The 241,128-nt window shown below is 51.2% G+C and overlaps 9 protein-coding genes and 2 long non-coding RNA genes across 21 annotated transcripts; 8 read left to right on the top strand and 3 right to left on the bottom strand.

Moving 5' to 3' along the window:
* The first annotated feature begins 519 nt into the window (after positions 1-519).
* Positions 520-47,631, top strand: NSMF (NMDA receptor synaptonuclear signaling and neuronal migration factor). 5 transcript variants are annotated; one of them, XM_059865084.1, is made up of 15 exons: positions 520-681; positions 9,077-9,138; positions 20,009-20,485; positions 24,832-24,907; positions 27,155-27,223; positions 31,124-31,176; positions 33,073-33,162; positions 34,752-34,873; positions 35,699-35,782; positions 36,779-36,812; positions 37,370-37,440; positions 38,485-38,564; positions 40,136-40,238; positions 40,607-40,682; positions 42,436-47,631. In XM_059865084.1, exons 1-15 carry the CDS (start codon positions 575-577, stop codon positions 42,531-42,533), a joined length of 1,602 nt encoding a protein of 533 aa, XP_059721067.1. In that variant the 5' UTR covers positions 520-574; the 3' UTR covers positions 42,534-47,631. The 5 variants fall into 5 exon arrangements, with proteins under 5 accessions (XP_059721067.1, XP_059721069.1, XP_059721068.1 ...); XM_059865086.1 differs by lacking the exon at positions 33,073-33,162; XM_059865085.1 differs by lacking the exon at positions 27,155-27,223 and having other exon boundaries at positions 521-681.
* Positions 47,632-52,973: 5,342 nt separating this feature from the next.
* On the top strand, positions 52,974-71,266 carry TPRN (taperin). Of its 2 annotated transcripts, none has more exons than XM_059865350.1 (4): positions 52,974-55,144; positions 68,850-69,027; positions 69,230-69,354; positions 70,126-71,266. In XM_059865350.1, exons 1-4 carry the CDS (start codon positions 52,982-52,984, stop codon positions 70,186-70,188), a joined length of 2,529 nt encoding a protein of 842 aa, XP_059721333.1. In that variant the 5' UTR covers positions 52,974-52,981; the 3' UTR covers positions 70,189-71,266. The 2 variants fall into 2 exon arrangements, with proteins under 2 accessions (XP_059721333.1, XP_059721332.1); XM_059865349.1 differs by having other exon boundaries at positions 69,227-69,354.
* A 3,732-nt stretch (positions 71,267-74,998) lies between these two features.
* Positions 74,999-85,309, top strand: ANAPC2 (anaphase promoting complex subunit 2). The gene is made up of 13 exons (XM_059865351.1): positions 74,999-75,132; positions 75,845-76,467; positions 77,041-77,173; positions 80,116-80,290; positions 80,408-80,527; positions 80,989-81,106; positions 81,206-81,387; positions 81,533-81,674; positions 82,419-82,494; positions 83,070-83,273; positions 83,428-83,557; positions 83,871-84,106; positions 84,821-85,309. The coding sequence occupies exons 1-13, from the start codon at positions 75,067-75,069 to the stop codon at positions 85,031-85,033; spliced, it is 2,418 nt and encodes an 805-aa protein (XP_059721334.1). The 5' UTR covers positions 74,999-75,066; the 3' UTR covers positions 85,034-85,309.
* A 6,409-nt stretch (positions 85,310-91,718) lies between these two features.
* Positions 91,719-99,417, top strand: TOR4A (torsin family 4 member A). 2 transcript variants are annotated; one of them, XM_059864974.1, is made up of 2 exons: positions 91,719-92,037; positions 96,424-99,417. In XM_059864974.1, the coding sequence occupies exon 2, from the start codon at positions 96,463-96,465 to the stop codon at positions 98,209-98,211; it is 1,749 nt and encodes a 582-aa protein (XP_059720957.1). In that variant the 5' UTR covers positions 91,719-92,037; positions 96,424-96,462; the 3' UTR covers positions 98,212-99,417. The 2 variants fall into 2 exon arrangements, with proteins under 2 accessions (XP_059720957.1, XP_059720958.1); XM_059864975.1 differs by lacking the exon at positions 91,719-92,037 and adding an exon at positions 92,224-93,183.
* Positions 99,418-104,895: 5,478 nt separating this feature from the next.
* LOC132337025 (uncharacterized) lies at positions 104,896-107,056 on the top strand. Its single transcript, XR_009489051.1, has 2 exons — positions 104,896-105,537; positions 106,103-107,056. It is a non-coding gene; the product is annotated as an uncharacterized LOC132337025 (long non-coding RNA).
* A 9,395-nt stretch (positions 107,057-116,451) lies between these two features.
* On the top strand, positions 116,452-179,573 carry LOC132336938 (discoidin domain-containing receptor 2-like). Of its 4 annotated transcripts, none has more exons than XM_059864929.1 (17): positions 116,452-116,511; positions 143,940-144,071; positions 148,060-148,162; positions 150,616-150,844; positions 155,561-155,708; positions 156,354-156,459; positions 158,067-158,253; positions 161,673-161,919; positions 163,674-163,766; positions 164,250-164,407; positions 164,646-164,841; positions 166,402-166,646; positions 169,490-169,611; positions 169,946-170,143; positions 173,250-173,484; positions 176,122-176,271; positions 177,392-179,573. In XM_059864929.1, exons 2-17 carry the CDS (start codon positions 144,008-144,010, stop codon positions 177,530-177,532), a joined length of 2,622 nt encoding a protein of 873 aa, XP_059720912.1. In that variant the 5' UTR covers positions 116,452-116,511; positions 143,940-144,007; the 3' UTR covers positions 177,533-179,573. The 4 variants fall into 4 exon arrangements, with proteins under 4 accessions (XP_059720912.1, XP_059720911.1, XP_059720913.1 ...); XM_059864928.1 differs by lacking the exon at positions 116,452-116,511 and adding an exon at positions 116,558-116,698; XM_059864930.1 differs by lacking the exon at positions 116,452-116,511 and adding an exon at positions 118,357-118,743.
* Positions 179,574-180,672: 1,099 nt separating this feature from the next.
* On the bottom strand, positions 180,673-185,495 carry LOC132336993 (uncharacterized). The gene is made up of 2 exons (XR_009489045.1): positions 185,345-185,495; positions 180,673-180,755 (listed from the first exon to the last, which is right to left on the bottom strand). It is a non-coding gene; the product is annotated as an uncharacterized LOC132336993 (long non-coding RNA).
* On the top strand, positions 183,160-198,701 carry CIMIP2A (ciliary microtubule inner protein 2A). The gene is made up of 8 exons (XM_059865053.1): positions 183,160-183,215; positions 186,518-186,687; positions 190,029-190,135; positions 190,175-190,369; positions 191,914-192,019; positions 193,708-193,802; positions 195,983-196,100; positions 197,691-198,701. The coding sequence occupies exons 1-8, from the start codon at positions 183,160-183,162 to the stop codon at positions 197,777-197,779; spliced, it is 936 nt and encodes a 311-aa protein (XP_059721036.1). The 3' UTR covers positions 197,780-198,701.
* TUBB4B (tubulin beta 4B class IVb) lies at positions 197,769-199,924 on the bottom strand. The gene is made up of 4 exons (XM_059865052.1): positions 199,767-199,924; positions 199,572-199,680; positions 199,385-199,495; positions 197,769-198,976 (listed from the first exon to the last, which is right to left on the bottom strand). The coding sequence occupies exons 1-4, from the start codon at positions 199,821-199,823 to the stop codon at positions 197,916-197,918; spliced, it is 1,338 nt and encodes a 445-aa protein (XP_059721035.1). The 5' UTR covers positions 199,824-199,924; the 3' UTR covers positions 197,769-197,915.
* A 7,503-nt stretch (positions 199,925-207,427) lies between these two features.
* Positions 207,428-221,144, bottom strand: LOC132337061 (ectonucleoside triphosphate diphosphohydrolase 2-like). 2 transcript variants are annotated; one of them, XM_059865180.1, is made up of 9 exons: positions 220,827-221,144; positions 218,704-218,821; positions 217,061-217,211; positions 216,140-216,299; positions 214,491-214,718; positions 212,844-213,116; positions 211,437-211,532; positions 210,360-210,491; positions 207,428-209,148 (listed from the first exon to the last, which is right to left on the bottom strand). In XM_059865180.1, exons 1-9 carry the CDS (start codon positions 221,127-221,129, stop codon positions 208,921-208,923), a joined length of 1,689 nt encoding a protein of 562 aa, XP_059721163.1. In that variant the 5' UTR covers positions 221,130-221,144; the 3' UTR covers positions 207,428-208,920. The 2 variants fall into 2 exon arrangements, with proteins under 2 accessions (XP_059721163.1, XP_059721164.1); XM_059865181.1 differs by having other exon boundaries at positions 216,140-216,272.
* Positions 221,145-222,536: 1,392 nt separating this feature from the next.
* Positions 222,537-233,766, top strand: NELFB (negative elongation factor complex member B). Its single transcript, XM_059865151.1, has 13 exons — positions 222,537-222,763; positions 222,897-223,060; positions 223,247-223,346; positions 224,577-224,807; positions 225,733-225,918; positions 226,929-227,041; positions 227,824-227,926; positions 228,861-228,956; positions 230,178-230,320; positions 231,192-231,298; positions 232,170-232,311; positions 233,042-233,150; positions 233,355-233,766. Exons 1-13 carry the CDS (start codon positions 222,662-222,664, stop codon positions 233,490-233,492), a joined length of 1,734 nt encoding a protein of 577 aa, XP_059721134.1. The 5' UTR covers positions 222,537-222,661; the 3' UTR covers positions 233,493-233,766.
* The last annotated feature ends 7,362 nt before the right edge of the window (positions 233,767-241,128 follow it).

Below are 241,128 nucleotides of genomic sequence, written 5' to 3'. Positions count from 1 at the left end.
CTCCTGGAGCTCTGGCAGCCTCGGGGCCGTGCCCATTTCCTGGGGAGCCTGGGCAGTGCCAGCACCCTCTGGGGGAAGAACCTTGCCCTGAGCTCCAGCCTGAGCTGCCCTGGCCCAGCCCCAGCCGTGCCCTGGCTCCTGTCCCTGTCCCTGTCCCTGTCCCAGAGCAGAGATGGGAGCTGCCCCTCGGGAGGAGCTGCAGCCCCCTGAGACGTCCCCCGGCCTTTCCCTCCTCCCGCTGCAGCCCCACACTCTCCATAGGAGGGTCCCACCGCCCCGCCGGCCCCTGAGGCGGGGCCCGCGCCCCCTCCCCGGCCATGATGTCAAGCGGGCGGAGGAGGTGCCGCTGGCCGAATATAGCGGCGCTTCCTGGGCGGTGGGGCGGGTTCGTCCCTCCTTCTCTCCCTCCCTCCCTGCCTCCTGCCGCAGTCAATGGGGCGGCAGCGGCCGCTGCGGAGCGCGGCGCGGGCCGGGGCCGCGGGCCGGGGGCCGGCATGGCGGGGCGCTGAGGCGGCGCGCTGAGGCGGCGAGGGGCGGCGGCGCGCCCCGGCATGGGCAGCCGCGGGGCCCGGCGATGAGCGCTCCCCCGGCCGCGACCCCCCGCGCGAATATGGGCACAGCCGTGTCCAAAAGGAAGACGCTCAGGAACGAGGCCATGTCGTCCGTGGCGGCCAAAGTGAGGTGGGTGCCCGGGGCGCGGCGGGCGGTGCCTGGGGGGCCCCGCGGTGCCGGCACCCCGCTCGCCCCCGGCCGCTTCGGGGGTCGTGCCGGGCTGAGGAGAGCCCCAAGACCGTTGGGATGAGCCCAGGTACCGGTGCGGGCACGACCCGGGTCTTGTGCCCCAGGGCCGTCCCGGGGCTGGGGAGTGGCACCTGCCAGCGGGTCCCTGTCGCTGGCTGCCCCGATCCCCACACTCGCTGTGGCAGCGGGCGGCCACGCCACCCCTGCACCCCGCCGACCCTCAGCCTCTGGAGGGGCGACTTGTCTTCAGAGGCGTCCCCGCCATCGGCCCGGCCACAGCACCCGCTGGGCTTTATTTGCTGGGTCGGCAAAGAACGTGTCAGAAGTGGATTTGTCAGGGATGGATCTTAATAATCTTCGGGAATTCGGAAGCGCGGTCAGTGTGCCCGCTGGTTTCTCCTCTGCTGAAATGCCGTGCGCGTGTCCGAGGGCAAAGTCAGCAGCCTCCTTCAAGGGGTCTCGCTCCTTTGAATGGAAAAACTGCTCTGTGAAAATCTGCACCCGCCACGTCTGCCCTCCCCGGCAGCGTCCCAAGCCACTATATGGACCAGTTAAGGGGTTTGGCTTCTATATTGTGCCAGTTCTGGTTTTATATTGCTTGTCCTACAGTGTAGTATTTCACTCACTGCCTGATCCCAGTGCTTTTCAATATCAAGCATGGGAGATCGGAGAAAATATTTGCTGCTTAGTGGTACTTAGGTTTAAAAAGCTGTCAGAGATGAGCTTTGCCTTAGTGCCCTTTCCCAGACGAAAGGACCCTTCTCCCACGCTGCAGTGCAAGTGTCACAGCAGTCATCCGGTGACTGTTTCGGGGCATTGGCGCAGCTTTTTAGCTTCTCCTTCAGCCCAGCTGTGGCAGGGAGTAGGTCTGTCGCTGTCTCTGCTTCAGCTAGACTGGCTCTTTGCTGCTGGGGAAAAATTGGGAGAAATTAAACTTTTCAGCTGCATTATGTAACACCTTCTTTGTGTTGTTAGACAAAATTGCATTAGAATAACTTGGAGTCCTGTGTAGAACTCAATCCATGTTGCTGAAAGATCTCAGTCCCCTCTCACTGTAACTTAACATTACTGCATCTCTGCTGTGCTCAGAGGAAAGAGAAGTCTTTAGGCTTGAAGTGAAGAGATGCAAAGCTGTCTGTACCTTGCCATCTGTTTGAGTTGTAAAGAAATCCATCATTCAAACTCTGGAGTATCTCGAGGGAAAGCTCTCCAGGCAGAGCCTGCAACTTCTCCCCAGATTTTGTTGCACCCACTGTCCATAAGCAGTAATGAAAACATGAATGCTTTCCATGGCATTCAGAGATTTGGAAGTGGGATTCTTTGTGGTGATGTCAGCCAGGTGCGTATGCAGAAATGACACGTAAAGCACCATAAGTGCTGTGATGGGGTTCTGGGAGTGGGATTAGGCAGTCACACAAACAACACACTCAGTAATTGGTAGGATTTCAAATGGTAGTGTGGGTGTTTGGGAGCGACTAATGTGTTTTGAACGTAATGACTTGTTAGCCTACACCAGGGTGGGCAGATGCTGCTCAGGTTCTATCAACTGTGGAGTCCAGGAGGTGCCTCAGGGGTTCTGGTTTGCTTCATACCTGCTGACAAGCTGCAGGTGCAGGTTTGTGGGAGCTCTGTTCTGTCTCTGTGAAGTAAGGTGGTTAGACCAGAAAAGTTATGAGTGGGTTTGGGCTGGGGGACATAATGCCCTTGAGGAGTGTCTGGTCACGCAGACCATGGCAGAGGACAGGTGCCTGATCCAAAAATCATTTGAGGAGGTCGGCGAACGTGCAGAGGGGCTCCCTGCAGAGCCTCTTTGCATGGAGAAGGTGCTGGTGGCGACAGGTGCTGTCCTTGTGCCTCCATCCTACTGCTCCAGGCATGGCTCCTTTGGGCTCTGTCATGCTTAGAATTCCTACAGTGGCAATGACCCACCTGCTGAAAGGTTTCCTGGAGCACATCACACACAGCTCCTCTGCTCTGCCCTGGGTTCTCCTCCATGTATCTCCCACATCCTTATCTACAGCAAGGACACTGGGTAAGGCTGCAGAGAGACTATTCTGTCCACCCCACAAGGGTTGGGCGCTTGGGTCACCTGTGTGGGTAGCACTGCTGCAGTGGTCATGTGCCCTGTGGGTGTAGGCAGCTGGGGGATCCTGAGATTGCTTCTCTGCATCTCCTGGGCTCTGTCCTGTTCATATTTGTCATGACTTCTCTTTAGAGAGAAAAATCATCTCCTGGAATTCTGCTGCAAGTCCAAGTGACCATGGTGTGTATTTCTTACGTGTGGCTGGAGTGTGTGTGCACGCTTGGCTGTTTCACTGAACAAGGAACAGGGCTTGTTTGCTGGTGTGAGTAATGGGATCCAGGCAGGAGGTGCAGGCTCCCTAGATTGTTAAATTAAAATCTCTGCAGAGCCACTCAGGGGAGTCTCATGTCCCAAGAGTATTAATTAAGCTCCATGCAGCTTGTTGTGTGCTGGGTCTTTTAAGTAGCTTCTTACAAACTAAGGACACAATTGCTCAGTGCCAACGCTGTGGAGAGCACTCACGATGTTGCTGACTTTGGTCTCCGTGGTTGTCTTCTCCTGGGGGAGTTGCAGCTCCCTGCACGCCCAGAAAGGGCTTTGTGCTGCTGCTGTGATCGCCTCTGAAGGGCTGGGGTGTGAGATCTCCCTGTCAGGAGGGATTGTTCCCTCCCTGCGTGTGCTTTTATTGCCCTGCAGCTCCTGGGCCCCAGTGCTGAAGGCAGGGCTGACGCAGTTGTCCTTGAGCGGTGACCTTGGTGCTGCCCCTCCGCTGACAGCCTCTCCAGGCCTGGGCTGTGCCTGTCTGACCTGTGCTCCTTGGCTTCCTCAGAACTTTTTCAAGGGTGCAGATGAATCAAAGACCTTCAGAAATGGGCTTTCATTGCCCTTGGTCCCTTGACACCTGCAGGAAAACACTAGCACCCCAAATGAGGCAATAGAGCAGATGTTTTCCTGCAGCTCTGCTTTGTATTGTGCTGGCCTACAGCTGTTCTTTGGGAGAGCATGATGGTGAGAGCAAAGAGACATGAGGCTTTTGCTGGGTATTCCAGAACCATCTCTTCTTGCAGTCATTAGCACAGGAAATGTTTGAATTGAGAGTGTGGCTTGTCTTGATGACCTTGGCATCTAGTCCAGGATAGCCCACAGAGGGAAAAGAATTTGTTCTCACTCCCTCTCTTCCTGCCTAGAGATGGATGAAGAGTGGCTTTGAATACGGCATTAGTGAAAGGGTGGATTTTTCATTGATGAAATGCAGAGGTAAGTGACCATATACCTTATCCCAGGCTTCTTGCTGCGTGAGTGATTTTTGGCTTAGCTTGGGGTTTTTCACGGAGTCTAGATTCTTCTTTTCTGCTTGTGAATTATCTGAGGAGTGGTACGAACTGTCTTTGATTGTCTTTTTCTTTAACTTCTGTTGCTCTTCCTCTCTTCTCATGTCCAAACTTGATCACCATAAATTGCTCCAATAGAGTGGAGTCTCTTAAGACCCATTGCTGACATCCAGTATATCTTTACTGAGTGTGAGAATTTTAAAATTAAAATTTTCCAGCTACCATTTCTCTACATAGATATTTAAGAAAACTAATTTTTGTCAGGGTATTGTTACTATTAGGCTTAAATAACGTAGGTGTCACCAGTCTTTAATGACTGAGCTGTTAACTGTGGCTGTGCTGGAGGTGTTCCCTTCTCTGCTTGCTCACAAGAGCAGGATTGCTGCTGTAGGAGGATGTAGGTCCTGATGATGCAGGTCTCTTCTCTCCTGTATGCCTGAGATGCAGCACTGTCAGGTGCTGTCACAACAGATTCCTGCTGCAACTTCTCTGGGCATTACTTCTGAAGGAGCATGAGAAGGTGGTGGGTGTTCTTTATTTTTCCATGTAATACTCCTGAATAGTCCAGGTTTTGCTTAGCTTCTGCTAAATGGAGTTATCTCAGGTCTTTCCCGTATCTCTGAGTGTTTCAATCTGCATTTCTTCACTCTGTAAGTGTCAGTTTGGTGGATAAATTTATGTGCATCCGTTTCTCATAGCTGCTTGTGTGCATCAAGGCCCCTTTTATCCTGTTGATGTGATTATTTCAGAGACATGAAGGCCATTCCGTGCTTATTACATTGTAATTGAGATCTTTGTTATTTGGCGGCTTTGCTCCTTCGAGCAAATCTCTGTCTAGACTGTCTGTGCCTCTTCACAGTTCTCCTCCAAACCCGAGCCCAGCTCTGACATCTGAGGCACAGTGAGTACTGGAAAATGCCCCCAGAAGGGCAGCTGCCTTTGCTGCCTGTGTTGTGCTGCCCCATCCCTCCTTCCCTCCCTGGAGCCTTTCTGATGGAATGCTGGAGGAAATGCTGGTGTTTTCTGAGGCTTGTCTGTGCTGGTTAGGCTTAGCAGCACAGTGTGCTAGAGTCCTGGCCACTGCTTGATGTCCTTTTGTTAAATGAAGCTGTGCTGACTGTGTGACATGCAGGTCTGCTCTGCCACTAGAATGAAAACCTCTCTCCAGATGAGTCAGGGCTAAACTTGTCCTGTCATCAGCTGATCACCTCTCAGTACTACCTGCTCATTGGTATGCAGCTTTTGCAGTGTCATACACTCAGGGTTATAGCTCACCAGCCCATGGAGCTGTAAAGAACCTTGTATTCATCTCATTTATGTGAAACAAGTTTTCTTTTTCATCTCTTGGCAGTTTAATTATTCCAGGGTGTCTCTGCTCAGAGCCCAGTTGAAGGGGTTTATGTCCAGTGGTGTCCAGTGGTGTGAGGGGGCTTGAACTCCATTTGCAGTGATAGTGGAGGCAGAGCTGAGCTGAGAGAAAAGTCTGATTGTGTGACTGGTGGTAATAGATAAAAGTGAGAGAAAAGAACAGGATGAATAGAACAGCTACCATCTGTTTGAATTGTGCTCTGGCTTTACTGTGATTGAGCTGATGGTAGCAGGGAGAGCGGAGCAATGGCACAGTAACGATCCAGGCGAGTGCTGGTGAGCTGAGGTGACTGTGAGGGCAGGGGAGGAGCACAAAAGGCTTGGCAAGGGGCAAGAAGCCTTTAGAGCAAGTGTGGCCATCAGAGTCCCCTTGGCAAAGGGCGCGTGCAGACATCTGCGGGAGATCCGCTGAGGCACGGCCAAGGAGAAGCCGATGGCACTGGGGAAGCAGGAGTGTAGAAGGGAACCACTGAGATAATAGGCACAATAATCAGTGGGAAGTTTTGGGTGTAATTGGCTGGAAACCCCCCATTGCTTGCTGTGCTGTGTTTGCCGGGGCTGGGGAGCTGTGTGCCACAGCTCACGTGTCCGCGTTTGTTTGCTCTTGGGTTGGCCTGAAGGCTCTGAGAGCCGTGGGGTGGAACAGCCAGGACAGAGCTGCAGGCTCAGCCTGGGCAGGGAGCAGTGCTTTTGAGCAATGCCCAGAAGTGCTTCTGACCTGCACAAGAGCTCTGGGTATGGCCTGATCTCTGGGTATGACCTGTTCTCTTGGAGCTCTGGCACCTGGGATTGTACCCTCCTCCCTCCTCTGCCTAGGGAAATGAGAGTGAGGTCAGAGACACTGCAGCACCTTTCAGCTTGAGCCCTTACGGAGTGACACTGTTTTCACCATGGAACACGGTGGGCTGGAGGGCAGCAGTGCTTCTCTGGCTCTGTCTTAGCTAGTTATCAATTTTGGTCTTAGGAAATGCTTTGTACTGTTTTTTTGAGCCCCTAGTTTGCAAGCTAAAGGTGAAGCATTGGTTCAGATTTTTCAGACAGACAAAACAGCTTCGGGTACAGGCAAAGAGATGAATGGAGACAATGACAGATGAATTTGGAACTCATGGAGCTTTTGAACTAGTTAGAGATTTATCATTGTATTTCAGCATCTTTTGTGTAAATCACCATGTTCTCTCACTGATAATTTACCTGAGAACTTGCTTGCTATTTTTTTTTCTTCATGGAATGACTGCCAATGCAAAAGAGAAGCTTCAAAATTTTTCCCAATGGTCTAAGTGTGTGCCCTGTTTGGGAATGGTTTTGGTGATGTCTTGCAAAGACAGACATTTCCATGGGAAGCCTTGGAGTCCCAGAAGTTTTGGTGGAAGAGATCTTAGAATCTCATGCCCAGCCCTCTTATTAAAGCCTTGCTGTTGCTGGTGGTGTGCAAGATCAGCTGTAGCTTTGGCTGAGCTTTAACCACCTCTGAGATGGAGTACAAGAGCAGCTCAAGAATTTACTTGCAGCTGAGTAGTCTAATGTTAAAATCATAGAACTGTTAAGGTTAGAAAAGACCTCCAAGGTCAATGAGTCCAACTGCAAACCAAACCCTGCCACATCCACCACTAAACCCAAGTGTCCCCAAGTGCCACATCCCCACTTCCAGGGATTTTGACTCAACCACTTCCCTGAAGCAGCCGCACTCCAGTTCCCAACTTTACATTTGTGTGTTGCTCCAGGATCAAGTCTTGCTTTTTGCCTGGGCAGAAAGGTTGAGTGTGCCAGGAGCATCCATGAAGTGCTTGCCTTCCTGGATGAGTGAACCACAGTGGTCATCCCTTTGCTCTTCTCATTGATGATTGTGGGCTGGTTGTAGACTTCCCCATGTGACAGAGCCTCCTTGTGACCACCTCTGGGGGTGTTAGGCACTGAAGGGGACAGTTTGGGCAGCTGCCACCCCAAGCCAGTGTCTAAAGGTACAGCCTGGAGCTGTACCTGGAATCCAAAAACAGGGACAACCTCAGCATTGTCTGTTAGTCTGAAAATATGCAGAAGCTTAAACCTTTCTTCTTGCACAGCTCCAGCTGTGCTGCTCCAAAGCATTTTACATTTGACTGTGCTGAAATTTAGTCCTGGAAAGATTAAATTACTCTTTCTTCATTGTTCATATTGATCCTGTGTTGCTGGCTGGAAGACAAATGGACTTCCCACTCCTTCCAGCCCGAGTCACTCTGGGAAATGCATTGGGGCCTTGTTAACCTTTTCTCCTCTGGGAGGTGGTGCATAAAAGCAGTGGGGAAGATCCTGGCTACAGAAGCTGGGATATGCAAAGCAGAAGGTGGTTTTGGAGGTCAAAGCCATTTTCCACTTAGATGTTTAATGGCCATTATGAGGCTTTTGCAGCAGCTTGAGCTGGAGAGGATGTTCTGAGGCTGAGCACCTCTGAAGGAGGAGGACAGTGGATGTGATGCCTTGGTATGGAGAGTCTTCTCTGTTGCAGCGAATCTTGTCCTTCCCCAGGAGATGCCGATGTGTTTGAGGGCTGAGGGTGCTCAGCTCTGGTTTGCTTGGCTTAGCTTGGCTTGCCAAGGAGGTGGGCGGCTGTTTCACCTCCCTCTTTGCCAGTCTCCCCCCTGGGCTGCCCAGTGGCAGCTCAGCTACAGACCTTGGAGAGATTGTTCTACAAACCTGTGGAAAACCTGGCTCTGGTATTGGCTCTCTTGAGTCACTGGTCTGTTAGATGCAGGTTAGCAATCACAGGCCAGGACATTACAACTGCCCTAGCAGTTGGAGTCTGGAGGTTACTGTATTCCATGCCTTGACTGTATTCCATGCCTTGAGTAACTCGTGTGTGAGTTGAAAGCAGAAAACTCTTCCCTGGTTGGAATATTCATAGGTTTGCTCTCTTACGTAGGCCTGGATGTGTGATAAGGGTTGAGCTCACCCTGCTTGCTTGATTCTTAATATATTCCAGTAAAATCTCAGTCATCCACAGGACTGGAATCCATCAGAGAAGCAGGAACTGCTTTTGTGGGAGGTTGTGGGTGACTCTCAAATAAGCTTGTCCAATAATCCAAATACTGACATAGCTGGGGTTTGAGAACTTAGGGTTCAGGTAGGTAAAATGGGCATTAGCATCCATAACTGAGCTGTGATGGCTCCTAGCTGGCAGCTGTCAGGACCTGTAGGAGCCTAAATGATGGCTTGCTCTGGGGTGGAGATGCCTCTGTCCTGGGCTGCTAGGAGGGGCTTAACTCAGGGGGTCTGGGGACAGTGAGTCAGTTCTGTGTACATCACAGGTTTCGTACAGGTGCATTTCAATTCCATTTTTTCATTTTTATAGCAGAAGCTAAAGCCTGATCTAGTCCTGGATTTCTAGTCCAGGTCTGTTTCCCACTTTGGCCAGGGGAACACTGATGTTCCACCAGAACCACTGGAATCCTGGTGTGTAATGAGGAAGCCTCTGTGCTCTGGCAGTGAATTTCCATGGGTATCACCTGAGGCTGAGGGAATGGCAGCTGCAGGGGCACAGCAGTGTGTTGGTTTTGATCTGTTCCTTCTTTCCTTGGCCTTTAAGCATCTCAAATCTCTCTCTTTCTCTCCTTGGCTGCCTCCTGATGCTGGGACACAGAGCAGCGAGAGCTTTTGGAGAATACCTTTCACAAAACCATCCTGAAGGCAGAAATGGCTCAGGTAAGAGAACTGATGTGCCTTGGTTATGCCCACGTGTGCCTGCACCTGTGGTTAATAGCCTTGGAATGAAAGTACATTTATTTATCTGTCATGAACAGTGAGATCTCAGCAGCAGAGAGGCCGGAGGAGTTGCCCCCAAGGAGAAAAGGCAGTGTGGGTGGGCTGTGGGGATGAGTTCAGTTAGGGGACAAGTGCCCTGTCATAAATTCACCCCTGCAGCTGATGTCCGAAGTTGCACCTGGGAAGTGACTGCACTGCACAAGGCTTCTGCACTGGTTTGTGACTCCTAGGTCTTGCTTTCACTGGGGTATCAAAAGCAGGTGAGTTATATTCTGTTCACTGGTGTAAATCCTTGCTGGCAAAGGTGACATATGGATTTATTCCAGGGGTTTGCTTCAACAAGGGTTAAACTGAGATTTGCCTAGATGAGGGCACTACATGTGCTGGCTAATGTGTCAGTATTTTCCATGTAGATATTGTCCCCATCAGCTTATCATGAGTTCTGCTTGATGGGCTGGAGAGTGCAGGATAAACTCACCTGACTTCTAACAGGGCTGTGTCTTCTCTGTGATGAAAGAAAATGTTATGCAGGCAGTTAATTAATTGCAAAACCTACAGAAAATCCTCTGGAATCCACAGAAAGTCTGTGTGAAAAAGCAACAAATTGTTCTGTGCTGTTGAGCTGCTGTGCAGGGGATAAAGTTATTAAACAGAATGTAATGTAGAGTGATGTTATCATTTTAGGTAAGCTGTGTGTGTTTAAGCCTGTACAGGAGGTGCCTCTTGCTCTAAGAGCGGTCACACAGTCTTTGGCAGCCAGCTGAGTCCTTGCCTTTTCTCTGGGATCTGTTCTAATGACCTTCAAGTTGTCCTTGGCTGAATGTGCTAATGTTGTGAATGGAAAGGCTCTAAGACAATGTACCGAGGTTTTCTTGGATTCTTTTCATGAAGAACTCCAGGGACACTTTACTTAAAATATTTGGTCTAAGAACAGCATGTGGAGGTAGGAAGGGAAGGGGAGAGAAAGGCTGGGGTTTGATGCAAACCTTTTTTTTGTTCCTTTCATCGTGGCCATTTCTGCAGCTGCTCCTGTCAGCTGGAGTCTCTGCCAGTCGTTTTTGCAGCCCCCCCACCCCAGTTTCCAACAGGAAGGGTTGTCTCCTGCTCATTTTGTCGTGCCCTTGTGGTATCTGTGGGGTCATGTTGGGGCCAGGCAGAGAATCTCTGATGGAGACCAGAGGAAAATGCAGATCTGTTCAGGTGCCCAAAGCCTGGGCAGCCCTGGTCAGATCCAGGGAGTGGGAGCCTCTCTGATGTGCATTTAAAAAGCTGCTGTTTATCCTTGGGATGCTCCTGGTTTCTCTGACTGTAGGTTAGGAGAGCATGGAAATGGAGCTGATGTGACTTCTGGATCATGTGCCACAGCCAGGCTCCCCAGAGCAGCATTTCAGCCCTGTCTGTGCTTGTGACATCCATAAACTCTCCAGGGAAGCCTTTTCACCCACTGCCCCTTGGTGTATCAGCCTTGATATGGTTTTTGAATCCAGGAGAATTTAGTTGCCACAAGCAAGAATGAAGCAGTGAGAAAGACACTTGGAAATACCACAATACATATGGGATCCTTAAGTATTCACTTGGAAAGGAATAAAATTCCCTAGAAATTACTCTAAATTCTGAGGAAGAGGGGAGGGGGAAAAAAGAATCGTCATTTTTAAGTCATCTTTTGAAATTCTGCAATATATAACTTAACACAGTCTGTAACACTTCTTTATAAATAACCCCTGTAGGAAGGTTTCTATCCAATAAAAAACACTGCAAGTAGAAAATTTGGCTCCTTTTACTTCATCCTAGCAGCCTGATCACAGGGAAGTCACATCTTTCCTTCCTGCAGAAATTCTGTCTCAGGATCACTTGTTCAGGTTCTGGAGGCTTCACCTTTGGCTGGGCAGGGTGCTGGAGCTGCCCCCCAGTGACTCCAGGGAAGCAAAGGAAGGGCTCTGCTGCAGAAGTTGGAGGCATAGCACAGATCCAGAGGGACCTGAATGGGCTCCAGCTCCTCAGAGGAGGCAGAGGCAATGTGAGCAGGGAGAACCACCGGCATGCTGTGGTATTGAATTCCCCCTTGCTTGTGTTGGTGCCTTAGGTCCTGAAAGCTCAGTGCTCTAAAGAATCAAGTCCTCAGTGCCTGCACGTGTCTGTCAACTCTGAGATTTCACCAGAGTGTTGTACCTGGTGGGACAGGCCTGTTTCTGCTGTCATAATCTCAGCTGTGCACCCAGGTGCTGCCTGCACTGCCAGCAGACTGAGCTGGAGCTCTGGCCTAAATATGACTGGAAGGAGGCAAGCCTGGTTCAGTCCAGAAAAAAATGGTTTAAGAAATGTTTAAAGTCACTGATGAATGCAAGTGAGAGAAAAGAGGTGTGGATTTTGAGAAGCAGGAAGGTGGTGAAGCCATCAGTGGGACAATGAAGGCATAACTGAGGAGGGAAGAGCAGGATCCTCCTTTTCTGGACCCGAGAGCTTCTCTCAAACCCTTCTCTCTCCTTGTGCAGGGCAGTCCTTTTGCAGAAAATTAGGTGGGTGTGAATCTTTGGGATGTCAGTTCTTTGCTGCTTTATCTGCTGGTTCAGCTCCTCAGCAGAGGGGTGAAGCTCTGACACCCCAGACAGCCCCAGGAGATCCATGGAGATGTGGAGGGAGATGCTAAGTGTGCAGACACTGCCCCAAGTTGCTCCACTTCTGCTGCACTTTCTTCTCTGAGGATTGTCCATTTCAGTTTGACTTTTTTTATCTTTTTAGTCCCTTGACTCCAAGGAGAGGAAAAGATAAATGGCTTTTGCATCCCTCATAACTTCACATTCCACAGCTGATCAGAGAGCTGCTTCTTCAGTTGTAACTTCTATTTGTGGTGGCTCCTCTGGAGAGCTTGTGTGTTTGTGTGTGACAGAACGTCTTGGAGAACTTGGGGAGTGGTAATGAAGAGCTGCAGAGGGATTGTAGATCAGCAGGACAGGCCAGCTGCCTCATCCAAGGGCTGAGTTATGTGCAAGGCTGTGTTGACCTTCTGTTTTCAGTTAAGTGCAGTGTGCATGCTCTGCTTGCTTTGCTGGGGCAGGGTTGTGGAGTTGCACAGCTGCACGAGGTAGAGAGGCTTGCAGGTGTTGCAGGGTGTACCTGGGGGGAAGAAAGGTGAGGGGGAGCCTTTGTTGGTTACAGCTTCTGATTCTTGCTGATGTGAGGCCCAACAACTTTATGGCTCAGAAATGTTGGGTGACTATTCCTATGCAACTCTCCTGTGTCTTATTCTGGAAGAGGATTTTTTCCAGGTGACTGGAGAGGTGCATTTACCTCTCCTCTTTCTCAGAGGTTTTGTCAGGGATGGTGACTATACAGAGTTTTCTTCCCTTTGTTTCCCTTTTGGAACAGGGCAGTTGCCTGGTGGTGGGGTATGAATGCAGAGGATGGAGGGGTTGTCCCTTTGGGATCCCTCACTTTTTTTCCCCCTGATCTTTAAAATATTTTGAGGAATTAAAAAGAACGGGAGGGTTGGGCTCTGCTTCAGGTGACAGGATATGGATGTGCTGAGGGAGCTGGTGCCAGGGTGGTGATGCATCTCCTGCTCTCTTCCTGCCTCTGTTAATTGCTGGTTTATTTATGCAGGCTGGAGGTCTGGGAAGGTTCCCACAAAGAGCACTCTGCCTCGTTCAGCATTCATCCTGCCTCCAAGGCTGTGGCCAGAGTCTCTACTGACTATTGTAGCTTTCTGGTACCTTTTCATGTAGAAGTGGGTGTCCCTTGGGACAGACTTAGAAGAAAGATGCAGAAAGGGATTAAAATGTGAAAGGGAAGTGTAAAAAGGCTGCAGAGAATAAAGCATGGAATAAGTAATCACTCAGTCTGAGAGAACTCCTGGAATTTTGAACATTCTCCAGCTTAGGTGTCAGAGGCCCCACACTGAGATAATGCACATTAGATTTTATCTCCATGTTCTAGAACTGTGAGAAGAAAAGGTACCAGGGCATGGGGCAGTGACATTGAGAAAGACAGCAGGCAGAGCCTTTGAGAAATTCCCTGCTGTCCGGGGAAGTAGGGATCCATCCTGGTGAGCTGGGATTCAGACACAAGGATCAGGAGGGAGCTGTGGGAGGTTTTTCTTGTTACTTTTTTAATCTGTTTTGCTCTGTGGGGTTATTGGGAGGGCAGCTGCTGCTGCTGGAGTGGGGGGCTGTAGGATGTGGCACTGGGCTGCCTGCTCTGACCAGCTGCTCTTGGCAAGCTGTGTGGGAAAGGCTTTGGAAGTGAGAGATCTCCAATATATAGTGTCCTTGTTGCTGCAGAGATGATAGGCATTGGGCAGGAGCTGTGAGCCAAATTCTCCATGGCTCCTGCTAAACCAGCATGGCTACTGGCTTGCAGCAGGACAAACCAAAGGGGACAGTTACCTGAAACTGGAAAAGCTTCTTTTTAAGCTCAGAAAAAGTAATCTTTGTGTCTTTGTTTTTTTTCATGATGCATGATTTTGCATGATTTTTCAGTCATCAATGTGGGTGTGGAAGGAGAAGAGGGCCCTTGTGAACTTCCCCAAGCCGAGTGGCAGTGGGGAAGGGTGGCAGGAGCAAAACCATGTTTGTGCCTGTGCTGGATGTGAAGCCACCACTTGTGTTTGGAGCCTGGGCTTTGTCTGTGAGTGTGTGTGGAGGGAGCAGCCAGGCACAGAGGAGCTTCCTGATGCTGCCAGAAACTGGCATGGGGTTAGAGAGACCCCAGGTGAGGCTTTATAGGTGCTTCAAGCTGAGTAACCTGTGAGCTGAACTTTCTGTGCCACCAGCAAATAAAGCTGCAGCTGTGCAGTGCTCTGAGAGGAGCATTCTATTTCCTGAGTTTAGACTGTGGAGCTGCCAGCCCAGACTGGTTCAGAGTAAGCACCAGGTTGATCTGTCTCTCTAGAGGATGTTTGTCCTGTCCCCAGGACAGACCCAGCAGTGCTGCTGACCCTGCTCTCAGTGTATCCCTGTGCTGAGGAGGTGGTGGTGGCCTTTTTGGGGAAAGCCCGTGCTCTGGAGGGTGTTGTAGGTGGCCTGAGCTCAGAACAAAGCAGGGATGTGAAATCTCATCTCTGAGGGCTTCAGGCCTCTTCTAGCATCAGCCAGTGCAAGGATGGTGTGGGTGTATCCTGTAACTTGCTGTGGAATATGTTGTTGGCTTACAGAGGGAACAAAGACGTAGGTCACGGTGTTACCATGGAAATGCTGAGGCCGGTGATGGAGCTGCCACTTGCTCCTTTGGGTCGTGTCTCACAGTAGCAGTTTCATCTATTCACGTTAATGTTACAGGCCAGACTAAAAGGTTACTCACCTATGAGATGCCAGGTCAATGCTATCTTGAGTTTGTTTGTTTTTGAAGCCCATTTGAGCAAGGGAGACTAATTGGAACCATTTTGTCATAGTTAAGTGACCTTCTGGTTTGTCAGAGTAGCTCCCTTCCAGAAGCAGCCTTTGCCTGTTCCCTGTGCAGGTCCTTGTGAACAGCTCAAGGAACTGCTGGAGAGGGTCCAAGGGTGATGAGGGGTCTGGAGCATCTCTCATCTGAGGAGAGACTGCAGGAGCTGGGTCTGGTTAGTCTGGAGCAGAGTGGTCTCAGAGGGGATCTGATCAGTGCACATAAATATCCCCAGAGGGTGTCAGAGGATGGTGCCAGACTCTGTTCAGTGGTGCCAGTGATGGGACAGGGAGCAGTGGCCATGAACTAAAACACGAGAAGTTCCACCTCAACATGAGGAAGGGAAAAAGAGCTCTGGATCAGGTACAAAGAGAGGGTGTGGAGTCTCCCTCTCTGGAGACATTCCAAACCCACCTGGACATGTTCCTGTGTCACCTGTTCCAGGTGACCCTGCCTTGGCAGGGGCTTGGACTGGATGATCTTCAGAGATCCCTTCTAATTCCAGCTATTCTGTGATTCCATCTACTCATTTGGCTTTGAAGGTACTGCATGGCTGAAATGCCACTGTGGCCTTTTTTTTATTGTTGTATCTTCCATTTTGATATCCCTGCCTCATGCTTCAATAACTTGAACAAAATTCCCATTTTTTCCTATGACTATTCTTGATCACATTTCAGCCCTGAGCCCAGCAAGGTGGGCTGCCTGTCCTGTGCCAGGGGTCACATTGTTGGGAGAACAGAGCTGGTATGGGGAGAAGCTCTGAGAGGGAGCAGAGGAGACCAGGACCTGCCAGCACACCTGGGGGCAGTGACTGGCATGTGGGAGGTCTTGGAGTTGCGATTGCAAGAGAAACTTCTCAGCTGTGCCATTTGAATGGCTGTTATGGGTTCTGCAGCACCCTCAGCTCTGGCCAGAGCACCTCTGTGCTCCCCTCACTGAGGGAATCAGCTGGATTCCTCCTGGTGCAAGGTAAAAACATCATTAACTTCATTCCTACTTCTATGAGTAAGACCATGTATGTACACCCAAAAACCTTCTATTCATCTTCAGTGACTGTGGCAGTTCTTTGGTTTAAAGTTGGGACTAACTTGTCATAAATGTCAGGTCCAGAGAGTTCCAGCTGAGGAGAAACAGGGAAGAAAGAACTGTCTCTCTGAATTATTTTTTTGCTGAGATGACAGATGTTCTTTTAATAGGGTTTATCTTTGCCACTTTGCCTCTGATGCTGGAGCGGAGGCTTTAAATCTAAGGTGCTTTAATCATCAGTTTAGCTGCTAAACACAGGAATAAATTTGGAGCTTCTGTCTGTGCCTTGTGGCTATATTCTGCCTTGATTTATAAACTTCTCATCCCAGGGGGTCACAAGGCAGTCTGCAGCAGATAGGAGTTGGCTCCACAGTTTGGAAGGGCATCAGTCAGTGGGGGCTGATCCCAGTGTGTTCCCTGCTCTGGAGAAACACAGTGGCAGTGAAAGGAAAATGTGCAAGCCTCTTCTCAGTTCCCTAAGTCAGAGTGAGTGCTCAAGCTTGAGTTACTGAATGAGAAAGGATGTATTGTAAGTATCTAATACAAATAAGTGCCTAATTATCAGGAGCTGCATGTTCTGAGAATGTGGGTTCTTTTTTCCCCAAGACACTGCCAGTTGCCCAGCACAGATTGTCACTGCTGTCGGTTTTTGGTCATGCATGTGGCCTGTGTTGGGCAGTGCTGTGTGGAAGGTGAAGAAAGAAATGTCAGACAGGAGGAAGTGAAGCCAAAAAGACAAAAGGTTGTATATTCAAGTACGTAATGAGGGGCTGAGAAGTGGTTTGGCCCTCAGGACTTCATGTCAAGCCCTGCTGGGCTTGGCCCAGGTTGGCAAGGAAGTGATGGAAATGCCACCTGGATGTTTCTGGTACCAATGGACACGCAATCTATAGATCAAGCATGCTGGTCTTCTTCCTTTTGTCTTGCTGCTCAGTTCCTCATGCGCAATAAATCCACGTAGAGCAAGAATCAAGGTGAAAAGAGAACCTGAGTAACCTGCTTTATCTGGTCCTAAGGAGCTTTTCAGCAGTGTGAGACACAGGTGTTGCTGCTGAAGGCAGCAGGTGGGGGAGCAGAGTCGTTCCCAGGGAAGCTCTGGCATGGTGAGGGGAGGGAGCTGTGCCAGGCTGCCCAGTCACGCTGGCCAGGGCTGCCATGGCAGGTGGAGGGAGCAGCTGGGAGTGGGAGAAGTGACAAGAGCCATATGAAAATGAAAAAAGGGAGCAGCAGCTCGAGGCGAGGGTGTTAACAGCAGCCTGCTGCAGCTGACTCCAGAAGGCAGCTCCAGTCATTGCTGAGCTCCTGTGAGTGTCCCCTGGTTCTCCTCACCCAACATCCCCGTGGCTCAGCTCTAATCCAGCATTTATTTCTGGACCAGCCTGACTTCTTTCCTAGCAGAAGCAAACTATTAGCCTCAAATGCCTCTGTGGCAACAAGTGCAGTGTTTTGGCACCTGAACCCTGTTCACTGCAAGCACAGACGAGGGTGACTGGTCACATCTTGGTGAGTGTGACTTGTGTATGTGAATGCACAGACTCCTGAAACGCTGTGGATTCTGTTCTACAGGCCAATAATTCATTATGATGGATGTTTGAATCTCTTTTCCTTCCACACTATTTTTTTCTGTAGATAAATCTTTGTTAACGACTACTCTTGAATAAAGCTTTGTATTCCCTTGGCATATGAAGTTGCTTCTCCAGCGTGTAATTACTGAAGGTGCTAAATTGAATGAAAATGAAGAATTATCCAATTGTTTTACAAAAAGAAAGCACATTGGTGTGCTGGCAGCCCTTTGTAGTGTAGATCATGAAAACTCTTACATAAGTACAAGTGAAAACACTTTTAGGAGTGGACAAGTAAGGTAGGAAGAAAGAATTATCCTCACATTTTGCATGCTAGATCAGGTAGGTAGTTTATGTCATATATATCTGGTCAGTCCTGCTGGATTTCAGTAAAAAATTTACTGTTGCTTGAAACCAGTCATGGGCCCCTGAAATGTCTGTAAATTTTATGGAGCTGAATAGACCTCACTGCTTATAAAACAGAGATTGGAATTGGTCTCTTTGCTATTGTGATCATCAGTATTTTCAGGCATATTGTGCTTTGGGGACTTCATTTTTCCATTTAGCCCCAGGTCCCAGGGCTCAGGAATTCCTGGATCTCTGAATTCCGGAGCTGTCAGTGTGTGAGTGAAGGAGACACTCCTCTGTGTTCCCTCTGAGGAGGCTGTGCATCTCCCATACAAGTATCGGTTTCAGGAGGAACAGGGGCAGCTGTCAGCCACGATTTTGTGGTGTCTTAAGAAATCTGTAGCGTCACTGTGCCCACACAGATTAGTAAATCTGACAAGTTGAGAAGAGTACTTAGAGCTGGCCTTTGTTTTTAATTTTAAAAATGGTTTGTTTGGCACTATTAGCGAGCACAGTTCTTGGCAGATCTCAGGGAGTCTTTGGTGGTGTTTTCCCAAGGCATGCCCACTCTAGAGCATGGTTAATCCTGGAGCTGGGGAGGATCTGAGCTGCTGGAGAGCAGATGCAGGGGACCTGCTGCCTCTTGAGGGGTGCCACGTGGTTTGAGAGACTCTGGGGCCTGTGAGCACTCTCTGCACTGTTCTCTGACATTGTACCCTGCAGGTGGGTACAGGCATTGGGATCACAGCCTGTGGAGCACCTTCTTCCACTGAAATGGCCCTTGTTGTCCATCAGGCTCCTCCTGGAGCAGGTGCAAATGTCCACACTGACCATGGGGCAAAGTAAAGCCCCGCCAGCCTTTCACACTATCTGGGCTGTATCTGAGGAGCACTACTCCTCACTACACCTGGACGTGGATTTTTGACTTCATGTGAAGCCTGGACAGAGCATTAGCTGCAGGTTCAAAAGGCACAGGTCTTTTTTCAGGATGCCTGCTGTCTCCTCCTGGCCAGCTCCAGTATCCAGAGACTGTGAGGAGACAAATGAAAGGAAACCTGACTTGTGTCAGCCTGAACAGCCCTGATAGTCACTTCTTGAGCAGAGTGGCCAGAGACTGATTTATTTCCTAGTGGTGCTGGAGGAAGTTGTATCTCAAGGAGAAAAATGAGATGAGGATGACACCCTGTACTGGTACCAGCTCAGTTCTGGTTGCAAGCAGGGCAAGGGGAGAGGCTCTGGGCAATTGTGAGCATTTTCCAGGATGGATTTCAGATTCAAAAGCTGACTCTGTATGGCTGCAGCTTGGGAGGGCTCCTCTCAGAGGGGCACAGGAGCACTTCATGGGCAGCAGAATGTGGCAGGAGTGAAAGGTCCGTGTTACACACATACATCACCAGTCTTGTCCAGAGGTCATTCTCCTCTTCCTCCTTCGCTTCATGGCCAGTTGCAAGGTAGCCAAGCCTTCAAATTGTGGATGAGTTCTTCCAGGTCATGTCTCGGTAGCCAAAGAAGTTATGTTCCATAAATATCTACTGAAGTAAAGGCTTGGGTTTGCTTTCTGCCTCTGTTTTAAGTGCTTCTATCTGTGCTGGACACTAATGATTTCATTTTTTGGGTAGCAGTCACATAAATAATGCTTTCCCTGCTGAGCCTTTTTGCCAGTCCCTGAGCTGCTTCCCATCTGAAGGGAAGTGTAAGAGGTAATTAACAGCCACTTGAAAAAGGATTAGCAGGTGGGTGGGAGCTACTGTTGGGTTCATGCATGGAATTGCCATGGAAATGCTGAGATTTCCTGGCACTTCATCCAGTGTGTGGGCTCCAAAGATAGTTGCACTCATGGGCATCTCTCCTTTGGATCTTCCTACCCTGCAAAGGGAGCGGCTGTGTTTTCTTCCAGGACAGCTCCCACAGGCCGAGCCGTGGCCATCTGTGAGACCGGGGTGTGCCGGGAGCGGGGTGCTGTGCTGCAGCTGCCAGCTGAAGTCTTGCTGCATTTCTTCCATGTCAAACCACCTGGCAGAAGATCAGGAGGAAAAAAGCCAAACAAACCTTGTCGGTTTGCCCCTTTGCCATTGTTCTAAAGAACTTAATGCACCAAACACTCAGAGTTTGGCCCTTGGAGAAGGTGGTGCTCGTCCTTGTCCTGCAGACTGTCACCAGCTCTGTAGCCCTCGTGTGGCTGAACAGGGTTGCAGCTGAACCAGGGCTGTCTTGCATGGCAGCAGTTTCAGGCTGTGCAGTGAGACCTGCATTTTCTACTAGAGTTGTTGAGTGGCCACACATGCTAAAATATTGCGCCTCTCTGTGAGAAATCTCTCTCATTTCAGTGCCTGCTCTGGAGGTTTAGAAGGTGGTGATGGGCACATGTTCATCTGAAACGGTTCCTGCGGGGACCTCCTGTGTCTGTCTTCCCTACACAGCAGTAGCAAAGAGCCTCCTGAATTTGCCAGTTTCTGTGGGGCTTTGCTTTAAGGAACATGTGCCTTTTGTTTCAGATCACCTGCTAGCAGACTCCTACATCGGGCAGGAGGACTCCCCTGAGATGCAGCAGGTGGCCCAGAACAAGCGCAGGCTCTCGGTCATCTCGGACGGCAAATTCGAGAGGAGCTTCACCGAGGAGCAGGCGGAGAAGCTGCCAAGTGAGGGCCCCAAGCCACGAGTCTACACCATCTCTGGGGAGAGGCCGATGCTGTCAGAGCACGAGAACGACAGCATGGAGCTGGTGGTGATGAAGGGGGCTGCCCACGAGGAGTGTCACCACGGGCACCACGCGCATGGCGCCAGCGGCTCGCATGGCGTCCGGCACTGCAAGGCCTGGCCGGGCGGCCGCCAGGGCTCCAAGGAGTGCCCCAACTGCTCCAGGCTGGCTGCCCCTTCCCAGCAGTCCATTGAGCTGGAGCAGCACCCACCTGGCGAGGCTGGGTGGCACAGGAAAAGGCTGGAGAGGATGTACAGTGTCGATCGGGTGTCTGGTAAGTGAGTGCCACTTGTTGTGTTGAGGATGGGTGAATAAAGTGATCTATAGACTCTGAGGTCTCGAAGGTAAAATGCAAAGTTTATTAAAAACTGCACATTTTTTTATAGACAGTTATGGTAAAGGTGGACTTGATTGGTTTTTAAATTATTACTCTTCACACCATTGGTTAATTAGGAACAACACCCTTCTTGTAAACATTTTACAATTAACAGCACATTTTACAATCAAAACACCAGCTGCAGGATTGTTTTAATTCCTTCTCTGAGCTTTCTCAAAACTTCCCAGAGGAATGTCTGGGAAAGTTTATCTGACTCTGTCCCTCTGACCAGACTGTCAGCCACCACACCGGGTGACATGAAAGGTGACACCCATCTCATCCCAACTCAGGGGTTTTGATCCAGGGCCCTTCTGGTACCATGGGGCAGCATTCCTGGAAAGGGATTGTCAAAGGAGGAGTTTGCAATAAGCTGAGCTCAGTTGGAGGCCAGCTCCTCATAGCTCCTGGTCATCAGAGGCTGCTCTGGGTGGTTTTCATGACTTCATGCAGCTCAGTGAGCTCCTTTTCTGTGGAGGAAGAGCAAAAGAAGGACGACTCTGTCAAAACCCTCCATCCATGCTCATCCCAGAGGCAGTTCAGAGCAGGATCCTCTCTCTGCCTCTTGCTGGGCAGGGAAAATCTTTCTGAATTGCTCTGTGGGAGCCTCAAGTTATGGTGTTCTGTACTTTGGTGTGTTCCCAAAATTCTTGTTTGCAGGGCTGGAAGCCACTCATGTAGTGCCATCTCATGGGCTTCCTACAAATATTAGCAAATAACATTGTGTTGGATTTTTTCCCTCCTTTCTTCCTTGCTTAATGTTCTCTCAATTACAAGAGTGCTTGTAATTATTCAATTCCATTTTTAAAAAAAAAGGTCTTTAAAAACTGAACCATTAATCAAATATATGTCACAGTCTGTGTGCTTTGAGTTATAAACTGATGTGCAGTCCATCTTTGCCTGTATGTGGCTGGCAAAGAGTCTGGCCTAAATTGTCTGATTTTTTCTGTAAACACACATCAAGGCATTTAGAGCAGAGAGTCTGGCCAGAAAAGGTCAGGGTTTTCTCCTTGAAAAGAAACTGTGTGTAAGGACTGTGCAGATCAAACTGTCCAGCTTCCCTGGGTTCAGAGTTTTCTGATAAATACTGCAGTGATGTTTACTACAGGTAAAATCACCGAAGGTTTGGGTCCTGGACCATATTTTCTTGCCTAGATACCTGAAATGTGGCTACATGAATATATGGCTTAAACTGAAGAACAGTAATGAAAAAATAACTGATTATGAAAGGTGGGGGGAAACTGTAGCCTGCTGAAATCCTGTACGTGATTTTTAAGCTTTGTTCTTCTGTTCCTTGGGACTTTTTGGGGTTCACATCAGACGCTGCCTGTGCCCCATGTGAGCTCCTGTGAAGAAAATGAGCTTTATCCCAGCCCAAACCAGCACACCTGGACAAATCGGAATTGCACTGTGGGACTGAAGGAAGTTACTTGACACAGAAGCAATGGAAAGCTCCACAGGATTAATGGAGGAGTTTAGCTCCTCATAGCTGGAGCTGTGTTTGCTGGAAAACCTGTGCTGGCAATTCCTGCAAGGAGATGCTCTTACTGGGCCTTGGAATTCAGTACCTGTTTTCAGCCAGGCAGCCTTTTTCATTGGGGCCAGTCATCAGTGTGGAGTGGAGATTGGTCCTTCTGAAAATGCATCAGAATAGTCACTTAAATGGGAGCAAAGTGGCCAGTGCAGGACCTGTGGATGCCCCCATGGGCATTCCATGTTTCGGCAGTTCCCTTGGGTGCTTACCTCAAGCCTCTGGGTCCTGACATATGTGGCTGCACTGTGTCCCCAAGCCAAAATTCCATCTCAACACTGGCATCATGGGAGGAGAGTTCCCTCAGCTTGGTCTTCTTTGCACTCTCTGTCCAAGTGCTGCCACTCAGAGATAACCCCAGAATTGAACTGCACAAGTACCACGGGTTGCAAGAATTCCCTGGCGTGTCCTTCCTGCCTGGCTTGCAGGGGAAAGGGAGCAGAAAGGAGTGGAGGCAGGAGAGGCTGATTTCCCCAGGGTTCACCTGACAGTGCTGCTTCTGTTTGCATCCACATGACAAGTTGCTGCTGCGAAAGAGCCCTTATGGCAGCCAGGCCCCGTTGGCATCACTGAATGTGGGTTTTGATGCTGAGTTTCTGATGCCTGACACCATTCCAGGGGAGCACAAGCTGTCATCCCCTGGCTGCTCCCTGCATCTGATACAGACACATCCACTCATGGACAGAGGTGCTTCGATTCGGGTGCGCTGGGAAGTGGCTGGAGATGCTGGATGGTGGTGGTGGTGTCCTTCCAGTCTTACCAGGCCCCTGGCTCCTCCACTGTTTCCTCACGGTTGATGGTGAAGGGAAAGGAGAACAAGCTGCTCTGCCTGGCCAGAAAGGATGTGCTGCTTGCTCCTGGCAGCAACAGCCATGCCCATGATCTGAATTTTAATTTGGTGGGTGAGCTCTAGGGCTGAGCTGTACTGCCCAGTCCCTACCTGCAAGCTCCTCTGCTGGTATTCTGCCCTCTGAAGGGTCCCAAATCCTTTAATCCTCATTGAGTGCTGTGTGGAGGGCAGGGATATTCTTCCTAAGTGAACTCCAGTCTATGAGAAAAGGAGAGAAAGCTCCCAATGATGGGGCAGGCAAAGCCTCCCAAGGATATTAGCTGTTGTTCATAAGCTCTGCTTTGAACCAAAGCCTCTGGCTTAAAAGCTGTAAAACACATTAAGAGACTGTCAGTCCTTTGAGATGAGTAGTCCCTGAGAAGCCTATACAGAATTGTTGGCTAAAAAGGAATTTGTACAACTTCTCCTTCGCCACTTCTGTGGGTTGGAGGCTTCAAACAAGTAACTCATTTACAGTCTGAGTTGTTCTGCTTTGCTTCTGTCTCTGTGTTTTGGAGGAGAGCAGACTTTGGGACTGCAGCAGAAGCCTTTAGCATACTGGAATGCAGTTTCATGTAACATATATATTTCCTTGGAGTGCCTTTAAACAAGACTTGACGTAAACTGTGAGCTGAGATGGAGTGTCTGCTACAGCTTTCTATAGATTTCTTGGAAGCTGCACTTCAGAGGAAGGCTCCCCAGCTGCAGTTAGCATTTTTTTGCATCTGTAATTGCAGCCACTTTCTGTACTTTCAGGGAATAATCTGTAGGGTATGATGATCTGAACAAAACATTTGGTAAGATAGCTGGTCTCTAGTAATTATGCCTGCAGCGGGCATGTGGAGTTTGACTGGGCTTGGGCCAGTGAAAGTGAATTAAAAAATATCTTGACAATGCCAGGATATTAAACATTATCAGATCTGAAGACTCGAATGACTGAGGCAAGACACAGTCAGCAACATGGGGGAAGGCATTAGGCAAGGGAGTCACAAATTGGGTGTGAAACAAGATGAAAAATCAGGAAGCCCCAGCAATCCAGTGCACTGAGCTCTCACGAGTGTTGTGGCAGTGGATTTCAATACCCCTCTGATTCCCTGCCTGCCTGACTCCAGCCTGAGAGTTCTCAGCAGGAGCTGCTGCTTGGACAGGTTCCTCCTCCTGGTCATCACACACATAAGTGCTAACTTATTTGGTTTTTGTCTTAGTGGTCATTCAGTGAAGGTGATGCAGTGTTCTGATGCCCTGGAAATAAGGGAAAAAAACCCACAACTGGTTTGGGTAGGGCAGTTTACAGAGAGAGGTGACTAAATCAGCTCAGTTACCTGCAGGTTGTGGAGCTGATGGGTGGTTTGACTTCCAAACCAGGGGAACTCCTGAAGGCCAAGTCACCAGGAGCAGGTGTGAGAAGGGTTTATTGAAACTTCAGTGGGGAAAAAAAGAGAGGATATTTCAGGCTTACTGTTCTGAATGGCAAGTAAATGCTTTGCATCACTGGGCTGTATCAGAAAGAACTGGAGGAGTGGGACAGTTTAAATCAATGATAGAAAAGGCAGAGACAGGAAAATGCTTTTATAGAAAAATGTTTCTTTTCCCCATTTTTTTTTTCCCTAGTTCAAATGTCAGTTCTGTAATTGCTGGATTATTCTAATCTCCAATTATTAAGATAGAGCTTTTATTCTTCACTTAGTAGCCTGATAGACAGGCTTAGCATGAATTTACAGAACACTTGGAGGCAGTGTGCAATTATATGAGGAGGATGAGACTTGAACTGTTCAGTCAGGGCAGGATGCTGAAGGAAAGTCCTGAGAGGAAGGGCCTGGGGAGGAAATGTGGCTGTCTGAAGGATGTCTGTGCCTGCTGGGTGCTCAGGCTCTCTCTCTCTTGCAGATGATGTCCCCATACGAACCTGGTTCCCAAAGGAGAACCTCTTCAGTTTTCACACTGCTACCACAACTATGCAAGCGTAAGTGCAGCCACTGCTGTGGCTTTTGTTCTGTATCTCAGGGTCTGGACATGCTCAAAGCTCAGAGCCTGGAGCAGGAGTTGTGTGTTTGGCATTACTGTTCAGGGATAAGAGAGAAAGAGAGAAACTTGTCTCTTGTTAATTTTCCTTCCCACTTACCAGTTCTTCCCTACTGCTCTCATTTGTTTGGTTTTACCTTCTTTAACTCCTCGGGCTACCCTGCTCTTCTCTGTTCCCTGATTTTGTCTGTGACACTGTGGCCTGGCTGCCTCTGCAGAGCAAGGCTCCTGTGGATCACCAGCTGAAACCCTCCACCAGCTGCTTCTGCTGCACACACTTCCCAGAAGAAGGGTATTCCAGGCTAGCTCTGCATCCCTCACTCCCCAGAGGTGCCTTCCTCTGGGGTAAGGAAGCCCTGCAGCCCTGCGCATGTGAAAAAGTGTCAGTACAATCCCTGCAAAGTGTGAAGGGGTGTGAGTTAGGAGGAGCCTCTCCCTCCACACTCTGTGCAGGTTCCTGGGTGCTGAGTTTGGGAGGTGGTAGCTCTCAAAGGGCTCAGGAGAGTGAGGGAAGCCTTGTCACCAGGTTGTACCCAGCTTGCCAGGGAGTGCTGCCTTCCTGCTTTTGAGTATCTCCCACCTGACTGGAAAACCGAGGCGAGCAGAGAGGAAAACAAGATGCTGTTCTACCTTCCAAGGCCCTTCTCCAGCCTTGTCACCTTTTTCCTGTGTGTTTGTTCCAATGTCTGGGACACCCTCAGCTCTCTGGATCTGTTTCCTTCTTGTCTAATCTGGTGTCCTTTTTGTACTCTTGTTTCTCTGACATTTCTTCTTTCCCTTGTGCTTTTCCCTCCCCAAATCCTGAAAAGAGACTGGTTGTTTTTCTTGGAATAACCCAGACTGGACCAGACCTGGAAGGATTCATGCAGGGAGGGCTGGATCTGGAGTTGAGGAGTGGGTAGCTGCATCCTCCAGAAAAAAACATTTAAACAATATTGGCTGATAACAGTCAATAGTATTTCACAGTTCTGATCTGACCCAAAAACCATCAGCAAAATCAGCATATTTGGACACAGCCTTTGCTGTCTGAATTTGTGTTTTCTGGGCAGATTTGTTGCAGGATGATGGCCCACGGCTGGGCTTGCAAGGCTTGAAGGCTGTCGTGGGGTTGGTCTGGGGAACAGTGCCCCGAGGGAACCCTTGAGGAGCACAAGTCCCTTGGTACATGTGGCTCCTTGGTTAACATTTCTGGAGCTTCTGTGCTGCCTCTAGAAGTGACACAGAAACTCCTCCAGAAGTCCCCAAAGTGCTGGGGTGGCTCTCCAGGTGCCCCTGGCCTCTGCTCCAGTGTTTTCAACCCGCTGTGCTCGCTCCCTTCATGGAGCAGGCAGTATGAGCCAGTTTCAGCAGTGTTTGTCATGGTGGGAGCAGCTCTCCCTGCTCCAGGAGCTCATGGTTCTGCAGCCTGACAGGCCACACTCAGCTCTTGTACATCTGCACAATCTCTGGGTGTGTGTGGAGCTCAGTTTGTATCCAAGCCACTTGTCAGCCCTGCCCCAGGGAGGATTGAGCTCAGTCAATGAGGAGTCTCACTACTGGGAAATGTTTAATTTAAAAAGCAATTTCCTTCCACCTAACAAGAAATATTCCTTCTGGAGTGAGAATTCCCTCAGAACGCTGGCTGGGGCTGAGCACTAATAAAGTCCTCTTTTCTCTCTTTTCCCTTGCCTCTCCTGGAATCTCTAGCATCTCGTAAGTATAATCTTTTTTTTTTTTTTATTTCCTTGTCTGTTGGTGTCCTGGCTAAACTCTCCTCTCCTGTCCATCATATTCACTTGTGCTTTCCCTGTGCTAGGGGCTGTCTGTCAGCTGGCAGGAGGTTAGGTGGCTACACCTGGTAGGCCTACATGGATCCCACCAAACCCTCCTCATCCTCTGAGTGCAGCCCTTAGTTGCTGGCGCACTTTGTCCCTCTCAGTGCTGGTGTGCAGAGGGGGTGTGGCTGCAGCTCCCAGGTCCTTTCTGCAGAGCAGGGATGGTGGGTGCTCCTTCGGGCCACGTTCTGATGTTTGAGGAGCAGCCCAGGGGAGTGAGGAGCTGTGGTCTGGGTGCCCTGACCCACACGTGGTGCTGCCTGGCCCCCTGGGCAGCTCAGCCTCTGTTGTCTGCCCAGAGCTTCCCTCTGTGTGTCCCTTGTCCTCTCCACTTCCAAGCTGGACTTGGTTAATGGCTTGCCGTGGTTTCCCAGGGCGTTCAGGGGCTACGCAGAGAGGAAGAGACGGAAACGAGAGAATGATTCTGCAGCTCTTATCCAGAGGTAGGGCCCGTCCCCACAGCTGTGACCTGGTGTTGCATGGGCCCTTGAGGGTCACTGCTGAAACCTGGTGCCGTTGACCGTGGCTGTCCCTGTCTCTGTGCTGTCCTGGGGACACTGGCAGTGGCTCTGCTGGAACTGTGGAGGTGAATGATGCTCAGGATAGCTGATCTCCATCTTCTTAAAGAACACTGTCAAGTTGCTTTTAGCATTCCACATGATCTGTGCCTCAGGCAGAAAAATACATACTTAAAAAATTAAAGATGCAATTTCCCCATTCCAACTTGGAATTTCATATCATCACAGAATGGCTTGAATTGGAAGAAACCTAAATTATGATCTAGTTCCAACTCCCTTGCCATAGGCAGGAATTTGTTTGAGATTAGATGAATACTGTATGTGCCATTGCTGCATCTACAAATGCATCTCAAAAATCTGAGACCTCGGCAAAATTGACATCTCTAGTGACCAGAAGTCTATTTTTAAGTCTTATTTGTTTTCAAAAATAGAAGGGAAATAAAAGTGGATGGAGACTGTTTCCTTGTCCAGGTATTACAGAAAGGGCTGGTTTCCTTCTGCAGGCTTCCTATGGCACATCACTTATCACAGTAGGAATCAGAACTGGTTTGGTTTTTTAAATGTGCCAAGAGTTGTAGCAGCCTACTAAACAGGATAACACAGTGCCTGTGTAATTGGTTTAAAACTGCCATGATCACTTCAACACTGTTCAAAACCAAGTGGGAGAAAAACATCAGGATTTCTTAACTGAGAAATTGCCAGGCAATATTTTTTTATAGGAACTTCAGAATGGTGAGGTTTCTTTCATCAATAACAAAGAGAAGTAAAAATCCAAACTAAAGACACTCTAAACAAATAGACAGTGTTTCTTTAAAAAGAGAGATTTCTCAGAATTTGTTAGGCAGAGGCAGGTCTTGGTTAGAAAATGGCTTGTGAGTACAGGAGCAGTTGTGAACCTTGGTGGGGCTGCGTAGTCAGGAGAGAGGATGGACTCACCCAAGCCATGTCCCTTCTGCTGCTGTGCACGCTGCAGGGCTGGCAGGGCAGGGAGCCTGGCTGTGTCTCTTGGGTCCCAGAGAGGACGTGGGACAGCAGTGGAGGGGCTCTGGCTGCAGGGATTGCTGGCAGAGCTCAGCTCTGTCCTGCAGGGAGTGAGGAGAACCCCGCTGTGGGTTTGGGTGTTTGCTGTGCAGCCCTTGGTGGGTGTTTCAGGGTTCAGCTGTTCTCACACAGCCCCTTCAGTGCTGTCCTGGTGTCCAGGGAGGCTGGGTTGTGTGATGTGGCCACAGGGATGCTGTCTGTGGAGTGAGGGATGCCCAGAGCTTTGCCCACCACAGGAGCAGCCAGAGAGGGGAGTGTGAGAGGTGCTGCCAGGAGTTTGGGTCGTGAAAAGTCTTCTGGGCAGAGTGTGGTGACCCACTGCAGGCCAGAGCTGCAGAGTGTGCAGAGGGACTGCAGTGCCTTGGAGCCCCTCTGGCTGGGAGGGATACCCTGGAGGTGCCATGGGGTCATGCAGACCATGAGGCACACTGGAGGGGAGTTGTTCAGAAAAGGGAGTAGTAAGGAGATTTCATTGCTGAAACTGGAGGAGTTCTGGTTGTGTCATGATGGGTGAAGGGATCTTGCAAGGGATCAAGTGCCATAGGGTTCCTGGGTGCAGTTGCAGGAGCCAGGCAGGAAAGCTGGGCAGGTTTGGGGAGCCCCACTGCTGGCAGAGTTGGTTGGAGCTTTCCCAGGTCCTGTCATGCTGACATGCAGGCCCAGAGGTTAGATGAATACTGTATGTGCTGTTGCTGAGGAGCTGGGCAGCTGCAAGAAGCCCTCAGGAGGATCTAGATGTTCACAGCATGGCCACATTAGGAGACAGTCCCAGACTTGCACTTCTTTTCCAAAGGGTTGTTTTTTCTAGAAGAAAATAGATGGAGCAAAAGGCCTTTGTCCCATTCTGTGAGTGTTCAGTGCAGTGGTTAACCTTGAACAGCTGGATTCTCCTAGGAGCTGCTCTCAGCAGAGATGGTATTTAGGTCTCTCAAGGGAGAGCCCGAGCTGTCCAGGCAGCTGGGAGCAACTTCTTCTATGCAAAGGCTTCTTTACCCCTCTTCCCCCAGAGTCTGAAGAAACTCCTCTGTGGAAAGGACAACTGAGCATTTAAAAGAAAAGTGAGTTTTACTCCAAAATGCCAAAAGCCCAAAGGATGTGACAGTGGCCTTGGGCAGTTAACAATGGTGCTCAGTGTCTGGTATAATCACTGGCTCACAACAGACCATAAAGATTTCCATATAACATATGTCTAAGACTTCTTTGTGTAAAGAACAGCCCTGGCTCCCTTAAAATGTTGTATTTATTTGGATTTTAATTGAATGCACTGTAAGGGATGGTGCACCCCAGAAGGCTTTGTACAAAGAGCCAGGCCAGGGATGTGCCTAAAGGGAGACTTGTCTGATCCACAGCAGTGAATCTTCATGTACCCAAGTAGAGACAAAATAAATCTTTGGGAAACATTAATAGCCCAAGTGTAGACAGAAGTTTGGCATGGAATAATGCTGCTCCCAGCTGCTGGTTTTGCATCTTGCTGAATTGGGAGCCTGATGACAACAAGGGCTCCCAGGCCAAAGAGGGGAAGTGCAGGAGGTGACATGGGTGCCGTGCTCTCCCACGAGGACTGTGTTTGTGTGGATCTCCTGGACAGGAGCAGGTGTATCCGAGTTTCTCTGAACAACTTCTTGTCAGTGCTGGAAGTGTCTTTTGTTCCAGTCAGTTTGCTAAAGCATCTGCAGGGTTGTACCACGTCCTTACTCATCCCACTAACCTGTGTGTGAGCCAGACAACATGTGACTTACCCCTTTCACCAGCTGTGGTGTCTGTTGCCTGGTGTTTGCCCTGTGTGTTGGGAGCCACAAGGAAACCAGGAAGGCTCCTCCACTCCAGGGTGCCCAGTGCATGGGCTCTCTGTCATCCTGGGGCTGCACTGTGGGGTGAAGCCACAGTCACTAAATAGGGTTCATGGAGAGGTGACACTGCTCTTGATGCTGCTTCTCCCTGTTTCTTCTGGTGTCCTGTTTGTTCCTATCCTGTTCCTGCCTCATGAGTGATGAGCAACTGAGAGAAACTGGTCCCTGGCACTCAGAGGGGCTGGACAGAGTCCCTTGGCCATGGCCTCTGAGGAGTGGCCAGGACATTCTGTTTCACACAGACCTGGCTCTGGGGTGTAGCTGCTCCTCAGGGCTTTCCCCTGGAGCTGTGTGCTCTGCAGCCCCTCTGGACCTGCCTGTGAGGCCAGGACAGGGCAGCACACAGGGAGAGCAGGCCCGTGGGGACAGGCAGCATCACTGAACTCTGCTGTGCAAGGAGGGAGAACGTGCTTTGGTCCTCCCCAGCTGTGCCTGGAGAGAAGCGTGAGCTGCATGGTTACCAACAGCATGGGTGGGGTTTAGGAGCTGTGTTTGGGAATGAGCACAGCCCAGAGTGTGCAGAGCTGGGCACCCTATGTTCTCCTGGAGAGAGGGGAGCAGTTACTGCTCTTTACCAGGAAAAGAGGGAACACTGCCAGCACGGGCAGCACTGGGTGTCCTCAGAAGTACAGCACAGGTAAAGCTTAACCAGAGAAAAGGGAAAGCAGCCATGAGCGGGGGGCTGCCCTCTGGGACCCCACTTGCCCTGTACCACCAGCCCAGGGAGTTCAGAACAGCCCCACTCCACAAACATCACCATCCCAGCACTAAATCACTGCAGGCTGGGGACCTGGTCTCCAGCTTTGGAATGCCCAGAAGGAAATATGCCATCATCCCCATTTTATTTTCTTCCTCCCTGCTTTCACAGTCCTGCTGGGCCCAGGTGTTGCTTCTTGTCACTTTTCTCAAAGGTTGTGTTTGGCCTTTCTTGCAGGAATTTTCGGAAGCACCTCCGCATGGTGGGGAGCCGAAGGGTTAAAGCACAAAGTAAGTGGGCACCTGGAAGTGTGGCTGTGAGGAGCTGGGCTTTGTGGGAATTCTGTCACATGCAGATGTGGGTTGAAAGGACCTGGCTTTGGGCTGGAGAGAGGAATTGACCTGTTGGTGCCATTTTACCCTACAAAGAAGAAGGCCAGGTGGTTGTGAGTGTCCCGGACACGTGGATGCCTGCAGCAGCCTGGAGGCTGTTCCCAAGGACCCTCTGATGTGGCCGTGGGACATCTGTGGTGCAAGGCATGGAAGGAAAGCCACAGCATCCTTGTCCCCTGTGTGGATTTTAGTGATCACTGGGGTGGAGGCCAGTGAGGATGAGAAGCTGAGCTGGGGGTCCGGCAGAGCTGCCTGGCCCCTCTCTGCAGCTGTGACCAGCTGTGGCTCCATGTGCCACACAGACTGCTGGCTGTCCCCTCCTGCCCTGTCCCACTATCATCTCCACAGCTGGCCCTGGGGAAGCGTTGCCTGGTGGGAACTGAGATGATGGTGGAAGGAAGAAAGAAGAGAATCAGAGAAGAGATTGGAGTAAGGGGCAAATCAGGGAATGTTATGCCTCACTGGGGAAGAAATCACCTCTTAGGCCTGCAAAGTTGCAGTTCCCTTTCCCTGGTGAAGGCAGTAATCCTCCAAAACTTGGTTGGGCAACTCCCTTAGTGCTGTGAAAGTGGTGCAACCTGCTCCTGGGAGCTGAGGATTGCTCCAGAAGAGAAAGCATCTCGTTCTTTCCAACCTCCCTGGCCAGGCATCATGTACAGAGTGCCCACAGCAAAGCATTGCTGAGTTCAATTTGCATTCTTTCCTTTCTCATGTGCTGTGGGAAGTGATCAGCAAAGAGCTTTGCCCTTTCCAGAGTCTTCATCGGCATCTGAGTTAGCCTGACATGGCCAGGGCTTACATCCGTGAAACTCAGGCGTGCCTCTGCCTCAGGAACTCTTGGGTCATGTTTTCAAAGCTTTCTTTCTGGGCACAGTAGCTAAATGCCTGCGTTTATCTGAAAGCTGAGGATGGAGATCACCTGAAGAACCTGAAGACATCATTTGTCTCCCCAGACACCCACCCTAGCCACACCTCAGCAGGGGACAGGCTGCTCTTGTGATGCTGATCTGCAGTGAATTCCTGTGCTGCTGTGACTCAGTTCCCTGCTGCACACTCTGTCTGCCACCAGAAATAGGTATTAGTGCCCATAAGTGGCTGTTAATCCTGGCATAATGGCTCTCATGTGGGCTTGCCAAGTCAGACGTGGTGGTTGCCAGTTCCCAGGAATTTGCCTGCGGTGCAGCTGTGCAGCCCTCTGAGCCAAGCTCTCTGGTTTGTGCTTGAGAAATGCCAGTGCAAACAATACAGCACTCCTTGGGAGGAAAAAGAGCCATGAGTACTGCTCAAAAGAGTGCAGGCAAGCAAAGGCTGAAGGATTTCCTCTTTTGCAACAAAATGTAGAAAGCATGAGCTTTCCAGAGACATCCCCTCCCTGCTGTTTGGTCCAGCTCTGACTGGGATGCCAGTAGAACATGACAGGAGAACTTACTGGAGCACTACAGCTGCCTTCTGGCCATGCAGGTGTTGCGGTGCATATATCTGTGAGGCCTTGGAATCTGAGCACTTACACTGGCACACTGGACTGGCTTTGGTTAAATTGAGGTTTGAGCTGTGTGCATTTAAGGAGAGACCATCTAGTGTTGTCCTTTTTCTGTGTTCCACATCCCATCCTGTGCACAAGTGGGCACTTGTTTCTGCTGTGTGGAAAGGACTCACGTTTGGCAAGTGGACGGACCAGCCCAAGGGAGTCTGTGATGTGTGGCTTTGGTGGCAATCTGCTGGATGATTTGTTTGCTGGCAGCAGCAGAGGTGCTTTGGGATCTGTTAATGTCGTGCTCTGGTTTTATCCTTTAGCATTTGCCGAACGGCGTGAGAGGAGCTTCAGCAGGTCCTGGAGTGACCCGACTCCCATCAAAGCTGATTCCTTCCATGACTCTCGAGAAAGTGAGTTCTGAGTCCTTTGAGCTTCTTCCTGTGGGCAAACCCTCCAGCAGCTGTTGACTGGAGTCCCACTGGAGTAACTCCTCTGTGCCCTCTGTCCTGTCTGTGATCCTTTTTTAGTTTTCTGAGATCGGAGCAGGTAACGCTCCAGGTGTATGTACCTGTTCATCTGTGTGTACCTGTATTTATTTGTAGAGCACCACTCATCCAACCTCAGATTATTGAGCAGTTGCCAAAGGGTACCCAGTGGTACAACTCTCTTACAGCCCTCTATTCCTCTCATCCCTTATCCTCTTGGCACCAAAACAACCTCTCTGGAAACTCACCAGTCCAAAGCTGCCTTCACCATAGTGGGGCTAATGTGGCTTCCCATGCAGGAGCCCCTTCTGAGCTCTTTCCTAGCCTGGAATAGCTCAAGAACACAGCTGACGAGATGGAGCTTTGATTTCCTGCACAGGTGATAGCTTGGGGCAATCTGATCTTCATTTGGGCTGCCAGGAATCCCTCTGGGAATCCCCAGTAATGCTGCCATGTTCTGCTTGAGGGGACTGAGATGCTGTTGTGTTCATTTACAGGAAGGAATGCCAGCATCTGTATTCTTATAAAGGGAAGGCTGTTTTACACAGATTTTATTGCAAGCCTGTAGGCAGGAGCTTGGTGGATATGAGTTTGCCCATGTTGAAGTGAATTTCACTAATGAAATGACCTGATCTACCAGGTAAGCGCAAGATCTGGCCCTGCTAGCTGTAGAAGACCCAGGTTGCAAGGGGAGGTGTATGAAAGGCCAGGTTCACAACACGACCCTGTTGTTTGGCAGTCTGACTCCTCCCTGCTCCCTCAGCTGCCTGGAGGTGGATGGAAAAGCCATGGGAAAGCCGTGGTTGACGCAGGCTTCAGGCACTGCACAGCGACGCTCGGACGTCCCCAAAGGCACAGACAGTGGCACCTCGGTTCTCTTTCCTCAGTCCAGCAACCATCTCTGTTTTTAACCTTTAATGGTCAATTATATTCCTTCCAGATGTTTTTTTCCCCAGGAGGCATTGAAGGCCAACAGGTAAGGTCGATTTGGAGAGCAAGTTCAAGTCTACTGTTGCAATATGACTGTGTTTGTTGCAGCTGTCCTCACGCACGCTCTAAGACTTCTCTGCCAGGATCAGTCTGACCAACAAGTCAGATTTTCTTTATAATCCCTGAAAAGATGTAGTCAGAGCAGTAATTACTACAAGGAGACCAGCTTTGAAGTCTTTGGACTTTTGCTTATCAGCCTGGCAGTGCTGAAGTGTAGAGAGTCTGTCTGTGTTCTGTCTCCTTCCCCATTTCTGGAGTGACAGGGTGACTGTTGTGACTTAGCATTTGAAAACCAATGACTGCGAGAGTGATGAAGTTCTGTGACACGTGATGTGAGCTCTCTGTGCACTCTTCATTTGTTACATGTTTGTCTGTTTGAAGACACCAGCCCCAGAGTGGTGTCTGTCACTCTGTGGGTGACAAGAGAGCACGAGTGTCGTGGCACCTCTTGTGAGGAAGCTGCCAAGGCAGGATGGAGTGGGGAAGGCTGTTCTGCCCTTGTAATGCTCCCTGTGTTCTGGCAGGCCATGACCTTCAGGATTCCTGCGGGACTCTGGATGGTGACTTTGACTTGAACTGGGAAGCAGAAAAGGAACTTGAAGCCATGGCATGTGATGGAGAAGACTTTATTCCACCAAAAATAATGGTGAGAGTTTCCAGCTCATGTCCAGCCTGTCATTTCAGTGCTGCTAAGTTCAGGATCTTCATGGGAAGTCTGTTGTGTAGGCACAGCATCAGGGTCTGTGAGGGTCACTCAGAGGTGAGCCAAGACTTGACACGGGCTCAGGTCTGTTGTTTCTGGGGGTAGTGCATTGAAAGAAGACTAGAAGGAGAGATATGTAGTCCAAATAAGAGCAAGACTGACACCAGCACAGAACCAAGTCAGCCTGAGTCTTGTTAACCCTGAAAACAGAGACCTGAGCACCACTGCTGGCTCTGCTCCCACACTGAGGAACTGTGGGGCCTGGAATCACAACAGAGTTCAGGCTCTGGTGCTGCTGAGGCTTCAGCCAGAGTTGTCAGGTGTCACTCTCTGACACCTGCAGCCCTGTGCCTGCTGTGCCAGGTGCAGGGCCAGCCCTTGGCTGGACCCTGTGCAGGTCCTACCAGACACTGAACACTCCCTACAGCCAAAAGCAGGTTTGGCAGGAGTGATCCTCACTGGGATACAGCCATCCATGGTGGTGCACAAGCTGCTCCATCGATGCTCTGTGCACCCCGGTCTCCCCTTTCCAGCCTGTTCTGGGCCCAGTGCAGGCTGAGGGCAGAGCTGTGTGCTCATGTGACACTGAGGGCACTCAGCAGGCCTGGGCTGGAAACCTTCCACTGGGTTGTGGATAGACTGTGTTTGCTGCTACCTCGAGTCACACCTGAGACCAGCTGAACAGGACACTGGTTTATGGCCGTTGTGCTTCTGTCCAGACTCTGCTGCCTTCTCCTCATGCTGTTGCACCTTTTTTCCCCTTGGCAGCTCATCTCTTCCAAGGTGCCCAAAGCAGAGTATGTCCCAACAATTATCCGCAGGGACGACCCCTCCATCATCCCCATCCTCTATGTAAGTAAATCCCTTCTGCTGTGATGAGAGCACGAGTCATACAGACACTTTGTTATTTCCCTAGTTCCTGTTAGGGTGACTCCAAAATGCTGATGTGATTTGAAAAAGCTGTCAGGAAGGGGCTGGGGGTGTTTGGAACCCAGCTTTGGGGTCTGGGTCAGCTTTGTGGGGGCTCAGGTCTAGGTGCATCAGTCAGGTGGGGTGGAAATGGCACATGTGGGCTCTGGGCTCTGCAAGCCCAGCCAAGCTGTGTGGGAGGATTGTCAAGGGAAGGCAGGGCAGGCATTGCCAGGCTTAGGGCTCCTCCTTATGCTCATCCTTGGGATAAGCAGCACTCAGAGCTCAGCAGTGAACCACCAGCCCCATCACCCCGGGTGCAGTGGGGCATCCCTGTCAGTCATTAATTTAACTCTGACTTTTCCCTGGGAGTCTGGCCTGAGCAGGTGTCAGCGAGGAGACATGGGTTTCTTTTTCTAATCACTTAATTTGCAAGGGAAGATGGGACTGGAAGCCCAGCAAGGCCACTGTCAGTGTGCAGCAGGCTGTGCTGCTGGGGTTTAGCCTTGCTGCTCCTGTCTCTCTTCCTTGCAGGGTTGTTCAGTGCTCCTGATGACCCTGCTGTGGCAGAGGCAGCTGTGTTGGGAGTGCAGCTGTTTGTCAGCCATCTTGGCCAGGGGTAGAGCCAGAGAGTGGCTGCAAAACACAGGGCAAACAGGCATTGCTGATGTTTACTGCATCTCAGGGACAGTCTGTGCTTTGGATGTGTCTGCAAGCTTCAGCTGCAAGCCTTTGGGTGGATTTGATCTTCATGAACTGTTCAGTCTTCAGCTTGTGTGCTGAAATGTGATTTAGGGTGAGGGTTACTGCTGCTGTGACCAGCAGCCATCAGTTGGTGTAAATGTGCTCTTAAAGCATCCTTGGAATGGGATTGTGTGGTTATTAGGGAGCTGGTGGAGTGACAGTGAACCTTTACATGTCTTCTCTCTTGGTTTCCAGGACCATGAACATGCCACCTTTGATGACATCCTGGGTACGTGAGTGTTGCCTCCTTTTCTTATCTCCTGCCCATTGCAAATGTAACCATCAATATTTAAGTCAGTCAGCTGCCCTGTGCTTCAGCTGCCACTCACAGAGTTGTTTTTGTCACCCCAGTGACCCTTGACAGTCAGCTGGCTGCTCTTGGATGTGCTGCTGTAATAAACATTCACTTCTGTGGCCTGTTTTCTGTGCTAAACTCATGGTTTGCAGCAGGGAAACTGAGGCACGGGGCAGCAGCTGCCTGTTCATTGTACCTATGGTGGGGAGTGGGAGCAGTGACAGAGGGCCAGGAGGGCTGGAGCTGCTCCAGAGCTCTGGTCACTACAGAGCAGTGTCTGGTGCAGTTCCAGCCCTTCTCTGCCCTGTCACCTGCTGACATTTCCTGCTCCCACAGCATCCTTGGCATGTACTGAGCCCCCCCTCAGCTCAGCTTCCTGCCCTCAGGACTCAGTGTAAAAAAATGAGATTAATTTTGACCTTTGTCCATGGTTCATCTTTTCCAACATGTTTTGTTTGGTTGTTTGGTTGTTTGTTTGTTTGTTTTTGCAGAGGAAATAGAGAAGAAGCTGAACATTTATCGCAAAGGCTGCAAAATCTGGAAGATGCTGATATTTTGCCAGGTACATGAAAGCTGTTAAGCACTTGGGTGATTTGTTACAAATTTGTCATTTTCTGTGGGGAAAGTGACATAGAGGAACCAATATTCCAAAGTCAGCTTCCATTAAAGTCACTGCCAAGGCACAGCTTTCACTTCCCATTTCCCAGTCATGGAGCAGTCTCAAGTTGCTGTGACAGCAGGAAATCAAATCTGATTTAGTGAGGCCAAGTCAGGAGCTGGGCTGATTCTCTCAAGGAACCCCAGACAAACCAGCATCAGCACTGACCTGGAAAGAATTCCAGAGACAGGAACAAGCACTTGCAGTGTCATAGGTATGGTTTCCATCCAGCTTCAGTGTGACAGTGACAGTGGTGTGTGTTGTGAGTCAGACTGGCAGATGGCTCAGCTGGGAGCTGGAAGCCAGAGGATGCAGGAGAAGAGTGAGGCTGGAGCTGTGGCTGGGACAGTCCAGGCCCTGCTGGATTTGGGGGTTGCTGGGGATTTCCTTCCCAAGTTTGCTGTTCCTGGTGGTGGTCAGCTGTGGGCTTCCCCAGCAGCTGTGCCACGAGAAGTGGGAAAGGGGACCTGACTTAACTCCCTCCACGTGCTCAGTGCTGCAGAGGAGTAGCTTTGCTGCACACTGACCTGGAGATTGTAACTTTTAATGTTGTTGGTGCTGTGTCAGTCTGTTCATGCCTCCTGCTGCCCAAGTCCAGTTCCTCTGCAGTCCCTGCTGTTCTCAGCTGCTCCTCTGCCCGCCCCCAGCATCCCCAAGTGACAGGGACTTTCTTGTCTTCCCTATTACTCTCCAGCCACCCACAATGGCGTTTTAAATCTATTTTTGTGCCTTTCTAGAGTGATGTGGGCACGGAGCAGCAAAAACCATGGAATGCAGCCGGCAGCACACTGGCCGTGTGTGATGGCCCTGGGCGTGTCCGCAGTGCAGGGCTGCCCTGCGCCCTTGTGGCACTTCTGGGAATAGCTGGCAGGACAAGAAACACATCCAGGGTTTGTTTCCTCAGCGTCTGTGCAAAAGGGTTTCCATCTGTCTGTCTGTCTCTTGCAGGGAGGCCCCGGGCACTTATACTTGTTAAAGAACAAAGTCGCCACTTTCGCCAAAGTGGAGAAGGAGGAAGATCTGATCCTGTGAGTGGCTGTGCTGTGTTCTGGGCTTGCATGGTGTTTCTCTGCTGGATTTGCTCAATGTTTGCAGCACATGGTGGAGCAGGGGAAGTGAAGGGAGATGGGGTGGTTTGGTCAGAGAATGAGGAGGCTGAGGAGGCACTGAATAGCAGCTCACAGCTCACTCAGGGTGACAGCAAAGGTGGCAGAGCTGAGCTCATCCCTGGAGTGCTGCAGCTCACCAGGAGATTTATTCTTATAACTGTTTAGTGTCTCTGTGGATAGAGACTGTCAAAAAAGGAGGGAAAAAACCCATATTTCTTCTACTAAAAACAGCCTTGCTGACCAGAAATGAGAACATGCACCTCGAGCTTGTGGTGCTGTGATGCCATTGCTAAGCTGGTGGCTATGGCAGAAATCCAGGGTGTTCCCCCACAGCTGACTCTGGCCAGGGGGAAATGGAATTTGTCTCTGCAAAGCCTGCTCAAAGTCCAGTCTGTTACTGAGGAGGCTTTTCACTAACATGCCAGCCTTCAGCTGGGTGTGCTGAGCGATATTGCTGCTCCTTGCAGAGAGTAAAGCTTTGCCTGTTTTGCTGCCTACTCGCTTGTGCTGGCTCAAACTTGCTTGGCTAACAGTGCCTGGCTGTGGGGGAGAGGATGTACACCAACCTGTTCCTACACAACTTTTTGTTGGCATGAGAACTGAGTATTAAAATCAACATCTGCTCAGCAATCTCGTGCCCTGGCACAAACACAGGCTGTGGAATTCTCCAGCACGTGTGCACATCCACATTTCTGAGCACATCCCAGGCATAGCTGCTCCCAAGCTGATAAATCAGGGATCTGCAGAAAGCTGTGAACACGCAGCTGAAAGTTGGGCAGCTTGGAAGTGAATTTCTCCATCCAGCTTGTGTGTTCCTGGGAGGCAGTGCTGAGGAAAGCTAAGGCTGCAGTCTGATTGGAACACCCATGGAGGAATTTCTGGGCTTTAGAGCCCCCCACAGTTGCTCCAGCCCTCTGCCCAGGGGAGGGGGTCGTGTTTCACATCCCTCAGGCTCCAAGTGCCTGGTCACAGTCACTGCACGTCAAGGGGGGGTGACTGTGAGCAGCACCAAGCACAGGCTGACATGGAGCTGCCTGGGCTGTATTGTCTCACTCAGAACAATCTCTGCAGCTGTTCCCTGCTGATTTCATGCCCTGGAAATGAACCAGTGCACTGATAACCCTCGTGTTCAGAAAGGGCAGTTGTTGATAGAAATGGAAGAGAGGAAGCTGGCGGGGATGCTTGGTGAAACTGTCACTCCAGAAGCACTCCTGGGGGACTTTGCTCCCTTCTCCTCACCTTGGAGCTCCCTTGGCTCGATGGGCTGCTCTTCCTTCTCTGCCACATGACTTGGACCTGCTCCTCAGGCCCTGGCTCTGCTCCTGTTCTTCCTTGTCTGGGATCCAATGGCTCTTCCTGAGCAGTTTCCTGCCCAGGATACAAACCTTGGGCCCTGGCTGAGTGCTGTGTACACACATCCTTGGCATTAATCATACCTGTGAGGAGAGATTTTTTTTTTTTTTTTAAATGATGTGTTCTGTTTTTTCCAGCTTCTGGAAGAGGTTGAGCAGGCTGATGAGTAAAGTCAATCCTGAACCAAATATCATCCACATCATGGGCTGCTATGTTCTTGGAAACCCCAATGGGGAGAAGGTAGGAGCTTGTGGGTCACCCCTGGAATGTCTGCTGGGCCCAGGGAGGCCAGAGTCACACTGGGAGCTCTAAACCTTCCTCTTCTGCTGGCTGGGAATGTGCTGCTGTCCTGTTTGTGGAAGCTTGGAGTGGGAGAACCCTCTGGACTGTGGGGCAGGGGAGGAAGGATTAGTGATGTGCAGGACAAATAATGAAACCTTTGAGCAGAGGAGTTGTTTAAAGCACTTGGTTTGTTTATTTATTTACTGGTGAGATAGTTCTTTTAAAGGATATGGGTGGAAGGTTTTCCAGAACAAAGATGGGCAATTCTGGGTGCTCAGGAATCACCATTGTTTTCAGCTGGTTACTCTGGTATGTTTTCCTTTCAGCTATTTCAGAATCTGAAAAACTTAATGAATCCTTATAGGGTTGCCTTTGAGTCTCCACTTGAACTATCAGCTCAAGGTAATTTATTTCCTGTGCAAAGACACACACACCCCTTGCTAACCAGTCTGCCTTCTTTGGGGGGGCATCTTCATGAAAAAGCAGTTTGGACTCCCTTAAGTCCTGCCATGGTCTTTGTTCTGCTTGTAACCACCTTGTATAGTTCAGCTGCTGCCTCTGGCTTTCCCCTTGTAGTTCTTGCATCTGTTCACATTTCAAATGCCCTGTTTGTTGTGCCTGAGGCCTCTCCCAGGGTCCTGGCAATGCAAAGGAGACAGCTTTCCAGGCTGAGTGTAGGAGAATCCATCATTATTATGAGGAGTCTGTGGGGGAAATGCACATGGAGCAGAACCCTTTGTGTGCCAGATGTGCTGGTGTCTCTTCTCCAGAGCTCAAACCACTGGCACCAAGGGAATTATGTCAGTAAGCAACTGGGATATAGCCCTTTAGAGCCATTCTCCAGCTCAGTCTGCTGGCCCTTTTCCCTTTTTTTCCTGTAGCTCAAGATATTTCAAGAAGCTACAGGATTTTTCCTGTTCAATGTCAGTAATTCACAGTGCAGTTTCACAAGTGACAGAGTCTGAATTTTGTTCTTTTATCTTTGCTGTAGTTCTTGGCCAATAAAACCATGCAGGATTCAGCTGTAGGCACTTTACTGCTGCCCACAGCTCTGGTCTCAGCGCTGATGGGTTTTTCTTACCTCCCTTCACCCTCAGGAATGTGCAGAGTTGAGCACATTGGTGCTCAACTGTGCAGAGCTCACAGAATCACAGAGTCACAGACTGGTTTGGGTTGGAAGGGACCTTAAGGATCCCCCAGTTTCAGCCCATCCTTGGGCAGAGACAGCTCCCTCCAGCCCAGGCTGTTCAGTTCCCTGTGCATGATCAGTTCAGCTGCACACGGTGCCTGCACAGGAGCAGACATGCTGGGATGTGTCCAGGAGCAGCTTGCAGGGAAATTCCTGGGTTTGTGGGCAGCTCAGCAGGCCAGGCAGGGGGTTCTGTGTGCAGGCATTAGAGCAGCTGAGCTTTTAGGAGGCTGGGCTGAAGAATACATCTGAATTTATCCCCTTGATCAGTCTGGGACGTACTAAGAGTGTACCCTTGTAATCCTTTGCAAAGTCATCTAAAACTAATCTTAATCAGGCCTTACAAATGAAAATCCCCTCCTTGAGCCCTCTCTGAGTGCAGGGTTGTTTGCCCTTGTGTTTTCAAATGCAACTCCTGGCTGCCTGTGAGACCCCCTTCAGTCAGAGGGGCTGGGGGGCACAGCTGGCACTGGTGTGTGCTGTGAGCTCATTGCTGGGAGCACAGACAGCGGCAGGACAGGGATGGCCTGGTCATTAAAAAAATACGCATTTTTAAATTTGACTTTTCAGTGTTAATTATTTTTAGTGTTTTTTTACAAGGAGTTAACTCTTGGTTTACAGCCCCTGAAGTCCCCTGTGCCTCCTGCAGCCTGTGGCTGATCATCTCCAGCCCCCAGCTCCCCTCACCCCTCAGAGCAGAGAGGTCAAAGTCTGGAGACAGACTTTGTGCTCAGTTCCTGCCCCCAGGGACAAACCCTGCCAAGGGATTACAGGGAGCTGTTCATGGTTGAGGAGATCTGAAAAGATGTTTGGCTCTCACGGGGCCCCTCCACGTGCCCAGTGGCAGCATGTGCCATGGATGGGTCCCCGTGCTCACACTGGGCTGCAGTTTGTGCTGCTGTGTGCTCTCACCTCTCCCTCGTGCTCCTTTCAGGGTGTGACCCCTCTGCCTGGTTTCACTTCTAGGTAAGCAAATGATTGAGACTTACTTTGACTTCCGCCTTTACCGCCTCTGGAAGACCCGCCAGCACTCCAAACTGTTGGATTACGATGACATTTTGTGAGCTGGAGAAGACTTTGCAAGAGGAAGCTCATCACCAGTGTCCAAGAAGTCATGCTTTATTGCAGAGAGACTTTTTTATTGGCACAGGGAGCCCTTCACAGCCCTACAGGAGGCAGCAGTGCTAAAGGGAGGGAAGGAGGAGCCCTCGGAAGGGTCGGCAGGAAAAGGCTCCTGGGCCAAGAGAGACTGGAGGGAAGGGGGTGACAGTGACACCTCGCTGGCCTCAGTCCGAGCCCTGGGGTCTCAGGAGGAGCTGTGTGAAACGAGGACGGGATGGAGTTCCTGGCAGAACTGAGCTGTTTTGGGTCAGAATGGGCCAGATTTGATTCCAGGTCCTTTTAAAGACTTTTGAAGCTCAGGTTTTCTTACAGAAAAAACACAAACCCAATTAACCCATGCACTACAGTGAAGAAGTCACCAGAGCACAGAGGGAGCAGGGGGTTGTCCTGGTGGGACTTTCTGTGCTGGGAGTCCTGGAGAGCAAGGACTGCTACACCTACTCCTGCAAGCTTAGAGCAAGATGATCCCATTTCCATGTGAATATATACTGGGATATAGAATTGAAATATTTTTTGTTTGTTTGTTTTGTTTAATAGAAAATAAGTGCAATTTTTATAGCGAGGGAGGGGGTAAAATCCCTCCTGATATTTAATTAGTTAAAAATAACACACCATAACCAATTGATGAGGTATTTTTGGTCTGCTTGAAAATATATTCAGAATGGTAATATATCTTCTGTAGACATATTTAATCACCAGCAAACATGGTTTTAACATAAGTTAGCAGACCCTGCATGTCTGCTGCATTGGTTTAGTTCCTTTCAGAGTAGCTGTGCTGCACTACCTGTACGTGCTCTCACCAATGTGTAGTTCTCCTCCAGTTAGCCACAACTTCATTACTTTCTATTTTGCTGCTTGCAAAACTATGGAACTTTAGTTTTGCTGAAATACTTTAGGTTAGAAACACGGGACCTGGCTGGGAAGCCTCAGTCAGGCTCGCTTTGGTATAAAAATGAATTAAAATTTAATAGCCATGGTAATTAATTGTTCATGCCAGTGTTTTGCTGTGTTTTGGGAGAGGAGCTCTCTTCCTGTGTGGAGACCCCTCTGAGGGGGCTGAGCACTGAGGCATTTGGGAGAAATGCTTCTGGAGGGGCACAGCACAGGCTTGGAGCATGAGTTTGACTCTTTGTTCACTTGATTGCCAGTTGTTTGTGCATAACCCACCCCTTCTCCCCTGACCTGTTTCTTGGTCTGAGCTGCTCAGCCCCTTCCTGTGGAGGACAGAGAAAACCCTGAGCTCTGTCAGAGCAGCCTAAGAGCCCAGGTCTTTACTTGATATTTGATGGTACCTTTTGGAATCTATTTATTTTTGTTTGGTTGGGTAAAGGGGTGCTTTTTTGATTTTGGGAATGGGGATTTTTTTCACAATCTGCTGTCCTTTCAGAGGACAAATAGTACTTAGAGTCTGTGTAGGTCACTGGCAATTCTGGGAGGTGACACATGTTATTTCTTTTACAAGCAAAGGAAGTAACAGAGAAGGATTACCTTATTTTCCTGGTATCTCAAATTTGTTGATTGTGAAGTGAAGGAAAATACGTGTACAAATCTTCTTTTAACTACTTAAAAAGAGAACTTGTTGTTCTGATCTGTAGAGTCCTCCTTCCCCTGTGGTTGTGATTTTGGGGAGCAGGCCCCTGGCTAGAACTGCTGAACCCTTTACATTTAGAGCAGTTTTATAGCAAAACTTTTGAAGAAATCATGTACATACAGAAAGGAGAGGAATGGGTGGAGAGAGGTAGTTTAAAGTCACTGAAAGCCACACAGATAGGTGTGGGCTGTTGCCTCCCCCAGGTTGGGAGTTTGGTAGCCACGTCTCATCCCTGGACTCAGTCAGGTTTGCCAGACTTACAGTGAAGGGGAGAACAGGCACCAGTCTGCAGCTTTTGGAAGAAAATGCCAGATATAAAAGAAGAAGAACCCCAAATTTGTGCCAATTACTCTTTAGCATTGGAGCTTCTACCAGCTCTGCGGTGAGAGGTGGGAGCCAGAGGTGCACTGAAAGCACAAAGTCATGTTATCTGGAGAAGGAAATGGTTGTGGAAGGATTAAAATGCTGACACAAAACTCTCTCCCTTTCTGACTCTTTCACCTCCTAACTGGAGACAGGCAAGCTGTTCTTCCTTTCTCAAATCCCAATTCAGTGAACTTGGTAGCATGAATGTAGCATTGTGCAACTATTGAAAATCTTATTTAACCCCCAAAGGGCCCATTTATGTATCCACTTGAGTGATTTCTCTGTAGAATTGTTGTATATCCTCACTGACCACTTGTAGTACTTGGGGTGCAAAGTAGAAGGTAGATTGTACAGTAATTTCTGTGTTGGAATGGACACTATGGACTGTTCTCCTGGTGCAGTTTATGGGATATAACAACTGATGAATGCATTTCCCTCCAAAGATCTGTATTCCTCATAGCTTGTGATGTTTATAACATGAACATATTTTTTCCTTTGTAGCATTCATATGCCTAAAGAGATGAAATTCTCTCAGAGCTGTGACTGGAATAGAGTTGTGATGTTCGATGTCCTGTGTGCAGCAGCATCCTTGGAGTTAACCACTGGTGACAGAGGAAAACACTTTTATTCCCCTTTTTCACTGGTGGAGTTTTTCAGGTGGCTGCTGGGAAAGGCAGAGGCAAATAAAAATTGCAATTATTTAAACTTTAGAGGTAAAAATAGAGCGTGGAACTTCCTCAGTGAGACCAGTCTGTAAAGGATGAGCCCAGCATGGTCCCAGCTCCAAGGCCCCGTGCTCACCCCCTGTGGTCCTGCAGCATCCCCTGGAGGTTCTGGGGCTCCCCCAGCGCCCTGCCCGGGCAGCTGTGGCTGCTGGGCACAGGGACAATCTGCCATTCCACTCCTACGTGTTGCTTCAGCTCTCACTACCCTGCTCTCGGGGTGTGTCTGAAACCAGTTCTGAAACTGCTGGCAGTTCCTGGGTGAGGGGTGAGCCCAGAGCAGCTCCATCCCCACTGCCCTGTCCCAGCAGGGAGCTGCTGCTCCTCTGTGCTCTGGAGCTGCCTTCAGCGGGGCAGGAGAGTGGGAACACCTGGTTCACTTGAAGAGAAGCAGATGAAACCCAGATGGCTGAGCTGGGTGCCAGCCCTGGCTGTTCACCAGCCACGGGTGGGGTTTGTGCTGCCCTTGCTGGGGGCGGTGTTGGATGTGACCCCCAGCCCATGCCTGGGTAAATGTGTTATCACACCTGCTCAATGTGAGAAATGTGTTATGGCCCTGTGTCACCTCCAGGAGAGGAGGGGGGCAGGAAGGGCCTCAGCTATCCCAGCCCTGCTCCTCAGCCTGGCTCAGAGCTGGGAGTGCCCTAAGAATGTTCTCTGGTGCCTGCAGGGAATGTTCAGTCAGCTGGAGAGGCCTGGGGGATCATAGGCTCTGTGGATGTGGCACTTTCAGAGAGGCTTTTCTCTTTTCCTCTTGTTTAGCTGGGAAGGAAAGGGAAGGAGAAAATTCAAGTCACTCATGAGATCTAGAAATAGGTAGAAGCAGATAAAGCTTTTTGCACCTCTGCTCATGCTGCAGCCACCAGCTTCCCTTTGCAGCTGACCTCCAGGCCTGCGGTGGGAAACATGAATTCCCAGATAATCCCTTCCTGTGTTAAAAAACAAACAAAAGCAGAAAAATCCTTGTAGCTCCAGCAAAACATCTGACTGCAAAAGGTACCCAGCCAGCTCACCCAGCCTGTGTGAGGACTCTGCTGTGGGATCCCACCTGCTCCCACCTCTGCAGCCACCAGAGCCAGCGAAGGGGCTTAGCCTCTGTGCAGGAAACTCCAGGAAGGAATTTATTCTTCATTCCTCAGCCTGGGCTTGCTGCCTGGAGCTCAGCACAGGGTTCCTGCTTTCAGTGGTGTGTCCATGTGCTGCCGTGTCCTTGCCCCCAGGCTCTGTCCCCAGCTCTGGGGGGATGCTCCCTGTGCAGGGAGGTGTGAGCTGGGATGTGGTGTCAGCACCACTCAGGATCCTGGCCCAGAGCCACCCACAAACGGCTCCTGCTGCTCCTGCCTTGCTGACCTGTGCCTGCAGTTCCTGTTGCCAGGCTCTGCTGGCAGGGCTCCTCGGCACCCTCAGCAGCACAAGTGGAGTTGGCTGAAGGAATGGAAAATGCTGGTTATAAATAGCCAGCCTGGCAGGATCTGGGAGCATGCCCTTAATCCCAGCCCCATTCTTAGTCCCACTGGAGGTGGAATGCCAGGCTCACTCTGCTCTCTTGGTCTAAATGTAAACATTCAGCCTCTCACAAGCTGGTTTGGGTCACACTTGGATATTATTCATGTCTTAGTCCAGGATATGTTACTGTGTGAGTGAGAAAATCCTTCCCAGGGAGCCGAGCTTGACCTGAGCTGAGCTTTACCTGAGCCCATTGCTAGGTGGGCTCAGGTAAAGCTCAGCTCAGGTCAAGCTGAGTTGCTCTGTGCTCTGGGTTTTGCTGTGCCAGTCCCTGGAGCTGGGGACAGCCCTTCCCGAGGAGGATCCCACTGTCCTCCCAGGGGCTGTTGAGTGGTGATACCATTTTCCACATTATCTGTAAAGACTTTGTGATCCTGTATTTTGTCGCGCTGGCTACAGCCTACCCCTGGCTTTCTGCATCTTCCATGGATGTGTTTTCTAATTCTCATTCTGGAAACACAAGCCAAAGTCACCTGGAAACTGTTACTGGCAAGTCAGCCTGTAAATGATCTCCTCTATGGGAGCTGAGGGTGTAAATGGGTGGTTGAAGGGCCCTGACCCTGATTGGGATCCTTGTTATTCCCAAGTGATCCTGCTGTGTCATGGGCACAGTTCACCTAAGACACCCTCCTGCTGGGGCAGTGCATGATCTATCAAAGAGCACCAGGAACCAGCAGCAGCTTTGGTTCAGAAATAACTTCAGCCCAATTTACTGCCAGTCAGTGTGAGAAATGTAAAGACTGAAAGGAATAAACATTGTGGACATTAAATGTAAAGAATCCATCTGAAGAGAAACTACATTGCTTTTTTCCATAAATGTTTAGTAAATATTAAAGAACTAATGCAACCTAATAATTTTTTCACAGTATTGTATTGCTTTGAGAGTATCCATAAAAGTGACATAGGTAAGAACAGAAAGACCCATCACAAGTTGTTGCCCTGTGTTCCGAGAATCAGGGTAATTACTCAGTTCTCTGGGCATTCCAAGCTTCCTTATCTCAGCATCCCAGTGGCCTGATGATAATCACAGCAGGAGTGCCCTGTAAACCTTTAGCAGGAGGAGCCTCTCCACCTGCACTGCTGAGCTGAGACCCCTAAGCACCCGATGGAGCCACGTGCTGGTCCCGTGTCCCCAGGCGCTGGTCCCGTGTCCTGGGGTGGCCCCTGCTGTGCTCTTTTGCTCTTTCCCCTCTCTACAGCCTCACCCTCGGGCACAGTCCCTGCCCTGCTCCCCACTCTCCTCCCAGGGCTGCAGGGATGTGTTGGGTTCTACCTGGGGAACATTGCTCACTGGGTGACTGAGCTGCTGCTGAGGCTCACTGGACTGGTCACTGGACTGGTCACTGCCACCACCCCCTGGTCACTGGCTCAGGATCAGCTCAGATGCACGTTGGGTGGATTCAAAAAGCTTGAGTGAAAAGTGGGAGGTTGTGAGATAATTGGCTTCTAATTTGTATTTAGTGCTAATTTAGTGCTAATTCCCATTGCAGCAATACAGACCCACCTTCAAGGTGCTGTAAAAGTGGAGCTGGTGCAGAGCTGGGAATTCAAGGACAGGGATCTTTGCCCTTACCTTTGCAATGCCCTAAAAACCTGAGATAAACACAGCCAAGTGAGGCCCCTGGGCAGGGATCCTGCTCCCTGCTGTGCCTCTGTGCTCAGACCTGACTTTGCTGGGGGTTCAGGTGGGGGTGGCTGAAGGAACCCAGCGGGTTTGGTGCTCCCCACCCCAGGGAACCAGGCTGGAGTCCTACCCAAACGTGCTGAATGGGCTGTAGCTTTTCTGCTGTGTATTTCCTGTTGTTCTTTAATAACACTATTCCTGGAACTGGGGTGACTTCAGTTGTGATACCAAGCAACCACACAACCTTAGCTCTCCGGGGCTGGGAGCCAGTGCCCTTTTGGGATTTTTTTTCCCCTTGGAGTTCAGGCTCCAGTTTTCATTTCCAGCTCCCTCTGCTTCTGCAGAGTGAGGGGACACCAGCAGCTTTCTGAACAGAAAACTCAGTGCCTGAGTAGCAAGGGGGAAAGGAAAGAGTGACAGCGTCACTCTTTCTGGTCTGGTGAATGTGGAGAATGAGAGATTATGTCCAGTAACGCCCCTAAACTCTGAGATGATTGAGCAAGTTTATTTCAGCTTTCACAGAAAAAGGAACAATGTTATCAAAATATTGGGGGGAGCCCCAGACCACTTCAGTGCAATTGATCAGTTGACAAATCTTGTGAAAATGAACCACTCTGCTGATTCTGCCTCTGCTCTCTGTGGGGTTCAGAGGGAGCTGACAGTGTCCTGCTGCTTTCCAAACCCAGCTCGAGTGTAGGGCAGTGTGGCCGCAGCCATCCCTGCTGGCTCCACACAGACCTGCCCAGCATGTCTGGGCACTTGGAGCCCTCCTTGCTCTCCCATCCCAGCAGGAAGCTGAAGGCACAGAAGGGCCATAAGGAGCTGGAAATGCTGGGCACAAGAGAGCCCTGGCATTGGAGAGCCCAACCTGAGACATGCTGGTTTGGGGCCAAAATGGTCTTGAGGCAAATGGAGAGTTTTGAAAACAAAGACTGTGCTCTCCCAGGTCTCAGAGAGCCCTGGAGCAGCAGGCTGGCTCCTTGGAAAAGCGAGGAGGTTCCAGTGACCCCTGTGGTTTCTGGCTGTTGCTGCTGTCCAGGGCTGGGGCCAGCCCTGCCTGACTCAGGAGCCCTCTGCCATCTCTGCTTTCTCTGGGGCTCTGCTGCTTTGTGTGGGACAACCAGGCCTCGAGTACACAAATGTTTCTAGGGCTAAAGACAAGATTTAATAAAATGTTTCTGGGAAAGCTGCTTTTTTCTCATTTTTGTTGTTGTTATTGTCATTCTCTGGCTGAGTTTATAAACCCAGGAAATGGCACCTGGCAGATGCTGTGTGAGGGAAATGAGGTGTGATGAACCTGTGGTGCAGGTGAGGGACCTACAGGCACTGGGCACCTCTGCATGGCAGCAGCTGAACACACAGGAGCAGAGTTCATGAGGGACAAGAGGCCCAGATGCAGCTAAAAGGGGAGGAAAGTAAAAAATCCTGACAATTAAACAAGGGACCATCTGAGAGCCACAAATCCAGTCATGGGGACAGGACAGGGATAGCTCAGAGAGATTCAGGTTCCAGCAGCATCTGCAGCTTATTGAGCATGGGGTGCTAAGGAATTTAGAGCGCATTAGGGATTGTGCCTCTTCCTGGGAGGAAGGCTAATCCCTGAGCACCCTCCCAGACACAGAAACAGGGCCCTGGAGAAATCCAAGGGAGGTTAAAGGCCTGGTAATCCCCCTGGGGAAAACAGACCGGCTCCAAAACAGCACGTCCCCAGGAGGGCAGAAGGCAATGAATGAATTCTGATAAAGCACTTTCTCTCCCACGGGCCTCTTTGAGTGAACTGCCACTGGCTTGAACTCCCAGCTGCAATTTTCCCCTTATCTCCAATGCTGACAGTCACCTGCGTGATCATCTTCTGGTAGATGTGGTAACTGCAGCCCCTCAGCACAAAGACAAACAGGCTGGACAGCTCTGTCATTGGAGCCATTTTTCTTCAGCCCTGGGATCTCAGCCTCCGTTTCTCATCCTCCCCATTTGGGGATATTCTCCATGTGTCACCAGCACAGTGAAGTGGGACGTGCCATATTCACCTCAGCTGTGTGACAGATGACAGAAATCCCCTTTGATCCCTTACCACCCACTGCACAGCCTTGTGGCACCACTGGTGCCTAGAGGGCCTGGTGCCCAGAAAGATGGTCTAGATTCTTTATCCTTTATCCTGGAACCATTCCATGTGTCCTGGTTTTAAATCAGCACCAGGAGGTACAAAGTCAGATTTGCTGGAGAAGCCCAGTTACTTTTCCTTATTGCTTCTTCCCTCCCCCTTGGTGCTCTGTTACAGGCAGTGGGTGATGGACACAAACTGGAGTGGGAGCTGTGCAGGGACCTGAGTTTAAGGTGAAATCACACAGAGTTGTGCTGGGCCCTGCTCTCTCCCTGTCCCCTCATCCCCTGGCTGTACTTGGGGCTGTTCCTCAGCCCCAGCCCCTGTCGTGCTGTCTCTGCCACCTCCTCTGGCAGCTCCGCAGCCGCATCAGCTGTGCCCCGGCTCTGTCCGTGGCCCGCGGTGGCACTTTGCCATCGCAGCCTCTCTGTGACCACAGCCAGTGCTGGCCCCTGTCATCATCACACCTGGGTTTTGTAATCGAGCATTCCCTCTTGTGCCAAAATACAAGCGGGATTCCCGGGAGCCTCCTGAGACCAGCACTGGGCACTCGGCCGGGGTTCCCCGCGGGTGTGAACACAGCGGAGCAGGGGATTAGCTCCAGGGCACTGCTTCTCGGCCAAGTCTCGCTGCCCAGCCCTTGACACTGTTTCACTGACTCAGCCGAGGCTTGGAGCAGTTGACAGAAATGATGGAAGGCTCTCAAATCCTGACTGGCAGGGGAGAGGATGAATAATGGCTGGATTTATTGTTTTGTTCTAAAGGCAGACGGGCATGCAGTGAAACTAGCAGATGTCAGGTTCAATGTCCACAAAGGGAGGCGTTTTCTTTGCGCCAGGTGCAGCAAAACTGATTCATTATTTCAGGATTTACGGGCTTTACAGAGGCTCAAAAGCCAACCAGACAAGACCACGAAAGAGAAATCCATTGAGATCTCCGAGCACAAAGGCACATTGTTGGCTCTGGACGTGCCTGAGCCATGAGTCACCAGAGGCGGGGAAATGTCTCTACCCGCTTGCTCGCTCTTTATCCTCAGCCCCGGGCACCCGCTGTGGCCCGGCGAGGGCTGGAGGCAGATGGTGCGTGATGGACCTGTGCTTGAGGGAGTACGGCAGGTCATGCGTGAGCCTCACATCGCCCCGGAGTTATTTAAGGTGAAAGGCGCGGCGCTGCCTCCGCCCCAGAGCGCCGCTCTGCAGCAGCGCAGCTCCGCGGGGCGCTCAGCCCAGCCGGGCACCCGGCACGGGCAGCTTCGGCAATAAAAGCTGTTTCCAGTGGGATGGTATCATTGCCTGGTCTCGTTTGAAGAGGGTGCAATTGCTCTGCTGTGGCTCGGGAGTGCAAAGGTAGGAGCCTTATCAGCCGGATACGGAGCTGCTCCCGGTAAACACACCTGCGCTTTCGGCTCCCAGCGGGGGCAGCCGCCCGTGCCGGGCGCGGCTCGGGGACCTCCCCGAGTCCTGCCCAAAGGTAATTTTATGTCACGGCGTGCCGTGTCCCCCGAGTCTCCCAGGCGAGGATTTGGGAGGCGTGGGAAGTCCTGCGCTGCCGAGCGCTCGTTTCCTTATTGCACACACTTCCCAAAGACACCTGCGGGCGGCTGATAACAGGCGCTGACTGGAAATAACGCCGCGGTGGCGCTTTTGTTTCCAACAAGTGGCTGCCGATGAATCACTAAAACAACGGAATCACTAAAACACCAAATCACAGAAATAGCTGGGGTTGGACGGGACCTCTGGAGATCGTCCTGTCCAGCCCCCTGCCAAGGCAGGGTCACCCGGAGCTGGTGACACAGGAACGCTTCCAGGTGGGCTTGGGATGTCTCCAGAGAGGGAAGACTCCACGACCTCCCTGAGCATCAAAAAGCAAAATGGGAAAATTGTTCTCCCGCTCTGCTGCCATGTGCCATGGAAAACTCCACTTGTGTCCATCAGAGCACTCCCTAAAACACTCCTCTGACAGTCCGGGTACCACAGACACTGCTCCAGAGTCAGGGCTGGTTCCCTGCTCCTGCACAGGCACCTGCTCAGCCTGCGACGGCGGCCGACATCCCAAGGGTGACCCCGAAAGACGTTTATCGCCCCTGTCCTCGGCTGCCACCAGACGGACTAGTCCGGGATGGGGGCATGGGCACATATGGGTGTTTTCTATGTTTTGGGATTCTGTGTCCGTCACTATGGCTCATGCACCGGGCCGGGGGTCTCCCGTGAGAGGGGAGGGCGATGCGGGCGGCGGGGCCCGGCCGGTTCCCGGGGATGCGGCACCACCTCAGGTCACATCACCGCTGCTTGGCAGCCCCGGGGCCCTCGTCCCGGGCAGCGGGGGCGGAGCGCTGACCCCGGCCCGGAGCGGGGCGGCCCCGGCGCACCTCCGGCCCCGCCCCGGGCCCGCGGGGGACGGCCCTGCCCGGCCCGGGGGCGGTGCCGCGGGGCCGCCCCGGTGCGGCGGGGCCCGGCCCGCAGAGCCCCAGCGCCGCCGCCATGAGCAGCGCGGAGCCGCCGCTCGGCGCCGGGCCGCGGGCAGCGCCCGCCTGGCAGCGGGAGATCCTGGAGCGCAAGCGGGCCAAGCTGGCCGGGGCGGGCGGCGAGCCCGAGCCCCCGGCCGGGGAGCGGCTGGTGGTGGCGGAGAGTCTGGGCCCGCTCCGCGAGAACCCCTTCATGCGGCTGGAGAGCGAGCGGCGCCGGCTGCGGCAGGGGCGGCCCGGGCCCGGCGGCGCGGCGCGGCCGCTGCAGCAGCTGCTGGAGCTGTACAGCGCCGTGCCCGGCATCCGCACCATCCGCGCCGACAACATCCTCATCATCGAGTCCCGCTCCGATCCCGCCGCCTGCTTCGCCGCGGGGGATGCGCCGCCCGCCCGCTGCCGGGACCCGGCCGGCGCCGACCCGCTGCGGGAGCTGCTGGCCCGGCGCGGCGCCGCGCTCGCCGAGATCCGCGCCGACCAGGTCGTCATCTACGAGACGGCCGAGCCGCCGGAGCCGCCCGAGGCGGCCGAGCCGGGCACCGTCAGCCGCCTCCTGGAGAAGTTCGGGCAGCGGCCGCGGGGCCGCCGTCGCCGCGTTGGGGACGCGCTGACCGGGACCGGCGGGGCCGCGGCTCCGCCGCAGGTGGGACCGGGCGCTGCCCGTGCCGCGCCGCCCGCTGCGCCCGCGGGACCCGGCTCTCCCCGCGCCCCCGCGCCCCTCCAGAAGGGACCCGGCTTTCCCCGGGCTCCGGTGCAGAAGGCGGGACCGGCATCTCCGCCGGCGGTCCCGGCCACTCCTCCGCCGCTCCCGGCTCCCCCCCGGGCCGCCACCCCTCCAGCGGTGCCGGTGGCCCCCCAACCCACAGTCCTGCCGCCGGCTTTCCCCCGGGCTGTCACCCCCCCGCCCACGGCCCCTCCACGGGTTGTCACGCCTCCGCCCACGGTTTCCCCCCGGGCTGTCACCCCCCAACCCCCGGCACCCCCGCGGGCTGTCACCCCCCAGCCCGCACCACCTCCCCGGGTTGTCACCCCACAGCCCGTGTCCCCCCAGCCCACCCCGGCTCCCGCCCGGGCTTTCACCCCAGAGCCCGCAGCCCCCCAGCCCGGCCCGGCTCCCCCCAGGGCTGCAGCCCCCCAGGCGGTCCCGGCTGCCCCCAAGGCTGCGGCCCCTCAGGCCAACTGCTTTCTGCACAAGATCAGCTCCAACTCCTTCACGGTCACACCCCGGGGGCAGCCCCCCAGCGCCCGCGTCCCCGAGCCCGGTGCTGTCCCTGCCGGCCGCCCCGCAACGCCCACGGGGCCACCAGTGCCATCCACCAGCCCTTCCCATGCCAGAGCCAACGCCAGGAGGCCAAAGCCGGAGGAGGCCGAAGTGGCCGTGTCGCCCCTGCCCAGTGCCAGTCCGGCCCCCAGTGCCACCGGCGCCGTTCGGCCGCTCTCTGCCTCAGCCCCCCGGGCCGGGGGCTCCTTCGAAATCCACCCGGCCCCCAAACCCGACCTGGCGGCCATCCCAGCCCACGACCTGCAGGCACAGGCTCTGGCCAAGCTGCGCCTGAATTCGCGCAATTCCTTCGTCTTCGTGCCCCGCCGGGAGGGCAGCCCGGCTCGGCCGCCGGCCCAGATTGCCAGGCCAGGGCCACCGCCACCGCCCTCGGAGGAGAAGGCACCCCCGGAGCCCCCGAGGGCTTCCGCCCCCGAGCAGGAAGAGCCCATCACTTCCCCGCCGGCCCCTCTGGATCCGTTGGTACCTGTGACTTACATCGATGACATTGTGGAGCCGGACAGCGGGGCTGGCCCGGCTGCGAGGACGGGGAGCTTGGCGGATCAGCCTGGAGGAGCTGGCCCCGACCTGGAGATGGAGTTTTCCTCTGTGCCCCTCTACAGACCACACTCTGCCCCCCAGCAGAGGGGAGGCAGCACCTTCACTGTCGTGCCCAAAAGGAAGCCCGTGGCCCCGGGGCCGCAGGCTCTCGCCGATGCCAGCAGAAGGCCGCAGCGGGAGGAAGAGGAGGAGGAGGAGGAGAGCAAAGGAAGAGGCAAAGCCGTGGAGAACGCTGATGGGCCTCAAGTGGGGATATCCCATAAAAAGCGCTACCCCACGGTGAACGAGATTGAAGTGATCGGAGGCTACCTGTCCCTGGAGAGGTCCTGCATGAGCAAGACAGGCTCGCGCCGCAAGAAGGTAACCGGGCACCTCTGTGCTCAGCCAGGCTGTCAGTGGCCGGGCTGCTTTGGGTTTGGCTGCTCGTGAGGCACTGCTGGGAACACGGGCAAAGTGTTTGCCCCTTGTGGGAGCCAGAGGCTGCCCTCAGAGCTGGCTGAAGCAGGGGGTAAAATGGACTCAGAAGTGAAGCCTTGGGGCTGGTGGAAAACAGGAGAGGGAAGGTGGAACTCCACCACACTGATGTGAAGGACATTTCAGAATGGTGAGGAAGGAACCAGAGATTAGTATTTTTCATGGTATCCAATATTAGGAGAGTTTGCAACTCTGCAAGTTCAGTGTCTTGTTTGCTGTCTCCTGGAACTTTAAAGGAAGTCTGAGGACCACAGCCAGGAGATGGGACTTGGTGTATTAAACAGAATTTGCCCTTGGCAGGGGGACACTGGGGACTGTCCCACAAAGCAGCTGAGGGTGGGATATGCCCTGTGACAGCTGCAGGGCCTCTCCCACCCCAGCCCTTCTTGGAGACACGATAATGGAAAGTAAAGTATTTCAGGAATTTAGGAAATCAGGGGGAGCTGCCGTGCTGGGAGCAGCTGTGGGCTTGCCCTCTGGCTCTGCTCTGCTCTGAGGGTTGGACTCCTTGAGCTGCCCATGGCCCCTCGGGCACTGTGGCATTGGCATCTTCCCGAATTAGTGATCTATTGATAGAGGCTCAAGAATTGGGTCTCGATTAGGCAGAAAGAGATCAGCAAGAACTTAACTCCCATTGATAGGATTATACCACCTGCTCCTTCTGAATGTGTAGCTACAGCTCTGAAGATCCAGGAGATGCTGATTGCTCCAAATGCCTTTGGAGTGAGCAAATGCCAGATCTTCTCACGACTTGGGGAGTAACACAGATCCTTGTGAGCCCTAAATTGAAAATTAATCTTTGTAGAGCTTGCTGAAATGCATCTGGACGTGACAAGAGGAGTGGGGAGAGTTGTTGGGCTCTGAAAGGTGCACGCTGAGGTGGCAGATCCTGACTTTTAGGGCTGTGATGTGACATGTTTTTCCATAGTGGGAATTGTTGGACATTTCCGTTATCCAAATCCAAATAGATAACTGAGGGACTGAATGCACATGGGTGCCTGAGGCACTGAGCATTATAATTTGAGGCAATCCTTTGAGCAGGATGCATCTCATTTGAAGGGAGTCAGGGGGTGCTGCTTCCCTGGCTTAGCTGTCAAATTCCTCCCTAAGCACATGCAGCCTGTGGTAATTTGATGGTGACTAATGCAGGGAGCAGGTCTGGAGCTACCTGGGAGACACAAGCAAATGAGCAGGAGTGTTGATTCTTGCTCAGTGCTCCTGAAGTTTTTCCTTGTTTTCCTACAGGGAAATGCTTGGTCTGACTGGAGTTGTTCTGCTGCTTAAGCACCTGCTGGCTTGTACTCATTGCAGCTGTTTTGGCTCTGTTCAGGTTCAATTTGGGGTGTTAATTTTATTTACACCAAATCAGGTGTGTGGTATAAATGATGAAAATATTAATACAGCATGTTGCAGGCATGAGTGCTCTTAGGATGGAGCAGAGGACACAGAGAGAATCTTGTTGGATGGTCATATTTGGGTAAGCCCTACTTCTGATGGAGCTGAGGAGCTGATTTTTCTGAGCAGGGGATGCTGTTGATGCACAAAGAACAAAGCCTCAAGTAAAAGCAGTTAAATGGTGCCCAGTGGAAGGTATCCTTATCAGTACAGAAAGGAGGGAGGGAGATGAGCAGAAGTCCAGTGCAGTGACTGAATTGTTTTTTGGTTGGTCAAAGCCAGAGAAGTCATGGCATGTCCAGCCTCAGAGCTGTCTGAAGCTTGCTAGGGAAAAGCTTTGAGCATCTGGCAAGTCAGTCTTGCTTAAGACAGGAGTTTGGGCTAGAGACCTCCAGACGACCTTTCCCAGCCTAAAATATTGCGTGATATTGGTTAACTACTGTTTTGTGTGTCAGTGGTGGATTTGTGTGACGTTGGGCAGGTCATGGAGCTTCTCTGCCCCTGTTCTTATCAGCTTAACAGCATTAGCTGCCCTGCTGTGCAGCTGAGGTGCCAAATACTGCAAGGGGCACACACAGCTGTTCCCTAAGAACTGTATGTGGGGTCGTCCTGCAGGAGAACTTGTGTAAACGTTTGGTTTCTGAGAGGAGAGAGATTAAAAGGCAAAGGAGAAACTGCCTGTTATATTTGCAGAACTCAAGAAGCTCAAGCAAATAGGGATCCTTTGAAAAATAAGATGGAGCTGAAGGAAAGTAGTCAAGACACAAGTTTCTGGGTGAAATTAAATGTGGTATGGGAGAAACACCCATTTTTCTTTCAGTTCCTTCCTTCTCAGTCAAGCACAGAGTGTGACTTTGTAGCCAGGGTCTAGAAGGTGCTGATGGGGGACAAATGGAAAGATTTCTGTTTACTCTTGACCTAGAGGATGTTTGTGGCTGTACTCTGGGTAATAAGGCTGAGTGTTGATGCCTGAAAAGGAAGGAGCTCGTATTAAGATGCATTCCTTGGTTTCTTCCCAAGAGATCACTCTGTGTCTCCAAGGCAACCAGCCAAAAACAAGAGTTCTGTTTTGTAGCCGTGTCGGGGTTTTCAGAAACTTGATTTTGGCCTGAATTGGGCAGAAACAGACTGTTCTTGTGAGCAGGGAGCTGCAGTTGTTTGTTGAAACCAATCTTCTTTCTTTTTTGGGGTGTCAAAACCTGGTGCTGGTTTTAGTGAGCAGCTCCTGTGTATTTTGGGGTGAACAAGCCCTTCTTATGCCAAGCATCTTCCTTTCCAAACCTGGCTTTGAAAAGATCTTTAATTATGCTCCATACTCAAGCAAGTAGTGCTTAGTGAAACTTCAAGAACTTGGAAAAGTTTAACTGTTTGCTGATGCCCAGCGGGAGCCTGGGAGATGAACAGCAGGTCAGCAGAGTCTGGAAATGCTGTGGATCCATGGCTGGCTGTGCAGTCAGGGGTAATGATTTATTAGGAAGAAGGGTGTCAGCCCTGCCAGTTGGACCCTACTGTTCTCTGAGATGCAAATTGTGTTTTTCTTCAAATGTAGAAATTCAGCCTCCCTTTTCCATCCCCATGTGTGGCCACTGATTGCCTGACTGTGGTAGCAGTGCCAGCCAAGTGGAGCTGCTGTGGTCTGAGCCCCCTGATCCACATCCTCCGTGGCTTTTTGGGAGGGTGGCTGGGACAGGCTGGCAGTGGGTTCCAGCACTGCTGTGTGGAGCAGGAGCTGGCTGCTGGCAGTGGCTGTGGGACTTGTGACTGCTGTGGCCTGGGGGATGCTGCTGCTTCAAGGCCTTTCAGGATAAACAACTTGATTGCTCCTTCCAGAACTTCAGATATGTGAAGCAGCTGTTACTTTGGGGGTTGGAGCTGGAGCTTGGTGAGGGAGAGGAGGATGATGTATTAGAAATAAAAAATCTGTTCCCAGCTCTGTTGTGGAGCTGCTGTGGGGGGACAGGGACTGTGAAGGTCAATGTGGGGCTGTGTGGGATGAGACACATCAGGGTCTGCAGGTGGAGGGCAGAGCCCCAGCCCTGCTCACCCTGGGGGATGGATGAGCTGGAGCTCCTGTGCTCCTGCAGGGGTTCACGTGCCTTGAGGGCTGTTCATCTGCTCCAGGGCTGTTTTGAGATCTCTCCAGGCAGTACCACCAGCAGTTCAGATAAAGCACTGTGGGTGGGACTCAGTCTGAGAAGTGTGTTTGCAGCTCCAAAGGGATGTGCCAGGAGCTGCTGGGCAGCTGCTGGGGGAGCTGGCTGAGCTCTCAGAGAGGACAGGATACATGTGCAGGGGTGGAAGGAGACCTACTGACCTTTATTCTAAACTGGGAGTGGGGCAGAGGATGCAGCACACTGTTGGTGACCTCTGCGCAGGGCTTCTCTTTGTACTCTTGTTATTGCAGAGAAGTAAAGGCATGTCAGCAGTGCCAGGAGGAAGGGAAGGCTTTGCTGCAGGATGTGAATCCTTGGGATCTCAGAGGATAAAATCTTGCTCATCTGGGCTGACAAGAGTCAGTGGTGGTTTGGTTACCAGCCAGAATAATGTCCAATAAAGTTGTTGGTGAGATAGAAATCTGGGTTTCTGCAGAACATGTGGTTGGTGTGTGGAGTGAGAGCTGGGGAAGGACAGAGCACAGCTGGGCTCCCCATGATCAGTCACTGGCTTTGGCCTTCAGGCTCTCCTCTGGCTGGAGGCTGGACTCTGCCCTGGCCCTGCTCCTTCAGTGTGTCACTCCTGCAGCGCATCCCGAGTGCTTTCCTCTCCAGGATCTGGTACCTCCTGGAGATCCTGCAGGGAAGGTGAATGAGTTCTGGCCAGGCCAGCCAAAGTCCTGTGAATAACAAGACGTGAGAGCCAACAGACATCAGGTTGTTGATGGATTTAATGTTTTGTGCTTGTCACAGCTGGCAGTTTGCCGCGTGCTGGCAGGCGAGTCACAGCCCAGTGTGAGCAGGGATTACGGGAACAAGGCTGCTGGGATCCAAACAGTTGGAGTCTTAAGTTAAATTGTCTTCAAAGATGTTCAGCTGAACTTCAAAAAGTTCCATCTTACACAAACTTTAGCATGGTCCATGTCCTAATCTTTTGAGCTGCGTAAAGCCTGAATGTGGCTTCCAAATTCCCACTTAAAAGTCTGTTAAAAGATTAGTTTAAATACCCCTCAGTTTTGATCATGGGCCGCAGCTTTGTTGGTCTAACCTGCTGAACTTCCTGCTCTGTAGTTTTCCATCTGTTCAGTTCTGCTGGAGATGGTCTCCTGTGAGAACCAGGTGTAGGTTTGGGATGTTGGCAGGGATCAACATTTCCAGCTGCTGCCCAGACCTGTTTGGAGCAAGTCTGCACAGTGTGGAGTCTAAATGCTAGTGGCTGCCTGAAGTTTTTTTTTTTTGTTTTTTTTTTTTTTTTGCAATGTATAACACAAGTAAATTAACCATAACACAAGTAAACTAATTTGGTGGTAGTAGAAGAAGAAACCTCTCTGCATCCTTTGATGATGTCATCCCTGTGTTTTGGAGGGGTCAGGGCAGAGATTTATATTCTTTAGCTCTTGGAGAACTGCATGTTCCTGTTCTATTTTCTGTCTCTGGCTGTGCTCTGCTGGGGCAGAGTCATCTGCCACCTTTAAGGAGGGGCCATGGCAGTATCTGACATGGATTTATTGCATTTTTAGGAGATGAGGTCAGCAGTGATAAGTCATGCTCAGGAAATAAGTGTCTTGGATGATGAAGTGCGGCCCCTCCCCTGCGGAGATGATCTCCATTAGCTGTCAGATGGCAGCAGGCTCTTTTACCCAGACAGGGCCATTTTCCTGCCCTTTGCTAATTCCACTGAATTTTTTTCTGTGATGTTGATGGCTGAAGCCTGGAAATCAGAATTAGCTGCAGTTACGGCTTTTAAGCCACTTCACAAACTGCCCCCGAGGCTGTCAGTGGGGCAGTGAGTGGTTTTTTGTTTCCCCACTACATGCCAGCACCTTGAAGTGCTGAGACTTTGTTGTATGAAACCCTGGCAGAATCTGAGTCAGATTTATCTCATCTCTCTAGTGGGAAACTTTCTGTGGCTGAGGCTCTGCATGGCCTCACCACTCTCATGCTTCTTCTCATGCTGCAGTGACAGTCTGAGCTGGTCCCAAATTCCCCTGGTTCTCTTGCCCCCATGTCCTGCCTGCTGCTGTCAGCACTGTAGAGAATGGACAGAAGGGCTAAAATAGAAACTCTTACGCAAATAAGAGCCAAGCCTGGCTTTGAAGCTGGTTAGGACATGCCCAGGGCTCAGCCTGCCCCAAAGCTCAGGAGGAGATTTGAAGTACTTTGTGCTCTCAGCTCTAATCACAAGGATTACAGTTAACGTTTTCTTAATCAGTTTGCCTAATCTGTGGACCAGATTGGAGATGGTTTATAATTTCCCTCCATCTCAAGATTCAGGTTGTTTCGGGTTTGGGTTTTCCTTTCCACTCTGGTTTTTCCAGTATGTGGCCATGGTGTTCTGAGAAGAGCAGAGGAAAGACAAGGGGGTGGCTGGGACAGGAGTCCTGCCCCAGGTCTGGGTTATATATGGGGAACAGTAAGAAAAATTTAAAAATACTTAGTTTCTGGGTGCAGTGGCAGTAAAGGAAATCTGGGTCAGAGATGCTGCAGCAGCATCTCCTTCACCTCAGGGATTGTGCTCACCCCCCTCCAAGTGAAACCCGAATTTAAAACCTATTTACAACCCAGGCTCTTCCAGTGACTGCAGCAGTCCGTGGGGCTGGGAGGGTATCCCTGTTTTCCAGTTCGTGTAGGAAGAGTCACATGGAGTGTCTGTATCACACGGAGTGACTTCACAAACATCCTGGGAAAATCTGAGCTGGAGGAACTCAGGGCTGATGTTTTCCGAGAAGTGCCCTTCAGATGATCTTGGGAGCCTGGCAGGATGGAGCTGCTGCTCTGTAAGAATGTAAGAAATATTTCAGACAAAACACTTGTGTGTGTAGGGAAATTTTGTCGCTTGCAGCTTCTGAAAATGCAGCTCTGAGGGCACATCCCCGAGGCTCCTGGTGAACCTGCTGCACTTGCTTCTCATCAAGAAAGTTCCTTTTGCCTTTTAAAAGAGAGAGCAAGGGCAAGAGAGACATGAACTCTGTTGTGCAGGTGATACTGTTCACACCATGGGAGCCTTTGGTCCTGAATGAGCTCCTTGACAGGGTGGGAAGTAATTCTGCTCCCAGCCTCGCTCTGTTTCCCATAGAATGGTGCTCCATGGGTCCCATTCCAGCACCAAACCCAGGTATTTTTGTGGGCTGCTCTGGGCAGTCTGGGTTGCACAGAAATGTTCATGGGTACCAGCTTCATCACTGCACCTCGTTGTAGCTACGAATGGGCTGCTCAGAGCTGCCTGTGAAATCCTGTGCTGTTGGGGTGCTCTGTGTGGTTTTTATAAGGACACCAAGTCCTGACACTAATTGTACCTTGCTTATCCTGCTCCCTTTGTGTATTCAGATGAGATTTGTTTTGCACAAGTAGGGAGATTTGTCCAGTTCTTAGGGGCCAAGGAAGTAATTTTTGAATTGCTTGTTAAGCTGTGGAAGGCTCTGGCTCCTCTGCCTGCAGATGTGAGGAGGAATAAAGGGCTCCCAGGGTGAATGGCTGCTCTGTGCCCTGGCACACTGGGACTCCAGCTGTGCTTGTGTGGGCACTGGAATCTCCCCTTCTCCTGCACAGTGAAGGGAAGAGTTAACCAAGCCACCTGCCCCACATGCTCTGGGGGCTGTCCCTACCCTGGCACCTCTCATCAGGAATTTGAAACTTGCCTGTGTCTTGCACAAGGAGTTTAATATTTCGAATCTCCATGCATTGCTCCTATCTGCCATGTGCTTCAGCAGATTGATTACACAGAGGTGGCTTTGTGGGTTGCCTTGTAAATGGAGACTTTCTTGTTTTGCCTTGTGGCTTGGGAGCTGGGATGTGATCCTGAAGGAAATGTCTCCTTTGCCAGCCACACAGGGCTTCCCTGATGTGCTCCTGCTGTAAATCTTTCGTGCTGTTAGCTCTACTCAGTAACTCACTGAGGTGCAGTTAATAGCTGAGCAAAAGTTAGTGTTACTCTCAGGAAAGAGCAAAAGTCAGTCTTACTCTCAGGAAACACTTCTTGGAAAAGCATGATCAAGTGATTCTGTGGTGTCTTAGTTCCAGTTCCCCAAAACTCTTCTTCTTGTACAGAAAAGTACATTTCTGAACTGCCATCTGCAGTTTTCTGGGCACACTTAGAATGCTTCAGCCATAGCAGTACAGGGTTAATCCGATATAGGAGCCAAGCCTTGAGCCCCCTCTTTCCTAGGGATACTTGTCAGGGAAAAACCCTTTCTTTCTGTGTCAGGGAAAGGCTTTAGAGGCACAAAAGCTCCTTATCTTCTGAATGATAGCAAATGCCTTGGTGATGTGCTGGTGATTCTGCAGTCCCCAGGGTACTATTTCAGGCTGCCCACATAGTCTGTGCCTGGAGTTATTCAACAGTTTGGCTGACACATGACTGTGTTTTCAGGACAAGCACAGACACATAGACAAGCTCATTGCTAACTCCAAAAAATTGGCTCATTTCCCCAAAAATCTTTTATCTAAAAGTTTCTTTTCATGGGAGCTGTCTAGATCATTGACTGAGGGCTGCTGTGAAAAAACTGAAGGTCTCTGCAGAGGTTTGGAGTTTATGAACTGCTTTTCTGTCTCCTTTTACTAAATCTTCTGCTCTCTGGGACTGGTCAGATGGGAAGAGCAGGTTAAACCCTTTGGGAATCTTTGTCCACTATAAAATCTCTGCTTCTACCCTGTTTCCAGTCTCACAAGCAGTTATTTGTCTGTGCAGAGACCTTCCCTCTCAGTCCCTGGCTGCTGGGAGGTTGTTCTGTGTTAGAACTTCCTCTTTGTACAGGTCCTGAGCCTCCACCCACCAACCCCAAGGCTTTGGAGCTCGAGCAGCTCTCCTGCCCTGCTCAGGGGCTCTCTGCAGCCCTCCCTCGGATGCTCTGTGTGCACAGGCTTGCTGACACTCCCAGCTGGCTGCAATTTCAGGTATCAGGTGATGTCTTGTGCCTCCTTGACCCAATCTTTACCCAACCAGTGCAGCAGCAAATGTCCCTCGATGTGAGGTGGCACAGGAACACAGAAGGCTCGTTTTGTCTGTGCTTGATTTCTCAGAGATGTCAGCCCCTGCTTTGTGTTCATGCTGGATCATCCACCTTTCCTGCAGATACCAGCCAAACCCTCCTGTCCTGCTGAGAGGAGGCAACTTCCTTGTGGGGGAAGAGGAAGGACAGACACTGATCTTGTGCCACAGAGACACAGACATCTCTTGTCCATGGTGACCAGGGACAGGAGCCAGGGAACAGCTGGGGCTGGGCCAGGGCAGCTCAGGCTGGAGCTCAGGGCAAGGTTCTTCCCCCAGAGGGTGCTGGCACTGCCCAGGCTCCCCAGGGAATGGGCACGGCCCCGAGGCTGCCAGAGCTCCAGGAGCCTTTGGACAGCGCTGCCAGGGATGCCCAGGGTGGGGCTGGTGGGGGGATCTGGGCAGGGCCAGGGGCTGGGCTGGGGGATCCTGGTGGGTCCCTTCCAATTCATCTTATTCTGTGATCCTGTAGTAGACCAGGTGTGAAAAGCTGCTTTAAATCACACCCAGCAGCCTCTGCATGTCCTGGGGAGTCAGTGCAGTCCCTGGATTTGTCACTTGGGAATTATTGAGGCCAGAGGATGATTAGAGGAGAATCAGTATGTGAAGAGAGCAGGTCTTGATCCCTGATGCTGCTCAGCTGTTTGGATCTGGTGAGGCTCTTGGTGGGTTGGGATGTGCTGGAGATGCTGTGGGATGGCAGCAGGGCAGGGATGGAGCCCAGCTTGTGCTTCACCCCTTGCCATCCCATCCTGCTCCTTAAGGACAGAGCAGGGATGGCAGTTCTGGCAGGAACCCTGGGTTTGGGAGATGGGAACCACTCACAGGGAGGGGAGAGGGGCTCAGTCCTTCTCAGCCTCCCTGTTCTGGGCTGCTGTGATGGGGATCAAATGCTGATTCAGACTCTCCCTGCTGGAATATAATTTTTGGATGATTTTATTCATTTAATGCCTAGATCAGTTACTTTTTTCTGGCTGTTACGAGGTGAGGATTTGGATTGTCAAAGAGGTGTCAGTTTAAAAAGTGTAAATACCCTACTTTGGCTCATCAGCCAAGCAGCCAATGTAATAATGGGTGGAGAAGAGAAAATCTTCACAGTAAGGAGATTCCTTCTGGAGCTGAGGATGCAGAATAACCCCTGGAGACTTCCAGAGAGGTCCCTGGTGTGTGAGAAGCCATCGGGTCTTTGCTCTGTTATTAATACTGCCTTGCAGACTTTTTCATCTCCCTTTTGGAGGTGAGGTGCCTGCTGTCATTGCTCATGTTGTAGGTTGGGTTCTATAAATTGGTTATTTTTGTTTTCAATAAATCTCTCTTTTATATGGGGGCTCCTTGGTGGCTGGTCTGGGTGCAGCCTGAGTTCTGACAGCCTGACACAAGGTTGACTTCCCTTTTCTAAATGAGATCTGCATGACTACTCAGATTTACCCTTTGTTGGGCAATGTTTGCTCTGGCTTTTCTTTTCTGGATATTCTATTACTTATTACTAGTTCAAATCCTAGCAAATAAATAAATAAATGATTTTTGCTATGGCAACAAGAACCTATTGATTGAACAGCACAATATTTCTTGAAAAGCCTGATTTACTCTTTCCAGTGTGTCTGATTGCTGAGCAGAGTATTTATATATAAATTTATATATATATGTATATATAGGTTTGGGTTGGACCTTGTGACACAGCTGAGGCTGAAGCCTCCAGCTGAGCAAAGAGTGACAAATCCCTGCAAACATCCACAGCTGAAGGGTGCAAAATTCTTCCTTGCCACAACTGGCAGCTGCTGCTGGGGCAGAGGCAGGGGAAGCAGTGCTGAGACAGGCTGAGCAGAGGCCTCTGGCTGGGCTCCAGTGAGCTTGGCTCTGCTGGGACACACTTTTCTTCTAAAGAAACGTCCCCTGTTGCCTTTTGTGTTCCCATAAAAGTCCCTGTGGTCTGGCAAGGCACTGCTGGCTGTGCAAACCTGTTGTCTGTGCCATGACTAGGCTCTTGGTTTTCCTTTTTGGCTGGTTCCTGGGCCTGAAGCTGCCTGTGTTCCTTGCACACAGCACTCAGCTGTGCTCTTTAGCCACTCAGAGCATTTCTCTGCCCCGTGTGTCCCCTGGTTTTGCCTGAATGCTTTGCCCTCCCTGTTCTGTTGGGTCAAGCAGAGCTGCTTTGTGCTTTCCTGAAAGCCTTTTGTGCTTAGAGAGGGGAACTCAGGTGCTGCCACAGCAGGGTTTGGGATTTGGGCTCTCTCCCCGTGGGCAGGGCTGACTGAGTGCCCCAGAGTCCATCCTGTGCCAGTGCCTGGTTGAGCCTCGTGTTTGCTCTGCCTGGGTGTGCCCAGGGCTTTATTGCAGCAGCCCTGGGGCTCTGCCTGGTGCAGGCTCTGGGAGCTGGGGCTGGCATCTGCTACAGGGCAGCTCAGTGTGGTTTAGGGGAACTTGTGCCACGGTGCCCCCGTGCCACACACACCTGCCTGTGTGAGCCTTGCAGGTGATCTTGGCCCCAGCTGTGCCCTGAGTGCCGGGGGCTGGCTGGTTGCTCTGTGTTGTCAGGGGCTCCAGCATTGCCTCCTGTTTGAACTGCCTGTGGAGAGTAGGGGTGTTGGTGCTGTCTCTGGGCTCTGTGTGGGATGTGGGTGTCTCCAGGCTGTTTCTGCTCCATTCTGCTCTCTGGTTTTGCTTCCTGCTGAGGCTGTTTTCTCCTCCAGCACTGTGTGCACCTTTGGTCCAAACTGGACTCAAAGTCATTTTTCTTAGAGATTTCCTCCAGATAGCAGAAAGCCAGGAGCATTTATTTCCATCTCCCAGGCTTAAATTCTAAACCCCAGGGCATGTCTCTCCTGTCCGCTTTGTTTTCCATGTTAAGTCAAGTACTTCTTGTCCCTCAGTGCTGTTGGCAGCACTGATAAGTGGCCTCTGTGCAGCTTCTGGTTCTGGGATAGCTCCTGGGTTTCCAGGAGCCCTGGGCACCTCCACCCTGGTGGCCTTTGTGCCTGGCAGTGTGGCTCATCCCCACAGGACAGACACCACATTGTGTGCAGTGACAGCCTGGCTCGGATCAGGGAGCATCTAGGTCAGTAGCAGGGATGGGAAATTCAGGGAGCAGCAACTGGGATGCTCTCAGCTTCAGGACCATTTCATTCCCGTCCCTTTTCTCTGAAATATAATCACTCTTCTCCTCTGTGTCATTTGGGGTAGCTGGGGCAGGGAATAGGGAAGGGCAGCGGGTTCCCTCCGTGCAGTTTCCATCCTGCCTTCTCCTGGGAGCAGGGGAGGGAGCCAGCCTGTGTCCAAGGGCCATCCTGCCCTGGGGCAGAGTAGCTCCAGCTGTGGTTTGCAGTGTGGAGGAGCTGCAGCTGCTCCCTCTGGTACCCAGATTCAATCTAAGCTCTTCTTGCTGCTTTGCTGAAAAGCAGCAGTGAAATGCTCCCCGTCCTGCTCTGATCCCTCCAGAGCTCCAGGACTCCTGTGGATGGGCAGCACAGATGGCACTGTGACCTGCTGGCAGCTCCGGCCTTGGGGACATCCAGGTGTGACTTTGGCAGCTCCTGTAATGCCACTCCAGTGCTCCTACCACTGCTGTGGCAGGGAATGGGTGCACCTGGGCACTGTGGTGCTTGGGGCCAGGTGCCACTTCCCAGCTTCTGGGGATTTTCTGTATGACAGAACCATGGGATAAATGTGCTGCACTTGCCCCTGGCCTGTCATTACACAGCATGTGGAGAGATCAGAGCCATTGGGCTCCTGCCACCTGTCACAAGTTGCCACGTCCTTTCCATTCTGTTCATAACCCTATTAGTTGAATTTTAATTGTATTTAGAAGTAAAGGGATCACAACACCCTTTTAGACAGCTGCTCCTGAACCTCGATCTGTGTTGGCTAAATACTTCCCTGCTTTTGGCATGAACTTACTCCTGGCAAGCTTAGCCTTCTTATTTGTCTAATGTGTGCTGGCATCAGCAGTTTTCTGCTCCTTGGTGGTTATTTTCTGGAGTACTTACAAAGAGCTGCTATGCTTTTCCTCCACGTTTACTCTTGCTGGTGTGAAGTTTTTGCCAGTGAATCTTCTGTGCAGCTGTTGAGGTGACCTCTAAGCAGATCCCTGGAGCACAGTGGTAGGTAATGATTGGGACAGGCAGGGCTGCAGGGGAACAAACCCCTCCCTCAGCTTTCCTTTTCAGCTTGGATGAGCACATCTGCACAGGGAGGAGAGCTGGGCAGTCCCTATTTCCAGCAGAAATGCCTTGCTGCATTCCTGGTTTATTTAAGCAGCATCCTAATGATGATTACAGTCCTGTAGCCAATCCCAAAGTTTCTTCCTCAGTTATTCACAGGTGATGAACTTCTCTTAGGGCAAAGGTTGCTCTTAAACGTGATTCCATTTTTAGTGTTTCAGCTCTCCAGATTTCTTCACGACCATAAAATTCCGGTTAGCCCTCAGTGAACTCGTGTGTTTGCGTCACTTTCATTTCTCAGTCTCCCAGTTACGGTGGAAAGGTCATTAATGACAATACTGGATAAGACTGGTTTCAAACCAAAACCTTTAAGGCCTCCCCCTTGCCCAGTATTTTCCCTGTCTGCTACCACCTGTTACCATCTCTCCTTTAGCTGCTTCCTTCCTATCACTTCTGGTCTGTTTAATGTAGCTGAAATAGCTCTTGGCTAGAATGTCCTCCTAAGACTGGAGTCCTGATCATGGATGTTCCTGTTTTCTGGAGCTTGGATACACAAAGGAGTTGCCAGGAATTAGCAATGTCACCTTTCCAACATGTGGGTGCTTTTCTGCTTCTCTCCCCCATGAGAGACATGATGGCAGCTCCTGCTGGGTGTCAGTGTGAGGTGCTGGCAGAGGGCACAAAGACAGAGGTGCTCCAGACCCTTGGCTCTGCCTTCGGGGTTTCCCTCAGCATGGCAAGAGATCCACCAAGGCACTTGGGGAGGGACGGGGGGATCTGCAGTGGCTGCTTTAAACCAGAGGCAGCCCTGGTGTGGGCAGTGGCCTGTGCCAGAGCTGGCATGGGGATCAGTGGGTTCTTGTGCTTCTCCCTGATAATTCTCCTTTGCTGTTGCCCAGATGAAGATCTCTTTCAACGAGTCAAGTTTGCAGACGATGTTTGAGTATCCCTCAGAGAGCTCCCTGGCAGAAGAGGATGAGGAAGAGGAAGGACACACTTCTGAAACAGAGGAAAAATCTCATACCCTTTATATTCCACGCCCAAACAGCACTTTGCATCCCAGTACACCTAACTCAGGTGAGTGAGGCACTGTGTGGGCACCGTGGGGATTCTGGTGGTGTCCCACAGACACTTAAGGGGCACCACATGGGTGGAAATGCTAGTGGAGGTGCACACGGAGCTGCAGATGGGCAGCTTCCAGGCTGTCCCTGCTGGGATCCTGGTTTCACTTCTGTTTGGGATGGTGAGGAATATTTACCTCATCGTTCTCCTTCAGCAGATTTATCCAGCTACACCCCAAAGCACTCCGTGAAGTTCAGCGAGTGGCAGGAGCAGAAGTATGAGGGTCCTGCTGCAGAGGGATCCCTCCCAAAGGAAGCTGATTCCCAGGGGAACCAAGTCATGGTGAGGCTATAAATAACCAACTCTTGTGCTCCCTTGTGGGGTGGGGGTTGTTCCAGCCAGTGGATGGGACAGGATGTGCCTTTCCCTGCACACCTGTGTTTGTGTTCCTGCCCAGGGAGCTGTGTCACTGCTCCCAGAGGGACCATCACACCGTCCCGCTGCCACTACCACACCCGGCCCTCCCTGGCTGTGTGGAGGAGACTCAAGGCAGCTGGCACACTGCTCAGCACAGGAAAGGCATGGATCTGCTGGAGGCCATGGAGTTACTCCAAGAGCTGGAGCCCCTCTGCTCTGGAGCCAGGCTGGGAGAGTTTTTTGTTTGTTTGGTTGGTTGGGTTTTTTTTTTTTTTTTTTTTTTTTTTTCCTGTTACATGGGCAGGTGATAGGACAAGGGGAAACAGTTTTAATCTAAGAGAAGAGATTTAGATTAGATATTGGGAAGAAATTGTTCCCTGTGATGGTGGTGAAGTCTTGGGTGCAGGGTGGCTGTCCCCAGATCCCTGGAAGTGTCCAAGGCAAGGCTGGACAGGGCTTGGAGTGACCTGGGATAGTGGAAGGTGTCTGCCCCTGGCAGGAGATTGGAACAAGGTGGGATTTAAGACCCCTTCCAACCCAAACCATTGCAGGACGTTCTGATACTCCAGGGCACGTTTGGAGGGGGGCACTGACCAACACACCCAGGTAGCCCGGGCAGGGTGCCAAGGCACCATGCAGGGCTAAGGGGGCTCCTGTGGCCCGGCTCTGACCGCGGTGTTCTGTGCTCTCCCGCAGCTCACCCCGGCGGAGAAGGGCGGTCTCTCGGATTTCAGCAGCGAGCCCGCGCTCTATTTCTGAGGCTGCTCCGCGGTGCTGCAGCAGCGCTGCTGGGCAGGACGGGGCAGCGCAGCCCGCACGGGAACCGCCCCGAACCGCGGCTCTCCCGGACCCTGCTGCCAAGGGTGGACCACGTGCTCTCGGGCATCTTCGGAGAATATTTGCACTGGATTTTGGGACCGAATTACTGCTTTCAAGGCATATGATTTATTCTGCCTGTGGCCTTGCATGTTCCTTGTTCAAGATCAGCTGCTGGTTAGGCAAGTGTGGGAAGGACATCTGTAATCCCGGGATGGATGTTGATTTTTCTCAGTGCTTGTCTGAGTCCAGGCACTGTGCAGGGTCTGGACAGCTTTTGCAACCCTTCTCCCCAGTGGAGGATGGCTCTGGAGTGGAGCACTGGGCAGTTAGGTGGGTTCACAGCGTGGCTGTGATTTGACACATTGGGTGCCAGTTTGGAAAACCATTGAAGGTTCATGGCTTGTCCTTGGCATGTTTCCAGCTCTGGTTTCCCTGAAACATCATGGAATTCATGTGCCAGTTACATGCTTGTGGAGTTCACTGAACACCCTCAGGGAGGGATGGGAAGAGCAATCAATGCCTTTAGCTTTAGATGTTATTTTTGCACCAATTAGTAATGTCCAGACTGCCTCCAGCCTCTTGAATATTCCCAAACATTGGCCATAGCTTTGGTCTGTCCTTCCCAACTGTGGCATCCAGTCTCTGGGAGTTGCTGGTTGCTCTCCAGTTTGCCAGCTCCTCTCGTTGCTGTGTTCCAAATCTGATTGATCTCTCTTGGTTGCTTCCTTCAAGCCACACTTGCTCTTCTCTTCTAGTCAAAGCACAGGAGGGAAGTTTCACTCCATTCTTCTGCAGAACTTGAACAAGGAATGTGGGTTATTTTTGGTTTTTTCTAGGATTTTTATAGTTCTATTATAATTGTTTAATGCAGCCAATATGCAAAGGAATCTGCTAGAATCTTCCATTCAAGTTTTCTACTACTGTAAACTCAGGGTCAAAATTGCACTCTGGAACAGATGGAGCAGTGCTGCTAATGTGATTTGTACTTTGGGATTAAAAGAGATGTGGTGAGAACAGATCCAGCCTCTTTGGGCTTTATGGAATGAGTGGGGCATGATCCAAAGGAACAGGCTGCTATCTTTGATTAAATTGGATGGTTACTGGTTTGTCTGTTATAGATGATGAATGTCTGCTCAAGTGACACTGCTCTGTGAACTGAAAATGCTCTGCATACTTTGCACTTGGTTTGGTGTCTGTTGTAGCAGCAAGGGAAGGTTGTTCTACTGGAAAACACAGGATTAAATGTTAGGACATACCTACTTGTAGCTGTTCCCTTCTGCCCTGGGTGCCTAAATACTTTTGGAAAGATATTAAAAAAAAAAAAAAAGAGCTACTCAGTAGTTTTAGATGTTGGCTGGGGGGGGCACCACAAAGAAACATTTTGCACCTCCTTGTCTGTTCCAAGCTAATTTGAGATCTGCTGCCTGTGTGACTTGCCAGAAGCAGGATGTGTCTGCAGTGCATCTGCCTGGGACATGACACAAGGACCATGGAGTTCCATGTGTTGAGGCTTCTCCTGTTAACACTTCAGGATAAGGTGCTGAGACTGGTGTAGAATGAGGGAAAATGTGAGACTGCTGGTGAGTGCTAGATTTAAGGGGTGAGATTTCAGCACAGCTTTTCTAGCAAAAAGATCCCACGGAGCATCTCCCCCTGTGGAAAAGCCCAGGTCAGTTTAAGGCAGCTGTATTTCTTGCAAAACTGCAGGAGGTAAAGCAAAGCTGCTTTCAACTCAAGTTAGGGACAAGGGGTTTGAACTAGCCCAGGCTTAGTTCTCCTATGGATCCATGAGGAATGCTAAAGCCAACACTGTCCTGCAGCTCAAACACTGCTCTGGTTCTGTGTGAGTTAACACTGTGCCTGCAGCCCCGTGGGCAGCACAGCTCGGGGCTGTGGGGGTGCAGAGTGTGCTGCTGACTCTGCTCCTTCTCCTGGTGATCCTGCCCCACCTTGGAGCTGTGATTCTGCCCTCCTCTGCACTTCCCAGATTCCTGCTCTAATCCCTGCCCAGCTACTCCAGCTGTCTCCAGGCAGAACAGGGTGAGGGCAGGAGCATCAGCTGATGGGTCACCTCCTGGGATGTGCCTCAGGAGGGCTGTGCTCAAAATGAAGGGTATTTTTTTGTAATTGCCTACCCTGCTCTGTTATCATTGGAGGAGCTGCTTTAGTGGGTTTTTGACTAATACCAAAGCACATCTGGAAGGTAAATTCACTTCTGCAAGACAAAGGCTTTTATTAAATGTGGCATCCTTGGACCACAAAGCAGCTCTCTCTGGCCAACAGGACATTCCAGGCTGAAGAAGTTTAGGAACGCTTTTGTCGACGCATTCGTTGTCCTATTGAAGTGTTTTGTGGATCAATGGTTTTACCAAGATCCCTCATTTCCTTCTTCAGGACATCTAGCAATGTCTGAGAATTGTCCAGTATCTGGGAAAGAAATAAAAATAGCTTATTTTTAAATAAACTGTTTCTCTTATGAATTCCCTCCGAATTCAGCTGATCTGCCTTGCAGCAAGAGGGGCTATCGAGCCCTTCAGCCTCTAATTCCTGGTGATTTATTATCCTGTCTCAGTGTGGGAATATCTGTGGGAGAATTTCTCTGGTTTCTGTTCATATTCTGAATATGAAAGACCTTAAGCAATTTATCTGCCTTGGAGCATGAGGCAGAGAACTTCCTGAAGCAGACTGGGGGCTTTGGTTGGTTGGCTGGGTTTTTTTAAGGGAGATTTGGTACCTGGGTTTTTTAGGTCAGTATTAAATTGTGCTCAGCTGACCCAGTTTCAACTCTTTTCCACTATTAAAACTTCACATTTTGGGTTTCTGGCTTCAAAACTAACTCAAATCTACAGTGACCTTATGTCAGACTAGATCTGATATTAATTTTCTCCCATTTTTAGCTCACTGTGTACATAATCTAACATCCCTACTTCCTGTGCTCTAAGCTACAACACATTTAGGAGACCTTGCTGCCTGTCCACCTCACCAGTTAAAAATTTTAACACAGTGGACAATTGTAACCAAATGTGATGGTTATAGTCCCAAAAATAATTTCTGTTCCTGTGAATTTGTGGAAATCACCAAGTGATCAGAGAGGAGCTGAGGGAGTGCCCCACAGGACGAGGTGCTGGAGGAAGGTGAAATCCTGTGGGGGCTGGCAGAAAGCAAGGAGTGACAAACCAGGAAAGGAACTCTTACTTTCTGTCACCAGCATCTCCTCTTCACCACCTCTTTCTACCTCCTGTGAGTGTCAGTTCATTTCAATAAACAGGAATTCATCTGTAGGCTGGGGGTGTGACTTGGATCTCAGGTAAGCTTTCTTTTTAAAGGGGCTGTTTGTCTACCTTACAACACAGCTTTTAAGCTTTTAAATTTTCATGTGAGTTTCCCTTTTCACTTCAGACCATCAGGTCTTGAAGGAGGTCGAGGAAACATCTCCAGCTTCATCTGAAAAGTGATTGCCAGGGGAAAGCACTGACTTTGGGAGAGGAAGAGAAGCTGACACAGTAATTGGTCATATTCAAAATGCAAATGGGAGGAGAATTTAGGCAGCAGCTAATAGGGGAAAGGTGTTTCTGACACAAACTCTCCCTGGTCACCATGAGAAGGAAGATTGTCACTTATCTGAAAAGAGGCTGGGAACATCTTTTTTTAAAGAAATAAAAGGTGTTGGTGTGTAATACAGAAGTGACTTCAGCTGTAGCCCTGTCTGTGGGGATCAAGCAGTCCCTGCCTGGCAGTAACACACACAGGCGAATGGGTAGAGCTGTCTCAGGAACCAAAATGACAGTGCCAGCCCTCATGCTGTTTGTCTCCTTCCCACCCTTTACTGCCCCAACAATTTGACACTTTTAATGACATTGTTCCATTAAAGATTAAAGCAACTACAGTAAATATTGGGCTGGAAGAGTTTGCCCAAGCCCAAGCAGCACCAAAACAACCCCCAACCCTCTCATGATGGGGTCTGTGTGCCAGAGCTGCATCCCGGGCCCGGGAAGTTGTTCTGGCCGCAGGGCTACAACCGAGGAAGGAGTGGTGGTTCATCGAGGTGCTCCCAACCGACCCTCAGGTAAATACAGACCGAGTTCACACGTACATACATACATATACACATACATATACATATACACAGGTACATATATCTATATCCCAAACCTCCCCTGACACACCGTTAGGTTGGAGCTCAGGGAAAGGTTCTTCCCCCAGAGGGTGCTGGGCACGGCCCCGAGGCTGCCAGAGCTCCAGGAGCCTTTGGACAGCGCTGCCAGGGATGCCCAGGGTGGGGGTCTGGGCAGGGGCAGGGGCTGGGATGATCCTTGTCCACCTCAGGTTATTCTGACTCAGTGATTCCCTCGGGCCCTGTCCCTGGTCAGAGATCAATGCCGTCCCTCCTCCTCCCCTCACGAGGAAGCTGCACAAGGCCATGTCCCTAGCTGGCAGTACCTCCCCGGAGGCTAGGTCCATCTCGGCGATGGTGCGGTCGATGTGGGCTCGGGTGGACCGGAGCCCCGCCAGGCTCTCGCTGGTGTCGGACAAGCGCCGGGAGAGCGTCGCGATCCGCGCCTGCAGCCGGCCCCGCTCCGCCTCCTCAGCCTGGATCCGCCCGCTCAGCTCGTCCCGCCGGGCGCGGAGCTCCGACAGCCCTGCGGGGCGGCACCGTCAGACGGCCACGGCCACGGCCACGGCCACGGCCCCGGCCCCGGCCCCGCTCGCCCCCCGGCCCCCTCACCCTCCTGCAGCGCCACTTGGTGCCCCCGCAGCGCGGCTCCGGTGCCGCTCATCGCTGCGGCCGGCGCGGCTCCGCCCCTTCCTGCGGCCCGAATGGAGCTCTCGGCCGCCTGGCACACGCTCAGCACCGCGCTGGTGCCGCCCGCTGCGCTGGGGCTGGTGAGCGGGGACTGCGCGGGGACCGCTGCGCTCCGCCGGGCCCGGGGCAGGCCCGACCCGCCGCCCCCGGGATGCTCCGGCCTCGGCTCCTCCCTGGCCGGGCCTCTTCGGCTCTGGGTCTGCGGGGCGGAGTGGGAGCTGCCGAGGCCGGGGGGAAACGGCCGGAGCTGAGGGAGGAGCGGCCGGAGCTGCCGGGTCTGAGGGGAACGGCCGGGGCTGCGGGAGGAACGGCCGGAGCTGAGGGAGGATAGGTGGGGGCTGGGGGAGGATAGGTGGGGGCTGGGGGAGGAACGGCCGGGGCTGGGGGAGGGGAAGGGCTCCTGGGTGTGCGGGGGTGGTGTCCGCTGGGGGCTGTCGGGGAAGGGCCGCGGGCACAGCCGCCCTCTCTCCGTCACCCCAACCAGGAGCGGGTCCAAAAGGCCCCAGCTTGCCCGGCCGTGCTGTGGCTCTGCTCCCGCTCCATCTGAGGCGGCTGGGCGCCCAAGGGTGGCTCGCAGCATTTCCAGCAGCCCCTGTGTCCCGCCGCAGCCACCCGCAGGGACAGCAATGATGTGTGCGGGTGTGAGCCCTGGGAGGGGGCGCTGGGCATCCAGCGGTGGACTGAGACCCTGGCAGATCGCCATGGAGGAGCAGCATCCCCCCAGTGCAGTTTGACAGCAGAGTCCTTATGTGCTGCATCAAATGCTTAACTTATGTTCCCTCTGCTTTCCAGGCAGCCCCGAGGCCCGAAGCTGCCGGGCCGCTGCAGGATGCCGAGCTCCGGGCGGCCCTGGACGTGCTGCAGTGCTACGACTTGCACTCCATCTTGGAGGAGTGGTTCATCGAGGTGCTGCAGACTGACCTGCAGGCGAATATCGCCCCCGAGTTCTGGAACTGCATTGGCCAGTATGAGAACACGGCCGGAGAGCCCCAGTGTGCTGCGCTGCTCCTGGACGCCTTCAGTCTGCTCAAGTGCCGCCTGGAGCCCTACCTGAACAGCCTGGAGCTCCTGGAGCGGTGGACCAAGGCAGGCCTGCTCCTGGGCGCAGGTGCTCAGACGCTGCAGGAGAAGGTCTATACCATGTTCAAAGCTATCCTCTTCTTCTCCATGACCAAATCCTTCCAGTCGATGATCCAGCAGTTCTACAGCCGCACGTTCAGGATATACATGCGGCAGTGGAAGAAAGGAGAGGATGGAACGAACGAGTGTGAGAGCAGCATGAGTGAGACCGAGCAGGAGAGTGACCCAGAGGAGGGCGGAGGAGAGGGCCAGCTCTGTGCAGGCTGTAGCAGCAAGAGGGAGCAGTGCTGGTGCCCTGAAGCCATGGAGCAGTTCCAGCAGCTCAATGACATTCTGTAGGTATCTCACGGGGTGGTGGCTCGGAGCAAGGGGCGATATGGATGATGGGGAGAAGCAGCAGGTTTTATTGATCCCTGAGAACAGGAGGAGCTGTGTGAGATCAGGCTGTGTCATGGTGGTGGGTAGAGAACTCAACACGGACTTTCTGCTTTCAACTGGTGGTTGAAGAAGAGCATATCTTTAGACAGAAGGTTTCTCTCTCTGGATATGAGAACATCCTCTGACCACAAAGAAGCAAACCAGTGCAAGGTGTCCCTGCCCGTGTCGGGGGTTCGGACTAGATGATCTTTAAGGTCTCTTCCAACCCAAACCATTCTCTGATTCTATGAAACTCCTCTAAATGAAAAAGCTTTTGATGGCTTTAAATAATGTCTGTAAGGAAGATGTGATAGCAGTAGTGCCATGTGTTACATATGTAGTGCATCTGTGTGGGCTATCAAAGCACGTGGCCTGAGCTGGGCCTGCCTCTGTGGAATGTACAGGGAGGGTGGTGCCTTCAGGTATAGGATTTTCTTGATTTGCTGGTGCCTTTTCTCCCCCATGCTCCTGATGTGTCCCCATGCCCGCAGCCGCCGGCTGAACCTGCTGGAGAGGGTGAGTGCTGAGGCTGTCACCACCATCCTGCACAGGATGATCGAGGAGAGGATGGAGCAGCGCTGCCGCGGGGAGTACGAGCACTCCTTCCTCAACGAGTTCCAGGAGGTGAGGCTGGTGTGGGGGCAGTGAGGGTCCTCCTTGGGAAATCACAGAATTCACAGAATCACTGCGTTGGAAGACACCTTATGTGGGTGTGTTCTTCAGCTCAGGCTACAGCCAACGTCTGAGGGCACCATTTTTGGTATTTTCAGGGTCCCCAGGACGAAGGAGAAATTGAGAATCTGACTCCATGTTCTTAGAAGGCTAATTTACTTTTTTATGTACTTATATTATATTAAAGAATGCTATACTAAAACTGTACTAAAGAATAGAGAAAGGATACAGACAGAAGGCTTAACAAGAATGAGAACTCATGACTGCTTCCAGAGTCCTGACACAGCTGGACCATGGTTGGTCATGAAGTCAAAACAATTCACATGAAAGCAATCAAACAATGACCACTTGGTAAACAATCTCCAAACACATTCCAAAGCAACAAACACGGGAGAAGCAATCAGATAATTATTATTTTCATTTTTCTCTGAGGCTTCTCAGCTTCCCAGGAGAAGAAATCCTAGCGAAGGGATTTTTCAGAAAATATCACAGTGACAACCTTACACATCATTGAGTCCAACCCAGCCTCAACACCTCAACTAAACCCTGGCACCCAGTGCCACATCCAGGCTTTTCTTAAACACATCCAGGGATGGTGATTCCACTACCTCCCTGGGCAGCCATACCAGAACTTTATCACCCTTTCTGTAAAAAACTTCTCCCTAATATCCAGCCTATATTTCCCTTGACACAGCTTGAGACTGTGTCTTCTAGTTCTGTCAGTGCTGCCTGGAGAAAGAGACCGACCCCACCTGAGCACAGCCACCTTTCAGGGAGTTGTAGGGGTGATAAAGGTGTACAGCTGTTGGTTTTTAGCAGCTCAGGCTAAAAGCAGATTCTAACTTAAAACACCTGGTCCAGGGCTATGACTTCCACCACATCTGGCAGGAGAAGTGGCTGAAACTCCCCATTTTGGCTGATGCTGGAGGGGAAGGTTTGCTCTGACCTGTGCATGAAGCACTGTCACATTTCACCTCATGATGTGTGTAGTAATGAGGGAATTTCTGTGGTTCCAGTTTACAGACCACAAGATCAACAAGTGTCACCTGGCTTGCAGAGGGTCTTCCCTCTGTGTAAGTGAGCCCATAATTAGAATTTCTGTGGCTGTTTTCAGTCCTCTTTCCAATTCCCCTGTAAAATTGGAAGCAAGGATGAGAGAGGATACTCTGGTATTGATCTCCTCAGTGGCCACACAGAGAATTAAAATCATTCTTTGCAGCTGTCCAGTTGCTTTGCTGCTATTTCAGCTAGGTTTGTGTTGAGCTATTTACCCACCATGACTTTAAAATAAAATTCTTCTCCAGGTTATGGCTCCTCCAGGACACAATCCTGAGCTCAGTGTTCCTTGCCCATAATTTTCCCTTTGCCTGTGCTGGAGAACCAGGCCTGCAGCCAGGTTCCCATGCAATCCAGACACCCTGGATCCCTCACTCTTTGCCATGCCAACTGTTTTTGTTGCCTGCAAACATCAGGAGTCTTTTTGTGTTTACTTCCTATTGGTTGTTGTGCAACACTTTCTTTGTTGCACCTTGTGTGAAATGCTTTTGGATGACCTGGAGATTGTTTAAGGATATTTGGATATTTTCAGGGCACCACAGAAAATACAACTGCATTCTGCTTCTCAGATGCTGCCCTTGCTTCCACCTCTTGTTTGGCCATAGAATATTGGAGGGTGTCAGGATGAGGAAGAGATAATTTTAGGAAAAAAAACCCAAAACACAGGCCTGGAAATCTAAAGGTTAAATCGAGAAGTCTGAGAAACAGCTCACTGAAAATTACAGGTCTGAGGGCAAAGCTTCTTTGCCAGCACAGCAGCAGCTGCCTGGAGTGTTGGGTCACAATCAGGCTGTAACAGGAGCACTCAGGGAAGATAAACTCGAGAGAAGAATGAGTTGGTTTGATAATAATTCCTTAAAATTGTGTTGCTTTGCATCAATTATAGTCCTGTCCTTTTGTCCCTTAGGGGAATTCTTTTTTTCTTCAGCTTCTTCAGTTTTGCCCAGGTGTTTGTAGTAGTCAGGTTTGTCCTGGCAAAACTTGTGCATTTCTTCAGTGTTTCCTCAGTCGAGTAATTAAAAATAAACATCAGCAAACCAAACCTTGACTTAGCATTTTTGTTTCAAGCTGTGAGAATATATCAAAATATATTAATATCTAGTATTAGAGTGGTAGTAGAATGTCTTGTAGCATATTGGTACTCCCAGGAAGTAGCATGTATTTGCTAATTGATGGTGGGGGGGAAAGGCAGTTATTTTAAACATCTGGATGTTGCAGTTGGGTACATTTGAAATTTGGCAATTACATATTTCTCACTAAAGCTCAAATAGAAAAAAAATAACCTTCTTGTGCTCTCTGTTCAGGTTTTTATTTTATGATTCAGTGACAAGGCTGGTATTTGGATTTCAAATGCCTGAGTTGTGTTGGGTGTCTGTGACTTCTTGGGATATCTTGTTTGCTTTTCACTGATTTCAGGAACCATAGAAATTTTGGGCCAAGGACGGTGTAATGGGCAATTTGCTTGTTTTCTTATGAATGGGACTGTTTTGCAGAATAGAATGGGATAAAACTCTGCAAGAATGAAATAGGCTGCAAGTTTCAGAGCAAACCCTGTCCTTTTTGGAGCCCAGTGCCTGCACACAGTCTGTGGTCACCCCTTATCTTCTCACACCCAGCTGCACAGTCTATATCCTGTCTCTTTAGTTAAAGTTCCAATTCTTTTAGCTGGGCTTTCCCCAGCTATAGCCCAGGCTGGGGCACATTTGAGGAGCAGCTGAGGGTGATGCTGTCCTGGTCCAGCTGCCCCTTTCTGCCAGCTGTGGTGGCTGCCTGGGGTGGGTTGGGATGTGGCTGTGCATCCAGCTGTGTGTTCACATCTGTTTCTCCCTCTTGTGCAGTGGATAGAGAAGGTGATTGGGTGGCTCAGTAGGGTGTTCCTGCAGGATGGCCCCTTGGCACAGTCCTCCCCAGAAGCCAGCAGCACCCTGAAACGCTGGCGCTGCCACGTCCAGAGGTTCTTCTACCGCATCTACGCCAGCATGCGCATCGAGGAGCTCTTCAGCATCATCCGAGGTGCTTCACCCTTGGGCTGGGACTTGGGTGGTGACAGAGCTCTCTGATGTGCCACACTGCCTCCCCCTGCCTCCCCTCAGAGCCTGGCACTGCTCCTGATCACTGCTTGGTTTGCAGATTTCCCAGAGTCAAAGCCTGCTGTGGAGGACCTCAAGTTCTGCTTGGAAAGGACTAACCAGAGGCAGCAGCTGCTCAGCTCCCTGAAAAGTGCTCTGGAAATGAGACTTCTGCACCCTGGTGGGTTTTACATCCTTGTCTGTGTCCTGACACTGTGAGGAGCCTGGGCACAAGTGGGGATCTATTTGGAGCTGGTTTGGTTTCCTGTTTGAGGACTGAGGGGCAGTCACCGTGCCCCATCACACATTATTTGTGTTCCAGTGGGCATGGCAGCAGCAGCTGATCCCAGCCCCCTTTGGCCTCACTTTTGCACTGTGGTCAGGAGCACAAAGTTTATCTTTGGTCCAGGTGGGCAAAGGCTTCTTTGCACTGTTAGGGCTCAGCTCTAAGCCTCTGTTCATGCTCAAAACTGGTTTCTCAGGCACATGGATCTGATCTGCCCCATTGCCTTGGGCAGTAGGGCAGCAAGCCCTCCTCCTCCCGCACCACTAGAACAGAGGGTTCGGACCATCCAAACCCCTTCTATCCAAGCCATTATTTTGTGCTGCAGTGCTCTGACTCCCTCTGCTCCTCTCCTGCAGGAGTCAACACCTCCGACATCATCACTCTCTATATCTCAGCCATCAAGGCCCTGCGGGAGCTGGACCCTTCCATGGTGATCCTGGAGGTTGCCTGTGAGCCCATCAGGAAGTATCTGAGGTAGGAGGTGTGTGGGGCAGTCTGGCACATCCCCTTTCCCTCCCCTTCCCTCACTCACTGTTCCCTGTCCCCTTCACTCCGTTTCCGTGCCGCTGGCAGGACTCGGGAGGACACGGTGCGGCAGATCGTGGCCGGTCTCACGGGGGATGCTGAGGGCTCGGGGGACCTGGCAAATGAGCTCTCCAAAGCTGACCCAGTGACCCTGGAGAACGGCCAGGAGAGTGATGATGACATCTCGGAGCCAGGGGACTGGGTTCCTGACCCAGTCGATGCAGATCCAGGTGAGATGCCAAGCCCAGCTGTCCTGGCAGCTGGCTGGTTTCCATGGTGGGCTGTAGTCTTGAGCAGCTCATTTGCTGGTCCTCTGGGGCTGGGCTGGGGCAGGTCCCTGTTAATCTCACACTGTTGTCTGCTGGATTCCACCAGGGAAATCGAGCTCCAAGCGCCGCTCCTCAGACATCATCAGCCTCCTGGTGAGCATCTACGGCAGCAAGGACCTGTTCATCAACGAGTACCGCACGCTGCTGGCTGACCGCCTGCTGCACCAGTTCAACTACAGTGCTGAGAGGTGAGGCCCCAGGGGCCAGACCCAGGGCTTCCATGGCCAAATCACCTGAGTTTCCTTTTACCTGCTGTCTGAAGGGTAGAGCCTTCAGGCTCGGTCCTGTCAGTGCCTGTTCGTGGAGCCGGGAGTGCCTTTGGCTATTTCCTTTGCAGCTTTGAGTTTGCCTCTAGAATTCCATGCTCAGTCCTGCCCTTGGCTTGTGCTGTAGAGCAGCTCGTAGGAATTCGGAGGCTCTGACACACTCTTAGCTCCATCCCACATGTTGTGATGGTCTCCCAGATGGAAGGGATGGAAGATGTGTGTTTCTGAAACACAGAAAGTTCCACCTGAACATGAGGAAGAACTTCTTTGCTGCAAGGTGACTGAGTAGTGGAACAGGAACCCAGAGAGGCTGTGGGGTCTCCTTCCCTGGAGATATTCCAAACCCAACTGGACACAACCCTGAGTGACTGCTCCAGGGGACCCTGTCTGAGCAGGGAGGTGGGACTTGATGAGCTCCAGTGGTCCCTTCCAGCCTGAACCATTCTGGGATTCTGTCTTCAAAAAGCTGCTGGCCTAGAGGAGGTCGCTGTTCCTCACCTGGATACCAGGAGCCATCCTGGGCAGACACTGTGCCTTGCAAGGCTTCCTAGGATGAGCACCTTGTGCCAGGGACTTTGTTTCTTTGCCTGTGTGGTGAGGGGTGGAGGCCAAGCCAGGTTGGTCCATCCAAGGGCCCCATCCCTGACCTGCTGTGTCCCTTTCCAGGGAAATCCGTAACGTGGAGCTGCTGAAGCTGAGGTTTGGTGAAGCTCAGATGCACTACTGTGAAGTCATGTTAAAAGTAACTCCTTTTATTTTTTAAATTTAAGTGCTGGGTGTTTGAGCCCATTGGGGAAGGGGAGGGACTTGAGGAGTGACCCCAAAAAGGTCTTTTAGGAAAGTGGGGGATCCAGAATGCCAGTGAGGGGCTGATTTGTGACAGGCAGAAGTGCATTTAAATCTTGTCTGTTTTTAAGCCCTGTGGGTTGGATTATCAGCTCTGGGGAATGGCTGCTCTGGAGCTGCTGTCTGTCCTGTCCTTCCTGCAGTACCCTGGCATTGAGGAGCTGGGCTTGTCCAGCTCCTCTGGGGTTGGAACTCTGGAGTTTGATTCTTTTGGAGCACTCTAGGGAGAACACAGGTGTGAAGGGCTTCCAGTGAAGGCAGTGTTGAGTTGTAACCCATTCCTCTAACATCCCACAAATCTTTCTGAGTATGTAGCAGACTTCCAAGTAGACACACATGGTCGTGTCCTTTCCAGTGTCCCCATCATCATTTGGAGAGAATGCTGTTCACCTTGTTTAAGCCTCTCCTTCACTAATGGCTGGCACTGGCTCTGGAGGGAAGGAGCCAGCTCAGCTCCTGTGCCTGTTGCAGGACATGGCCGACTCGCGGCGCATTAACGCCAACATTCGGGATGAGGAAGAGAAGCTCCCTGAGGAGGAGAGGCCTCCCTTCAGCCTCGTGGCCATTATCCTGTCCAGTGAGTTCTGGCCACCACTCAAAGAGGAGAAGCTGGAGCTTCCAGAGCAGGTCAAGGAAGCCATGGAAGCATATTCCAAGAAATATGAGAAGTTAAAGGTGAGGCCACCTTAACCATCCTTATGAAAGCTTTATGCAGTCCCCTTTAGCTGCTGGTTGGCCCACGCTGTTACAGTGGGGTTTGCAATAACCCAGCACTCAGTGCTTCCTGCTGGGAGATCTGCTGTGAGCAGCTGCTTCCCCCTTTTCCCAGGCCATGAGGACCCTGAACTGGAAGTACCACCTGGGGCTGGTGAGCCTGGACGTGGAGCTGGCTGACCGCACGCTCTCCCTGTCTGTGTCTCCTGTGCACGCTGCCATCATCCTGCACTTCCAGACCAAGAGTGAGTGCTGTGGAACCCCTGTCTGTGCTTCCACGGGTGGGAAAGCCACGTTCCTTGGGCAGCTGGAGGCTCTGAGAGCTCTGGCAGGAGGACCAAGACGTGGTGCATGGGTTTGGATCTCCCACAGAGTCTCCAGCACCCAGCAGGGCCACAGCTCTGCACTCCTCTGCTTGTTCCTGGCAGTGCCTCCCTGCCTTACCCAGCTTCCTACCAAACCCTGGCAGGCTTGGGTGTGGGAACTTCTCCATCTCCTCTCTGTTCTCCATCTCCTCTCTGTTCTCCATCTCCTCTCTGATCTCCATGGTCTCTGCAGGCACCTGGACACTGACAGAGCTGAGTGAAGTGCTCAAGGTGCCTGTGACTTCACTGAAGAGGAAGATGACTCTGTGGCTGCAGCAAGGAGTCCTGCGGGAAGAGCCCGAGGGCACCTTCACTGTCATTGAGGAGGAGCAGAAGGACCAGGTGGAGAAGGTTGTTCTGATTGACAGTGATGAGGAGGGGGACTCTGCCATGGCCTCACAGGCTGACCAGAAGGAGGAGGAGCTGCAGGTACATATCCCTGTGGTGGTGCCAACATCTTGTATTTTGAGTTTGGGGAATCTGATCAAGGTGATGGATTCAGTTTGCACTATGGATTCACATTTTCCACTGCAAGTGGCTGAGTCCAGCACAAACATTTGGATTTTGAAGTTGGTATCCTGTGGTCAGTCTCTTGGTGCTGGATCACAGCCTTCCCTCCAGACAAGTGCTCAGCTGCTGAGTCAGGGAACCTTTTGGAAATCTCCAAATTCGTTTTTTTTTTCAGTTTAAAAAAAGAAAAAAAGTCTGAGACATGATTTCATATTTGAAAATAGTCATAACTTATTTGGATGCACCCGAGCAACACTTTTTTGGCACTTCTGACTGCTCAAAAGACTGACCCAGCACTAACAGCTGGATCTCTGCCTTCTCTCTGTTGTGGTTCCTGGCCATTTCCAGTGCCTTTCCTGCCTGTGAGTCACATTGTGCCTGTGTGTTGTGCAACACAGCGTTGTCATGCTGGTGTTCATCCACAGAGGGTCATGAGTGTGCTGCACGTCAGATCCCACTGTCTAGCTCTGTGTCCCAGCACTTAGCTGCTGTTCCTGGATGTGCCCTGTTTAGAGACCCCACAGTCACGGCTGAGAGCAGAACTTAGTGCCAGCTGCATCCCTGCCTTGTTTCTGGGGTATTTGCTGGATGCTCTAGTGTCAGTCACTCACTGTGGCCTGTGTCCCTCTGCAGCTCTTCTGGACGTACATCCAGGCCATGCTGACCAACCTGGAGAGCCTGTCCCTGGAGAGGATCCACAGCATGCTCAAGATGTTTGTGATGACCGGGCCCGTGGTCACCGAGATCGATATCCAGGAGCTGCAGGGATTCCTCCAGAAGAAGGTCCGGGACCAGCAGCTCATCTACTCAGGGGGGGTCTATCGCCTGCCCAAGAACTGCAACTGATCTGGCAGTGTCCCTGCCCCCCTGGGCACTCCTGCCTGTGCCTGAACCCTGCTCCAGAGTGTCACCAGCTCTCAGTGTCCTGCTGGGGGTTCTCTGCCCTGGGCCTTTGCTGTACCCCCTTCCCCAAGCAGATGTCACTTTCCACATGGAGGCAGCTCAGCAGCAGCCTGGACACCCCACAATGTCTGGGTGTGCTCCCCACATTCCTTCCTCCCTTACATGAGTGCCTGGGCCCACCTCCCTGGTTAATAAATAACAGTAGGCTCCTTTTTCCAATGGTGCCAACTCTTTTCTTTCCTCTTGGCCCTCCCCATGCTGGAAGGGCAGGCAGGAAACTCCCCAGTCTGCCAGGCACTGTCCCCCATTCCTTGGGTCTCTGTGTGCAGCCCCAGGAGGTTTTGGGAGGGGGCTGCTGGCTCCAGCTGCTGTCTGGGGCTCTGTGTGTGGCTAAAGCAGCTGGATGTGATGAGTGAGACCCTGCCCAAAAACAAGGCTTGGTGCTGTCTCTGACAGGGAGGGAACAACTCCAGGGTGCCCTTGTTTGGGACTCGTAAATTGTGTGGAATAATTTTATTGTGGGATGAAGAATGCTTGAGAGGGATGAGATGCAGCAGTTCTTCAGGGCCAGCTGGTTAGTCCTGGAGGAGATCCAGTGGGTTATCCAGGCCCTGGTGGGATTGCTTTGCCCTGGCATGGGTCTGTGTCCCACCAGCATGGGGTTGCTCTCAGGGACAGTGTCCTGGGGAGCTTCAGAGTTGTTGGCAGCACACAAGGAAATGGGATGGGATAATCCCAGAGCTCCTGGTTAAACACTGTGCCCCCCCACCCAGCTATGGAGCAGTTTCAGGATTGCATCACATCCCCCCTCCAGGGTGTTCAGGCTCCCTCAGTCCTGCTTTCCACATGGGTTTTGCTCATCAGGAGGAATATGCTGGGGAAATCTGGCTTTTGCTGAAAAGATGTTTCCTGTGAAGCACCCAGTGAGTTTCCTCAGCCCAAGGAGTCTTTCTCCTCCTCTGTTGGATCTTCAATCCCAGCCTGTGAGTGCTGTGGCAGCTGGAATTGAGCCTTAACAGAGCCACAGGTAAGACACAGGAGCAGCTGTGAATGTAGCCTTCCATTCAGGTGTGTGAGACACCTGTGGAACACAGAAATCACCCCCTGTTTAACACAGCCTTGTTTTCCAGTGCCTAAAGCCCACGAGTCCCTGGGGCATCCCTCCTGCAGCTGCAGGCAGCAGGGTGCAGCAGTTCTGTCCCCCTTGGGCACGTTGGTGTTTTCCTCTGTGGATAAAGCACAATTTCTTGATCCCCTGGGGCACTGTGCTCCAGGCTGGCAGGGCTGTGCCACTGGGAACCTGGTGCATCCTGTTGTGAAAGTTCCTTGTGCTGAAGAGGATCTGGTGATAACTGAATAAACCCCAGTCTGTGACTACTTCAGGTAAAGCCAAAAAACCCCAAAAGGCAGCAAATCCATGATGGCATCAGCAGGGAAGGGACAGACATCCATGCCTGAGTGCCCAAGGAACTTTTCCCTTTCCTTCTCTCTCCTCTGACCTCTCTCCACTTTTTTCTTTACATTTTTTCATGAAAGAACACTGAGCACATGGAAGAATGTGGAAGGGCTGGCAGGGAGGGTCAGTGGGGTCAGTGCCTGCCAGCCCAGGGCGTGCCAGCCCCATCCCACAGAGTGTCCCATGGAGTGTCTGGGTGTGATGGGGCAGGGAAAAGGCTCCTTTTGATGTGGGGAGATCAAAGCAGCTGCCAGTTGGGAGCAGAGCTGGCAGCAGGGCTGTGCCCACTTACCACAGAGCCACTGCTGGGACGTGGCCCTGGGTGACTCAGGGCCTTGGCTGCGTCTGCTTTGCTCATGGATGCAAAAATATTGATTTATTTATGTGTTGTGCAGGTGGATTTATTGCTCTGTGGTTCTTCCTCACCCCCAGTGCAGGGGCTGTGGGGCAGTGAGTGTGTCCTGTACCCCATTCCAGCAGCATTCCCAGACTGGGATGAGATGAGGGCACTCCCTGCCCTTCCCAAAGCCATGGCTGTGCCCTGGAAGGGCAGGGGATGGGTATCACTCCCTTCCTGGCTTTTCCCAGTTCCCTCATGCTGCCCCAAGGGCTGGACCCATGGGGTGTGATGAGTTTGTCCATCCTGAGCCAGAGGATGACCAATGCCACCACTGAGGGGACCTGGAGTCACCTCCTTACCCATGGGAGGTCCCGGCCTGGCAGAGCCAGAGCCACCAGCTGAGCTGTGGTGTGGTTGTTTCAAAGTGTTACAACAGGAAAAATTCGGGTTTAATGACTGCCTCAGCCTTCATGGAATATAAAAGTCTTAAAGTTAATTGAAACAAGCTGGAAATGTGATTTTTTTCAGAGTGAACAGAGGAAGCTGGGGGGAAAAAAAGGCTTTGTGCTGTTCCCTGTGCCACTTGCTGTGCAGCCCTGTTGCTTCAGGCTGGAGCTGTGTCTGCTGTCCCACGGGTGTCACTCCCACTCCAGAGGAAAGGAAGAGAAAGAGAGAAAGAAAGAAAGAAAGAGAGAAAGAAAGAGAAAGAAAGAAAAAGACACTTTTATAGCTCAAAAAAGCACATAAAATCATAGAACCATAGACTCACAGAATGGCCTGGGTTGGAAAGGACCTCAAAGCTCATCTCATTTCACCCCCTTCCATGGGCAGGGACACCTTCCACTAGCCTATGGTTGCTCTAAGCCCCATCCAACCTGGCCTTGGACACTTCTTTACTCCTTGGATGCTTGGGAATGGCTCCAGTTCCTTGGGGGTGTTTTACAGAGCCCTACTGGGGACCTTGGGAAGGTGTAACAGTGATTTTCTCCAGACACCACTTGTGACACAATGGCCCTGGGGGATGCTGGTGGTGGGACACTGTTGGTGACAGGAGGAGTGCTGCAGGCACTCACTGCTCTCCATATTTTCCATATTATTTCCCAAATTTCCCCTTGTTTTCCCAGATGTACCCTTTCTGTTTTCCAAAGCAGTGTGAACCACAACTTCCCAGGTGCAGCAGTGCTGGTCCCTGCCCTCTCCCACTGCCTGGTGCTGGGCCTGGATGGTTCCTCATGGCAAGGCCATGGTCTTCCCTTTGGTCAATGCCAAACCCATTTTTCTTAGCTTTTACCTCTTTTTTACTGTTTTAGCAAGGTAGGGGTGGAGCTCAACTGGAGGAGAAAGAAGCAGCAGATTCAACTTGAGTTTTAGGAGTGATCATCTGACCCAGCACTCCTTGAATGGCTTGAAAACAAGAAATGAGATAAAAATCCTGAGCCAGAGCACTCCCCTCATTTACCTTGGTGTATTTATAAACTGTTTGGAAGGGTCATGATAACCCAGGCAGGATGCGGCGTCCCTGCGGGGGACATTCCCAGCCCAGGATAAACTGTTTGGGTTATTCAGGATGTGTTAGAGCTGCTCACACAGGCTGGAAAGTTTTGCTAAGAATAAGATTGGGAAGAGTGAGGGGTCTGGCTTGATGGCCCCAAGAATGTATCCAGGGAATTTACACTGGATTTAGGATTTAGGAGGGGTGACGCTTCAGGGGGAGCCCAGGGATCAGCAGCAGCAACTCAGGGCAGATCAGGACAAGGTGGGTGATGTAAAAGGGAAAAAATCCACCCACCAGCCCAGTGCAGAGCTGATGTGGCCGTGGAGCTGGGGGATCACACTGCAAAAGGGCAAATCCGTGCTTGGAAAAAAGATCTTTTGGTCTGGGAATGACCCTCCAGGGCTGGATTCTGCACCCCTGCCAGGGGCTGCTGAATACTCCTGTGGGGATCCTGCCCACCATGGAGCAGATTATTTTATGATATTCTTTTATTCTTCCCTGTCTGGGGCTGCAGGAGGGGCTGGCTCCAAGGTCAGGGCCTGTGGGGGTCCTCCTGTGTCCCAACTCCAGCCCCATTTCCACTTCTCCACTTGCAGCCTCTCACTTTAATTTCAGGGCTCCCTGCCCACTGCAGGGTTTACAGCCTTGGGCCATATTTCTGATCTCTACATCCATTTTCCTGCTGCCTCCAAGCCCGTGACCTCTTCAGCTTCTTTCATTTTCTTTTTTACTAGTTTTCCTCTTTTATTGCAGTTTCTTTGGGCAAGGCCAGTGCTGCAAGTGTGGTACACTCCATCCTGGAGCTGCTGGGTCTCACTCTGGTCCCATTCTGAGCTCTGAGCACCTCACAGCTTCCCCAAAGGGACCCTGGGTGCTTCATTCACCTAATTCTGCTTTCCCAGGGCACACGGGGGGGGGGATTTGCCCACGTTTGGGATGCAGCTGCTGCTCCTCAGCCCTAAAAATGTTCTGGCTGAACAAGCAATGTGCAAAACCTTGAAGAAAACCCTAAAATCATCACATAAGTTGGTGCCACCCGAGCTCTGGCGATGCCTCCCGGTGGGTGCCAAACCCAGGGTGCCCAAAGCAGTGGGTACCAGTCAGAGGCTGGCACCAAAATCTCAGCTCAGGGCACATCCCCCTCTCCCCAGGACGTTCTCTGGCCTCTCTCCCTGTGGGAGAGGCTGTGTTTGTGCAGGATTTGCATCCGTGGCCGCAGGAGGGGCTGTGGCACCTCTTGTCCCCATTCTGGCCCCACACCCGCTTCCTCCCCGCGGGGCCCCGCCGGGGGGCCCGGCCTCGGCACCCGCAGGGACCCGGGGCACAGGGCAGATGGCCCCAGTTTGCTCCCACGTGCCCTCCCCGTGCCCTGCCCCGATGCCCCCGTGTGCCCCCCAAGGCACAGCTCCCCCAGGTACACAGTCCCCACCCCATGGCCCTGCCTCCCATGAAAAACACCCCCCAAAAACACATCACCTCTGTGCCTGCATGTCCCCCCAGTGTGTCTGCTCCCCACAGGACACAGCAACTTGTCTCCTCCTCTTTGGGGTGCTGGAGGTCCCCAAAGCCCCGTGGGGAGGGGGGACACAGCCCCCACACCAGGGCCAGGAGCAGCTCAAGGGGATGTTTGGGCTGGGAACACAAGCAGGTTTTCCATTGACCTGTCCTCCTTGTCCCCACATGGGACAGACACCTCCTGGTGCCATCGATGCCCTTGCCCTCCCCAGGTGCTCCCCAGCATTTTTTGGCAGCCACTCCAGACCCAACATGTGATTTTGGAGTTGGCAGCAACACCAGGACAGTGTCCCCAGCCCTGCATCACTGTGTCCCCTGTGTGGTCACTCCAGTGGCTGGCAGTGGCCCAGCTGCCCCTCCAGATCCTCATCCCCACATGCCATCCAGCACCACGGGGGTCCCAGGCAGCTCAGTCCCATGTCCCCACTGTCACTAGGATCTTGTCACCCTCTGTCTCCAGCTCAGGAGGGGTTTAGAATCCCCCTTTCCAGGGCAGGCTGTCCATCTTCCACCCTCCCTGGGTTTCCTGCTCTGTCCCAAGGGTTTTCTGTCCCCCCATTACCCCCAGCAGCCCTTGGGGTGCTGAAATGGCTCAAGCTCCTTCCCAGTTAGAGCAGAACAGTTTTTGTTGGGCTGCTGATGTCCACTGGCAGCCCTTGAGGGGAGTGGCAGCTTCTTTCTTCTCTAATGTTGAATCTTTCAGAGCTTTGGGGGGCACTGTGTTGGGGGGTTTTTAATGGTCACCAACCACTCTGCCTGGGGGAAGCTCTTCCTTCTCAAAAACCTGAATTAGCCAGAAGAGCATCTTCCTTCATGGCTGCTCCCAAACCACCTGCCAAGCTCCTCTTAATGGGATTTCTGCTTTGGGTCAGCCCTGCCTGGCTTCCCGACCCCGAGGGCAGCTCCCAGCTGCTGAGTGTCAGCTCCAGCTGAGCCCCTGTGCCTTCCTGACACAGAAATCCCCACATTTGCAAGGATTTGTTAGGCAAATCCTGCTGGCCACAGCAGAGGCACATGCAGCTGCCTGGCACGGGGCTGGGGAGACTTGCTCAGAGAATCCCCTCCCCTGAAGTGGGGGGAATAGGGAGCATCACAGCCACATCTACACTGTGATGCACCAAAATCCCTCAAATTTGGGGGATTTCCCCCCTTATTTTTGGTCCTGTGCAGCTGGGCTCGCAGGGTGCTGGTCCCATCAAAAAACAAGAGCTTGAAATACCAGCAAGAGCTCACTGTGGGTTTCTCTGGCTTTACCAAATGGGCTTGATTTGGGGGAAAAGCCTTGGCCAGGTTGTGTGAGTGCAGGTGAGAGCTGGGACGTGCCAGGGCGTTCACTCACCAGGGCTGAAGGAAAGAGGAGCGCAGGTGAGGAGGAGCCCCGTGATGAACTTTTGCACTGCCGGGTGAAGAAAACCCCGCCGCTTCCTGCTCTGGAGGCATGAAGTGGTTTTCCCCGGGGAATTTTTGTGCCCACACCAGACCTGGTCCCACGGCCGCCTGCAGCCTTGGCCTGGCTGTCCCCATGTCCCCGGGCTGCTTGGACAGACAGGAGCTGCGGCAGCGCCGGGGCAGCAGAGCAGGAGCGGCCGCAGCCAGGACCTGCCCAGGGTCCAACCAACCACTCTGGACTTGCTGCTTTTTCCAGACTGGTTATTTTTTATGGGCTCACTCCTTCCCCGCAGACCGACTGCCTGGTTCTGCTGTTGGCCGGGGGAAGCACCAAGCGCCGCGTCAGCCCCAATTAACCCGGCTGGCAGCGTCACCAATGTGACCTTTAGGGCGAGGGTTCCGGGCGAGTGACTAACGAGCGACAGCGCCGAGGGTGGGGATGCTTTGCCGGGCTCCGGGGCTGTCCGGGCGATGAGCTCAGCCCGCTGCCCGTGCTCGCTCGCACGGTGCCGGCAGCGGCCGGGGAGGGCTCTGGGCAGGAGGGGGACACGGAACCGGCCGGAGCGGCCATCCCATGGCAGGCGAGAAGGAAGTGCCGCCCAGGGCCACTCCTCCTCACCATTTCCTCCCCGGGGCTGGTTTCTGTACGGATGAGAGCGGCGACAGAGGAGCTGCCGGCCCGTCCGAGGCCGGAGGCTGAGCTCGGCGGGCGGAGGGAAGCGCCCGTGACCGGCGCCGAGGGGACACCGCGGGTAACTGCGCTGGCATCGGCTCCCCGTCCTGCTCCCCAGCCCTCAGGTGTCACCAGGGCACCCCAGGGCTGCTTCCAGCTCCATCCCTGCCACCGCCTTCTGCTCGTCCCCAGTCGCTGCTTTCCACTAAAAGCCGCCTCGGTTTTCCAGGGGATGCTCTAGCTCCCGATGGTTTGGGATGCTCCAGGCTCTTCCCCTCCGCTTGCTGTCCTTCCCTTCGGACTTGGCTTCGGGGCCTGGCAAAACCTGGGGCTGGGCTGGTGGGGTTTGGTGGCGAACAGGCTGTCGGGGGGGCTGCTGGCTGTCCCCGCTGTCACCCTGTGCCGTGCTCGGGAGGATGGGCGCCGAGCTCCGGCCGCGGCTCAAACCGCCCTGCTCGTCTTCTTCCCAGACGGGGCCCCCGGGCAGCTGCGGCTCGGGATGCCGGGGCCGTGCTGGCCTCTGCCGACATTCCGGGTTTCTCGTCCCAGCCATTGACCCCTTTATCTGCAGCCCCCACAGCAAGGGGCTGCTTTGTGCCACCTTCCCCACGGAAATGCTCCCTTTCGGATGGAGGGTTTGGCTCCAGCTGGGCGTGGGGGATATCAATCTTTAGAATTTCCCAGCCGTTCCCTTTTCCCAGCAGCTTTGCTCATCCACAGACGCTGAGCTTGGGTGCAGCCTCCCCAGCCGGGGGTGCTTTATCCCGGACCGCGGTTCTCAGCTGGCCTCTCCTGCCCCCCAGGGGCTTTGCCGCCTGCCTGGGGCTGTCCCCGTCCTGCTCCCCTGTCCCAGGCTGCCTCCAGCTGCCCACACAGGCTCCTCTGTTGTGGAAACGTTGTTTTGGAGCAGCAGGGTGCACGAATGCAAACACTGCAAGAGCTACAGCAGGAGAGCTGGAGGCTTCCCAGGAGTGCTTCCAAATGCAAGTTTTCCTACGGTGTCCAGGCTCGGCGCAGGACAGAGATCAGCAGTGTTTACACGAGCACTGGGATGCTGCAGACCGAATTCCTGCCTTCTCTCTCCTGTTGTTTTCACCAAATATGAAATTAAGCTGTCAAAAGTGCACCATTGCAGGCTGGCACCGCCTCCTGCCCAGCCCTGACCCGACACGGAGTGTGCGAGGGCTGCTCTTAGAAACTTCCAGTGCTGTGTAAATACCAGCAGGTATTAGGGACTGAGTCATGGCATTAACAGGATTATTATATTCATGACTGGTCAGATTCCTTGCTCAGGATGGGGTTTTGTCCTTCCACCCTGCCTTGCTCAGTTCGTCTGGAGGGTTGGGCATGCCACACTGGTGGGATGGCTGTGCTGGTGGGCTTGTGGGAAGAGGATGTTGAACACCTCCAGCTGGTGAGCACTTGGTCCTCACCATTCCCCACGGGTCTTGTGGGGGCTCTGAGCTCTCTGCATGGGCAGGGTGGGAGAGCAGGCTCTGGGCTGTGAGCAGCCACATCACTCCATGTTTCAGCTGCAGCAGCACCTGGCTGTGTCCATGGGGAGTGCTTGGGGTGTCCTGTGCTTCCCTGCCAGGAGCAGCCTCCCAGGCCTTTAAGGGAGCCAATGAAAAAGAGAAAAAATTTTAAGCAGGTCCTGTTATGACAGGACAAGAGGTGATGGTTTCAAACTAGAAGAGAGTGGCTTTAGATTAGAGATAAGGAAGTTTCTGAGAATGAGGGTGGTGAGGCCCTGGCACGGGTGCCCAGGGTGCCTGCCCCACTGCAGGCCAGGTTGGATGGGGCTTGGAGCAGCCTGGACTAGTGGGAGGTGTCCCTGCCCGTGGCAGGGGTTTGGAACCAGATGGTCTTTGAAGGCTCCATCCAGCCATAGCTATTCCACAATTTTGTGATCCTTCTGTTCTCTAAAACTTCTCCTGTAAATTTCCATAGCCTCTGCCCTGGCATTTAACCAACCCCCTCTTCACCTGCAAGGGCTTGGGGCTGAGAAAACATCACCCTGTGCTTGTGGAGATGTTTGTCAGTGCCTGGGGGGTTTTCTGATCCCTGGCTGAGCTCTGTGGTGTCCCTGATCCCTTGAGCCCAGGCTGGTCTGAGCTCCAGGGGCTGCTCCCCAGAGGCTTTGGGGACAGCTGTCCCTTTGGGGACCTGCAGGCACTGTGTGAGCAAGGTGATGCAGGATGGAGAGGAGCAAGGCTGTGACTGCAGAGGGGTGTGGGGACAGCCCAGGGCTCCCGGTGGCATCCTTTGGGTGGCGTCGCAGTGATGGTGGCATCCAGTTCTTTTTCCTGGTGCTGCCTCAGGGCCTCCTTGCCAGATCCTGTCTGGCTGGTTTTACCTTTGCACGCCAAACCCTGCTCAGGGTCAGGAACTAGGTCAGCAATTAGCACTCGGGGTTAATTGCTGCCAGCAGTGGCAGCTCCAGCGATGGTGGCTGGGCTCACTGGCTGCCCTCACACGGTCCCAAAATCAGCTTGTGCATGGAATGGCAGTGAAGCTTTGCATTTCAGAGTAGCCAGGACAGGTGTGGGGTTAGCAAGGGGGCAGAGGGAGCTTTTCCAGGGCCCGTGGCTCCCCCACAGCCCCCGGTGCCCTCGGGCTCAGGGGAAGGAAAACCTGGCCCAGAGCGTGACTTGGTGCAGGTTGGTGCTTCCTGCTGAGCTGCAGGGAGTTAATAACAAACTTCCCGACCTCCCTGCTCCCCCCGGAGTCCTGGTGCCTTTGGCAAGAGCCGGTGTTGATGTTTTAAGGATGGCTGATGAAAGTGGCATTTCCTGACGCTGCCTGTGCTGGCTCCGTGCCCGGGGCTGGCGGTGCCACAGCAGCCAACTGTCCCTTGTGTCAGCACGGCAAACTGTCCCTTGTGTCCGCACAGCAAACTGTCCCTTGTGTCAGCACAGCAGCCAACTGTCCCTTGTGTCAGCACAGCAGCCAACTGTCCCTTGTGTCAGCACGGCAAACTGTCCCTTGTGTCAGCACGGCAAACTGTCCCTTGTGTCCGCACTGCTGCAGCCAAGGGGTGTCAGAAAAATGCCCTCCCACCATGACACAGCTTCTGCCACCTCCAGCCTTGTGCCAGGCAGGGCCAGAGAAGCACATGAGGCTGCATCCAACCCTTCAGAGCTGTGTTCTCCCAGGGGTTCCCTGCTGGCTCTGTGCCTCTTGTCACATCCCTCTGGCCTCTCCTTCTTGTTTGCTGGCTGAGGTTTGTCCATTCAGATGGTTATCCCAGGATGGCCACGTCCCTGAGCTCTCCTGTGCAGCTCCAGGGTCTCATGTGGCAGCCCCTGTGTCCCTCCTGCATGCCCAGGGCTGTGTGTGGGCACACAGGGCATGGAGGGACTGTGGGGGTGGCAGGGCTGGGGTTCTCTGGGGCTGCCCTGCTCCTCTCCCCACAGCCAGGTGCTGCTGGCAGGCTCAGGCACAGCCGTGCTGGCTCTTTGCAGCCCCTCTGAGCCTTCCCATCAGGGCAGCTCTCATCTCAGCTCCCTGCCAGGCACATCCATCAGCACAGCCAGGAGAATCCTCCCTGGGAGGTGCCACCACAGGCACGATGGCAACCACAGCAAGTCACTCCCACAGCCCCAGAGGTGTCTGTGGGTGGACAGTGACTTCCCACAGGGTGTGTACGTGCCTGTGTGCATGTGCTGGCACAGAGGTGGGGCTTTGTGTCTTCCTTGAATTTAGCAGGTGTAGGGAAAGAGGACTGGGCAGCTGTGGTTCAGAGTATGGGTCAGTCTGTCCTGCTGTCCTGCCTCCTTTTCACAGCAGAGCCTTTGACTTTGGCCCCAGCCAGCACTGATCTTCCCTTCTGCATCTGAAGGCAGGTTTGGGTTTGGGTTTTAATATCAATTTGCATTAATTGACTCTGAGGAACCACTGAGGGAGCTGGTGGTGCTCAGCCTGGAAAAAAGGAGACTCAGGAGTGCCCTCATCACTCTCACAGCTCCTGACAGGTGCCTGTGCTCAGCTGGGGCTGGGCTCTGTCTCCAGCAGCACTGACAGAACCAGAGCACACAGCCTCCAGCTGTGCCAAGGGAAATTCAGGCTGGATATCAGGAAAAGGTTTTTTACAGAAAGGATGATAAAGTTCTGGAATGGCTGCCCAGGGAGGTGTGGAGTCCCCATCCCTGGGTGTGTTTAACAAAGCCTGGATGTGGCACTGGGTGCCAGGGTTGAGTTGAGATGTTGGGGCATTAAGGGTTGGATTTGATGATCTTGAAGGTCTCTTCCAGCCTGGTCATTCTGTGAATTTCATCTGTAGTTTTGCACATCTGTCTCATCTTCCAGAAAGTCAGCTTAGGTCTGAAAGTCTCTGCCACCTTGCCATTGCTGATTGCTGCAAGTTTCAGCCCATTAGAAAGGGGGATATCTGTCTAATTCCAGTGTTATTGGTCACTTCCTGATGTTAGGAAGGTTGATTTTGCATCATTCCTTTTCTTTTTAGAAAGAAGATGATGTGAATGGGCTGTAAGAACCAGAAGAGATGGAGGAAGAGCTACCCTGCTCTGAGGTGGATGGAAAAAGTGTCCTCAGGGATCTGGGGGTGGAGATGCCCCCCACAGGAGACACATCTGGAGCAGAGGAGGATGCAGGAGAGGTGCCCTGTGCTGAGAGCAGCGCAAAAGAAGAGGCTCCTTGTGACCCAGGAATTGTCTTCACTGAGGGCAGAGTGGAAGGAGAGACACAGGGCAGTGGCAGTGGCAGGGAAGGGGACATTCCTGGCAGTGGCAGTGGCAGTGGCAGTGGCAGGGAAGGGGACATTCCTGGCAGTGGCAGTGGCAGTGACAGGGAAGGGGACATTCCTGGCAGTGGCAGTGGCAGTGGCAGTGACAGGGAAGGGGAGATTGCCGTCACTGACAGCGATGGGGAAGGGGAGATTCCTGTCACCGATAGTGACAGGGAAGGGGAAGTGCCCTGTGATGCAAAAGAAGAGGCCTCTTGCTCTGAGAGTGACGCAGAGGAAGTACCAGATGCTGTGATCCCTGCTGCTTCCAAGAAAATCACTTCCATTTCCTCTCCCCTGCGGGCCATCGTTCGCCTGCGCCGGCGCTACCAGGGGCTGAAGAAAAGCCGTCTGCATTTAGAGCTGCCTCGGGAAAAGTCTGCCGAGTTTGTCCACACCAGGCTGCTCCAGAGGCAGCTGTCCCTGAACAGAACTTCCCTGTACAGCCCTTCCATGTCCTTCTTTAATCAGTCTGGCTTTGAGAGCTCCCAGTACTTCACCTTTGACACGTCTGTGGAACATTACTCCGTGAAAAAGTGCAGGCGGAAAAAGAGCCGGAGGAAATCCAGGATGGTTCTCTACCCGGATAAAACAAAAAAATACCTCCCAGCAGAGGAGAAGAGCAAGGCAAAGCGCTGCCTCCTCTTGCTCATTGCCATTATCTTCTTCCAGATTCTCAATGCAATAGAGAACCTGGATGATAACCTCCAAAAATATGACCTGGATGGTTTGGAGAAAACCATGCACCGGGAAGTATTTGGGCAGAAGGCTGCTGTGGAAAGTATTGTGGAATTACTGAAGGACTATCTGGCTACCCATGTCCACAACAAGCCTCTGGTGATCTCTCTGAATGGCCCCACAGGGGTTGGGAAGAGCCACGTTGGCTGGGTGCTGGCCAAGCACTTTCGCTCTGTCATGGACAATGACTTTGTGCTCCAGTACTTTGTGATGCATCACTGCCCCAGCGGGGTGGCTCCCCTCACCTGTGAAATAGATCTGTCCAAGAAGATTTCTGACATGGTTACCAGAGCTGAAATAGAGGAAAAGACCCCACTGTTTATTCTGGATGAGGTTGAGCTCATGTCCCCCGTCCTGCTGGACACTCTCAGCCAATTCTTTGAACCCAATCAAACCAACGAGTTCCTCAATGCCATCTACATTTTAATCAGCAACCTGGGAGGTGCTGAAATCACCAAGTTCGTTATCCAGAATGCATCCACTGAGCTCCTGCATCAGCAACGGGGAGCTGAAGAGCTGCTGAGCATCGTCCAGCCAGTCCTGGTCAGAGTGCACCCTCTGTGGAAGGCTGCAGACATCATCCCCTTCGTCCTCCTGGAGAAGTCTCATGTCATAAACTGCTTCCTGGAGCAGATGAGGAGGGAGGGGCTCTATCCTGACCAGAAGCACATTGAAAATTTGGCAGATCAGCTCAGTTACCACACTACAGGGGACAAGCAGTACTCCAGCATGGGCTGCAAGCAGGTTGTGGCCAAAGTCAACCTCCTGTAGGGATTTACTGCAGAGAGCAAGCCCTGCTCTCGGGGTTTGCAGAGTTCTGTGCTCATGAGGAGTGTGTTCCACCAGGCTGGGCTCAAGGTGTCCTTTCTCAGCCCTGCACTGGCTCTGCCCTGGTCCAGGCAGAGGGGTGGCAGCCTGGACAGCCTGGTCCCTGTTCTCCTCCAGAAACTTCACTTTTTCCTGCTGTTCTGTGGAAAAGGAAGGGCAAGGAAGCTGGAGCCACCTCCCAGTAAGTGCAAGACACTTTGTTCCTCATTCTCATTTGGAATTCTTGTCATTAAGGAGTTTTGAGGCGGCATCAAAAGCTGCAGGATATAAAGAGGATGGAACAATCCCTGGGTCACTGCCCCTGCACAATGTGTCACCTCGTGTGTCTCACTCTCTCCAGGCTCACAGCTCTTTGCTTTCCTCGGTCCTGGCTGGTGTGTGCAGAGCAGAGGCAGGGCTGGACACCTGGCCCTGGGACAGTTTGTGGCTCCTGCCCCCCAGATGTGCAGGCCTGCCTTCCCCAGCTCCTACGTGACCACATCCTCAGGAGAACACTTTTTGGACCTGTTCCTGAGCTGTTGCTCTTCTGAGCTCATCCCTGAGCTCACCTTTGGCACCTGCAGTGAGATTTCTGCCCTGCAGGTGTGTTTGGGCTGGCCTCAAAGACTGCTCAGCTGTGCCAGATGGTGCAGAAATAACTCTGGATTGTTTCAGGTCTGGTGGTGACACCTCATCCTCACAGCTCTTCTGCTTTTTGCCTCTGGGGACACGTCACTGTGGGCAGTCATTGTCTAGAAAGCCCAAAGCAGCAATGGATGGATATTAAGCAACACACACTGGAAAAGACAGTTTGGACTGATGGAGTGGGAATCCTGGGCTTGTTCCCAGTCCTGAAAGGCCAAGAAGAGGCTTTGCCATTGAGCCCCAGGTGAGATGTGGCCTGGGAGCAGCTTGGGAAGAGCACACAGCCATGTTTTGAGCAAAACTGAGCAGGTATTTATGACATTGTTTTCTCAGGTTGTGGTTTTGTACAAGATTTCTACAGCTTGCTGTGAATTCCCAGACAAGAAACCCTGTGGATGTTTGCACTGGGGTTTTGATTCATATCTCTGTAATTGTTGGTCTCCAAAGACTCTGTCACATACTTTAGCTTCCAGAGCTATTGTCAGGAATAAACCCAAACTATCCCGAATAAAAGAATTAAAAGTACATTTCTTTCATTTGACTGAAATTTGGATTTCCTCCAGAATTTCCCTTCTGGAGCCATGTACCCCTGGTAAACTCAATCCCAACCCCACACAGTGCAGCAGTGCCAAAAGCTGGGTGCTGCACAGCTCCTCCATCCAAGCCACCTCCTAAATTCATGTGTCCTCAAAAACCAAGGTGTGGGAGCTGGTTTCCACAGCTCAGAGAGCTTCAGCAGTAGGCTGAGCTTACTGCTAAGACATTTGGGATGCTTTTATCCTGGATGAGAAACAACTCAGGGACCAGGATTCCCCTGCTCCTCCAGCTGGGAGAGGAGCAGGTGTTAGTTCTGATTGTCTCAACAATGTTTTGTTTATAAATGCCACCCACGGGGTGTTTGGTTGTGCCAGAGGTCCCTGGGTGCCTCCACACCAGCCACCAGCCTGTGCAAAAGGGGAAGGTGGCCCGAGTGAGCATCTCAGAGTTTGTTTCCACCCCTCTAAGGCTCTCCTGCCCTAAATCAGAGCTCCTGGCCATTCCCTGAGCCTGAGTTTCCCTGGGTGCTCTGAGCACCTTGAAGCCCTGCTGGAGTCTTTGTGTCTCACAAAGCTCCTCAGTGCACACAGGTGGGGCTCAGCTTCCTGCTGCCTAAGCACCACCCCATCCCTCAGCCTCTGCAGGCTCTGGTCAGACAGCACAGGAATCCCCAGGCTGTGGAGAGGACTTTTCCTGCCAGAAGACAGGATGCAGGACTCAAATGGCTCTTTAGGTTGTCCCCAAAGGCTTCCTCAGTTGGCAAAAGCTCTTCCTGAGTCAGGACACCTGTGTGTTGTGCTTGGAGCAGTGGCTGGGGCAGGCTGCTCCCTCCCTGCTGCACAGCCTGAGTTTGATCCCTGTCCAGCAGCACTGGGGTGGCTGTTCCCTGTCACTGCTGGCTGGGGCTCTGGGGACACGTACAGGTTCTCTGCACCCTGCAGCTGCATCCCAGAGCACGCTGGGGTTTGGGCCAAGCTCCCTTTTTGCATTTGCCCTGGGAAAGTGCAGGGTGATTCCCAGCAGCTCTGTAGTGAGGAGGGTGCTGTGACTGCCCAGGAGAGCAGGCAGTGGGGGAGAGGGGCAGGAGGGGATAGGAAATAATTCATGTCTTGGGGGCACAGACTGTGACCCACTGGCCACTCTGGGCTGCAGCTTTCCCAGGGCTGGTTCAGGACAGGGGGTCCCGTGGGCAGGAGCTCCAATTGCTCTGGTGTGTGAGCTGGGAGGGTTTGTTTTATTTCATACAGTGATTATGAACTGCTCTCCCCAGGCCTTGGAGCACTCCAGGCAGGAGCTGGGGCTGGGGTTCCCAGGACACTCCTGGATGGGCCCTGTGCCTCTCCATGGACGTGGCCCAGCTCCAGCCACAGGAAGGTGGGTGGGTGCACGTTCTGCAGGAGCTCTGGATAACTTCAGCTGCCTCAGGGAAAAGAACTTTGGATTTAAATATTCCTAAAAAGGACCTAATCCCCAGCAGCCTCCCTTAATCAAGGCAGCCTGTCTGAAGCTGAGGTGAGTGCTGGCTGGTGGGGCCAGCCTGGCTGCCAGGCTGAGTCCCCCTGGGATTTCCCTCACCTTGGGAAGGTGTGATGGCCCAGGAGCAGAGCTCTCTGTAACACAGCATCACCCCAGCCTTGCTGGACTTGCCTGGTCCCTGAGCTCTCTGGATGCTGCTGGGCCTGCTGCCAGTGCTGTGGGCCCACCCAGCAGGACCTTGTCCTCTCTCCTGAGGCTTCTGGCTGTCCCTGAGGATCTCTGATGTTGGCCCAGGGCACCTGAACCGTGTTTGCAGAGAGAGGCAGACAGAGGTGTGCAGAGGGATCCCATCTCCACGTGCAGCAGTGACTTGTCCCCGTGCTAAGGGCAAGGAAAAGCTGCTGCCACTCCCTAGAAGGGATTTGTTGCTTTCTTTCCAACTCCTGTGGCTGTCACTGAACAGGTGAGGTGTCACCAGGAAAGCAGATTTTGATCCCAGTGATGGCAGGGAAGATCGGGGCTGCAGCAGAGGAGGAAAGAGCAAGGACAGCCCAGGTAGGTCAGGCTGCAGTTCCTGCCAGGGTGCAGAGGGAATGTCTGCAGGGGCTTCTGAGACCTTGCAGTGCTGGGGTGAGTCCTGGAAAGGTGGAGGGAGGACAAGCACTTCCTCTCCTTGGGAAGGAGGAGGAGGGACGGGCGAATACAGGAGTGAATGCATTACCTGTGAGCATCCTGGAGAGACGGGAGAAATGACATCCAAGGTTCATCAAAAACAGTCTTAACCATAGAATCTTGTTTCTTCCTCTCACAGGATATTCAGAGAGTAGCTGTTAATAGTTACTGAGATGAACTGGAAAGAGTTTTCCAGAGCTGGGGAAATGAAATATTCCATAAATGGTGGGAGAACAGAGTCAGACTGAGACAGACATGGTTTGTCTGCCCATGGAATTTGGAGGGGAAGGGGAGCTGAGAGTCACCCAAACACTGCAGGAGACAGGCCTGGAATGGAAATCATAAACTGGGGGAAAGGTCTGAAAGAAGGTGCTGCAGAGGAGGGTGTGAGTGAGCAAATGCACGTTCCAGGGTGGGGAGGGTGAACGGCTGAAAGAAAAACAAGCCCGGGGGCATCACAGCACTCACCCTCCACAGGAGGGATAACACCCCGGGGCAAGAACAGCAAACATCCCATTAAAATGTATAAATAGGTGTGTTGCATGTGCCAGGGGTGAAGTAATGCCGGGCCATGCTGGAGCAGTGTGGCACCATATTTGGGCACCTCTCGGGCAGGAGGGAGGGAGAGCTGGGTGCTGAGCCCCGGGCAGGAGGGAGGGAGAGCTGGGTGCTGAGCCCCCCCAGCATCCTGCCAGGAGGTGGAGAGCAGGACGGGGCCATGGAGCCTGGGGAGAAGTTCCAGGTTGTCTTGGTTTAGGGTAAATTTGGGAGAAAACCTCCAAAAGAGGCCTCTCCAAAAAGCAAACCCACACAGCCCCTCCCCCCGTCCGGTTCAGGAAGGATTCCTCAGAGAGAAGTGGAAAGAACCTGTTTGTTTAACAGGCACAGCACCCCCAGCACACAAAATGAACAGTACCAGGTGACACCACTCTCTCACTGCTCTGGAAAGGATGACAAATTCAGAAAGTCTCTCTGGGAGTGGTCACTCTGTTCTCTGTCCCTCCAGCACTGGGGCAGCTGCTGCAGCCACAAGGTGCAAACTCTGGGTGTTCCCAGGGCCCAGTCCAGAGCAGGTTCAAGTGGGTCCAAAAAAGGGAAAGGAAAAACAGTCCAGGGAAAAATTTGGACTGCTTAGCTAAACTGACTAATGAGCAGAAGCAAAAAGCAAGAGCAAAGCAGAAGCAAGAGCAAGAGCAAAGGGAAAAGCCAAAGCTGCACTAGGTACTGCCCCATCTCTGTGTCCTGCCAGCCATGGGGGAGCAGCTGATAACAAAACCAAAACAAAACATTTGCTCTCCAGAGCCAGTCTTGAAGGCACAAACACAATATCCAGCATGAACAGAACACAGGAATGGGGATGCAAGCATCATGACATCACCCTAGGACACAGGTGAAGCACGATAAAAGCTTTCAAACATGCAAAACACGGGCAGAAAGGAGACAGCAGTGCTTGGTTCTCCCAGCCCTCCTTGGGCAGGGTGTGGAGCTGGCTCCGGAGAGGGAGGTTTATGTAAAACTTCAGGGAAACTGCTGCAGCTCTGGAAGTGCAGCACTGTTAGGAAAATTAATCCACAAACACCAGAGGTTTATGTCCAAAAAGGAGACAGAGGAGTCCTTTTACTTTATTCCAATAAAGGGAGAGGCCGTGGGGCATTCCCCTGGGGTGTCTCACAGTTTTGGAGGATGCAGCCTCCTTTTTATCCCAATTTCCAGCCATATTTCCCTTCCCTCTTTCCCCATTGGCTGGGGTACTTGAGAGGTACAGACTGCCGATACACCTGACACCAGAGATTTCCCTCTAATGTACAACCATCCCTTTTAATTTTTAATTCTTATGGAATTTAGGGGTTTTTCTTCCCCATTGTTTCTTTCAGCTTTCAATGTCTAATTTCATTTATCAGCAAACCTAAAGTTTATTTGTAAAATCAAATATAATTTTCCATTCATCAATCAATGGAATCCTTCCCATTGTTTCTTTTATCTCCCAGTGCTGGTTTTATCCACCAGCAGACCCACAGCTGGTTTGTAAGGACAAATCCTCTGTTCCTCTCAAGCACCAAAGTGGGTTGAGGAGAGAGGCTGCAGAGGGGCTGCTGCTGACCCCGGTGATAAAAATGAGAGCAGGCTCCTGGTATTAAAGGTATTAAAGTGATTTCAGCATTTATTATAATAAAAGAAAGGCCTAAAGCAGGGGGCCCAGGGGCTGAGCAGGAGCGTTCCCACCGAGGATGGAGCAGCGCGGCGCTGGGGCTGCTCAGCAGCGATGGCCCCGAGGGAGCAGTACACGTTCAGTGGGTCAGAAGCCCCTTTTTATCCTGCTTTTTGTCCCTTTGGATTGGTTTCTTTTTGGATCCTTCATTTGCATGAAGGTTTAAGGTGCTCGATTGGCCATTACAGCTCTGTCCAGGCTGGCTCCTTTCACTGGGGGGTGCTGCACTTTACTGAGGTGCTATGGTCCCTTGAGTACTGGAATTCTTGTGAGAGGAACAGAGGATTTGTCCTTACAAACCAGCTGGGGGTCTGCTGGTAGATAAAACCAGCACTGGGAGACAAAAGAAACAATGGGAAGGATTCCACTGATTGATGAATGGAAAAAGATATTTGATTTTACAAATAAACTTTAGGTTTGCTGATAAATGAAATTAGACATTGAAAGCTGAAAGAAACAATGGGGAAGAAAAACCCCTAAATTCCATAAGAATTAAAAATTAAAAGGGAGGGTTGTACATTAGAGGGAAATCTCTGGTATCAGGTGTTTTGGGAAGTCTGAACCTCTCAAGTACCTCAGCCAATGGGGAAAGAGAGAAGGGAAATATGGCTGGAAATTGGGATAAAAAGGAGGCTGCATCCTCCAAAAATGTGAGAGACCCCAGGGGAATGCCCCACGGCCTCTCCCTTTCTTGGAATAAAGTAAAAGGACTCCTCTGTCTCCTTTTTGGGCATAAACCTCTGGTGTTTGTGGATTAATTTTCCTGACACTTACAACTACCCTTTTAACCCTTTTACAATATGATAACCAAACTAACAGTACAGGCTTAATGATCTATCAACTATTTTACAACAGTTTTAACTTATTTTTAACACCAGGACTGAGGGTGGTTTGGGCAGAGACACAGGGCTCTGCTCAGGGAGCTCAGGAGCTCCCACTGCCTGTTCTCTGTCACCCCTCCAGCTGGAACTCCCCCCTGCCCAGCCCTGAGCTGCTCAGCCAGCAGTGCTCAGCTGGCAAACTGCACTAATTTAACATCATTCCCCTGTAAGAGATGTGCTCAGTGCCTAAAACATCTGCATTGGGTGCAAAGTTTCGGGCAGCTGCCTCTGAGAGCTGCCAGGGTGCTGAGCTCAGCGAGTCAGAGCTCAGATGGGATGGTTTCCAGGTGGGATGGCTGAGAGGGAAAGCAGCCAGCACTGAAACCAGAGTCTGCAGAGTCATGATGTCATAAACTAATCTGGAAACTTCTTTACTTCCTCTTGACACTTTCCCCTCATCAATTCAGTTTATTGGTATGTATGAGGTGTTATTTTAGGGTGTGTATCCAGAGCTGCCTCAGGGGGCTTGGAGCCACCCCCAGGAGGTGCCTGCAGAAGGAGCAGCCCTCCCCAGCACAGTTTGTGTTCCCCAGTTGCAGATGTGGAGCTGGTGTGGTCTCTCCCTGGGCAGTGTGGGATGTGACATTGGCTCCTGCTGCTCCTCCAGCTCTGGGGCTCACAGCAGAGGCCCTCACAGCTCCCTGCAGGACACAAACAGCCCAGGATCTTCCGTGGATGCTAATTTGAGTTTTGTGCTTCCTGTGATGTCTTATCAGTTGATCCCTGAGGCTGGAATTCAGCTGCTCTAATTTTGGTAACTTGAGGAAGCCTGAGTAAGTCTGCCTGGGATTTCCCCATCCCTGCCTCCTGCAAAAAGCCTGTCCAGGAACCCAGGCCTGGGAAAAGACCACCTGGAAAACCTCCCCTGAGGTGAGTGGACATTTTTGTGGCCAAAAAGAGACATGTGAAAGAATGTAAAGCATTAATTGCAGCCAAACCTTCTGTTTTCACCTGTACCTTTGCCCCTCTCCTGCTCCTATCAAATGTTCCTCACTGTCCAAATGCTCTCACTCAAACCAGACCCATGTGGTATCTTCCCTGTTCTGAGGGAAAAAAAAAAAAAGTTAAAAAAATTCAAAATCCTGCAAAAAGACATTCCCAGAATTTATGGTTTCCTTTTAAACTTTCTGAGCCAGCCAACACAATTTTTGTGCAGCAGTAGTGGCAGGCTGAAGTCAGGTGCACTCCCACCCAGCCATGCCCAATGCCAGGCTCTCCAAAGCTGTGGCTGCAGGAGTTTGTGCCCTCTCAGCTGGCACCACCTGGTGTTTCTATCCTGTGCTTTCCCTGAGACATCAAACCTACTGCCCAGTTCTTCCTGAGATGATTTCACGTGGGATCAAGGTCCCTGAACGTGCTCTGCCTTCTCTGAGGGCCTGAATCTCCTGGCTGCCATGGGGGCCTTGGAAAGTCACCTCTGAGCTTCTCCTTCCAGGATAAGCTGGTCCTTGGCTTCAAGGTTGTTGCTGCTCTGTCCAAGTGAAGAAGTGCCTTGGGTGTGCTCCAGCTGTTCTGGATGATGGAATGAGCATTTCTGCCCCTCCCTGCAGATCCTGCAGCACAGACAGCACAAACAGCTCTGCATTCCTGGGAGGCTCGAGGTCAGAACACGATGCTGAGTGTTGCAGAACTCCCTGGCCTGACGTGACCTGGTGTCCTCAGCTCCATCTGTGTGTGGCCTCCACCACTTCCAGCTGCAAAAGGCACTCCTTGGTGCTTCCTTCTGCCAAACATCCAGCACTCCCAGCTCTGAGCGCTGCTCCCAGTGCAGCCACAGCTCAGTTTTTGTCTTTGGTGGCCAGTGAAAAGCACTGAGGTCTCTGGCTGAGAAAGGGTGGATGAAATTCAATGCTTTGGATCCAGCTCAACAGGTGTTTTTGTTTCTCCTTGCTCCTGGTGGGCAGATCTGCTGCTTGCAGGGCTGATTCATCTCCTCACCTGAAGAGGATCCAGTGACCTGCTTGGACAAGCTCAGCTGGGAGTTATAAACGCATCCCTGTGGTACACTGGCATGGCAAGAGTGGGTAACAGGGGGTGGAAATAGCAAGAGGATTTGTCCCTGCAGGTCACCCTCCTCTTCCTGGGGCTCCCTCTGAGGCTGGGTCTGTACTTGCCTCCCTCCAGCTGGGAGTTGGGCAATGCTGGGACATGGATTAGGGGGGTGGGGGGTGGAACTTCACTGGAAACCTCTACGTGATGAACAGCAGGTGATGCCACTGGTGCCAGAGCTGGAGGCACCCCCTGGGTGCTGTGCCTCAGGAGCTGCCTGTTGACTGCACCAGGCTGACACAGCCCAGGTGATGGGACAGCTGGAAGAAGCTGATTTGATCTGTCTTCCTCCTTGGATATGATCCTGATTGAAATAAAGAGAGATGAATGTAAGACCAAATCTTTGGGTTTTGTCTTTAACATCCACCCAGCCCCCAGGTGAGCATTGGGGCAGTGCCTGTGGCACTTTCTCCTGGCCTGAAACCCCATGGGCTGGGAGGATGTGACCAATCCCCAGCCTGACTCACTCAGGTGCTGGGCCCAGGGTGGCTGTGAGGGCTCAGGCACCACAGCAAAGCAGCAGCAATGCACATGAGTTATTCCTTAACCATGTGCTTCTTTTAAACCTCTGCTGTGCCCTGGCTGCTGCCTGACAACGTTTCACCAGTGCAGACAGGGCTGGGCAGTGCCTGGGCTGTGGTCACTGAGACCAGTGTTTGTCACCAGGGTTGAGGGATGAGCCATTCCACCCCACTCTAAGCAGACTGTGACCCCTGAGGCTGCCTGGGCCAATTTTTTACATCTTTGGAGCTGCCTTGCCATGAGTGGGAGATTTTGGAAGCAGCAGTTGTTTTCTCCCAGCCCTCTGGACTTTGCTTTGTAGAGGAGAGGGGGAAAAAGATTACCCAAACCCACTGGAGTGCTGTCTGTGAGCCTGGCTGTGCCTCAGGTTTGAGCACTCACCTGGGCAGCAGCAGGAGAGCCCTGAGGAAGGATTTTTCAGCAGCAAGTGCCTCGAGGGGAGCCCCAGGCTCCAGCTCCAGGTTTGAATGGGAATTGGGGGTGATGGCAAAAGCCACCAGCATTGTTGCCACGTGGAATTAATGTCCCATCACCTTGGATGTGCTGGGTGGCACATTCCTACAAAAGGGATCCCAGGTACTGCAGTCAGTGTTAGTTGTTTTATTTTGGTCTGAGTTTCCAGTGGAATAAGCCTGAAGAGTGAGAGTTCTGCTGCTGTGACAGTGGGTGACAGAGAGGTGATTTACAGTGCTGGGAGCACAGGGGGTTGTGCCTTGTGACTCAAAGCCAGCATCACTTTGGTCTTCCCAGAAGAAAGCAAGAAATGTTAGGGAGCTCAAAGGGCAAGAGGAGATGTCAATGAATGATTGTTAAATTGTCAAAAGATAGTTTTGAAATTGGAATTTTTGTCCTTTGCTGCTTTGTGGTGGGTAAAGGCTGCGTAAAAAGACTTGGGAGTGATCAAGTTCTATTTATCTGATCTGGTGGAAGGTGTCTCTGCCCATGGCACTTGGGTTGGAACCAGATGATCTTTAAGGCCCCTTCCAACCCAAACCATTCTAGGATTTTATTAAATCTCTGTTGTTTGATTTTGCAGTAGCCATCCAGAGATGATTGCCCAGGGTCTTTTTACAGAAATCTTTCATTTCATCTTGCTCGAGGTGGCCCACAATGACCAAGACACAGGAAGTTTGCAGCTGAATCTTCCAAACTCAGTACAAAGACCTGAGAGAGCTGTTGCCCTTTGCAGTGGGTTTGTGGGCACTCAGCCCTTTCAGGCTCTGTTTAGTCATTATAAGGCACAAAGAATCCAAACGTGAGTGCTGTTTTTTTTCCTTTTCTGGGCATATCTGAGCTGCAGCTTGCCAGAGCAAGTGCTGAGGTTGCTCATTTTTCTGGGGCAGAGTGCTGAGATTGCACAGGGTCAGAACAGAAACTGCAGTCTCCCCTCTCCATCCCTCCAGCTCAAGGCCAGGGTTGCTGGTGGATGGGGTGGGAAGGCAGGGGACAACACAGCCACCCTCAGATTCTGTTCCTTACAGCAAATATGTGAATTTCAATGAAGGACACACTCCCAAAAGCACTGAAACATCTCGAGGCAAAGCCTTGTGGTAGACAGTGGTAATAAAGGAGAGCAGAACTGGGGAGGAGAAAACTTGGAGCGTGCCCTTCCACTGCTGTTAGCAGAGTGCCCCTGGGCAGATACTGGGCAGATAGGGGCTGCTGGGGTACAGACATTCCAGAGTGATTTCCGAGCCGGCTGAGCTCCTCCCATCAGCACTTCACTCATCAAAGTAAGTATTTATAGCACAGGTATAGCAGGGGAGAGTCAAAGAGGAGCTCCCTAGAAAGATGCATAAATCACTCCAAGAGTTCAGCTCTGGGGCTCTGCATTTTTTGCTTTAATGAGAGTGAATAAAAACTCTGGTGTTATTATTAATATTTCTTAATATTATTTCAGCAATCTGCTTTTTGCATTAAAAAACTCTTTGAGGTATTTCCATAGAGTTCTCCCAGCTCTCAGAGCTACACCTGCAGACTGCTGAGGACATGCTGCCTTACACCAGAGAAAACATTTTCTCCAGCACAGATCTGCTAAAAAACAATTCAGAAAATCTGTCTGGGCTGATCTTTGCTGCCCAGGCTGTCAGGAGACCTTCAGGCCTCTCAACAAAGCGCAGGAAAGCCAGGAAGGTGCTGTATCCAGCCCATGTGAGAAAATACTTGCCACGTCCGAAGAAAGATCCAGTCAAGCGGTGGCTGCTCTTCTGTGCTGGAATCATCCTCATCCAGGTGTTAACTGAGGCTCCTGAGCAGGACAGGCTGGCTGGGGGGCAGAGTCCCGCTGAGAAGCTGCCCTGTGCAGCAGCAGCATCACCCCCAGGAGCTGCTGGGCTGGCACAGAACTGTTCCAGAGAGCACCCAGCTCCTGCAGGAACCATCTCAGAGAGCACCCAGCTCCTGCAGGAACCATCTCAGAGAGCTGCAGGAACCATCTCAGAGAGCACCCAGCTCCTGCAGGAACCATCTCAGAGAGCTGCAGGAACCATCTCAGAGAGCACCCAGCTCCTGCAGGAACCATCTCAGAGAGCACCCAGCTCCTGCAGGAACCATCTCAGAGAGCTGCAGGAACCATCTCAGAGAGCACCCAGCTCCTGCAGGAACCATCTCAGAGAGCACCCAGCTCCTGCAGGAACCATCTCAGAGAGCACCCAGCTCCTGCAGGAACCATCTCAGAGAGCACCCAGCTCCTGCAGGAACCATCTCAGAGAGCACCCAGCTCCTGCAGGAACCATCTCAGAGAGCACTCAGCTCCTGCAGGAACCATCTCAGAGAGCACCCAGCTCCTGCAGGAACCATCTCCCCCGCAGCTCCCAGGCACGGCTGCTGTGCCACAGCAAGCCTGGAGCCATCCCAGCTCTGCTTGCAGGGCCAGCTCCTCCCGGGCACACCTCTGAGCTGCCCTGGCCCTGCACATCATCTGTGAGCTCCTGCACATCATCTGGGGACTCCTGCACATTGGCTGGTGGCTCCTGCACATCAGCTGGTGGCTGCTGCAGCCCTTCCCGGGGACACTGACTCTGCTCGGTGCCACGGGCTGCCAGTGGCCACCAGAGGCGTTGATGAAAGCCCAGCAGCAAGAGCTGGGCAGTTTTTCCTGCTGATTTGGTGGTGACTGTGATTAGAGACTGTGGTTTCCACCAGCTGCAACAAAAGTCTGCAGAATTAGAGTTACCCTCCTGGCTGGGTTTGTGCTGTGTTGATCTGCCTGTCCCTGCTGCATGACCTGTCTCAGTGCTGTATTTTGGTGTTGTAATTTAGTGTCAGCTCTCAGGAGTTAAAACAGAGTAGCTGAGCTCTCAAACAGAGAGCAAAGCTCCTCCATGCTGCTCTGCCTCGGTAACACTAAGAATAAACTGCTGAGTTCTGATTTTCACAGTGTGTTTTACAACCTAGATTTTAAAATCAAGATTTTCAAAGCTCCCCCATGCTGCTCTGCCTTGGTAACACTAAGAATAAACTGCTGAGTTCCAATTTTCACAGTGTGTTTTACAACTTAGATTTTAAAATTAAGATTTTCTGTCCATCCTAGGGAAATAAATCTGTCCAAGCAGGGAGGACAGTGGGGTGGGAGCCATGGCATGGCCTGGGCATCGACTGAGGCACTGGGAGAGGTCCATCAGCCTGGGGTGGATGATATGGCTCTAGTTGGGGAGTTGGGGCAGCAGATGAACCCAGCACTGAGATATCTTCTTGGGAGAACCCTGGGAGATCCCTAAAACCCTGGGACATGCTGAGAGAAAGGGTTGATTGAGGGGTGGTTGAACTAGAAATGACCAGTGGTCCCTTCTCACCCAGATCCACCATTTATTTGTTGGGCAGGGGGTTCTGGGTGGTTCTGTGCACAAAACACAGGATTGCCCCAGCTCCAGGGCAGGGCAGGTGTGGGTTTTTGGGAGACAGGGATGATGTGTGGGGGCTGCACAGCAAGGGCAGCTAAAGCTGGGGCAGCAGCCTCAGGAGTGAAGAAATCTGGGAAGGAAAAGAAAGAAATGGAGCCAGGAGTGAAGAAATCTGGCTCAGGAGCTGCTTCTGCTCCTCAGGGCTCCTTGCAGGAAATGCAGAGTGCAGGATTTCCAGTGGATGGTAACTTCAGCTTACTGAGCTTGCTGGGCTGTGTTATCAGACAGCCCCTGAGGCTGGGATTCACTGCCTTAATTTAGGCATCCTGAGGAAAGGCTGAGTAAGGCCTCCTGGGATTTTCCCAGCCCAGGCTCCTGGGAAGAGGCTGCCTGGGGAAAGGCACGTGAAACCCCCTCTCCAAGCCATGCCAGACTCATGTCTCTCATGTATCAGGGCTTCCCCCAAGAAGTTCATCCCCAAAACACCACGTTATGTCTGTGCAGCCCAGCCATCCACTTTGCAGAACAGCTCCAAACCTCTGCCAGGTTGCTCAGAGTTGTGTCCAGCCCAGCTTTTAAAATCTCCAAGCATGGAATCTCACCACCTCCTTGGCCAATCTCTTACACTTGCCTGGGACTTAATTCCAATTGACTCCATGCCACATGGGGACAGAGCTGGTGAGCCTCACACAGCTGTTCACAAAGCAGTGTCCCAGAAGGAGGTGTTTTCTTGGGAACAAGCAGTTATTTCCTCAGGTCTGGATAAACCAGGACTCAGAGGTTTTGTAGTGCCCCACAGCAGGCAGGTGTGACCCAGGGATGGAGGAAGCTGGTGGCACAGGCAGTGATTGCACAGGAAGGGTGGCAAAGCTGAGTGCAGCACTGCAGACCAAGGCAGAGGAGAGCAGGGAGCTGCTGCAGCCCATGGTGAACAAAGAGACCTGTTTGCCTAAAAACAAAACAAAACAAAAAACCCAAACCAAACAAAACAAAGCCAACCCCCCCCCCCCCCCCCCCCAAAAAAAAAAGCAAAAAAAAAAAAAAAAAGCCTAGGCACTGTCTGGATTAAGGAATTAAGGAGCAGCTGGTACACAACTTCTGCAAGTGGTGATTCAGGGGGAGCCCTTCAGAGGATCTCCCCTGTGTAACAAGGGGAGCACACAAACACAAGGAAGGCTTGTGAAGTTTTGTAAAATTCAGGAATTATAAGTGTTGTTGGAAACTGGAAGAACTTTTAACAATAGTACTGGTGATGACATCTCAGAGTCGATGGGGAAGGCAAGGTCTTCCTCCAAGCCCAGCACATGCGGAGGCATCACGAGAGGGCAGCAGAGACAGGAGCTGAGCAGGGCACACAGGCAATGGCCTGCCGTGCTCCAGACAGCAAATCTGAGACGCCACGGCGCAGGTACAAAGCAGTGCTGAGGATGCTGCAGAGGAAACCAGAATCTGTCAAAATAAATGAGTGTGCTGGGGCATAACTCAGCAGAATAGACACAGATCCCTTAAACAGAACAGCCCCCATCCCTGGGCTCTGGAGGTGGGAGGTTTTATTGTTCAAACATAGTGAGATGGTGAGCTGAGGTAAAGCACAGGCTGCCTTCACCAGCTGGCAGACACTGAGAGCTGAACACAACCTCCAAAAATCCATTTCAGACCTGGTAACTTGGATGAGCTCGATAAAAATGGCACGTTTACAGTCAGTCTACTGCATGAAGTCTGGTGGTTTCTGTCATGGCCAGCCCCTCCTCCTGGCTGTTACATCCCTGTTTGCCACAAGATTTGCTTTTCGCAGGGTGCAGCAGGGCCAGGACAGCTCAGGTGAGGGCAGGAGTGAAGGAACTGCTGGGAGCTCACATCCCTCTCCACAGCTCTGAGCTGGGAGTGAGCCCAGCCGTGCCCAGCCCTGCCCAGCCCTGCCCAGCCCTGCTGTAGCTTCTCCCAGGCCTGTGCATCACCAAGGCCATTCAGAGCTGTGTCCCAGCTCCAGCTGCCTGCACAGGGGCTGAGGCAGCCCCAGGATGGCTTTGGGAGCCATGGGATGCCCTGGAAGGATAAGGCATCTGTGCTACACCCCGGATGGCAAAGCCCTGTACCCCAACAGGCTCTGTGGCAGGGACATGCCAGGACTCATTCCCAGCCCTGCTCAAGGCTTGTGGCTCCTGTCCCTTCTCTGTGGGGGAAGCCCCTTGTACCCCAGTGGCCTCCACTCCCACATTGGCTCAAAACTTGTGTCTTTCCTTCCTCTCCAGAGCTCCCAGTTCCCTGTTCTGTGCTCCAGCCCCTTTCCAATCTGTGCCACAACCCCTTCTTTCCTCACACAACCCCTCCCTCCAACCTCTTTCCACACCCAAGTCTCCTTAGGCTATTTCAGACCCCCCATCCTGCTGCCCCAGAGCTCCCCAGCCCTGCCCCTGGGCACAGAGACCTTGGCTCCAGCACACATCCCTGCTGCTAAAACCCCTTGGCCTTTAGGCAAACAGCATCCAGATGTGTGCTGGGAGCAGCCCTGGGACATTCCCACCTGGAACCACCCCTGGGGAGGGTGAGGGAAGCAATACCCCAAAGGCAGGCCAGGGACCATTCTGGGAGATTGCCATGTGATCACCTTTGTGACCCAGCAGTGTCCCCAGGAGTGGCTCAATTTAGTACTAAAGATGTGTTCTACACTGGAGATCCTAATATTGGCTTAGATTGGATATCAGGAAAATTTTCTTCTTCTCTTAAAGGATGGTCAGGGATTCAAACAGGCTGCCCAGAGCTGATGTCACCATCCCTGTTCAAAAAATGTGTAGGTGTGGCACTTGGGGACATAGTTTAGTGGTGAACACAGTGGTGCTGGGTTAATGGCTGATTTTGGAGGGGTTTTCCACCCTTAATGATTGTATGATTCTATGCAGCACCCCAGAGATGCTCCTAAAGGGGCACCTTGCTTCATATTTCCCTAATCCTACAACATGAACCCTTGACTGCCCCTGTGCCCATCCAGACCGGACCTGGAGCTGCTCAGTAGTTTTTCCATGGGAGATGTGAGAAGATTTTTCACACCCTCATTCACATAGGAAGCTCTGAGGCAGCTTCTTGAGTCTCCATCAAATGTAGGAGCTGGGCCCCTTCCCCTCCTGCCACACAAGGGCACCTGCTCCCTGTGGGGGCGTGCCATGGGATTATAAACACAGCTGCTTTTTTCAGGTGTTTCACCCCCTGGCTCCCTCCCAGCTGCACTGGTGATGTCTCAGGAGCATCATGGAGAACATATTAAAGTGGTTTTTCGTTGCTTTGCCTCACCTAGATATTACATGCTGCTGTACTCCATTGCACAGCTGGCTGTCTGAAAGGAGAGGCTGAAAATGCTGCTGTAAATAAGGCTTAGAGAGGAGACAACAGCCAGGGGAAATGACAAGAATGCAATAAATCAATGAGCTACCCAGTGAAGACATTGCAGGGTCTGTGCCTCTCTTTGCCTTGTAGCAACAAAGAGCCACTTGACTTGGACTTAAAAGCCATGGTATTGAAAACTGGTTTGTGTACACTTATATAGGAAAAAAGGAGTTAAAATTCTTTATGGGAGACAGAAAGTTTGGTTGTTATGACCACAAGATTACCTGAAAACCCAGGGTTTCTGCTTCCAGGAGCAAAACAATGTTCTTCAATGTTATTTGCTATCAAATAGTACCTTCAAAAAGTCCATCTACATCTTCTCTACACCCAGAGGGTGTGTAGCTCCATCCAGCTGGTTGCTGGCCTAATGTTTTGGCTCTGTCTTCACCTGGTGTACTGGAAACCTCTGAGCACACCTATTCCTGGGTAACTGGAATTTCTTTCCTTCCCTTTCTCCTGCTTGGGAGAGTTTCCCTCTGCTTCTGCTCTCTTTGGTTTGTTCTTGGCCACATGTCTGGACAGCTCCAGGGAAGGGCCCATCTCCACTGGCAGCAGCACAGAAAGAGGATGGAACCCCATAATTTGATGAGAGGCTGCTGTAATGGAGCCCCTGGGCATCCTCAGGGGCCACCACCAGCACGTGCCAGTGGTGGCCAACTACACCAAGTGCCACCATGGCTTTGGTCATGGGACCCTTGTGGATGTGGTGGTCAGCTGGGCTGGGTGGCAGGGACTGGGCAGCAAGGGGGACTCAGGGACATGGCAGTGACGTGAGGTATAAGGGAAAATAGGGAGACATGGCAGGGCTGAAAAACACAGGAGATAACCTGGGAATGTGGCAGGGCCATGGAGGGGGACAGGGGACACAGCCCAGCCCTGGGGCAGGGGGTGTCACCTGGGAACATGGAGGCACACAGGGGCCACAGTTCAGCCTTGAGGCACCTGGGATACAGCAGAGCCCTGAGAATTTGGCTGGGGAGTAAACAGAGTGACAGTGAGACACCTGGGGACATGGAGGGACCCTGAGAAACGTGGGGACACAGAGTGACAGTCAGGCACATGGGGACATGGAGGGACCCTGACAAAGACGGGGACACAGAAGGGCTGTGAGCACACAGGGACATGGTCCAGCCCCAAGGCACATGGGGGCACAGCTCCTTAGGCAGCCCTGAGGCACACAGGGACATGGAATCATCAGGGTTGGAAAAGACCCAGAAGAACATCCAGCACAACTGTGCACCCAGCAGTACCAGTGTAACCCTGGAGCACTAAACCACCTCACCAGATCCCATGGAGGCACTGTGAGACACAGGGGGACACAGCTCAGCCCTGCTCAGGGCATGCAGAGGGGCTGTGAGGCACACGGGGGCACACATGGAGGGGGACATGGAGGAGCCGAGAGGCACATGGGGGGACAGTGAGGCACACGGGGGGACAGTGAGACACATGGGGGGACAGCCATCCCACAGGGTGCACGGGGGCGTGAGTGCACAGCCGTGATGCACAGGGCACATGGAGGGACTGCCATGCACAAGGGCCACGGATGCACAGCCCCAGTGCCCGGGGCACCTGAAAGACTTTGGGGCACAGGGGACATGGGTGCTCAGCCCTGGGGCACAGGGGGCATGGAAGGACTCTGGGGCACAGGGGACACGGGTGCTCAGCCCTGGGGCACAGGGGGCATGGAAGGACTCTGGGGCACAGGGGACGCGGGTGCTCAGTCCTTCAGCACAGGGCACATGGGTGGCAGTGCTGGTAGCTCACAGTCCTGGCCCTCGGGGGACATGGAAGGACTCTGATGCACAAGGACACACACGGGTGCCCAGCCCAGCGCTCAGGGGACACGGAAGGGCTCCAAGGCACCGGCGGCTGCCCGGCCGGCCCCGCCGCGCTCCCGCCCTGCTGTCCCGTTGCCGTAGCGACGCCTCCCGGCGGCCCCGGCCCGGCGCGGCCGCTTTAAGAGCGCGGCGCCCGCGGCCGCCCCCGCCCGCCCGCCCGCCGGAAGGGGCCGCGAGCCCGCGCCGCCGCCGCCCGGCCTGCCCTGCCCCAGGTAAGCGCCGGGGCCGCCCCGCCCTGCCCGGATCCCAGCCCGGCTCCCCGCGGGACGGAGCGGGGGCGGCGCGGCCGCTGCGGTCCCGCCGCGGTCGGAGCGTGGGGCCGCCCCCGGGGCGCCGCTCGCTGAAGCCCCGCGGGGCTCCCGGTGTGCCGAGGGTACCGCGGACCCGCTCCGGGGCTCGGTGGGTGCCGGGGCGGTGTCCCCGCTGGGCCGGGAGGGGCCGGGCCGAGGTCCCCGGGGTGCCCCGGGCTGTGGGCGGCCGCGCCGGGCTCGGTCCCCGCGGAGCCCCCGAAGCTGTGGGGGCGCTGCCCGGGACCGCGCGGGGCTCAGGGCAGGAACGTGCCCGGGAGCTCCGCGAAGAAAAGCGAGTGCGGGGCTTTGTTCGGCCTCTCCGCCCCTCCCGAGGGTTCCCAGCGGGGTGCGGGTCCCCCCCGCCCCGCTCCGTCCTGCCCTTCCCGCCGGTGCTTTTGGGTCCCGCAGCCGGACCCGCGGCCGGGCCGGTTCCGCTGCCCCGCCGGCGGCTGCTGGGGCTGTGCGCGGTGCGGTGAAACCTCGGTGCGGGCCGGGCGGGTTTGTTGGACTCGGGTGCCGGGATCTGGTTCTTCCTCGCAACTTTGAGTTGGGCACTCGTGCTGCCTCATGGCTCGTTTGCCTGGGGTTTTTCTCCATGTGAAAAAAAGAGCTTTCCATTTTTCTATTCCTTAAGCAGAGCTCTGTGTGAATACTTTGCTTTTAAAATTTTATTGTAGCCTTTGTTGGTTTATGCCACTGCTTGTCTGTTGGTGTGTTTCCCCATCCATTTTTTTGTGTTGGATGCACTGTTCCTTTGGCTGCTCTGCCTTCTAAATACTCTTTAATGGAGAAGTAAGATGGGGAAAAGATAAAATAAGAGAATTTGGGACTGTTTTGTGTCATCTTCTCTAATTGAAATGTTTTAACCCAAAGGGGAAAGAAAAGAAAAAGTGATCAAGTGGAGCTCAGGGCACTTTGCTTTCTTGGAGGCAGAGAGGAAAAACTTATGAGGGTATGACTGAGATTTTGTTTCACTTTATTTCTCTTCTTTTGAGGCTGAAAGATAAACAAGCATTTTGAAATGCTTTGGTTTAAAATGCCGAGCTCTTCATTTTCTCTTCAGCTGACTCCATTAAAAAAAAAAAAAAATCTTTAAAAAAAAAAAGTAGAAGCAGCTCTGCAGTTGCAGAGCCAGCAGCAGTGGTGTGTGTGGGCAGAGGCCTTGCTGCTCTTCCATCAGCCGTCCCTGCCTTGTCTCTGTGGACTATAAAATTAGAAAGGCTCCGATGTCCATTCAGGCTGATGTCTGGGTAATGTGGGCTATGGAAATCAAGAGGAGCTCTCTGTGAATTAACTGCTGTGCTGCTCATGGCTTGCTCAGCCTGTGGGTTCTGGCCTCTGGTGTATAATTAGGAAAGTAATTGTATTTTAAGAAGCCTTAAATCTATTATCCAGGTGTGTGCTTGTCCCCTGGGCAGGTATCAGGTGGTGTGAGCTTTCTTTTGCTGTGAGCAAATGATCTCTATATTTCTGATGGTCGCAGGCTGCAGTCTGACATTTGCAGCATCTTAGAACCACTGAGTTTGAGTTGGAAAGGATCTTTGAAGCTTTTCTAGTCCAACCCTCTTGCAGTGAGTAGGAATATATTCAATAGTCCCAGGTTTCTCCAAGCCCTGTCCAACCTGGCTTGGAGGTAGGGGGCAGCCACAGCTTCTCTGGGCAACCTGTGCTGTGCCAGGGCTTCAGCACCCTCATTTCAAAAAAAAACCTGCTTTCTCATATCTAATGTACATTAGAAGCTTTACCCCTTGTCCCACCAAGAGCGAGACCTGAGGCTCCCTGTGCTTTTCCTCCTCTGGAAATGGCCCTGGTCATCTCCTCCTTCCCCAGAGCTCTCTCCTTCCTTGTCCTAGGAGTTTTTGTCTTTCCAATTCCAGTCAGTGTCCAGGAAGGCTTTTACTTGTTGCATCTTTCCTGAATTTGCTTTATGTGCACACTGAGAAGCCCGGCCATGGAGAGCACAGGTCTGTGGTGAGGGATGGAGAGCCAAGAACAACTCCAGCTGGCTGTAACTGAAAACTGTCAGCTCTGCAGTGAAGGAGGATGTTCAAAGCATGTGGCTCCTTGGATGACACCGAGTGGAGAATTGGATCTTCAGTTCTAAAGAAAGTCAGAATGTCCAAATCCTGGGGAGTTCTGCTGGGGAGCTCAAAGGTGAGATGTCAGTAGAGCTCTGGATGGATTTCCTTCAGAGGTGCTGCTTGGTGCTGTCCTTCTGCACCATCTGCTGTGGTTGCTGTTCTGGAGATGTCCTAAAGTGACTTAGAATATCCAGGTCATGGTGCCTTGGGGAAGTCTGCTTGTTCCAGGTTTCTTGCCCTTCCTTCCCTTCAAGCTGGCTGTTTCCTGGGGAGGTTTGGTGCAGTGGGGGTCTGTGCCCTGGAGGGACCAGCAGAAGGTTTTTGGGTGATAGGAGAGCAGTGTGCCCACCCAGGTGTCAGGTGCATTGGGAAACTCCTGGCTGGGCTGAGGCAGCATGGGGCAGAAGCCAGGAGGAGGTTGGAATCTGGGAGAGAGGCAGTTCTAACAGGGCTCACCATAGCAGTAAACAGCACAGAATAGCTGCTTCTGCCCAGTGTGGGTGAACTTCGTGCAGTTCCTCGATGAGCTTGTGGGTGAAATTCCGTGTTTCAAACCCCAGTGTGCTGCCATCCTCCTGGGCTGTTGTATCTGCTGGTGTTTGCCAGACATTGCCTAAACTCTGCTCTTAAACTGCAGCTGGTTTTGCAGGTTCCCAGTTACTGCACGGTTGTTCTTACTGTGTTTATTTTAGTGGTTATAAACTGATTTTTAAAAAGGACTTGGAACTTGAGCTGGAAAGTCTCCTTTTTCTTCTTCTTTCATGATTTGGTTGAGGAGCTGCACCAGAGGAGCCAGCAGCTGAGCCCTTCAGTATTACCCCCCTCCCTTTATTCTTTGAATTTTCTAGGAATCTGGGGGCAGTTGTCCTGTACCTTGATTTTAGCAGTGGACATCAGTTTGGGGTTGGGGTGAAGGGGGTGTCTGCTCTTAAGTTGGTAAAATTAGGAATTTGGCTGGGGAGTAAAAAGCTTGAAGAACACTTTTTTTTTTCCTCATAACATTTTGTTTAGCCTGAATGTTTGCAGTCACAGCTATGTGTTTCTTAAAGACACAGAAAGCATAAAGCTTTTTCAAGACAGTTATTTCAAATTGCTGTGAGCTTCACAATGTCATTTGGAGCTAGAAGGTGCCACCATTGACCAAAAAAGTTGCAGCCTGTGATCCTGCATTGTCCAGGGCTCACCCTGATTTGCACAACAGCTTCAACAACTATGGGCTGAGGTATTCCTGATCCTTATATAAAGTAAATTCTTTACAGAAGCTACTTTATGTGTATAAAGTAGCTTTTGTAAGCCTACAAAGTGAGGGAGAACCCAGTGTGATTTAACTTTTCTCTCTGCACTCATGTTAATAAATATGTGTTGCCTTCTGTTTGTTTCAGACCAGTTACTTCTGCAAGTTGCACTGAAAATAGGTGCTGGAAGTGGTGAATAATCACTTCATTTGGAATAATCCACAGCTGCGAAGAGCCAAGGGCTCAGTCCTGCAGATCTCCTTTGTTAGACACAGGCTGGCTTTCCCCCCTGCCTCCTGTGTTCGTGCTGAACATTAAACAGTGATTTCTATGCAAGAATTTTAAGGAAAGTCTTTCAAAGCACTTGAATGACCAGCGAGGGGCATCTGGGAAAGGGTTGCCTGGGAGATGCTGCTGGGAGCAGCTGAGCAGGGTGTGACAGCATGGAAGGAAGTGAAGAAGGCAGGATGCTGCTCTGATCTTCCCTCCCTCCCTGCTGAGTGCGAGCAGTGGTCCTGCTTCTGGGAGCTCAGGGGATGCAAATGTGACCGAGTGTGTGAGCACAGGACTCATTCTGCTCACCACAGTGCCCTGGAGAGCCAAACTGGGAGTGCAGCTGGGAACCTAATGCTGTGCTTTGTCCTACACTCTGCAGTGCTGTTTCCTCAGGCTTTTCATTGGGCAGTAAAAGATGTTGCCATCTGGGCATGTTGTAGCACAGGGAGCATGTAGGGCTCCTGCAGCATCTCCAGACTCTGGTAAAATTCTGTTACATCACTTTGAGCAATCTCAGGACAAAGCTGGCATTCCAGGGAGTTTATTGCTTGTTCCTTACTCCTCTGCAGAGCTCACACTGTACTGGTTATTCCTGTCTTCTGGTGCATGTCTTGGGTCCCTGTGAGAACTGTGAGGAAATGCTGAAATACACATCCAGAAATTCAGAGGATATTCTGGTTTACACATTGAGATGATCACTGTTGCATGTTTAAAGAATTGCTTTTCTGGATGCTGCTCAGCTTGCAGCTCTGAGTTTGTCCTTGCACTCTTTCAGTGCCTGCTTGCAATGAGTTTTGCTTGAAAATGTGAGTGTTTTCAGGCTGTGGACAATGCAAATAGGATGCTGCAGTTAGGTGTTGGCAAACTGTCCTATCTGGAGTTGTGGAGGAGAAATGGTTTCTTGGTTGTGTGACCCCAATGGGGAGAAGAGCAGCTGGGGTTTAACAAAGTGGTTAAAATCATATAGGCCCCCAAATGCTCCAGAGACTTCTCTCCTTTCCTAGAAGCTTCCTTTAACAAGCTGATTTCTCAGGCTGATTGCTTGCAGATGAGATCATGCAGTGTGTTTTGCAGGGAAAGAATCTGAACTGGTGAGCCAGAAAGTTTTAACACGCGAGTCACATGCCCGGTGTCCTCATGGCACACACAGAGCCCCAGAAGCTGTGACAGGGCCAGCTCAGGGTGGCTTTGTGCTCCAACAGGAGCTTTCTGAGCACACAGAATACCCAGGGATGCTCCCGAGTGCTGGGGCTTGCTGCTTGGACAGCAGCGGGAGATGATGGCAAGGAAGTATTTCATCTTTCCTGAGCTCTGTTTCTCTCTTTAGTGTGTGTGGGGTTGGGATAAGCCCAAGTGAGGGAAGGCTCTCATCTGCCTTAATTCCACAGACATTTTGCTGCTGGCTTCAGCAAAGGAATTTATGTAGAATTGATGGTGTTTTTTCTGTTAATGCATGAGAAAATTCTGAACAGGGAAGGCTTGATGGTAGTGTTCTGCTGCAGAGGATCCCAGCAATCTCTGCTCTCGCTCTCAGAAGGGATGGTGGTTTCCATTCCTCTTGATGGCAACTGGGTTACTCTTCCAAAATAATCACAGCCATCATTTGAGAGTGTTGAAAATTAAGCAAAGATGTTCTGAGGTGATATTGGGTGGTGTTCCCAGCATAGGGAACTTTTGCTGCCAGTAGCTTTAAAGTACAACCTCTTCTCACAGGCCAGGCAGGAGGGTGCCTTTCTGATGCCAGAGCCTCTTTGTGCCCAAAATCACTTCTTGCCAATCACAAAGGCATTAATTATGCAAAAATGGATTGGGGGTGGGTGGAGTTTTTATTGGCTATGGAAGTAGGAGCCAGAGCCACTTGATCCCAATCTCTAAAAAAATGAACAATGGAGTCAGACTGGAAAGGGAAAGCTTCAAATCCCAACCTTTAAATCTGTCAGAGTTTTATGCAACTTGAAGACAGGAATGCATAAGACAAGATGTGCTAAAACCTCTTACTACTCCATAGCCATGTTGTACTTGTAGTGTCCTCTCAGTCACTCCTGTGAGCTTTCCTTTTGAAACAAATAATTGAAAGTAGTATTTACAGATCAGCACAGGCTTCATGGTATTTTTTTTTCTGTCATCTAAACATGTTTGTTCCATGGGAGTTTATCAGAAGCTTCTTCCAGCATTTAATTTCACACAGGTAGAAAGTCAAGCATGTGAAAGTGGAAAACTCCTGTTTGTAGATTATCAAACTTCATTTGGCTTCCTTGAGAGTGTGTCCTAATGCAAGTACTACATACACTAAATATCTTCTTTTTATGTGGTATTATTTTATACTTTAGGTAAAATAGTTGTGAACAAAAGTTGCTTTGGTTCCATGCCCTGGCTAATAATCCCTTTTTTTTTGATGGAAAGGACTGGTAGAACATTTGTTGCTCTGATGGATGGCAGTGAGGCTGTATATTTTTTTGTAGCAGCTCAACCGTTTCACCCTTCACTCTGCTCCTGGATGGGATCCTGCTGGGTCTGTCCTCCTGGAGCCTGGCTGATGGTCATCCCAGACCTGGCAGGGTACATGTGGGAGGTGATGATGTGTACTCTGAAAAGTGCTGCCTAAACCTTGTTTTGTCCATGAAGCTTCAAGTGTGGAGCTGTTAGAACTCCAGCCCACTCAGAGCTAATGCTTGCAGAATGCATGACCAAGGAATTAAACTGGGTGGAGTCATTCCAAAATTTGGATTTGGGGCCTGTCTTCTAATGCAGCAGCTTTGGGTGTTTGCTTGGAAGTGCTCCCAGCGTGGATGATGCTCTCCTGACCTGATGTGACTTTTCTTTCTTGATGTTCGGGTGCTGTGCCCAAATCTGTCTGCAGAGCTCTGCAATGCAGAACTGTGGTGAGAAATGAACCTGGAACAAGTCAGCTCCTGTCAGGACATGGCACGGGGATGATCAGCTCCTGTGTGCCTGGGAGGGAGGGAGGAGGGACGGACAAACACAGTAAACAGTTGTGTTTCTTCCCCAGGACTGTCCTGTGTCCTGAGGCTGCCAGCTGCAGTTTGGAGGCCAGAGGAATAGGGTGGGGTATTTTCTTCCAACCAGATGAATTTGTGCTGTGAAAATGAGGAGTTACTTCAGTTTCTCTGGGAATAGCATTTAAGGTGTTAAAATGTCCCACCCATCAGTAATGAAGAGCTGCTCAAGAACAAGCAAATACAGAGATGGAGCCTGCAGAGCACTGCCTTTGCAGCTCTTATTTTCCCTTGAAGAATGAGAGTCTGAGCTTGTTTTTGTTGCATTTATCATTCGGTCGTGGTGTCCCCCATTTGTGTTACCCTCCCATGGAGAGCTAAGCTAGCCGAGTGTCAGGTTTTGTTGTCCATCTTGATTACTGTTATGTTATTTCACTTGTGCTTGTTTGTTTCTGCCTGTCAAAAGGTTAAAAAAAAAAAAAAAAAAGAACTACTGTAGCAGAAATAGCTATAGTATCAGTATTCTCCAGTAGGAAGATGTCAGCCTGTGATGACTCCTTCCATTGAGCTCAGCCTGTTTCTGCTGCTCCTGACAAGCTGTCATCTCTTCATGCTGGGTAATGTGATCTCCCAAGAATGTTTATCTTTCATTTCTGCATTTGTAGTGGAGATGAGCTGGTGGTGCTGGGAATGTGCCTCCAATGCCCTTTTGTTGTTTAGGCTGAGGTGCTGCCCCTGTGCTGCTGAGGGCAGCAAATCAGACCAGCAGAGCTGCCATACAGAGCTCCCTCACTTTTCCCTGAGTGAAGGTCCCAATGCTGTGAATTCATCCTGTGGAGTTTTTGTTTTTAAGTGTATGTGTTTTGCATTTCTCTGGATTGTGATGGATGTTATTCCAGTAACTTCACAAAGTGTCCTTCCTCTTTCCATGGGTTTGATGCCTTCTGTCTGCATACTTGGCTAGCAGCAGTCATATGTTTCTTTTATGTTCTGGGGCAACCTGGACAGGGCTTTACTCTTTACATTTAGAAAATGAGCTTTGCTGGCCAGTGTCGTGCGTGGATACCATGGGTGGACATCTGGAAGGAATAGCACTGATGGCAGTTCCTCTGCTGACCAGCAACCCTCTTTCATCTCAGTGCCAGCAGCTGCTTCCCCATGACCCTCCAGACTGCACTTCATGTAGACATTCTGCCTAATTCCCAAGGACTGGACCCACCCAGTAGTGTGGTTCAGTCTCTGCTACGGCATTTTTTGGCCTTTTCCCAGCACTGGAAGGACACCAAATAGCAGCAGTACTGTTGAGACCTCCCTAGAGTAAAGACTTATAGTGGGAAATGAATTTTCTAGTTGCTTCTAATGTCTTGAGAGCTATTGGCTGTCTGGCTTTTAATCTGTGCTCTTGGATTATTGCAGACTATTATATTTGAATGCATGGCTGAAGTTAAATTTCCAAAAAGGCCTCTCTTGTGGTGGGTGTTAATTTGTGCAAGGACGGTGTGACACAGTGTGCTGACCCTGTTTGAGACCTGTGCAGTACATCAGGGCTCAGATCCTGGCACTCAGTGCTCCTGCCAGGACAGAATTAGCCCTCATTGTGTCAGTGCTGACATCTCTGCTAACCGAGCTTTTAATATTATCTAGAAGGATTACTCCAGAGAAACTTGATGCAAGCCTTCCTTGCTGGCAGTAATTACTCTGCCTCTTCTCATTTGTTCCCACAGAATGATGGAAGCACTGGGTGAAAGCATATCTGGAGGGCTCTGGCCTGACCTCCTGCTTGAAGTGGGACTGTCTCCAGCATGTGAGTGATCAGCTCAGCCATGGTTTTGTCTGGCCAAGTCTTGAACAGTTGGGGATGGAGCAGGGTATCACACCAGATCAGCTTTTGTTTGCTTTTGCTTGGAAGTTATACCTAGTCAACCACCTTGGAGAGTGAGTTATGCATTTAGGTTGGAATGACCTCATCCTGCAGGTTTGAAAACATTTGAGTGAGCTGTGGGTAATGTCCCAGTAGGGTTAATGTAATGTGTAATGGATCTGAATCCTGTTCTGTGCTTACATGGGAAACATGAGCAGACCCTCGTGCTGTTTCTGAGGAAAATGCAGGGATGCTGTCAGGTGGTTGTCCTGTGTTTGCATGGGGAATTGCAGGTGGAACAGTGCCTTTAGGACCTGTCCTGTTGCTGCAATGAGCTCATGGGTGTTTTCCCATTGGAATTTTGTTTGTCAGGAGGCACAGGATGGGCACCCCTGAGCATCCTTTGCCCCAAGGCAGAGTGTGGGATCAGTGCTGTCCAGACAGAGGCCACACATGCACAAGGCACACAGTTGCCTTTTATCCACCCTCCTCTGCCTCTTGCCATGGGAGGGAGAGGATTTTCCCCAGAGTCTGCTGCATTTACTTCAGAAAAACTCCCATGAGATGAGTGTGTGCACATCTGAGTTACCCATTGTGGTCCTGCATTTTAAAGGGAGCAGAACAGCTATCTACATCTGAGGAGCAAACTTGCCTTCCAGCATGGCAGGAGCTTCTGGACACAGTGGGTGTCCAGGGATGGCACATAGGCCAGACCAGGCCTGCTGCTGTGGCTGGGCTGGGCTGGATTTCTTCAGACAGAACTGTGGATTGCAACACCCCTCGTGCTTGCTCGGGCCAGGAAGCCTTGCTTGGAAGGGAAATGGCTGAGATGGAAAGAGCTGCTGAGGAGGTGGAAGCTTTCCTAGCCAAGGTCTCTTTTCTAGATTCAGCTCTGGATCCCTGGACTGTGCATCCCCTTGTGCCACAGGAATTATATGAATGCTTCATGGGCACTGAAAAGGAGAGCTTCTGTGGTCTGGTCCTGATGTTGGCACTGCCATCTGCTCTGCAGATTCATGTTGTGTTCCTGTTGGAGTGCAGACCAGTCCTTGTGTAGGATGAATCTGGTGTTGTGAGTGTGCAGCAGTGTCCTTGGGTAGGTTACAAATTCTCACTTGCTATGGGGCCCTTTGGTATCTTGCACATCTGAAATGCTCCTGCCTTTTGTTTCCATGCCAGAAAGGGCAGCCAGAAGGGCTGGGAGCATGGGCTTCTGCGTGCTCTGTTATTTGAAGATGAGGCTCCTTGCTGAGGAATCACAGAAATGTGGGGATCACTGTTGTCAGCTGCTCTCCATGTGCTCACTCTGGTCCGAAGTGCAGAGGTCAGGTTTGGGGTTGTGTGGCCCGAGGGTCGTGGAGTAGCAGCTGTAAAGGGCTGCAGGGGCGTCAGCGACAGGCTGACGTTGGCTGACAGCTCTATTATTACCACCAGTTCTTCCATGCACCACTTGTTTTTGCAGAGGTCTCTCTTTGGGTGCTTCAGGGGAGGAGCTGTAGTGGCATTGCTGCCATGAGCTGAGCTCTGCCCATTCCATGGTTCAGCTGGGTTGGTGTCCCTTGCTGGGAAAATCACAAGGTGATGAATCTCCCTTCCCTGGTGCTGTTCCTCCTTGATGAAGCTTACAGCCAGTGCTTATGGTTTGCTTTGTTTTTTCTGCTGTTGTTTTCCATGTGTCTGCAGTAAAATCTCTGGTGAAGGATGCTGATTAGCTTTTCTCTGAGCTGGATCTGGAATCACTACTCATACATTGGTCTCCTCAGATCCACACAGCTTGTAGTTTTGAGATGTGATATGACAACACACATTTATCTGGGAAACTTCTGGGAGAAAGATATGGGCAAGTATCACTGTAAGAGAGACAGCAGGACTTTGTCCCCAGCAGTCCCAGGACCTGTGTAGCTCTGCTTGTCAGAACACCTTACACCATGTCCTTGCTCCAAACTCCTGACAGGGGTGATGGGCAGAAAGAGCTGCCTGCTGCTGTGGTGGGGAGGAACATGTGAAGGATAATGCTCAGGATGTTAAGATACTAGTGCTTCAAGAAGAAAAGCCAGCTTTGAAAGAGGCCATGTGCCTGCTGAATATACCAACTGCTTCCAGGGATTAGGGGTCAAAACCCCAGAGCTTTTTTTTCTGGCTTATGGGAGTTGAGCCCTTCCTTGATGTGGCAGTGATTCTCATCTGCAGCAGGACGCCAGAGGGTTTTTGGCTCCACAGGCAGACGAGAGAAAGGCTGGAGATGTCCTGCTTGGGCTGGTCCTGGTGTCCAGGGATAGGGAGGGATGTCTGTTTGCACATAATGGTTTTCTCTGCCCCTTTCCCGTGGTTGCGTCAGCGCTGATGGCCGGGGAGTGTTTACAAGTGCGTCCTTGCTGAGCACTGCTCTGTGCCAGCAGCTCCGTGCTCTGGGTGACGTGTGCTCTGGGCCTTTGTCACTGCAGCAACTGAGGCTGAGCTGAGCTCACTGCCCTGCTTCTGACCTGGGCTTACCCCTCCTCACCCTCACCTTTGGGGCAGCCCACGATGGGGACCCTGCTGTTTAAACAGGGCAGATGGGAGGCTGCTCCTGTTGGGAGCTTTCCTGGTAACATTAAAGCTCTGAGAGAGATTTTTGGAGCTGGGGAACAGTTGTCATTCCTCTGTTGCCACCTCCCCAGCCATTCTGGCTCGTGGGAGAGGGAGCTGTGGTGGCATGAGGCCTCTGTTCCCGAGTCCCAGCAGGACAGGCCTTTGCTGGGCAGCTGCCTGTGTGCCCAGAAAGAGAGAGCTTGGCACAGCTGCAGAGCTTTATCTGTCCCATGCCTGCGCCAGAGGTTGTCCTGGTGATTTGGGAAGTGACTGAGAGGTCAAGAAGTTCTGCTCTGGTACTTGCCCACTTGAGGACTCTGCTAATCTCCCTTCAGAGCAGGAAATCTCCATTGGCACAGGGAAGGCAGAATGTGGTGGAAGGTAAGTGCTCCCCTTGGAGCCCTTGTTTTGCACCCTTTGGGATGGGTGTGTCCCACGTCAGGTGTCTGTAATGTCACCACATGCTCTGTCTTGTCAGCTCTGAGCCTCCTGGTACCCTGCAGAGCAGCTCTAGTCAGCACCTGGTGTGTGGAGGTGGTTTGTCAGTACTTCTTGGAAGATGTCAAGTCTCAAACTTGCCCTCCTCATCATGCCAAGCTGTGCTCCACTTCCCTCTTTTCCCAGGTTTATGGCTGGAAATGGGTTTCTTTGCAGTGGAAGGATGATGATTCCAGCAGAGCTGGGCTGAGCAGATGTTTCATGGGGTAGTGGGAGTGAACACACTCCCTCTGGGTAAAGACAGGACAGGGCTGCTGGGTGTAAACAGAGCACTTTCACAGCAGGCTTCTGTGTTCCATCAAAAGTTCCTGGAAAGGTGAAGGCAGGAGTTGGCTTTCACCACCTCTCACTGAAAGAATAAAAACCTTTAACACTGTGCAGGTCCAGCCTTCGTAGTGGGGCTGTCCTGTGTTCCTCAGCTGTGTCTGTGTTTAGCCCAAGGCCACTTGGGTGATGTCCTGGTCCTGTGTGACAGGAGCTGTTGGTGCTCACAGGATCACCAGCTCCTGCTGGAGCCTTCCTGGGATAAGGCAGGTGGAGGTCCTGCCATAGCTGGGCTGGGTGGGAGGCAGAGAGTGTAAGACCCATGGAGCAAGAGCCCCTGGGCAGGGAAGGAGGTATTGTGGACCTGTTGTGCTGCTGTTGCTGCAGGAGAGACCTGGCAGAGGAAGCTCTTGGGTGCTGTTTGATGATGTTCCTTATTCTTGCTTGGATGTGTGTTCCCATATTACTGTTGGTAACTGGGGAAGTTGTCTGGTGCAGGTCTCCTGACATCTCCACAGTGGGATTTTGTCACTTTTCCTCTGCAGGAGCCTTGTGCTGGGAACAGAGGGGGAATCTCCCCAGGTGTTCAAGGCCATCAGTCTGGCTTGAGCTCTTTGTGTAGTTGCCTTCACCTCAGTGTTAACATAGTTACAGGTTTTCACTCATTTATTTCTCCCAGTGCCACCTGACTGGGGGTGGCTTGGGGTCAGCAAAAGGCAACTTCCCCATCCCAATGTGATCAGCTCAGCAGTTCGTCACCCACAAATTCCTAATTCCTGCTCTGCTGCTCAGCATAGTGGGTTATTTTTAAGCACTGGGAGAAAAAAAAAATTGGAAACCCTTTCAAGTCATTATTTCATGTTTTGTGAGTTCACCTCTTATCTCTTGGAATGTGTTTGGAATACTTCTGGGATTTACATTATCATACAGATGCCTTAAACCCAACGAGTTTGGCCTGCACTGGGGTAAACAAGCTTTTGTGTCTAAATTTGTATGTGGAATTTAGTATGTGCTAATGGGTCTCCATCTGTTAATTGGTTGGGTCTTTTCCAAGGACAGACAGAATCTTTTGGAGAAACAATCACGATGCCAGCTCTGGCCTGAGCTGGGTCCTGCTCCTTTCTGCTCCCTTGCTGTTCAGGAACCTGCTTGTGCTGAGGAAAGCTGTCCTGTGCACAACCAAAACAGGGTCTGTTGATGTTATTCCTGGTCCTTTGAGAAGATGACTTAGTGGTCACATGTGCTGCTATGAGGTCATTAGGAAGTCTCTCAAATACCCAATTTGAGAAGCAATGATGCTATTGCAGAAATATGCTCCCTCTGCGATGTGAGATGCAAAACTCTCCCAAGCACTTGAGTTTGCAATAGCTCTGAGTGGGATCTGTTATTGTGCATATTTGGGCTCATTCCAGTAAAAAAAAAAAGACTGTTTTCTGCTTTGCTTTATCCCTCGATTGATTAGTGAATGTGTACTGTGGAATCAAGTTACATCTCAGAGGGCATCCAGCAGAGCCTTTTTCTGTGCTGAACAGCTCAAGTGAGTCTGACTGCAAGCTCAGCAGTTTTCCAGCAGTGTTTTGTGCCTCCACAGCAATGTCCTTCCCCAGGGAAAGGAGCTCCTCAGATCTGTTTGTGAGTTGAGCCATTGCTCTTCCCAGCACCGCAGGGAAATCGGGAGCTTTTTCTAAACCCTTAATGTAGTATGTGTGATATGCATCTGCTTTGATGCTTTTATTGATGCCACTCCTGGACTCCCTGTTCCTGGATGTCCAGTGTTTCCTGCTGCCATAATCTGCCCTCTGTCTTGCAAAGGGAATTGTTTGGTCCCAGTTTACCCCAGGGGCCTGTATCCAGCTTGGTTCCCATGTACCTTTGTGTCCTCAGGGCAGGCATCCTTGTTTTGGGAGGAGAGTGCCTTGGAAGGGCATTATCAGAATGAGTAACACCCCTTTGGAGCAGGCAGAAAGGGATCTGATGTCTTCCCACATCCACCCTACTGCTGGACATGTCCCAGCCATCTAGGAGCCTTAGGGACTGTCCCATCCCTCTGTGCTGATTAACTCACTGATGCATGGAAAAATTACATTGGGGAGAAAAAAATAAGAGTTTTCTGTTCTCAAACCAGAGGTGGGTTGTGTGGCTGGGATGGGGTAGGGAGGGAAGTGGGAGCAAGGTGGTGTCTGACTGCATTTTCTGGCTGGGATTTAGTGTGGGCACAGTTGTGCTTCATGTTTGCTTCCTTTCTTCCTTTGGGATACCCAAAATACCTGCTGATCTGTTGAGGCTTTGCTGGGATTCCTGCTGGAAGCTGATGTAGCCTGGGGGGTTCTGCAGGATGGGCTGGGTGGCTGCTGTCCCCTCTTCACTCTCCTGCTGTGCAGTTCCTGTGAGTCCTGTACAATGCTGGCATCACTTCCCAGCCCTGCTCTGCTGGCCCTGGGAGGAGTCCTGGCCCTGCCAGGTGTGTGAGAGAGACATTGCAGCCCTTCCCTTGCTGAGCAGCTCCCTCTCTGCAGGCAGGCTGGCACCTGCATTTCCCAGCAGGCAGGGTCAGCACATTCCTGCTGCTCTCTGCTCTCCCTGTGCTGCCATGGATCCTGCTGGGGCTGTACCCCAGTGCCCTCAGGATTCCTCTCAAGCCCCAGGCCCTTCTCAGCCACATGAGCGTGTCCCCATCCTGCTGTGCCCCCCAGGGCTCTCCAGTGGCCGGGGCAGCAGAGCCCATGTGGGCAGGGATGGCTGGAGGTGGAAGGGCTGTGCAGGGCTGTGCGGCCCAGGAGCAACCCTGTAGCCCCTGTGCCGGGTTTGGCTGGTCTCACGGAGACCTGCTGGCCCTGTTCCCAGCTGCAGTCCTGCTTGTCCTGTCACCACGGAGCCACCTGCTCATGACATTCCCACTGTCACCCTTGGTAATTATCTCCCCTGAAATGCCACAGCCTGGTTCGAGTGCTTTATTTTCCCTCAGTTTCTGTATTTTTAGAGAAAGGGTACTGAATGTGATGTGCTGTTCTCAGACAGCTGCAGTGGTGACCTGCACTCCTGTGGGGCCCTGACCTGAGGACAGCAATGGGGTGAGCAGTTGTGATGAGCACACAGAGAGCCTTGCTGTCACAGCTGGGCTCTCCCTCTTCCAGGAAAGGCTTTGGAAGCAGAAGTCCAAATGTCTGGAAGTGCCTGAGGTTATAATAATTCTGTTGGCTGGACTTGCTAATAAATGACTGGTTCTGTCTCTTTTTACCTTTCCTCGTGGATGGCACAGACTGGGGGAGGATGAGGATGAGCAGAGGTGATGTTCCTGCCGGGATACTCCTGCCCAGCATGGGCAGCTGTGCTCAAGCAGAAGGTGCAGGCTGGCTGTGCAGCCTGGCCTGCCCCTGGGACTACACAGGCCCTGCTTCCTGAGCAGGAGAGCTGCTTTATGTTGTGGTTTTACTAAATGAATTCAAAGCTTGGCCTTCCTCCAGGCAAAGTCTGGGCCAGGTGCCAGCGGAGCAGCCCCCAGGGAGAGCACTGGAGCAAGGAGGGGCCAACAGCAGGGAAGAGCAGAGGAATCCAAGAAGGCAGATTTGCCTAGAAAACAGCTCTGTTTCCATCTGCTGGGTCAGGAGTTGCTATAGGAACTGGGATGATAGAGGCAGGGCCATCTCCTGGGCCTGTCTGTGTGTGCGGAGGGAGGGAGGAGGGAGGAGTTACTCAAGTTTGAACATATCATGTGTGTGCTCCTGGAAAGTTGCAAGGAATGTTGAAACTACAGCCTGGCTCAACCTGTGGAGCTCCAGAGAGCCGTAGCAGTCGTTCCCTGTGCTCAGCAGGCCCTGGCAGAGGCAGGTAGGGTCCTTGCAGCTTAACCTGGCTCTCAGCTTGGTGTCAGCTCTCTCCCTTCTCTCCCCTCCTGTTTCTGTCCTTGGACAAAGCCTTTGGAGGCTTGCTGGGAGTGGTGGAGGAGAATTGTGCTGCGAGGTGAAGGCTTTTCTGCCCGGTAGGGAGAGGGTGGCTCTTTGCAGCCTGTTTTCCCTCCCACAGCTCCGGGAGGGGTTCCCAAATCATGGGCATTCCCTCAGGGATGTGCTGGGCACCCCTGGGGCACACAGGCTGTTCTGTGGGCACAGGGGTGCTGCTGGCTGGGTTCTGGGCAGCACTGGGGCTCTCGGGGGGTGTGGGCAGTGTTCCAGCTCTGAGCAGTGCCAGGGCTGAGGCTGGGACAGATGTGCAAAGCTGGAGCTGGCAGCGAGGTCTTGTGGGCACTGGGAAAGTGAGGGAAGGTGCTCCTGTGCCCTGAGCCCAGCAGCTCCTGCCCCACGGGTTCTGTGGGGGAGCATTCCTCTGTTCTCAGCTCTTGTCCCACGGAGAGGCAGACCCTGTCCCCTCCTGAAGCACCTACTGCAGTTTTGGTCACTGTTAAACTTTCTCAGGCTCCCACTTACCCTGAAACACGAGAGTATGAATATGCAGGAAGGTGCTCCTGAGAATCCTCATTGTTAAGGTTAGCCATGGGGCTCTCTGGTAGCAGCCCCTCCAGATAAAATCTTATTTATTTCCTCAGTAAACCCATTTCTTCAGGCATGGAGAACTTTCCAAAATAGTTGTGTTTCCACCAAGAGTATTCAGGGTTGCTCACTGTTCCACAGGTATTTCTTTAATAGGTTTGGCTGAAATTTCATCTGTTCTTTTTGTGTTACAGAGGATAATCTCTTAAAAAAAAAAAAATAGAAAAAAGAAAAAGGGGGGGGTAGTGTTGTTTCTCTTTTTGAGAAGCTGCACAATAAGCTGCTGAAAACTGAAATGTGATCTCTATCCACAGAAGCAGAGCTTGCCAAACTGGCTGGGATCACAGCCCACCTACTCAGGCACCCATCTTATCACAGGCCCAGGAAAGCCCCAGAGCCTGAGTGCAGCCAGCTCTGGAATAACCTGCCCGTGCAGGAGATAACCCCTGCTCACATCACTGACTGCTTTGCTTATGCCTGGCTAGAGGAAAATTTATCTCCAGTGTGCTTTCACTCTGTTAATGGAACTGCAGATGTTCTTATTATGGAGATCTACTTCCAATATTTTATTGAATTACTCCCACATTGCTCTGTGGCAATATGTCCCAGAGGCTCAATGCACATGGTATGCTGTGGCATTTCATTTCCTCTGTTTTAATTTGTTGTTTTTTAATTTCAGTTCATTTTCAATATGGAAAAGAGGTAAATGGGTCCTTTTTCTTGGTTTAGACATCATTGTTTTACATGTTTCTTTTTCCCCTTCTCATCTCTCCTGTTTCTCTTGCCTTTGCCTCCAACAATACCATGATTTTCCTACTGCTACCTGCCTTATGCATAATTGCTAAATCTTATTACATCTCTGTGGGCTTCTGTTTTTTGTTGTCTTGAGAAAATTTAATCAGAATTGGTCATTCTACCTTGCCAAAGCTGTGAAATGCTGCTCGAGATTTGTTCTGTGTTCTTGGCTTTTCCTTTGTTTATAAGCAGAACATTTGCTTTGATTGCTTGAAATACATTGTGGTAAGCAAAGATGTTCTCTGAGCTGTCTGTAGTCATGGTAGATATTTTGCTGGAATGTTTAATTAATGGTACCTTCATCTCTGTACATGGGAAGCTAAATGTTATCTTGCAGAGCTGTACCAGTAAATAGCAAACCCAGTGCAACATGGCTGGAGCTGCCTGGAAATCCTCCCTGGAGTCTCCAGGCTTGGTGCTGTGTTTCAGGTGATGTGTGAGTGTTGCCACTCACTGCTCCCATCTCTGCCAGGCACTTCATAAATTAAACTTTAAAACCACTTTGGGTCGTAAACAAAGTTTGCTGAAGCCAAATGCAACAGCTGTGTGTACCCAGACAGGGCTGCCTTGGCTGGAGGTTGTGCTCAGCCTCTGGAGAAATGGTACCCACTGAGGTCACAGCCAGAATTGTTCCCTCTGGCTCCTGGGGTGCTGTGGGAGGGCTGGAGCACTTCCCAATCACTGCATTTTGGTATTTGGAGTTATTGCAGTCTGTGGAATGCAGTGAAGGATGGTAAGTTATGCTCCTTTCTGATATTGGAAAAGCTTCTTCAAATCTGGTATCTTCCTGTGGCTGTAGGGCATGGCTCTTCATTTTTATTAACATTTTTGGTGCCACTGGAGCAGAGCCCATAGTGCTCCTCAGGCAAAGGGCAGGGGCTTTTTGCCAGCTATAGGTGCTCTTGAGTTTTGTTTTTACAAATATGAAGAGAAATTGCAAAACTCATAAAATGTACCTTTTGGTAATACCAGCATTTGTGGTGGTTTGAGGGAGGCTAGAAGGGCTGCTCAATTAGTAGATGTTCGAAAATCCTGTTTCTGGTTTGATTTTCACTGAACTGTCTCAGAATTTGGCTTCCACCCTTGCAAAAATCAGCAGTTCTCAGGTACTGCTAGTGCAGCTCTATGCAAGAGTTTGCTTCTCTTCTGGTTTTGCAAAGAGCTTCCCCCAGTAATCATGTTTTAGCTTTTAAATAGCCTCAATTGTGAGCAATTTGCAAAACAAAGGTTGTAGATAAGAAGCTGTTACTGGTATTTTTGAAGGTAGGCAGTTGATAAGGAAAGCTAAAGATGACTGAAGAAGCACAGCAAATATATAATGGGGCAGTGAGAAATATTTTAATATCTCTAAAACAAAATAAATTTTGTCAGTGGTGCTTAAATTGTTGGGAAGGGTTAAACCCAACTGATTGCTGATAACAATGCAGAGAAGTAAAACATTTCTTTTCCATTTTTGTGGAGAAGCTGGATGATGTTCTCTCGGAATACCTCCCATTGCACTGGTGACCAGGGAGGGTGTTAAACCCAAGATAACATTTCAGAGTATTTTGAAACTTGAGCAACACTGGAACCTGTTTGTTTAAAACAAATTGCCAAAGCAGCTTTCTGAATCCTGGCTGCCAATTTGTAATAAATCTGGGAAGACCAAAGGAGTTCCAGAAGTTTGGGAAAACATAAATGTTGTAGCAGTGTTTTAAGTTGGAGAAGGGAGCAGGTAACCAGCAGGCAGTGCAGACCAGCCTCTGCCACGTTAAAGAAGGAGCATGCTCAGCAATCCCTGTGCTCTGATGGAAAGCAGATCATGTCCAAAAAAAACCCAAAAAAACCACCTCAAATTGTGGGTTTAATGAGATTCTTGCACTGGTTGCCAAGGATAGCTGCACTGGCACCATAAACCTGGATCCTGAGGGATGCAGCCCTGCTGTGGACCAAAGGCTGCTGCTCCCAGGAGGCAGAGGAGGCTTTGCCATGGGAGCAGGGCTGTGTTGGATCCCCTGGGCAGGGGCTGATCCCTGGCATGTCCTTCATGCTTTCCTGCTTGCCTCAGCACTGCTGGTGGGCTCTGAGCTGAGAGACACCCCTGGGCATTGTGGGGGGCTCTGATCCTTGTCCCCAGCCCTGCCCTGTGCCAGGGTGGCAGTCTCAGTCTCCCTGTTGCTGGTCAGTGCTGTGTTCAATGAGCTGATTTAGAAAGTGCCACCTGATACCCCTCAAAAATAGGCACCATGGGGGAATGTGATCCCTGCTCTCTGTAAGCACAGGGTGAGGAGCTGTGCTCTGACATCAGTGTGGGACAAACTCAGCTATTCCCTGGTTTCCCTGTGAACAAGCCAGTGGGAATCATGGCAAAATCTGCCTGGAGCTGCCTCACTGCCTGGAGGGAGCCTCTGTCTCACTAGGAAGGAACTTGGGAGAAAATATTAAGTAAATTAATACTGAATCTTGGTTCTCTGAGCAGGCTGGTGGAGCTAGGGGGGTTCAGCTGGGACAAGAGGAGGCTCTGGAATACCCAAGATTCTCAAGGAGGTGCATAGCAGGAGGATTGACAGTGATTGTCAATGACATAACAGGAGTTTCTGCCTTGGGATAAAGAAGGATAAAGTTTTCCTTTTTCAGACAGCTGAGCAGTGGGAGAGGTTGTCCAGAGAGCCAGAGAGGTGGGGGGAACCTCCATCCTTGGGGGATTTTAAGACACAGCTGGACAAAGCCCTGTGCAGGCTGCTCTGCAATTGGTGCTAACCCTGCTTGGAGTAGGAGCTGGGATTAGATGCTCTCCTGGGGATCTCCTCCAGCCCAAATAATTGTGCAGCTCAGCAACCTGATCTCCTTCTGAGTGCAAGTTAGAGCACAGTTAAGTAAAAGGTTATGGTGGAGCCCCCTGAGAACAGGGAGGGAGGAAGGTGGTTTAGATTGAGTGCTCTTAATACCCCATCTGTCATCTCTGTGGTTAACATGTCCTGGGGATGGTTGCTATGTGAGACTTTGCAGTGCAAGATTGCAGGTCTTGAGAGAACTATTGCTGACTTTTAGTTGATGTATTTTAAGGATTGTTAAAAAAGAAAAAAGCTGGAGAGAGATGCCAGTGTTTAGGAGGAGTGAAAATGTCAGTGTGCTGAGTGTTCTTTGGGCCTGTCAGGGTGGGAAGGAAGCTCTGGAAAGGGACAGTAAGGCACACTGCTGCTTGGGCAGGGACAAGGGAGGTACTTGGAACTGCTGGTTTGTGCACAATCTTGTTTTCCTGCCACTTCTGTCCTACAGAAACAGTGGTACTGGAGCCTGGAGCTGGGAACTGGATCCTCTGCAGTTGAGGGGATGTGTATTTTGGAGGGTTGCTGGAGGCTCCCCTGCCCCTGATGCTGGGTGGGGGGCTCCTGGGGAATGGCCATGTCCTGAGCAGGGCCCTGGCAGGCCTGGCTGGGTCGTAGGAAGAGCTTCCAGGTTCCTTGGTTGAGATGAGCACAGAGGTCCTGTGCCCTGGGTTGGGGGGAAACTTTGGTTTTGGTTTAGCTGAGCTAAAACCCACCTTGTGGTGCAGTGAATTTACATTTCCTTATCTTTGGCTTTATCTTTCTAATGGTTTCTAATTTTGGCCTTGTTACTTGGATGGATTAAATTACATTTTAATGTTAAATTACTTGTTCATTTATCCCCAAGTCTGGTTTTGTGACAGAAGTGCTCTGGGCAGTTTCACCAACTGAGGACATCCCACTCCTGTAGGACTGCCTGACAAGCAGTGGGAAAATGCTGGAGGATTAATTGGTCTTGTGCAGAAACAGCAGCATCTCTCTGGGCTGTGGGTGAGGCACTGCCTCATGCTTGAGTCCATGGGCAGAAGCTCCTCCCAGTGCATTGTGGTGTTGGTGACTGCAGTGCTGTTTTTCTCCTAAAATCCAGCAGGAGTGAGGTGTCACTGTCTTCATAACCCCATTAAGATGTTCGGCTCCAATATGGAGAACAAGGCTCAAGCCCTCCTCAGAGCAGGCCTATCCCCCTGTCTCAGGAGTGTGAGCCACAAAGTACACCCAGTCCTTGGTGTTCCCATTCTTCTGCCACTTCCTCAGACTCAGCTCTGTGGTGTCCCTGTCCCACCCCAAGTGCCACTCCTGAATGTTGTCCTTTTGGTCCCACACTTGTGTCTGTTGTGACAGGTTTCCCAATGCCTCCTCAAAGATGATGCTGGAACCTATTCCTGTCTCAATTTCCCTGTTCCTGTTAGTTACTTCTCACATGTATCTTGATTAAACCAACCTTTTCACCCAAAATTTGTTTGCTTTTGTCTGTCAGCCTTGTTGCTGCTCTGGACATCACTTTGTGACACCTCTATGTCCCCCACCATGTTCCAAACGTTGCAATGGGTTTTTCCTCTTTCTGACCACCTCTGTTGGTGCCTAACCCCCAAATCTCCTTTTGCAGCCTTGCACTTCATGCCAGGATCTTGCTGGCCCTGTCCAGCTCCCCTGTCACTCTGACACAATGAATTTTGGTGTCACTGTTGGCACTTGGTTTGTCCAGGTGCCATCCACGTGTCACATAGAGACCTCTCCACTGCTGCCTGGCTGATTGAATCCAAGGGGGGAGACACCACACTCAGAGCTCCCCTAAGGGGAAATTTGTTGCCCTATTTTCACGAGGCTCCTGCACAAGCAGCATGGCTTGGTCCATCCTTCACCCTCCAGTGGTTCTGCTGGAGTGGGTGGCCGTGTTCTCTGGCCAGCAGCCCTGCTCTGTTTTTTCAGTCTTGTGCCAGTATTTGAATTGTAAACTAAGCAGAACATTTTAAAAAGTGATCAGAATTCTTTCTGCGAAGCGTTTTCATCACCAAATTCTGTTTGGTCCAAACCAGAGCTGCATGTGCTCCTGGGGAAGGCTGCTGGGGCTGAGGTCTCTCAGATGAACTCTGAGGCAAAGAGAAAAACTCTGCCATTGTTTTGGAGCCAGAAAAATGGAAATCACACTTCCCAGCCTCTTATTTCTTCAAGCATCAGATTATTGGCTTTGCTTCTTCCCCACTGAATTCCTTTAGGAATGCTAGGAGATGCCATCCACTCCTTCTGCTTGTTCCTGGACCTCCTCTGAGGATGCTTTGATTTGGGATAGTCCCTCCTGTTGTACACAGAGCTCTGTGTGTGATACTCTCTGTGTCTTGAGGAGTTTCTTGGCGTGGCTCTGGGCATCTGGAATGGGATTCCTGCAGCAAACCCTCAGGTCCCACTCTGGGATAATGATCTGCAAAGGAACCAGTTAAAACAAATGCCTGTTTCAGTTGGGATCTAGAGAGGCTTGCAAACATGCCAGACCTCTGTAATGGATCTCTGGAGGGAGAGCAGGACCTGGAGGAGCTCCAAGTCCCACCTTCCTCATGCACATCACTGAAGAACAGCTCCCTCCTGTGCTTGCTGAGCCTTTGCTGTGCCCTGGGTCACAGCCAGCTGCTCCTCTGTGGAGGCATGGACTGCCTTTCAGGCATGGTATCTGCTGGGTTTATTGGGGAAAAGTGCCCTCTTTTGAATTTCTCGGTGAGTTTTTCAACAAGTAGATTTTTTTTCCACTCTCCCAGTGATTGTAACAGGATTTTATTCTCCTGCAGCCAGCTGTTAGCAATTAGCAACTTGATCCAGTCGGGCCTGGGAACAGAGTTTAACACTTTCTTGCCTCTCAGAGGATGTTGCTAATCCTGTTTTTACTGGTTTTAGGCTTGTGCTGTCGTTTTGGCACTTGGTGTGTATGTGTGGGGGGATGGGAGGATAGGCATGAGTACAGCAAAGGACTAATGGAGCTGAAAGAAAAGTTTTGAGCCATTTACACAGGAAAAGTCCTTACTAAGATGATTCCCAAGCAGTCTTTCACAGGGCTCCTGCACGAGCAGCATGGCTTGGTTGTATTTAGTAGTAGAGGGTTATATTTAGTAGTAATTCCAGTGTGTCCTTGCTCTGGGAAGTGTGCAGCTTGGCAATCCAGTCTACTCCTGGAGGAGATTGAGACTCAGCACCAACCAACATCAGTAGTTCTTCAAACAGTGATTTCTGCAGCTGGAGCTCCTGAGTGGGGCTGAACCTCCTCCTAAATGTTTCACCCTCTGGAGGGTGAAAACCACTCTTGCTGACCCTGCTGAGCTCTGCAGCTGCTGTGGGGAGAGCTGAGAAATAGCATTGTTTGCTCCATCTGTACATCACCTCTCCCAGGACTCGCTGACAGGCACTTTGGTGATCCAGCACTGGGACCAAATGTGGTAGGAAAAACCCAGCATAGCCTGAACCAGCTGCTGAGGTGCCTGGGCAGGGCTGCACTGCTGGAAATAGTTCACCTCTGCCACACACAAAGGTGAGAATTCATGGTACCAAACTGGTGGAGACAGGACTAGTCCAGACCAGCCTTTTCTTCTGTCAGCAATGGAGACACATCCAGAGAGGATTCATCCTGCTTGTCTTGGATACCCTTTAGGCAAGGGCCCAATTAAAAGCCAGCTTTTGTAGGCACAGAGCTGCTGGCAGGTGAGCTCTAGATCAGCTCTGGAGCTTTCCTTTCCTCTCCTGGAGGCCAGGCTGGCCTCTATGACTGCATCTTCCAATTCTGGCTTGCGGTTCCCCCAAGCCATGCTATTTTTGTGGACCTGCAGAGGTCCATGTGCCCATCAGGTCCTGAGAAGCCCCTGGTTCTCAGGGTGGCACTGCTCCTGTCTGTGCCCCCCAGTTTGCACCTTTTCTCCAGCACTGGTTGCTGGCTGGGTGGCAGGAGCTGAGATGGTGCTTGGGCCTTGCTGTGTGACTTCCCTGGTCCCCACACCTCATTCCTTCTTTCCTCCTGATGTTTTACATCCTTATTTAACCACCTGAATGTGGTGATGATGTGATAAGATCTGTGGCAGTACAAAAGGTGTCATAAAACAAACGGGCTCTTACCTTATGGTGCTTGTTCAGATGAGACAATGGAGCTGTTTGTGGTGTGTTTATTCAGTTGCTGTGACACTGGTGGCTGTTGGCATTTTGAGAGAACGGGGCACAGCACAGCTACTCTCTTGTCAAAGGAAACTCCTCCTGTTAAGTGTCAAGGTGAGCCCCTGACAGGGCCTGCAGCCCATCCCTGCTGGGCTGTGAGTGGTGTGCTGATGCAGAGTGGGGATGATGCCCTGCTCTTTATCCTTCTTTGCTGGGCTTTTGGACCAGATGGGAGATGGAGGCATTGAACACTTACTGCTCTCTGGGGCTGCTTTCATTTCTGTCTGGTTCCAGCAGTGGGGCTTGGGCCCTCAACCTAACCACAGTCCCTGTTTCAGTGCTTCCCAGGCATCCTTCCCTTTATTCCTGGACAAGTTAGAGAGAAATCCCTGTGTGCTTTGGTGGAGCCAGCCTGAAGCTCACACAGTTTGCCAGGCTCTGGAGGGAGGATGGGGGTGTGCAGTCTGTGTATGGTGTCATTGGCCATTTGAGGACTCCTTGTTGGGAAATTTTAAACATGCAGCTCAGAAGTCACCTGGGACATGTCTCCAAGCTGCTGTTCTCCTTCCAGGGCCTCCTCAACAAGCTGCAGCTCTGGTCAGTGGCTGTGGGAAATGAATTTGTAGAAAATTCTTAAAACCTGATAGAAAGTTTACATAGTATGTAGACTTTGAGATAAGAAATATTAACTTAAAAATACTATAGAATAAGACAGACACTGTTGAGAGAGAAATGGGACTAGAAACAAGTTGCAGAGGATGGCTTTGTAAATAAGATTAGACACTGTAGAGAAATAGAATTATGAAATATGTATTGTAGGACTCACTAGTAGGGGTAATTTTAGATGATTGGTTTTTAAGGTATTTATAGCATAGTGTGATTAAAACTGATAGGTTAAGAAATGTTTATAATATATTATAATTACAAAATAATTAACTTCTGATTGTTATGGCGTGACTTATAACATCTGTATTGTATCACCCTTCACATGACACTAAAAATAGAATAAAAGTTTTTAAAACACCTCTCAGTTGCCCCATCTCTAGGCCAAAAAAGCCCTTAATCCAACAAGAGTCTGGTTCAGCTTGGGCACCCACAGGAAGGATCTGTCCCAGACTTCACCCCTGTGGTGCAGCTGATCTGGGTCATGGCCAGGGCACCACCACAGGTCTCTGCTGAGCTCCCATCACCTCCTGCAGGAAGGTGGCTCGGGTTAAAGCCTTGGTGTTGGTGACATGTCCCTTTCTCAGGTCCTGTGGCAGGACTGTCTCCCCCAGTGCTGAATTCCCTGCAGTTCCCTTTGCAGGCCCTGCTTTGGGAGCTCCCAGGACACCTGAGCAAATCACCTGCATAAATTAACACCCACCAAGCCTGTCTTCAAACTCTGCCCCAAAACTTCTCTACAGAGTCTCCCTCCAGTTGAGTACACAAAGTCTCTTCTCTGTGGGGGTTGCAGTCTGCCCTGGGACAGTAGGAATCAATGTGTTTTCAGCAGCAATTCTTTCTGCTGAGTGGTTTCATCACCAAATTCTGTTTGGTCCAAACCAGAGCTGCATGTGCTCCTGGGGAAGGCTACTGGGGCTGAGGTCTCTCAGATGAACTCTGAAGCAAAGAGAAGAGCTCTACCATTGTTTTGGAGCCAGAAAAATGGAAATCACACTTCCCAGCCTCTTATTTCTTCAAGCATCAGATATTGCCCCCATTATTGGCTTTGCTTCTTCCCCACTGAATTCCTTTAGGAATGCTAGGAGATGCCATCCACTCCTTCTGCTTGTTCCTGGCCCTCTTCTGAGGATGCTTTGATTCACCTCCTTCCATTCCAGGAGGAAAGGGTGGCCTGGGATGCACAAACAGCTGCAGAGTGTTTGGTCAAAACCTCTTCTGTGCTCACCAGACCCTCCTGCTGAGAGCTGGGCTTGTGCTTTGCTTTTGCAGGCTCCCCACAGGGGAGGCCACAGGATCACAGCCCTGGCCAGGGTGCTTGTGCAGGGAGCCAGGAGGAGGCTGGAGCAGGAGGGACCTGGTGATTTTAAGGAGTTTTTTGGTTGCCTGGCTGGACACAGCCACCCAGCATTAACTCCCTGTCCTGCCTGCGTGTTTGGCTCCCTTCCCAAGAAGGCCCTTGGTTGTTTTTCAGGCTCAGAGCCATCTTTTCTGATGGAATCCAGCAGGGACAATGGCCAGTAGCATATTCTTAGGAAAGAGAATAAAAACAGGGCAAGCTCCAGTGATTCTAACCCCAATTTAGCTTCTGGGTGTCCAGCAATCTGCAGCTGGGGGATTTCCCAAACCAAATTTTTTACCTTTGGGTATAAGGAGCTGTGTTACTTGGGTATCCACAGCAGCTCAGGGCTGTGACTTGTACAGTTTGATTATGTTGGGTGGAAAAAGAGCCTTTTGTTACCAATCTCTGAGCTAATGGCATCTGCTGCTCCTGCATGCATGCATGCATGCACTGGCACAATGGTGGGTCCTTTTACAGCCTTTCCTCCTTCACTAACAAATCCCAACATTCAGTGTAGCCTTTTTACTAAAACTCTGAGGATTCTTGAGCAAACAGCTTTGGGTGCCGGCAACTTTACATTTATTGATTTGTTCTGTTTTCTTTTCTCCTGGCATTCCATTATGAGACAGAGCCTCTAACCTGCCTTCTGTAAAATTATCCTGCAGGATGGAGCCTCCCAAGGCTCTTTGTAGTGAATGTGGGCACAAAGAATTCAGAAAACTGCTGATCTGACCTCCTGTTCCTTTAGGTGTTATCCTGGCTTTCCAATGAAGTTGCTAGTGTTTAGGCCTTTGCTATTTTCCTTGTTTCCAAACAGGAAATGAAGTGTGCTCACCTGTGGGAGTGCACCTGCACTTTTGGCAGCAGTGTGGATGTGCAGGGAGAGATTATTTTCACCCTGCTGTGGATCTTTGTGTGGCAAGTTCCAAGGTGCCCACTTGGCTACTTGGTGCCAAGGTTTAGGTGAATAAAGCCTGCTTGAGGAGCCTGGTTGGGCTGCCCAGGTTCATTTGTAGCTGCAGTTTTACTATTTGTTCATTTAGTAAGGAAAGCGAAGTGTTGATGAGGGAGGAATTACTTTGCACTGGACTTGTTTAATTGCAGTTAAAAGGGTGCATCCATCCACCCAGGAGCTGTGGCAGCTGAGGGCCTGGAAGATGGATTGCACTGGGAGCTTTAGGGGTGGTGTGGACAGTCAAGTGATCATTGGTTCCTCTCTGAGCCTCTGATCTGGTGATGAGCAGAGCAGGGCTGAGGTCAAAGGCACTCTTGAAGGCAGGGAAGATTGCCCAGCCCATCACGAGGCAATGACACAGAGCAACCCTGCAGCACAGAGCAGTCCTGTCTCTGGAGGACTCACCCTCTCTCTTTGCTTTGTCTTTCAGAGATGTAGATGGCAGCTGCTGCCTTTGAAGGACTCGTCTGACCCTGTGCAGCACCTCCAGTTGCTACCATGATCTTCTGCATGCTGCTGCTGGCCTCCCTGCCTGAGCCCTCTGGCTCCGAAGTCAACCCTGGTAGGAGCTGCCAGGCTGGGAGGGGACTCCTCTCCCACCTTCTGTGTGCTGCTTCTCCCTTCTTTGCCCCTCCTGGGGACTGAGTGTGAGGGCTGCATGTAGAGATATAATCACTGATGTATTTTCCAAATGTCTTCTGGACTGAGACATTCCTGGGCAGCTGTGCTGGAGTGGGACACTCCTGCCAGTCCCAGGAAGGCTCAGGCACATGGACATCCTCCTTCCCTGCCCACCCAGGCCTGTCTTGGGCTCTGAATTTCCCCCAGCACGTTGGCCGTGTGGCCTGCAGAGCAAGCCTCACTCCAGACTGGCTCAGAGGTTCTGTGCTTGCTGTGGAAAACAAATTTCCAGTTAGCAAAGCATCAGCCCCAGCTGTCCTGTCAGCAAGGGGCATTCTGGAGAGAGAAGTGTGGAAGGACAGATGTGAACCTTGCCTGGCACAAAGACAGGGTGGAGTTAGGGGTATGAGCCTGAGTCCCTGTGGAGGGCAGGACCTCTTATCCTACAGCACTTGGCAGGAGACAGCTGTGATGGAGATGAGTAAGATAATGGTCTGCAATGTGTTGCAAAAATTCCTGTAATGAGGTGTTTTAAACAAATGAGTTTAATCCTTTTCCAGCTTGGCTGAAGGTGTGGAGGAAGCAGTGCTGCCCTGAGGGCCTGGGCTGGCTCTGCTGGGGCTGGCTCTGTTTGTCTGGAGCCCTTTGTGGCTGGCTCTGACCCTGCTCTGGCCTGTGGATGTTTGCAGAGGTTTGAGGTTGTGCTGCAAGCAGCCAGAAGTGGAGTGAGGGTTGTGTGGGAGCTCAGCAGCATTCCTGTGCTCCCTGTTGCACAGCATTCCCTGCACCACACACCCAGCCTGGGACTGGGGCTGCCATCTGCTTCTGGTGTCAAACCTGTCAGAGGAGAGGGAAGGCAGCAGGGCCAGCCCCGTGCAGGTTCCTTTGGATGGTGGTTGGTGCAGGACCAGCTCTTCCACACCAGCTCCAGGGAGGTGGCTGGGCTCTGAGCACAGCTCTGTCATTCCTGCAGGAATCTTCCTTCAGGAAATAACCCCCCACACCTCTCAGCTCTGCCTGTGACATCCTTGGGCAGCTTTGCTTCCTCAGCTCCCCCAGCTGCTCTGGTGCCTCTGCCTGGGGCTGGCCCTGCTCTTCCCAGTCAGATTCCAGCACCTTGGCCCAGCTGGTGGCTCTGGTGCCACAGGCTCCATGGCTTATCCTGACCTGGTCTGCTCCAGGAGCAGCCTGAAGCATGTCCTCATTGCCTCAAAACCCACAGGGGCTGCTGTGGGGCTGATTTTAGATCTGTGCAGCAGGGTCCTGCTGAGTCCTCTTGCCTTGCTTCCCTGACAGACAGGCTGGGCCACCTCTCTGAGCCCCAGGGTCTCCTGAGTGCCCAGTAAAGGGTCCTGGTGTCACCTGAACAGAACCTAGGATGGTTTTGCTCGAAATAGGTGCATTTGGTGAGAGCCTGGTGCTGCTGGTTTTGGTGAGAGCTGTGCCCACCCTCAGAGTACATCCCTCAATGCCAAGGACACTCTGGGTTCTGCTGCCAGCCTTGGGGTTGTGAACAAATGGGTTTTGTGCAGGTTTGCACGAAGACTCTGTCCCCCAGAGTCCTCCCCAAGCAGTTCTGCATCTGGCATTGCTGGCCAGTGTGTGTCTGACCTTTAAATAAGGTGTGACCACACAGGACTGCCACTGCAGCAGCAGCAGCACAAAAAGCACTTTCTGCTCTCAGTGCTGACCCCACCCTTTTGGAACATCTCTGTGCATTTACCCCTAGCAGCAGATCAGGGTGTGCTGGGCTGTGGTGGGACAGGTGGGAGTGAGGACAGCCAGGGCAGGTGTGGCTCCCCAGATAAGCTGGTTGTGCAGTGTGGGAGCAGTGCCTGGGGCTCCTGGCTGCCTTTCAGCAGGCACCATGGTTTTGGATCCCAGCAGACACCAGTTTCCAGCAGGGAATTCAGGCCCCTTGACCAAGCCCAGGCTGAATGTTGGGCCCCCAGGGCCCCCCAGCTCAGTGGCCTGGCCCCATCCCTCTGGCTCTGGCTGGGCTGGCACTCAGCAGAGCTTTACCCCAGGGATACCCTCAGCTCACTGCAGCTTCCAGAGCCACCTCTTGGGTATTTATTTGCTTGTGGTGGCCGTGAGTTTCTTCAGCTGGTTCGTTGAACTCTTGGGAAACTGTGGCATTGGAGTGTTTAATAGGTTAAGGATTTATATATTTTTTTGAACTCTCATACCTGACCTTTTGATTCATCCTGGCTCTGGTGTTCTGAGAGACAGCAAGGATATCTATTGTTCAATATAAATTATCTTTGTCATATTTCAGTAATCCCTTTTGTAAAGATGAGGCTGCAGATCTTTCCTTCATCATCTGTGTTGCCTTCTCTGCCTTTTGATGATGGAAGGAAGGAGCAAGAGCTCTATTCCTTATCTGCCTGGCATCTGGCCATGAATACAGGCAGTGCTGTAATGATAATTCTAGTTTGTTTTATAGTTATTCCCACTATTTAAAATAATTAATTATATTAAAGCATTAAAATATAACAATTTAAATATTTAATACTTAACAATATTAAATAGTAAATTTATTAAATAAATATTTAATATTTATTACTATTTAAATATTGAATTTTTAAAATATTGAATATTTCAAATATTAAATAGCATTCACTAATGATATCAGGTTATCACCTCACCAGCCATTCCTTTACCCAGTGATTTAGGAATGCTTAGCACATCACACATTCACTGATCCAGTGTCCAACAGCTGCAGGCAACCCCTGTTGAAGCCCCACCCTCTGTTTGCAAGCATTTCTACATCAGATCTGTCAGGCAGTGATTCAGCCTGAGGTGCTTTATTGTGTGTAGTGATAACAGCAAGGTGGTTTTCATGCCTCTGTCTTGTCTTGTAGCTTCTGAGCCTGCTGAATGGATTTCATGGAATCCCAGAATCCATGAAATCCATTCATGGATTTGGAAGGGACCCAGGAGGACCCTTGAAGTGCAGCTCCTGTTGAGCTATATCCAGGTTTGGTTCGAGAGTGGCAGGAGATCATCTCCAAGGTCCCTTCCAACCCAGCCCATCTGGGATTTTGGGAACCCAGGAGGACACCCAGGGCAGCCCTGGCTGAGGGAGAGGCAGCCAGAACTGCTCCTGTGGCTGGCAGGGAATACATTCAGATTGAGAGTTTTCCCAGACATCTCTGATATTCCAGGACATGTTTAAAGACTTCTGTCAGGAGAGAGAACCTCGAGCCCGCTGGGATTTGTCAGCTGCATCTGCAGGGACCTGGTGTGGGGAGCTTTTGGAGATGCATGGCCTGAGCCAGGTGTGTCTGTGCTCTCTGGAGGCACCAGGTTTGAGAGCATTCCCATGCTGGGTGAAATGCTGGCTCCAGTTGAGGCTGGAGGCAGGAGCAAGCTGGGATGAGGCAGGATGGATGGACAGGGGCTCAGGGTCAGATGGGAATTGCAGCCTGCAGTGGCAGGACAGAGCAGATGTTGCCATGACTTCTCATCTCTAATAGAGGCTTAACTTCTCCCCTGTATCTGAGCTGGTGAGGGTAATAACTGTTCCCATTTGAGCACAAGTCAAGCATCCACTTTGTTCCAGGGGAAGAAAAATCTTGAACAAAAGCTTCCTTTTTATGTCACATCATTATTGATGAATAATTTGCCATTGTAAAATGGGCCCATTCCACAGTAACAATAATATCGTTTGGGATTTCATGCTCTTAAAATATTTCTTTGTAAAGTTTTTGCCTTGCTGGGCTCTGCTGAATGATACTGTTAGTGTAGTGCATTACTTATAATTTCAATTTGTGATAACTATTTAATCCTTTTTTATTTTGCATTCTTCTTGCATTTTAGCATTACCATGTTTATTCTCTGGGCGTGATAGCCTTTTAGTTAAACTTGCCTGGTGATTTTAAAAGGGATAAGTGCTGACCTTTGCTTGCTTGTGTTGCCCTTTGCAGCCATCTGTCGTTACCCCCTGGGGATGCACGAGGGCACCATCAGGGACGAGGACATCACTGCTTCCAGCCAGTGGTACGACTCCACAGGGCCCCAGTATGCACGGTGGGTTCACCTCTGACTGCAAATTTCATCCTTTTGTGATATAAGGGTCTCCTCCAGCCAGGGCTTATAAGCTTTTGGAGAGCTATATCACACTTAACATAGCTCATCTGCTTTAGAAGGCAGGAAATTAGCAGGATGGCTTTTTTGGTAGTGTTTAAAACAAAAGTTTTAATAAAAGGCAAAATAACAAAACTCTTTACAGAGAAAAACTAAGTTAGGTGCAAGAGATTTTTGCTCCTAGTAAAACATTTCACAAAAGTGATTAGTTTTTTTGTTCTCTTTTTTTTTTCTAGTAAATTGCTCAGGTGAAACTTTTTAGTTCCTGCCTAATTAGCTATCCTGAAGTTTAAAGTGAAGTCCCTTAAGTCCTATGAGGTGTCTTTTTCGCTAATTAAAGAGAAAAACTTTTGAGCTTTTTTTCCCTTTTAAGAAGACAAAAGATAGTTTTGTCACTCTGTCAACAAAGAGCACATTCTTACACTTTTTTTCCCCTAGATACCCAATATGTGGTGGAGGAAGAAGATCCCCCACCCTTCAAACCTTGTTTGCTGCTGTTCTATTCAGTCTGGGTAGTGCACAGTGAAAGGCCAGGAGGCCATGGTAATGGGCACAGCTGTGATACAGGAAATTGTGGTTAAATATTAAGGGAAAAAAAAATCCTTCTCCATGAGGATGAGGTGGTGAGGTGGTGGGAGGGGGACCCGGAGAGGTGGTGATGATGTCTCAGTGTTTGGGGACTTGGCTGTACCAGGCCTTGAGGAACACAGGGCAGCCTTGGAGCTGGCCCTGCTGTGAGCAGGGGATGGCACTGCAGACTCAGGGCTTGCCTCTGAGCCCATCTTTCAGTCACTCTGTGAATAAATCTCCAAAGGATTTGTGACTTACAGGTCAGCCAGGGACAGGGCCCCTGGGATTCTTGTGGAGTGCTTTAAACTAAATCATAGGAAATCCTTTACAAGGGTGAACTTTTCAACAGCGTCCTATTGAGGAAATGGGCTGTGCTCACCCTGTCTCAAAACCCTTGGAAATGCAGAGTTAAGGAATTGTTAAGCAAGCAGCTCAATTATTTTCTTCACTGTCAAGACCTACAGTTTTTAATATAAGCTTTTCTTTTCATTTTTTTGGTCATTTAATTTCTCTCAAAGCTATTAACTGATGTTTCATAAAGGAGTTGTAAATGTCAGCTTCGTTGGAATGGTTTGTAGTGGTGATATCAAACATTCCTAAAGCTTTGGTGCAAGTCAGACAGAAATTTCAGGTTGATTATGATACTTATATTTTTATGATGAATTCACGCACTCCAAAATCATAAAATTCTCCTAATGCTCAAATATAATTTTTTCTTAGTCTGTGGTAGAGCAGTGATGCCATGTGCTGTGTTTTTAATAGTGTTTGAGCAGGCCTGTGGGCCTGAAAGCTGGGAGATTTTTCCTCTGAGTGTGGCTTATGTCCAGTGCTGCCAGCACTTTGGGCATCACTTGCCATCTGTTACTGTCCTCTCCTTGCTGGATGTCCACAGGGTGAAGGCATGAAGCTGACCTCATGTGGTTAGAGGTCAGAGCTGTCCCATGCAGATGTCTGTCCCTGTCACTTGAATCACCCTTCCTGCCTTTTTTAGAGCTTTACTTGTTATTCCAGTGTAAGAAGCTCTTGCACAAACAGCTGACCAGCCAGAGATTAAGATCTTCTCTGGCCTGAGCCTTGACCTTCAGTGTCTCCTCCTGGGTACCACCTTCCCTGCTGCCCTCACTGATCCCCTCAGTTGGAGATGGGGTCGCTTTCTGAAAGCCAAGGGCAATTCATGGGCTTGCTGTTGGCTAAGAAATCCCTGTTGCTAAAATACCCACACATTTTTGGTGTTCAGATAAATTTGTCACAACTACAGCTCTCACAATGTACAGCTTAGGAGCAGAGACCTTCCCCCCACTCTCCTAGCAACATCCTACACCAGCAGCTCTGATGACTGCAGGAAATGTGAAATATGCATTGGAATGACCCAGAAAAATTCCAAACAGATCTTTCCTTGCTAAAATGTATTTTTAAGATGGCTCATCTTTGAGCTTTGTAGAGCTGCAGGAGGTGGTCAAGCAGAAGTTCAGGCCTTACCATGTGGGGTTTAGGAGCAGTGAGGATGCACTTGAGCAGCAAGGTGCTACAGAGCAGCCAGCAGTTCCCTACTGAGCAGCAGGGTTGTTTCTGATCAATGTGGAAATTCATGTCTGGGGGAAAAACTGCTCCAAGTAGTTAATGAAAGGTATCTAGGCCTGGGGAGCTGTTCTGTATAGGGCAAACCTGTAGGATTTGAGTCTCAGCTGACCTCATCCCAAAGGGCAGAGGTATTTGGTAGCCACTGATGGTTTTGTTGCTTCCTCCCAGTCCTCAAAGTTCCGCGTGTTCCCTCAATTAATCATGGGAAATCTGACTCCTTTTAACGCATGCCATTTTCCCCTCAGGTTACAGAGGGAAGAGGGGGATGGAGCCTGGTGCCCAGCTGGTTTGCTGGAGCCTGAAGATGTGCAGTTCCTGCAGATTGACCTGCATAAGCTGTTCTTCATCACCCTGGTGGGCACCCAGGGCCGGCACGCCCGCGCCACAGGCAAGGAGTTTGCGCGCGCGTACCGCATCGACTACAGCCGGAACGGGGAGCGCTGGATCTCCTGGAGGAACCGCCAGGGAGGGAGGGTGAGTGAGCCCGGGACACCTGGGGCTGCAGGGCACATCCTGCTCATCCTGCTAATTGTCTGGTTTGAAAAGACAGGTTTGGAAAGCCAGGTGTCTGCTAAGGAAGGAGGAGCCTCCCTTGAAATGAAAAATGTAAACCCCCTCCCTCTGAATGATTATAATTTTGAAATTAAGGGGCTCTCGGCAAAGATATGGGAATAGGAATAACAGTTCTTTACTAGGGAAATTAAAATAAAAATGCAGTAATACAAAACAACAAAAAAAACCCCACTGCCAGAGTCAGAACATGCCCTGCCCCCCTGTGTGTCAGGGTGGTGGCACAGTCCCATCCCAGGGGGGCTCAGGGTGGTGGCACAGTCCCATCCCAGGGGGGCTCAGGGTGGTGGCACAGTCCCATCCCAGGGGGGCTCAGGGTGGTGGCACAGTCCCATCCCAGGGGGGCTCAGGGTGGTGGCACAGTCCCATCCCAGGGGGGCTCAGGGTGGTGGCACAGTCCCATCCCAGGGGGGCTCAGGGTGGTGGCACAGTCCCATCCCAGGGGGGCTCAGCCCTCCTGCAGTGCCAGCTGTGGTTCTGCTGGAGCAGGGATCCTGCACAAGGGGGGAGTTTTCCTCTGGAGCTCCAGGGCTGCTGGAGATGGGCCTGCTCTCCTCTGGGAATGCAGGGCAGGAGAAAGCTGCTCCTCTGGGAATGCAGAGGGCAAAGGCTGCTGTGCTGTTCCCAGGTCAGATTGGATCCAGGTAGGAATGCTTGGCTCCTGCCCTGGGCGGAGCATCTCCCCATGGGATGATGGAATTTGATCAGCCCTGCAGGGACACTCCCTGGCCATGGACAGAAGAGATCTCCTGGAGGGAGGATGGGCTGGGGGAGAGATAAAGAAAACTGCCCAGTCAACAGAGGATAACTGCCCCAGCTCTGACAGATGGGAATTGAATACACACACCCAGCTAATGCATCCTACTCCATCCTGGCTCTGCTGGAGCAGTGGGTTCTGCCTCAGTTCTGTGCTTGCTGTGCATCATCTGGTCTCATCCAGCAGCACTGTTCCTGCATTGTTCCTGACGTGGGGTGCACTGGGGTCAGCAGTGGCCAGGACTGGAAACTGCTGCTGGGTTTGTCTCTCACACAGTTTGGGTTTTCTGGCCCTGAGTAAGGGCATGCTCAGGAACAGCAGCTGCAGGATGTGGAGATGCTACTCAAGGTGCATCACCTTTGCTCCTCTCAGAAGATGGGCAGGATTCTCAGCTCTTCTACTGGGGAGCTGGTGCAAGGATGCTTTTTTTCCGAGGGGATGTTTGAAGTTTTCTTCCTTTGTCCACATCCCCTAACCTGATCCCCCAAATCAGGAGAACTGTGGCTTTTCACTACCTGCCTGTGCAAGTCCCAAACATCACATGGGTGTCCTTCTCTTAGATAGTTGTTTCTAAATTGGAAGCTGCCAAGCAGATGGCCTGCTTTGGGATTTAAAATTGGAGAGGGTGGCAGGGAATTAAGGAGTTTCTGGGTGTCTAATGGCAGCATTTGGTGTGTGGATGTTGAGGAGGAAGGAGTTTAGAGAGTAGGAAATGTGCTGAGCCCACATCAGAGGCTTCCCTGCTCACCACAGTTGTCTCTTGCTGTCTGCAGACCTGAGCACAGAGCTGGGGCTGTGTTCATAACCTTTGTTAAACTTCCCCTGGGACTCTCACCTGCAGCTCCTCTGACCTGGTCACCCTGTCTCAGGCTGCCTTGTGGAGCCTGAAGACCTAAGCCAGACTAGAAAGGTACTGGGTGTGGTGTTTTCTTGCACTGAGGGTGCTTTGGAAGTCCCAGCAGGGTCTGCAGTGCAGTATTGCTAACAGCTTTTATCTTGTTAATGAATTATTTGCTCACCCAGACCTTTGATCAGCTGTTTGCCATTACCATTATATTGCCCATCCCTCACATTTTGGTGTGTGCTACAAAAGCTGGGGGATGGGAGGGGAAGTTAAAATAGACAGTGGAGAGTTCCCAGGACAGTGGTGGCACTGAGGGGAAGGCTGAGGGTCCCTGCTGTCACTGCACTGCAGCTTAGGGGGACTGGGAAGATGCTGAGCACCTCAGTCCAAGATGCCTCCTGTGCAGCACCAAACAATGCAGCACCTCTGGAACTGTGTTGGCTTGTGCAGAAAGGACATCAGGATCCTCCACCAGGTGATGAGGGCAAGCTCTACTCCTGCTCCTGGAACCCATGGATCCCTTGAAGGAAGGGGTTTCATCCAGTAACTGGAACTCCCTGCAACATGCACTCACACCTTCACCCCCAGCTGCCTCTCTCTCCTCCCTCAGTGCTGCCTGGGGGGGTCTGCAGTGGGCAGGAGGTGAAGTGGCAGCACCCCTCCCACCCCAGCAGCCACGGGAGGAGCAGCAGCAGCTCCCCCAGATTCCAGATTCCACCTGGGGAACTCCCCAGTCCCAAACAAGGGGGTACAGGAGCACCTCTCTGCTGCCCAGCACCACAACAGGGTGCGTGGGAAATGGAAAGATAGAAACTTCCACAGACCCTGAAGGGTTTGATCTGCAGCCTTGGAAGAAGCTTGGATTGATGTAAAATAAAGTACAGAGACAGTAAGTAGACAAATCATAAACTTATGTTTTTATAGTTATGACTGTAGTTATAGTAAGTGAGAATATGCCTTAAGTGAGTGAGCAGCTGTACTGATAAGATGGTGAAGGGTTTATAAGGTAGGAAACTGTAGTGATAAGATGGAGAAGGGTTTATAATGTAGGGGTGTAATTGTATAGAGCAAGCTAAGGGTTTAGAAGTTGTAATAGAAGCATATCTGTTCACATGTGATAATAGCCCACTAGATAAAAGTATCCACAGTGCAGTAGAAGTAAATAAAGGTGATAGCTTAGAAAAGCAAAATAAACCTTGTGGCAGCTGTCCGTTGGATTAGAAAGTTACATATTGTCTTGTAATGAAGAACTTGTGACTGCTCTTGAGCTGTGGCTAACTGCTTGCTCTTGTAAGTCTCACAGCCTCTGAGACTGAAGTTTATCTGAGCAATAAATCATTCTTAGCCTGACTGTGGTGCCATCCCTTCGATAAAAAAAAGGGAGAGGTCTCGGAGTCTCTGTGGTTGCAATGACCCCAAGGTGTTTCAAAGTCTCTTTTTCCCAGCCCTGCAATCGAAGAAAGAGTCAGGATTCCTCTGCTATGGTTTTCAAGGGTGTTTATTTTCTGTTATCTATACAGAAAATAAGCATAATAAAATAAATATTCTGTTTCTGACCTGCTGAGGTCTGTCCGGCAGGTCAGTTCGTGGCACACTGATCGCCTTCAGGGTGGTGTTAGTTTTTCATATTAAGAACTACGTGTACTTTACTTACAGTAATTTCCCAATACCTATCACCTATGTTAGACAGTCTGTCTCTACTCCAAACCAATCCAAAAGTGCCACCATCATAGCAGAAGATGGAGGGCAAGAAGAAAAAGAAGGACAAGGCACACCCAAATCCCTCCATCTTGGCTTCTGAACCCTCATTCTAAAAACCCCAAAATTCTACTTTTCCATCCAGTGACAAACTGTTATTGGAATAATTACCAATGGGATGGTAATTACTGGGATAATAGCCAGATGGGATGTGCCTGAGCTTGTCTGGCCCTTGCTGCTTGACCAAAAGGCGGCAGCTGTGGTGTTTTCACCTCAGAGACACTTTTGGCTGGCTGAGTGCTGCAGCTGGGCACGTGGGGACAAGTCCAGGCATGCAGGAGCTCAGATCCTCCTTGGCAGAGAAGCTTTAGGGCGATGGTGAAGGAAAGGAGTCGGTTCTGATGGAGGGTTTCAATCCAGAGCTTTTTTCTGGCCCACAGGCCTCTGAATCCAGCAACAGCTCCAGCAGAACTCCTGAACCACGTGGGTGCTGCTCCTTTTAACTCCGGGGAGAGGGGCAGGGAAGGAACATGGGGGACAACCAACCAGGGTGGGAGGTCTCAAGGGACAAAGGACACCTGGATGGCCCAGTGTCCCTCCAGGGGTGGAGGGCATCTTTTGAATTTTGCCAATCACCTGACGCCCTTCTGGAATGCCAGGATTGACAGACAGTGCTCAGCAGGGGTCAGGGTGTGGGAAGGAGAGGTGATTGACACACCTGGGGAAGAAATCTTCAGGGAGAAATCCGGGGTATCTGAAGCAAACCATGGCATCACACCACAACAAACTATCATTCTACTTAAATGTGGATGCCATGGGACAGAGAGAGAGAAACGGCAAGTGTTTCTCACAGCGGCTTGTGAGAAGTTTTAAAGAGCTAGAAAGATGTGATAACTTGTTGACTATAAACAATTTGCAGGTAGTGTTTTTCTACTTTATTTTTCTATTCCTCTCAAAGACAGTGTGTGAGGAAGATGTTTCTGTTAGTTAGCCAATAGAATAGAAGCTATCATACCATTCTATAAAAACCGTGTGGTTCTTTTGATTAAAGCCTTCTTTGCCTTTGCCACGATCCTGCCTCTCACCTGTTCCTGCCCCGACCTTGGCACAAAAGTGACACTTCAACTCTTGTAAATCTTCACATAAAGTAAATCTTCACATAAAGTTGGTAATTTTCTCCATGGGTTAAAATCAAAAGCACAGGTGTCTTTAGCTCTGTGCCAAGGTCTCTGAGCCCCCTGACAGAGGCTCAAGCAGGGCAGCCAGAGGGATGTCCTGTGTTCCGACAGAGAGGCTGCAGCTCAGGCTCTGTCTCCTGCAGGTGATCGAAGGGAACACTGACACCTACGACGTGGTGCTGAAGGACCTGCGGCCGCCCATCATCGCGCGCTTCGTGCGCCTCATCCCCGTCACCAAGGCGCCCATGACCGTGTGCATGAGGGTGGAGCTCTATGGCTGCGTCTGGCACGGTGAGCCCCTTCCCTGCTGCCATGTTTCTCTTCACAGAGAAAAGCAAGGCACAGTTCTTCCCAAGGATTTCTGAGATTCGCATTCTCTGAACCTCAGAGAAAGGGAAAACACAATTGCTATCACTTGCTGTGCCTGTGTTGTCCCAAGCTAGAATGCAATATGGAGATTGTTTATCCAAAGTGAAGATGTTTTGTTTCTTTGGCCTATCAGGGCCAGCTGTGTGTGTGTGTGTGTGTGTGTGTGTGTGTGTGTGTGTGTTTGTGTCAGGACTGTCAGTGACAGCCACGAGATTCAGTGCAGTGTGAGCAGCTGTGTGCAGAGTGAGTGCTGGGCAGATTCAGTTTAGATGAAATGTATATAGTATAGTATAATGAAGTAATTAATTAGCCCTCTGATATCTGTGGAGTCCTCCTCATCATTCTCTCCCTTTCATCAGAGTTGCCTTTGATTTACAATACCTGCCCCACCCCCAGTCTGGCACTGCACAGCAGCCCTGCCTGGGGCTCCCCTGCCCCCCCAGGTGTGCAGAGGGCACCCCTGGAACTGCTGCTGTTGATCTGTGTCACATCTAGAAATGTCACATGGACACAGGTATGGGAGGCTGCTCCTGCTGTATTTCTGAAGTGCATGGCCTTCTTTTTCAGATGGTTTGGCATCTTACAACATCCCTGAAGGAGGGACAATAGCAGCTCCTGGCTTCCCCATCGTTTATCTGAACGACTCGACCTACGATGGCTACCAGGAACGCAGGTGGGAGAAGTTGTCCTGTTCTCTCTCTGTCACTGTGCAGATTCTTTCCTACTCACTGGAAAGAATTTGTCACTGGAACCTTGTATCCCAAATATTGGAATAAATCACAAGGGACTCCATTTTTTTCATGGTGGCAAAAGCCCATTCTTTATTCACAGAACTCTTTTTTATACAGTTTTACAGCCCTCATGTGTGACTCCCATTGGTCAGTAGCTTTCTTGCCAATCACTTTATTGGTCAGTAACAAGTTGTTATTCTGTATGGATTGGTCACTCACACCCCTGGTGTATATGTGCAGGAAAAGTTCTTTGTGAGAGATAGTTTCCATTTTTCTATCGAACAGTGTAAAAACAGTTTATACAGGTGTAAGTTGTTTTCCACCCAGGAACAGATTGTTATGCTAATGAAGTGCTCTCACTAAGATTGCTTTCACATAGGGACTTACAAAGGGCTAACCTGACAAGGAGAGCAGGTTTGATTTTATGAAGCCTTTCTTTATGATTTTCCTACCTAATGGCAACACCCAAACACTTCTTCATGCTTGTAGGATGTTGGAAAATGCTGGGTAACCATGTCTTGATGTATTAACATCTGTTGGTTTCAAGCTGGGCTGGCACAGTAGAGCTTGGATGTTTTAAAAAAAAAGGTTTTTATGTACAGAATAGGTGTTGCATGTAGCTGTCCAGCACTGACTTAGAAACCTGGATCTGGTGGACAGCTGGTCCCTGGGAGCGTCAGGGAGCTGCAGATGTAGGCACAAAACCCAACCTGCTAGGCCAGGACTCTTTGAAGCTACTTAACCTCTAGTTCACATGCCTAACTGGCTTGGAAGTAGCAATCTGCCTCTTCCAGCTATTAATCCTGGCTTGGAGTTCAAAGGCACCTGTACCTGTGCTCTAGTGACAGGAGGGCTCACCTGGGGTGGACTTGCAGAGGGGTCAGAATTGTGTCACACTGGCATTTTCTACTCTGGAACAGTGCTGGGAAACTGTGTGAGGGGCTCTGCACCCTCACACAGGAGTGGGGTGAGGCAGGGTCCTGCCAAAGAGTCCAATCAGCCTTGAAAAGAGCCAAATAACACTCTTCTCAGGGGCAATGCCAGAAATGATCCTGGTTAGACCTGGCTGTGGCTCATGAGCTGCCTATGGTCTCACTTCCCACTTTCCTGTCTTTCTGTGCCTGCCTGCAGGATGTTCCCCACAGCTTCCCCCAGCAGAGGATGGAGCAGTGTTCCTGCCATGCATGCTGAGATGCTGCACCTCCAGCTCTGTTGGCAGAACACACAGTGTCATTTTCCACGGGGTCTGTTTTTGTTCTCCAAGGCTCTGCCTGTAGCTCGGCTTTGCTGTTGGTCCTTCACAGCAGTGCAAAAACTTCTGCCTTTTCCCAAGCTGGGAATGCTGCTAAAATCCCAGCACAATTAACATGCAGGTGGTGGATGCATAAGAACATAAACAACATCCAGGTGGTGCTGCTTAAGAACAGTGAGGGAGTTCTTGCCCAGGATGGGTCAAGAGCAGGAAAATGGAAGTTTTGCTGGTACTGGTTGAAAGATGCATGTGGTTTTCCACTGGAGCTCTGGCTGACTGTTGGTTCTCCCTGGCCAGGCACCTGTATGGAGGGCTGGGCCAGCTCACAGATGGAGTGCTGGGGCTGGATGATTTCACCCAGAGCCACCAGTACCGTGTGTGGCCGGGCTATGACTACGTGGGCTGGAGGAACGAGAGCTTCAGCACGGGCGCGGTGCAGATGGAGTTCCAGTTTGACCGCCCACGGAACTTCACCTCCATGAAGGTAACTCTGCCTGCTCCCTCTCCAGGGGACAGCCTCTGGGTCTGGGGGCTCCCAGGTTGCCCCTTTGGAGCATTGAATGTGTTGGAAGGGACTTTGAAGCTCCACCCTCTTCCACAGGCAGGGACACCTTCCACTAGAGCAGGTTGCTCCAAGCCCCATCCAACCTGGCCTTGAGAACTCTTCCCAAAGCAGGAGGATACAGGAAGTGCCTGTATCCTCCTCAATCCAGAATCTGAGCAGGAGAGATCCCAAGTTTTCCAGTGTAGACAGGTGAAGCAGGTGAGCAGTTTCTTCTTCAGAGCTCAGACTCTCCTCCCAGTATTTGGCTTGAAGGAATAAAAAGCAGACACCTGAAGCAGTTTTTAGGCAGCTGAGGTGGATTTGGGATGTAGGATTTACTTACCCTTGAGGTAAAGGAACGTGGCTGTGCTTCCATTTTGACCAAACATTTCTCTGGATGCCTCAGCCTGTGCTTGTGCTGTGGGAAATTATTTAAACACACAGGAAAAGCACGAGTTGAACTTTGAGTCTGTAGTAAACAGCAGGATCTTTTAAAAAGGATTGGTGGCTTTTCTTGTAGAGATTTCAAATGAAGGAGAACCCACCACATCCTTAAGTAAATTGTTTTGGTGGTTACTTACTCTGGTTTTATTTTGTCTATTTTTAACTTGCAACCCTTGGCTGTTTGCCTGCTTTTGCTGGCAAAAAAAAAAAAAAAAAGAGGCCTGCCTTCTCAGGAACCTTGTGCTTCTAAACCATGATTAAACTACTCTTTTAATCTTTGCTTCAGTAAACTAAGTTGGCAGACTTCTCAATGCCTTCCTGGTGAGACCAAGGGTCATTTTTGGAGCAGTCACCCAGTCCTTTCTTTCTTTGCTGATTACTCTTTTTGGTACAGAGTCTGGATCTGGATGCAGGCTTTCCATCAAATTGCATAAAAGAATGGTACCAATTTCCTTCTTTTGGACGATTCCTCTTTGTTTGTGAATCTTGTGATGATATTAATCCTCCAAGCCAAGAGAGAGGGAGCCAGTGGTCATTAAGGCTTTGGGATCATGCTAAAAATCAGTTCCAAGTTGTTAGTGTCCAGGATAAAAGTCCAGTGTGGAAAGCATCACTTAGATTTTGTCCCTGAGTTCACTACCCTGACATGAGTCAGTCCTTGAGATTATTTTAGGAAACTCCCTCCCTCCTGTTTAGTTTGTTTTATTGCTGGTGATTCTGCTGTCTCTCTCTGGTCATTGAAAAAAGCAGCAAATAATTTTGATTTAGGAATGCATTCCTCTTAGAAAAACAGAGAAGAATTTGTACCTTAAAATTTGTAAGACTTACTAGTTGATAATGCTTAATGAAATTAATGTAATACACAAGTCCACATTGTGCTAATTGGGGGCAGATGCCTTCCAAAAATCTGTCTTGTACACACAACCATCTTGATAAACCAAACACATCAGATCATAAGAGCAGCTACTTCATCTAGCATCTAATTAAAAAGCTGTTCTGATTAGCATGAATTAATCTTCATTATTTATTGAATGTTGCCTCCTTCAGCTTTGCATTTCTTTTGTAGAGGCCAAGTGGTCTGTGCATAATTTTTGCATCTTCTTATCTGATAGCTTTATCCCAGTCCTCTGGGCTTTCCCAGTATCCAAGAAACTATTAAAAATAAATGTTAGTAACATTGCAACTGCATTGCATAGGCTTGCATGCTGTGAAATTGGACTTTAGTAGGAGAAGTTTGTTATAGAAAATGTCTCTGTATCAGTCCAGGGTGGAAACACGTCCAACTCCTGTCCAAATATGGCACAAATTGTATATTCCAGGCATCAGGCTTTCCTGCCTGCTTATGAATGACTGTTTCTCCTTATTGAATAATTTTGTTTAGGCTTCATCTGGTCTTAATTATATGCAAATACCCTTCTTTTGTCCTCTTGCTGCTCATCAGGCCTGTTGTCCTCATTAGTGCTTCACTGCAGGACCTTGCAGAGGCCAAGCAATTAATAGGGTTCAAGGCTGTAGGGGATTTGGGAACTGCTGCTGTCACAGTGGCAAATACTCCACAGACACTAGGAAATCATTCCTGGGCTCTCCAGGAGGGGTTGGACCACTGTGGCTGTGGGAATGGAGCAGGCTGAGGGATACTGAAGGCTTTGAGTCACCTTATTTCTTCTGGTTCCTGGTCAGTGGCCACAGTGCTGAGATCTCGTGGTCCTGAGCATAACAGAACTCAACCTGATGCTGAGCCACCAGGAGAATGGGATGGATGCAGGCTTAGGTGATGGTTTCCCTAAAACTCACATGCTTAGTTGTCTTCAAGGTGTGCAACCAGAGCTGGGGTGTGTCAGGGGAATATCTGCTTGGATTTGTCTTGGTTTGTGGCTTTTGGAAGGAATTAGCTTAGGCTGCAGCTGCTAAAAGTTTCTAAATGCAAAGAAATTTGGGACACAATTCTCATCTAATGGCAGATGATATGTCATAGCTCGAGCTGGTTCCTCAAAAGAGGGACCAAAGACAAAGAAATCCCTGGGACCCCTCATGCCAGCAGGGACAGAAGAGTCCAAGAGCAGTATCAGGGTCTGGATTCTCTGTGCTCTTCTCTGTTTCATGACCAAATGGCTCCTGTGCCATTGTTTCCACACTGGCCTCTGAGACTGGTTTCTGTGGGGGATTTGGTGGGTTCAGTAGTTCATTTTTTTAACATGTTTGTTCCAGTTCACAGACCAGGATCTATGGGCTGTCCACCCCAGCTATTGATCTTTGAGTAATATTTAAGCTGCAGCTTTGTCTATTCTAACTATTATTGATGATCAGATTGTTACATGCAAGTTTCACTGCAATCCATCTTTACTATTATTAATGATCAGGTTATTAGCTCCAGGGCTCATTCAAATTCATCTTTGACTTGCAGAACAGAGCCATGTAGTTCAGATAAAGTTCAGCTTGTGGCCTAACAATTCCAGCTACTTATGTCAAGCAATTCAAATAATACCAACATTTTAACGCTAAGAGTTTAGGTGTGTTTTTTATTTCCCTTCTTAGGTTAAATGTTCAAAGAGAATTGGTCTGCAAGGCTTTAGATTAGTATGACTAATCAACTCTGAGTAACCCTTGATTAAGGGTTACCCAAAATTGATTAATCATACTAATCTAAAGCTGACCATTGATTAATCAATCAAAGGTTTGCTTGGTTGATTTTTATATGGGCCTTTTGAAGAGCCTGCCATTAATGTAGCTTTTGCAGGAAAAATACAGAGCTGTTTCAGAGCAGAGGTCTCATTGCACACTGGAAGAAGTCACTCATTCTGCATTCATACAGGGAGATACTGGGAATGGCAAATTTTCCTGAGTGGAACACCCTTAGGGCTTGATTTAGGTGCCAGTAAATCTCCTCTCTGATGGATCCCTTCTCCTCTTCCCAGGTGCACTGCAACAACATGTTCTCCAAGGGGGTGAAGATCTTCCAGAGGGTGGAGTGTCTGTTCAAGCCCCGGCTGATCGCAGACTGGGAGCCCGAGCCCGTGGGGGTGGCCACGGTGCTGGATGACAAAAACCCCAGTGCCAGGTTTGTCACCGTGCCCCTGCAGCAGCGCGTGGGCAAGGCCATCCTGTGCCGCTTCTACTTCGCTGACACCTGGATGATGATGAGCGAGATTTCCTTCCAGTCAGGTGAGGGCTCCCACAGCCAGGCACAGCTGGAATGCACAGGGAGCAGAGGAGCTGCTGTGGCACTGCAGGACACTGGGGGGTGGCACTGTGGGCTGCTCAGGGGGCAGGAGGAGCTTGTACAGCACTGAAAGGTGCAGTGGCTGCTTTCCAGGCTGATGCACGTGAGCAGAAGCATGGCCAGGGCAACCAAAACTTGGACTGTAGAGCAGTTGTTTTTTTTCAAACAGATCATAGAATCATGTGGAATTTGCAGGTAACTTCAACAAGGGAAGAGATGAGAATCTTGACTCTATGTTTCAGAAGGCTGATTTTTTATTTTATGATATATATTATATTAAAAGAAAATGATATATTAAAACTATACTAAAGAAAGAGAAAGGAGACATCAGAAAGCTAGAAAGGAAGGATAATAAAATCTTGTGATTGCTCACAGCCTCGACACAGCTGGCTGTCATTGGTCATCAAGTAAAGACAATTCACATGCTGGATAAACAGTTCTCTAAATCACATTCTAAAGTAGCAAAACATGGAGAAGCTGAAGCTTCCCAGCTTCTCAGGAGAAAAGATCCTAGCAAAAGGATTTTTCAGAAAATATGTCTGTGAGAGAATCACAGAGTATCCTGAACTGGAAGGGACCCACCAGGCTCATCCAGTCCAGGCTCTGTCCCCCACAAACCAAAGGAAAAGGAAACTTAGATTGTTCTGTACTTGAGAAATCCATGTGAGCTCCTTTATATGACCCTGGGGTTTGCAAACTGATTAATTCTGAAAGGCTGCACAGTGAAGCACAAAACGAAAAGCCAGGAGAGCACAGTGCTTCTGATTTGAGGAAACATCCACATTGTCAGGTCAGCTTCCTGGGGAGTGGCTGCCTGCACAACTGGCCTGTGCCACAACCAGTTGCAGCCTGGATGATGGATAATGCAGCACATCCCTGGCTGATCTCATGGAATCCCAGAATATCCTGAGCTGGGAGGGACCCACCAGGATCCCCCAGCCCAGCCCCTGTCCCTGCCCAGACCCCCACCAGCCCCACCCTGGGCATCCCTGGCAGTGCTGTCCAAAGGCTCCTGGAGCTCTGGCAGCCTCGGGGCCGTGCCCATTCCCTGGGGAGCCTGGGCAGTGCCAGCACCCTCTGGGGGAAGAACCTTGCCTTGAGCTCCAGCCTGACCCTGACACAGCTGCAGCCATTCCCTTGAGTGCTGTCCCTGATCACCAGAGGGAAGAGACCAGTACCTGCCTCCACTTCCCCAGCTGCCTGCTGGCTATGACATTGATTTTTTCTTCTTCTTTTTACCAAATATTTTGTTAGGAATAATTCAAGTATATCTAGAGATTACAAGATCAAGTTTGGTAGATTAAAAAAATTATTTTAAAAAAATTATTATTAAAAATAGAGGCTGACTGTTTTTTCCTTAAGTCTTAACTATGATGCAGAAGTGAATGCCGTGAGGTGCTTTAAAAGGCTCTAGAGGGAAAAGGACAAAAATTTTGGAGGAAATCACCAGGACTGACAGGGAAAGGTGTGGCTGTAGCTTTCTACTCCAAAGTCTTTAATCAGCTATAGTGAGAGGACATTGCTGAGGGAGGAATTCCCTGGGTGCTGCTTGTTGCTTACCTTGCAGACAGCAGCCCCTCCTATTCTGCTCTGCTGCCTGAACAGCAGCCCTCTCCTGCTGGGGCTGGGATTGCAGGGGCTGCTGGCAGGAGCAGGGAGGGTTTGTTGGGCTGACACTCTGCCCTTCCTTCCACAGACATGGAGACTGTGAATCCCAGTTTTGTCACGGCAGCCACAAGCACCACGGAGCTCCTGGAAACGGAGCACAACGCTACTGAGGGCACCTGGGGTAAGGACTTCTGCCCCCTGGCCATGCCAAGGGCTCAGGTGTTGGGGAACTCCACAGGAACATCCCAGTTAACGTGCTCTTTCCCTCCATTTCTGGAGATCTGGGGATGGCCTGATCAGTGCCTGGTGCACAGGGCAGCATGTGACAGTCCCCTGAGCCTCAGCTGGCCAGGGCTGCCCCAGAACATGGGCTGGGGACTTGTGTGGAGCCAGTGAAACTCTGAGCACAGTCTGCTCTAGGACAGATCCACCACAGGAATCTGTTCTGCTCACAGCAATCTTTGATTGCAGAGATTCTCTGCACAGTTCTTAGCTCTTTGAGCCTCCAAAATGAGAATTTCTGCTAAGAGCAAAATGTGAACACAGCTGGTGTTGGTGTTCAGGGAGCTGCCCAAGATCTTTCCTCTCGCAGGCTGTAGGAAGTTGCCTGGCACAGAAAACCTCTGGTGCTTTAACCCCAGATTCTCCTTCTCTGTGATTGCAGGAACCACATCTTCTGTAACCAGCACCTGGATAGGAGAGAAGGCAGATGACTCCAACACCTCCATCCTCGTGGGCTGCCTTGTGGCTATTATTATGCTGCTCCTGATGATTATAATCATCATTCTTTGGAAGCAATATGTTCAAAAAAGGTTGGAAAAGGTAATACAGTGGGGCTATTTTGTAGACACAAGCTCAGAACTAATCATTAACCCTAATGAGCTCAGAACTGTGTGAAAAGCACAGCTCCATGGAGTAGCTAAAGCTGCTCTCACAGCAGGGGAGGATGCCAGCCCTGTCCAAGATATTACTGGAAGTTGCTGTGGTTGCAGCCAAGGCATTACTTAACAGCTGAGCATTGCCTCAGTGTTTTGGTTTGGTTTTCCCCTCTCCTCTGCAGGCCCCACGTCGAATCCTGGAGGAGGATGCCACTGTTCGCCTCTCCTTCTACAGCTACACCATTGCCAACAACCAGACCCAGATCCACCAGTCAAATCCCACCTATGAACGTGCTTTCCCACTGGATTTGGAATACCACCAGCCAGCTACACTGCTCCAGAAGCTTCCAGAGCTATCCCAGAGTGCAGAGGATTCAGGTAACATCATCAGTCTCTGGAAGCTGCATGTTTCTTCTTTTATTTCTGTCAGATTGTAAATGTGCCACTTTTCAGTGTCCAAGTTGCCATCTTTGGCTCCTGTGCATTGCAATAACCCAGGGAGCTCAGGCAGTGTTGTGGAACACTGGCACTTGTTGGCATGGAGCTGTGACAGCTGGAGCAGCAGTCCCACTAGAGGGTCTGGACTTTTATTGTTTTATTTGAAGGCTGTTTATTTATTACCCAGGTCAGCTTTGAGCAGCTGCTTTGGGCAGTCAGAGCAATCACACATCATTTGTGGAGATGCTGCCTGCAGCACTCTTGGGAGAAGACCTTTAACACCTTTTCCTGCAGCCGGGGCTCTGAAATTCCTGTAGGAACACCAGAAGGAAATAGAGCAGTGAATTGTCTGTGGTGTCCTGGCTTCCAGCCCCCGGGGAGCTTTTGGACCCCCACAGGAGGGAATGTTTCCAGCAGTGTTGAGTACTCAGTGAATGGAAGGGCAGTTCTGCATTCCTCGCACTGACAAGTTGCTAAGATCCAGCATTATTCTACCCAGGGAGACTGATTGGATTGAGCCAGGGTTGTGAATATGAAGCAGAACAAATGTTCTGTGTAAATACTGACCCTGCAGGGAGTTAATTCTAAAGCTTTACCTCATATTTATGGGAATAAGCTGTAAGAGGGAGAGCAGTTTGCTACCAGAGGACATGGGAAATGGAAACCTCCATCAGTTTGTGTTGCAGGAGGGAATCCAGAGCAAGTTTGATGTTACAAACAGCATCCCTGCACCAGGTAATGGGAACTGATTGTACTTAGGATAAATCAGAAACAGAAAATCACTTTAGACTGGCCTACCTGTCTGGGCAGGACCTGTAGCTCCCATGGCTGGCTAGAACAGGCTGTGTTGAGCAGGAATTTGCTGGCAGCTCACAGGTATTGTTCTGGGTAAAACAGAGCAGTGTGTCCCTGTTGGATTAAGCCCTTTTTTGGCCTAGAGATGGGGTAACTGAGAGGTGTTTTAGAAACTTTTATTTTATTTTTAGTTTTATGTGAAGGGTGAGACTATATAGATGTTATAATTATAATTAGAAGGTAACTGTATCATAATTACAATGCATTATAAGCTTTTTTTTTTGTTTATTAGCTTTTCTTATACTACATTGTAAATGCTTTAAAGATAATAATTTAAAATGACTCTTGGTGGGTCTTAGTACAATGTATCTTTTTAATTTCTCTAAAGTATCTAGTTTTATTTGTAAGGTTATCTTTTGAAACTTTTTTCTAGTTCGATTTCTCTTTTAATAATGTCTGTTCTATTGCATGGTATTTTTAAGTTACTATTTTTTATTTCAAAGTTTTTCTACAGCTGCAAACTGCGTGAGTCTTCTGTTAGGCTTTGAGAATTCTCTATGAATGGATTTCCCGCATGTCCCGTGTAGGTGTCCCTCAGCCCAAGGCAGCACATTCCCAGAGCTGTGGGGGTGGGAGGAGTGGAAACTGGGCCATACTGGTTCTGAGGGAGCGAGGTGTGACTGCCCTGTCTCTGGCTCCCCTCAGTGTGCAGCGGGGACTACGCTGAGCCCGACCTGACCAAGTCCACCCCTCACCAAGGCTTCCAGAACAACGTGCCCCACTATGCTGAGACCGACATCGTGCACCTGCAGGGGGTCACTGGCAACAACATGTACGCAGTGCCCGCCCTGACCGTGGACTCCCTGACCAAGAAGGACATCTCCGTGGGGGAGTTCCCCCGGCAGCAGCTGCGCCTCAAGGAGAAGCTGGGGGAAGGACAGTTTGGAGAGGTACAGCCACTCTGCTGCTCGTCCTCCTGCAGGAAGGAGGTGCCTGGCACAGAGGAGTCCGCTGAGGTGTTGCTCAGTGGGACCGAGGGTTCTGCATCCCAGTGTTTTAGTTAAAATGAAAATGTGTGTTTGCCTGTTATCATCTGATTGCAGGGGTTCCACACTGTTGTCTCCTTATTGCAAAGGTTCCACACCTTCTTGGTGTTTCTTGTGGGCAGCTCCTCAGAGCACTGACTCTTCCTTCTTCACAAAGCAGCCAGCTGACTCCAGTTCCCTTCTCAACCACCCACCCCACTCTTTTATAGCTCTCTTCTTCTCATTGCTTACAGCTGTTGCCTGTTAAAGTCAGGCCTATTCCTAATCTTTGATAATTGGCCCAGCTGCAGCTCCTTAGGGGTGAGATTACTTTCTACACTATCTTTATTTTCTTCTGTTCTATCCCCCTACACACAGCCACTCTGCTGCTCGTTCTCCTGCAGGAAGGAGGTGCCTGGCACAGAGGAGTCTGCTGAGGTGTTGCTCAGTGGGACCGGGGGTTCTGCATTCCAGTGTTTTAGTTAAAATGAAAATGTGTGTTTGCCCTTTTAGTTAAAATTACAATCATGCTTGGGGAAAGCTGAGATCCCCCAGGCCAAGCCAGTGAGCAGCTGTGAGGCTCTGCCTGATACCACTGGGGTTTTCATCAGTAGAGGAACTTGCAACCTTTTTCTGTTTGCTATCTACATCTCTCTAAATTCCCACCTAGGGCTGGGAATTCAGACTTTCACAACTTTTATGGACATCTGATGGCTGCCACCCACCTTTAGACATGTGGGCTTAGAAACTCTCCACAATCCAGCTAACACTGATCCTGGCTGCTGAAACAGCTCTCCCAGTCACAGGTGGAAGTTCTGGGGGTGCTCTGCACACTGACCTGAGCAAAGACAGACACTTCCCAAGCACTGTGGCACCCTCATGTTTTGTGGCATTGCTGCTTGCTCCAGCCCCAGTTTGTCAGCAGCCTCAGGCAGAATGATGCACACATCTGTCATCTGCCAAACTTTCCTTTGGCTCCTTCAGCTCCTTTCAAGCTGTAATGTTTTCACCTCGCCTTTTCTTCTCTCTCTGCTTCATTTTTACACCATCTGTAGCTCTTTCCTGTGCAGGTCTTTCCCTCTCCTGCTCTCACTTTTCCACTGCCTTTTTTCTTCCCAGCTTTTGTTCACTCACAGCCCTAAATTCTGCTTCTCTATTACACTTTGGCAAGCACAGCCCTTCTCTGACTGCCTCCTGCTCTGTGATGTGCCCATTTTTGTGATTCCTCCATTCTGACACCCCACCTTCCCTACCCCAGCCCCTTTCCTGTCCCCTCACTTCTTCCTGGCTCACTGTTTTCTGGGGAGGTGCTGACATCTTCATCCTCCTCACCTGGCTGTCAGTGCAGCCCTTTCTGCTGTTGCCTCCATCCTGCTCTGTGCTCCAAAAGTGGGACAGAGAGGATTTTCTCATTGGTTTGTTTCTGGTTTCTCCTTCCCTCTCATGCTGTCCTTCTAATAACTGTAATAACTCCTCCTCTGTAGTGACTGGCTCTCCCATCTCCATTTTCCTTGAGGATGGATTCAGAGCCTGTTCATTTCCATGTATCACAGGCTCTTCTGCAAATGTGCTGCACCACATTTTCCTGTCTCTTCTCCTTAGTCTTTCCCCAGCTGGCCATCATGTGCTCTGCTCTGGCTGTGTGCTCCTACAAACAGGGCTCATTGCTTCTTTCAGGTCTCCACTTTTCCTTCCTCTCAGTCTTTTGTTTTCCCTGCTCCCAAGGAAGCAGCACCACCCCTCCCTGGTGACACATCACCTTGGAATTACCTGTGCTTAGTCCTGTGGCTCTTCCTGTCCCAGGTCTCATGACTGTGCTTTCCCACAGCAGATTCATTCTCTGCAGCAGCATCTTTGTACCCTCATTCCTGTTCTGCAGGTTTGTCCCATTTTCTCTGCTGTCTCATTTTCCCCCCTTACCATGCTGATGGCATCAGTTCTTGCTGCTCTCTTCATACAAAATTCATCATGCTCCCATTACATTCCCTCACTGCTGCAAGTCTCTGACTGACACATCCAGTCTGCTCCTCTTTTCCAGTCCTTTTTCCTGTCCACACCCTCAGGTCAGTCTGCTTTCCCCACCCAGCTCTCCATTTGGATGCACATTCTGGTAACTTCTTAAGAATGTGTCTTGTCACCCCTTCTTGTACAACCCTGGCAGTAACTTTATATCACTAACCATTAATTTATTAGAAGAAATTTGGAATCGTGTGTAGTCATTAGAGTGTTTCTCTGTGGGTGTACCTACAGGTGAGGTGTTCATATAAGGGATACATATGCACACACTTTTCTCCTTTTTTGTTTTTTTTTCCTCTGGAATTTGAGGATTTTGGGTAACTGTCTGTAGTTCTTGGATGCTCCGCAGTGATGTCTGAGCAGTGCCTCCAGCCAGGCCATGCTTTGATGGTTCTGGGGTTGTGTGTGGTGCTTTAGTGCAGAGCAGACACATCCAGGCTCAGGGGCCTTCCTGAACATCTCCAGTGGGTGCTGGCTGAACTGGGCTGGCCCAGGCTGCTGCAGCAGTGCAGTAAACCCAGGCTGTGGGGACTCACCTGGCTTTGGTCCCTGTGGGCTCCTAGGCCATGGGCTATGTTATGTCAGGACCTAGGGCCAGCCCTTGGATCATTTCTGTTCACAGCTGTGTCACCATGCCCAGATCATTCCCTGGTTCATTCTGCCAGCAGTGACCCAGCAGTGACCTGGCTGTGATGCTGTTTTCCTCTGGATTTTTGCCTGCGTGTGCTCTTACGGCTGCCTCTGCCCTGCAGGTGCACCTCTGTGAGGCTGATGGCCTGCTGGAATTCCTGGGAGTCTCATCCTCAGAATTCACTCACCAGCCCGTTCTTGTGGCAGTGAAAATGCTGAGATCAGATGTCAACAAAACAGCCAGGTGAGTGCAGTGCCAACAGCTGGGGAGGAAAGCAAACACCCCCCAGGCACAGGGCAACCCTGGGGACTGCTGAGGGAGGGTGTCTGGGGTGTGTATTCCACGTGTTCCTGGAAGGAGCAGGACACAGCAGGGAGTGGGGGGTAGGGGAAGCTGCAAGGTCAGCCTGCAATGCTGCGTTAATCCTGAGCTGGGAGAGCTCAGAACCAGTTTCACACCCCTGTGTGCAAAGTGTAAATTACTCTGAGCTCAGAACGCAGCCCTTGTGCTGTCCTCAAACAAAGGAACAGTGTCAGGTGTTGTCAGGGTGATTCAGAGGTGTTTTCTGTTTTACAAGGAATGATTTCCTGAAGGAGATCAAGATCATGTCCAGGCTGAAGAACCCCAACATCATCCGGCTGCTGGGCGTGTGCGTGCGGGAGGACCCGCTGTGCATGATCACAGAGTACATGGAGAACGGGGACCTCAACCAGTTCCTGTCCCACAGGGAGATCTACAGCAAATTTGCCATTTCAAACAACATCCCCTGTGTCACGTAAGAGAAGCTGCTTGGCTTGTTGGGAGAAATCAGCAAAGCAGAGCTGTCACTTTTATCTGCTGTGCCTTCCCAGCAGGGACCCTCCTGCAGCCTGGCCATTGCCGTGGTGTGGGGTTGTTCCTGAGGCCTCTGGAGGTCTGTGTTCCCCTGAAGTGCCCCTGGCAGAGCTGTTCTGGTCACAAAGACCACCTTAGATGTATTTATTGAGGTGACCATCTCTATGTTAGTGGATATTTCATTGATATGAAAATCAGTTGCATTACAACAAGAATTTTGGGATGAAAATCAAGAATCTCTCTTAGGCTTTTAAGAAGGTTCATATGTTCTCTGGTGTCCAAAAAATATTGCATGAGAGGAGCTGAGTGTGGAGCTTCAGCAAGAAGATTTCACCAGCCAACAGAAGAAGAAGATTTGGCAAAGAAAATCACATTTTGTCAGCAGTGGCACTGGTCTCCCTCCTCAATGGAAGGATTAAATCTGCCATAAAAGCATCTCTGATGTTGCAGAAATGCTTTCCCCAGAGGAGAATCATGTAGGACTAAACATTCTACTTGATAAGGAGCCCTGCACTGAGCAGGAGCTGCAGCGTTTGGTGTGCTCCTCCCCAAAGGAGTACTGGGATTTGTGGTTCAGGCTCAAGGCAGGCAGAGCCAGCTCTGACGTGCTGGGCAGGAGGTGGCTGGGTTTTACCCTGGCCAGACAACACCAGCCTTGCTGCCAGGACCTGTCAGTGGTTCTGTCAGGAGTGTTAACCTGGTGTCCTGCAGGCAGGAGCTATAGGAGGAGAGAGGATTTGTGAGAAGAAATAGATTCCAGCTCTCTCCAGTCTCCTGCCCTTTCTGCCTATCTGAAACCTCATTCACCTTTACATTTGTGGCTTTTTTTCCTGGCCAAAGCCTCAAAATGTTCTTTCTTTATCACCTCTTTGCTTCTCATTTGACTTCAGCACTGTCACTCAGGTTGCTCTTCCTTGCTTTCCATTTCCTGGCTCTACCTCTAGTTTTTCATTGTCTCCCATTGATCCTTCAGCCTCTCCTTTTGTCCCTGCCAGGCAGAGAGTGTCACACAGAGAGCTCTGAAGGGGTTGTGTCCTGGCAGTGACAGGAATGCCCCTGCCCCAGGAGCAGCTTGGCTCTGCTGGTGCCTGAGGGCATCTGATGGATGTGACAAGGTACAGCCACCCCACCCAGCTCCAGACCCAGGGTTTGGTGCAGCAGAGCTGGGACCAGCCCTTTCATGCACAGGGATTCTTCAGTCCTTATGGCTCTCTGGTATTTGAAATGCATCTCCCTGCTGTCTCTGGCTGTCAGGTCACAGAATCATTTAGGCTGGAAAGATCATTGATGTTCTAAGATCATAAGATATGCTCTAAGATCATTGATGTTCTCCCAGCACTGCCAAGGCCACCATGTCCCAAAAGTGCCACATCTGCATGGCTTCTAAATGGTGACTGGTGAGTCCAGCACTGCCCTGGGCAGCCTGTGCTATGACCTGACAACATTTTGGTGAAGAAATTTTCCCCAATATCCAACCCAAACCTGCCCTGGCCCAGCCTGAGCTCTTCCCTCTCCTCCTGTCCCTGTTCCCTGGAGCACAGTCCCACCCCCCTGGCTGTCCCCTCCTGGCAGGAGCTGTGCAGAGCCACAAGGTCCCCCCTGAGCCTCCTTTGCTCCAGGCTGAGCCCCCCCAGCTTCTTCTCCATCATCTTTGCTGCTCTTCCAAAGGCAGCTCTGCTCCTCTGCCTTTGGGGTGCTGCCCTGAGGCACCACCATGACTCTGCTGAGGGCTCTGTCCCATCCAGCCCCATCCCCTCGTGGCCCTCTGCTCATGGAGCTGCCTGTGTGGAGCCTTGGGCACTGCCTGAGCAGGGGGCAGGAGCCAGGAGGAAGCTGCTGATGGACCCTGCCAGGGTTCAGGTGGGACAGGGAGGATGGGGAGAGCAGCCCCAGGCAGAGAGGGAACCCCAGCAGAGCAGGGGAAGGGAAAACCTGGGATCTTGGAGGCCATTCTGTGCCACAGGCCAACAGCCAGGTTATCAGGGCACAGGGGGTAGGAGAGTTACTGCTCTGGAACCTATAAAAAGTAGGAAGAAGAACTTTTTACACAGACAGATAGTGACAGGATAGGGAGAATGGTTTTACACTGCCAGAGGACAGGGTTAGATTAGATTTTAGGAAGAAAGTCTCTGTTCAGAGGATGGTGAGGCCCTGGCACTGGGTGCCCAGAGAAGCCCTGGAAGTGTCCAAAGCCAGTTTGGAAGGGTCTTGGAGTAACCTGGGATAGTGGGAGGTGTCCCTGCCCATGGCAGGGGGTGGAACAAAATGATTTTAAAGTCTCTTCCAACTGAAACCATCCCATGATTCTGTGATAGTCTCATTTTTCTTTGTGTTCTGGTGGCAAAGATCTCTTTTTCTGACCTTTACTGAAAAAATACAAACTGTGAGCAGTTTATCAGATGTGTTCTTGGTCGTGTGAAGCATTTGGGCATCAGCAGTGGGAAACAGGCTGAGCAGCACAGAGCAGTAGTGTGGGAAGAATGCTGAGTCTGATGGTCCAAACTCTGTCTGTGTGTCCTGCAGCTTTATTAATTCTAGATTCATTTAGCTCATGGAGGAATTAAAATTAAATTAGATGGAAAATGCATCTGTTTCTATTTTCAGTAATGTTTAGCATATTTAAAACCAAGTCAACTCTCTTTAATGTGAAGTGACACACTTATGTTAATATAAGCATTCAGTAGTGGTGTTGTTTGAAATACCAGGCTAAGTGGTTTTTTAGATATGAGATTCTGAGCTCAATTTTTCATGTCTCTCTGCAAAAAGTTGGTGCTTTGATGCACAAACTCTTTGAAAATCTCGAGATTAATGTTTGATATAGAAAAAAAAAAAATCTCAAGGATGTCAGGTTGTGAAGGCCTGAATTTCAGGGAGAGCCTGTCTGTTCCTGCTTAGTCAGCTCAGGATCCTGGCTGGAATGAGACAGTTTGGTTCCACTGTTATGGCAGAAAATAAAACAACAGGTCACTAACACATCAAATACAATGAAGTCCTGAGTGTGGGGGAGCCCCAGTGATTTTTCTTTTTTGTGTTTTCCTTTGCTGCAGCCACTCCAACCTGCTGTACATGGCCACCCAGATTGCCTCGGGGATGAAGTACCTGGCATCCCTGAACTTTGTGCACAGGGACCTGGCAACTCGTAACTGCCTGGTGGGGAACAACCACACCATCAAGATTGCAGACTTTGGCATGAGCAGGAACCTCTACAGTGGGGATTACTACAGGATCCAGGGCAGAGCTGTGCTGCCCATCCGCTGGATGGCCTGGGAGAGCATCCTGCTGGTAGGCACTGCACAAACCCTTCCCTCTTCCCTGTGCCCCTGAAGCAGTTACACAGCTGTGCCAGGCAGTCACCACCAACACCTGTGCTGCACATGGTGAGAAACCCATGGGGTTGTGTTGGACATAACTCGTGTCCTGGGGAAGGAGCCTGGCCTTGGAAATACAGAATGTCATGAAATGTTTGGGTTGGAAGGAGCTTAAAGCCCACCCAGGGCCACCCCTGCCATGGGCAGGGACACCTCCCACTGTCCCAGGCTGCTCCCAGCCCTGTCCAGCCTGGCCTTGGGCACTGCCAGGGATCCAGGGGCAGCCCCAGCTGCTCTGGGCACCCTGTGCCAGGGCCTGCCCACCCTGCCAGGGCACAATTCCTAATTCCCAATCTCCCATCCAGCCCTGCCCTCTGGCAATGGGAGCCATTCCCTCTGTCCTGGTACTCCAGACCCCTGTAAATTGTCTCTCCATGTTTCTTGCCAGCCCCTCCAGGCCCTGCAAGGCCACACTGAGGTCCCCCCAAAGCTTCTCCTGTGCAGGTGAACAATCCCAGCTGTGCCAGCCTCTCCTCCCAGCAGAGCTGCTCCATCCCTCTGATCCCCCTGGTGCCTCCTCTGGATCTCTGCAGCAGCTCCAGCTCCTCCCTGTGCTGGGCCAGGTCTGGGGCAGCTCTGCAGGTGGGCTCTCACCTGAGCACAGGGGCACAATCCCCCCTGCCCTGCTGCCCTCGCTGGGCTCAGCCCAGGGCAGGGGCTCAGGGCTGGGGCAGCTCCAGCTCTCACCCCCAGCACCCCCAGGTCCCTCTCCAGGGCTGCTCCAGCTGCTCATCCCAGCCTGGACTGGTCCTGGGGGCTCTCCTGGCCCAGGGGCAGCTCCAGCACTGCTGGAACCTCCTGAGGTTCCTGTGGGTCACTGCTTGAGCTTGTCCAGCTCCCTCTGGATGGCATCAGATCCCTCAGGCCTCATCTGGGCATGAGTGCCTGGAATTCCTGCTGGAATTTTAATGAAGTTGCCTTGCTCTGCTTATCCCCCCAGCTGGGAAGCTGAGAGGGACAGGGACAAAACTTCCTGAGTTTCAAGTGTCTGGTTTGAGGCTGTGAGATTTTTTTCACATTTAAGGGTCCTGCTGTCTCTCCTCAAGAGACCCAAATACTTCCAGTTCCACAGCCCAAATACATCCAGTCTGGAGAATATTAAACTTTTTTTTTCTTGTAGTAGTTGGTGAGTTACTTTCTTACAACATGCTCTCCAAGTACCCAGAAAAATTGTAATTACCTCTGCTCTACAGGCTGCCAGGGCCAAGCTCTCTGAAATCCACCCTCTTTTCCTGCTTATGGCTGCATCTAAACCATAAATCACTGCCATCCTCCCCGTGTGAACATCTTCCAAACCTCGACAGACTGCAGGGGTTGCCAGATAAGCCTGGGTGAAGTGGGACTGGGATGTTTTCTGCCCAAACAGGCCCTCCAGCCCCTCAAGTGTTTTGTGTTATTTTCTGAGCAATCTTCTTTTTACTTCTCCAGAAACACATTGTTCCAAACACAGCCAGTTTGGGCACATTTTTTGAAGACAGAAAACAGGGACAGCAAGAATATTGTCACTGGCTTCTTACATGTGCAAAAATTAAAATTATCTTGGGCTTTTCTCTAAGAGTCTGGAGTCTGCTCTGGCTCTGCTTTCACCCTGAGGGCTTTGCTTCCCTTTCAAAGGCTTTTCTGTGAGCTCTGCTCTTTTGGGTAGAGGTGGGCAGTGACTATCCCCCCTCCCTCAGTTTATTTTATTCTGCTGCAGACAGACTGTCTCAGGAGGGACAGGAGTCTCTGGCCTTCTCTGGAACCTGCTCCCTGTTGCAGAGCTTTGTCCCTGTGACAACTGCACCTTCTTAGGGCTTCTGGGGCTCCCAGGTGCTGCTGCTGCCCTGCAAAGAGCCCTGGAATGCCCATGGTTGTGGCTGTAGGCAGCTCAGCTGCTGTGCTGGCTCTGGAGCATTTCTCCAGGTGCACCCAGGTGTGGGGGTGCACAGGGTGCAGGCTGGGAGGGTTTTATAAAATGGGTTTTGCTGGGCTGAGCAGATCCTCTCTGGCAGCAGGAGCAGGGAGGTAATCCTTGCCCTGTACTCAATGCTGCTGAGGGCACACCTGGAGTGCTGTGCCCAGCTCTGGCCCCTCAGGTTGGGAAGGATGTTGAGATGCTGGAGCACATCCAGAGGAGGCAACGAGGCTGGTCAGGGGCTGGGAACATAAACCCTGAGAGGAATGTTTGAGGGAGCTGGGGGTGCTCAGCCTGGAGAAGAGGAGGCTCAGAGTGCCCTTATTGCCCTCTACAGCTCCCTGCAGGGAGGTTGTAGCCAGGTGGGGTCGATTTCTTCCCCCGGGGCAGCACTGACAGAACCAGAGGACACAGTCTCAGGCTATGCCAGGGAAGGGACAGGTTGGATGTTAGGAAGAAATTTTTCACCAAAAGGATAATAAAGTACAGGAATGCTCTTCCCAGGGAGGTGGTGGAATCACCATCTCTGGATGTGGTTAAAAAAAGACTGGACATGGCACCTGGTGCTGTTGTCTGGTTGAGGTGTTGGGGCACGGGTTGGACTGGATGATCTTAGAGGTCTCTGCCAACCTCATTATTCTGTGATTCTTTCCACAGGGCAAGTTCACCACAGCCAGTGACGTGTGGGCCTTTGGGGTGACCCTGTGGGAGATGTTTGTGCTGTGCAAGGAGCAGCCCTACAGCCTCCTTACGGATGAGCAGGTCATCGAGAACACGGGCGAGTTCTTCCGCAGCCAGGGCAGGCAGGTGAGCAGCAAACAGCTCTTCCCTCCTTCCCTCAGCCACCCCCTTCCTGCTGGGTGTTCCTCCCTGCTGCCCTCACCTCAGCTGCAGCAGTTTCTGCTTCTTCTCACCTGTGTGCTGAGTTCTGCTCAGCTTCTCACTGGTGTCCTCCCGCTCCCCTCCTTTTTCTGGGCTCACTGTACCAGTTTTCCTCTCTTGGAGTCCCACTGGAAGAACCCCTTGGCCCTGTCCTGCTTATTTTCTGTTCTAACCCACTTCACTCTGCCCTGCCTTCAGCTTTTCCAGGCTCTCCCACACAGTCCTGTTGCTCCTTTCCTCTGCCAGCACTCTCCCACCAGCATTGCCTCTGGAAGATGAGGGAGCAGGAGGGATTTGTGTAGTATCTCCCTGTAGTATCTCCATACATGCCAAGAAGCTTTTGGCCATCTCCAGCTGCTGAAGGGCTTTTGTGTCATTTTGTCCCCGCTGCTGCTGCCCTCAGTAGATACCAGTGATGGTGCAGGACACTCCATCTCCTCAGTACCCAAAGCTGTGGAGAACAGTTCTCCCCAAAATTCACCTTTAGCACCAGAGAATTAAGGAAAATAAAATGATATGGGGTTTATTCACCATCTCCTAAATACTAATGATTAGCCAAGAGCCTACATGAAGTAAGCCTAAAAGATGAGAGGGTGAAATAAAATGATTCTGCCAAGCTGTGCTGTAGATAAGCTCTAAAAGGTTTTTTTTCTGTCCCTGCTAACAAGCTGTCACGATGCTTAGAAAGCCTCATGGGCTGTCTACGGTGAGTTGCAAGTACTTGGATTTTATTGTGGTAAATTTGGTTTTGGTTTGTGTTTTGCTGTCTCTTGGAGGACAAATGCCCCAGAAGCATTCATGTTTTCTGGGGGGACAAAGGCCTGTTGTGTGAGCAGCTCATCAGACAAGTTGGCAAAGTGTCCGTGGTGCTGTTTGAGAGGCTCTGTCCAGACTCCACTGCCAGACTGGAGCTGGAGGGATTCCAAACACTGCATGGTGGCTGTGTCTTGTAACCCTGGAATGAAACTGTCTTTTGGTGTTACTTGAGTAAAGGCTCATTTCTTTTGTGAGAGCCCCACTGAAGCACTGTGACTCTTCCTTTCAGATCTATCTGTCCCAGACTCCTCTGTGTCCTAACCCTGTGTTCGACCTGATGCTGAAATGCTGGAGCAGGGATATCAAAGATCGTCCCACTTTTGACATGATCCACCAGTTCCTGCTAGAACAAATGGAATCAAACATCTGACTCCAGGAAAGAGGCAAGCTCGAGCACAGAGTGACTTGGGGGTCTCTTTGCCTGTCCCTCACAGTCAGGCCACCTTGCTCCCCTCCCTGACTATTTCAGTTGGGACGTCCATGGCAGCTGCTCGTTCTCTTGGCCATGGTCTGACACACAGGACCAGAGGATCTCATTTGGTTGAAAAATCATCTCCTCTTCTGAATCATTTCCTGGGAATACTGTGAGAGGGGTTTTATTGGATACCCATACAGCTTTGGGCAGAAGGAATGAGTAGAACTTGGAGGGACTTGGAGTTCTCTCCTGCCTGGAAGTGAAGGTGAGAGTGCTGCCACTTGAGAACAGGTTTCTGGAAGGAAAGGCTGCAGCCTTCCAGAGCTCTTCCATGGAATCTGATGGAAGTCTTGTGCACATGAGCAAGTGTTTCTGTGTGCTCTTGCTACAGACAATGGTGAGAGGCCAGAAACATCTGGAGCTGGGAAATGGTTTAATGGACTTGGGAACTGACGGAGCATTGAGGACCCCTTTGGGAGTGACACTGCCAGGGTCCACAGAAGATGCTGAAACAAGAGTCCAAGATGATGTTCTGTTTTCCTGTGGTTGTTAAGCACTGCTTTGGTTATATATGTGCGTTTTCCCCACACTGGATTTTTTTGTTGTTGTTGTTTTCTAGAAAAAAAGATTTTAAAATGAATGTTAAAGGTTATTGGGAGGTCACTGTGTTAGAAGGTCTTCCTCTGACCTACAAATTAAGGTTAGGGTAGGGAGTTTGTATTGGGAAGTAGCTGATACTGTACTACTGTCACTATGTAGAGTTATTAACCTAATGAACTTGTAGCCACAATGGACTGATGTGCAATTAATCCTGTATAATTACCCATCAATATGAGATCTCTAGATCAATGCTGTTACGTGTGAGAGGGAACTGAGATTGGGTGGGACCGGATGGCTGAGAGCAGAGCCCTCTTTGTCACTTGTCACAGCTCCCACGAGGGACAGGAGGAGCACACAGCTCACTCCTGAGGTTCCTCTCCAGGTGTGCAGCAGGTTGGTGCCTCGGCCAGGCTGTCACTGCCCTGTCACAGGGGCTGGGCTGGCACGTCCCCTGTCCTTTTTCTCAGTCACTCTTTGAACTTGGGGTTGCTTTTTGTGTGTCCTGTCACAAACAGCTCATTCTCTGGAGGGTTTTAGAGGGCTCTGAAATCCATTTGGAGTGAGTTAGAGAATTTAGTGTGTTTCTACAATAAATCTATTGTGGATTTACCAGGTGCCTGGGGAATACTCTGCTATTCCCTCTCTAATCATTTAGCAAGATACTTAGGACCAAACCAAATATTTCATAAGCTGGGAGAAGATGAAAGCTCAGCACTTGGCTATTTTTTTTTTTTTAAGTAGAATCCAGCATAAAATGTATTTCCAGTAAAGATTATAAAGATAATTTTCATGATAGCCACAAGCATGGATGACAGGCTGGCTGTGCTGTGAGAGGGCACTGCTGAGAGGGGAATGTCTGAGTGGTTACAACACAGGGATAGTTGTGCTAAAAGAAAAACCCTGAATGGCTTCTGAATGGGCAGATGCCAGGCTGGAGCGTGGCATGGCTGTGTCTGCTCCTTGGGAAGGCTCCAGCCATGCCTGGGCTGTCCTGCTGGGGATGTGTCCCCACCCCAGCTGCTTCTCTGAGCCCCTTTAGGGCTGAGGAGCCAGAGGGCCCAAGTGCTCTCATCTCCCTGCAGGGATTTTTGGAATCCCTGCAGGAGTCAGAGCCAGCCCTTCCTGGCTGGAGTCAGAGCCAGCAGGTCCCTGCTGGGTGCTGCAGTCTGGCAAACCACTCAGCCCAGGTGTTTCTGGAGCATTCCTGCCCCAGGAAATGTCCCCAGTGCCACCCAGCTGGGTGTGTGTTCTCCTGTGCTCCAGAGCTGGGAGCTCCCAGGGCAGGGAGAGTCCCTGGAGGGGCTCTGTGACATCTGGACATGCTGTTCCTCCACTGACATGGTGACATACAAAGTTTGTCTCATATCAATAAATTCTAATGATAACCTTGACAAAAGTGAATTTCCACTTCTTGTTTTGTACCCGGGTGTCTGCCCTGAGAACTGACACTTTGGTGGGGTTGTTCAGTAGCTCTGGGGAGGATGTGAACCCTGGGCTTGGAGGGAGCAGCCACAGACCATTAAAGGAAGAGAGTTTTGAAGGGAATTTCTGGAAATGCTGGAAAACTGCTGGCCCAAATCCCCTTGTGCTGGTGGGACCTCCATGGCCTTGGGGTTGTTGGTTGGTGCTGCATTTCAATAAACAGCTTCTTCATCTCAGTGGTAAAATCTGATGCTTTAGGCTGGGAGCAGCCTTTATAGGTCCCTTACCAACCTGATCACTTAAAGCTGAGCTAATTTCAGTGTTCCCTTGGGGTGCTCTGGGCTTTGAAAATTCCCAAGGTTGGAAATGCCATCCCTGACCCTGTCCCAGAGCTCTTCTGTGCCCATGAAGAACTTTTTCCTTGTGCCTGGTGGGCCCTTCCCTTGCATCCTGTGCCTTTGCCTCTTGGTCTGTCACTGCCCCTGGCAGAGCCACCACCCTGCAGCCCTGGCACTGCTGGGCAGGGCTGCCCCTGGTCAGAGCTCGGGTATTTGGGCAAACTCAAATGCTTTTTAGGCTGAAAATACCAGATCTCTCAATTTAGGCACCAAGGGCAGGAGTCAAAGCAGCATTTTGATCTTCTCAGACATAAGTTGGAGGGAAATTAGGCACCTTAACAGGTAAGAACAACCTTCAAATATTCAACAGGTGGCCCAGAGAATTTGTGGATGCCCCATCCCAAGGCCAGGTTGCATGGGGCTTGGAGCAATCTGGGATAGTGGAACAAGATGATCTTTAAGGTCACTTCCAACCCAAACCAGTCTGGGATTATGGAACATTTAATCAATTCCATATTCCTGAAAGAGGAAAGGTCTGGCCAGAAAGAGAAGCTGCTGCTGCTCCATCAGCAATGCAGCCAGTACTGCAGGAGCTCTGAAACATCCACAACATCCCAGGGAGATTTATAGGTTGAAGGCCCTGGGCCAGGCTCAGCCAGTGAAGTGTTTCTAATTTTACACCTCCCAAACTGGATTTTAATCTTTGCTTCCCTCCCCTGTGCCAGGTGCCCTCACCTTCCTCATGATCTTCCTCCCGTAGAACATCACTTTGTCCCTCTTGCGAAACCTGTACTGAGGCACGTGGGGCTGAGCTTGTTCTGCAACAGAAGCATCACATCAGAAACCACCTGCAGCAGCTGGGAGAACACCTGAGCACAGCTGGGGCACTTGGCTGCCTCCAGAACAGCTCTTGTGGGCAGGGTTTGGGATTTAAACCACCCTGGGATCCCTCATTCCCCAGCTCTGGCCGAGCCAGACCCAGGCAGGGCTGCCCTGAGGCTCCACCTCAGCCCCAGAGGAGATAAAGGGCTCTCTAAAGAGACTGAAGGCTTGGGTAGTTTCAATCTCCTCAAGGAAACCTCTAATTCAATCATTTCTCCATCTGTGACAGTGAAATCACAGCAGGGTTGAATTCCTCTGCAGAATTCCCAACTGGTCCTGAGGCTGGCACTGCTCTCACCCCAAAGAAATAAATCCTGCAGGTCCTGCACGTGACAGTTCTGGGCTCACACCTGGGGAAGGGAACCAGCACAAGTTCTCATCCTTTAAAGCTGCTGTCCTGCAAGAACCACACCTCTACTGCAAACAACTACCACAGAAAATTACAAACAGACTCCAGATTGATGGAAAAACTGGGTTTAAAACTTACATGGTAAGTACTTGATAATTAGTCTCCTTATGCCATATGTGACAAACAGAACAACTACTTCAAGTAGCAGCATGGCTGCAGCTCCAATTGAAATTCCAGTCAGCTGGGAGAAGAATTTACAGAGAAAATTAAATAATTTCCAACTTCAGAAGTTACTACATACTTTTTGAAGGGCTGAAGAACACAGCTCAGTGAGATGTCTAAAAGCCAAGCATGTTCATAAATACTTAATTTTTAATTCAAACATCTCATATGCAGGAAGTTTAAACTGCACCAGTGACCAGTCCTCTATCACATGGAAAATATTCCATGTTTTTCTCCGTAAAGATCTGGGAGCTGATCAACTCAATGCACAGGGGGTGTATGAGGGCATGGAGGGACAGGACAAAGGGGAATGGCCTCAGGATGAAGGAGGGCAGGGTTAGATGGGATATTGGGAAATCTTTCCCTGGCAGGGTGGGCAGGCCCTGGCACAGGGTGCCCAGAGCAGCTGGGGCTGCCCCTGGATCCCTGGCAGTGCCCAAGGCCAGGCTGGACAGGGCTGGGAGCAGCCTGGGACAGTGGGAGGGGTCCCTGCCATGGCAGGGGTGGGACAAGGTGATTTTTGTGGTCCCTTCCAGCCCAAGCCATGCCTGGGCTGTTTAGCAAACAGGAGCCCCTATTCTGGGCTGGCCTTTAGCTGGGCAGGGAGAGACCCAGCAAGGCACCAGTGCCATGTGGGGAATGGGAATGGGAGCAACCTTCATCCTGCAGGAGCCAGCAGGGAATCCTGAAACAGCCAGGGCAGAGGGGGGGTAGTCCGAACTGCCACTGCAGCCCAGGGACCCCTGAGCCCCTGCCCCAATGTCCCTCGATGTCCCTGGTGGCCTGGGGGCAGAGGGCAGCCAGGCCCTGGCGGGCATGTGACCATGGAGCCGTGTGTGTGACCATGGAGCCGTGTGTGTGACCATGGAGCCGTGTGTGTGACCATGGAGCCGTGTGTGTGACCATGGAGCTGTGTGTGTGTGTGACCAGGGAGCCGTGTGTGTGACCATGGAGCTGTGTGTGTGACCATGGAGCCGTGTGTGTGACCATGGAGCTGTGTGTGTGACCATGGAGCTGTGTGTGTGACCATGGAGCCGTGTGTGTGACCATGGAGCCGTGTGTGTGACCATGGAGCTGTGTGTGTGACCATGGAGCCGTGTGTGTGACCATGGAGCCGTGTGTGTGACCATGGAGCTGTGTGTGACCAGGGACCTGTGAGTGTGACCAGGGACCTCTGTGTGTGACCATGGAGCTGTGTGTGTGTGTGACCATGGAGCTGTGTGTGTGACCATGGAGCTGTGTGTGTGACCATGGAGCCTTGTGTGTGACCATGGAGCTGTGTGTGTGTGTGACCATGGACTGTGTTTGTTTGTGAACAGGGAGCTGTGTGTGTGACCATGGACTGTGTTTGTTTGTGACCATGGAGCTGTGTGTGTGACCATGGCTCTGAGTGTGTGTGTGACCATGGACTGTGTTTGTTTGTGAACAGGGAGCTGTGTTTGTTTGTGAACAGGGAGCTGTGTGTGTGACCATGGACTGTGTTTGTTTGTGAACAGGGAGCTGTGTTTGTGCTGGGGCCATGCCCAGAGAGCCCCTGGCACTGCTGGCTCCAGGGCTGGGAACCCTCAGGAATTCTGACAAATGCTCTAAAATTCCTGTGCTCCTCCAAAACGTCCAGGTGGGGAAGGAAAGAGCTGTGTCCAGGAGAAGCTGAGGGGTTTTGTGCTGCAGGTGGAACCTGTTGGGGGCTGACATCACAGAGGCTCCCCTGGTGATTGCATTGAGCTGTGTCTCCTTCCCCCCTGCCCAGCACGAGCTGTAACATCATCATGGCAGGCTCCAGGGGAAACAGCATCTTCCCTCAAAACCCCTACCACATCCCTGGGTGAGTTCATCCAAAACATCCATCTCCGATGCACATGGCTCTGGATGGGATCAGGGAGTGTTTATGACTCAGGATGTTTTGGGGTTTTTTAAAGACACTATTCAATATTCCATGTATCCATGGTCTGAAGGAGACAGAGCTCAGGGGAAACAGCACCTTACAGAGGGGTAGAGCTGCAGACCACGCCATGGCACACGAACAGCAAAGCCAACATGGTTCTTTTCCCCCTTTTTCCCTATTTCCTTTAAGCTGCCAAATGCCAGCAGAGTGACTGTGCAGGGCTTGGCTCCAAACGGTCTTAATATTTGCATCATGGATTTTTGGAAATCTCCTTTGACTAAGGGTTGTAGAGATGTGACACCCTCTGGTCACTGAGCTGGAGCCCAGTCCTGCTGCTGGGTCAGAGACTGGGAAGTTTTGTGATCTCCTCCATGAGTAGTTGGATTTCTTCCCAAAGCTTTTTGTGGCACTCTCCTCTAAAGGCTTGGAAGGAAGAAAGCCTGGATATGAGGCAGTGAGTTACAGGGGAGAAGGTAAGATGGGAATGGGAGGAATTTGGGATTTGCTGTGAGTTTGTGTGTGGGGTCCTGTGCTGAGACCTGGGCTGGGATGTGCAAAGGGGGTGGGAAGGGCTGGGTGGCCCCAGGGGAAAAGCAGCTGCTGTGGGTGGGAAATCCCTGGGATTAGCCCAGGCTGAGGTGAGCCCAGGCACAGGGAGAGGGTGGAGCACATGTCCTTAGGGCTGCTCCTGCCGTGGTGACCCAACCAGCCCTTCCCCTCGGAGTGACAGGCAGGATTTTCCATTACTGATCTCTCTACCTTCCCACTTACACAAACTCTGAGCCTGGGGGTTTTTTCTCATTTTTGCACTGCTGTGGCCATCTGATGTGACATTCCCTGTGTGCCATCAAAGCTGTGCTGGCAGTGGCTTGGGACAAACGAGGGACAGCAAGGAGGGAGCTGTGGCTGGAATTGCAGCCGCAAAAGCCCCAACTCCTTCCCTTGCTCAGCCCTGCCTGCCTGCAGCTCCCTCAGGAGCAGCTCCAAGCCCGGGATGGACACAGCAGCTGGGGCTGCTCCTCTCCGGGGCTGCTTTGGCCTCTGGAGGCAGGAGGAGGAGGAGGAGGCAAACCCTGCTGCTGTTCCTGTTGCTGCTGTGCAGGCTTGGGGCACCCCCTGAGCCGCCGTGGGTGCTGAGGGTGAGGAGGAGCTGCCTGAAGGGCATCACCAGCAGAGCCCTGCCCTGGGGTGTCACACGAGGAGGGTTTGTGTCCAGGATGTCCCCAGTTGTCCCCTGTGCTGCACCCCCTGTGCCAGCCAAGCTACAAACACCCCATGAGAGCACCAGAGCAGGTCGCTGTCACCAGGGGCAGGCAGTGGTCACAGCAGGAGTCTGGAAAGCCACCACAGTGCTCAAGGGGACTGGGGAGCCTAAACCCAGTGAGTGGGATGGCTTGGGAAGGTCTGGATGGGCACAGCAGGGGTCAGCCCATGAGTGCTGGGCACAGCCTGGCTCTGCAGGGCTGGGAAGGGTTGGAGACAGCGAGGATGGCCCAGGGCCAAGGCTGTGCTGGCGGCCAGGGAGGCAGAGCAGGTTTGGTGGCAGCCTGGAGCTGTGATGGAGGAGATAAGGGCTGAGCAAGGGAGGGCGAGAGGGCTCAGCCTCGGCCCACAGGGGCTTCACTGCTCACCAGCCCGAGCCCAGACAGGGCTCCCCAAAAGGGGATCCTTCATCAACCCCCAGCACGGGGGCACAGCCAGCCCTCCTGAGGCTGATCCCTGCCCCAGGTTTTACCTGCAGCACTTGATCTCCCTCCTGGCAGATCCCAACTGGCTCAGGTGACCTCGTGATTAATTGCAGGGGAAAAGAGCTCTTTCTCAGCCCAGCCAGGATCAAAATTTTGTCCAGGATCAAAATCCCTGCAGCCATCCTGTAATTATTTGGGCTGTGTAATTTGTGCCCTTGCTCAGTTTATCATCCGTGTTGCAAGAGTCACTGAGAACCCCTGGGGATGAGGCACCGAGCTGCTCCAGGAGGAATCCTGCATGCAGAGTGGGGAAACCTGCCCAGAGTAAATGCACAGCTCTGCTGGCTGCTGTTTAAACTATTTGGAAGGGAAAGGACTTACTCATCATCTTATGATCCTCATGCATCATCTGGCTTTATCCCCGGATCCACGCTGGGCTCATTGATGGAATATTTCTGTCCATTGCAACGGGCTGCTCTACCTTTCTTCAGTGCTGGAATAACATCAGCACTAGGAAATCTGAGACTGGAACAGCTCGAGTTTCTGATGGTGTCTCGGAGCAGAGCCAGAGCTCCAGCACCTGCCCTGCCCTTGGCCACAAGTCACAGTGCCCAGCCCAGGGATTGGGCACTGGAGAGATCCCAAAAAAACTGAGCTGTGTTTGTTCCTGGGGCTGACCACCTTCCCTGTGCCCACCCTGTGCCAGGCAGTGCCTGGGTGGGCTCATCAGCCTGGGCCACCCCTGGCTGTGAGCAGAGAGAGGGGTGCAAGAGAGGAATTATTCTGATTTTTGAGTTTCAATACTGAACGAGAAACACTGGGAATTTCTCAGTTACAGTGTGTCAGAGCAGAGAGGCACTGCAAAGTTTAAACTGGAGCACGTTGAACTGCAAATGGTATTTTAACTGGGGGACTGCTGGTGCTTTAATTGGGATGTTGGTGCTGCCAAAGCCCAGGCTGGGCTGGGAGTTCTCCCATCCACAGGTGCTGCTCCCTGACCTCACCCGTGTTTCTCCATGAACCAAGGGCCTGTGCCTGTACATGCCTGAGAACTGATGAGCCAGTTTGTGCTGCCAGAGGAGAACATGCATGTGAAACACAGACACTCCCTGCTGGCTCCTGTGTGACCACACGTGGTCTTGGTTCTCCCCCCCGGTGCTGCTCCCCCTGGCTCATCCCACCCTTCCCTGAGCTCTGGACAGGGCCTGTCCAGGGTACAGACACTCTGCAGCAGATCTGCAGTGCCAGAGGGCAGGGCTGGGTGGGATCTTGGGAATTAGGAATTGTTCCCTGGCAGGGTGGGCAGGCCCTGGCACAGGGTGCCCAGAGCAGCTGTGGCTGCCCCTGGATCCCTGGCAGTGCCCAAGGCCAGGCTGGACAGGGCTGGGAGCCAGCTGGGACAGTGGAAGTTGTCCTTGCCATGGCAGGGGTGGCACTGAATGGGCTTTGAGGTCCCTTCCAGCCCAAACCAGTGTGGGGTTCCACAGTTAACCCCACCAGTGCACATCCCCTGCTGCCATCTCGCTGATGGCTCCTCTCTGGTTTCCTCCTCAGCTACGGGGGCTACGTCCCTCAGTTCACCTTCAGCTTTGGGGACACCTATGGCAGAACCACCCACGAGCTGCTGACAGATCCCAGTGTCAGGAAGAGCCCTCGCTCCCTGCTGGCACCCCTGGACTACAGGGAAAACCTCCTCCAGTACCATTACCACATCGACCACCCCGGTGAGCAAATGGACCCTGCTAACGAGCACTGTGGTAATTGCCAGCAGTGGGTCTGTGCCTACCTGTCCTTGGATGAAATGGGATGTTTTCCTTGGAGCAATCACAGCTGGAGCAGAGCTCTGACAGCTGGAGAGCAGCAGAGCAAAGTGCTGCAGCTCTTGGCCTCAGCTGATGGGTATGGGGATTCTGGTGCTGTGGAGAGGAGAGTTTCAGTTCCCAGGTTACCTTCAGTCAGATGAAGATCAGTGACTTTATGGCATATCATTAACTCACTTCTTCCAGAATTCCTGCTGTGGTTTAACCCTGGCTGGCAACTAAACCCCCTGCAGCTGCCTGCTCACAAATCCAAACCATGGCCTGTACTAGCTTCTTTAAAGAAAATCACCTCTATCCCAGTCAAACCCAGCACAATTCCACAGGCTAAAACCCATCTTTCTGGGGAAGGCCTGGTCTCCTACCTCAGATTCTTTTCTGGCTCACCTGCCTGGTGCACAGCTCACTCTGCTCCAGCTCGGACAGCTTGGCCTTGATTCTGCTTCTTGCTGCTCCTCCTCAGCTCAGCAGAAGGGCTCCTGTGCTTTCCTTTTCCCTCTTTTCCCTTTTTTCCCCCTTTTCCCTTTTTTCCCCCCTTTTCCCCCCCTCTTTCCCCTCTTTTCCCTTCCCACTTTGCTAACAGGCCCCATCTCCTCCATCAAGCACAGACAGGCTCATGTGGATTCCCAACCCTGGGAATTTGCAGGAATTTCCTTCCCAGTCCCAGCCCTTTGTGCAGAGTGCTGGGTCCCTGCTGAGCAGCCCCCAGCAGGCACTCGGGGGACGTGCCACCCTTTGGGGACACATTTGCCACGTCCCATCCCGTGGCTGTTTGGATGCCCTGTGAGGAGGGGAGTGAGTTTCCTCCAGGCTGAACACAGGGACAATTTGTCCCTGAGGGATCTGGGTCTTTATTTCCCCGGGGATGGCCACACCCAAGTGTTGCTCTCAGTTCCCCCTGGGAATTTGTGTCGTGCAGCTTCTTGCAAACCTGTGGCCTCTCTGCTGCTCCTGGCCCTGGTTTCCAGGATCCAGGCCTGCACTACACAGGTGGTGTTTACAGGCTTCATTCCTGGAGATCTGGATTTGCATTTCCTTGGTCTCAAACACGGCTGGGACAGACCCAACTAACCAGTTGACCGAGTTGCTCTCTCATTATTTTGGTTGTCTGCTCGTTGCCAATGCTGGTGCTCATGTTTGCTGCTCCTTGGTGAGGCCCTGAAGAACCAGCCCTGGCTGTGCTGACAGGGTCACCACCAGCTCCTGCTGCCAGCTGGCCCTGTGCAATCCCTAAACCCTGCCCAGGTGCTGCCTGGTGTCCTCCTGGGTGTGTGATGGGATGGTGATCAAAGAGCTCAGGGCAGTCTGGGGCCTGTGGCTCCTTCAGCAAACTTGGTCTCAAGATTTTTTCTCAAGGTGAGCTTTGATAAATTCTCCTTGATGGGCACCAAGTACTTTGCTCTTTCTATCAGTTGAATCCCATTTGTTTTCTTGCTAGAAGTGCAATCAGGCTCTGCTGTTGGGGATCTCTTCATTCTGGTGACCAGGGCATGGCTGGGGCTGGGCCAGGGCAGCTCAGGCTGGAGCTCAGGGCAAGGTTCTTCCCCCCGAGGGTGCTGGCACTGCCCAGGCTCCCCAGGGAATGGGCACGGCCCCGAGGCTGCCAGAGCTCCAGGAGCCTTTGGACAGCGCTGCCAGGGATGCCCAGGGTGGGGCTGGTGGGGGTCTGGGCAGGGCCAGGGGCTGGGCTGGGGGATCCTGGTGGGTCCCTCCCAGCTCAGGATATTCTGGGATTCCATGAGATCAGCCAGGGATGTGCTGCCAGGCTGCAACTGGTTGTGGCACAGGCCAGTTGTGCAGGCAGCCACTCCCCAGGAAGCTGACCTGACAATGTGGATGTTTCCTCAAATCAGAAGCACTGTGCTCTCCTGGCTTTTCGTTTTGTGCTTCACTGTGCAGCCTTTCAGAATTAATCAGTTTGCAAACCCCAGGGTCATAAAAAGGAGCTCACATGGATTTCTCAAGTACAGAACAACCTAAGTTTCCTTTTCCTTTGGTTTGTGGGAGAGAGTAGATTCAACATTCTTCTTAATAATGAAGTAAAAAAATAAACCTGCTTTAAAATTTGCACATTGGATTGAAAAAATCATTTTAATCAAGGATTTTTATTTTGGTGCCAGCCTGGACACTTGATAATTCAGTTGCATAGAGTATATTATATATATTTCCAAAGTTATATGCAGAATATATACACATTATTATGTAGTTATGGGCAGACTGCACACCTAAATGCCCACCAGAAATTTATACTCATGCAGAAAAGGACAGCTTTTGCTGATTTCTGCAGATTTGCAGAAATCATGGAATCATTCAGCTTGGACAAAACCTCCAAGAGTGAGTCCAACACTAATCCAGCACTGCAGATGGACAGACTGTCTGCAGATGGAGCCTCTGCTGGAAGACAGCTCCTCATTCCCTGGGCTCAGCCCTGGGATGCAGATGTGCTCCCAAGGGGAGCTCACAGGAAGGCTGTAATGACCTGGAAAAAAATGGCCTGTGAGCACAAAAATGGAAGGAATTTGGTTTGTTTTAAAAAGACAAGGCTGACAGAGTAACAGTTTTCCAAGGAGGAAAAGGTGGCTGTGGGGTGGAGGAATGATTCTCCTCTGGAATACAGAGGAGGGGAAAATGGGTTTCACTGCTGGCTCAGAGGAAGTGCCTGAGCCAGGGGCTCACACGGGGCTGGGGCACCTGGGGAGCCATGTCAGGGGGCATTTTTAAGGGGAAATCAAACAAAAGTTACCCAGCTCAGCTGTCCCTGCAGAATCTCAAATGACAGGGCTCTGTCCCTAGTTCACAGTGGAGATATTTAGCATTTGCTGGATGTGAGATAATGTTTTTCCAGCCAGTGCTACAGCAGATCCATTCCTTGATGAGCAGCAATGGTGCCAGAGCAAGAATTCCTTGGAGGGGGCTCTGTTTGGGGTGAGCTGACACAGCCATGTGGAGTTAAGGGTTGAGGGGTTTTTCCCCCTTTACCAGTCTTTAGCTTGGCTGGTGATATTTGACTGTTTTGGTAACAGCTGGAATAAATGTTATTTAGCTGGGATTTGTGCTGGATTTCTGTGCAGGCTGGATTACTGATGGGGCTGATGACACAGCCATGGCACGTGCATGGAGTGGATCTTGGTGGTCTCTTCCAACTTGAGCTGTTCTTGTTCTGTCCCGCCGACCTTCCATGGCACAGGGGTAACAGGAATGCCTCATCCTCTTGGGGCCTGTCTCCTAACTCAGTGTCTGTCCTTCAGGTTATGTCACCTACCAGCCCATCTCGAGCCCTCCCGAGATCCCCCTGGGGCCGCAGCCCGTGCCCACGGTGCTGGAGGAGCCGGTGCAGCCCCCCGTGGATGCCCAGGCTGGGCAGTGCCCCCTGGCCGTGCCCGGAGCCCAGCAGGGCTGGCAGGGCCCCCCAGGAGCCCAGCAGGGCTGGCAGGGCCCCCCGGGAGCCCAGGGGGGCTGGCAGGGCCCGGGGCTGGCCCCGCACCCCGCGGCCGAGCAGCTGCAGAGGGAGCTGGCCCTGGCACCCCTGGCACGGCTCCTGGGCAAAGGGACTGGGCCGTGCCAGTGCCACTGTGCAAGGAGCCCGACGGTGAGTGGGGCTGGGGGTCTGGGGGGATTGCACACGGGTGGGAGTGCCTCTGGGATGATGCCCTTTTCTGACCCAGATTATGCCCTTTTCTCACCCAGGGATGGGGTAACTGAGAGGTGTTTTAAAAACTTTTATTCCATTTTCAGTCTCATGTGAAGGGTGAGACAATACAGTTGTTATAATTTATGCTGTTACAATTAGAAGCTATTTGTTAATTGCAATACAATATGGGTGTTTTCTGGTTTATTAGCTTTAGCCACACTATGCTGTAAATTCTTTAAAGCTTCTGATTTAAGCTATTACAATTAGAAGCTAACTATTTCTTAATTACAATACACTTTCTTAATTACAATACACCATGTGTTTTTTGGCTTATTAGCTTTAGCCACACTATGCTGTAAATGCTTTAAAGCTTCTGATTGTGATGGTGTGAATTATAACATCTGTATTGTCTCACCCTTCACATGAGGCTGAAAATAGAATAAAAGTTTTTAAAACACCTCTCAGTTGCCACATGTCTGGGTTAGAAAAGGGGTTAATCCAACAAATGCCAAGGGCACAAAGTTAGGAGTTTGTGTAGAGAAAGATCAGACACACAAATGTTTCCAGCAGCAGCAAATCTCCTCCATCTTCAGGAAATGGTTTTGATCATTAATTACACTTTCCAATCAAAAAGGCTTAATTTCTCCTTTGGCTGGGTTTGGTTTCAATCCCAGTCCCTAAAGTTGTGTTATGCTGTGCTGGGCAGCCAGGCTTGTGCTTCCTTAGGGTGTCCTTGGAGCCCTGATGCTGCCTTCCTCCTCCTCCTCCTCCTCCTCCCCCCAAAACCAGAGCAGTCCCAGCACCTTTGCTTGGGTTTCTGACCCTGTATCTGCCCCCACCTGAATTTCCCACCATCATTACCTCTCCTTTGAACACCAGTACTGGGGTTTGCCTGTTGAGCTGGGGGCTGTTGAGCACAGCACAGCCAAATATCCCTCCAGACCAACATGTTTTATGGGGTTCTTTTTGTTTGTTTTTTTCCTTTATTGGTTTTTTGGGTTTGTGTTGGGGTTTTGGGGTTTTTGTTTGTTTTGTTTTGTTTGTTTAAAAATTATTATTATTTTTATTATTTTTTAAAGAAACCATTTATTTTCTCTGGAGCCAGCAACAGCCTCTGTCACGTTCCTGCAGCCCTGGCTCTGCAAATCCTCTGAAGGCAGAGATTAGAGGTTTGACGTATGGAGTCAAAAGCTGGCTTGGATGTAAATCCCAAGAAGGGGAACTCCTGCTCCTTGCCCTCAGAAACAGATTTGCACAGGAGCTCAGTGCCCAAAGCTCCCCCTGTTCTCCATGGGGGTTCTGCAAACCCTTTCTAGGTCTGCTGCTCGCTCATCTCAGAATTTGGCTTTCCCAGAAATGGCAGGAGAAGGTCTTGGAGTGAAGCTGTGAAGAACTGGAAATGGGAGCTGCCATTCCCAGTCCTGGCAGTGATTTAAGCAGTGCAGCCAAGGGGAGAAGCAGGTTTTACTGGTGTTTGATTTTATTTCTCTTTTTGTTTGAAGCAGCTGGAAACCGGAGGTGTGGCACTGCCAGGAGGGGTTGCAACAGCAGATTACACATTGCCAGTGCTGCCAGTCCCCAATGCCATCCGACAGAAAGCCACCTTAGGTAAAGCACTGCCAGGGCACCTGCAGCCCTCTGAGGAAATGGTGTGACCCTTCTCCCCAGGGGAAACCTCAGCGGCACTGCCCAGTGGCTCCAGCTGGTTTGGGATGGAAAATATCCCTGCTGCTCTCCCTGCAAGGGCCTTTCTTTGGGATGCTGTCATCCTTTGGGGTGATGTCACCCTTGGGATGCTGTCACCCTTTGGGATGCTGTCACCCTTTGGGATGCTGTCACCCTTTGGGATGCTGTCACCCTTTGGGGTGCTGTCACCCTTTGGATGCTGTCACCCTTGGGATGCTGTCACCCTTTGGTGTGCTGTCACCCTTTGGGATGCTGTCACCCTTGGGATGCTGTCACCCTTGGGATGCTGTCACCCTTTGGGATGCTGTCATCCTTTGGGATGCTGTCACCCTTAGGGTGCTGTCATTCTTTGGGGTGCTGTCACCCTTTGGGATGCTGTCACCGTTTGGGATGCTGTCATTCTTTGGGGTGATGTCACCCTTTGGGATGCTCTCACCCTTTGGGATGCTGTCACCCTGTAGATGCTGTCACCCTTTGGTGTGCTGTCACCCTTTGGGATGCTGTCACCCTTTGGTGTGCTGTCACCCTTTGGTGTGCTGTCACCCTTTGGTGTGCTGTCACCCTTGGGGTGCTGTCACCCTTTGGGGTGCTGTCACCCTTGGGATGCTGTCACCCTTGGGGTGCTGTCACCCTTTGGGGTGCTGTCACCCTTGGGATGCTCTCACCCTTGGGGTGCTGTCACCGTTTGGGGTGCTGTCACCCTGTGTCCATGGGCAGTGGAAGGGATTCAGGAACCTCGGTCCCCTGCAGCTGTGGTGAGGAGAGCTGGTCCTTGGGCTCTGCCCCACCCTGCCAGGGTGGTTTTCCATCTCCTAGAAATCAGATGTTTTCCTGAATCACCAAATCCACACACAGGGGGGTATGGCACCACCATAAAGGTGTAAAGTGTGTCCTACAAGGGGGGTCCTGCATCCTCCCCCTTGCTCTGGGGGTACATTCCTGTGCAGCAGGAGAGCTGCCGTGGGTGATGGGCTGATCCCCCCTCAAGGATCCAGCTGCAGCAGGTGGGATCCTTCACTCTCCACTGCACCACAGGATCACAGGGATCACAATATTCCTGTTAAAATGAGACAGTGTCCAGGCTTTAGGGTGCAGAAGACAAATTTCCCTCTCCAAAACATTCCTTTGGAAAGAGGGAGTTTGGGCTGCTTTTAGGTTCTACCTCGCTAAGTTTTGTGTAGTTTTAGACTTTATAAAGTTTCTCTTGTGGGAATTTGTTGGATGGGCAGAGGAGCTGAGGAAAAAAGGTTGGACATCCGTTGTTAGCCCCTGAATGTGTATTAAATTGGGAGAAAACATGAAAGAGCTGTAGATGTAAAAAAAAGGACTAAGAAAATGAAATGGTTCTTCCATACCACATGCAGACCAACAAAAATCAGTTCAGGCCATTGTGGTCTCCTTGGGAATCACAGGGCAAAAAACCTCTTTCAGAGAAGATAGATACCTCACATGTAAGAGTTAATTTTACAATTTAAACAGATTCATTTTTCCTTCCTATACTTTAAGGTTTTATATTCATCCCAGGCTCCTCTACTCTCAGAGTGGTTGATCTTTAAATGATCCCTGTATGTTCTCAAGCAGAAAATGTTCTCCTTTGCCTCCACCCAAAGGGTACACTGGCTACATCCCCTGCTCCCTGGACAACGTTGGCATGACCTACCTGCTGTCTGTGAAGAAAGCCATGAAGGAGTTTGACCATCGCCAGGTAGATTATGTGTAGATTATTGAAATGAGAATGTGCATAATGCTGATGCTGAATTTTCAGGAGTAGGATTAGAACTGGGGTACAAGTACAAGCAAAATCAAATGCAGTTAGTTAATTTTGAAACAAACACTGGCAATTAAATTCTGTAACTTGTTTCCTTGAGACATTAAGGGATGGTAAATGAGTTCATAAAAGGATTAAGGAAATATATTGAGGGCTGGGTCAAGAGTGGCTGTTAAAAATGTTGCTCTGGGTGCAGAAATACAGGATGCAACTATCTGCACTTCCTTTATAGAATACATCTCCTCTGGTTGGCAGTGCTGGTGACTTCCTGTGATATATCAGTATTTGGTTGTAAAGCTTTTTCCTTTCCTAACACAATTTGTCTTAAAGACATCTTGACCTTCTTTCTCCTCCGTTTGGGAAGGATGCAGAAATATCCCTCCTGAAAAACTGTTGTCCCCTTGCTGTGAGAGATCCCATACAATGACACGTAATCCTCGGGCACGGCAATCGAGATCCCTCCCGCAGCAGTTGATAGTTTGCATTCAGAGCTGCACGTCCCTCCCTGCCCCCAGCATGGCTTGAGATCCTGGGATGCAGTGAGATCCCTGGGATGCAGTGTGATTCCCGGGGTGCAGAGGGATCCCTGGGATGCAGTGAGATCCCTGGGATGCAGTGAGATCCCTGGGATGCAGTGTCATTCCCGGGTTGCAGAGGGATCCCTGGGATGCAGTGTGATTCCCGGGAGGCAGAGGGATCCCTGGGATGCAGTGTCATTCCCGGGTTGCAGAGGGATGCCTGGGATGCAGTGAGATCCCTGGGATGCAGTGAGATCCCTGGGATGCAGTGTGATTCCCGGGGTGCAGAGGGACGCCCGGGGTGCAGCAGCCTCGCTGCTCCAGCGGACCTGCGCGTTAAACCCAGGCTGGCTGACACCCACCAGCCCTGCTGCTCCCCGGGACACAGGGCCGTGCCTCCAGCCCCGAGCACCTGGGGAGGATGTAGAAAAGCGTCCCGGGCTGAGGGTCGGCAGCTCGGAGGAATCAGCAGGGCAGAACTGAGCAGGGAGAGCAGGGCAGCGCCGTGCTTTGGATGAGCTGCATTTCCCAGCGCTGGCTGCCGTCTCCTTCCCTGCTGCCGTGATTGGGAATTGAAATGGAGCAAACGGAACAAAACCCGGGTGTTTATCCCTGAGTGTGCTGTGTGCCGCCCTTCCTGCCCCGGTGCCCTCGGACACGCCTGCCATGCCCTGGAGCAGCCGGGGAGGGTCCGTCCGTCCGTGCGGGATTCGGCGCTCCGGGCTCGGCAGCAGCGAGGAGCCGACGCGCTGAAGGGAGATCACACCACATTTCTAGCTAAGATGGCTTCAGACTTCGAGCCACTAATCTGCTGCCCTAAATCTTTGTTGTCCTCGGTTACAGATGTGCCACGGATCGCTGCTCACAGCCTGCAGCAGGCACAGCAAAAACGCCCTGGAGGAGCCGCAGCCTGGGCTCCATCCCAGCACAAAGGCTCGCTGGCCCCACGGTGGGCTGGGCTCCGTGACCCACATCCCCGCTCCACATCCCAAGCACAGCTCCAGGGACACCTTTAGGGCTTCTGTGGCTGCAGAGCTGTGACACCCATCCTGCTGCCCAGCCCCTCGCCCGTGTCCGGCCTCAGAGGGCAGGAGATGATTTGCACTCTTCCTTCAGTTAATGCTCCCTAAGCCTGGCTGTTCCACCTGGCCTGGGAATTCCAGGCTATTCCCATTGGTGGGACTCATGGAAACACAAAGGGGGTCAAGCCCAAACACAGCCACAGCACAGGAACACCAGCTCCAGGGACAGCAGAGCAGGAGCTTTGGGACTTGGGGACGATCCCCAAGGGAATAAATCTCTGCAGCCTGGCCTGCAGGGATGCCAAGGACAGCACCTGGGCCATGCTGTGGGCACGGGGGATGAGCTGGCAGGGACTGCTGCCAGCATCTGCCAGGAGAAAAATTTATGGAGTGGAAAAAGGGACAATGCAATGTGGCTCCTAATTAGAAGAAAGCAGGAGTGGAAGGAGAATTGCTTTATGTTGGCTTAAATATTTTATATAATGCAGAGTCAAAGCACATGACTTTGGTAAAAATAGTGTGTTTTAAAATAAACCATTCCATGTTGTCGTGGGGTCTTTTTTGTTTTGTTTTCCAGCTTTTGGAGAGAAATCCACCTTACACGTTGGGCACGAGATTCCCCCTGACACACTGGCCAGACACCAAAATTTACAGCCGTGCTGGACTCATACCCAACTACATGGGCTTTGTACCACGTGAGTTCATCAGCTGAGCGAAAACGAAAGTCACTAATTACTGGGATAAGTAGTGCTGTTACTGGCTGGAGTGGCATAGCAGTGAGCAATCACTGAGGTGTTCCACATGGGTTCTTTCTGGTCTGTGCTGAGGTGCTGGAACTTTGCCACACCCTGGCTGCAGGAGGGCCCAGCATTCCCACTGCCAGCCTCTCCCAGGCTTCATATTTCCAGCCACCATCAGTGGCTCAGTGACATCCCACCTGTCACGTGGCAGGAAGGGGGTTTGTTCTAAAAAGCTTGCAGTCTGATAAAGGAAAAGGTAGATGGTGTGAAGGGGTTGAGGAAACACAGAACATGTAGGGAAATGATATTTGCCATCAGGACAGGTCTTTGCCTGAGCCCTGTCTTGGGCTGCCTAAAAGGAGAGGTCTGGAGGAATTTTGTGTGTAAGGGGAAGGTGTGTCCATGCACCTGAAAGCATTAATGTACTAGGTTAAAAAACCTCAACAAATCAGCAACCAATGCTTTGCTGTGTTTGGTCACAGCTCAGTAATGTGGGTGGGAAATCATGGAGCTCAGCTGGGAAGAACTGGACTCACTGCTCGTCCTTGCTGCAGTGCAGAGGGGGAAGATGGGAGAAGATATGAAATATGGCAGGATTGAAAGCAAAGAGTGAGAAAACAACTCTCCAGGCAGGGCTGGGCTGTGGCTGACGGGGAGGTTGAGGCCAGAGAGGAGAATGTTGAGTGCAGGTCTGACACTGGGCCCTGTTCTGCAGACATTCCCACTTCCCTGCCTCTGGAGCCACCAGTCAGCACAGTTTTAACTGCTCCAACCAGTCTGGCTTTGGGTGGAGAAAATTAATTAAGGCAGAAAACCTTTAAACAAAACCAGTTATAATTTAGAACACTGAACAGAATTTTTTCAGCAGGGAAGGAGCCTGCTCTCTCCTGTCCAGCTCCTTGGTTGACAGCTTTGTCAGTTGAAGTGGCACCAAACATATGAATTGGTTCCATTGTAAAAACCTGCTGTTAATACAGGGTTTTCATGAGAGAAACCAGAGCCTGACACTTGGCAGGTGTTCAGCTCACCCAGAAAGCAAAGGCTGCATGAACACCTGATTATCAAAACCTCTGTGATTTCTGAAATCACTGCAGAAGGGCTGTGTGCATGGGACAGCTTGGTGACAGTGTGCCCAGCACCCTTGGGCCAGGCCTCCCTGCTGGGTTTGCAGGGCTGAGGAGCTGCACTGGAGCAGCTCAGCTGCTGCAGGAACACCTAAGTGCTGGGTGGCAGCTCTGTGGCACCATTTTGTGCCCAGGGAGCTCAAAGCTCCTGTGACCCCTGCTCAGCTACTGCCAGGCCAGGCAGGTACCTAAATTTAGATACAGCTTGGAGTTAATTCCACCCTCCCTCTGTGCCCCCCTCCAGCAGTACCTGATTGTAAGAGAACACCAGGGAACATCTCCAGTCCCCACACCAGACCAACAGTGTGCCAGTGACACAGCAGGCATCACTTGGCTGAGGGCAGGGCAGAGGGGGGGTTACCATGGGCAGGGTGGGAGTGCTCAGTGCTAAGCCCAATGTTTTATTGTTTTTCTGTTCCAGACTTGCAGGACATCTGTGGGCTCACCTATGGGGACGGCACACGGGAAGCGTACCGCTGGGAACAGAGGAGACGGGGACTTGCACTGTGAAAACTGCTTTAATGGTGCCTGTACAGCATTGGGAGTGACTCGGAAACAGCAATAATAACACAACACAAACAGAACTTTTGAATGAGAGAGTTCATACAACTTTAAACAAAATTTACAGGTGTTCAACTGCATAGCTTTACTCTGCCTCCTCCTCAGCCTCCTCCTCAAACTCTCCCTCCTCCTCAGCTGTGGCATCCTGGTACTGCTGGTACTCAGACACCAGGTCGTTCATGTTGCTCTCAGCCTCTGTGAACTCCATCTCGTCCATGCCCTCACCCGTGTACCAGTGCAGGAAGGCCTTTCTGCGGAACATCGCAGTGAACTGCTCAGAAATGCGCTTGAACAGCTCCTGGATGGCCGTGCTGTTGCCAATGAAGGTGGCAGACATTTTGAGGCCGCGAGGTGGAATGTCACAGACCGCTGTCTTAACGTTATTAGGGATCCATTCAACAAAATAGCTGCTATTTTTGTTCTGAACATTTAGCATCTGCTCATCCACCTCTTTCATGGACATGCGGCCCCTAAAGACAGCGGCCACGGTCAGATAGCGGCCGTGACGAGGGTCACACGCCGCCATCATGTTCTTGGCATCGAACATCTGTTGGGTGAGCTCTGGCACGGTTAGAGCCCGGTACTGCTGGCTCCCACGGCTGGTAAGAGGAGCAAAACCAGGCATGAAAAAGTGCAGACGTGGGAAGGGAACCATGTTCACCGCCAGCTTCCGCAGGTCAGCGTTGAGCTGGCCCGGGAACCGCAGGCAGGTGGTGACACCGCTCATGGTGGCTGACACGAGGTGGTTCAGATCACCGTAGGTGGGGGTCGTTAACTTCAGTGTTCTGAAGCAAATGTCGTACAGCGCCTCGTTATCGATACAGTACGTCTCGTCCGTGTTCTCCACCAGCTGGTGCACCGACAGCGTGGCGTTGTAGGGCTCTACTACAGTATCTGACACTTTAGGGGAGGGCACCACACTGAAAGTATTCATTATTCGGTCTGGGTACTCCTCACGGATTTTGCTGATGAGAAGGGTACCCATGCCAGAGCCTGTGCCACCACCCAGGGAGTGAGTAAGCTGAAAGCCCTGGAGACAATCACAGCTTTCTGCCTCCTTTCTTACAACATCTAACACCGAATCGACTAATTCAGCACCTTCCGTATAATGGCCCTTTGCCCAGTTGTTTCCTGCTCCGCTCTGACCTGGAAAAGAGCCATTTTCATATTAGATTACGGTCACTGCTTCCTGCTTATTGCTTGCAAGCAAAGCCTAAGAGCATCAAGCTCCATGAAAGCTTTCATCTTATCGAGCACAGGGCTGTGGTTTCACACAGGCACCTCTGCAGTGGCTCGCCAGACACAGGCAAACATTAATTATCAATGATACAGCAGCCACTCCATTTCTCCCGGGGGCACGCACGGAGGTGGTAACGAAAAACCGAAAAGCAACGACCTCTGGTGCCACCTCGGAGCTGCTCCCAGCCGCAATCCCGGTATTCCGCGCCAGGATTAGCCCCGTCCGGGCCGGTCCCTCAGAGCATGTGCGGCGGGGCAGCCCCGCAGTGCCCTGCCCGCCCCACCCCGCGGTTCCTCCCGCCCCCGCGCACTCACCGAACACGAAGTTGTCTGGCCTGAATATCTGCCCGAAAGGCCCGGAGCGCACCGAGTCCATGGTGCCGGGCTCCAGGTCCACCAGCACGGCGCGGGGCACGTACTTGCCGCCTGCAACACAGGGAGAGCCATGACTGCCGCGCCGGGGGGGCTGGGGGGAGCACGAGGGGGCGGGTACGGGCCCTACCTGTGGCCTCGTTGTAGTAGACATTGATGCGTTCCAGCTGCAGATCGCTGTCCCCGTGGTAGGTGCCGGTGGGGTCGATACCATGTTCGTCGCTGATCACCTCCCAGAACTGCCGAAGAGAAGCGCGTCAGCGGCGGCCGCGCCGGACCGGGCGCGCTCCCCTCCCGCCCCCGCGCCCTCTTTCCCCGCCCGGACCTTGGCTCCGATCTGGTTCCCGCACTGCCCGGCCTGCAGGTGCACAATCTCTCTCATGATGGCGGCAGCTCCGAGCACTCACTACAACCCCAGGTTTTCCCCAACCGACTCTGGCTGCGTGAGGCAACTGCCAGCCGTTATATAGCAGCGGAATGCGCGCGCAGCCTTCTTCTCCCCGCCCAGGTGGGCACTCGCAGCAACGATTGGATGCTTATAGCGAGGCTCTACAAATGAGAGGATCTAATTGGCTGCGCCACTGTCACTCAAACCGACGGCTCCTATTCGCCCCTCCCTCCTGTCTGTTGGCTTTACAGTTAGGCAACCGGGAGCCGCGAGTGCCCGCCTCAGTTCGCTCACGGCGTTTCTGATTGGCTCAATTGAATGATTGATGTCGAAGCCGATTGGCTGCCGGCCGTGGGGGATGAGCTAACGCCGTTTGATTGGCGGAGAACGAAGTGCCCTGGTAACCGTCGCAGTGACTCCGCAGCGGGCTCTGGGCGGTGGCCGCCGCAGCCGCCCATTCACGGACCCAAGTGCGCGCTTTGCGCAGCGGAGGCGCGGCTCCTCCTCACTGCGGGACAGGGCGGGTTCCCCGCGGGTCCCTAGCGCTTCCCCCCCCCCCGCCCCTCGCCTTCGCTCCTCCAGGCAGGTCTCCTTCCTTCCCCGCCCGTCCCCCCGTCCCGCTTCAGCCGGCGCCGCAGCGCCGCGGCGAGTGGGGGAAGGACCCCGTGTGCGCACGCGCGGGCTGCAGCGACATTCCAGCACTTTCTGGCGCGCGGCCCCGGCCCGAGGATGGCGGGGCCGCGCGCGGGCGTTGTCATGGCGACAGCGCGCGCGGGTGGCGGGAAGGGGCTGGGGCGGGCGGTGTGAGGGCAGTGTGGGGGTGAGAGGGGCTCTGAGAGCTCAGGGTGCCTGTCTCCTGTGAGAGGGCTCAGGGGACACTAAAGGCTCAGAGGGTCTGGCAGCTGTGAGAAGACTATGGGAGCCCGAGGATCTGTGAGGGCTTGGGGGCGCCATAAGGGCTCCGAGGGCTGTGAGGGAAGTGTGAGGGCTTGAGGGGCTGTGGGGGCATGGGGAGCAGTGACAGGGCTGTGATAGCAGAGGGGTGTCCTGGCAGCTGTGAGGGGAGTGTGGAGGTTCGGGGAGTCCGGCTGCTGTGAGTGCTTAGGGCTGCTCTGTGCCTTGCATTGGCAGCTCTGTAGAGCCCCAGGTGAGGTGAGGGGAAGGCCCCAGTGAGGGCCTCCCGCCTGCAAGGGGATCTGAGGTAGGCATTGCTTACCTATCAAGGCTTCCCCACATGGGCACCTCCATCCTGGGCTGTGTGTGGGTGCTGCAGCCCTGTCAGGACGCAGCCAGACACCCTGTGCTGGATAAATACCACCCTCGCCTTTCCTTGTCCCTTATTCTACCTCCCAGCTTTGTGAGCACATTCTTGCCCAGACAGTGCATCCACTGGTCACAGTTTTATTAAGCATATTTGATTATTGTTTCAGCAGAATCTTTTTATGGTTGTATGTATTCATTGTGATGCCTGCTTGGTCTACAAGTCCCAGCATCTCTTCTTGTTTCATACTGGAGCAAAAACTTGAAAGAGACTCCTAATGGAGCTCCCAAGGCAGGGAGTCTCACCCTGCTGCCTTGCCGTGGGGTGGGCTGAGGCAAACGCAGCCATGACCTCAATTCTGCTGACACAGGCCAGCTCTGTGTGACACACAAGCAGCTCGCACACATCCTGGAATCTGTGCCTGGATAACAATAATCCAATCTTGTGCCTGGGTCAGGTGATGAGGAGGTGGCAGGATATAGAAGCCCCGAGAAAGCTTTGCCTGGAGGCTGAATGGCCTCTGGTAGGTTGCTTAATACAGAGATTATGATGATCGATATTTCTGGCATATAAACAACATATTCCTGCAGAGGTGCTGGAAGGAGTCCAGGAACACTTGGAGCAGCCCCAGGGCATCAGGAGGGACTGAGAGGGTCCTGGGAAAGGCCTGGGTCTGCCTTTGGGGTGTCTGTGAGGCACACATGGCTCATCCCTCACATCCACAGCCAGAATGCAGGAGGTTCATGCAGCTCCCTTTGAGATAGCTGAGTAATGCAGAGGCATTAGGGTCCAGATTTGTCCTGCTAATTACGGGCATCTATTAAATAGCATTCACACTGGAATCAGTGGAAAGGGATGGCTCAGCCCACTCCAGCTTGGAGCAGTCCTCTGACATCACCTTTCTGTTCTCTGTGATGGCGTTTGAGGTGACCAATTCCAAAAACTGCAGCATCATTTAGGTACTAAAGGCAGCCAGGATGAATCTGAATAAGACTTGCTCAAGGTTTCACACAAGGCTGTGCTAATCAGTCAAGACAGCTTTTCCTGCAGGATGTGATGCCATCTCTTCAGAGTAATGTACAAAAAGAATCCTGGCTTATTTCTGATTAAAACCAGGGAAAGTGGAGTGTGCTGCCTGTGTGGTGCTGTCTGGGGAGGCACATTCAGCATCAATTCTCTTCAGGTGTGCTCAACACAGCATTCAGAGGCACGTGTGCTCGGGAAACCCTGGAAAACCTGCCCCGAGATGGAGTGGGGGAGCCACTGCAGGGCTTGGGGGAGGTGTTCTGCTGCAAGTGCTACTGTATTTAATGCAGGTACAGGTTTGGGTTTTTTCAGCCAAGGCCAGAAAGCAAAGGCCTGTGCATTAGTGCCGTCCATGTCCTCACTGTGTGAGCAATCCTGAGCCTTTGTGCTTCCCACAGCCTCTACTCCAGCCTGCACTGCCTTTCATGTTTGGGAAGCTGCTCTGTAATGCGTGGAGTGAGCAATTGTTGCCACCCCCAGCATTCCCGGAGGGAGTGTGAGAGTGGAAATGCTCTGCTTGGTTAAGGCTCCCGTACCTGTCTGCAGAACCCAGTCGAGCAGGGCTAGGACCCTATGGAGCAACTCATCTGTGCTCTCTGAGCTTCTAGATGTTTCCCCAGGAGATTCAGCCACCTGAATATCTAAGGAAGAGGCATTTCAAATTATTTGTGCAACAGTAATTTTTGCTAATTTTAGCCCAGTCACTGAATATTTTTGTTCTTAGCTACCTGCACATCCTCAGGAAAGGACAATTCTATCTTAAATATTTTTCCATTTTTTAAATGAAATTAAGATGCCAGTACTTTTCTCTGAGAAGGAGCACAGTCAGGAATCTCCATGGAGAGTTGCTGGAGCTGCTGACCATGTCAGCCCTGGTATTTCTAACGCTGTGGCAGGCCAGCATTAATTAGTGTGTGCCAGGAGGTGAGCTGGCAAGTGCCACGGCAGGTCTGTGCCAGAACCCTGGCTCACATGGAGCATTCCTCCTGGGGTGAACCTCTCCATGGAATACTGAGTGTGAGGCAAATTCTGGGACAAAAAGCTGCACATTCCATGGTACTGCCTGAGCCAAATGCTGAAGTGTATTTCTAGTGGCCCTTGGTTTAGTGGAGAGGCTGCAGCTTGCCAGAGCAGGGAATGCTGGAAGGCAGCTGGGAGGGCAGAGAAAGGAACAGCACTGAGGTGGGATGTTTGTGGCTCCCACGTTGTGTTTTCATTGCAGACATCTGTCTCGGCTGGTATTTGATTACTTTGAAAGCTCTTCTCAAACTCTGCTGCAAGTGACAAGCAGGGAGGTTCCACCTCATTTAGGGGCAGATCCCATCTGTAAGTGCTGCATAAATTAATGCTGTAAGAGGGGTCCTAGAAAACATCAGGGCAGTGTTACATGGCCAAAGACCCTGGGTATAACCCAAAGAGAGACACAAGGAAGTTAAAACAAGTTGGAAATCACATTTCTGTTTTGCTGAATTAGATATTAGGGTTTTAAAAAACTTTTAATTGTGATTGTTTTGGTTTTGTAACTACCTGTATTGCTTTTGGCTTGGAAACAGATTTTACTGTAAACACAACTGGTTTGGACAGAGTAGGGAGGGATTTTCTTTTCACTTTTGCATATTACCTTCCCCTTCTACTGAACAAGCGTTGTCTTGTGTGTGTACAGAGCTGATCCCTCCCCTCAGCAGGCAGGCACACAGCAACTGTCATTCCTCTCTTGGTGCTTAACCAGTGAGATTGCAGCCTGTGTCTGAAACAGGATCCAGTCAAAACTGAGCCTCTACCTGGGGCTGGCAGGAGCCCAGACAGGAATCACAGAACTAATTCTGTTTCTGTAGGTAAAATCCTGAAGCTCTGAGTTAAGGGAGGGATGCTGGAGGATGAGTGTGGGTGGGAGCTGCCTCCAGAACCAGAGGGTTTTTGGTGTTGGGGTTGTTCCAGGTTTGTGGTAACACTGAAGTGAGACGTGGGTATGTGCAGGTGTTTTCTTATTCTCGTCTGATTGTTACTTCTATGGATAAACAGTCTAGTGTTCCAGAAATTACTGCTCCTATGATATTGAAGTTAAGGAGGTGAGAGGCTGCTTCCAGAGACCACTGAGTGAGAGGTGCAGTTGTGGCATTCGTGCCTAAGGGAAATCAGAATAGCTGAATGGGATCAAGCCACAGACCCCCCCAGGCCACTGTCTTGTCTCTAATGCTCTGCAGCAGTCACTAAAAAGGAACAGGGCAAACAGATATGGATGTGGCAGGTGGTTGGGGCAATTCTTTAGCCACAAGCAAGTAACTTTTTGTTTAATAGCCCCAATGGGATATTATGAATTTATCTAATCACCTTTTGCAGCCATATAAACTTATGGCATAAACAGCTTCCTGTCCTCATGAGTCCTGTGGTTTAACTGCGATTGGTGTGGAAGAAGAGCTCCTTCCATTTGGTTTGATGATTTCCACTGAGTAACTCCATTCATAAGGCCCTGAAAGTGAAACAGTCCTGGAGTGAAAGCTCTGAAGGTATGTCCCTTCAGAGCTTTCACTCTAGGACTGTGTCACATTTTCTGTGATACTGTGAGAAAAGGTAATGCTAAACCAGCTTTTACTTTGTGTAATGTTCAGCATTAATTGGCCATTTACATCTCCTTCATGTTTGAAACCTGTGAACTTTGAACATTGTTCCCATGAAGGTTCCACAGCTCTGCTGCTGTTCCTTGTCCAGTGATAAGCCTGATAGCTGTTGCCTTCTTCCACGTGGAGGACCTGTTTCTCCTGGGACTTTCCACCAAGAAGTGGTGACTAATTCGGTCATGAGGTGCACATATGGTGACACCCCTGCTGTGAACAAAAATAAGCTTTCCTTCACACAAAGTTGATTTTGTCATCCCTCTGTCTCTCTCAAACCTCCTCTTCATTCCCAGGGCACTTCTCTTCCTGGTAAGGGATTATTCTTTCTCCCTCTTGTTTCCAAAAGAGCCTTCATCCATGCTCCATGCTAGTGCCTGTCTCCCTGCATAGAGGACTTCTTCCAGTGCCATGGCTTCTTAAATCCCTGGTTGGAGTGGCTTTCACATCCCACACAGAGAGTTCCCATACTGCAGTGTCTTTCCCCTGCATCCCCCAGGTGTTCCCGGAGAAGCCTCCGTGCTAACTGATGTCATTTGTGGTCGGAGAAGCTGCTGGCTGTGTCAGAGATTTCCTCAGGCTTTCAAGGGGTGCTCTGCCAGCCTCCCTCTCGTGACTGATCCCTGGCATTGCACACTACTACTGCAGCAGTTCCTGTTCTGTGTTTGTGACTTGAACAGGAATCTGACAGCATCCCACTGCAGGAGGGCTGTGAGTATCTCACATGGGGGGAACCTGGTCACCTCAGTGTGCACTGATGTCTGCACTAAGAAAACACCAAAACACCGGGACTTGCCTGGGTTTGATGGCATTGTGAGAGGACTTTTATATTAAGCAAGCTGTGGCAAAAATTGCAGGTTTTGTGATCCCAGTATTCCTTTAGGCATGTTTTTCTTCAGTGTGTTCAGAATTAGCTCTTGAAGTAGGAGTGACAGTCCATGAGGTAGGATATAAACATCATATGGCTTCCTGCTTCTCTGGAAAGACACTCAGATACAGGATCAGAAACAGGGTAGAAGAACAACATGAAAATATACTAAATCCAGCCATCCATGAAAGGCATTCCTCTCGTCTTCTGCTGGGTTTGCTCCACAAGAGGTTGTGGATTCCAAGGCCTCAGCTTGGGTCTCTCCTACCACAGGGAGCCTGGGTGTGTCAGAATGGGAAGAAAGAAACAGCTCAGGCCCTATGGGTACTGCAGGCAACAAACTATTTCCCTCAATATTCATGGGAGTTCATTGGGACAACTCAGATGGGATGTACTGGTGAGAATCCATGGTGCTTTGGGTGCCTAAGGGACAGTTAAGACCTAATAGCCAGGGGCAGATCAGTCACCCTGTTGTGTGTCTGAAGCTAAAATAAAGAAAGTGCTTTCTGGTGTCAATTTTTTTATCTAATACTTTTATTTCCTTCTTATTGGTATTTGCTGACAGCAGCAGACCTGCAGTTGCACATGAGCAGACTTTATTATCTGCCAGAAGATCTCTGCCATGGTTCAGCCTGAGTGGGAAGTGAGGGCCCTGTATATAAACATAAAGAATTTACAGACAGTTAGAAAATCCTCATTATTTATCATTTCCACTGTTGAATTGTAACCAAAAGCCTGCAAGCATCTTTGTTTCAAAGTGAGTGAGTTCATCTAGAATCTCCTTTTAAGTAGATTTCGGCTGTCCAGGCAATCTGGGAATTTATTCTACAAGCTTATTGTGGGGCTGACATGAACAAGCTGTTCTATAGAGAGCTGGGAGGAAGGAATATGTTACCAGTATTAATCTCCATTCTTCTCATGGGTTCCCCATTTTGTTATTTTATACCTTTTTTTATAACCAAAACACCAGTTTAAAAATCCCAATCTATCTTATCATGCAGTAAAAACATCTCTAAATATTTTTATCTGTCAGAAAAAGAAGTGGTTGTGGTTTATGCATGGCAGAGCAGTGTTCATTGTCAGGGTGGCTCAAGGGGCAGGGATTTAATTCAGTGGCATGTGCAAGGCAAAAGTGAAGTGTCAGGAGGCCACGCTGAGCTCACTGCCTAATTACTTAATTATCTGTGTGGAAGTCCCAAAGCTTCTAAACAAGAGTTTGGGGAAGGTCCAGCTGACATCCTTTTCTCTTGGACCCTGTGTTCTATTCCAATTCAAGAAGGTGCAGTGACTGACAGGCCAGAGCACCCGGAGTCCAGGAGTTCCTGGCATCTCCCTGGCATATTTCCATTTCTGACAGTGGTGGGATTCTTCCTCAGCAGGTTCCAAATCTGAGCCAGGAATCCCAGAGCTCACCCCTATGCTGTCAGGTCACTGAGCCAGAGCCCTGTTAAAGTATTGCATTTCCAGGTGCAGGATGAATGAAGTCTCAGGAATTTCCCTGATATTGCTGACTCCATGATAACCTCTTTATTTTTTCTATGTCACCTTGCCTGGATGCCTCCTACCTTCTTCAGATGGTTTGAGCAAAGAACACATCAAAAGGTGTAGGCATGTCTCTCTTCAGCTAAATACCAGCAGTCAGGTTATCTGAAATCTTTTTCTTTCACTGGAAAGAAAGTGCCTTCAGGGGTTCTCATTGTGTACCCCAAAAGTACACAGCAAAACAGCTCTCGAGTAGAGGCAGCAGCAGCACTCCCGTCCTGCTCCCTGAAACACTCTGTGTTCACAATAACCCCCCTGCTTTGATCTCTTGCCAAGAAAAACACAGACAGTCTATTAAAACATCTTTAATGACATGATACAATTAAAAATATCTAACGTGCAACTCAAAGAAATGAATATGAAGCTTAAGTCTGTTTCCACAGCCCTCTAAACTTGACTGGCAGGTTCCAAATCTTCATTAACCTGAAAATGCATGAATACCCCAATATTATGGGGTGTGCATGTCCTGTGTTATCAGTTGGGAGCACAAGGGACGAATAATCAGATTTGAAAGGATTTAGGTGCCATGGTAGCTTTAAAAATCCTGCAAGGTTCACCACTGCATCTGTGAGCATTTACATTTCTGTTTAAAGTGGTCTGAAAAGCCTTGGAGACACTCATCCCTGAGGCTCTTGACAGTCTGTGTGTTTTAAGTCTCTGAAGCAGTTGTGAAGAGAGCTCTAAATGCCTTAGTCAAAGGACAGTGCTTGTGAATCGATCCCTTTTCTTCACAGTAACTCAGAATTTGTACAGCACCTCATCTTTCAGACGTGCAGAACAGACCAGATGAGCTGGAATGACTGCCAGGTCCCAGGGGAATCCTGATTATTAGATCATAAAGTAACTCTGGTCATGGTGAAATATGAAAGTGACAATTAGGAAAGCTTCTGTTCCTGAGTCTGCTCTGGTCTAAAGGGCAGTGTCAGCTGAGACACTTTCAGAGTCAGCAAGAGAAACAGGTCAGTGCAAATGAACAAACAGGTGAGCCTCAGCCCAGCATGAGCCCAGCTTTAGCAAATGTGAAATTAAATGTGTTCATTTGAGTCCTTGCTAAAGAGTTTAAATTGGCAATTTTAACCCTGTGTGGCCGTGACTCAGCTGAGAGACAAAAATTCAGCTGTGCATCTGTGCCCTTTGTTGCTCCTTTGATCCTCTGCACATTTTGTAGAGGCCAAGACTAAGAAGGACTGGTTTTGAAGGATTCCTGGTCAGCAAGGAGCGTTCATTGGAAGGGACACGTGGCCATCATCACTGACATGAAGGCACAGACAGACCAGGCAGAAAATACCTGCATTTTCCCTAGAGCATGGAAGCAGTTGGCTCTTACATTCTGGCTGTGTTTTAATGCCCCTTCAGTCTTCACTAATGGCAATACTGCAGGTATCATCTCTTGAGAGGCCACAGAAGAGGACAGAGCACATTTTTCAGACACCACCTCTTCTGATCTGACAGGATTATACAGTATTAGCTTCACAACAGCTCAGGGCCTGGCTGCTCAGAGGCATCATTTCATGTCTGACATGAGTAATCCCAGCTGTAACCCAAGGAAGAGCCATGCAGGCTGTTCTTGTTTGGAGAATGTATAGCTTGCCATCCACCAGGAATCACAGACTTCCTGTGGAGCAGGATCCATTGTCTCAAAGTACAGCAGTGCAAGTACCAGCAAGTTGCTGGGAGCCCTGCAGGAAAATCACTGCATCCTCCAGTGACTTACACCTCTGTGATTTCCATCTGGACCCTGTTAACTGTGCTCTGACAAGAGTCCTGAGTCACAGAAAGCCATCAGTCATCGAAAACGCTGCTGTTCCTGTGGCTGGAGCTGCTCTCCTTGGCCATCACTCGGTATGAGATGCGCAGGAAGGAGCCCATGAGCAGCACCACGAAGAGGATCAGGAGCAAGGACCAGACCCCTGGCTCGATGCCCTTGAGGAAGCTTGGGCTGTCCTGGGGGATGGTGCTGGTCAGACTCAGCAGGTACCCAAGAGTCCAGCCAGATGATCTGTCACCCATCTATTGAAATAAAAAGGAGAGGTCAGAAGAAAAGGAGATGGCCTGGACCCCAGTTGTGTTCCTGTGCATGGGCCCAAGGCTTTGTATGTATTATCTGAGACTGATCCAAGGATTTGGCTTGCAATGGGGAACTGTCCCACTCTGAGTGCCCTGAGTACACCAACAGGCCTTAATGGCACTTCCACCCACACCTCTGCCCATGGGCACTGGCACTCCATGTAAGCTCTGGCCTGGGCAGCCCCCTCTCTCCTGGGCTGTGCTGTAGGGGAGTGCTGTTCTCTGCTTACTGACGGGTTTTTCTAGTGGATTATAAGTCTGCATTGTGGATAGTTGTCTCTCTGGCCCTGGCTGAACCTCAGACTTATGGTTTAGGTTTCTTGTCTCTGTCTTTCCAGGCTGGGCTCCCTGGGGGTCCTCGACCTACCTCATTAGCTTGCCTTTTCTGATGGTCACTACTTGGCCCTGCTCAGTGGGACCATGGCTGTGATTGTCAGTTGGGAAGAGGTCTGGGAACAGTCTTTCTTTTCTTTTGTGAAGGGAATGACCTGAATCAAATCCCCCTGTCCTTAGGGCCTCCCGGTCCTGGAGCAATTTCAGACCTTATTAGAGATTAGGTTAGATTATTAGGTATTAGGAAGAAATACTTCTCTGGGAGGGTGATGAGGCCTTGCACAGGTTGTCCAGAGAAGCTGTGGCTACCCCTGCATCCCTGGAAGTGTCCAAGGCCAGGTTGGATGGGGCTTGGAGATAGTGGAAGGTGTCCCTGGCCAAGGCAGGGGTGGAATGAGAAGAGCTTTAAGATTCCTTCCAATCCAAAACCAGTCTAGGATTCTATGATGGTGAGGTATTTATCAACCCTCATGAGTATAAAGGTGGTTGCAAAAAGGTAGGGAAGCACCTTTTGGCTCAGGAAATGTTACCAGCAGTTTGTCCTTAGCATTCAGTGGAGATCAAGCTGTGCTTCCTTCCCTGTCAACACAGATTTCTAAAGATAGTGCTGATCCAGAGAAGATTTTTGACCCATGTGTTTTTCAGAGAGGACAAGTGTCATCTCTGGCTGGTTTTCTTGTTTATCACAACTGTGAATCCATTTTACAAAACTGCCCTGCTGGAGAAGCCCAGCTGGTTAGGGCCTGTCAGTGTGGGAACAGGCTGGCTGTGCTGGGACTAGCCCTCCTGGTCACTGGGAGCACTGTGCTGTAGGAACTGACCTTCTGGAATGCAGTCCAAGCAGGCCAGTCAAAGTCAAGTGTGTATCCTCTTGTACTGAGATGGAAGATGAATGCAGACACAGTGCAATAATCAACAAGTGTATCCAGGCTTGCCTGGGACTCCCTCATCAGCTGGTGCCATTTCCAGAACAAAACAAAACAAAAAGATGGGGGAGAAAAAGAAAAGAAGTAAATACTCAATAGCTGAATTTCAGACCTGCTACAGCATCTCCTTTGCTGTTCTGAAACTCACTATGGGACTGGAGGAGGGATTTGTGTCCTGTGCAGACTGAAACCACATTTCCTGCACTCACTGGGCTGTGGGGTAGAAATCCATGTCATCTCTTACTTTGCTTCCATCTTCCTAAGCCAGATCCAAGAGCAGCAGGACTGACAGCCAGGTTGCCCTGCTGGTGAGTTGCTTGGTAGGATTGATTCCCTGCTCTCTAATGAGGTTCAGCTGATGCTGCAGCCTTTCTCCCAGCTAGAACATTGGGATCTTTCTCCTCCTTCTGGAAGAGAATGCTTTAGGGGACTGCTTATGGCTCATTAACAAAGCTGGAGAAATTGCCCCATTTGAATGCTCCATCAGTGTAAATGCAAATGAGGGTGATCTCATAAACACCAACTCAGGGAAAGAAGTGACAAAGTCCCTCTGGCTTGGGCTCCGTAGGCCCAGGTGAAATGGGAGCAACCCTGGAGTCTGAGTGTCCCTTGCACTTAAGGACAGAAGGATAACAGAAAGACCAAGGTGATGTGCAGGAGTGAGTACACAAACTTCCTGTTTACTCCTTAAAATACTCTAAAAGGTATTTGTGGCTTTTCATTTAATTAGGGCCAGGTGTTACCAGCAGCAGCTGGGATTTGAGAGAAAAATAAGTGGAGCCTGTTTCCTCAAATTAAAAAAAAAAAAAAAGCCCCACAAAAAACCAAAACCCACAAAATCCAGACAAATCCAAATTTTTCCCTGAGGGAGCCAGTAAGTTACAGCTCTGACAGTCTGACCCCTGAGGGCTTTTGCAGCAAACTCTTCCTTGCTTCCCACCCTCCCTGCACACCAAGTTACTCCACAGTTACCTCTTTGACAGACATCCCACACAGCCTCTGGACAGCCTGACCCAAGTCAGGAGAAGGTGCAGCTCCTCTCAGGAAGTCCATGGCCTCAGAAACCACCTGCAACAGCAGCAGAAATAATCATCAGGTGGAACTATGCCCTGTGTCCTTGCACTGCACACCAGAAACTGCCCTAGGGAAGTGAGGGGTAGTGGCTGAGCATTGCCAGGGTGCCCTTGGTGTGCAGGGTTGGTTCCAGTGCCTTGGAAGGGCTCAAGAGACATGAGCAGAGCTGTTGCTGTCTGGAGATGGAAACAGGTCTGTTCCCAGTGTGCATCCAGCAGCCTTTCTGGCCCTAGCTGGATAAGTAGACTGGTCATAGAATAAAAAAATCACATTGGTTGCAGCAGATGTCTCAAATCAAGTTCAACCATTAATCCAGCACTGCCAAACCCACCACTAAACAATGTCCCCAAGTGCCACATCCTACACAGCTTTTAAATCCCTCCAGGGATGGTGATTCCACCACTGCCCTGGGCAGCTCATGCCAGGGCTTGACAATCCTTTTGGTGAAGGAATTTTCCCTAATATCCAGTCTAAACCTCTTCTAGCACAGCTTGAGACTGTTCCCTCTCCTCCTGTCCCTGTTCCCTGGGAGCACAGCCTGACCCCCCCCCCCATCTGTCCCCTCCTGTCAGGAGTTGTGCAGAGCCACAAGAGCCCCCTGAGCCTCCTTTTCTCCAGGCTGAGCCCCTTCCCAGCTCCCTCAGCCTCTCCTGGGGATCCAACCCCTTCCCTGGGCATGCTCCTGCCCCTCAATGTCCTTCTTGCAGCAAGGGGCCCAAAACTGAGCACAATATTCATGGTGTAACCTCACCAGTGCTGAGGACTGGGAGGTGATCCCAATGCTCCTCGGCACCATGTCCATAGGAGACTCAGGAGCTGGGGAAATTTCCAGTTACCCTCCCTGGAAATGCCCTCAGCTTGTCCTAGGATCTTGAACTGCTCCTGACTTAGTCCAATGACTTTGGCCACTAAGCTCAGGTTCTCAGGTAGAAGGGTGCTTGTGGTGGTGCAGCATGAGCAGAAGTTTGTAAGAGGGGGGTAGAGGATCTCCAGCTTTACCACAGACCTGCTGTGGGAGGACCTGCTCAGCACACAGCTCCTGACTGTCCCATCCCTGCTGGCTCCATGGAGCCCTAGAGTTGGTCTCAGCAGCAGACACTGAGGAGACACTGATGAAAAAAGCTCCCCCACAGTCCCTGTGGGAAGCCCGTGGTCCATGTTTGAACAGCTGTGTGGCAATGAGGGGGAGAGGGCAGGAGTGTCATGGTCTGGATGTATTCTCACTGTACTGATTAATGGTCAAAGTGGTCCCATTTCATGGGTTCCTCATGCCATTTGCTTACCCCAGTGTAAATGAGAACTCACCAGAAGCCTGGTCTGAAGGGGCTTGAGACCACTGCTGAGGGAATGCTTGAAGAAGCTGCAGGAAGAGGAAGAGTTGAGCAGGCTTTGCACGAGGTTCATGCAGGCTGTGAGATTGCTGGAGCCCGTGATGTTGAAGACCTCCTTGGGGCCAGGGATGTCCTGTGTGTCATCACTGGCAGCACAAGGCCCAGCATGCACCGATTGCCACTGCACCTCCTGGGAGTAGGTGAGGGGCCAGCAGGGATTGGACACGGTTTTAGCACTTCTCTGATCCTGGAGGCAGAATAAAACAAGGACAGAGGCAGCAAGACAGGACAGTGGCATCCCAGGGCTTCACAGAGGAAGACAGAATGTAACATGGTTAGGAACAGCTCTCCCCAGGCACCACAGGCTGTGAAAGCTTTGCCAAATCTTATGGCATTGAGTCAACCACGAGGCCCAGACAGGTCCTAGCTCCTGCTGAGCTCAGAGCCAGTGACTGGACCTGCTGAGAGGTGATGAGTCCCAGCCCTACCACCTTCCCTTAGAGCACAAATAACATTTCATGCATCCTGTGCTCTTTCCAGTTGCAAGAAGGAGGCTGTTCTGATCTGCCTTCCAGATGGTTCTGCCCCACAAGAATCAGTGGTTCTTATCTCTAGAAATTTAGCACTCTAACTGTGGTAAAGCTGGTGTCCAGTGTGTGACATTCAGGTCTTAAATAAGAGCAAGTGGGGTTTATAGGGAGGAAAGTGAATGGGCAAGGAGCAGTTAATTCCTGAAAAACACAGTTTTGATGAGGACTACAGTGATTCTTGAGTTTGTACCATCCTACACCACTCTTTTCCTCCGCCCCATTCCCCAAGTGAAATAAAGTTTGGAAGAACCAAAACACTGGCATGTTTTCAAAATGAAATATTCCTCTTTTAAAGATGCTTCAGGGTTAAAGTCAGCAAAGGAACACCCCAAATGGAAGGTCCCAGTTGGTTCCTGGGTTCTCCCATTCTAGGATGGAGGAGCAGTTCCTGGGAGCCAAGGCAAGCCTTGTCTCTTCTCACCCTGAAGGTGATGTTGGCACCTCTGAAGAGCAATTTTTTGCTTGTGTGTGTTAAATAGGAGCCAAATAGAACCTGTAAGTAGGAAGCCCTTGAATTGGTGTGTCCGCTTGGAGGGAAAGTTTTACAAATGCACTGTTTTTTTTTAATATATACAAACAGCCTCTACTAAAAGAGGGATTGACTGTAAAGTGATCGACACTTTGCCCATTTCCACACCTTGTGCAGCTGCCATTTGGTGGTGTTGTGCCCCTGAGCAGACATTCACCTGGATGAGTACAGAGAGCAGGCACTCACACTCACCTGGATGAGCAGAGAGAGCAGGCACTCACACTCACCTGGATGAGCAGAGAGAGCAGACACTCACACTCACCTGGATGAGCACAGAGAATAGACACTCCCACTCACCTGGATGAGCAGAGAGAACAGGCACTCACACTCACCTGGATGAGCAGAGAGAGCAGGCACTCACACTCACCTGGATGGGCAGAGAGAGCAGACACTCCCACTCACCTGGATGAGCACAGAGAATAGACACTCACACTCACACTCCCACTCACCTGGATGAGCACAGAGAATAGACACTCACACTCACACTCACACTCCCACTCACCTGGATGAGCACAGAGAGCAGCCTGCTGCGGAGCTGCTCCATGCTGTGGCAGGGGCACTGGTGGGTGTGTACCCTGTGTGTCTTCCCATAGAGCTGCAGCCTCACTCCCTCCTCTGGGGCCTGCTTCTCTTTTTCCAGCTCGGAAGTGAGCATTGCTGAGGTTCTTCCCACAGACAGGACTCCTGCCATCCCCTTCCTGGAGGGGACCAACTGTCCTTGCCAGTCATACTGACCCAAAAAGAACAAGAGAGGTCAGTCCTTAAGACTTCTGCATCTCAGTCACAGCCAAGTGGCAGCATTAGTGCACAGAGAGAGAAAGCAGCTCGATGGTGCCCACAGCTCAACACTTTTTTGCCCACAGGACATGAATGCTGAACCAATGGCTTTGGAGGGAACAGAGGAGCCAGTGTACAGACACTGCCACCTGCACAGAGCCTTCCCACAGCCTGTGGGGACAAGCAGGGCTGCCCAGCCTGGCTGGCTGCACTAGGCAGTGGTCCCAGCAGGCAGAGGAAGGGAACGGTGGAGAGGGTGGTGGGGAGTGGCAGGGATGTTTCCAAGAGGGCAGATACAGGTTTCAAGTGCTGCCCTGATACTAAAGTGATCCTTCTGTCAGAAGAACCCTGTGGTATCATCTCCTGCAGTCCTGCAGAACTGACTTTGGCAATGCTGAAGTTTGTAGCACAGGCAGGAGACTTTACATGGGGTAAACACTCTGTGCCGTGCTGGAGGAGGCTGTCAACAGGTCTGACAATTCCCTAACCAGCGTGTGCTTGCTTCTGGTTATCAGAGCTGCTTTTCACATCCCTGATGAGGAATATGTCACTCTAACCCACCTTTCTCTTGCCCTCTGAGTTGTTTCTGAGACCCTTTGGCTTGAGAAGTTATGGGTGAAACAGGAAAACTGAAATGATTTTCTTTTTGTTTAACAAGTGCCTTCTAAATACACAGCAGGCCTCCCTGGTGTCTCATTGAGAGAGGTTTTGCTTTGGCAGCAGCAGAATCTGCTTCTCTACCATCCATAAGACTCCCCATGGGCCAGCTGGACTTCTGTGGGAATCCCACAGCACAAACAGCAACTCCTGTTTGACAGAGGCACTGAGCTACAGCTGCAGTGGAGTTCTTGGTGATGCCCCATGGCCAGGCTATGTAACGTCATCCACATGAGCATCCTGGATGTGCTGGCCAGGAAGCCCCATGTCTGATAGGGCAACTGCATGGATGTGTTCATGGAAGGCCAGAGCAAAGATTTGGTTCTTCAGCCTAGTTATGACCATGGAACCACAGAATGGTTTGGGCTGGGAGGAATATTAAAGCTCACTTCATTCCAACCCCCTGCAATGGGCAGGGACACCCTCCACTATCCCAGGCTGCTCCAAGCTCTGTCCAACGTGGCTTTGGACACTTCATGGGATGGGGGGATGGAGCAGCCACAGCTGCTCTGGGCACCCTGTGCCAGGGTCTCACCTCCTCATCTCAACCAGCTGGTGCTGGATCTAAGCTGCCTCCTCTGAAAGGCAGTGGAAGTTGTGCTGAAGCATTGTTTTAAGTAGAGGGGTTCACCCATCCCACCACTTGTCTCTGTGGCTGTCTCTTAACAGGAGCTGCTTAGCCCAGCTCTGTGTGCCCCAGGGAGAATCATCCTTTACCTTGAAGAAGTTCTCCAGGATGTAGTTAACAGCAACCCAATTGAATGCTTCTTCCTCTGGGCTGGACAGGATCTGTGCCCCTTGAAATCTGAAGGGGGATGACTTCAGGGTGCCAGTCAGAGCTGCAAGGAGACTGTCAGAGAGGATGGGATGGGTGAGGCTAAACACAAAAGAAAAAGAAGGCACATTTGATGTTACAGGACCATACCAGGAGCTGCCTGCAGTGGGGGCACACTGCAGAGCTTCTGCTGTGCTCCCTACTTGGGTAGTAGCCCAGAGACACAGTGACAATCCCATGCCTGCTGCTGCTTCCCTCTCCCCTCACATGGCACCGGGGGCAAGATCAGCAGAGGGCTGATTTGAACAATTGTGCCACTGTTTAAGAGTTTAAGACCTTAGTACCCTCTGTCACTGAGGAAATCCTCGGCCCTATCCCACTGGCCTGGTCCCCTCCAGACCTTACTTTTCCCCAGTGTCTAAAAGGAGGTAAATGTCCCAGTAATGTGGTGACTGAGAAGAGGGTCCACAAGAGTGTGTGATAAGGGGAACCTCCCCACCACCATTTCCAGTGTGCTGACAAGAAGCACTCCTGCAGCCCACGTGGGCTGTCACACAAACTGAAACCACTTGAGCTTCCAGACTGATGGGTGTTTCCCCAAGCACTAATTGTGAAAGTGTAATTGTGAAGGAGACACTGCCAGCCTGGCAGCACTTGCAGGACTGTCATCCTCATGGCTGCCTGGGGCGACACATGGAGACACAGCCATGCCATGCTCCTCTCCTCAGGGCCTGAGGAAGGTTTACCTGGCTAGCACATTAGGGATGGCTCACCCTGCAGAGCAGCCAGGGTGAGATGCCTGTTGCAGAATGATCCCGTGATGTGTGCTGATCCCTGGGTGTGGGTTTGCAACATTCACTCACTTCAGCTGCCTCATGCTGGCAGTGGCTCCCAAGTACAGGGGGGTTTGGCTGTGCTGCTCTGCTGGGATCTCCTTCTGGGCCCAGTTCAAACATGGCTCCAAACTCTTCCCAGCTTTCTGAGGAGAATCTGAGTAGCTGGAGACTCCTGGACCTGAGGAACAGAATGGAATTTCAAGGGAAGTTATGGGAGAACTGTGAGAGCTGTTACCCCAGAGATTGCTATCCTAGGACATGGTTAAGACAGAACCTGTCACAGGTGGAATGAAGAAGGTCTTCCAGGTATTCATCCTGCTAAAATATGGAACTGGGACCAAAATGTGCATTGAAATCCCAAATTACACTAAGACTACCTTAGCTCTGCAGCTGAGACATCTATACCAGCCACATGACTGCTGCAACAGCTGAGGCTGTCTCAGCCCACAGAGGAAGAAATGTGGCTTTAGTTGCTATAGAAATAAGCAAAGGACACACAGAGGCTGATGTGTCACCTCTGTCCTCCAGCCACCGAGCCCCTGCTGGCAAGCAAGACACCCCTGCCCTAGAGGAAGCCAGGGCTCTGCAGAGGGAAGCTGTGTGCCAGCCTTGACTCATTTTTCCAGCAAGTCAGTGGGGTATTAAATGTTGGTTTTGAACTACTACCCAGGAGGAGTCTCCCTTCTCCATTCTCCTGATTCCCTCAGCAGGTGCTTTGCTCTCTGTGGCTGTGCTGCCATGCAGGCAGGGCCACTCACACCTGGGATCCAGACCTGCCTGGGCCTCTTGTGCTGCTGCTGGCAGCAAACTGCCTCACAGAGCTGCTGCTTAACCTAGCCACTGAATGAGGGACACAAACAAGGTTTCAAGGAGCCCTTCTTGCACCTTCTGTGTGTGATTTGTGTAGTTTACAGCCTGCAAGGGCACAAACCCTGTTCCCTGCTTGCTGTGCAGCTGCCCTCCCACAGTACACTGCTACTGAGGGCTCAGTCCTTCCCATCCCACTACAACCAGGCTTTAACATCAAAGCAAGATTAGGAGATAGGGAAGGAAAACCCCATGCATTAATGCATGAAACCCTCTCAGCTGGCATTGGCAGGGCCAAACTGATTCAAATTTGTGAGGAAAACCCCCAAATTCTCTGAAATGGGACACCTAAAGGCAAGGTGAACTCATACTTGTGCTATCAAATGCCATATAGGGGATTGGAGTCTTTTCAGCTCTGTTGTCCTGGAGCTGCCCCACTCACTGCCCAGGACACAGTCAGGAGGAGGCAGAAGATACTAGGACTCATCCTGCAGTCAGATTTGTCTCCATTGCTGTTCACTGCCTCTCCTGGGTGAGAAGGTCCAGCAACCTTGGCTCTACCACTGATCTATGTGGGCATGAGGACAAGCCACATCTTCTCTGCATGCTTCCCTGCCTGCAGCAGCCCCAAAATCCTGACACTGCTACTGCCAAGTGCCTGATGTCCAGCTGTGTGTGCCTAAATCTGCCCAGTGGAGAAGAGCCATGCTGAAAATAAGCAACTTGTGCTTCACCATTTCTGTGCACAGCTGGGTGGTGCAGGAGCCAAGGAATTTATGGCACTGGTCCATGCACAGGTCTCTGTTTTTCCATCCATCCCATGGCAGTCTCACAGACCACTGAGCAGGAAATGGGCACCTTACCTTGCACAGGACAGGAACTGCATCCTCTGATCACCCCAGTCTTGTTTGCCTTGGTGGTTGTCCACTGGTAGATGAAGAGGATGGTGCGGGATGGGCCAGCATCCAGAACAATGCCATACTGGAAAAACCCCAGAACATTCTACTGAATGCATGCTGACTGGTATTGTAGGGTTGCCCAGCACATACAGGTATTCTGGGTGACCCCTGGGCCTGCACTGCAGTGTTTGAGTTTGCTTGTTACATTCAAAGAGCAGGCGAAGCCAGAAGATTATGAGGATTTGCAGGGAACCATCTGCATTTCTGAATATATATGAGGAACAGCAGGAGTGGAGAAACGCCCAGAAATACATCAGCCCTACAGTGGCATGTGCTGGAGCTGCTCCTGAAACCAGGCAGAGGGCTTCCCCTGAGAGCTGAGCCACCTGGAGCTCAGGAAAAACAGGTCCTAAAGCAGTGGGAGATGGCACTGTATGAGTTCTCCACTGATTCTGGGTCTCAAACTGCTGATTGGTTTGCTCAAGCTTTTGTGCAGGGATTGGAGGGCTCGCTTGTCACAGGAGCCCAGGACTCCTGTGTCTCTTTGATGTCCCACTGCAGTGATGGAGTGACACAGGCTAGGTTTGCCCTGATGTGTGCAGAGCTGTGGGAGCTGCAGCAACCAGCACAGACACTGTACAGCACAGCAGCCCTCAGAGACAGAGATGATGTCTTGGCAGGAAGAGCAGCAGCAGTGGACATGAGCAGTTCAGCCCCTTGTCCCCTGGCAGCTCTGCTATTGCCCAAGCCAAGGTCTCTCTGTCTCTTTGTCCCCAGTGTTTGTCTGTTTGCTGCTGACCCAGCCTTGCTGCTCCCAGTATATGGGGATGAGCAAGTGAGCCACTGGACTACCCTGCAGCACACCTCTGGATGTCCCCACACCCAAAATAGCCCCAGAGCTAGCTTAGGGCTCCTCTGCTCCTATTACATGACCCCAGTTTGGGATATCTCCTACCCAGCCAGGAAGGAAACTCATGAGCTGCATGGTAGTGTGTGGTCGGAGCTGGATCTCACACACAAATAGAGCTGTGACGAGTGGGAGGAGAAACCTCCTGAGAGGTTGATGTTAATGCCACCAGAAGGGTTTCAGCACCAGACTGAGCTGGCTGCAGCCTCTCAGTGAGGCTGGCTGCCTGCTGCCCTCCTGGAGCTCCCAGTTGCACCAGTCCTGACACCCAGGCCAGGGGCTGGCGGGGCTGGGCTGGAGCAGCAATGCGGAAGGAACTGGAACTCCCTGCCCGAGCCTGCTGGCACCCTCCCACACCAGTGACAGCTCGGATTTCTAGCAGGGACATGTTGGCTGCTGCAGAAGAGGAAGAAAGGAATGGCATTGGTGGAGAAACATGGGTTTTTTTTCCTCCCTCAGAAAATTAGAGGCTGCTGCTGGGAGCGCAAGGGAGAAGGGGAGGGATCACCACATTTATGCCCAGCTCAACACGAGGAAAGGACAGAACAAGGAGCAATAAGGGGGTTTAAATCCACTTTTGGTTTTAAGAGGAACATGGAGGAGGGGTGCTATCTCTAAACATGCAGGATAGCCTCCTTCTGTTGGGTGAAACCATGGTGTGCCACTGAACTCAGCAACGGGAGCATTAAGAGACAGAGCAGGTGGGCATTAATCCCCCCAGACCCGACCCAGCTGCGAGGAGCCCACTGGCTCTTTGATTGAAATCAAGGTAGGACCAAAGAGAAGAAGGCGTGATAGCCAATTTGTTTTTAGGACAGAAACAGCAGTTCAGGGGCACATTCCTACTGACGTTTGAGAGGGACCTAGCACTTCCCTGCACTGACACCACTGGTTCCTTGTTGCTCTGGGACAGCTCCTGCCATGGGCTGTCTCCCCTCAGCCTGTCCTAAGCATCTCCACTGATCCATGGACCATATCCAGCCTGTATTCCCTGGCCAATCAAAGGGTTGGGCTTGTTTCTGGTTTGAAAACCTAGAGCATGTTAAAAGATGCCAACCTGTCCTGACAGTCTTGTCCCAGTTCCCTCCTCGGTTTGTAAGCAGCTCAATAATAAAATAATGTCAAAAGCAACAAACCAGCCCAGCTTAGCTGGCTGTCTCCCCCCTTGGAGAGCCCTTACCTTGGTCCTGAGTGGGGCCAGGGGCACATCTTTGGTGGAGACACAGAGCAGCACGATGCCCGTCAGTCCCGCTAGGATCACCAGCCAGGGGGGCAGCAGCTCACGCCAAGACATGAAGAGTGTTCTCCTCTCCCCGAAGAGGAAGCAGCGCAGCAGCAAACCGGCTGCTTCTACAACCTTTAAAAAGAGCAGAAAGGCGTGGCCGGGGCCAGGCTCAGAGTTCAGCCCAGCCCCAAGCCACAGGGACCACAGGTAGCGTGGGCCTGGCTGTGATGTGTCAGGCTGCTCTGCTTTCCCTTCCATCCCTGCTGCCCAGAAATAACAGGAGGGCTCCGTGCCCGTCCCAGGCGAGCTGTGCAACGGCACCGCTGCAACCTCGAAACTGCCCCAGGCAGCGGGGCTGAGGTAAACACAAATGTGGGCTTAACTCAGCTGGGTAATAAGCAGAAAGCAGCCAAAACTCACCCCTTTGGTATTCCACGTCTGGCAGTGTGAGCTTCTGCATTGGAAGTGGGGAAACTGCTTGTCACTGGATTTACTTTATTTCTGAGGGCTTGAGCCCCCCTTCCTGACAGCATCCCTATGGAAAATAACCAAGGCTCAGGCTTTATGAAATACACGCCTGCTTTCTCCTGACGGTGCCACAAAGTCTCATCCCTGCAAATGGAAATGTGAAGACATCTCCGTGGCTGCTCACACTGAGGCATTTGGCTGATTGCTCATGTCCACGGACTGGTCATGGATCTGAAAATCAAACCAGGAATGGGGAAATTCCACTTCTCTGTTTTTGGTGACGTTTCCTCTTTTCATTGCTATCTGCCCATGATCATCTCAGAGGGAAGCCTCAGACACCCCCAGGAACCCCGAGTTTTGCTGCACAGGAACATGGAATCACAGAATCTTCTGAGCTGGAAGTGACCCACAAGGATTGAGTCCAGCCCCTGGCCCTGCATAGGAACATGGAATCACAGAATCTCCTGGGTTGGAAGTGACCCACAAGGATTGAGTCCAGCCCCTGGCCCTGCACAGGACACCCAATGAGTCCCACCATGTGGAAGCTCCTGGAGCAGGTCCTGTGGAGAGCTGCTCAGTTGCTCAAGGTTCTGGAACATTTCTCTTGCAAGGAAAGGCTGAGGGAGCTGGGCCTGTTCAGCCTGGAGAAGAGATAGCCCAGAGGGGACCTCACTGATGTGTATGAGTGTCTAAAGGGCAGTGTCAGAGCATGGACCAGACTCTGCTGTCCCAGCAGTGGACAAGAGGCAGCCACTGACACACAGGGAGTTCCACCTAAACATGGGGAAGAATTTCTTTCCTGTGTGGGTGACCAAGCACTGAACAGGCAGCCCAGTGAGGGTGTGGAGTGTCCCTCGCTGGAGATATCCCAGAACCGTCTGCACACGACCCTGTGCCGTGTGCTCTGGGATGACCCTGCTTGGAAAGGAAGGTGGGCCCGGATGACCCTCTGTGATCCCTTCCAACCCAAACCAGTCCGTCCTTCTGCGATTCCATGTGCCTGAGAGCGCTGTCCAAAGGCTCCTTGAGCCCCGTCCGCCCTGCCCGGCGCCCAGCCGAGCCGCTCCGAGCTCCTCGGGCCGCGGGCAGCCGGGGACAGCCGGGCAGCGGCCGCGGAACCTTGGTGCGGCGGAACCTTGGTGCTGCGGCGCGGGGCCGCGCGCGGCGGGGGCGGGCTGGGGCGGACCGCGCGGAGCCGGGGCGGGAGCTGAGGCGGGATCGGGGCCGGGGCCGGGGCCGGGAACGGGAACGGGAACGGGGCCGGGAGCGGGAGCTGAGCCGGGAGCGGCCCCGTGGGCCCGGCCCGGCCAGGCCAGGCCGACATGTACGCGGGGCTGCAGGAGCTGGGAGTGGCCAACGGCGAGGATCTCAAGGAGACCCTCACGAACTGCACGGAGCCGCTGAAGGCCATCGAGCAGTTCCAGGTGCGTTAGGGGCCGTGCGGTGCCGGGCCGTGCGGGACAGGGAGCACGGGACGGCCCCCGTGCTGTCTGGGCTTTTCCTGGCGTTATTTGTTATCCCGAGTGCCGCTGTCAGTTCCCTCTGGTTGCGTTGCAGACGGAGAACGGGGTGCTGCTGCCCTCGCTGCAGTATGCCCTGCCCTTCCTGGACTTGCACGGCACCCCCCGGCTCGAGTTCCACCAGTCCGTGTTCGATGAGCTGCGGGAGAAGCTGCTGGAGAGAGTCTCTGCCATCGCTTTGGAGGGGAAGGTCGAGGAGAGGTTTGTCGGCAGTGTCCTTGGTTCCTTGGAGTGAGCTGGAAGTTCTGTGTGAAAATGCAGTGCATGGGTGACTTCTCTAAAGGAGAGTTGGCTTCCTCAGGGACTGAGTTCCAGTGGCTTTGAGGTGGCCACTTTGTTCCTTTACTGCTGCATGGTATCTAGTCTCGTGTTTTTCCATGATTTCAGATACAAGAAGCTGGAAGATCTCCTAGAGAAGAGCTTTTCCCTGGTCAAGATGCCCTCGATACAGCCTGTGGTCATGTGTGTCATGAAGCACTTGCCCAAGGTAGGAGCACTGCGCTGGTTGGCCTGGTGTGATCTGGTGTGCCATTGGTGTGTCACTGCTGTCACATCTCTGGTATGCCTCTGGCAGGTGGGCTCTGCTCCCTCTGCACCTTCTGCACGTGTGTTGTTCAGTGTCAGGGACTGACTGAGGATTCAATACATTCTTGTGTCTGCTAATAACTCAGTGGACTAATTCAAAAAGCATTTCACTTTTTCATAATGACACAAGACTATTGCCCTATTTCCTTCAATCCATGCAGCTTCCTAAAAAACCAAGTTTGCTGATAGGTGAATTTTTCCACAGCTGATTAACAAATCTCTGACAAGGGGAAGGTAAGACTTGAAGAGTGCAATTAAAAGTAGGCAGAAGGGAAAATAGATCTGTGAAACAAAAATCTCTAGGGGTGTCCTTCCTAAAAGCATCATGTTGCACTCAAGGTAGTGGACTCAAAACACTGCTGGAACTCAGTAAATTACTGAGTTGGGAAATATCACCTCAAATCTCAGCACTGGAGATTTAAAGTAGATCTTTTTTCTTCCTTGGAAGAATTAAGGGTGTGTGATGTGGTTGTTAAAGTTTCTTAGGGCTGGTCTACTGCTGCATCAGGTGGGTGAATGCCCAGACTGCCTGAGGTGGGGATCAGGGCATGGAGAGGATTGTCCTGCTCTGCTCTGTGCTGGGGCAGCCTCACCTCGAGACCTGGGGCTGTTTGGGCACAAGATAAAAAAACATCTAAAGGTGTTAGAAAATGCTAAAAGGATGGGGGAGGGTCTGGAGGGGCTGTGAGGAGCAGCTGAGGGCTCTGGGATTGTTCAGCTGGAGCAGAGTGAGGGCAGAGCTCAGGGGGCTGCAGCTCCTCCCAAGGGGCAGCTCCCATCTCTGCTCTGGGACAGGGACAGGAGCCAGGGCACGGCTGGGGCTGGGCCAGGGCAGCTCAGGCTGGAGCTCAGGGCAAGGTTCTTCCCCCAGAGGGTGCTGGCCCTGCCCAGGCTCCCCAGGGAATGGGCACGGCCCCGAGGCTGCCAGAGCTCCAGGAGCCTTTGGACAGAGATGCCAGGGATGCCCAGGGTGGGGCTGGTGGGGGGTCTGGGCAGGGCCAGGGGCTGGGCTGGGGGATCCTTGGGGTCCCTCCCAGCTCAGGAAGGTCTGTGATTCCATGATTTGGATGGTTCCATGGGCAGGCAGGCAGGTGAGGTGCTGCTCACTGTGTAACTGCTCTGGGGATTGCAGGTCCCTGAGAAGAAGCTGAAGCTGGTGATGGCTGATAAGGACCTGTACAAGGCCTGTGCTGTGGAGGTGAAGAGACAGATCTGGCAGGACAACCAGGCTCTCTTTGGGGATGAGGTGTCACCCCTGCTGAAGCAATACATCCTGGAGAAGGAGAACATTCTCTTCAGCAACGATATTTCCTTCCTGCAAAATTTCTTCAGTCCATCTCCCAAAACAAGACGTCAAGGAGAGGTAAGGACAAGGAAACCCTCACAGTGTGCTGGTGAGAGGAATTTATCAGCTTTCAGTCAACCATCACATAACCTGGGCTGGTTTTCCCCTGATGACCTTTGCTGCTGAAGTTGTTTACCTGGACAAACTCTTTGCAACCAACACCAAGCCATTTCTCCCACACATATTTATGAAAACAGCATGAATTATTTTAGTTGTTGTGTAATAAAAGATGAATGTTCTAAGCTGTTTATGCACTTCATAAAAAGCAAGAGCAGATTTTTTTCTCTGTTGGTCAGTCTGGTTTTAATTCACTTCAGCTGTTCTTAAGGCTGAACATCTCTTATCACATCAGTTTGAGTATGCTGATATGTTAAATTTACTTTCTTGGGAACTTTTTTAGTGGACATAGCTTAACTGAAGTTGCCTTTTTTTTTTTAAATGATGTAGAAAGTTGTAGCTAATTGGCATCTAGAAAAGTTGAATTAAATTAAGGCAGTGTAAAGCTTTAATTTCAGAGAAGGCAGCACATCTATTACATGAGGGGTTGTTTCAGGCCTGGTTTGCTTTCAGAATCATTTGGTGAAAGTGCCCTGGTCTAATTTACTCCGGGTTTGCCCTGCAGAGTTGTGCTTTAACCCCAGCTGGACCCTCAGCACCACACATCCATTTGGTCACTCCCCCAAGGAGGTGGGGGGAGAATCAGAAGGGTGGAAGAAAGAAACTAGTGGTTGAGACAAAAAAATGTTATGGCTGTTAAGATTTGGTGAACCTCTCTTGAACAAATGCTCTTGGAAATCTTGGGCTAAACAGTTCCTCTTCAGGACCTCATGTCCCTGCAGGTGCTTCAATCTTGGTAAATCACATGAGAGAATCAATTGACATTTGTGTGTGTGTAGAATGAGAGCACCTCTTGGTGCTGAGCCCACGTTTCCCCCGAGCTCAGGTGGTGCAGAAGCTGACGCAGATGATCGGGAAGAACGTGAAGCTCTATGACATGGTGCTGCAGTTCCTCAGGACGCTCTTCCTGCGCACCAGGAACGTCCACTACTGCACGCTCCGGGCAGAGCTCCTCATGTCACTGCATGATCTGGAGATCAGTGAGATCTGCACTGTTGATCCCTGCCACAAGGTACCAGTCATGTGGGCCACATGGGGGTATTTGTGGAGAATTTGCTGGAAAAAGCCCAGAGAAAATGAGTCCTTTCTGTAAAGAGAGTTCACACCTTGAACCTGAATGTCATCTTACATTCCTCGCACCTTCAGGTGAAAAAATTATCTTGGTCAACCAGCAGATTGCTTTCATTTCATAACCCATGCATCATTCAAATTTAGGGTACTTTGGCAGCGTTAAAAGCAATGTCTAATCTGACATCTATTCTATGTAGGTGCTGCAAAAATCATAAAAAACATCAGCTGGCCCCAGGTTCTTACTCCAGGCTTCCCTCCCAGTTGTGGATTTGCTCCATCTGTCAGTAAACTGTGTGTGTAACAGTAAATACTTTGAATATTGAATAAAAACATGAAAATGGAAACATGAAACTATTCAAATATTGGGAAGTGACAGATGTGGTAATGTCACAGCAGGATCTTGTTATTGGTCCCTTGTTCATGGTTGCATCACTCTGACCTGGAACAAGGCCTTTTCTCTGAAGTAGTTGTTAGATTTTACATGTATTTTGCTTAAATAATAGTCCAGTAATACAGCTCTAAAGCAGGAACACCTCCACTGTCAATATTCCTTTATTTAGAGAGTGGGAGTGCTATTGCAATGGCCAAAATAAACCATTTTTGTTTCTAAGTAATGCTGCTTCTTTCTCAGTCTCCTACTTGTGTAAATCCGCAGGTGTGCAGGGCAGTGATGGATTTAATAAATGCCTGCTCCTTAATTGCCAGGGAATGCCTTCCCTGGAAGTGAGAAAGTGACCCCACGTTAACTTCCCTGAGCATTCCTAACCTCCTTTTGGGCTGTTGGCCTTTCTGACCTCTGTGTTTGTCACCAGTGTGGTACTGTGCCTAGGTGCATTAATGAAGCATCTCAATTGCAGATATTTTGAGGTCATTCTGAGCCTGTTTTCTCTGACATCATGTGTTTTATTGCTGGTTTAATGAGTTCATAAAGCTCCCTCCATTTGCTGGCAGTTCACCTGGTGCCTCGACGCCTGCATTCGGGAGAAGTTCGTGGACAACAAGAGAGCTCGGGAATTGCAAGGATTCCTGGATGGGGTGAAGAAAGGACAAGAACAAGTGTTGGGGTAAGGCACTTGAGCTGTTTATTGGGAAACTGAAATTGGCTTCCCAGCACTCACAACATCTGACAGGTGTTAATTCTTCCCTAAAGCCAGCAAACCTCCAGCAGCCCCTCTGTGCAGTCACAGAGTCACAGCCAAGCACGGCCCGGTGGCAGAGCTTGCACTGCTTCACTTGCCACCCTTGAGTCTCCCCTGTGGCCTCATAACAAAATTCAGGAGCCTTTCTTAAGGAGCCAGAATAACTTATTATGAATGACTTGTCTGGCTTTAAACCCAGAGAAAATGGGCTGGTGATGTTTGTCAGTTAAAGTACTTCATTAGCTTCAAATGACAACCCCGCTGTGATCTGGTACACTTAATTTCTGGAAGGTTGCTCTCATAGTATTTTATTTAGCTGATACTTTCAGATTTTGTCCATTGCTATTTTCAACTATTTAAGAATTCACTTTTACTTGTTTTTTAAAAGCCTCTGAGACCTTTCTGTCTTCAGCACTCTGGAGATGGTTAAAACCTGCCAGCTCAAAGAGCTGGGGCCACCAGAGCTCCACTGCCTGTGGGCTGTCTCCCAGCAGACCTTCAGCTGGCTGTGGGGGATTTTGTGCTTGATCTCAGTGCAGAAGACTTTCAGCAATTGTTATTTGTGCTCTTTCACATCAAAACCACCCATGAGTGTTATTTCTTTACAAGGCAGGACAAGGTTCATCAGGTGTACACAGCTGGATTTGTACCTGTACAATGGGGTTGTTGGTTATGTATGACAGTGTTTGATTTTTACTTCTTCTCAGGGACTTATCAATGATCCTGTGCGATCCCTTTGCCATTAACACCTTAGCCTTGAGCACCATAAGGCACCTGCAAGACCTGGTTGGGCAGGACACCTTACCCAGGGTAAGCATTGCAGCTGGTGTAGCTAACCTGAACTGTGCTCTAGACTGACTGACAGCCATCAGGGAAGGAGTGGCACCATCCAAGTCTCATTAAGTTACCAAATGTGGCAGTTGGAACAAGGGAAATGTGATTCCTGTCCATTTGCAGCACCTGCTGCAGAGCTCTGCAGGAGCTCTTTGGACATGGTGGGCATTTTGGAACTCTCCAAACTGACCGTGAATTCTTTGCATGGCTCATTTTGGCTGGCAGCTGTGCAAATAGAGAATAATGTGTAAAATCTGTGCCTCCCTGCTTTGTCCCTCCATCAGTTTGTCTTGACAGCAGCACCTTTCTCCTGCCACCGTGAATGCCATGGGTTTGTTTGCACAGTTCTGGTCTGGTGGCTGACATAAAACACAGTTCCTGCAAGTGGAGTCTGCAGGAGGTGCTGAAGGGTTAAAGAAGGGCACCCTGACAGGTGTCTGAACAATGGGAGCCACTTGCTGTTTTATCCCTGAGTTGTTAAATGTTCTTGCATGGAGCAACTTGCTTGTGGCAGTTTAAGACTGAAAGCCCTTTGGGTTTCGGGACACAAACAATCCATTCTTACACACCCTTTCTCCTCCTTTCTTCTGCTGAGATGACTTGGTTTATCCTCTCACACATTATATTCCAGTGCACTAATTGGGCTGGACACATTTTAAAAAGATGTGCTCAGATGACTGCAAACTTCCTGGTGCATTATAAATTTACAAACCCCCCCAAACCCTGAGGTGTGGCAGTTATTTGATGCCCTTTTGAGGATCAGTTTTCAATTAATTTGAACTGAATGCCTTTAGCAGTCTTGGACAAAGCTGCTAATCCAGAACAGCTTTAAATAGAAACCACTTCTTCCAAATAAATATCTCATGTGAAGATCAAAATAGCTGTTTTTCTTCTCCCCTTAAAATTGGAGGAAAGCCCGGATCTGCTGCTGCTCCTTAGGATGCTGTCTTTGGGACAGGGGGCCTGGGACATGATTGACAGCCAAGTCTTCAAGGAACCAAAAATGGTGAGCCCTTTTGATGTTAAGAATTTAACACAGTTAATTAAATTTAGGCTTGTTTATTATTTTATTGCATTCCTGATTAAACATTTGTTCTCCAAATGTCTCATCAGAGCTTTCTTGGGGAAAAACAGTGGTCACAGAGCAGCTGGTCTGGACGTGCTGAGAGCTTCCATTACCCACCCTTTTATTTCCGTGGGTGCCTGGTCCTTACTGTTCTAAAATCAGTCTGTACCTCTGCTAAATACTCCACTGGTTGTTCATTGCTCTCTCATTTTTCCTGGAGTCTTGCCCATGACTGATGGGTTTGTAGAACATGTCTTGTGTGAAGAAAGCAGGATTTCCAGGACTGGTCTCAAACTCTGGTAGCAGTTCAGAAGCTTTTAATTGACAAGAAAAATGGTTTTTCCCCTCCTAGCTCTCTGTTACAGCAGTTGAATGTAGTGCCACATTGAACTGTAATCTTTCCATGCTTTGGAAATCCTTTCCCAGTGTTACAGGAATCCCTGGTGTAGCTCACCTGAGGGCAGGAGGGCCAACCCTGGTGTTTCACAGGAGGAATTTACTGTTTCTGTTCTGAACTATAAAGCAGTAAATATTTTTTAAACACCTAGGGGCACATTTGAAGTCTCCAAAGTGCATCCACTCCTGGTTGCTAGGATGTTCAAATTCACCCAGGGAGGGTGTGCATAACACTGGGACTGTAGCAGTGAGAGTGATCAGTAATTCTGAAGGTAGTGCTGCCATTTGTGCTCTCTCATGAACCTATAAGGGAAAATGCTCAGTTTCTTTCCAAAGGGAGCCTCTGAATCAGTCTTTAAAATCTGATTTATTTGTGGTTGTGTTACCACAAATAAGCCTGGGCCATGCTTGGAGTCAGTGATTGTTGACATCAGCAGTTTGATGTCATCCTGAACACATCCATGCCTGCAGCAGTGCTGGGGAGGGCCTCTCAGAAGAAATGCTACACAATTGTCCCAAGAAAGGGTTTGAGCAGGAGTGTTTCTGTGGTGAGATGAAGCAGGGTTTTCCTAATTACCATGGAACGTGTGGAAGTGAATGGTTCAGGAATTTTGACTGGAACTGGATGTCTGTAAGCTGGTTTTCCTCACTGTAGGATGAGGCTCCTCACACTGCCTTGCTTTTGTCACAGCACTTCAGGACCATCAGGTGGCATGTGACTGATGATGGCTTTGTTCTCTTCCTCTGTCCTTCCCTCCCTCCAAGGAAGCCGAGCTGATCACCAGGTTCCTGCCCCTGCTGATGTCCTTTGTGGTGGATGACCACACCTTCACTGTGGATCAGAAGCTGCCCTCGGAGGAGAAGGGACCAATCCCCTACCCCAGCGCCATTCCCGAGGCTTTCACCAAGTAGGTGCCTGGCCCCACCCACTGCAGGGTCTGCCACCAAAGCAGCAGGGAGCCAGCCAGACCTGGCAGGGGAAAACTGCCTGGGCTAAGGGCAGGGCTTCCTGGGAAGAGATTCAGTGCTAATTAATTGAGTTTGAACCTTCTCTTTAACAAAACAGGTTTTCCTTGTGCTCCCTCAAATATAAAGTACTATTTCCTATAAATGACCATTCTCTCTTTGAATATGTGACTATTTGGTGTTTCTGTTCAGCTTCCCAGGCAGTGGATGCTGAGTTTGGGGTGATATTTGGGTGCAGCTGGATGAGTGCCCATGTTGAAGAGCACTATTGGAAATCATAAAGTTGGCATTTTTGACACCCACACTCTTTCTCTGTGGATAACCTGTCACTTCAGGGACATCAGAAAGATAATTAAAACCTCTCTCTGCTCTTTTCTGTTCAGATCTTCTGATTTCTAGCACAATTCTTTTCTGTGTGCCAGAATCTGGGATACTGGGTCCTGGTAGTTGTGCTCTCTCTGTCACAGTGTTATGTTTGACTTCTGGGAGACTAAAACATTTATGGGCTTTGTGTAATTTTTGAGTATTTGGGCTTTTTCTAAAGTCCATTTTGAGCAGCACTTTTATCAGGAATTCATTGTAAATGTTGACAGTTAAATGCAGCTGTTTGCTGAATGTTCAGTTTTCCAGGAGTGTGGTAGTTAACATAGGGATGATCCATCTGCTCACTCACTGAATAGTTGCTCTTCAGTGGATTTGAGATTAGCCACTGCTGTACCTGCTTGATAACCATCCCAAAAGTACTTCAAACCTCTTAAAAAATTTTTAAAAATTTGCTTTATTTATTAATAAACTTTGCTTGTGCCATAACAGGTTCCTGCAGGAGAACAGAATAGCTTGTGAGATTGGGCTGTATTACATCCTTCACATCACCAAACAGAGGAACAAGAATGCTTTTCTGAGGCTCCTGCCAGCACTGGGTAAGTTTTTGTCTCATCTTCTGTTTGCCTTGTACTGGATACCCAGGAGGCCACTAAACCTGGAGTGACAGGGATGTCAGACCAGGGACAAGATGTTCTGCCTTTGGCCCTTCTGGTGACAAGTTGTGAGTCCTTGCAGGAGTGTTTGGGTTCTGCAGTTTTCTGCTGATGTGAGAGTTTAGGGGCAGTGCTGAGGGCAGTGGTTCCTTACATCCTCCATTAACAGTGAGATTAGGTGAGAACTGTTTGGAATGAATCTGAAGGATAACAGAGCAGGTGCCCCAATTCTGCTGCTGCCCACAGTGATTGCAGGTGGCCAGAAGTTGCTTCCACTTGGCTTTGTGTGGTGGAAAAACTGCTAACAAAATAGGAATGAACACAGCCTAATTTTTTCACCAGTATTATCTTGTTCACTGACTCCACTGGGATGAGTTGCAGGAGAGCTCTGGAGCAATCTACTCAGAATCTTTTATGTCTGAAGGATCAAAGCCACCTGCCTGGGCTGCCTGTTAGCAAAGGAAATGAGAAAAAAATGACTGAAAGGAAGTAGGCTTACATTAGATATTGGGAAGAAATTCTTCCCTGTGAGGATGGGCAGGCCCTGGCACAGGGTAGCAGAGAAGCTGTGGCTGCCCCTGGATCCCTGGCAGTGTTCCAGGCCAGGCTGGACAGGGCTTGGAGCAGCCTGGGGCAGTGGAAGGTGTCCCTGATGATGCCAGGGGTAGCACTGGATGAGTTTTAAAGTCCTTTCCAACCCAAACCATTCCACGATGAAACCTCACTGCAGGTTTTCAGCAGGAACAGGAGCTGTGTGGACATGTGTTGGCACATCCTTGTCAGTCTGTGTCTCTTTCCTTTCCATGTTTCATAGTTGAGACATTCAGTGACTTGGTCTTCAGTGACATTTTCCTGCACCTGCTCACTGGTAACCTCACCCTGCTCAGTGATGAGTTTGCACTCGAGGAGTTCTGCACCAGTCTCTTTGATGGCTTCTTCCTCACTGCCTGCTCCAGGTAAAGCAGTTTTTTCTCACTGGAGAGAGGGAGTTTACAGAATGCCTGACAGAGCTTTTACTGCTTTGAACAATAGTTTAATAATCCACCAAATTCTTCACAAGCAGTGGAAATACCAGCCTGATGCTGTTTTCCTTTAAGAAAAGGTGTATGTTTGGAGATGAAGTTTTTATCAGCAAAATGGTTATGTCTTGACTGTGAATTATTATCTAAACTGCTGCTCATTATCCCTAAGGTGGAGCTGCAAAGGAGAGTATCCTTCAGGCTTTGAAGTACTTCTGGCTGTGTAGAGTTAACTTCTCTTAGCTCTTTGCAGTATCAGCAGCACACAAAAATCTATTGTTACCTCTGGTCACTCACTCTGGTTTAGCTGTGGCCTGCAGACAAGGTCAGCCTCCAGAAAGCTTCTCTAAAAGTGACTGAAATTCCTGCTGGAGCATAGCAGCATCTGTTGCTGCTTCTGCTGCTTCCTCCACACACTGTGCTTGAAATCTCCCCCTCCCTCCTCATGGTTGTGCAGGTAATCCACTCCTATTGAGCAATTCCTTGAATCCTCGAAGGTCTAAGACAGTGTTAGTGCTTACACTAAGTTAGCCCCTTCCAGAAGCTCCAATTCTCAGGGGTTTTGGATAAATATAACAAAGACTGTAGTGGAGTGAATTACTCTGTTGCTCTGGCTTCCTTGTTCTCAAGATGTTTGTCTTGGTTACTGTGCTTCTTGCTCTTGCAGGAAGGAGAACGTGCACAGACATGTGCTCAGGCTGCTGCTGCATCTGCATCACAAAGTGGCCCCAGCCAAACTGGAGTCTCTCCAGAAAGCTTTGGAGCCCACCAAGCAGGTAGGAAGGGAAGCAGGAGAAAGGGAGTACTGAAACACAAGCTCTGCTTTCCAAGGCTACCAAGCTGTGGCCTAATTAATTACCTTGTGGCTTCCTCCTCCTCTCTTGGTTTGTGTTAAACACTCAGGGTGAAGCACACTTGGTGCTCTGGCTAGAATGGAGTGTGACTGTCCTGTTTCCCTGTCCCTGGTTCTCATCCTGCAGAGTGGGGAAGCTGTGAAGGAGCTTTACAACCAGCTCAGCGAGAAACTGGAGCTGCGCAAGCCCAGCCCGGCTGAAGTGACTGAGACTCCCTCCATGGAGCTGCCCCTGCCCAAGGTGCCCACCCCAGCCTCACGCTGAGCTGGGCTGCAGGGCAGGCCTCAGGGGAGAGGAGTGAGCCTGTGCTGCCTTCTGAGTGTCTCTGCCCACGTGGTGGAGACAAAAACAAAGCCACTGAAGCTCCTTCAGGAATCGCTGCAGTTCACCCAACTCGCTGGCTCTGGCTGGTTAGAAAACTGTATGCAGTGCATTGCAAGGTTTACTTTTCTTAAAGATAGCTGAGTGTCTTCTTGTAGATCCACTTCAAATTTGACTGTACATTTTTAAAAGAAAAAAAGAATATGCTTATTTTTAAGCTTAGCATCCTGTGTTTTTAAACTCTGCTCAGTGAGTGTGGAGCCCTGCTGTGGCTGAGCAGGTGGTGTGGGCTCTTGGGGCTGATCTGGCTTCCTTTGGCCTTGGTCTGCCCCTTGGGGTCTCTGGACAAGATGCTCAAGAGGAGGAAGACTCAGAGGAGATGAGCTCCACTGAAATCAGTTCCTGTTTGAGGTTCCAGCTCTTGTGGCACATGGTAAGATGTGCTGCACTATCAAAGGTGTCCAGTGCTGCCACCAACCCCGGCAGCAGTCGACAGCCTCTTCTCAGATGGGCTTTCACAAAGAGAGCCAGAAATTGAACCAGTCTCTCCCCTTTCCTCCCAGCTTTTCTCCAAAGGAGTAGCTTGAAGTGAGTCCTGGAGCCAGTTATGAAAGCCTGGCCTTGGGCACTGCCAGGGATCCAGGGGCAGCCCCAGCTGCTCTGGGCACCCTGTGCCAGGGCCTGCCCACCCTCCCAGGGAACAATCCCTCCCCAGTATCCCATCTAACCCTGCAATCTCACAGTGGGAAGCCATTCCCTGTGTCCTCTCACTCCAGGCCCTTGTAAAGAGTCTCTCCACCTTCCTCGAAGGCTCCCTTCAGGCCCTGGAAGGTTGCAGTTGTGTCACCCAGAACTTCTCCAGGCTGGCCGGCCTGTTCTTCATGGCTCTCTTGTGTCACTGTTTCTGTTCCACTTCTGCTTTTGCTTCTGCCTCAGCTGGAGTGTGCAGGGATCTGTTCAGTGCCCAACCACCCTCTGAGGAAAGAACCTTGTCCTGATACCCAACCTAAACCTCCTTCATTTTTTCCTCCCATCAGCTCTTGTTTCCTGGGACTTGAGCTCTGTGAGTGCCCAGTCGTGCTCAGGAGACCCTTTTGTTTCCTGAGGCTGTGTCCAAAACACCCAAACAAACACAGTAGTTAAGTGGAGGGGGGGAACTCCCTCCCCAGTGCCACTCCCTCCCCTCTGTGTGGTTTTCTTCCTCCTGAGCTCAGAAATGCTCTGTGAGGGCAGTGACACCCTCCCTTCACCTCCTTGGTGCTTTATTTCTCCTTCAGTGCAGGAACTCGTGATACCCTGTGGGGGAACAGGAAAGGTTGGAGATGTTTGTGTTTGACACAGGGGCACTGTCCTGTATCCCACATTTCCTGTGTTCCTCTTGTCTCCACTGCAGCTCCCGGGGTCAGGGCTGCCTTTGGGAGCCTCTCAGCAGTTCTGATACTGCATTTGTTGGAAACAAGACCTGGGTGTAACAATTTCCTGCAGTTTTGGTTTCAAACTGTTTAAACTGTCCAAATAACATTCCACCCTGCTGCCAAACCTGGCCATGAACCTGCTCAGGCCCGTGCTCTGCTCAGACTTGTTGGTTGTTTTAGGATTGTTTTGGGGGTTCTCCTGGTCATTTGAGGTCTCCCATATCCCAAAGCTAATGTTGTGCTCTCCTGCAGCAGGAATTTGTTATCCAGGATGATTATTTTTTTTACTGCCTGGTACAGAGGCAGAACTATCAGACACAATGGTGATTTTTCCCAGTTTTTTACATGCATGAAGAAACTGAATCCCAGAATATGAACTGGCCATTCCCAGTGCTGGTGGCAAGTTTGGCTGAGGAGGGGAGAGCTGGGCAGCTGAGAGAGAGAGGCTGCCAGTCTGTGCTCTCCTGGCCTGGTGCTGCTCAATAGTGTGAGAAGAGAGACAATTTCCAGAAAACAGTTTTAGTAGTGAACTTCTCCTCCTGCTTGCACGTTTTGGTAGTGAAAATCTTCCATGTTTTGAGATGAGAAAGGTTTCACTCCTGTGCCAGGAATTACACAGACCCCTGTTGTGCAGGTAAGCCCTGCATGGCAGGAGCTGAGCTGGCTGCACTGGGCTGCAGGGGCTGGGATTCCAGGGGTACAGGGGTGTGGGGTGCAGGGGCTGGGATTCCAGGGGTACAGGGATGTGGGGTGCAGGGTCTGGGATTCCAGGGGTACAGGGATGTGGGGTGCAGGGTCTGGGATTCCAGGGGTACAGGGATGTGGGGTGCAGGGGCTGGGATTCCAGGGGTACAGGGATGTGGGGTGCAGGGGCTGGGTGTACAGGGGTACAGGGATGTGGGGTGCAGGGGCTGGGATTCCAGGGATCTGGGCTGCTAGGGATCCAGGAGTGTAGGGTGCAGGGTGTGGGATGTGCAGGGTCTGGGGTCCCAGGGATCCAGGAGTGTGGGGTGTGGAGTGCCAGATGTGCAGGGTCTGGAATTCTAGGGATACAGGGATATGGAGTGCAGGATCTGGGATTCCAGAGTCTTGGCTGCCAGGGATCCCAGGGGTGTGGGGCTGCCTGCATCCCAGGGGTGCTGGATGTGCAGGGTCTGGGGTCCCATGGATCCAGGAGTGTGGGGTGCAGGGTGCTGGATGTGCAGGGTCTGGGGTCCCATGGATCCAGGAGTGTGGGGTGCAGGGTGCTGGATGTGCAGGGTCTGGGGTCCCAGGGATCCAGGAGTGTGGGGTGCAGGGTGCTGGATGTGCAGGGTCTGGGGTCCCAGGGATCCAGGAGTGTGGGGTGCAGGGTGCTGGATGTGCAGGGTCTGGGGTCCCAGGGATCCAGGAGTGTGGGGTGCAGGGTGCTGGATGTGCAGGGTCTGGGGTCCCAGGGATCCAGGAGTGTGGGGTGCAGGGTGCTGGATGTGCAGGGTCTGGGGTCCCAGGGATCCAGGAGTGTGGGGTGCAGGGTGCTGGATGTGCAGGGTCTGGGGTCCCAGGGATCCAGGAGTGTGGGGTGCAGGGTGCTGGATGTGCAGGGTCTGGGGTCCCAGGGATCCAGGAGTGTGGAGTGCAGGGTGCTGCATGTGCACAGGGCTGGGGTGCAGGGCAGTGGCTTTTCCCTGTGCCAAGGCCAGGACAGCCCTTGGTTCTGCTCTGGGGTTCCCTCTCCGAGGAGTTCTCTCCCTTCTGCTCCCAGCTGCTGTTGCAGGGCTGGTGCTGGCCCAGCTCGGGGGAGGTTCAGCCGGGCTGGATTAGGGAATTTTTTCCCAGCCTTTCAGCACAGGCGCTGCTGTGGGTGTGCACTAGAGGGTGGTGCAGCCTTGCGTGCCCTGAAATCCTCCCGGGCCGGCACAAGGGGAGCTGGAATCGCTCCCTGCTCTCACTTAGAGGTGACAGTTTGTCTTTGCAGCACGGGTGGGATCCCCGTGACACGAACTAACCATGAATTCTCTCCAAACCCACTGAGCCTGACTGCAGAGAGAATTTTCACAAAGAATTCAGGTCTGTGGGCTTTCCTGAGGGATCAGAGGAACTCAGTGAGGCTCTTCAGGCTCAGCTGGGCTGTGGTTTACAGGATAACAAGAGGTGAACAACTGAAGCCATTGTCAGGTATCCTCACACTCCTGGATGCTCCAGAGCATCTGCTCCCGGGCAGAACACCCTGTCCCTGGTGCTGTGGGCACTGCACCCACGGGAAAATGGTTGGCAACAATGAATGGGAAGTGGTGCAGGGGCTGGAGGGAAGATGGACATTGAAAGGAGTGTCTGATAAAGGCTGGAGCAGATGCTGCACAGCAGAAAACTGAGTTATCTCTCTCCAAGGGACCTTTTTGGCTGAGCTGCTGCAAGACTCAGGCTTTGCAGTCTCCTTTGGGTTAATTCTGGTGAGTTGTGCGTGGTGGGGAATTTGGTTTGTGACTTCCCATGTAAAAGAGGAGAAGTTCCCCTTACCCAGCTCCTTGGGATGAATGTCTGTCTTTGACTTTGGAAGAGCTGCATCTAGCCCAGAAAATGAAGTGACATGAAAAATCTTGTTAACTCCTGTCCTGGTTTCAGCTGGGAGAGAGATAATTTTTTCTTAGTTATTTAATTACTTTTTCAGTATAATTCAGGCATTTGAGGGTAGAGAACATCCCTGATTTTGCCTGTAGGTGCATTAAAGGTGTTTTTATCTGCTCTAAAGGCTATTTGAGCTCTCCTCAGGCTGGGGCTGTCTCAGGAGGTGTGTTTGGAGGTGCCCAGCAGCAGGGCTGTGTGGGGCAGGGCTGTGCCACAGTCTGGGCCTGGGTGCTCTGAGTTTCTCTGGAGGCAGAGGCAGAGCACACAGGGCTCTCCAGGGTCTCCAGCCTTTATTCCAGTTTTGATGGTGACACACAGATGCCAGAACTCTATGTTCCCTTTTGTACAGCACTGAGAAGCCTGTCCTGGCACACAAGTGCCACTGTTCCTTCAGCTGTGTCTGTGGATGGGGGGTCTTGATGGAGCAGCTGTGCAGGAGGAAGAAGTATTTCTGCACTTTCTGTCCTTCTGTCCTGGTAGATCTTTCTGTGACCTCTCTGCTCTCTCCACTTGCCTTTCTCACCTTAATTTCCCCTCCAGGCTGTTTTGTTAACAAGGACCAAGCTCCTTCCCCATGGCTCTAGACCCCAGGCATGCTCTGGATGTCCTTGCCAGCACTCCCCTTCCACCAGGGCCAGGCTCAGCATGAAAAACAAGGGGAAAATCAGCATCTCAGAGCTTCAGGTGGGTGTAAAACCTGGATGGAGGGCAGCTCCACCCAGGGCCACTCAGTGCTGAGGGCACATCAGACAGGGCTGCTGCCACATGGTTGCTCCAATTCATGGGCATCCTCTGCATTCCCTGCTCTTTCCCAAGTCCCTTCCCTGTTCTTGCCCTCTGTGATGCAAAAAGGACCAGCAGCAAATTGAGGAGAGCCCAGCAGCACAGGGAGCCCACACCAAAGATAAGGAGGTCAGTCCAGCTGGAAGGAGAATTCACCAAAGCAGCTGAACCATCTGAGTGGGTGGATTTCAGCCTGCTGGACCTGCCAGGGGAGTTTGAGGAGGAGGACGAGGCTGAACAACTGGAGGCAGTGAAACCTGCTGCTTTTTCTAGCAAAACAATTGCACAAGGGGCAAAGGTGTCTCAGCTGGGCTGCCAGAGCTGCCTTGGTGTGAGTCTGTGCTCTGCTTCTCCTCATCAGCAGGGTCTGGGCCCAGGCAAGGGGAAAGACATCCCTGGGAGATCACAGCCTCACATCTGCTGTGCTGGAGAGAGCAGCCCAGGAATGGGAATCAGTGTCTGTCCTTCTTCAACAGCTTCTGTGAATGTCATTCTGTGTCAAGAAAGGGAAAAAGAATCAGGAGGGCTTGGGTTGGAAGGGACCTTAAATCCCACCCAGTGCCACCCCTGCCATGGCAGGGACACCTCCCACTGTCCCAGGCTGTTCCAGCCCTGTCCAGCCTGGCCTTGGGCACTGCCAGGGACCCAGGGGCAGCCCCAGCTGCTCTGTGCCAGGGCCTGCCCACCCTCCAATATTCCTATAATATTTGCAATTCCTGTAACCAGCCCTCCAGCCTGAGCCAGAATAAACCATGCTGGTTCTTGTGCTATTGTCAGAAAAAACCAGTCCAGGACTCAGGAGACAATTGTTATTGTAATTTTAATATTAATTTTTTCCCTCAGGCCAGCATCAGTTTGCTGTGCCAAAGCTGAGTTGCCTGATGAGGGTTAACAGAAGAAAGAAGTGGTGAAATGTGTACAAAACCCTGGTAATGAATCATTACCAATCTGATACAAAGCAACCCAGTGATTAGGAATGCAGTTTCATGTTACCACTTTTTCAGGCACAGTTGTAGGTAGAAGCAAGTAAATACCCTCAGAAGAAATGTGTCTCATAGCATCTGTTCTTTCTTCTGTTAATTATTGACTCATGTGAGCCTGTGGAAGGAGCTGACACATTCTGCAAAGCCCCTTGTTCTTTTTAACTCGGAAACTCCATTTTCCTGCCTGCTCTGCAGGCTGAGAGCTGCTCTGGCAGTTTGTGTCCACTCTGCTCTCTGCTTCCAGCCATGGAAGGAAGGGAGCCCTGGTGTGCTGAGAGAGCAGAGAGAGGGCTGGGGCTGTGTGCTTTATTCCCCTGAGCTCACACCTTGGTCAAGGTGTCACCAGTGACTTGTGAAACCAGGCCTGGGGGCCAGCAACAACAAAACTTCTGCTCCAGTGGGTCACAGGTTTGTTCCCAGCCCACGTTCTCCAAACCAGCACCGTGGTCTCTGCTCAGTCTCCACTGAATAATCACAGAATTCCAGAGGGGTTTTTACAGGTTCCTTGAAGGGCAGCCAAAGGGCAAGGAAGGGAATCAGTTTTCCATCCCACCTACACCCAGCAGGACAACATTCATGGGCTTTGGCTATGGAGATGCAGGAAAGAGCCCTGCAACCAGCAGGGCCCTGCTGGGGGGACCTGGGGACACCAGGACCTCCAATCCACCTTGGCCAGTGCTGTGTCTAAGCAGGGGACTTGCACTTGCAGGTGTTTGTGGCCTGGCTCTGCCTGGGGGCGTGACTGGACCTTTTGGATGCCAGGAATTTTGGGCCATGGAATTTTGGATGCCACAGGAATTTTGGGCCATGACCTCATGGCCTCTTGCAAGAGCTCCTTGTCCTGATGTTTCACTTTGACCTGTGTGTGGGAGGTTTGGTGTTTCCAAAACTTGTCTGCCCTGGTAGCTGGAGGCATCCTGCAGCCTTTGGGCTCCAAAAGGGAAATGCAGATCATTGTCTTTGCAGTGAAACTCAGGAATTCCTTCTAAAAAGCCAAAAATTGCAGCAAGGTTCAGGTCAATCCTGATTTACTGTAAAAAAACCAGTTGTTGCTGCCTTTTTGTGATGCACCTTGGGGGCTGTGAGAGTTCTGGGTCAATGGTGAGCCTCAGGAAGGTGGGTTTTCCCTTTGTTACTCAGCCACACCACATTCCAGGTGGAAGAATGGGATGCTGGATGCTTCCCAGGAGCCTGGAGGAATGTGATTGTTGGTGTTGCAGGGTGCCCTTGGGGCTGCAATGAATATAAATATTAACTGGCACCTAGCAGCTCTGGTTGTTAAAATCTCTTTGGGAGTGAAGAGGCTCAGATTGACACCCAAAGTGAGGGAAATGGGCCCTGGGGAGCAGAGGGACACAGTCCTGTTCCTCAGGGCCTTTGCTCCAACAATGCCCAGCCCAAGCAGTGGGAATGCTGCAGCAGCTGGGCTTGCAAGGGGTGAAGGGCTGGTGAATTAGTCTGGGTTTTAATTCCAGCCCAACCAGCTGGACCGAGCCTTGGACAAAGAAGCTTGGCCTCATGTCCACCCTGGTTTTACAAAGGAATTTCAAACCTGCCCCTGCTGCTGCTTAGGAATGAGATGCTGTCATTGCTGAGGAGCCCAGCTCATCCCTTCTGTGTCTGCTTCAACCTTCTCTGCTTGGCTTTGTGCCCCCCAGAGCTGGGCAGACTGCTTGTCTCCCCAGTTTGATTTCATTCCCTGCTCTCCAAAGCCTGCCTAAGTTCCAGCCCCTCTGATGTAGGAATGTGCCCCTGTTGAGGGAGTGACAAAACTCTCCTTTGTCCCCTTCA

Source organism: Haemorhous mexicanus, chromosome 21 (assembly GCF_027477595.1).
Source record: "Haemorhous mexicanus isolate bHaeMex1 chromosome 21, bHaeMex1.pri, whole genome shotgun sequence".
NCBI classification, from domain to species: Eukaryota; Metazoa; Chordata; class Aves; order Passeriformes; family Fringillidae; genus Haemorhous; species Haemorhous mexicanus.
The sequence above is the reverse complement of the archived record's forward strand: the minus strand, read 5'-3'. Positions and strand labels throughout refer to the sequence as shown.

What these genes read in the sequence shown, in the direction of transcription:
- NSMF (XM_059865084.1), top strand. Translation starts at nt 575, where the DNA reads ATGAGCGCTCCCCCGGCCGCGACCCCCCGCGCGAATATGGGCACAGCC. An exon ending in TCCGTGGCGGCCAAAGTGAG is followed by an intron (nt 682 to 9,076) that starts GTGGGTGCCCGG and finishes GCTGGGACACAG; the next exon opens with AGCAGCGAGAGCTTTTGGAG. An exon ending in TCTGCAGCTCTTATCCAGAG is followed by an intron (nt 27,224 to 31,123) that starts GTAGGGCCCGTC and finishes CCTTTCTTGCAG; the next exon opens with GAATTTTCGGAAGCACCTCC.
- TPRN (XM_059865349.1), top strand. Translation starts at nt 52,982, where the DNA reads ATGAGCAGCGCGGAGCCGCCGCTCGGCGCCGGGCCGCGGGCAGCGCCC. An exon ending in CAGGCTCGCGCCGCAAGAAG is followed by an intron (nt 55,145 to 68,849) that starts GTAACCGGGCAC and finishes GCTGTTGCCCAG; the next exon opens with ATGAAGATCTCTTTCAACGA. An exon ending in TCCCAGTACACCTAACTCAG is followed by an intron (nt 69,028 to 69,226) that starts GTGAGTGAGGCA and finishes GTTCTCCTTCAG; the next exon opens with CAGATTTATCCAGCTACACC.
- ANAPC2 (XM_059865351.1), top strand. Translation starts at nt 75,067, where the DNA reads ATGGAGCTCTCGGCCGCCTGGCACACGCTCAGCACCGCGCTGGTGCCG. An exon ending in AATGAGACTTCTGCACCCTG is followed by an intron (nt 80,528 to 80,988) that starts GTGGGTTTTACA and finishes CCTCTCCTGCAG; the next exon opens with GAGTCAACACCTCCGACATC. An exon ending in CCCATCAGGAAGTATCTGAG is followed by an intron (nt 81,107 to 81,205) that starts GTAGGAGGTGTG and finishes TGCCGCTGGCAG; the next exon opens with GACTCGGGAGGACACGGTGC.
- TOR4A (XM_059864974.1), top strand. Translation starts at nt 96,463, where the DNA reads ATGGAGGAAGAGCTACCCTGCTCTGAGGTGGATGGAAAAAGTGTCCTC.
- LOC132336938 (XM_059864929.1), top strand. Translation starts at nt 144,008, where the DNA reads ATGATCTTCTGCATGCTGCTGCTGGCCTCCCTGCCTGAGCCCTCTGGC. An exon ending in GGAACCGCCAGGGAGGGAGG is followed by an intron (nt 150,845 to 155,560) that starts GTGAGTGAGCCC and finishes TGTCTCCTGCAG; the next exon opens with GTGATCGAAGGGAACACTGA. An exon ending in GGGAAGGACAGTTTGGAGAG is followed by an intron (nt 166,647 to 169,489) that starts GTACAGCCACTC and finishes TCTGCCCTGCAG; the next exon opens with GTGCACCTCTGTGAGGCTGA.
- CIMIP2A (XM_059865053.1), top strand. Translation starts at nt 183,160, where the DNA reads ATGGCAGGCTCCAGGGGAAACAGCATCTTCCCTCAAAACCCCTACCAC. An exon ending in CCGACAGAAAGCCACCTTAG is followed by an intron (nt 192,020 to 193,707) that starts GTAAAGCACTGC and finishes CTCCACCCAAAG; the next exon opens with GGTACACTGGCTACATCCCC. An exon ending in CTACATGGGCTTTGTACCAC is followed by an intron (nt 196,101 to 197,690) that starts GTGAGTTCATCA and finishes TTTCTGTTCCAG; the next exon opens with ACTTGCAGGACATCTGTGGG.
- TUBB4B (XM_059865052.1), bottom strand. Translation starts at nt 199,823, where the DNA reads ATGAGAGAGATTGTGCACCTGCAGGCCGGGCAGTGCGGGAACCAGATC. An exon ending in GGAACCAGATCGGAGCCAAG is followed by an intron (nt 199,681 to 199,766) that starts GTCCGGGCGGGG and finishes TCTCTTCGGCAG; the next exon opens with TTCTGGGAGGTGATCAGCGA. An exon ending in CTACTACAACGAGGCCACAG is followed by an intron (nt 199,496 to 199,571) that starts GTAGGGCCCGTA and finishes CCTGTGTTGCAG; the next exon opens with GCGGCAAGTACGTGCCCCGC.
- LOC132337061 (XM_059865180.1), bottom strand. Translation starts at nt 221,129, where the DNA reads ATGGAAGGGAAAGCAGAGCAGCCTGACACATCACAGCCAGGCCCACGC. An exon ending in TCCTGGAGAACTTCTTCAAG is followed by an intron (nt 214,719 to 216,139) that starts GTAAAGGATGAT and finishes TTTTTGGGTCAG; the next exon opens with TATGACTGGCAAGGACAGTT. An exon ending in TGCTCTCTGTGCTCATCCAG is followed by an intron (nt 213,117 to 214,490) that starts GTGAGTGGGAGT and finishes TTCTGCCTCCAG; the next exon opens with GATCAGAGAAGTGCTAAAAC.
- NELFB (XM_059865151.1), top strand. Translation starts at nt 222,662, where the DNA reads ATGTACGCGGGGCTGCAGGAGCTGGGAGTGGCCAACGGCGAGGATCTC. An exon ending in GGCAGGACACCTTACCCAGG is followed by an intron (nt 227,927 to 228,860) that starts GTAAGCATTGCA and finishes TTAAAATTGGAG; the next exon opens with GAAAGCCCGGATCTGCTGCT. An exon ending in ATTCCCGAGGCTTTCACCAA is followed by an intron (nt 230,321 to 231,191) that starts GTAGGTGCCTGG and finishes GTGCCATAACAG; the next exon opens with GTTCCTGCAGGAGAACAGAA.